Source organism: Acomys minous, assembly GCF_964271855.1.
Source record: "Acomys minous genome assembly, chromosome: 9".
NCBI lineage: Eukaryota > Metazoa > Chordata > Mammalia > Rodentia > Muridae > Acomys > Acomys minous.
The window spans coordinates 88070125-88330124 of NC_140490.1; the positions used below are offsets into that span (position 1 = coordinate 88070125).

The window sequence follows — 260000 nt, forward strand, 5'->3', positions numbered from 1 at the left end:
AACCCTGGGTTCCATGCCTAGTTCGAAACAAATGATATCAAAAACCTTGCTACTCAGTTTAGCAAAATCAAAAAAAAAACAAAAACAAAAAAAAACAAAACAAAAAAAAAACTCAAAAAGCAACCCAGAAAGAAGTTGTGGCAAAATATATTAGTGGCAATAAGTAGAAATGTTTGATGATAGTGGTGGTGGTGGTGGTCGCCAATAAAAGGATATAGTAGTCCTAAACTTCTCAAGAAGTTAATATTTCTAAATTTAAAAACTAACAAAACTGAAAGGATAATTGGAAACCATCACAATCAGCTGGAGAACCAAGAACGCAGCCAGAGAGGACGTCTTTGAGGACGTGACATGTTTGACTAACATGCTACCCGGCCTCCCTTGACTGACAGCCAAAGCATCCTCCATCCTGTGGCATTTGCCACAATAAAGCCTGCGCTGGGACAGACAGCGATCCTTGACAATTTCAAATACTGACATTAAACAGAAGATGTTCTGTGATACAGCGGAGCTAGCACGGAACCCGGTACAGCACGGCAGTTAGGCCGTGGCCAAAGGCTTGGAAAGTAAACCTCAGACCTGTGAGCAAGCCACTGTGCTAATGAAAGGCGGACACAAGGTGTAGCTCAGTGGGGAGCACTTGCCTGGCTTGCATGGAGCTTAGGTTGTGCCCTTAGTAGAGAGAAAGAAAGAAGGGGAGGAGAAAGGGGGAAGAGAGAGGGGGGAAAGCCTATGGCATACCGCTACACTGTGCTTAGAGGAAAATTTATAACCTTAAATGCACACCTTAGAAAGGGCTAAAAATCTATTATCTACCCCCAAACTAGAGAAAGCCAACAATGGAATTCAAAGGAGGAAGAGAATAAATGATAAACGTGGGAGAGGAAGTAAATGCAACAGAAAAGAGGGAAAAATTGAGATAGGTCATAAACTATGACAAAAGAAATCAAAGGAGAGCTCGAACACATGCCGTATTTGCCAGGGTTTCTATTGCTGAGAGAAACGCCATGGCCAAAAGCAGCTAGGGGAAGAGCAGCTTTACTGCACCTTACAGCTTGTCTGTCCATCACTGAGCGAGGCCAGAGCAAGAACCTGCAGGTGGGAACTGAAGGCAGAAAGACCCCTTGGAAGAACACGGCTTACTGACCTGCTAGCCATGGCTTACTCAGCATGTTTCATTATGCCCAGGGGTTGAATCACCCACAATGGGTTGGACCCTTCCATATCCATCACTATGAAGGATGTTATGAAAATATCCTACAGGCCAACCTTATGGAAACATTTTCTCAGCCATGGTTCCCACTTCTGCAATAACACTAGCCTGTGTCAAGTTGACATAAAACTGGCTATTACTCATATAAATATAAACAATATACAGTTAAGATATAAACAATATTCAGTCCTTAAAATAATAATTTATTAAAGGTAATAAGAAAGATATGAATAATTTTATGCTCACTTAAAATAACTAATCTGATGTCAAGCACCTTCCTTCAAAGAAAATTACAGAAGACTTCTTCCATGTCCAATTCTCCCAAATAGTTAACAAATGAAAAAAATGGAAGCTTCACACCACTTTATGAGGCCTCCACACACTGCACAGAGAACCCGGTAAGAACATTACCAGTGCTAAAAGTCACAGCGTGAAAGAGGGAGGGAGGGAGGAATGGGAAGATACAAGTGAGGGGATAACAATTGGGATGTAATATGAATAAATTATTTTTAAAATGAAAATGAAAAAAAATGGAGAAAGAAAGAAAGAAAACAAAAGAAAGAAAGAAAGGCAGTGAATTCAAAAGTGCAGACCATAATTCTGCAGATCCGGATCCTGGCACATATGACCTCCAGTTCCTGACAAAGGAACCCTGTCAGTGGGCGGAGGCTGGTCTTTTCCAGAAATGGACCTGTTTGCTGATAATTACTAATAAAAAGAGAGCTTCGCCATCTCCTTTTACACTTACATGCAAAAATTCCAGATGAATGGCTTGTGTAAAGGTAAAACTATAAAATTCTCTGGTGCGCTTAAGACCTTCTGGAGGCCATGGAGATGGCTCGGTGAGTTAAGGCATTTGCTACCAAGCCCACTGACCTCTGTTCCATTGCTGGAACCCGCATGGTGGAAGGAGAAAATTAAAATTGCTCTCAATTTGCCATAACATGTGTGCCATAACATGCATGAACTATCCCAACCAACTTACACACAAAATAAATGCTAAAGAGAAACCAATGACTAGGAACTTTAATTCATCCAAAATTAACATTAAAGGAAAGGAAGGCAGAATGGGGCGAAGGAACATCCAATAAAGTGCTTGCTCTGCAGGCATGAAGACAAGTGACAGAAGCCATGGGAAAAGCCAGCCGTGGGGAGGGTACTTGTAATCCCAGGGCTGGAGGGGCGGAGCAGAGAGAGGAGGCTCTCTGGGTCTTGCAATCCAGCTAGCCTAGTCCACTCTGCAAGTTCTAAGCCAATGAGAGACTCTGTCTCAAAAAAACAAGGCGGGCAGCTCCTTCAAATCACCAGAGGTTGACTTCTGACCTGTATGCATATACATGCACACCCACAAACACGTGTATGCATATGTGCACACACACACGTGCACATGTCTTGACTAGGCAAGCCACAAGCAGAGAGATCATATTTGTGCAGGTTTGGGAACAACTCATATATCAGTAAGGAGAAGAAGACACTGTTTTAAAAACACTCAGCCAAAAGACATGAGCAGGCTGCAGAGCAGTAAACATATGGTAAGATACTCACAAGATATCAGAGAAACGCAAATTAAAATCACAATGATAGCAACATGCAATTGTGTGAACAGCTAAGATTGAAAAAAAATGGGTACAACAAAGGCTGTTAGCAAAGCGAGCCGCTGGGAGACTCTGCTGCATCTGGGAGCCTACATCAGCCCAGCTACTTTACAAAGCTGCATGCTCTATCCACTAAGGCTAAATACACATTGGTCCTGTGACAACCCCAGCAGAAATGAGTGCCCGAGTCCACCAAAGACACAGGAATGTTCAGAGCACCAATCTTCTTAAAACCCATAAAAAATTAGAAGAGGCAGGCACATTGCCAAACCCAAAGCCACCCACACCAAAGCCAGACAGAGACACTATGAGAAAAATTAAACTATAGACCAGCACCTCTTGTGTGTACTGATGCAAACTTGCTCCACAAAATACTGGCAAATAGGATGCAGAGCATATGAAAACTGCAGAATACAAGGTGCTCTGCAGTGACCACGCTGGAGCAATTACTTAAATGCAAAGATGATAAAGATCAATGTAATATGTCATGTTAACATCAGAAAGAAATAAAAGCATATGAGCATGGGAATTGACACGGAAGAAAACACCTGATAGGGTGAAACATTTTATGATCAACAAAGAAAAACCCATGCAGATAATTAGGAATAGGAGGAAATCACCTCAATATAATAAAAGGCACAAGTTTAAGGGCTAGCGGTGGGTGGTCCTCGCTTAGGCTTGGAGGAAACTGAGACCTACATCCCACCCAAAGGAGAAAGATACTGCAGGGGTGACATAGTGAGCTGCACCTCCTTTTAGTGCCGATGACTATAAGGCACTTGGGAGCACACAGAAAGGTGTAACATGGGGATTTACACCCTACAATTAACCCTAGTTCCTCACTGAGGTCCAGAAGACATCTCTATTTTCCAACAGCAAGGGCATTTGTTGTTCTAAAGGAGCGAACAGCTAACACAGCTCCATTAACAGCGGGTCCAGACAGTGTATTCCCCTCAGGGTCCACATTTGCACAGTTGCCGCACCATCCTGATGAGATGTGTGGGGCACCAGGCTTTAAGAGCCACCATGGAAGGCAGGTGCATAAACAGCAAACAAGGTTTTTGCGCTGGTCCAGATTTCTGTGCCTATGTGACTGGATCCAACCCTCTCGGCAGCACGTTCCTCCTTAGAGAGTGTCTCCTTCTTGGTGCTTTACCCTAGCAAACCAGCAATGCTCCCCCTCTCCCATCAGCACCCCGGCCTGGTCAGGGATGTCACAGAGGAATGACATTCAGTCACTTACTTTCATCATTAGACACATTCCCCAGAGATGTGTGGCTGGAATAGCGTTTGTTCTCACTTTCGTTGAGACATCTTTCAATCCAGCTCTCTGCAGAAGAAAAAAAAGTAATGATTATATAGACAGATACATACATCACAGGGCTGCTGTTTGCAGGAGACTGGAGTGCCAACCATCGGTGCATTAGATGTACATAAACTTTCCTACAGGTCATCCTGGACCAGAAATGGACCGTCCGTGTGGCTCAGTGTGCACCCTTGCGGGTGAGAGTTTGATAGGAAGCTTGGGGGCAACATGGCCATTTGCAGACCCACTTGAAGATTTCTTGGTCAAAAACCTACTAATTCTGGAACATTCGAAGCCCAGAACTACCAGCTAAGGACCATCTTCCTTTACAAATGAGATACATTCTGGAGACGTGGTGTGCGAAAACAGTTTGATCAACTGCGTCGCTGGTGATGCTGGCAAACCCATCTGTGAGCAGGAACATCTTTTCTTCAGATCAAAACAAAACCCAACGGAATATGGCTGAAGTGGAGGAGGGCAGGGCACCTGGCACCCACTTAGCTCGTTTCATCAGGTGATCCGCCAAAGGGGACTCTTCCAAGCACAGGGAGAGTAGAAATCAAAAGTATCAGAGGGTCTATGGAGTAGCTTTAAAATCTAAAGGACTACGGTTTTCCATCCAGTTTCGAAAGTCAGCTAAGGGTCTGGCTTTTGTAATACGCTTATTCCATTTTCTAGAACACTCCCTTTTTGTCCTATCGTTCATCCAACATCAGTTTCATCCCTCAGCTGCCTCCTCTGAACATAACAACATAGTCCAAGGCGAGTGGTACCAGAGGGAACAGTGTGAGCACAGAGCCACGTTTGTGTTTCATTGGGCTCCATTTCTTCCATAAACAACAAACAGGATGAAGGGAAGAAAAGTGCAAATGGTTAAGAAGAGTCCGAAAGAGTGTGCAAATGTGCTCGCCTCAAACATCCACTGACTACTTCTGCATTCTCAAAGTAAGCCTCTTCTGCCTGCATGGCCCACCTTCTAGCACTTTCCCGTAAATCACGGTGTGTCCTGATTCTGATACCTGCTTCCAAAAGCAATCTTCGGGCTTTTGTGTTTGCATGTTTCTTAACGATCAAGCATGTGCCAAGCTCTGCTATTGTTTATGGTAATCCTACTATGTGTTGTTGACTGCTTTTGAGCCTGGTCTCCCTAGACAAGTTTCCAAACAAACTGTGTTCTTTACAGTTGTGATTTTTGTATAATACGGCAATTCTTGGGAATGCATATGTAGGCCACACTCATAGCCATGTGGTTCCAAATAAGTCTCTTGCTGCTTTCTTTGCCTTTTTTTTCCAGTCAGTTGAGAAAAATCTCAAAATGTTGCCCATTTTTGCCCTTGAAGTCACTATGTAACTTAAGCCGGGGAGCCTCCTGCTTCAGCGTCCTATGCTAGCATCGCAGGCACACACCGGTACCCATAGCTCTCAGTGCCTTGATAATGTGGCCACCGATATCGCCTATCTTATTGAAGCCAGCCTCTTTCTATGTTAGCTCATTCAGTTCTCAAAACTACGCTCAGAAGCAAGGGTTTTAGTCTCAATTTTTTCTTTCCTAGAAAGCAGCTGGGACTTAGAGACAGGCCTAGTGATATGACTCCTTGCACTGCCAAAAGCCGAGGGAAAATCTTTAGTGGGTACTGTAGGTTACAGGCTGTGTAAAGAAGCTGGCAGGTGAGCATGCTTCAGCAAGCAAGAACAAAGTGAGAGCAAGCAGCAGGGAGAAGTGTCGGATTTTGTTCCGTTTCATAGTGATGGCCCAACCAACTGTTCTTTTAAAAAGCTGCTTCCAAAATTATAAACAAGCAGGGGAAGATATCCAAGGAGAGGAACAAAGGCCAGCTTGTTAAGAGGATATGGAAATCTGGTGTTTCCGAGCAATCCCGAGCAGCTCAGAAGCTGAAATCACGGACCCGCAAAGCTCAAAGGCACGGTGGGGAAGCCGGCAGCTTGCAACATTTCAAAGCTGGGATGTGTACGGTGGGTGTTTGTTATCACAATCTATCCCAAAGCAAATGGGTCTCCAGAACCCTCTCCAGCTTTCTCCAGAATGTTGCCACTGTGACATCCTCAGCCCTTCCTGCCCCCAAACACAGTTCCCTGGCAGCATCCATGGCGGTGATGGCATCTCTCACCGTCAAAAACCACATCAGCACATTGGTATCTGGAGCTGGGAAAATGGCTCAGTAAGGCAAGCACTAGGCCCTGAGTTCAGCTAGGTGGCATGTGCTTGTAATCCTGGCACTGGTGAGGCAGAGATGGCGGATCTCTGGGCCTTGATGACCAGACAGCCTTATTTACCTCAAGGCATCGAGACTTCCTGTTTCAAGTACTAAGTTGGACAGTGCCTGAAGGGTGGCACGTGAAGATGTCCTCTGGCCTCTATAGGAACGCCACACATGTACACATGTATGCGCCCACACATACATGACTGTTTCATTCACAACACACACACACACACACACACACACACACACACACACACACACACGGGCTATTGTTCTGGCCTAGTCCCTGATCCTCAGGAAAGACACACACACACACACCTGACTACTCTCATATGCATGGGCGTTTGCGCACACATATCCACCTTACTTTCATGTCTCTAGGAACCATGGGAGATGCTTCCTGTTTGACATGGCTTGGCTCAGCCATGAGAACCCCCTGTAATAAGATGGGTATTCTGAAAAAAACAAAACAAAACAAAACACTTTGCAACATTCTGGAGGAGGAAGAGCTTGTTCCCCAAGAACAGGGGACAGTGAAAAGGGCCAAGAAAAGAAGCGAGATTGTCATCAAGTAGCCTTTTCTGCCTGCTGCTGCACCCCAAGACACACTGGGGGTGTGAGCAGGGTGCTCTCCTTCTGTCCCAGAGAGCAATCTCTGACACCAGGTGGAGATGGGGAGACAGTTATCATATTTCCATTTTTTTTTTTGGTCCAAGGTCCCCACTTGTTTCAGCTATTGCTTGGAAGAAATCTGTCCTGCTATGTCGTTACCCAGGTTTCTAAAACATCTTCTAGCCAATCAGTGTCCTTGTGAAGATCTGGCAAACACAGTCAACTCAATGGGTCCAGACTGTGGGGGAGGGGAGAACGCTTGGAATGCCAATGCTTCCAAAAAGCCTTGCAGTCCAGACTGGGTGCACGGGACAGTTTGAAGTTTGTCCTTCTCAAGCAGAACCCTGGTTGAGAATGCATTTTAGTGAGGCCCTGTACTCATCCTCCTTTGCCTCTTACGGGGTTCAGTAACAAGGGCCAACCAACCCGTGTTGAGCACTTGAGTGTTCCACACTGTTCAGATTGGCATATGGGTCGCCACGAGACCCCCCTAGGAACTAGGAATCGTTAAGGGGCACGCTTTAGGGTTGGGGAGACAGCTCAGGAGGTGGAGTGCTTTTCTGAGAAAACGTGAGGCCCTGAGCTCAGATCTCTAGCACACAAGTCAGAAGTCTGTGTGACGGCTGCTCATCACTGCAGTCATGGAGGTAGGAAGAAAGGAGGATCCCTGGGGTTCCCTGGCCAGACACCCCAGCCAATCAGGGAGCTTCAGGTTTCATGAGACACACTATTTCAACAACTAAGGTCAGACAGCAGTAGTACATGCTTTTAATCCCAGCACTCAGGAGGCAGAGGCAGGAGGATCTCTGAGTTGGAGACTAGCCTGGTCTACAGAGCAAGTTCCAGGATAGCCAGGGTTACATAGAGAAACCCTGTCTCAAAAAAATAAATCAAGGTGGGGGCCCTTTGGCACACGTATCCATGCTCCAACCCCAGAAAGAAGGGGAGGCAATGAGTGAGGGAGGGAAGGGAGAGGAAAAAACAGAAACATATTTTAAGATAAGAAAGCTAGCCAGGCATGGTGGCATATGCCTGTAATCCCAACACTTGGGAGGCAGAGGCAGGTAGGTCGATGTGAGTTCGAGGCCAGCCTGGTCTACAAAGTGAGTCCAGGACAGCCAAAGCTACAGAGAGAGACCCTGTCTCAAAAAAAAAAAAAAAGGTAAAACTTAGATTAGACGATTGGTCAAAGTCTCTCACTGGGAGCTCAGAACTAGCACCCCAAAGGTCGTAACCTCAATGCTCCAAGTATGAGCCGAGCCTCCTTCTCCTGCATTCTACGTGACGCTCAGACACCAGGCCAGTGCTGCAACCTCAAGCAAACCCTGATTTGTGTCAGAACGTTCTCTAAAACTGCCTACACATTGCAAAGTTTGGCTAAATCCTCTTGCCTCTTTGTCGGCCTTTGTCGTGTGTGGCGGGCTCCTCAGTTCAGAGCTCAAACGTCTCGGGGGCGGAGCCCATTTGGTTCTTTCTTTGGACTCTCCATTCGAAGCAACCGCACGGGGCCCAGCCTCGCCTCAGTGCATGCTACATTAGTGCGGTAAGACGTCACAGAATGCGTAGCTTATAAGTCGATCTGTCCACACAGCTGCAAGGTTCCCTAATCTTCTTCCTCGTGTGGGCCATGAAAAGCACAGCACATCAAAGGCCTTTTCCCAACTTAAGAAAAGCAAAATCTAACAAGCATGCCTTTTGTGCCTTTTTGATGTAAGAAGCTGTGCTGGAGAGATGCTATGCATGACAAAACACACACACACACACACACACACACACACACACACACACACACACACACACACACAAGACTACTTTCTAGTCTCTATGACTTTCTAAAAGCAAGGTAGATATTACCAGAGGGTAGAACCCTCTAATTTCTGTTCCCCATCTTTAAAAAGAAAAAAGATCTTTAGGTCTATTTGATATATGTGAGTGCTTTGCCTGCATGTATATATACGTGTCACATGTGTGCCTAGGGCCCTCAGAGGTCATATCCCGTAGAACTAGCGCTTCTGATGATTGTGAGCCACCATGAGGGTATTGTGACTCAAACCTAGGTCCCCTGCAAAAGCCATAAGTGCTTTTAACTGCTGATCTATCTCTCCAGCCTCCCCGTGCCCTCCCCCCCCCTTTTTTTTTTTGACAAGGTCTCATGATGTAGCCCAGGCTGGCCTCTGATATTCAATCCTTCTGCCTCCAATATGCTGGATCCATGCATGTACCACCATTCCAAGCTTCTGTTTTGTATCTTGAACCTAGCTGTCTGCTACACCTGGGGCCAGAGACACTGTACACACTGAACAAACACTGTTGGGTGTGTTCCTTCCCCGCACCAGCAACAGGAAGCTCAACCCATGTGACAAGTGTCATCCAAGAAGCTGTTGTCATACATCAGTCTAAACTAAACCTCAGAACAGCGTCCCCACTGTGTCTGGATATTTCTATTTATAGATATGGGAACTTGAAGTGAAAGTTATAAAGGGAGGCCAGCTGTGACCAGCACGGCCACACTGGCACTGTCCCAGGATAGAAGAAGCTCTCCTCTCACACTCGATGACTTCCTGTAGTGAAAACCAAAGTGCAGCAAATGTGACAAAGGATATAAGGATGGCTCCTCATGTGAGTTCAGGCTCCTGGGCTGCACCACTTAACTGGAAGAAGGATGTAACTGCGCCTGTGCTGGAGTCTCACTTCCCAGGAGCTTTACCAGCTTTGCTCTTCAAAGACTGGGAAACTCTGATTTCCATGACTTTTCTCCATTTCACGGAATGAGATTGAGCAGAACCATATAGTATTGGGTTTCTTAGGAGGCCATGGAAGAAACAGGAAGTTTCCACATCTGGGACACAGCGTGTTCTCCCAGGCATCCCAAGCTTAGAATTCTGCTTCACAAACACATGTTGCTAGACCAGGGGAGCTGATCAATATGGCTCTCTGAGGCTGAACACCCGTGAAAGCTTGTGGACCATGTTCATGAGGGGGGTTGTGGAAGGGTGGGGGGATGGGGGGTTGGGGGGACCTGAGATTGTCCTATCTACTGGTTCATTTTACAAGCAACTGCCACGTGCCTTTCTTGTGACTCTAACTGAAGATACTCAACCCAAGCCCAAGTTATCTCTGGTGACCTTGAGTCTCAAGGCCTACGTATTTGTTTTCTATCATTTATATGCCTTACCCTTAAAATGTAGTAGCATTATCTGCCTTGTTCAATATCTTGTCCCTAAGAGCTAAGAACAGTTAGGTAGGAATGACTAATAAAAAAGAAAGAAAGGGGGTCCTAGGAACCTACAAGAAGAATATTATGACGGGTGGATCTGGGCCCAGGGGTCCTGCTCAAACTATGGCACCAGCCAAGGACAATACATACAGTAAACTTCGAACCCTTAACCAGATCTAACCAATGGACAGGACATTCTCCACAGTTGAGTGGAGAGTGGAAAGTGGGGACTGACTTTTATACGAACGCAGGTGCACCATATTTGACCACATCCCCTGGATGGGGAGGCCTGGTGGCACTCAGAGGAAGGACAGCAGGTTACCAAGAAGATACTTGATACCCTATGAGCATATACAGGGGGAGGAGGTCCCCCCAGTCACAGTCATAGGGGAGGGGGAGTAGGGGGTAAGTGGGAGGGAGGGAGGAATGGGAGGATACAAGGGATGGGATAACAATTGAGATGTAATGTGAATTAATTAATAATAATAACAAAGAAAAGAAAAGAAAAAGAACAGTAACTGGAGTGACAGACAGGGAGCTCCTCCATCAGGAAAGACTGGGGAGATGAGGGATTTAAGCAGAGATAAAGTCAGTGAGGGAACAAGTCCTTCAAGGAGTCAGAAGGAGACAGCGTCATATTTGAGTTAAGGTCCAAATGGCTACATGGACGATGCAGTCGTCGGTACGAAGTGAGAGAGAAGGCAGAAGTGGTCTTGGCGGACTGTGAGGTTTAGAGTTATGGAGTTCAAATCCCTGCCCTGCCCTTCACCAGCCAGGTGGTGCTGAGGGTGGGTCCTTGGGTTCCTGAATCCCTACGTTCTCCAAAGACGCCCTTAAATAGCAATGGCAAAAAACACTTAACCCATTTGGCCTCATAGGAAAATAGGAAAGGCACCATCTTCCAGAACCCAGACACTCCGCAGAGCAAAGAAGGCCATGTAGTCAGCGGGAGGTGTGAGCTGTAGCAGTGACCGAGTGTTCACCACATGCCAGTTACCCTGGGTCACAAGCCTCAGAGAAACCAAGGGCTGAGAGTCCACTAGCTCTGATCTGCTGGGAGGAAAGACAGATGGACGGGGAGAAGCCTGGTAAAGAAACTCAGGCCAAGAGGAGGCTAAGCTGAATCGGCTCTAACTCCGAGGCTGGCACGCCGATCCATGGTACATGAAGAGGAAACAAGGTATTTCCAGAGATGCTGCAGCCTGGGGAAGTCAGCTCCCATCTCAGTCTGTCTGAGTCTGGCTGAGTCTGGCTGAGCCTTTGTGGATTCGTCACCGGTCAGATGAAGAAGGAAAGCGAGGTATTTTAGGCTAGAGGGCTGGGATCAGGGACAAAGGCACAGAGTAGTGAAAGGCCAGGTGGGTTCTGGGAAAAGTGAAGAGCTCGCCACCCTATGACCCAAAGACCTGGTAGGACCTGTGTGTGGGAATGCCGTGGGAGCAGCTTGCAAAAGCCCAAGTCGACTCCCCAGCCCGGGAAGTGTGCAGGCAGCTAGGAAGCAGCCAGGCCTGGAAGTGGGAAGCGTTCATGGGAAAGCGCAGAGCTCTGTTTCTGAGGAACTGGTGACAACAGGAATGTCTTATGCAATACCTGAGGAAGAGCTGCCTGACAGAAAGTGCCACCAGGTTTTTAATAGAAGGTGTTATTCATGCTCTCTGTATGAGCAGACTTTCAGGACACTGTGCTGGAGTTTATTTTAAGAACCCACAACTGTAGAGAAACTACATAAAATGGTGGCTATGCCACACACGGATGGCTGCCAAGGAGGACCTATGTTCAGGTCCCTTCCCCAGAGCCCAGGACATTACCAGTAGAATGGCGTTGCCACGGCCAGTGTCTGCCGCCTCCATCACCAGGCCATGCTTCCCTTCTCTCCCAGCCCCTCTGCTCTCTTTCCTGGCTCCACATTGGTGAGGACCCACAGGAGAATCTGGACCCTAGGAGGCAGCAGCCCCAGCAGCCTCTCCAAAGGGCTCCTCAGATCAGTGGTTACCATGGCAACGCCACAGGCCCTAACCCAGGGGCCCCTGGGTTCCATCCAGGAAGGGGCTGTACCACAAAGACAGCCCCACCCCCTTGTTTGCCTTTATCCCTTCCCATGTTCACCAAACATGGATGTGATGCCTACTGTGTGCTGGGCTAGAGCTCTAGTGAAGAACAAGACCAGCAAGCCATGTCCTGGTTCAGAGGACCCGTGTCCTACAGTGGAGGCAGACCCAGACAGACAAGTCAGTTGGCTTCGGTGCAGTGAGTATGGTGAGCGAGAGCCACAGAGTGAGATAAGGAAGGGCTGGGGGTACTGCTCTAGGTAGCAGGGACACTTAACCGCTGGCCTGAGAAGGTGACATTGGAGGGGAGAGGCCCAAGGCAGGAGAGGGGCTTGGAGAGTGAAGAGGATCCAGGAAACCATTGTGATGGGGGCAGAGGGAGGCATGGAAGAAAGCTGAGGCACGGGAAGACTTGGTGGCCCAAGGTAGCACTTCACATCAATGCTGAGGTTCTAAGGAGCCATGTAAGCGCTTTCTGTGGATGACAGAACCACGCAGCCTCCAAAAGGGGAGCCTATGAAGGAATTTGCATTTGTCTATCCCGTTATTTGGCTGTCATCTCTCTATAAAGCATCACATGCCTGGTGCAAGCCGTACAGTACAGACACAAGATCGTCATGGAAGGCAGAGTTTTTTAGCACAGGTGTATATATAATCACACAATAAAATGTTACTCCCCTGTGCCATAGGGGATGGAAAAACAAATCTGACCTAGTTTGGAAGTCAGGAATCTTCTTAGAGGAGGTGATACTGAAACAGCAGCTATGGTGTTGAGATGGTAGGTACAGATAAGACGGGCAAGAGGTGTGAACACAGCAAAGACAGAAGGAAGGGAAGGGTCCATGACAGAAGGAGCAGAATTACGAAGTCCCCGAAGCAGGCAGAACAATACTCAAGAAATTGGCAGGTTGGGTCATCAAGAGAGGTGCTTGCTGCAAAGCCTGAGGGCCCCGGTTCAATCCCCAGGACTCACCCGACAGTGAGAACTAATGCTTGAAAGTCGCCCTCCGATGTGCAGTAAGGGAGTGTAAACTTGTACAGCCACTGTGGACATCAGTGCAGTTGTTCCTCAGAAGATGGGAAGTGATCTACCTCAAGATCCAGCTATACCACTCTTGGGCAGATACCCTACAGACACTTCGTCCTACAACAAAGACGCCTTTTCAACTATGTTCGTTGCAGCTCTATTCAAAATGGCCAGAAATTGGAAACGACCTAGATGTCCCTCAATAGAAGAATGGATAAAAACAATGTGGTTCATCTACACAACAGAGTAGTACACGGCTGTTGAATGGAATGACACCATGGAATTTGCAAGCCAAGCAATGGGACTAGGAAAAATGTCATCCTGACAGAACCCAGACCCAGAAAGACAGATGAATATGTATTCACTTATATATGGATATTAGCTGTTAAGTAAACGATAACCAAGCTACAGTTGTAGAACCATAGAGTGTAGAGAAAAAGACTAGAGAATACAAATAAATCTCATTAGGAAAGCGAAATAGAATAGATGATTATAGACGGATCGGTGGGACTGATACGTGAGGAGGATCAAGTGGGGAGAGGAGAGAGGGCTGAGGGAGAGAATGCAGGAAGATAAATTCACATGATACAGTGGAAACTTCCTGAAATGTATACACATATGAAGGTGACCTACATGAAATAACTGGAAAATGGGAGAGACAGCACCCCAGCTGGCCAACTCTTGTCACCGAACAAAGCTTCCAGGCCTGGGATTGGGTTGCACCTAATTGAGTTTTATGGCTAAAGGGCTACACCAAATTGGCAAAAAAAAAAAAAAAAAGGGTCCCATGGGAATCCCCAAATAATGTAGACTGTTGCCTGGACAACACGTTGCTCTCCCCAAACTGATGGCAACGCCCCAGTGCTGAAAACAACACCCACACAACTCGTCAAGCATAGAGAAGTCAAGCTGGCACCTACACAGAGCCTCCGTCCTTACATTCTAGCATCTTTGGCATGGGAAGGTACTCTGCACGCTACCCAAAGAGAAACGTGAACACCGACCAAGCCACAAAAGCTTTGGTCTACAATCTGCCCTGCCTGCAAGATCTGCTAGTGCAGCGGCGACACAGACCTGTGGGAGTAACCAACCAATATCTGATTTGACCTAAGAACCACCCCATGAGATGGAACCCATACTTGACACGGCTTGGGTGACCAAGAACCAGAGACTAGATAGCCCAGGGACTTAGGCTAAAAAATTCTATGGGTCTTTTAAGAAGTAGTGATAAAATGACTCGTGATGACATCCTGCTATACTCATAGATCAGTGCCTGACACAGCCATCATCAGAGAAACTTCCCCCTGCAGCAAGTTGGTAACAAATTCAGAGACCCACAGCCAGGCATTACACAGAGTGAGAGACCTTGGAATGCTCAGCCCTCCATTAAATCCCTCCCCCTCAGAACTCAGGGAACCCCACAGCCGAGAAGGCAGAAAGAGTGTAAGAGTCAGAGGATGGAGGACACCTCTAAAACACCACACACAAACCTTGCATGAACTCACAGAGACTGAGGCAGGATGCACAGAGCCTGCCCGGGTCTGCAGCAGGCACCCTGCATACACAGTGCGGCTTCCAGTTTAGTGTTTTTATGGGATTCCTGAGTGTGTGACCGAGTGGGCCTCTGATTCTTGTGCCTTCTCTTGGGCTCTTTTCTTTCTGTTGGTTTGTATGGCCCAACCTCAATGCAATAGTTTTTGTTTTATCTTATTATATTTTATCATCTCTTAGATGACTGTTCTTTTCTAATAAGGGACAGAAAAGGGGTGGGTCTGGATGGGGGGGAGGTGGGGGGTAGGGTGAAACTGGGAAGAGTAGAGGAAGAGGAAAACAAATAGGATATATTATGTGAGAAAAGAATTTATTTTTAATTTAAAAAAAAAAGAAAGAAAAAGAAAGTTGTCCTCTGACCTCTATATGTTGAACTTGACGTGTATAAACACATGTGCACCTGTGCATTCACACACACACACACACACACACACACACACACACACACACACACACACAAAATAAAATATAATTTTAAAATGCAACAGGCACCTTGGCAGCCCACTGCTCACACTCATTCAGGTACTTATTCTGCAAGTAGACATGGAGCTAGCTACCTGTCAGGCACTCTCAGATGCTGTGGGGCCTGTGCACATCCAAGCCTGGGTCTAGAAGCAGTTTTGGCTGAAGAGATTTTCAACGTGTTTGAGTCGAGTGGCAGATAGGAAAGGCACCTGTGGTAATCTCCATCTGGCTCTGCCTACACCTCAGAGGAGAGACGTGAAGGAAGAGGTGTCATGGAGCATGGTGCCTGACAGGTCCTACTGGCACTGGACACTTGCAATATTGAGAAGCTTTATTAAGGCAAACTGAGACTACACGGTCCCCATGGCAGGAAGCCAACTGCACTAATCTATCAAGCATGTCCAACCTTTCCACAGTAAGACTGGGTGTCATCTATAGAGTTTGTTCTCAACAACTGTGCAACTTACCTACTCCTCCCAAATAAAATTGAGCGGGGGGGGGGGACCCCTCATAATGTTTTAGGTTTACCATTTTGTGTTAGATCATTCTTAGCTATCCTCTGCTTTGTGAATTAATAAGGGAAGCTCTTGCCTTCCCAGCATGCCCCAGTGATAATTGTTCTGTTGCCAACTCATAAAAATGCCCAGAGACCAGACCTGAGGAAGATGCTTGCCTCTGTCTCCTGCAGGGGACAACATCAATGTCAGGGCAGATCTCTACTCTATCAACAGAGACTCACATGAGAGTCAAACAACCACAGATCCAGCCTGAACAGCCCTCACTCCTCTCTGCTTTTCTGAGGGGGGGGGGGCGTAGCTACCCCACTACCCAACACCAGCAGATGTAAAACTTCCCAGTGCCTGTCATTACAGCAGTGTTAAGACTCACGGAAAATCAGAATTGTCAGGTCCTTGGTATTCTTTGAACGGTTTTTCTTTTTTTAAATATGTCTAGGCTTCTTCTCCACCCCTCTGTCAGGTGATGCCCAATACCCTGGCACCCAGGCCATGCCCCAAGCCGAATACAACCAGAACTGAACGTCTGGAACAGACTATCCACAAACAGAGCCTTCTGGGCAAAATGCTTCCTTCTTTCCTGCTCATCTATTGTAGATGACGGGCTTTGCTGTTGTTGCTTGCTTTTTTGTTGGCAAGGTTTCTCTACGTAGCCCTGGCTGCCCTGGAACTCACTCTGTAGACAAGGCTGGCCTCGAACTCACAGAGATCCGCCTGTCTCTGCCTCCCATGTGCTGGCCTTAAAAGCGTGCGCCACCGCTGCCTGACGGGTGCCATGTCTTTATGCTAGAAAGAAAGCCCTATCTGCCCACGGTACCATCTTTTCTATTATCTTCATTATTGTCCAGGCTACGGTCTGTGTGTCCACAGATGGGACTTGTGTCCCCGGGGAACCTGTCACTTCTCTTGCCTTTGAGCATTCCGTCATAGAGGACTCTCCTGTGCTCTGTTCTTCATATCCATCCCTGAGTCACTGGTACCCGGTGTCCCTTCAAAGTTCAAGCATAGCGTGAGTGCCTAGCACTCTTGTTCCTCGTGTGTTATTTCTGAAGACACCCCTCCCCCGCCCTAGGAGAGGACTATGAGTTGGTGGCTACACAGGAACTCTCGTCTTACCACGTCCTACCTGGTTGAAGGACTAGAGGCAAATGGACTTCCCTAAGCCTCAGTGTCCCCTCCTGGAAAACACTGATCTGCCTAAGAGAACGAATGCAAAGGGCTGGAGAGATGGCTCAGTGGTTAAGAGCACTGGGCTGTTCTTCCAAAGGTCCTGAGTTCAATTCCCAGCAACCACGTGGTGGCTCACGACCATCTATAATGAGATCTGGTGCCCTCTTCTTGCCTGCTTGTTCACATGCAGGCTGGATACTGTATAAGTGATAAATAAACGAGAGAGAGAGAGAGAGAGAGAGAGAGAGAGAGAGAGAGAGAGAGAGAACAAATGCAGAGCAAGTGCATTGCACAGTGCTCTATGAACAGCGCTGGCTCTGAACAAGTTGTAGAATGAAACAATGGAATCGTTGTACAATTCCCAGTATTTAAAGACCGCAGCCCCTTCCTTGCTTATTTTCTTTCTCTCGTCCTCTTTCCCTTCCTTCTCCTTGCTCCTTGCTTCCTCTTCCCCTTTTCTTCCTTCTCCCTCCCCCTTCCTTCTCCCCCCTCTCTTTCACGTGTGTGTGTGTGTGTGTGTGTGTGTGTGTGTGTGTGTGTGTGTGTGTGTGTGACATGTAGCAGTTAAGAGTGTGGGCTGTGAACCTGAGCTACTAAGTTCATGTCTGCCTTTCTCACTCTGTGATCTGGGTACTACACCCAACAACGTCCTTGAAATTTAGTTTTTTCATCTGAAAAACGGATGTCATAGGCAAAAGAGTCTCTTGGCGTGTGAGTAAGGGAGGGTTAGGTAAAACCAGGCAAAGAAAGCGCTTCGCTGTCATGACCTTCTTGGCATGCCCAGCTGAGTTCCCCCTTTGATCTCCTGTTATTTTCCCAGTTGGATCCTTGGATCTCTTGGTATTCTGAAAAGAACACGGCCTCCGATACCAGGAAAAACCCCCACTCTGGCCCTTCCCTTTCATTGATGGGGGCAACTCTGGGCCTCCATCTCCCTCCTATGAAAACCATCTCCCCCGAGGCTGTTATGATGGTCTGGAGAAATCCTCTGAGCTCCCCAAGAAATGACTGTGGCCCACTCACCTGCCCCTCCCTGAGCAGGATAGCAGACCCACAGAGGACCAGGAAGAGAAGGGAAGAAATGAATTAGCATCAGCAGCATGCCTGGCACATAGTAGGTACTCAGAAAAGTAGGGGTTTGTCTATTACGTATGTATTCAGAACTTGACTCCATGAGGCCTCAAATCAAGCTTTCCAAAATGCAAGCAGAGATCCCCAGTTCTTGAGGAATTAAGGGTGGGTGTCTTTGGCAAGCAAATGCCTATTGGCTCTAACTGGGTGCCAGACAGTCTAGCAGGTGCCGATCACTGTGCTCAGCACAGGGAGCCGTGAGCTCTAGGGAAAGCGTGAGAATCAAGGGAAGATGTTTCAAGTTACTGCCTACACGGTAAGCACCTTCTCTTTAGACCTGTGTGAGTGGAAACACCACGGGGCAGAATGAGGACCATGGCTTCCTGTTGTGGGGAAACCAGCAGCCCCTCTCCTTGGGGACAGGCGGTTTTAACTGGTAGGCAGGTAGGCTTATTCAAACAGAATACCGGCTGCTCCTCCAGAGAACTCCAGAACAAACATAGGATGAGTTACAATGGCCTGTGGTTCCACTTCCAAGATACCCAACCCTTTTTCTGGTCTCTGCAGGATCTTGCATGCAAGTGGTAAGCATAAACCATATAGGTGTGTGTGTGTGTGTGTGTGTGTGTGTGTGTGTGTGTGTGTGTATGTGTGTGTGTGTGTGTGTGTGACAGGGAGAGAGAGAGAGAGAGAGAGAGAGAGAGAGCCTACACACACACACACACACACACACACACACACACACACACACACACACTAAATCTTTCTAAAAAGGCAGTGTCCACATCAATGTCACAACATTTGGGCACTTAACATGTAGTTTATTTTAACAGTAGGGTTTTTATACTGGACCTCTTTCACATAAAAGCTAGCGTAAAGGAATAGGGCGCCCCCGCATAGTATGTGTAAGATGCCAAACTCACCGAGGCAGGCAGGGAGCGGCGTCCTAGCAGTGAGTCCTGGGTGGAACTCAGAAGCTTCCAGAATGATCTGAGATACAAGGTACACACTATACCAAGAGGCACCACCCACCAACCCCCCCACAGGAAGGACCAGCTGTGGGCACCCTTACCCTGCTACTTGCTGCCAGCACCAGGTCCCCATGACGGTGTACCCCAAAGAATTGCAGGTTGAGCTACTTCCTCCCGCCAGAAATTAATCACCCAAGACTGTAGTGAAGCGTGTGAGCTAGAATGTGTGCCTCTTCATCTTCCTACCGGTTATAGGTTTTAGTAGGTGAAGGGAAGCAGAGTTAGGATATTGTCTGGGCAGTGGTGGTTAGGCCTAGGTGAAAAAGAAGAAACCGACAGTTTTGAAAGTATCTAGTCACCTTGCAATCGGTTGCCAAAATGGCTTCAAGCTAGTTGCCCTCTTGCCTCTCATCCTCCCCGTTTCCCTCCCCCACCTCCATTTCTCTCTCTCTTCTTCTTTTCATACGTCCCTCCTCTGTATCCATAGAGGCCCATATTCATCACACATAGACATCCTTTCTTTTTAGGAATCTCAGTGCCGGGGACTTTAAGTAGATCCCACAACCCACAGGACGTCTCAAACCAAGTCTCCCACCTGGCCTGGGCTTCTCTCCTGTGAGCGTGGCGTGGGCTTCCTGGGCTTCCTGGGCTTCCTGGGCTTCCTGGGTGCATGCAGCTGGGGCTCCCCTCACACACAGCATCCCCTCCTCTGTATCTGTGAGGCAGCCAGGAATGAGAGTGTCCTGAAACCTGGGACCTGATGGGTCCCAGGAGGCAGAGCGCTGTTCCTTCTATCCCAGCAGAGTTCAGTTTTTTAAAATTTCAAATGGAGCCTTGATTAGAGTAAATGCTTCTCTCTCTCTCTCTCTCTCTCTCTCTCTCTCTCTCTCTCCCTCTCTCTCTCTCTCTCCTCTTCTGCCTTGCTCTTTTAATCTAAAAGCCTGGCATTTGTAGAAAGGTCCCCTACGCAAACAACACCAACTTCACAAACTCTGTCCACCGAGTGGAAAATGAGACTTTGACAGTATGAAGGGCCCTCTCACAGCCGACACTCCGCCTTCTAGAAACCATCCTTGTAGTTTTCCAGGTTTTGATGGTTTAACTGAAGGTTCCAAGGCCTCTGCAATCCTTCCTTACAAACTTCCAGAACTTTCCCAGCCAGATGTATATACATTCTATGATGCCAAAACATGCCTTATGGAGAAGTTGCTCTGTGTTTTGTATTTTCTGTTTGACAAGTCAACAAGTAAAGAGACAAAACTTTTAAACAAACATTCATCACCGAAGGACAACATGAAGTGATCTGGTTTTCTTTTTTTCTTTCTTTTTTTTGAGCAAAGAACTTTATGCAAACACTAATGTTTGACTCTTTAATTTAGTTTCTCATGTTATGGCAATCACTGCCCCCCCAACTATCTCATTGCTGCTTCATAACTATAATTGTGCTACTGTTATAAATTGTAATGTAAATGTGTGTGTTTTCTGATGGTCTTAGCTACAAAGGGGTCAAACCCATGGACTGAGAACCCACTAGCCTAGATTTATAGCCTGCAGAACTGAACACTATAGCGTACACTTGGGTAAATATTTAGTCGATGAATTTCATCATTAGTAAGTTTGAGTTTATAATATGTGTTCAATTCTGGGGATATTTGAAATCCTAATTACTCCAAAGGGAACCTGGCTCCTTTGTGAACAATTAGACTCAGCACATAATCAGGCTGAGTGCACATACACACACCCAAATTTAGACTAATCATACTGAAAATGATAACAGGGAACTCAAAAAAGTCACTCATGATCAGTTTTAAAGTTATAAATTCTATAATTGTAACATCCAAGGAAACACTTTTTCCTAATGGGATGCACAGTGACTTTTGCCTTCCCATCTGCAAGACTCAAAACAAATTCATTAACACGATTTTCTCAACAAGATACACTTGGGCCTCAAAATCAGACATTGGCTTGAAGATGTAATTAGTGGTTACTACTTACTCATTTGAATGACCTTGCCCAAGGTCAGCTCCAAGACCCAGCCACTTGCATAGACTGATGTTGCATTTTTCCCACCGTGATGGTCTCAGGCCATCATGAAGTGCCAATTCTCTGCTCATATTAAGTAACTACTTGCTGTATTCAGCAGCCACAGGCTACATCTGAACAATGCTACCTGTTAGCACAGTTGTGTGGCTGGAAGACTGGACCTAAAGCACTTACTAACCCTCACCCAGAGCTTCCTTGCCTCCTTTAAATTAAAATGAATGCAAAGAGGCTGGGTGTGCAGTACACACCTTTCTTTAATCCCAGCACTCAGGAGGCAGAAGCAAGCGGATCTCCGTGAGTTCAAGGCAAATGTGGTCTACAAAGCCAACCCAGGACAGCCAGGATTACAAGAAAAACCCTGTCTTTAAACAAATCAAAACAACAACAAACAAACCAAATGAACGCAGGATAGCCCAGTGCTTCTAGACTTCCTGTTCAATAATTATTGGCTGTGCACAGGCAGATTACACTTTGGGGGTTTATCGAGGATTAAATAACCACAAACTTAGGGCCTAGGCACAGAGTTTAAAGAACCCATCCCTGCTCTTGGCTCTGGAGAGATGGCTCATCAGTTAAGAGCACTGGCTGCTCTCATGGAGGACCCAGGTTTAATTCCCAGCACCCATATGTTGGCTCACAACTGCCAGTGTGAAACTCCAGTTTCAGGGATCTGGTGCCCTCTTCCGGCCCCACAGCCACCAGGCACACAATTGATGCAAACACCTACAGACATACAAGCAAAGTACTCAATCATAAAAATTTTTTAAAATCTGTAAACAAGTAAAATTTTAAATAAAGTAAATAATTCTTGTTCTCAGGGTCAAGCACAACACAGTAGAAACTACCTAATTTACTAGCACAGGTTAATGCTATCCTGGTTGCCTAAATTTGGACCAAAATCAGATGATAGCATATGGTTGCATCTCAATCTTTTCTGCTTTTTATGATCTCTCTCTCTCTCATTGTGAGTGTGTGTATGTGAGTGTGTGTGTGATATGAATGTGTATATGACTCCTTAGCCTTTAATTTAAAAATGCACACCCACAATTCAGGCCAAAAAAAAAAAATCAAATTACAAAGACAGAAACAGAGCAAATTGTCATTTTTGTTTTATATATACAAAAACACACACAAAGAGAACATGGAAACAAAACATATAAAGCGTGTGTGTGTGTGTGTGTGTGTGTGTGTGTGTGTGTGTGTGTGTGATGGCTCAGAAAGTAAGAGTGCTTACTGTGTAAGTCTGAGGACCTGAGATCGAACCCCCAGAGTCTAGATAGAAAGACAGACATGGCCACCCATGAGTGTGCTTGCCCTATTGCTGTGTGAGGTACAGAAAGGGGGGCGTTGGAGCTTGTAAGCTGCTAGCCTAGATGGAGGTTCAGGGAGAGACTTTGTCTCTAGGAAGTGATAGAGCAGGACACCCGAGATCCTCCTCAGGCCTCCGCTGCGTGGGTATGTGCACCTACACTCACCCTCGGGGACGCATCACACACAAACAAATACGGCAGGAAGGGCAAAAGAACGCAATTCGCCATGGCGAAATGACTTTGAAAGAAAGACTAGACTTTCTGCTTCCTGGGAGCCAAGCATAAAATGGTTTAGTCTTTAAACAAGTGTGGTCAGCAAGCTGGAGAGCCAAGATGCGGGGAGCAGGGGTGGCTCATTCCAGAACCAGGACCAGAAAAGTCTGGGGACCTTCAGCAGGGTGTCCGGAGCAGAGTGCATCGCCTCCAGCCACCCCTAGATTTCTCTCTCTCTCTCAGTACCTGAATCCCAGTCTGCAGCTATCGCCTCTACAATGATGTATTTTCCGTGTCCCCTATGGACTGAGGAACGCAAGGATGAAATCACAGCACAGATGCAAAGTACCTTTTTTTTTTTAAATGTCAGAGGAAAGGTATAGAAGTGAAGAGTGAAGTTTATTCCTCAATCTAAGGCATTTTCAAAAGAAAAGGATCTCCTGACATTACAATGGGGCCTGGGATACAGTGCTATGGTAACTTGCTTGGGGTCCAGGGTTCCATCCCTAGGATTAAAATATTTTAAGAAGGAAGGAAGGAAGGAAAGAAAGAAAGAAAGAAAGAAAGAAAGAGGAAGGAAGGAAGGGAGGGAGGGAGGGAGGGAGGGAGGAAGAGAGGCCATTTCTAGCCATGAAGCATCTTGACATGTTGAGACAGTCTAAAAACTCTTTTCAGGAATCCGGTTCTCATTTTCCAACTAGACACCAAGCACTGAGCATGGATGGACCAGGCTTTTGTTAATAACATCAGGATCTGGCATTGCCTGAGTCGTTTCTAGGAACTGTGTGGTAAATTAAGTAATATACACACGCTCAGTGGGTTTTCACAGTGACCCAAGGCATGGGCCAGCTTTGCAAGCAAGGTCACTGAAGCTTAAGAAGGCACGTCAGATAGCTAGAAACTGACTGACCAGGACTTAAGCCTTGGTCTGTCTGGAGACTCCAAATCCCATGATCTTTCCACTAAATCCTCTTGTGTACACCTGACGTCATATTTTAACACACGCCTGTGACCGACAACATGCCTGTTAAGTTACCTAAAAACTACATGTGTCCTCCTCACCTTGCTTAGGAGCTCGTGTTTCCCTGGATGGCTCTTTCTGTGGTTTCTACGTGTGTGATACCCGCAACTAGGGCATCCTTGGCGATGAAGCCATGGCAACTAAGCTTCAAATGAGTCGCAAAAGATAGAGGCACGTTTCCCGTCCATAGTAAAGACGGGAATTCCTTCCTTATAGCCCCACTTTTTTTTCCAGCAGTAGATTAAAACTTCATCTCCATGGTTTGAAGGGTTATGGTAACATCTGGGGGGAGGGGAAAAGTAGCATCTTTTGCCTTGGCTAAAATGGCATGTGTTCTGTCGGTTATTCTTTGTGTCTTTGTCTCAACATCTTATCCTTTATAAGAGGAAAAAAGAAGAGTTAAGAGACTTTCGTGGGCATTAAGTGTGGCACTCAGAGGCAGACAGTAGATCCCTGTAGGTTGTCTGCAGTACCTTCCTCAGCACCCTTACAACCTTATCCATTGGCTAGACCGGCATGGCATAAAACACTGTGGGTAATAATGTACACTGATGATATTTTAGGGCTGGCAAGGTGACGGCTCAGTTGATAAAAAGGCGCAGGCCACGTGACCCTGCTGCCCTGAGGTAGATCCCAGAACACATACAAAAGATGGAAAGAGACAAGGGAGTCCCATAGAATTGACCTCTGGCCTTCGCACATGCGCCATGGTGCGTGGACACCCCATCTCCCCTGGATGATTAAAAAAATAAATTAAAAAATAGATTTTTTTTAAAAATGCAATTAATAGGGCAGGGTCTAGTGGTCCACACCCAGAACTCAGAAAGTAGATGCAGCTAGATCTCTGTGTGTTCAAGGCTAGCCTGACCTTCAAAGTGAATTCTACACAGTGAGGTCCCGTCTCAAAATAAAACAAAGATAATTTTTAAAGGCACAGAAGTCCCCTCCCCCACCCACCAGGGATGATCTCCCAAGACCCCGGTGCAACCCTGGGATTACAGACAGTACCTGTATGTACTCTCCTGTCTCCCAAGCACACTTATGTTAAATTTTAACTTATAGATTAGGTGCAGTAAGAGACTAACAGCAATAAAGTGAAATAATCATAATTATATGGTAGGGGGAAACATTGTTTTAAACTTAGGCTTCTTACATGAAAAGTTTCCACCTGGTGTTTTCATAAAGTAGTGGACCTTGGAGAACAACTTCAGACACAGCAGAGCCACTGTGCACCTTGCCAAGCCAGACTCTGGGGCTCAGAAACCATAGCTGTGTCGAGAGACAATTGTGCATTTAGCCTGTTGCTGTCCCCTTTAGCCTGTTGCTGTCCCCTTTAGCCTCGTGGGCACAGTGCTTTCCCTAGGGGTTATGGTGGCCATTACACCAACGATGCATTTCACCATCTTAGCGAGCTGAAGATGTCTAGTGGGAACTAAAAACAGGCCCTCTCTCATCACCTTCACACTGTGCATCCACTGCCACTCTCCTGCAGGCTTGTGTCTGCCCAAAAGAAAGCAGAGAGTAAGCAATGTCAAGATTTCAGGATAGAGGCGTACAGCTTCTATGGCAGGGCTGACCCATAGGAGGTAGCAACCCTCTGCTTTCACTAGTCCAGATGGGGTTTTCCTTCATGTTTCTCACTCACTGAAGTTTCCCGTTTATTTATTTACTTGTACCCAACTATATACCCTAGAGAAGCAGAGGCGGCATTTTTTTTTTTTTTTTTAGTAAGCACCATGTCTAACAAAGGGCCAGATACACAGGAGACATGTGGTTTTTCTTGAATTCATTAATGAATGAGTGAGTGCAAGATTGTTCTGTACAGGAGATGCTACCTACCGGAAGTGTATGGGGGTGACCCCAGCTGAGACTCCTACCGGTGGGACATGGACCTGAAGTCGCCACCTCCTCTAGCCAGGTGGGACTTCCAGTGGAGGGAGGAGGACCCAACCCATCCATAAAACCTTCCACCCAAAATGTGTCCTGCCTACAAGAAGTGTAAGGATAAAGATGGGACAGAGATTAAGGGAATGACAAACTAATGACTGGCCCAACGTGAAACCCACCCCACGGAGGAGAGCCAACCCCTGACATAATGATACTCTGCTAAGCTTGCAGGAGCTAGAGAGGTCAAGGACACCATAAAAAGACCTACAGAGTAAACTATCCTGGGTCCATGGGGCTCACAGAGACTGAATCAATAACCAAAGAGCATGCATGGGTTGGACCTAACCCCCCCCCTCCCTACACATATGTAGCAGATGTGTACTGTGGTCAACATGTAAATCCTCTAACAATGGGAGTAGGGGCTGTCTCTGACTCTGTTGCCTGCCTCTGGGTCCCTTTCCCCTAGCTGGGCTGCCTCGGTGGGAGAAGATGTCCTTAGTCCTGCTGGGACGTGACATGCCAGGGTGGGTTGGTACCCATGGGTGGGGGGAGCCTCCCCTTCCTGAAGAGAGGAGGGGGGAGGGAATGAGGGAGGGGGCGTGAGGATGGAACTGGGAGGAGGAGGAGGAAGGGTACTTTGATCAGGCTGTAAAGTGATTAAATAAAGTAATGGAGAAGAAAAAAAAAAAAGATTGTCCTGTGTTTGAGGATCAACCGTTATCACATAGTCATTGCTATTATCCAAAGTCTTCCATGAAGAAATCAGACTCCCGCAGGGCGCTTTCTCTCGTCCATAGTAGGCAGTCAGTGATTCTGTATGCTCATGCACCCACTTTTCTCCCACCAAAAGGGTGTCAGATTCTCCTAACAGCCAGAGCCTGCCCTTTGCTTCCAACGTAAAAGCTATATAGGAGGGCTGACCAAGATGGTGGCTGTGAGGAGGAGGGCTTTTCCCTTACTTCTAGCCTTCCTATTACTGTCACCCACAGTGGTAACCTCACCTCAGCCAAACTCAAACCCTGCTTCATCCCACAGGGGCCATGGAGAGTTCTGGTAAGGTCTTATGGGCTGATGGTTCCATGCCTCCTAAGAGGCGGAACCCACTGTTATCTGATATGTCCCCTTTGCCTCTGAGTTCTAAGAGGGGCCTTGCAGTCCCTTGTCTCAATGTAGCCACACTTTCTGTTGAAATTTATACTCTGAAGTCCTTGACACCTGCGTCTGTGGCCTTGGTGTCCCCGGGGTCTGCTGCCCAACTAAGAGATTGAATGAAACCCAAAGGTTTTTTTTTTTTTTACTTTCACCTGATACCTCTCAATAATCGATCTCTGAGCTCATCGAACTGCACTTCTCTAAGGAGACTGGGGGAGGGGCGTAAGCGATTTCTCCCACCTTTTTCATCCTGAAGAGTTTCGGGACCCCTAGAGGGGCAGCCGAAGAGGCTCTCTAGAGACGGGTAGAACATGTAGGGTGGGCAGTCAGCGGCCTGAGGAAGCGAAGTTCTGCCTTCCCTGAATTCTGGTTTGTGATGTCATCACTTTAGATCTTCTCCGTGGCTTCGCGGCAGCCACCTTAGCTTCTCTTAGAACCATGGCCTTCCGGTGGTGAGAACGGAAAAGAGCTGCCCTGCTTCACAACGCTGCCTCCCTCATTCAGGAGGTGTGAGGACCCATGTCCCCGAAACTACAGACAAAAGAGCCTGGTAGGTGTCACAATGCTATGTGTGTCATCAGACACTGGACGTGGCTATGTCGCTGAGTAGCACAATATTACCTAACACATAGCCATTTTGTTTCTCTTTGAGACAGTATCTTGTAAGTATCCTGGATGGCTGAGTCTTTGCTACTTAGCCCAGGCTAGCCTCAAGCTTTACCACCACCATCCTCTTGACTGTGCCTCCAGAGTGCTGGAATTACAGATGTGTGCCAGGCTCAAATATAGACTTTAAAATATATATATATATATATATATATATATATATATATATATATATATATATATATATATATATATATATCTACTCCATACTTATGGACGAGTCGACAGCGTCTCAAGTGGGAAGGACTCTTTTGCCCAAAGCGTCATCTGCGGATGTGAGGTACAGGAAAGAAATAGAGTGCGGTGTCCCTTTGATGGTGCATTTGGGAAAACTGGCTTGCACTGTGCTCCTCTCCAACATGAGAGCCTCTGGTGCTGCTGCCCTCAATACCCGGAAGCCTCCGTTAACATTGAGCAGAGCTCCCATAAAAATCTAGTACCTTTTTGTAAATCCTTTCAGGAGGGAGGGTATTGGGAGGCGGTAAGACTGCACCTTAGGCTGACATTGAGGAAATAATTAAGGATCTTTTAAAACGAGCTAGTCAAGGCTCTTGACTGTTAAGTTCCCCATGTGTTTTAGAATATTACTGGTTTGGGGAGACAGTCACTGTGAGACATAGTTCAAACCGTGCTATCATATTGTTTCCTGGGTCCCATTTAGTAAAGCCAAACCGGGAAGAGGGCTCAGTTTAATTTGTTGGAGAATCTCAGTCTGAGTTGTCCTGTCGGGTCTTTTCACAGGCAGCGACATATAGTCTGGGAAGGGCTTGATTGACTTAAAGTCCAATTACAAGTGGCTGAGCCCCAAAGATAACTCAAGCTCTTCGGCTGGTTAGAGGGTGTACCCTCTCCACCTCGGATATGTCTCTCCAGGCAACTAACCCATCACTTTTTCAGATCCGTTTGAGGAGAGGGATGAGAAAATTCCTCCGGGGAGACCCACGGGGTCGTGGGGGAAGAAAAGCCGGAACCTTCCACGATAACTAGCCTGTGGCTCTTTTGGGGGAGGCGGCGTACCGGCCAGCTGGCGCCTCACTTAGGACCAGGAGGGAGGCTGGAAGAGAACCCGGAGAGCTGAGGCGGGAGCAAGAGTGTACAAGCCGGCTGGGAAAAGGTGTAGCTGCTGGAGAGAAATTAGTGTCCTTGGCCACTCTGGGAAGCAGGACGGTCCAGCACTCACACAGCGCCGCCGGGAAGGCCCCAAACAAACTCCTCTCCCTCCTTGCTCTCGGCCCTTTGTTGTCCGCCTCTGGCTCCCGCTCATGCCCTCGGGTCCCCCGCCCCCCTGAAGTCACCCCAACTGCACTCATAATATTTTGCTTTGCGCCGGGTCTGTTTTCCACCACCAACTTCCAGCGGTCTCCATGGCGACGCACTGGGGGTAGGAGGAGTGGGGGGTGGGGGGGGGTGGGGGGCGCGGCGGCTGTTCAGATCTCAGGCCTGAGACACGAAGCAGCCTCTGCTAACTTTTCCCGGTCTCTGGGGTACCCGCACTGGGAAGAGTGCGCTATCCCGGGCCCGGCCTGCTGGAATCTCGAGCCCGCGTGGAATCAAGCCTGTGGTACTGGGGCCGAGTGACTCAAGACTGCAACCGTGGATCTTTGGAACCTCGGAACCACCCGACATTCGCTGGACCCTGCTGCCAAGCTCAGATACTAGCAGGTGTCAAGGGTGGAACCATGTACGTCCACCTTCCTGGCCACACACACACACACACACACACACACACACACACACACACACACACACACACACACACACAATCACACACGTCTAGTTCAGCACCTGAGCAAGGCTCAGATCTTTAGCTGCAGGACAGGAGGGTCCCAGGCCTGTTCCCACAGGATGCTCTCTACCCCGTGGGCAAAAACCTAAGGCCCGAGGATCTCTCACCTTAAGGCCCATGAAACTAACCTGGACCTAATGCCATGTCACCTGCCAGCAGTGGGCCTCATGCATTCAGATCCAATTCGAGACTCTTTGAACGCCCCCCCCCCGCGCCCCCTCGCCGCAGCTCCGAGTTCTGGAGGTAGGGGTGAAAACAGAGTCGAGTTGGAAACTTCCAGTGGGAGTGCCACAACGGCTCTCTCAAACAAGCCATCCCGTTTAACAAGAAAAGACCCTCCTGCCGCGTAGGCGATCAACCGGTCCTAGCCCCACTTGGCACAAATTCTTGGTGGCTGAAAATTCTATCCATTATTCCTTGCTCATTCTTGAATTTCCGAGTAAGTTGCACCTGAACATCGCTGCTCTGTACAAGGGCAGCCACAAACAAGTAGCTACCCTCAGCGGCCCTCGTAGAGAGCGAGGGCCAAACTGGTCTAAGCACCCACTTTGGGGCAGGGTGGATCGCGCGCGCCAACCGTTAAACTCGGTCCCGGCGGAGCCGCGTGTCGATGTATCCTGAGGGCATCCGTTGCTTTTGCAGCCCGGCGGAGCTTGGCGAAGCCGCCAGAGTCCCATCTTAGAGGGTCTTTGCTTTGTGGTGCTGAGAAACCAGAAAGCCGATGACTGAGGAGGCGCGCGCCGGCTCCCGGGCCTCTCCCGACGGGGCTATTGTCTGGACCCCACACTTGTAGTGTATTTTGGAGAAACTCAAGGAATATATTACCAGCTCGATGTAGGGAACAAAGGGGTGAGTTTCCGCAGGTCACTCTGAAGTGGGCCCAAAGCAGGCCACTAGAGCCCCGGCCCCTACAAAAACCGTTCTCCCATGCCCGAGGCACTTTGCGGGGATTTTCCTTTTAAGAGACAGAGACTGCAGCTTCGTTTTACCGGCCCCTCTGAACATGGATGCTAGAGACTTCGCTCCAGCAAGTTCTGTGAGCCTGTTGTTTGAGCCCGTTAAGAATGAAATAACTGATTTCGTGTTTTTTTTTAAGTCCAGCGCAAGCTCACATCAAGGAAACAGAATCGAACTGCCCAGTGAAGCGGTGGGCTCTGCAAGCCCAGGGAGGGAAATGAACTTTTACATAACAAGAGAAACCCAGAAGAAAGACTAATTGGATTAATTCTCCCGAAGGGAGGCGAAGGAAGGCTCCTGGATCGGACCTCGGCACTTCGTTTGTCAAGAGTTTTGCATGTGAAATGTCACCTGGTGCGCCTGGAGTGACTTCTCAATTGGTGCCCATTAACCAAAACTTTTGATTTTAAGTTCAGGAGTGTAATCTAGGGCTGTATCATACGTATGAGAGAGGGGGCCGGCGAGCACTGGGGTTCCATAACCCATTTGGGGTGTTAGCAGGTGGCGTGGAAGTGGCCTGTGCCCACACAGCCACATGATAATCCGGGATTAAAAAGAGAAAGTGTCCACAACTTTACAGCACTCCGCAACAAACACCCAAGGGACTCTAGTCCTGTGGAGGGATCAAATAAAAACCCAGCTGGGACACGCCAGCTTTGAGGCGTGAGGATGCCCCCTCCTCACCGTGTACGGACCCCTTGAAAATACTCAGCCACTAATTCTGTACAAATGGGTTTAATCTGGTTAAGTGCGTTCACTTTTTATGTTGTGGCTTTTAGGTCTTCCTTGAGTTGAAAATAATAATAATATTGAAGCAAAAGCTCTTCCTTCTCCGTGCCCAGCATTGCTGGCGTGTGGAAAAGACCGTAACAGGGCCTGAGGGTCTCCTCAGCAGGGTGCGCCCTCCAGGCAAGACCGCATCTTGCCTTAGTGCGCTTGCAGCTAAGGAGGACTTCGGAGCCTCAGACTTTAGCCACTCTCCGGGGGGTTCACAGGCAGCCAAGGGAAACGTGTGGGCTTGACTGAGCCGGGGACAGAAAAGTACACCGGAATTCCACAATGTCCCTGGGTCCGCAGTCTCCACCACCGGGTTTGTAACGTAGGCCGTGAGAGGCCTGGGAACTTTCCTCCCCAAACGGAAGAACGAAGTTCCATCACGCAGCGTTTTTTGAGACCTGCCTTAGGGGTAGGTGGAGTGGGCAGAGCTGTCTGCGGTGTTTATTTGCAAGCGAGTTCTGCGTCAGGGCACAGCTGAGGCCATCAGGCACTTGTTGATCGCGCTGCAATGCCCTCACATTCTCCCTGTTTTCAGTCAAGCTGCTGCCTCTGCCCAGGCTGCCTGCCCTCCTCCCTATCACCCGCAAGAAACTCCAAAGCTGCGGCCCAGCAAGGATTGGAGTGGCCTGGCGGAGAGACTGGGCCTAGGGGAGAAAGTAAACTTTTTGAGAACTTCTTCATGGAAAGAACACGGGGAAAGTCACTGAGAATTTGAAAGTGTGGCGGGTCCCGAAAGATGCTAAGCGTACAAGTTGACGGGGGGGGGGGGGAGGTCGACTGGAGAAGACGCTGGGTATTTTCGCTGTAAGAAATCCCGTACCCTTCCTTTTCTGTTGTGGACCGTGGCGACCCTAGTCCCCAATGTCCACCACACAGCCCTCAAACTGCCGGCCAGTTCGCAAAACTCAGTGCCAGGCCTTTACTGAAGCTCTCTCTGCATTCTGTTTCCCCGCCAGCAAGGTTACAGCCTCCGGGTGGAGCGGCTGGTGAGTTGTCTCTCCGCGGCCGAGAGGCTACATTCCTGGGCTCCCACCTCTCGCAGCTCAAAGCTACGAATGCCCCGGGACCACCGGGTTCGCCGCCGTCACTTCCTCCAGCTGCGCGGCTCCTGAAGCGGGAGCCTCCTGGGAGCGAAGAGACGCGGTACGGGGTCGCCCTCCCCCGCCTTTGGAGCATTGGGGGGGCCCTCACCCCAGATCCTAAGCACACCACTAGCGTGCCCAGCGGTGGGGCACCCGGGGCCTGGCAGGGGATCGCTGGCTCGCAAAGTTCCTGCGAGCAGTAAGACCTCGAGCTCGCCGCGAGCCAGAGAGCATCTTTATGCAACTTTATGTCCAAGTGAAAGCGCGCTCCTCAGAGTGCGCGCACGCGCACACACGCATTTGCACTCACACACACTTCCATGCATCCACTTACATACTTAGTAGCGCTGGACCGAAAACTTCTGCACGCTCTCCTCATCTCCTGGGATCCCACTGTCAAGTTGACCCGCCTGAACTTTTTTTTTTTTCAGCTCTTTCTGAAGTACCGCCCGCCCTGTCCCTTCTCCAACCTCCCCCCCCCCATCCCAATGTTTCCCCACCAAAGTCCCACCAGGACTAACCTGTGGAATCCATGTCGGGTTCCTCCAGTAACCCACAATGCATGCTCTTCCCATGGACAGCACAGACGCCCCCCAAAAGTCCTGATATTTGGGGATCCCCTGTGCTAGAGATGCCCAGGGAGGAAGGGAGGGAAAGGAGGGAAGGAAGGAAGGAAGGGGTAGTGAGAGAGAGAGAGTGAGGGAGAGGATGGGTGAGAGGGCAAAAGAATAAAGGGGGGGAAAGAAAGAAGCAGACGAAAGAAAAGAGGCAAAGAAGCAAGAGAAGGAAGCGAGCTAGAGCAGAGGGAGAGAGCTTGCGAGCGAGCGAGCGAGCGAGGGGACACTCAGTAATCCAGTCGGGCAAAGCCAAACCCGTCAAAATGTTTGCGGATGTTTCATGGGAAAAAACATCATTTTATAGGAGCCCCGATGGGAGCAATGTCATTGATAGGCCAGCGGGCCTGATGAATGGCCGCTCGTCAGATGGGGCCGTGGCGAGGCGCACTGTGAAGCCCATTGTGGGCCTGTTTTGAATAAGAAAAGCCGCCTCCGAAAAGGGGGGCTCAGAGCGACGCAATCCCAGCCCTCCGACTTCCCCCTTCTATTATAGCATTAGCAACGTTTTTCTTATTTAAAGTTCCAGCGGCCTTCTCCAGCCTTAGCCCGGCACTCATTATAGGCGAAATCAAAATTGGCTTAGATCTGCCCCCCTCTCCGGTCCTCCCGCGCCCGGGCCCCGCGCGGTGTAGCCATGGATGGGCGTGCAGAAGGCGCCCGAGACCCAGGAGTCTCCTGTGCTGCCACGAGTGGGCCCAGCTCCTTTCTCCTCTCCCCTTAAGACACGTCCCATTTCTTCTTGAGTTAGATTTTGAGTAGGGGCCCTGGAGCAACGCAGAGGGAGTTTGTCTTGAGTTTCTTCCACGCAGATCCGCGGACATGCGTGGGAGTAGGAGAGTGGGGAAGGGAAACTGAAGCCTTAGGTCTCCATGCCCAGTCTGAGAGACAAGAAGGACGCTGTGCAGCGAGGGGGTGAGGGGCTGGCTTGCCTCCTCCAGAACTTTTATAACCCTTCTCTCTTCGCCCTACGGGTCTCTCCAGGTCTGGGAGCCTCGCTGCCTCGGTCTCCGTTTCTCCTTTGCTGCGTGTCTCTTTGTCTCTCCCTAGGACTGCGTCCCTTTGGGTCTCTGGGACGAACCCCCCTCACCCCCGCACCTCTTCCCATAACCCTGTATGTCAGTCTGTCTGCGTCCGAGTCCCTCCCTCTCCCCAAGTCCCCGGGCTGCCCCCCTCCGCCACCCTCTTGGTCTCCCCCCCACCCCCCCACCCCAGCCAGCAGCGGAGTTAGTGAGAAGCCCCGGCGTCCGAGTTGGGGACGCGGCTTTCCCAGGGACCCCCTCCCCGGCGCAGTTGAAAGTGCGGGAGGCGGGGGCTGGGGGGACCGCAAGTGGAAGGGGCGGGGGGGGGGGGGTCGGGCTCCCGCGGGCCCGGGAAAGTGGCCGCTCGCCGGTCGGCCGCGCTGTGATTAGAATATGAATGGGCTGGGCGGGCGGAAGAGAAAGGCGGATTACCCCGCTGCTTTGACCATGGACAGAGGCAGCGCCGGCGGCGCGGGGGCGGAGCGCTCCGGTCCCTCCCGCCGAGCCGGGTGCGCTTCTTGCCCGCGACCCCAGGCCTGCCCACGGCGGGCCTCCGGGAAGCCCCTGAGCTGTGCCTAGTGGGACAATGGTGGGAGGGGGTAAGGGACCAGCACGTGCCGCGTTAAGGTCACGGGATGCGGGGAAAGGGCAGCGCCGAGTGCCGGGCAGAAGGCTAAGCTGGGTTCGAATCCCGGCTTTGCAAATTCCTTCGTCTTTGTGGGCCTCAGCTGCCCTCGTCTGTGAAATGGGGTAACGCTCCTTCCTGTTGCTCTCCCGAGGCCCTGCTCGACCTCTGTGTGTAATCACCCCTTCTTGTTCAGGCTGCTTCTGAGTTCTAACCCGGGTTGTGTCTCCGGAGCTACAGCACAACCTCACACATGGATGTCTAGTGCCCAGAAGACCCCCGTACCCCCACCCCGACCAGGCAGACCCCCTTCCTTCTCTGTTGGTTGATGAAAAGCTTTGGCTGCTGAAGGGAATGAGTCCTAGAGCCTCACACCCTCGTGGGTTCGAAGTCGGAGATGAATGGCCAGGCCTATCTCTCAAAGCCTCACTGGCCCGTGGACGAAATGCCAGGATGCACGGCCAAAGCGGAGCTCCGCTGGGCGCATCAGGTGACAGTGAGGATCCTGTCTCCCGGGAGGGAGAGCGGGTACCACCTAGAGTGCTTGGGGGGGGGGTCCTCTGGAGAGTCATTGAGGCCCAGGTGATCTGCAGACTGAGATTGTAACGATCTATTGCTAGCAACGCAGGTGGAGGAGATGGACTAGAATGGCTTGCCCTCACTAGAGACCCGGAACCGAAAAGGACCGGGAGGTGGAGAAGCAGTGAGCTGCCGCTGGAGCGGCTGCGGGCCAATCACAGCTGAGGCTGGCGACAGGGCCCCTCCCACCCCTGCCTCGCCCAGCTTACCCTGAAAGGGGAAGAGGTTCTCTGAGTTTAGCCTGGGGTGAGGGGAGAAGCCAGCATGGCACGGATTATGTTCGTGAAGCACGCCTGTTGTATCATGAGAGGGGACAGACGTTACAGCTTGTCACTCAGGAGGTGACACTTGAGCTTTAAAAAAAAATGGTGCTATCGTTCACTGCAAGACAGATAAAAACTTCAAGACGATGCTACCCCAGGGGCTGACCATAACGGTGTGTTTGTGGAAACTCACTACCGTAGTGAACTCAAAGCCGTGGCAGCTTGCGCAGTTTTCGGAAAGTTTGCCGGTCCTTCGAGAAAAAGGCTTAGTTGAATGCTAGCAGCCACCACTGTCACAGACCTCAGTGATACCAAGTCAATCTAACCCCACTACACAATGAACAGATATCGTCGTCCCCTCTTTAGGGAGGCCGATTGGAGGTCAGTATGCTCTGATCCTATTTGTTGTTCCCCACAGCCCTGCACTTGCCAACTCTACCCTGTCCTCCTCATTATGGGTACCATGTCACGGGAGGTGGCAGCGTCATTCACACAGTTTCTAACCTCCCTCCACTCCCACGCCCTGGCTTTGTGCCCTGATGACTCTGGGTATGGTGACTGGCTTACCTCAGTCAAAAGAATCTGACTGTACAGCTCAGGTCCCGGCCAGCAGGAGGCCTGCCTCACCGGCACTTATGCCCTCTGCCTAGTGCTGGACTCTTGGCCTCCTGACTTGCCCTGCATGTAGCCCCCAGCTGGTTACTGGTCCCTCAATAAGTGATACATGTAGCCAGCTGGAACCTACCAGCAGCCTGGAGAGTCTCATGACTCCCCATGTGAATCTTCAGACCCATGAGCCAGAAATAAACACTTGCGGATATTAGCTCTGAAATCACAGCCTTATCACAGCCGTTGGTCTGTTATATTCTGTCTTATTTACGAGAATAGGAGTAATATTAATGACTGCTAGATCATTTCTTGAGCATCACGATGAATGAGTCATGGCTCTAACTGTTTAAATGAATTATTATTTAGTTGCCAGAACAATCCTGGGAGATAGGTATCATATTTATACCAGCCTTACACACAAGGCACAGAGAGGGTAAGTAACTTGCCTAAGATTGCACAGCAAGAAACAGTAGAGTCACTCCTTCAATCCAGGTAACTCGCCTTAAGAAAGAATAAGGCTGGAGAGATGGCTCAGTGGTTAAGAGCACTGCCTGCTCTTACAGAGGACCTGGGTTCAATTCCCAGCACCCACATGGTGGCTCACAACTGTCTATAAGTCCTGTTCTAGGGAATCGGACTTCAGATCACTCAGGCAGGTAAAACACCAATGTACCCTCAGCCTCTCAGCCACAAAGATGGATGGCATGTGCCATCCCGAGGACCACCAGAGGTCAGGCCTTTCTGCGTCTCCTGCCTACCTCACCCACATGAACATCTTCCCACATGGTCTGTGAAGCTCATCTCATCCTCCTGAGCCCCTCGATGGGGTTCTAGAACTCCATCTGCCCTCACTCTCTAAATTTCATCTATCTCCTTCCTCACCAGAGGCCTGGCTGGTCCCTAGGGATGCTACCTGGTCCAGAAGATTCTTTGTCTTCTCATCCTCTAAGCTCAAGGGTTCTGAGATCTGCCCTTCCTCACTGATGTTCAAAAGTGACTTGGAAGCTGCAGGGGAGGGTGGCCTGTCATGCCAGCTCCTTGGCTCATGTCAGCCCAGGTGTGATTGTGTTGCAAAGTGAAAGTGTAGAAGGAAGGCTGGGGTTGGAGCTCTGAGGTAAGTTTACCTCACCTGTAGAACACTCTAGACCAGCGGTTCTCAACCTGGCGAATGTGACCCCTTTGGAGGTCGAACCATCCTTTCACAAGGGTGGCCTGAGACCATTGGAAAACATGTAAGTTTACAACTCATAAGAGCAGCACAGTTACAGCAGTGACATAATTTTATGGTTGGGACACTGTATTAAAGGGTTGCAGGGTTAGGAAGGTTGAGAACCACTGGGCTAGACCGTAGGTTAAACCCCCAGCATTGCAAATAAGTAAATAAATATTTTTTTAAAAAATAATAAAAATAAATAAAAATAAAAGGAAGAAGATCATTGACAAACCGGAGTTCCTTTGAAACTTATCCCTCAGGCTCAACCACCCTGTAGCTCAGTGGATCTCCATGCGAATGGCTCCTCAACTCCAGTGACAAATGTCTCCACAGGATCCACTGGATCTCAGCCACCAAACAAACACCTCGGGCAAATCAGGAGAGCATCATCAGTTCCAGCCATAGTACCTTGACCCACACCCATTGCAGGCATAGTACCTCAGCTCACGCCTATTCCGAGAACCCTTCCTTTTCCACAGGAGGCCAGCTCTCTCAGCTGACGTTTGCTCAGCACACTGGCGACTCGCTCGCCTGGGGAGAAGTCCATAGGCAGGGACGCCAGCGTGGCACAGTGCTCCGCTCTGAGGCAGGAAGCCCAGCTCTTTCCAACTCTCTGCTCTGGTTCTCTTTAGAGCTCAGATGACGCTGTCTTCTGCCTTGTAACACACAGCCCCAGGAGGGCTGCTCGAGCTCCGAGAGTCACATTCATGTTTCAGACAGGAAGAAGAGGAAGAAGAGCAGGAAAAGGCAACCTTGTATCAACAGTGTTCTCCTCAACAGTATTCGGCTCAACAGTGTTCCCCTCAACAGTGTCCCGCTCAACAGTGTTCCGCTCAGCACTGTTCTCCTCAACAGTGTTCCGCTCAACAGTGCTTGGTCCAACCAGAGCACTGCTCATTCTGGTTATTTTCATCTGAAAGGCATCTTCAAAGGGTGGTGCGTGCTTTAGCCAATCACATGGACCCTTTAAGCAAACTGAGAAGAGGGTCTTGTGGGCATGGCGCTAGGCTATTTTTACTGAGTGTTAATTAATGTAAGAGGGTCTGGCCCACTGGGGGAGGCACTACCCTTAGGCAGGCACTCCGGGGTGTATAAGAAAGGCAGTCTAGGCATGGTGAGCAGCGCTCCTTCCTTGGCGGCTGCTTCAAAGTCCTGCCTTGGGTTCCTGTCATGCCTGTCACTCCAGCACTAACTGGGTTGGTCTGCATGAAGATCCAAAGAGCCACACACACAACGTCTGTCTGGTTGTTCTGGCTTCAGTCTTTTTCAATCCGGCGAGTTCTCCTTTCCCTCCCCAAGTCCAGACAGCTCTGTGAGGCCGTTCCCTCATCCCTTCTGTGAGCCCCCAGCAATCTTTGCGGCCCTCCCCTCCCGGCCAGACCCTGTTGAAATGCCATCACTTCTCCTCTGCTGGCCTCGGGTTCTGAGTTGGCAGCTAGCTCTAAAGGATCAGGTTCATGTTTACAGCTTTGATGGGGATGGTGTGTGAGAAGTGACGTGTGCTTTCTCTAACTGCATGTTGGGGTTCACAGGTATCTCTGCTACTAAGGAGATTGCGGGGGTTCGGGTACTGCAGGTACTGCCAGTTGGATCAGTGGTTCCTAGCAGCTGTTTCTTTAGTGGTTTTTTTTCTTTTTTTCTCCCCCCTCCTTTTCTTCTTTTTTTTCTTTTTTCCTTTTTCTTCTTTCTTTCTTTCTTTTTCCTTTTTTTTTTTCTTCTTCTTCTGTTTTTTCCTTTAGTGGTTTTAATGTTAGCTGGTGATCACTGCCAAGACTGATTTGGTTTTCAGACTGCTCACATCAAATTTCATCATAACAGCTGCCCTGTCTCCACCATGGAGACATAGTTTCTGCGCGCTGTCTCACTGCCTTGAGATAGAGTCACATCATAGGGAAGGTGGGCATGTGAGGGCCACAGGAAAATCTTGGATGTCACGGAAACAGTGCTTCCCGTGAAATAGTGATCCTCTCTCCACGCCCCCATCTCACTTACAAGAGCGCTGGGATTCCAGACTCTGTAGCCAACTCTACAGAGGTTTGGGGCGTGGGAGGGGAGGCCGGGGGGCGGGAGGAGAATTTGAACTCAGTTTCTCCAGCTTGTGTGGCATGTGCTTTTACCCACTGAACCACCTCCCAGACCTGCCTCCTCCCCGCCCCCCCTTGCCTTGTAATTTTTGTGGTTGACAGCTGAGATTCACTATGGTGAAGACTGACATTAGAAGTCAAACTCTAGCTAATGCCCGTTGAGGCTACTCTCTTCACAAACTGCTGGAGAGGTGGGAAGGTGAGGAAGGGAGCCTCTCAGCACACCCCAGTCTTCAGCAGGCCAGTGGCGGTGACTTCACAAATGTTTCTTCATGCTTTCTTTTCCCCCTTGAGTGAGACCGAGTGAGGGCTGTAGCAGGAGTGACATTCCCCTCCACGGGGCTCTGGGGACAAGCCTCTGGGGATGTCCCCATCCCGGAGCGTGGCCTTTTGTTATGGAAACAGCTCTGGACATATTTTACAACTCCGAGTCTTCTCCGTTACAGCCGTAAAGGAGGTCGTCCTTAGATCTCAGGCGTGAGAACCTGATGGGGTTACTGGCAGGGCAGTGCTGAAGACTAGGGTCGCTGGGAGAGTCTCTCTCCTGTAACGGTTCCCACTGTTCATGCTGAACCCCAGCAGTTCGTGAAAACTACCATTCACGTCTTCCTGTCAGTTTGCAGGGCTCTCACCCCGTCTGTCTCGGGCCAGCACTCTCGGCTCTGAGCCTCTCTGGAGCCTCCTCCTCCTCCTGCATTTTTTTGGAGGGCACTTGGGCCCCCCTGAAATATCATCCTTCAAGACGTCCACACGCTCACTGCTGTTCTGTTTGTCAGATCGTAAGTATGGGAGGGATTATTCCTGAGCTCAAGGGTCGGAATTATGAGTTGATTCTCTTATCCCAGGCAGCCTTTACTTTTCATTTTCATTTTTTCAAAGAGAGCGTGTAAGCGCATTTACAAGGCTCCCAGACCAAATTTGTAAAACCGTGTTTGCTAAGAAAGATGTAATATTTTAATCCCTGTTCCAAATATCCTCCTCCCCTATAGAAACTATATAACACACACACACACACACACACACACACACACACACACACACACGCACGCACGCACGCACAAGCTCACATGCACACACAACACACCCCTCTCTCTTCCTGTTATTGCCAACTGTTAGATAACCACTCACATAATTATGATGCAAAAAGGGTTTTGCCTCCACTAAGTTGGGTGGGGGAGGGGAGACTGCCAGTTAAAATAACCAGAGCGAGGGAGAGAGGGGCAAGTGTTGTCAAGTCCCATGGATGGACCCAGAAAGTGGAAGGAGAAGACGGGCTCCTATTGGCTGTCCACTGGCCTCTATGTGTGGACCATGTAGACAGTACAGTTTAGATGCTGGTTATAAACTTGCCGCCTCCCGGGGACCACAGCTTCACTCTTGAGCCTTGCTCCCGGCAGCACTAGGCCGTGATGGTTCAAGCTGTTTCCAGGATGCCCAGGAGCCCCCTGCAGCTCCTCTTTTCTGGTGACAGCCGCAAGTGCACAGACTTTTTAGGCCCTATCACCCAGCAGAGGACAGGTTCCCAGGTCATGGTCAGCTGTAAGTCCACCTTGTCTGTGTCCTTTCTTGAGAGTCCCATTTTATGTTTCTGTCCTGGCCGCCAGTTCACTGAGGGGCTTCTTTTGAGCCTAGGTGTGTTCGCTTGATTTTCTGTCTGTGTGTTGGTTTATAATTGCTGCCTGTGTGGGAAAAAAGTAAACCCTCAAGGCATGAACTTTCATAGGTGCATTTTTTTTTAATACTCCAGGAAGAAAAACCCCACATATCAGTAACTAAATTACTGGGACCACGCTGGGCTGTTTTCCATGGAAAAATAACTTGCTATGCCTTTAAAGGGTTTCTTTAATAAATTAGCCTATTCAGATGTCTCTGACCCTGTAAGATGAAATATTATGCATCCATTATTTTCTTGGAAAAATCATTATTCCTTTTTAAGACTAAATAGTTAAAACTCGTAACTGTTTTAATGTACTCAGAAACTCTTGCTCCCGACCTTATTATTTCGCTGCCTCTGTTTCTCCTGACTAGGTCCTCACTTCACAGAGCTTGTCAATGTCCTCTGCTCATCGTCCGCTGCTCTCTTCTTCTAACTCATTGAGCAAGATTATGAATTAGTGTAACTCTATACTATTTATAAATATTAATGTTTTAACATTTATTTTCCTATGCCACTTTGTTATCTCTCAAGTCTTAAATGTGAAATTTCCTTTACTGTCATTTTCTAAATGTTCTAGAATTTGTTTTGTATTTCCTCCAGCTGAGCAATGGTGGCGGGTATCGTCTTGACTTTTTTGTTGTTGTTGTTGTTGTTTTTGTTTTTTGAGAAAGGGTTTCTCTGTGTAGCCTTGGCTGTCCTAGACTCACTTTGTAGATCAGGCTGGCCTTGAACTCACAGCAATCCGCCTGCCTCTGCCTCCCGAGTGCTGGGATTAAAGGTGTGTGCCACCATGCCTGGCTTCGTCTTGACTTTTGTCACTGACAGAAGGGCCTTCTCGTTCTGGTTTGTGCTGTGACTGGCACAATTAAGCATGCTCCAGGGTTACAGGAAGTGCCTACGGGCTTCACTCTAAGGGTTTCACAGCCTTGCTTCTGTGTGAAGTATTTTAATTAGGTCTTTTATCGGTTTCTCTGTTATTTCACAAACTATATCTTCATAGAAAGATGATGTCTCCTACAGTTAATTTAACCTCTTAGCTGTATGCATACATGCATATAGACACACACATACCACCACCATCATCACCAACACACACACACACACACACACACACACACACACACACATACACACACACTTATAGGAATTCGGATGCTATTGCAGTTGATGTATGAACAGATATAAAATCAAGTCTCCATTTCAGTTTACGTTATTTTATTTTATATTTATATTATATATTTACATAATTTATATTATATTACTTTGCCTTTAACCTCATTAAGTGTCATTTTTTGTTTTTGTTTGTTTGTTTTCTTTCTGTTTATATTCCTCAGACTGTTGCCCTGCATTTCCAGCTCAGACTTTCCAGGCTACCCAGTTCGGCGTTAGCTCAGGATTGCAAAGGACTGAGCCTCATCCTATGACTCAACTTAAATATCTTCTTTTTTAAAAAGCTTATCCATTGGAGGTTGTAGAGAGCAACAGACACACTTGTTGTCAGCTTTCTTATACCCTGTGTTATAGTCTTTATTAGTTACTCTTCTCTTTGCTGTGGCAAGGTACCCAACAGAAACAGCCTAAGGTGGGGCTGGGGCAACGGACAGCTCTTCCAGAGGACCCAGGCTTTATTCCCAGCAGCCACAGCGGCTCACAACAGTGTGAGACTCTTCTAACATGAGGTCCCACGCCCTCCTCTGGCTTCCTGTGCATGGGGATGCATGTGCACAGACACATATATGTGCAAGCAAAACACTCAGACACATAAGAGAATAATAAAATGAAATCTTTTTTTAAAAAAGTAACTAAAGGCAGGGTTTGTTCTGGCTCATGGGTGGAGGGTTATGTATGGCTTGAGGGTACAGGCCCTCACGAGGGGGAAAGGTTTGCCAACAGGAGCGACAGGCAGCTGGTCACACTGCCTCAACAGGAAGCAGAGAGAGACGGTTGCTGGTGCTCAGCGCACTTTCTCCTTTTTCTTAAATCTGTGGCCCCCAACCCATGGGGTGGACCAGCCCATACTCAGTGGGTTCTTCTCTCTTAGTTAAACTTTTCTGGAAACATCTTTAAGGAGAGGCCCAGAAGTTTCTCTCCCAGGGTGATTCTAAGTCCTGTCAAATTAGCAGTCAAGTTAGTCATCCCATAATCTATGTTTTATTCTTTTTAAAAAGCTTTCCTGTCATGTGGTTTGTAGTTGATCGATTCTGTGATGTGTAGTTTCTGGTGATTTGAAAGAATTTTGGCTTAGCTTTTACGTGAGCATCAAAGTTTTTTTTTGTTTGTTTGGTTTTTTTTTTTTTTTTTTTTTTTTTTAGTAGTTTGATTTTGTGTAATTGATTCTCTTTTTCTTCAAAAAGAAAAGACTGCGTGCTGCAGTGATGTCCGGGTATGGGCTGCACTTCCTACCCTTTCCTTTCCGGTTCCTTCCCATCTATCCTATCCTGACTTTTCCCTTCACCTCTCCCCTTCCTTCCCCGCTCTTCCCTCCCCTCTTCTCCCCTCTCCTGTCCCCTCCATAATTCTGTTGTTAGGTTAAACAATTCTTTTCTAAATTCAAAATTTTCCAGTAGAATTTTTTTTGAATGTTTTGAATTTCATATTTAGGACTAGGATCCATTCTGGGTTTTGTGAAAGGTGTACAGCCTACATCCAGGTTAATTTCTAGTTTATTTTTAGTTATCTCAGTATTCTTTTTTTTTTTTTTGGATAAAATATTCCTTCTCCATTGACACACCTTTCTCCTGTTGTGTAAGTCTGTTTGTGCCTCACTCTGTGGCTCTACTCAGCAGCACAGCACCTTGACTATTACTGTACATTATTTTTTAAAATCATACAGTGTGGTGAGTCCTCAGCTCTGTTCTTTTTTCTGGTGTTTTTTTTTGTTTTTTGTTTGTTTGTTTTGAGACAGGGTTTCCTTGTGTAGCCTTGGCTCTCCTAGACTTGCCTTGTAGACCAGGATGGCCTTGAACTCACAGTGATCCGCCTGCCTCTGCTTTTTTCTTTTTTGGAGTTTTTTTTTTCTTTTTCCTTTCCCTCGCAAACTTTATAACCCCTTTGTCATCTCCCCACAAACCGCCTTGCTAAGGGTTTGCCTTGAACTGCATCTCAGGCGTTTGCTTGCAATGTGGAGCTTCCCAGTCCATGCGCACTGGCTAGCTCTCCGTCACTCAGCTCTTCCTTGGCGTGTGTCTGTGCACTGTTGCGGGGTTTCTCCACGCAGCTCCCATGGGCGCTGTGGCGCTTGGTGGCACAGTGCATGCCTATCCTGAGGAATGGCCGTGCGAGATTGAGAAGAACTGACGCTGCTGTGCAATGGAGGTGCAGTCCCTGTGCTTGAGGCTGCTGTTCTGCCACCAACCACATCGCTCCTGACTCCGCCTGCTGTTCGGGCTGACCACACTGCTCCCAACTCTGCCTGAGCTGCCAGCTGCTGACATCTCAGAACACCGAGGGCGATCTTGTCTCCTTCCTCACATCACCTTTCCCTTCATGGATCTGGGCACTCGCTTTCAGCTGCAGACCCATTAAGGGATTGTGGGTTTTGTGTTGTTTTGGAGTCTTGCCTCTTCTATCATCATATAATTCTTCCTAATACTTCCTTATGGTCTTCTCTGTCTTGGCTAACAGCGCATAGCTTCCTGTTGGATAGATGTAAATGGTTTACCAAAAGCTGCAGGAAGCTTCTTCCCCTGAGATGTGGGTAGAGGTGGGGTAGCGTCAATGATCTAATCATCTCTATACTGTCACATTAACAACTCCTGAATTTGAAGAAGCACATTGAAACTATAGCTTGCTATGACTTGTTATGTATGTGTGTACATATATACATGCCTGTCTATCTATCGTCTGTATGCATGCATGTATGTATGTATCTATCTACCTATCATCTATATCTATCTTCTATATGTATGTTTGTATGTATCTGTCTTTTTATCTATCATATGTATGTATGTATGTATGTATCATATGTATGTATGTATGTATCTATCATCTATATGTATATATGTATCTGTCTATCTATATATAGTTTTTATCTATCTAATCTATCATCTATATGTTTCAATCATCTATATCTATCTATCTATCTATCTATCTATCTATCTATCTATCTATCTCCCATCACTACTCAGTAAAAAGGCATAGAAACAATTACCTACTCAACAGTAGTGAGCATTGCTACCACTTGGATTTGCATCCTGAAATATTTCCCACAAAAAGGAAGCTGGCCAGAAGAGAAATGGCTGGAAGAGGAAATGTGCCACAAGGGACTGAAGAGTCACAGCATAGCACAAGGCAAGGGCATCCAACTTCTGCTGACCTTGTGAAGACCTGGGAGCCACCTTGAACACCTTCTGGACAATGAGGGGCCAATTTGAGCATTGGAAGGCAAATACCACAGTGAATTATGACCACAGAATATCTGTAGTCCCCACGTTCCTAACAACCAACTCCACACCTGCTGGCTGCCACTGAAGGATGCCAGGAAGTGAGTTCATATTTTGACAACCCGTATGGGAAGGATCAAAGAGCTGCCCTCTAATATGGGTAACCTCTGGATACCCAAAGCTGATGAGGACAAGCATCTGTAAAAGAAAGGCGCGCTCTAGCTACTACACGGGGGAGAAGTGACAGGGCTGCCGTGCTACACTTTGCAGTCTCAGATGGTCTAGGTGCTGTAGCTCCAGGGTAGCTGAGATCACAGATGGAGGGACAACCACAAATCAGGGAACTAGCAGAAAAAAATATAGGAAGCATGCTTCAGGGCACTGGCCTGTAAGTTTTCCTCAAGGCATAGGCAACAAAAGCATAAATTAACAAGTGGCATTACACCAAATTAAAAAGCTTCTGCAGAGCCAAAGAAAAACCAACAGGAAGGAGTCGCCACCTGCAAATGGGAGAGATGTTTGCAAGCTTTCATTCAACAGGGACTGAGCTATAAAATATATAAGAAACCCAAACACCACCACCACCACGACAACAACAAAAAAACAAGATAAGACAAAACAAGACAAAAAAAAAAAAAGCAAAGCAATTGAAAAAAAATGGGTCAATGATATGAATAGCTATTTCTCAAATAGCTAATATGCATATGAAACTTGCTCCACAGTGCTAATCCTTGTGGGAAATGCAAATCAAACCAGAGCATACATCATACCACCCCAGTTAGAATAGCTATTATCAGAAAGACCAAAGCAAAATATTGGCAAGGATGTGGAGAAAGGGAATTCTCCTACAGCGCTGATGGGTATATAAATGAGTACAGCCATTGTGAAAAGCAGAACGGGCACACCTCAACACTAGAATTGACTACTGTCGTATGTTACCTGGCAGTCCCACCACTGGGCACACAGCCAGCGCCGATGAGGCTAGTCTGTCCGAGAGGCACTGCAGTCATGTGTGCATTGCGATGCTGCTTAGAATATCATACAATCAACACGCCTATCCACCAAGGGATGAGCAGATACAGAAAATGTGGTATAAATAGACAACGGAATAATTATTGAGCACACAGGGTGGGGGGGGAGATGGGGGGGGAGACAGAGGCAGAGGTGGGGGAGGAGAGAGGAGAGAGAGAGAGAGAGAGAGAGAGAGAGAGAGAGAGAGAGGGGACGGGGGGGGGGGGGAAGAGAGAGAGAGAGAGAGAGAGAGAGAGAGAGAGAGAGAGAGAGAGAGGACACCACTCTTATGTTCTCAATCACAAGGAACTTCCTAGTCTGTCCACAGCCCTGTGTCTCATCAGATGGGCTGCTGACTCTGCCTCTCAACCCCAACACTGGCTCCCAGCCAGCCTTTGCTTGTCTTGGAGGTTCACTATCGGCTTCCCCATACGAGTCAGAGCTTAGGCGCTCCCGTGATTCCTACCCCTCCACTCCCATAGGCCCTATTACACCGCCTCTCTACTCTCTCCACCAAACCTCATTTTGGTTCATCCTTCCATAGGCTAAATGTCCACTGAAATCAGCTGGGGCAATAACCCCCACTGGGAAATGTGCCCTGACTGCTCAAGCGCGCCCGCTCTGTGATGCTGCTGGCTGCCCTGTAGGATGTAGTCTCAACTGCCAGTTTCCAGGCCAGAATTTAGAGTGGAACGCTCATGAAGTCAGTGTCTTCCCTGAAGACGATGGAAGGTGCTCAGCCTTGGAAGAGTCAGTTGCTTCTTTGGCTGAGCATCTGAGGGAGCAGTACCTTAAAGTGTGAGTTTACAGGATGACAAGCAGGCAGACAGAAGACAAAGACAGAGACAGACAGACAGAGACAGAGTCAGAGACAAACAGAGAGAGAGAGAGAGACCGAGACAGACAGAGAGACAGAGACAGAAAGAGCCAGAGCAGAGAGACATAGAGACAGAGACAGAGACAGAGACAGAAAGAAAGAGAGGGAGACAGACAGAGACAGAGAGACAACCCTTTTAGTGACTCACTCAGGAGCAGAGATTCTCACCCTGGCAGAGAGGAGAGAAGACAGAAGAAAGCTGACTTGACCTTAAGGACCTGGTGGGAGTTGCCTGGTTTCAGCTTAGTCTCTCTTATAAGCTGAGCATGTAGTTGGACTTGCCAAGGTTACACATGTGAACGCCAAGCCTCCCCTCCCTAAGCTTTTCTGTGTTCCTTGCCCCTGCTGAGTGCCCTGAGAACGGCAGCTCATCTGGCTCACTCCTGCAGTCTCAGGATATAGTAGACAGCCTGATCTCTAGAAGCATCTAGAGCAGATGCATGGTGCAATTTCTCCCTAGCCCTTTCCAGAGTGAGGAAATGCCACGGCGAGGCAACCAGCCCGCTGTCCATACCAGACGAATGAACTGGCTCCAGGTCTCTCTTGGCTTGGCATGGTCTAACTAGGATGGCTGGTTTGAAGAGAAGGTTCCATAGAAGAGAGGGCTGTGAGGCTCTGAGGGCTCCGGATCAGCTGATCAGTAGGAGCTACTATTTCTTGAAGGCCTTCTTGTGGCTTGCCCAAGCTCATCCACAGGCTCTGGCTGGATCCCAGCTGTTGAGCAGCCTCTCCTTGGCTCCTTAATCCAGGTTTAACGAGATGAGCGCTATTAGGAGAGGTGGACGGTTATCCTCTAAGTGAGCAAAGTGACTCTTCCCAGAAGGACTGATTTTAATAACCCAGGGTAAGACCCCCCTTTAAGGTACAGGATGATTCTGGCACATCAGTTAAGTGTTACACAAAACAGACGTGAGTCTTCAAAAATCAAAGGCGTTTTTCATTCATGTGAAAAAGGAGTCAGTAAGCTGCATGAAAACCGGGGTGTGTAAAAGTCCCTGGGGCCTCTGGTCCACAGCAGGAAAAGCTCAGAGCAGATTGGACACAGGGGGAGGCAAGCTTGGCCGCCCATAATTCAGAGATAGAAGGCGGCAATCTCCCCGCACCCTCCGTTTCATGTGCGGGCTTTTGCTTCTGATCTGCAAGCAGCTGCCTAATTGGCAGCGACTGTTTCTGTGGACACCAGGGTCTGCTAAATGTGTAAGGCCTGCATTTTTCCAGGGGAGACTTTTTCCTTTGCGCATAAGCCAAAGATTCCTTCATGCACACATTCTTTCTCATGCAGGTCACCGGATTCTTGCGCAGGGGACACGAATGCCGAGTCCTCCGCACAGAGCCGAGTATTTGCACACACATACATTTATATGATCTGGTCACACACAGCAGCACGGATGCTGGGGTAAGAAGCCCTGCAAAGCCATATGCACATCTTGAAATTCCCTGAAAATGTTCTGTGGGCCCAGCATCAGGGCAACACTTGGGGCTGTTTGCTTCTGCCGGTCGAGTGCTTTCCTTGATTTCAGCCATATCTTTCGACTCTGTCTCCATTGTAACCAAAGGCTATTTGGAAAGGGGTGTGTGTGTGTGTGTGTGTGTGTGTGTGTGTGTGTGTGTGTGTGTGTTTGTGTGTGTTCATGTGTGTGTGTGTGTGTTCATGTGTGTGTATGTGATGGGCAGATGATGACATCCTTGAGTGTCACCCTTCGGCATACCACCCATCTCCTTTGTGTTCGGCAGCCCATCAATTAGGCCAGGTTGGCTGGTCAATGGACCTCATGGATCCACTCATCTGTACATCCCCAGCGCTGAGATGACGAGAGTACTTGTGTGAACATGCGCGTGGAGATCTGAGGACGCTACCAGGCTCACCATCAATCTCTCTTCCGCCTTGTTGATTGATGCTGCCACTCAATCAAACCTGGAGATCACCGAGCTAGGCTTAGCTACCCAGCATGCTCTGGGGACCCTCTCCTCTGCCTTCCAATGCTGGGATTGCAAGAGGGCCTGCCACATCTACCTACCATGTATTTGAACGGTGGGGAGCTAAAGCCTGGTCTGTGTGCATGGACAGCCATCTCCCTAGGCCCGTGCTGAGCACCGTACAGAGGTTCTGAGGATCTATTTCAGGATGTCACACCTTTCTGACTGCGCCATCCCCGCAGACCTACTTGGGGAACTTGTGAACAAAGATGTAAACTAATCCAAGGATAAAGCTCTGCTATCAGCACAACAGGCTGCTACTCTGAGGTATGAAATTATCATGAGCTGATCTGAGGGCCGGCTAACGGGTTCCGCATAAGGAGTCTGCTTCCCAGGGTTCGTGATAGCCGATATTTACTGACCATTTATTTTGTGGCTCCAGCAGATTAACTGAGTCAGAACCCAAGTAAGTCTTATTACTGTCTCATGTTCACAGATGAGGAGACTGGGGCAAACTAATTTGGCCAAGATCACAGAAGGTAGCATGTGGTGGTTTGAGGGATTGAACGTGGCCGGTCCCTGCTTGTGACCACAGCGTGCTCTGGGCTCTTACTGGTCTTCCACTTCCTCTCCTCTTGTCAAGCCAGGACAAATGGCAGGTTTACTTCGGGATGGCTGTGAGTGCCAGAGAGTTTTCAAGTGGGCCCAGACTCCTATCCTTGGCTTCATCTAAAAGGTCTTGTAATGTCTACAGTCTCACAACCTCTGTAGTGTCTGACTCTACGCGAGGGAATTAGAACAACACTCCCTGCAGACAGGGACAACAGCCTTCTGTCTCATTTCCTGTGTGGGCATTGCTGTCCCAAATACTGCGAGATTGGAGACCTGCATGGACATGAGACTCACAATGCAGAAAAGCTTCCAGCAATGGGGAGAGAGAGAGGGGGGGGGAGGGAGGAGAGAGGGAGGGGAGGGGAGGGGAGGGGAGGGGGGAAGGGAGAGGAGAGGGGAGGGAGAGAGAGGAGAGAGGGCTGCTGATACTCTGAGGACCCAGGCATGGCTGCCGTCTTGAAGGGCAGGGTGTCCCTCAGCTTGCTTAGGGGGAGGGCTCACCTGCCACTGTGTGATGGTAATCTCAACTTCAACTTGGTTGGTTTGAGAAATGCAGAGGTTAGTAAAGATCCAGCGAGGGATGGTTTTGGGGATCGGGCAAGACGTTGTTTGGACATGAGTGGGACCAGGCCTGAGGTGGATGGGGCAGGTAGGGAGGGGAGACTTTCTTAAACATATGAGAAAGCTGAGGGTCAGCTTAACAGATAACCTGGGGCTCTCCCAGGGCCTCTGCCCTCATGTTAGCTGCCATCAACATCCTCCGCTGATTTTAGAAAGCAGCTCTAAGTCACTAAGTCAGTCTGTGCTTCCTAGATCTTGCAGGCTCAGCCACCCAGGAGAGTTGAGGAACGCCAACTCCCAATGGCCTTGGGAAGGCCACATTTGCACCGACTTAGAGAGGTGGCATTGTCAGCCCCTCAAGGGCAGGGATGGGACTGAAAAGACCAGCTGGGATAGACCCAGGGAGGGTCTGAACAAGCTTCTGAGCAGCCAGAAAGGCTGCCTCGCTGCAGGATGACTCTTTGGAGCAGCTGGCAGGTCAGGTGTGTCAGGGAAGGGAAAGTAGGGGCCCATGTGATGTGTGAAAACAACAGGTGGTAGGGGGAAGCCACACGGCAGGTCTGGAGGAGAGCTGACCCTGTCTAAAGATGGGCCCCACGCCATCACTCCCCAAACAGCGCCGTCTATGCATGGTGCAGGCTGGGGGAGGGGGTAGCAAGTGGGATCAGAACCTTGTGGGAGGGCAGGGTAGGCTAAGCCAAAATGACAAGCTGTCTCAAATGAAAAAGCAAGTCAAGGGGGGTGTTTGAAAGGATGCCTTGGCACCCCTACAGCCGGACAGGAGGGTGAGACATGCAGCTTTGTTTCTAGGCAGACCTGAGATTCTGGGTACCACCAGAACCACCCACAGGGCCACAGTTCCTGAGTCTGTTTATGTTTGAGGTAGCTAGCCGGAACGCTTGGAGAAGCCCTGGCACAGAAGCATCTCCACTGAGCCAGGCTGCCCCATCCTCCATGGGTCTGTCACCAGTATTTACTCATGTCGAGTGGCATTCCAGCTTCTCCCTATGCAGTGTGGAGTCACTATGAACACGGCAAAGGCATCTTTCCACCACTCCAGTTTTCCAAGCACCGGACACAAAGGACTGTGGAGCCATCACATGCCTTCATTTCCTCATGCCCCTTCTAGCCTCCATCAGCGAGGATGGTTGGGAGTAAACCGGACTTACAATTTATTGAGCATGGAATGGCAGCTATTATGCAGACTTGAAGAGTAATTCAACTTCACAACTGAGGCTTGTGAGTGAAGAGGTTGAGTTTTGCGTTGTTCTGGAATTTTCTACCATGATGTCCCAAGTCCCAAGTCCTGAAGCCAGTCTGTTAACCACTTCTGGAGCCTCCAATCAAACTGGTAGCTTGGTTTTGGTAACAAACAATATACTTCTCGCCTGCCGCTTCTCTGCCCATTTAAAATTTGCTCTTCAAAGAAGTGTGACTTTGATTTCCCACACGCCCTGGCCCCGTGGTCTGGTGTCGTAAAAGTCCAACTTGCAGTCGACAAATGAAATACACGTTTTTGTAAGACACACATGGAGCTAATACAGAGGGGGAGAGGTGTGATTTTTACAGTTGCTTTTCTGACCATCCATTTAACAGCGGAATGGGCTGAGGCCACGTGGAGGGGCCCAGCCACAGGCCCTTAAGTGTTCACTCTTGTGTGACTCATTACTACAAATAAAGGTGTCAGCCAAACGGTGCCCATTATGTAGCACCCAATCAGGGGCTTGTTAGAAACGGCCCTCGCTCACTGACTCCCCACATGGAAGCGTTCTGTAGGCTTCGACAAACTGCCGGGACTCGAGCGCTGACAAGCCACCCTCACTTTGATGTCAGTGGTAAATGGTGATTCCAAGCGAGCGTGCTCTCTAACTCTGTTGCTGTCATTCCTCATCACGGCTGTGAAGCACAGTGGCTTGTCCAAATACTGTTTTTGGAAACTCCATAGCTTCTCACTTGGCCCACTTGCCAAACTCTCCACTTCAAAGGAGCCTGGGCTTGCCTGTGTTGTCCTGCCACTGCCTCCTAAACTGATGCCCCCAGGGGGCCACTGGGACCAGTCACCCAGTGAGTGGCCTTTCTATGTGATTCTGGCCTGATAAAGTTCCCTGGGACAGCATGTCCCACCAAGGCATGTGACAGAAAGGTTGTTGTTCCCGATGCACACAATAGCAGACATGCGCCAGCCTCTGTTTCGGGTCAAGCACGCTGTCGCATATAATCTTGAAAAGAGCCTCAGGGTGGTAACTGTTTTATCCCTCTGTTTGAAGATAGAAAAACTCAAGGAGCAAAGATAATTTGAGACCACAGAGCTATGAGGCTGAGCCTGTCCCCTTAACTGTCCCTGGTGGCTTGAAAAGAGGTATTAAAGAATAACATAAACCCAATGCAAAATTATGCAATATATCTTTTGAAAATATTAGTGTGTGTGTGTGTGTGTGTGTGTGTGTGTGTGTGTGTGTGTGTGTGTGCAGTGCTCACAGAGGCCAGGAGAGGGTGCTGGCCCATTGGGAGCTGGAGTCACAGGTTGTGGTGAGCTCCCTCCCAATGTGAGTGCTGGGAATCTGGACTGCTGAGCCATCTCTGTGGTCCCTGAACACACACCTTAAGGAGTTACCAAAGAAACAGTGCATGCCAGCAACAGGACCTTAGAGGCACCCTCTGCTCAGCCACCCACTCACTGCACAGGGACCTGCTACAATGCCAATTCTGCCTAATTCTCAAATTAGAGCCCAGGAACGTAGCTCAGATGGTAGTGCGCTTGCCCAGCGTGCATGGAGCCCTGGGTGGATTCCCAGCACCACGTAAACCAGGCAATGCCAGCACTGAGGAGGTGATGGACGGGGGATGAGAAGTCAAAAATCACTCATGGCTACACAGAGTCTGAGGCCAGAGCAGGCTACACGAAACCTGTCCTCTATACCACAAAAGAACCGATGGACTATGTAATCTTTGGGGACTTTTCCAGTGTTTGTGAGATAACAGTACACGCGGTAGCAATTCATTTTCACCACCATATAGTATCTGACGTGGTAACATACTCTAATCTGTACTATTGTTAGTGGGCGGGGTTAGGTGAAAGCAGGGGCTATGACAACGGTGCTGGGCCATTTGGTACACCCTGACCACACATGCGCAGACCCACACACGTACAGCCTTTCACACAGCACCCTTTCCGCCGGCCATACACCTGGCTTGGAAGTATTTTGGTTTCTAGGCTTGCATGGGTTATTTCCCACATTTCTGCCAGTGATGTCATCAACTGTTTTAAATGCCTTGATGGGTAGAGAGGGCTGAGCAGCTTCCTCAGAATCCAGTCCTGTCAGTGTGCTGTATTCAGAGAACAGACCCTTTAAGGGGCTACGGTGACACCAGACAAGCTAATCCTTAGTTTCTTCCTAACTAAGAAAATAAATCTGTCATCCTCACCACCCTCCTGTGGTATTCTGCCAAAGCAGCTGGAGCTGATCAATCCAGGGGACAGTGGAAAGCCTGGGTCACTCAGCAAGCTTTCTCCCTGCGTGGCGTGTCAGCCTGTCCAGGCGGGTGCCTTGGCAACAGCTGAGATTCTGTCTTTGCCGTCCTTTGAGTGTGCTGCAGCAGGCGTCAGGGCTGATGTTGGGGAGACTTCAACCTCATTCTGTGCCACTCCCAACCCGTTAAAAGCCTTCAGGGAGAAAGGTCGTGGGTGGCCTGGAAGAAATTATCCATCCTTACTAGAAATAGCATCTAATTGGTAGCTTTTAAAGCAAAGGACTTAGAATAAGTTAAACAAAAACACACCTGCAATAAGACTAAGGAACTTGGCTTTTTTTGGTTTAGGAGCTGGTGGTGGAACTGGGGTACTAGGCAAGTGATCTAGACTGAGCTACACACCCCAGCTCTTGCAGTCTCCTTTCACTGAAGTTCTTTTCAGATGAACAGCTATTCAGGTGTGGTCTCTGCTAGTTTTGAAACTACTCAACTGCTTTCCTTTTACTGGCCCCTTGATGGGCTGGAGAGATGGCTCAGCAGTTAAGAGCACTGGTTGTTCATCCAAAAGGCCCTGAGTTCAATTCCCAGCAACTACATGGTAGCTCACAACCATCTGCAATGAGATCTGGCCCGCTGGCATACATGCAAGCAGGATGCTGTATAAGATATATATATATATATATATCTTTACTGGCTCCCTCCATTCGGGCCTCATGCCTGCTAAGTGGCGCTCACTGGAAGAGTTGTGACTTCTTCCATTAGACAGGTGATTACTCTCCAGATGATTGTAACCCCTGGGATGGCTGAAAATGTTCAACAGAAGCACTTGGTGGCATCTGAATGTCTAAAAAAAGAGCACTTCTGGTGAACTGTGGATAAAGCCAGACAGGCCCAAACTTTTGGAGCTCTTGCTATCCCTGTGTGGTGGCGTGGTGCTGGCTGGGGGTGGGGAGTGAGAGGTGGGGGGTTGGGGAGTGAAGGTGGGCGTGGGGGCAGTCCTTGGCTACTCTGCCTCAGCTTTTTAGCTGAAAAGTACTTCAAGATTTCAAGTGTCAGTCAGTGTGCGTGGGTGCTCCTGCGACACCAGTGATGTTAACTGTGGTCTGATCACAGCCTGGGGCCATCTCTTCTGGATTCTGTGTTCCTGGTGCCAGCACCCAGAACACAGGCTTGCTCCTTCCAAAGGACCCAAGTGGTCAGTGACAGGATGGGCCTGGCAGTGCAGGGCTATCAACCCTTAATGGAGTCGGCAGAATCAGGCAAGATCTCCCTAGAAAAAAATCCTCTGGTGGCCCAACTACGCACACCGCAGTACAGTTATATGAGGGGGGGGGGAGGTGGGCATCAATAAGAATGGGTGAGTCAGAGAAGGGACCAACCAACCGTAAGACGTGGGTGCTTTCTGACTTCACAGTCCTCGTGAGTCACTGAAGGCGCACCGAAGGCTGCCCACTCACACAGCCGCTGCTCTCACACTACTTGTTCTGACTTGCACATTTTTATTGTGAAGAACACACATCAGGGCTAAGTCTTTGGATCAGTGACTCATTGGCATCAGCCTAAGGTGAGCAGCCGCCTACAAAGTCCTGGGCTGCTCAGCCTCATCTGCACACTCGACTTTGTAGAAAGTGTAGCCTTGGCTGTCCTGGAACTCACTCAGTAGACTAGTCTGGCCTTGAACTTACAGAGATCCACCTGCTTCTGCCTCCCCAGTGCTGGGATTAAAGGTATGCACCGCCGCCATCATCGACTGGCTGTCTTATTTTTGTTTTGCTTTTATAAATACTTCTTAGTATACATATTTATCTGGCTTTAGGAAACAACTATTAAGAACAATTGAGAGAATGGACAACTAGCATCCTGGTAGGATGGAAGGCACAGGAAATGACCAGGTGTCATGGATTAGTCTCAGGTAGCTTGGAGGTTCCAAAGACCCACGTCTGGTAAATAAGGAAGGGCACTCTTACAAGGAGGGCTGCGCTGACCATATTCCCCAAGGTTAAAGTCTCAGCGTGTGACCCAAAATGTATGTGCTGGCCTTTCTACGGCACAGAGCGCCCACATGTCACCTGCTGCCCTTTGAGCATGCTGTACTCTTCTCAATCCAGCAAAAGTTGTGCCAGCAAATCTAACCATTCTCTCTCTCTCTGTGAGTGTGTAAGCCAGTGGTAGACACTGGGGTCTTCCTTGGTTGCTGTCCACTTTAACTCTTGAGAGGGTCTCTCACTGAAATTGAGGTGCACTGACTGGCTACAGGGCTGGTCAGTAAGCTCCAGGGCTCCTGCCTGTCTGCTCCCTGCCTCTACAGTACCAGACTATTACATGGGAGTTAGAGGTCATGGCCAGCTGCTGGGGATGAACTTGGGTCCTGTGTGTGCAAAGGGTACTTGGGCTAACTAACTTCCTAGTCCCAAGTCAAATGATTCTTTACCTCCTCAACATCTGAGGAGAACCCAGAGTTCTGTTAACCGGACGATGTCAGAGGGAATTTTAAGGAGTAAGTTTTTTCTAATATGTACATTAAAAAATATAATTAACATAAATAAGCCAGATATGCTAGCTCATACCCATAACTCCAGCACTTGTGGGAGATGGAGGCAGGAGGTGAGTTCAAATCCAGCCTGCAATACAGACTGAGATTCCAACTCAAAACAAAACAAAACAAAAGAAATTAACAGGAGTTGGTAATCTCTTCAGTTTATGTCCACCTGTGACTCAGCATGTTGCTTCAGTCTGTGAGGTCTGGCATCTGTGGTTTGAAGCTCTTGGTCAAGGCTGTCCAGCCAGCCTTCTGGAACTCAGGAAGCTCCTCTTCCTCCTCCTCTCAGTTTTTCATGAAGCAGAATGATCACGGAAGTCATTGAGAGCTCTCTCTGTGCTGCGAGGCTACCCGTCCTTACTCATTGTACTTGGCCAGTTTCAACCTGGGGATGATGTTCATGGACTGCAGCTCCTGAAAGAGCAGCTTGCAGGCGTACGGGATGCGAAGGGAGGACACGTGGCACGATGACTTGCAGTAGTGGCACCTAAAACCCAAGCCGACATGCGTGAGAGGGGCGGGAACAGAGGCCTGCACGGTACTGCTACCTTCCTCTCCCATCACCCAGACATGGACCGATGGCTCAAAAATTAAAGGTATATCTGTGGGCGCAAAATCAAGATGGATACAATCCATTCCCTGCAGTTTAAAAGCATGTAACTTGAGTCCATTAGTTGCATTTCTAGAACTTTCTCTTCAAAAAAAAAAACATCTGCCTAGACACTGTTTTGAAAGAATTCCAGAAATAGGAATCATGGGAACCTGAGCCAGTCAGATGTCTCACTGTTGGATGGGTTTTCTGCTGACAGCGCCCTCCCCCCAGCCCCCATGTGTTTGGGGGCATCTCTACCACTGAGGCACTTAAAGTGTGCGGCATCATACTCTTTCCCCTGTTTTAAATCTTAGAAAAGCTGAGAATTTACATGGTGATGGTGGCCTCAGGGACAGAGCTTCCTGAGGGCTCAGGTGGGAGAAGGATGCGCCACCACCCACGCTGACACTGACACACACTGATGAGATAAACTGTAGTGATATAAAATGTCTTAGAAGACTGCCCAAAGATGCCTGTAGTGCATTAGAATCAAGTGTTTTTAATATACCTGGATGGGTCTAAATTACTCAGGAATCACACTCATACATTACTTTAATTAAACTGGGGAAACAGGCTGTAACTTCTTCCTGGTTTTCCTATCCTGTATATTACATGGTGACTCCAATTTCAGTTAATCTAGTTAAAATTTCCATATGTGCTGATTCATAGTCTGGATAACTTATTAATCTTAATATACTGATATATTGATTCCAATCTCTTTCTCCCCCCCCCCACACACATACTCACACATATAAACTAGTTAACTATGTCTGAACAAGTTGCAAAGGTAAAAACCTGCCAAGAACAATGAAGTAAACTGTTCTCTAGGAGGAAGACAGCAAGTGGAAGCAGGGGCTGCACCCGAGGTGCATGCCCAGTGCAGCATCCTCTACGAGCTAATTACCTTAATGGGGCTCTTTAGTGACTTCTGCCCTGAGTCCTCTGAGGACCAACACGCTTGCTGTAAACCTCCCCACAGCAATGCCCTGCTAATGTGCAAGTCACCCACAGGGGCCTGCTCCTGGGTACTGAACCGCTCTAATTACCCAGCCTCCATTGTGCGGCTTATTAGAGGGCGAGTTCCTCTAACTGGTTGCACTTGCTCCCTCCCACCAGCTGGGCACACAGGCCAGGTAATGACAGGAAAAAGGACAGCATCATTATGCAGCTCAGCCAGAGAGGAGCACATGAGGAGGCAGCCAGACTACAGAATAGGTTAGGATTTTTTCCTGTTGGCAACAGGGCATAAGTAGGACACTCAGGCCAGACATATCAGGTCTACGCAGCTGCACATAAAGACCATCAGACCACATATCCCAATCAAGTCCTTTCAAAGGACCTAATAGCCAACCCATAATCAGGGTCGCGGTCAGGTGAGCTAGGCACTAGACAAACAAGGCAGCAAAAGCAGAGGTTTAATGATGGAGCAGCTCGTACTGCCTTTCTGCTGAAGTCAGGGTCACCTAAGCATCTGACAGAGACAAAGCCTTGGGCCTTGGACTCCTGGTTTACGGTCTCTTTTTCCTGTGAGAGGGTGGGGGAGATACAAGGAAGGGGAAGCAAGAACTCCTTTTAGAGTCCCATGGTTCCTGTTTTTAATGAAATGACTATTCTATGCCACACTTTCACAGCAATCCCCTAAAGGCCCTTGTAGCAGACTGGAGGGTTGGGCGTGGGGAGCTGGGCTGCAGGGACCGTCCTATTATGCTGCCCCCCCCCCACCTTACTTATACAGCCCACATACGCTCAATATGCATTTCAAAAGACAAATGGACATCCCAGGACTGAACAAACCCCCATCTCATTGATAAAAGAAAGGGCTGGGCTTACTCTCCTAAGAATGTGACCATCTCTGTGACCTTATGGGAAGAATGAACCAAAATGTGGCCACCTCTTCCATTAGTGTCCACATTAATGATTTCTTTATGAACAGGACTCATGAATTCATCCACGCTGCAATCATAAGGTAATCTGCGGCGAGGCTCATCACTGAGCTAACAAGAACACTGCGCTCTCTAAGAAGCTCCCTTGCTTTAAAAACAAACAAACAAACAAAGCCACGTACTCTATTTTCCTGTGTTTGTTTGTTTACGTACGTACAGGTCACCAGGCTTGCATGCACCTTTATTTTCTAAGCCATCACACAGGCCCAGCCCTTTGCTAATCCTTACCCTGCTTGATGTAACCAAGAGGGCAGTTAGCTGGGACTGTCTGCAAGGAGGCTGTAGGGAAGGAAAGCCTGTGGGGAAGGTGGCCACGCGTTCCTCAAACTCCAGCAACGCTCACCTCGCTTCACAGGCTGTCCTCTCAGATGGGCTCTGGGTAGGGCCTATGAGAGGACACAGGGTGCCATGGCTATTCCCCAGCCCTGGAAGTCTGTCCTAGATACGGTGAGACCTCAGTGAGGAGAAACTGGGACCCATAGGCTCTGTTGGCTCCAGACCCTGACTGGCCCTAGCAGATCTTTTTGTTCTTTGGCAGAGTGGTGTGATCACAAACAAGAAAGGTGCTGCCTCTATACAACACAAGCAGAAGCCAGGGAGCATCACTCGTCCAGGTGGCCTATAGACATCACACTTTACTGGAAATTAGAAGCTTTAGAAATTGTACAGTGGATGTATAGGCAACTCCACAAGGCAGGCATCACTTAGCAGTGTAAACCCGAGAGTGGGCCAGCGAGAGAGATCGCAGGGGGCAGCCGGGGTGTCTTCTGCTCTTCTGTACTTGCAGACACTGAATGCCTGCTGGGTAAGTGACTGAGACAGACACTGCCTGTGCATCATCCAGCCTACAGTCAAGTGCACTTGCCATAGGTAAGGGGGTACACACACCAGGTCTTAGTCCTAGCTTGGTCGCTGTCTGTAAGATATGGGTAATTTGGATTTTTGGGGTCTAAGGTTACCATAACAGACCTTGATACAAATACCCCTAAGGAGCTTATTTATTTATTTATTTATTTAAAGGTAGCAATTCTTATTATGGATGGTTGTGAGCTACCATGTGGGTGCTGGGAACTGAACTCAGATCCTAGAACAACAAATGCTGAGCCATCTCTCCATCCCCTAAGATACTATTAAAATTACAATAAAGTTTAGGAGCTTACATGACAGCAGTATAAATACAGCATTAAAGATACAATGTGCGGGACTGCAGAGATGGCTCAGTGGTTAAGGGCACTTACTGCTCTTCCAGAGGACCCAGGTTCAATTCCCAGCACCCACATGACAGTTCACAATTGTCTGTAACTCCAAGATCTAACACCCTGCACAGATATGCATGCAGGCAAAAACACTATTGCACATAAGACAAAAATAAATCATTAAAAAAAGATACAATGTGCACATATCTCTTCATGGTGATACAAGGACAAATGGTGGCACACAAGTGATCACAGGCCGAGGCTGCAGACAGAGTACGTGGGTCTGGCCCAGAGCAGTCCTTGAGCCATGACCTAAGCCGAAGGATGTGGTCTAGAGACACGTGGTACCACTCACTTACCAGCCAGAATATCCCAGGAGTCCACACTGCCCACACACATCAACCTCAAAGGCGTCACTCGAGATCATAAGTCTCTCCAGCAAGAGCATGCTCGCTCCATAGCCGATTAAACAGTCGCGTTCCATTTCTCCAAGACGCAAGCCGCCATCACGAGATCGTCCTTCAGTGGGCTGCCTTTGAAGTAAATGACCCACATTAGGCACAGAAAACAGAGGCAGTATCAAATGCTGATCGAAAGCACGGCTTTGGAATAGGCTCTCCTACAACCAAGCCACCAATCAGACAGTGACCTAAAACTGCTTGGTCTCCTCCCAGTGATTCTGAAGAGCTTCAACACAGCACACTACTGCATGTGTGTGCTGGGGGCGGGGAGCATATCATAACCCTATAGTCTTTATCATACAGCATAGCAATGCCAGTTAGAGGCAGAGAAGAAAGGGACTCAGACAGTGGAAGGCACATGGGTCTCCAGTAGCTCTTGCAAAGATTCTCTGCTGTTAGCAAAATTCTGTCACCTTGTTGAGAACCTAGACACACCTGGGCATGTCAAACGAATACTGCCTCCATCAGACTCGCCCGTGCGCATGTCTGTGGGCCCCGTTTTTCTTTTAATTGTTGATGGACGTGGGAGGGCCCAGCCCTCTGTGGACAGTGCCATCTCTGGGTAGGTGGTGCTTAACTGCATGAGGAATGAAGAGGAGCAACCCAGGCAAAGCAAGCCAGTGAGCAGCACTCCTTGGCAGGCTCTGCTTGCTCCTGACCAGGCCGCCCCAGGCCGTGGACTATAGCCTGGAAGCCAAGCTGACCTTTCCTTAGTTAGCGTCTTCTCACGGCAGGAGAGAGCACACTGGAGTGGGCCTGTTCCCACCTAGAATGGGCTCCCCACGAAACAGTGAACACAGTGCCTCCCACCATATGCTGACATGGGAATATTGCTCTTGATATAGTCGGGTGTTATAGTGAGAAATCGGAGAAATCCAAGAGCAGGTTATTTGAAAGAAACATCTACATATGAAAAGCTAACAAAAAGGTCTGAAGGAGCACTGTGTGGAGGAACCGTCCCTAAGGACACAGTCCCTGCCCATTTTTATCTGCTGGTGGACCCACCACGAGACAGCCACTCCCTCCACCTGAGGTCACTGGACAAGGTGAAGGTGGGCATCTACATGTGGGCAGATCTGTGCTTGCATTTCAGCCGCCAAGAGGCCTACTATAGACAGCTGTTCCCAGACAGCTCCGGGCTGAAAGGGGACACTGTGACTGACATGGAACCTCAGGAGGGACAGCACTGCCCACACAGGGCTTCACTGCTCAGGCAACAACTGCCTTGAGAATCTTAGCCCTTCTTCCCTATTTGTCTTCAAAAACATTTTCTGTATGAGTGTTCTGCTGCAAGTACATATGTGCATTATGTGTGTGCTTGGTGCCCTCAGAGATTGGGAGAGGGTCTGGGTGCCCTGGAACTACAGTTATGGATGATTGTAAACTACACAGGGATGCTAGGAACTGAACCAGGTTCTCAGTAAGAGCAATAAGCGCTCTTAACTACTGAGCCTTCCCTCCAGACCCCTTAGGCACTGAGCCTTCCCTCCAGACCCCTTAAGCACTGAGCCTTCCCTCCAGACCCCTTAAGCACTGAGCCTTCCCTCCAGACCCCTTAAGCACTGAGCCTTCCCTCCAGACCCCTTAGGCACTGAGCCTTCCCTCCAGACCCCTTAGGCACTGAGCCTTCCCTCCAGCCCCCTTAAGCACTGAGCCTTCCCTCCAGTCCCCTTAGGCACTGAGCCTTCCCTCCAGCCCCCTTAGGCACTGAGCCTTCCCTCCAGCCCCCTTAGGCACTGAGCCTTTCCTCCAGACCCCTTAGGCACTGAGCCTTCTCTCCAGACCCCTTAGGCACTGAGCCTTCTCTCCAGACCCCTTAGGCACTGAGCCTTTCCTCCAGACCCCTTAGGCACTGAGCCTTCCCTCCAGACCCCTTGGGCACTGAGCCTTCCCTCCAGACCCCTTAAGCACTGAGCCTTCCCTCCAGACCCCTTGGGCACTGAGCCTTCCCTCCAGACCCCTTAAGCACTGAGCCTTCCCTCCAGACCCCTTGGGCACTGAGCCTTCCCTCCAGACCCCTTGGGCACTGAGCCTTCCCTCCAGACCCCTTAAGCACTGAGCCTTCCCTCCAGACCCCTTAAGCACTGAGCCTTCCCTCCAGACCCCTTAGGCACTGAGCCTTCCCTCCAGCCCTGTCAGTGAAGCACACAGGCATCTACGATGTTTGCAAGCATTGCATCTGTTCAGGTTATGGTCATGATTGAGTTTGGCTGTAGAAAAGCAAAGCCAAACAGTGGCTGCCACGTTTTCCTCCCCTGTACAGCAAGCTCAGTGAATGAGAGGACCAGATATTTACTGAGCATCTGTCACGTGCCCGTGGTCCATATTCACTAGCATTCTATGACAAGTCCTGTGGGGAGAGACACGATCTAGATGCACTCTTAACCCATGGGGCCGCCTAGCAGGCCTGAACTGCAATTTTCTTTTCCCCAGCACCTTTCTCTGCACTTTGAACCCATGAGAACAGCTCTGCAGCTACACAAGGCCGGCTGCTGCTCTAACTCCTTTTCCAACAAACTCCCGCTCACGACGCTGACAAGCTTAGAGCTGAGCTGACTGTGGCTCTGCTCTCATTCTTCCCACTTGAAATAAAGTATTTAACTTGTTTTGAGGTTTTACAGGAACACATAGTAGGGGAGGGGTAGTGGTGGTTTGGAACTTTAGAGGAACTCTGAACTTCTAAAGAGTTTGCATTTTTAAAGTCCATGGAACTGCTAACAGTTGGTATGTTTTATGTTATGATATTAAAATTAGTATGACATCCTGGTGACAAATGAGAAAGGAAAAGTTATAGCTGAATATTACAGCTGAATAGTGCTGTGTTAAGTTCACAAGTGATCAATTGTCCTGGCTAGTTTTTCTTCCCCCAACTTGATACATGCTAGAGTCTTCTGAGAGAAAGGTTTCTCAACTGAGAAAACGCCTCCTAAGATCAGCCCGTAGGCAAGCTTGTTGGTTATTTTCTGGATTACTGAGAGATGATGGAGGGCACAGCTCACTGTGGGCGGTGCTATCCCTAGCCAGATGGTCCTGGACGGTATAAAACACCAGGAAGAGCAAGCCACTAAGCAGCTCCATGGCCTCTGCTCCAGTTCCTGCCTTGAGTTCCTGTCGTGGCCTCTCTCTGTAATGGAGTGTCACCTGAGAATTATAACATTTAAATGAATTCTTTATTCCCTAAGTTGTTTTTGGTCATGGGGCGTGCGCATGTGTGCGTGTGTGCATGCGTGTGTGTGTGTACACACATTACATATATGTTAAGTATATATTACATATTTAAGTCACACCAACAGAAAGTAACTAAGCCAATGCTAGGACTGTTTATGACCATAGAGACGTGAATGGTGCTCCATGCCCTCCCCACCCAGGGCTTCTCTGACCTGGTAAGGACTGCTCGTGGTCCCCGGGCCCGGGCATGCATTTTATCCAGCACCATGTGTTTCAGTTTCTGGTAGTACACAGGTCCAAAATAGATGTATGCTTCTAGGGGCTCTCTGAAAGAAAAGTCAGCACTGGGTTAGGAAACAGAGTTGGGGTAACTAGACAGGCAACCTTCTCTAGGCCTCGTCACCAGGAGGTCCTAACCTTGTTTTCTCAGAGATTTATGAGCAGCTATGTGATCTTCAGCCCATAGTGAATGGAAAGGCTGGAAGCCACAGAAGCACACCCTGCACACACCTCGCTTCTGGAACACTTCTTTGCAGCAGTACAGTTAAGTAGTGTGTCCTCACAGACGCCTCACTGAGCTGCACCTGTGTTCAGGTGGCTTTCAACCCAAGGGCAGCTTCACAGCATGACCCAGAGGTCATAAAGGTTCGTTCATCCATCCGTCTGTTTGTTCGTTCATTCATTCACTCAGTGTGTGTGTGTGTGTGTGTGTGTGTGTGTGTGTGTGTGTGTGTATGTGTGCGTGCGTGTGCATGTGTACCTGCATGAGTACATGAACACTGGTTTAGAAGCCCTCAGAGGCCAGAAGGTGTTGGGTCCCACACGGGTCTTCTGGAGCAGCAGCAGTAGTGTTTCTAGCCGCTGAGTCAAGGCTCCTGGGTGTTCTGCCACAGGGCATGGAAGCAGCTGAGTTGATCAGGCACACTGTGTGATCTGAGTTGCAAGACCTTGTCATTCACAGTAAGTGCATGGACTTGTGTCTGTCAAAGGTGACAGGTAGACCCTTCACTCTGTCTTACCCAACCACACCTCGGGCTGGAAGCTGCCACCTTATGGGATAACCTACTCTCATGGCGGCTGTGTCCCAGCTGAGAGACAGACAACAGTATCATGGAGTGATGAATGCCATGGAGAACAGCGAGACGGGGAACAGGCAGTCCTAGGCTGCAGTTTTAATTAACTGGCCAGTGGGCAGAGGGTGAGGCTCAGCCATGGAGTACTTGCTAGGCGTGCATGAAGGCCTGGATTCAATCCTCAACAACAGAAACAAAACCAAACACCTCAAAGCCAAACCAAACCAGGCTTGCACCTGCCTGGCAGGCAGTCACTGAGGGCCTGCTGCAAGTGACCTTGTGTCTGCTACTGTTCCACGTCAAATGACAAATCTAAGTGGTCAGTTCTGCGGTTTTATTTACCACTAGCCCTTAGATGCCTAGCACATGTTAGGTGTTTAACACTGTGTCTCTGGTGCTCAGAACAAAAATGCAAAGGAAATCTAGCAGTTTAGGAAACACTGCATCACACACAGTTAATATGCTCCACAAAAGCCACACAGAAATCCTAGCTTGGTAAGTGGAACCTCTGACTTTTTAAATGGCAGTCTTACCAACACAAGTGGTCATCCTCAATGACTGGTTTCTTGATGTGGCCTTTCTTGTATCAGATTTCCTAAAACAGTGCAGCTTCGTTCCGCCCCACTAAGGCAGTGTTGGGATTTTACACCCTACAGTACTACCTCTTCAGGGCGCTCACCCCCTTCTCTCTACTCAGCAGCACACTCACCCTGTGATGCCCGAGGTAACGTAGTCCTTTCCCAGGTAGTTATAGCCATGGCGCACGAGGTCTTCACACACGTCCTTCACTTTACTCCCCCCAAAGGCAGTGCCGTAATGGAACCTGCCGTCTAACACCCCTGCCTTGCCGGCCAGCAGCTCAATTAACTTTCCGACCTGTGAGATGGGGCGGGAACAGACTAGGTGAGTGCCTACCTGCAGCCTGCAGCAATCCTGGCCTATTTCTCTCTGGCTCGCTCTTGGAAAAGCAGCATCCATCAGCACAGTTACCAATAGTGATCAAGTGCTAACACTGGCGTTGGCTGGCATCTTGCTGAGGAGCCCCGGACTATGCGACTACCTTCCCCTGCTGTATTCCCTAGTTTTCAGGTAAGGACTACAGATTCCAGGAAGCGACTGCTGGAAGGGACATCCAGCAGGCTCAGCACACAGGGTTCTCGGTGCTGAGGACCACAGCTGCCACCTACACCAAATAAATGCAAATGCACGTGTCAATCACTGCAGAGGACATCGAGTCCGTTCATCTGTCAGGGGGCCCGCTCACTGTAACTAAACTAACTGCCTGCTCCGCTTCCTTCCACAGAGCAGCACGCCACTGAAAAGTCCTGAGGGAACTGACCGTCATCCTCGATGGGAAGCCGTGTGGGTTCATTATGATGTCCGGACATATGCCAGAATCACAGAACGGCATGTCTTCCTGGGGGACGATCAGGCCACAGACACCTGGGGGAGAGGAGATTTTATGGCATGTAAAGCACATGGGCAGGAGGGACGAACACAGTACTTAATTGGGATCTCCCTGCTGCTATCTCTATTCTCACTGTTGGAAAACCCTCCCCACTGTCTCCATCGAGAGCAACAAAAGCAATTTCCAACAACCCTGCTAGCCAAGCAGTTCAAAAATGACTCTCCTTGCAGAAAAGTATTGTAGCCTGTAGACTGGCCTGCTGGCACAGCACACAATGGTGCTGTCAGGCTGCTGTCCCACCTTCCCTAAGTCCTGTGAAGACCAAAGGGCAGTCTCAGACCTGCTCTTGTCCCAGAAGCCTTGCCATCTGCAGTTTCGGCTCCTCATCAGCTAGGTTGTGGTCTGCTGGGCTCTACGCCCAAACCACAGGAATGCAAATTCTCTGACCAGCGAACGAAGAATGATTGAATAAGACTGAGTATGTAAAATGTGGTTTTAAAAACCTGTGACAGGAAATTCTTGTGCCTGGGCTGGAGAGGTAGCTCAGTGGTTAAGAGCACTGACTGGCTGCTCTTCCACAGGTCCTGGGTTCAGTTCCCAACACCTACGTAGAAGCTCACAGCTGTCTGTAATGCCAATTCCAGGGCATCCAATACCCATTCATGCAGGCAAAACAACAATGCACATAAAATAAGACTAAGTAAATCATTAAAAAAAGAAAAGAAGAGGGATCCTTGGTATGGCTGAAATGCTAACAGGTGCACCCACTGGGCAAAGGGTTGGCTGGCTGGCCCTCCTTGCCAGGGCTTCCCTGCCTGAGCTCAACCTGCCCTAAGGAATTTCAATTCCTATAGCTTACAGCACATTAGAAAAGTGATCTTTGATTGAACTTGTAAAGTCCAACAAGGACAGTAAGAGGCAAATCATTCTTACAGCAGAAGACCAGAATCAGACATGGAATTCTAAGAATGAAAGCACAGCACAGCGGCCTCCCAGCTCTGCCCCGCGCTGACATTCTCCTAAGGTAACAGTGTTCTAAGCTTGAGGAGATCTGGTTGCTAAATAGTTTTGAATTCTTCTGTCTCTCCCCCGCACCCATCCCGCCTTGGGAAGAGAAGAAGGAATAGAATTTTTAGGTGACCAATTACAACTTATGTAAGAACTGGAAGACTTGTACACACAACAGCACAGAAGAGGGAGACAAATGCTCTTAGACTATAGTAATAAAAGAAAACTTCTTTCCCCTGTGTGGGAACTTACCAACTCAAGTCCTATGAAAAACCCGAGATTTCCATTCCTGTTTGTCCTCTACATAATTCAAGCCACTTGCTTCCTTTTAAATTAAAGTTATTATTATTGAAGCGCAGGAGTGAAAGGGTACCTCCAGAACCCCAAACTTCTTTAAAATAAAACCTTTATGATATGTATATCATGAAAAGCCAAAACGCAGAGGAAAGAATCCACGTGCTTATTCAGAACTGTGTTAATACTCTGTTTTCTAGTGGCTGCCAGTAAGACAGCAGCTAGGCCTGTAAGGTTGGACTCTAGAGCATACAGTTCCTTTGACAGCTATTTTGGTGGAAAAAGTTTGTTTTTTTAAAAAAATCATATCATGAATGCTTTCCTGTATGAATAACAGAAATAGTCATTTGGTATGCTGCAGTTCAATTCCAGCTGTGTGCCAAAATTTATATTAAGCAGAGTATGAGACTTTTATCTTCCGTAAAACCACATCTTATCCATACTGAAATTACCTGACAAAACCTGAGAGCTACTGGGAAATCTACTTTGAAAGAGATCAAACTCTGACAACATCGTGCGGCAACGAGCACAATGTTGGAAGCAGCCTGTGACATCTGGTGAGAGCTGGTGATACCCCTAAACACAACCAGAGAAAACGCAGCAGCCTTTTAGGCAGAGCTCACAGGGATGCTGGTGTCAGCCTGGGGTAAGATGCTGCCCACCCTCCAAAGCACCAGGAGAAGTTGGGGAGGGGTGGCTACAGGTGGTCCCAGAAGAGACTGAGGGAGTGGGACACGTACTTGGGACTTGGGGACGGCAGGAAGATAGAAGGCCTGCACTTGGTATTGTTGGTTTTAAGTTGACACATTTAATTGAGCCAATTCAACCTCATTATGCTATTAAGATGAAATGCTCGTTCCTAAAATCAGAATCTAGTCATTTTCCTCCAAGCCCAATTAATCTTTACTACTTAGCTTCCTTTTGGGAAGTTTTAAAATTATCTGTCTTTTCCTGACACTTGTGGCAAAAAATATACACAGGATCTTTTTTTTTTTATTCTGTCCCATAACAGAACTGCTTTGGTTATATCTGAACCAAGGGCACCTGTAAGCCAAAAATTAAATCTTCGCTAACTTAAAATTACTTGAGTCCCTGAAAACCCTTTTATATGCCAAGATGGTTCCCATAGCAGACAGCCCTGTGTTGTTTGTTTTGTGTGAAAGTGAATGATAAAAGACCCATGAAATCGACACAGAAAGCCAGAACAGCAGAGAGAGGCGAGGGCTCTCCATCACGGCGGCTTCTACCCTCTGCTGCCTTGAGGAACAATGGGAGCTACACATCCAACTGCAGATCCAACACAGCTGTGCATTTCATTAGATGAAGAGCAGTAGTGACACAAGTAAATAATTAACTTATTCTGCCCCACTGACTGTGCTTATGAGACCAGTCATAGCTGACAGAGTTTAATACAAGTTAACACAAAGGGGCCATAATGAGCTTAGGAGTTAAAACAAAATATTTAGACAGAATTTGATGATCTTGAATCTCAAATTAGACAGATGATTTTTTAAGTTTGCATTTCACTGACTCCATCGGGGGTAAAGAACATTCTCAATCTTACGAGCACATTCTCCCTCTTTTTCCTTCCCTCCATATCCCTCTGGTTCAAAAGTATTCAGATCTTCACCACACTGGGAAAGTTTCTTTTCTTCCAATGAAAAATTAGAACGGGTTTTCATCAAGGAACAGAGGCATAAAGTCCATTCCAGGACTAAGAACTTTTGAAAAGTTGTAATCACTTCCCTTGAATGCTGGCTTAAAATGCAAATGATATGCAGTGTGCTTCAGCGGGTTAGCGCTCCCCTGGATCCCTGGAAAGAGGACAGACTACAAGTAAAGCGTGGCTAATGGGAGCTGTTGGGAAATGATTACTGAGTCATACCTTCAGTGCTTACGCAGCATTTCAGATTTTAAAATAAAATTTCATCCCCTGGCTCACGCTGATGTCTCAACTCCATTGTTTAGAGCACAGCCTCCTGGTAGCAAAAAGCAAATACATTTTGCTCAGGAACTTCGGTGGCCTCCTGGAGGCAACTGGGAATTAGGCCACAGACTGTATCACAGGACTCTTAGCAAACACAAATCAATGAAGAAAAATAGAAGCTGGCAAAGTAAAGAGCAGAAGCCTTGCAAGAGAATATTACTCCATCAGCACTGACACCAATTCCAAGCGTAAAGAAGGAGAACTTATGGGGTCCAGGGAAGCTACAGCTGGGTGCCAGGCCACTCAGCGACCTGGGCACTGCAGGCTCCTATACCAAGTTGCTACCTTTATTTCTACAGTTTCAGAGAGCAACCCAGAAATCATATAAGACCTGATTTGCCCAGGGAAAGGCCAGTTGGCATTATGAATCATTTGGTTTTTAAATTTTTTATTTAAGTAATTTATTCAGATTACATCTCAATTGTTATCCCCTCACTTGTATCTTCCCGTTTCATTTGGTTTTCTTAAAAGGTATTTCTGATAACTAATATTAATAGCAACTGGCCTATTAGTTTTAGTGGGTTAGACCTCTATGATGGAATATTTTAAATGAAATAGATAAGAGTTAACGTATCAGGAGGGAAAATCAGGCTGTGGTAGCTCATGCCAGTAATACAAGTACTGGGGTAGCCCAAAGATTCTGAATTCAAGGCTAGCCTGGGCTACTCAGCTAGACCCTATCTCAAAAAGGAACACATACACAAACAACACACCAAAAACAGGAAAAAAAAATAAAAGACCATTCTAGAGCTATCTGAAGACAGGAGGAGATGCTAACTGTAGACAACAATTGTAGTGACCCGTTAATTAGAACACTATTTCCGAGGTCCCTCACCAGTGAGGGCTGACTAGCAAATGGTCTCCTATTGGTTGTCACATAGTATTACTAAGTCTATACCATGTGATTAGCACTGTAAGAAGGTGAGGACACAAAATTCAGGCAGGCAGATGTAGCTGACACAGATTAATCCAAGTCAACATTGGGAGCGAGCAATGCCCTTCTATAACTGCACTTGGCACATTTCAATGTTCCAGGAGGGCCACTGAAATCACACGGCTTAGAACCTAACTCACTGGATGGAAGGAAGTAGGAAGTGATTCTTCTCTCCAGTTACTCTGTAGGAAGTGAGCCTGCTCTCTGCAGTTACACTGTAGGAAGTGAGCCTGCTCTCTGCAGTTACACTGTAGGAAGTGAGCCTGCTCTCTGCAGTTACACTGTAGGAAGTGAGCCTGCTCTCTGCAGTTACTCTGTAGGAAGTGAGCCTGCTCTCTGCAGTTACACTGTAGGAAGTGAGCCTGCTCTCTGCAGTTACACTGTAGGAAGTGAGCCTGCTCTCTGCAGTTACACTGTAGGAAGTGAGCCTGCTCTCTGCAGTTACACTGTAGGAAGTGAACCTGCTCTCTGCAGTTACACTGTAGGAAGTGAGCCTGCTCTCTGCAGTTACACTGTAGGAAGTGAGTCTGCTCTCTGCAGTTACTCTGTAGGAAGTGAGCCTCCTCTCTGCAGTTACACTGTAGGAAGTGAGCCTGCTCTCTGCAGTTAGTCTGTAGGAAGTGAGCCTGCTCTCTGCAGTTACTCTGTAGGAAGTGAACCTGCTCTCTGCAGTTACTCTGTAGGAAGTGAGCCTGCTCTCTGCAGTTACACTGTAGGAAGTGAGCCTGCTCTCTGCAGTTACACTGTAGGAAGTGAACCTGCTCTCTGCAGTTACACTGTAGGAAGTGAGCCTGCTCTCTGCAGTTACACTGTAGGAAGTGAGTCTGCTCTCTGCAGTTACACTGTAGGAAGTGAGCCTGCTCTCTGCAGTTACTCTGTAGGAAGTGAGCCTGCTCTCTGCAGTTACACTGCACCAAGAGGCTGGGTGGTGAAGCAGTAAACTTGGCTGATGCCATGCTCATGAGGCTCATGAACGTGGGGAGATGATATCTATAGTTTATCTCTCCTTGGACCTTAGTGCAGCGGAGGGAGGACAAGGAGTCAGGTGACTTTAACCTGCCGGTCCTCTGTTTAGCATTACTATATGGGCAGTTGGTGCTGGCTAGAATGGAAGGAGAGGAGACAGGCCCTAGGAGCTTAGTCGGTACCGGGGAATGCTTAGCACCCCCATCATCAGGCAATGTGTCAGAAGAACTGATGAGCCAATGTCTGAGAGCAACTTTATGGTCCTTAGAGAAAATCTAAATACAAGGAATTATTAGTATATAAGAAAGCTAATTGCTCTCAGCAGGAAGTACTAAGAGGAGATCAACTTAATGAAGGGCCAGCCAGGAATGTCGGCTGCAGAGGTCGGAGCCTGCAGCCCCGTCTGCTGTTCTGGCCGTCTCACACCTCACAGCTACTCAGGGCCAAGGCACGAGTGTCTAGTGGGAACCTGCGTCCTGCTGGTGAACATGGCGCAATAGGGCCAAAGCAGCAGCCACAACGCTCTCACTTTGACCGCTCACATCAAGAAAGAAATTCTTAATAAACTCATGTCTGTGCGCCTTAATACATTCAGAAATGTAAATTTCCAAATCAAAATGTGAAGGCTAACACAGGTGGTTACTCTTTTCTTTCCCTTTTTCCAGTTATTGAATTAACCTTTTCTTTCTCTCATCACCACCTAAGTCATCCCAAGGGGTGAGAAAGGGAGGACAAAAAAGCTGCCATATCACGTCCAGATCTATCACGTCACTTGCCATATCCTGGCTGTTGTAACTTCAGTCCGGCTATTCCTTACATGTTAACAGATAAATACCGCATAAGAAAACTTGATTAGCTTTCTTATTAAAACATCACTCTAAATGAGAAGAGGCGAGAGAAGACAATAGCGTTTTTACAGGGCTTTCCCATGAGCAGTTGAATGGTTTGATGTGATAAATTTGCATAGTCTGAGGCACACAAAGGGCTGATTAATTGAAGCCCTTACAATGCTTCTGGAAGCAGCTATTGTAAAACAATAACCATAGGAACTTTACAAAATACACATGGCTAAACGTGTCAAGAACTTAATGAAATGTGTTGAGCCTACACTATTTGGAAACAGCATTGGAGATTTTTATTCTGGGCCATAAAACACTAAATACCCTAATTTTGAAGCTTTAGTTGGGTATTTACAAAAAGGGCAGAGGGCTGCAGTGAGCGACAGAGGACCAAAACTTGTTCTTAGAAAACGAGTTGAAGTAAAGTCTTCTTACAGAGAGGCGTCTATGTGGGCATAATCCAGACTTTTAATATTAGTAGATTATTGGAATTCCTGCTTGGATTCGGATTTTTAGGGATGTTGGACAAAATGCACCTTATCTTTGGGCTCTCACCACTACTTTAATCAGTCACCCCGCTCTCCCCTCCCACTTAGAAACTTCCATTCAAGCAGGATCAGGCAGCGAGCCTGAAACATCCAGTGTGTTTGAAGGTGGCCTGGCAGAGGATTTTAACAAGTGCTGTGGGAGGACAAGGTGCCAGCCATGTGGTTTTTACTCTAGGCTGAGATCTTCTCACTCACCCAATTTAGAAAACACTACAGAAAAAACATAATGAACGAAATTCTGGGAAAACTGGCCTTTAGCTTGTTTAATGAACAAACATTGCTCTCGGGTTTTCTGGCACACACAAGGAGTTTCTTGCTCCTCGCAGCCTCTTCACAGCACTGCAGAGGGAAGCTACATGTTCCAGATGGTAAGGGCAGAACTTCTTTTAAGCTATACTTCACCAAAACATTAATAAATTACTTTAGCAGATTACTCAAAAGTTTTTAGAGGCAAGCAATCTTTTAATGGGACTTATTTTGATCAAGAGTCAAAGATAACTATTCTAGAAAATCCTGTCCATAAATACACAATCCTTTCCAAGCCACCGACAAGTAAGTACAGAGAAGTGCTAAGTGAAAGCTGTGGTTTTGATGAGACGAAGCTTCTACTTGAACACACAGCTGACTTCAGGCATTTTAACTGGCTCTCTGGTCCCAGAGGGCGAAGGGGGGCCCTAGGGAATGGGTGTCATTAGCTCAGATTTGCAGTTATTAAAACGCTTCTGTTTGCCAGGACAAACACTCTTGCTCAAATACAGTTTTTCCTTAGAAACAGTGCTTGGCATCGCTGCGGTTCTGTGATCTGCGGGACCTTTGTTGGAGGTGCTAATCCTTTTTCACATGAGAGACTGAGAAATGTTCTTTCAGGAGAGTGATATATTGCTTTTTCCCCCTCTCCACATCAAAGGAGTCTACTCTTTCCTTGCTCACTGGGAACGGCAGCAACAGAAAGAGGATATCCAGAAATATAATAATTCGCTTTGCCTGATGAAACTTAGCTCCTTAGGCTAATATCGTCCTTTCCTAAAAAATTAAAAAAGACCAAGAAGGAAATCTAATGAAGGAATTATTAGAGGAAACAACCTCAATATGAAAATATTATTTGGCTCCAACTTTAAAAAATTCTACATAGAGTTTCCTCAATGTAGATTTTAATTTATAAAAAGCCAAAGAGCCTAATATACTTGTTTCTGTTTCAAAAAGGAAGACGATCTCTAGGTTTCAGTCAGCACTATATGAACATGTCTGTGCATCTTTACCTACAAAGCTGATGATGACAGGATAGGAAAGCACACACTGTAGACCCGCGCCGCTCTCTGCCGGCCCCTTTGGAAGGTCATCCCACATAAACCACTGGAGTCACAGCTTCACTCCCAAGTGAAACACCAGAAACATGGAAAAGATCAAAACTCCCCAAAGAACATAAACCCAAGCCGATCTGCCTCCTTTGCGAACACACATGGCCCCCCACCCTGTGCTGCAGAGGAGGCCCTCACTGAGGAAGCCAGCACCCCAGATATTCGTCATCAAAAGCCCCGTGGGCCAGCAGATGACCTGCCACAGTCTTGCTGATGATAATGGATCAAGCGAAGACCCAACAGGAGTCAGTGTGCTCTTCATGAAGACGCCCTGACTGTCACAGGGAGCAGACTGCAACAGCGTGCGGAGAGCGTGCTGCTCTGCTTCTCATCTTCATCCGTCTGCAACACTGGCTGTCAGTTCAGTCCTGGGCTGCAGTACTGCTGCTGCTTTTTGTGTTTCTGTTTTGTTCTCTTATTTTGTGACAGGGTCTCACTAGGTAGGGCAGGCTGTTCTGGAACTTGCTCTGCAGACCATGATGGCCTTGAAATCACAAGGATCAGCTTGTCTCTGCCCAGCAAGTGCTGGTAGTGAGGGCTTGTGGCACCGTGCCCGGCCTACCGGGTTTTGGAGGGCACAGAGGGTAATGCTACAGGGAATGATAAAACCCGTCTACGGCTTACAGGCGTCCTTCTCTGGCCAGTCACGGTCTTTGCTCACCACGCTGCTTCTGTGGGCACGCTGTGGCATGGATTCCGTTGCTCCAGCTTACTTACACATTCTATCCTCTTTAACCTTCGCTAGCTCTTTGATCGTGCATAGCCTAGAGCTACCAATGCTCAACTTCCTGTCCCCAGTTGCCTCATTTAGCTATAGTCACCCTGTTACATTTGGAGTGACTATGATTGAGCAAGGATCAACACTTAAGCTCATGAGACTAAGATCTCCAAGCTGCCGCTGCCTGCTGGAGAGGGTGTCTCAAGAGGTATTAGTGTAGAAATGTAATCTAATCTGTGTACTATACATGCACTAAGGGAACCCCTAACAACAGCTTTAAAACCAACCAATAAACAAACAAACAAACAAACCAAAACCAGATAACAAACCATACTACTCCCTGAACACCAAGAACTTACCTCCATGGTTAAAAGGTGGAGCATAAATACATGTTAAATAAAAATAACCTGTAGATTTTCTTCTAGAAGACTTATGGATCAACTTGCAGGCAATGCTGAAGTATCTAAACAAATCCACATTTCAAGAGTGGAAATTCAGCTCCATTATCCACTGTTCTTATCCTGGAATGTGTCTGGACCATGACAAATCAGTTGAAAGGAACATGGTTTGGGGCATACACCTCAGAACTCCACAAACTCGTGAGACTTTTATTAGTCCATTTTGTAATGATTAATAAAAGCACGCTGGTGCTATGGATCCTGATCTCCAATGCATTCTCATTTTACTTGGCAGTGTCTGCCTCTCTTAGAAGATATGACGCAGTTCCTCTCTGGGCTGTACCCCCCGAGTTGTGCTGCTACTGTGATCACCGTCCCGGCACTAACTCCACAGCCCTTCTTCTGGCTTTAGCTATTTCCTCTAGCAGAAGATCGGGAGAATGGTCAAAACTCAAGGCTCAGAATTTTACTTCATTTTCTATTGAATTTTCTTCAAATTCACAAGACTGAGTTTTAATCAATCAAGCTACTAAAGCCTTGGCAGGTGATAAGTTAAAGAAGGGAGCAGGGACACTTCCATGATGAGCTGACGTTAGTAGAGCAGGGGTACCAGGAAATACAGTTTTGGGGAGTATGTCTTCGGGACAGCTCCGGGCCCACTCGGGTATGGCAGCATTTGCTTTACTTTCGTGGTAGATATAAACAGATTCATCTAGGGAAAATGGGAATCCTGAAAAGATGCCCCTCTCAAGAAGACACAGAAAAAACGTGGAAGATTTCTTCCAATGGAGTCTCAGGAAAAGGCTGGAGCTTTTCTATGGAGACATTTCCAGGACTGTGACAATTCTAGAGGTAATGTCAATGGAAACAAAGAACCACCTTTGGCCAGATTAATGGAAGAGGCAACACATTCAGAAAGTTCTGGATTCAAATCTTGGTTCTGCAAGCATTAAGCTGTATCAGACAGATGTCCTCTCTGACATGCCTTATTCTGTATGCTAGGAATCCCAGCACTGACTACAACAGTACAGGTGAAAGGACAGAACACACATAAAATGTTTGCAAATTATCACTACACCAAAAGCACCATGCTATAAGTTAGGGGATCAACAGCACACACCTGACTCCCAAATCCTACCCCTATCTCTAACCTCTAGCTGGGCTCCAGCCTCATGCCCACTTGCTTCCTCTACTTAAAGGTCTACAGACATCTCACACCTGAGGCTCAAACTCTGAACAGGTGCCCTTGCCTAAATCCAGAACATGGCTCCTGTCTCATTCCCGCCCATCTTACTGAAGAGCAAACTGCTAGCTCAGGTCAGACATCCTATGGTTTGGATTTATTCCCTTAAACATATATGTGACAAATTCAGTCCTTAAACATATGTGCAAATTCAGTCCGCAAACATATGTGTAACAGTGTTGGGCAGTGGGGACCACTGGGATGTGTTTAGGGTAGAAGGTGCCATCTCATGAGAGGATCAGTGCTCATCTGAGGACAGAGGCATCTGAGGCTGCACACTGCATCACATGATTTCTCTCTACTCTCTAGTGTGTTCTTTTGCCCTTTCACTGTCTATCAAGAGATGATTTTTTTTTAAAAAGCCCTCAACAGACGTGAGAGCCTTGGCCTTGAATGTTTTAGCTTCTAGAACTGTAAGAAACAAATCTTTGTACTTACAAGTTGCCCGGACTAACTTTAGCCACAGTAGCACAGATCAGCTGAAGTTACATGGTTAAGGGAGAAAAGTCCCTGAAGGTCACTGGCCAGGCAGCCTAGCCGAGCCACTGAGTTTCAGGTTCACTGAGAAACAAAAAGGTAGAACATGAGCAAGGATATATACCAGATGCCAACCCTGAACCTCTACACACATGTGCTCATGTGCATGTGGCACCTGCATATATACATGCATGTAACACACACATACACACACACACCCCAATACACAAAAACTTATAGGGAAACAGTACAAAAATGATGAGTTATGCAACATACAGTTTATATGAATAACGCCAGATTTACTACATGATAATGCTGTCAAAATCCTCAGGGAAAACAATTTTCATATTAGAATATTCCCAACAAAGCAGAGATCAGGAGAGGCCTACTGAGGATGGGATATGTTTATACATACACAGCCTCGTGAGGCTTATTTCCTATGATCCTTTTTTCAATTATTTACAGAACAATTACTCTATAAGAAGAGGGGGAGTTGGGGAGGAGAAAAAGTTAAACAACACAGGAAGAATCTAGAAGCAGGAGTCAGCAGCTTGCTATCTGTGGCTGACCGTGTCTCCCCAAGTGAGCATGTTGGTGCCCTGACTCTCAGTAAACCTTAGAAAGCAGCTGTATTTAGTGATCACCGGCTTTTGATCCCAGCACGGAGGAGGCAGAGTCGGGTGGATCTCTGTGAACTGGAGGCCAGCTGGACTACACACCCAGCCAAGGCTACATAGTGAGACTGTCTTAAGAGCAAACAAAGGAAACCACTACTCCCTCTCCCCCAGACAACATAAGAGGTAGTTACAGGTGAATGAAATCACGGAGATGAACTCTAATCCAATACGCCTGGTGAGTTTGTAAGACAAACACTAGGGGTATATGTGAAGAGGGAAAATGCCATTTGAGGACATAGTGAGGTGACAGTTTGCAAACCAAGGAGCAAGGCCTCAGAAGAAGCCCTATCTGCTGACATGGTGCCCTTGAATGGGTAGCCTCAAGATAGTAAGAAAATGGACTGCTGCTGTGAGCCTCCCAGAGCTGTGGGCCTGGCTGTAGCAGCCTTAGTATACTAATACAGTGTGTACCCAGTCTTCCTGTGGAACAGCCACTTGGCGTTCAATCAGTAAGCACTCTGCACAAGACAGTTTCTGGCTCTGGTGTACTGTTGGCTCATGAATGTTATTTAAAGCACCCCACGTGTGTTCAACAGCAGGTGTTTTCCTTAATTGACCTCTACCATATTTTTTGAGTCAGTCTCTCACTAAAACAAGAACCCGGCAATTCAGCAAACTAGCTGGTGCGAGCCAGGGGTCCTCTAGTCCTCCCTCTCCTCCTCAGTGCGGAGATTACAGATGTGCACTGCTACTCCTGGTGCCCTCACAGGAGTTTTGGGGGATCTGAACTTAGGCCCACTGTTTGTGCAGCAGGCACTTTACAAACTGAGCTGTCTCCCTAGCCCAGAACTGAGTTCGGAATACAGCCAAGACGCTCTGGCTCTGAGAACGAATACCGCCGTTTGGAACAGGAAAATCGGAGGCTCCATAAAGGAGACCTGTGTGTGCCCCCAAGTAGAAGGAAACTGCACAAAGAGTGGTGACAGCATGCAATAACAACATAAAGACAAATAGGTAATCCCCAGAATTGCAAATAAATGAGGAGAAATTATTCCTTCAGAAAGAAGTTTAGGCTACAGAGGAGCTATACACGAATGATTGCTTATTTTGTATTGACTACTGCCTATGAAATGAAATGACTCAAGATTATGACAGTCCTACCCAGGGGTAATGTAGGACGGAAAGAGGAGCGGTGTAAGTTCCTGAACCTACCAAGAGTAAATCAGTAAACACCAAGAACGAACGGGTATGTCTAAGAATACTTAGGTACGATATGAAGACACAGATGGATGAGAGTGCTTCCGGGAGTGCACACAGATGGAGGACGAACAAGGAGCAATTTTTCCTTTAGCATACGGGCTCTCTTTTTCTATTTGCAGGGTTCAAGAGGGAAGTCATGCACCATAGAACTGTATCATCAGCCCAAACTGCCACTTGAAAATACAACAAGTTGACCTTTAATTTTGGGCCAGTGAGATCATGTAAAGTGCTGGTTGCCAAGTCTGATGACCTGAGTTTGAACTCCAGAACGTACCTGATGGAAGGAGACTCCTGACCGCTGTCCCCTGACCACCACACTTGCACTGCTGCATACATACATAACACACATATCATCTAAAATACTGTGTTTACTACTTGATAGAAGTAATAAACACTATAAGTAAAGTTAAATTCCCATGAGAACCCTGGTCTTTCATTATTCTGTTAAAGTGAATGCTACCTATTTTTCTGTTTGGCTGCTTCCTTTTCTGCTTTCTGGCTTTGCAATGAATCTGATAAACTGTACAGCGGGCCTGTCAGGGGAATGAAGGCTCATCAGAAGGCTTTACCTTGGATTAAAAGGCATCTGGAAAAGGAAAGTAGGAAGTCAAAGTCCTCACTGAAGAAAAGGTCAGCCACCCCGGGAAGACGCCCTTGAGCTTTGCAGAGAAATGTGTATGTCAGAGGCCCTAGGAGCAACTGAGCTCTAAAGCCACTATGCTTCTGTCAGTGAGCCTGATCCCTGCCATATTAACAGTTTGGGAAAATGCTACAGCACAAAGCCTTCCTGACATTTCACTTAGAGGCCCATGTTTAACGGAGCTTACTGACTGGGGTTCATCTGGGCAGCAGTGCTCTGTCCACGCCTGTGTGCAGACTCAGAGTGTTTCAAATCATCCCCAGGACAAGCTACCCCCGTCAAGAATTGAAGGCAGCCTCAGCTCTCCCCTGTTTACTCAGATACCCTTACCAAGTACTCACTCAAGAGTTGGCTCCAACAAAGGCTTCATTAGGCTCTACAACTGAAAAAAACATGGTCCTGCCCTTCGTAAGTTCAGTGCGACCAGTACCTACTAGACAAGCACTGACACGCCCACCAGTCTGCACTGAATGAGATGGTCTTGGGTAGGAGTCTTCGTTTGGGTTGCTATTGCTGTGATGAAACACCATGATCAAAAAGCAGCTTGGGGGAGGAAAGGGTTTGTTTGGCTTAGGCTTCCATATCACTGTTCAGCATCAAAGGAAGTCAGTACAAGGACTTAAACAGGGTGAGAATCTGAAGACAGGGGCTGATGCAGAGGCCACGGAGGGGTGCTGCTTACTGGCTTGCTCTTCAGGGCTTGCTCAGCCTGCTTTCTTATAGAACCCAGGACCACCAGCCCAGGGGTGGCACCATCCAACATGGGCTAGGCCCTCCCCCAGCAATCACTAAATTTGAAAATGCTTCACAGCTGGATCTTGTGGAGGCATTTCCTCCACCGAGGTTCCCTCTTCTCAGATGACCCTAGCTTCTGTCAAGTTGACACAGACGAGACAGGGCTGCAATGTGACATGCGTGGGTTGATATATTATGGGATATTCTCTTATGGTGTGAGTTCTTGTAAGGAATATTGACATTTTCTAACATGTCAAATTCTGTTCTATCTAGATAGAAAGTCAAGTAAGATGAGAATAACCAAAGCTGTTAAGAGATACTTATTTCTGAGGTCCCTCCTAGTGCTGACCCTATTACACAACAGAACACAGACTGGCTAACGCAGGTGCTTTTCATAAGAGGAGTCACTGTCACTGCCATATATACTTCATACGTACAGTGTCTGGATTTATAATTCTGGGCATAGAATGAAATGAAAATGAAAGAAATGATGAGATAAACACTTCTACCAAATAAACCTCTAAATGTCATCAAGACACTAACAGATGAATCTGGAGAAGATGAAACATTTGGGGTCATGCTTACCTTTTTGTCCATGACGACTGCTGAATTTGTCTCCGATCTCTGGACGCCGCGTCTGTCTCAGGAGCATCTTGATGAGGAAAGCGTCCTCAGCGTTGGAAGAGATCATCACTTTCTCAATGTAGGAGTCTGTTGCACCTTTATACCTGATGTGGAGACACAGTCACTAAAATAGCTTCCCACTGCCTGTTGTCAGCCCGTCACTTATAACATATGTCTTCAAGCCCTCCACGAACTATTTCCATATTCTCCTCGCATGTTCTGAAAAATTACTCTCATTTCCCACGTTAAATTTAAACTTAAGACTTTGTTTTTTGCAGCCTTAGGCATTTCTTATGAGGAAGACATAACATAACAATCTGACAGTTACTGCTTTATTACAAACACTATCAACAGCCGCTTTGGAGGCTCACACACTTAGTGTGAGAGTGCCTGCCTCATGGAGAAGAGCTGAGCTTCGAGAGATCTCCAGATGCAGCTGAGGGCCTAACCAATCTGCAACAGTCCTTTCACCTGCTGACCATACAACATTACTGTCCCACACACATCCTGCCTCGTGTACTTTTTAAACAGGCGTTATAAGAGTCTACCAGGAGTCGGATCTCTGGAGGCCAGAGTGCCTGCACAAAAGGAGATTGCCCCAGTAAGACAGACAGACAATGGTCAGTCCAGACTATGGTAACCAGACACCCAAGGACCATTCTTGCTAGGGCCTAGGAAGACGACAGTGGCAAACACGTGGGCTGCCAAACACTACCACAGAGTGGCCCTCCAGGTGAGAGTGCTTAGGCCGAAAGAACAGCCTGAGCCAATGTGGGTGGCCCAAAAGTAGATGGTATGTTTTAAAGAGAAAATTCCCTAGAAACACAGGCTGGTATGTACATAATGCCAAGAGGCACGCAGGGGAACTTATCTAGGCTGGAAACAGCTCCATTCCAGTACCCTGGTGATATTATGATGTTGGTAGTGTTTTATTTATTTATTTTCTATAACACAAATGTGGTTGTGACACTCTCTGCATAATGAATTCCAAACTCTCCTGTTCATTAGCAAAAGCAAGCTACACTTGGCGACCTCGCTGTTTCTTCTACAGGGAACTCCTGTCTATTTGGCCTGTTCCTGTTGCCAGGTTACAGGAGCTATACGACTCCACACTTCAGTTTATCTGTTTTCATGTAAGAAGGGGTACCCAAACGTGCTGTTTCTAGTTCTTCAATTTATTAAGATCATATAGCTATATGATACATCACATCTACATACATCATAGAACTAGAGATGGTGACCTGCATGCTACATAATCATATATGGTATATAATTCCCCAGCCATTCTTTCCCCAAACATTTGTCTTATCAGGGTGGGAGCGATACACACGTGATGGGCACATCTTTGTACTGCGGCTGCTGTGGCACGTTACTTCCTTCCAGAGGAATCTGAGTCACTGTCGGCATGGACTTGTTTACGAGCACTTGTTTGTTCTCTACTTTCTCACCTACGAAAAAGAGGAGAGCACTGACCAGATCATCGTCATCTGTGCAGAACGCACACGCTATGCTCAGGCTTACAAAACCCAGATGTGGAAGGTAGAGACAGGCCTTCTCAGTGGAAAGTAAGGGTCCACAGGGCTCAGAGGTAATTTTGTATGGAAAAAAAAAAAACCCAATCAGATGGAAACCACATGTGATTAGTGAGAAACTGACTTAGACCTATACCCCAAGTGAAACCCCACCTCAATCAACAAGAAGCTGATTTAAGAGATGACGGCACAACACCAGGTATGGTGGCACACACTTTTAACCCCAGCACTCAGGAGGCAGAGGCAGGTGGATCACTGTGATGTTGAAGCCAGCCTAGTCTACAAAGCTAGTCCAGGACAGGCAAGGCTACACAGAGAAACCCTGTCTTGAAAAACGAAAGAGAAAGAGAAAGAGAGAGAGAGAGAGAGAGAGAGAGAGAGAGAGACAGACAGACAGACAGACAGACAGACAGACAGACAGAGATGGCACAACAAAGCAGGCACCACCCTAGTCGACAGTGAGTTCATGGATCTCTTAGGGCATCAGAATAGGTTGTTGTTTGTAGAAATTGCCAAGTCACCAACTACTTACCTTAAAAAAGAGAGAGAACCTCCGCCCCCACCAGCCCCCCCTCCTCTGGTTTTGCCACTGTTTCAATTTAAGGGCCAGCTACTTAAATAACCATCCTCATGCTTATTTTAAAAGCCACAGTGATGAGTGTTGGTGCTTCCGGATAATTTCCAAGGAAGCAAAGGCAGACAGACTGGAGGGGGCTCTCACTGTGTGGCTTGGGGGAACATAGCTCCCTGTAGCACTGTGCACCCAGGGCCCAACCATGACTATGCTGTGTGGAAGGTGATGGGTCTGACAACAGAATTTTTAGCCAGTCCCTGTGTCTCACTCAGCCCTAGTGTGCTGTTTTCCTTTCAGCTCACCTCAGCTATCCAATTCCCGATACTTGCATAGCTTTTCAAGTGGCTTCTCTAACTCTCTGTAGCAGACACCGCCTACCCACATGCAGACTTCAGCTCACTCCCCTACAGAGGCTGTGAGATCCTCCACACTGTGCCACACAGTTACCTCTATGGTTCCTTACACTAGGTGTAACCTGACCCCATGATCAGTGCTAACCTTCTACACTAGCCTGTAGGACTGGACCCAAGGCAAGGGCTCTCTGTTCTACCAGCAAATTCAGTAATTATAATGAAGTCATTGCTTTTAGGGAAAGAATAGTCCAAAGTAAGACCATAAGCAAAATGTATAAAATAAGAAGTACCAGCACAAACACAGAGTCAAGACCTTATTCAAAACATGATTTCAAGTATGGCTTTTCTATAATTTAAGATTATGCCTAGAATACAACTTTGCTATGGGAAAACATACAAAATGCATAGAAAAACAGACAGGAAAAAAACTCATCTAAAATGACCCCACTGGCTGAATCTAGAAGGGGGAGTTACACATTGGTTCTTTCTGCCCTGCTTATCAACATTTCAGAAATACCATTAAATAATTATCACGATTTCAAAAAGTACACATTGAAATTCATTATTGTTTTAAGGGTTTTTACCTGGAGAACAAATGCCATCTGCATCTAAAATTTCATGTCGCCAGATGGGCTTTCTGGTAGCAGCATCCAACATGGGACCCATCACCTTATCAAAAGTCTGGTTGGTGTATCGTTTCAATGTGCACTTAGCATTTTTATATACAAGACAACGCCCAAAACCTGAAATGAAATCCCAAATGAGTCAGAATCTGCTGTGATACAAAACTAAGACAAAACATGGATTTGTGGTATTCAATAAGCCACTTTACTTCATATTTGCAAGAAGAAAAAGAAAAACCAAACTTCAATCTACTTTACCATTGGTAAATCTGGAACTGGCAAAAAGAAACAAAACAAGTAACAATCCAAAATATGGCTCACACTCCTCTGCCCACTGTTGATATAAACATGGATTTCTACACCACTTTCCAGCATGTAGGAGGACACAGGGGCATAAAGCCACGAAATACCAGAATTTTAAAGGGCCTTAGAAACCAGCTTTGCCATCTCCTTCTTTTACCGGCATTCTGCTTAAGGGCCAAAGAATTAAACACCCGCAGTCACCAGGGAAGTGTAGCACGCCTGAAAGCAGACCAAGTCCACCAAGTCCCAGGCCAGGCTGCCTACCGCACACGCTCTCAGTGTATGATTTCTGCTAAGCCTCCCTGAACGGTCTTCCTCTCTTTGATTCTGGCATTTACAACTGGGTAGACCTAAGCAAGCAAGTGAAATAATATTTATTTCTCTAGGAAGGGAAACACATCCATCCCCTGCCTCTTTTTCTTTTAAATGTGAGGGCGACTGTGAGAGGGAAAAAGCTGTAAGGTAGCTAGAGTCATGTGTAGGTCCCTGGGCACTGCTCATCACCACAGCCCCCGCCGTGACCTGTGCAGCCCCGGCAAGGCAGCTCAGAGCCAGGTGCTCTGAGAAACTACATGATCTGAAACTGCATCGACAACTCCTGCAGTACATGTGAATCCACACTGCAAAAAACCGCCCCACTGTTTCTTCTGAGCACAAATAGATATTTTATTTATAGATGGAAGTTTAAAAGCTAGTGGAGGGTAAACTCTGGCCATTAAATTATGTTTCTGATAGACATCACGAAGTCTTCGGTTTCCACATCAACGTTACCAGTTAATCAGAAAGGAAAATATCCAGCTTTAAAGCATGGCTGTTGTCATTTGAGAAAAAAGGGGGCATAAATTCAGTGCAGCCAACATTAATGCCAGTGACACATGTCTAGGAGTACTATTATGGCTGCCTAGCAACTAGGGAGAGGGAAGGGGAGGCATCGTGGGTATGCCAGAGAGGGAAGGAGCTCGGGACTGAATAGAGCAGCCAGCCTGCTGGCCAGGTGGTGCTGGCTAGGTCATGCAGTGCTGACCTGTGGAAGCACAATGTTCAGAGAGTGAAGAAGAAGAAAAAAAACACAACCATGACCAGATAAGGGCTGTGCCGTGCTTCTGACTTCTGGCTAACAAGTGTGCCGTGGACTGTGGGCTGAAGCTGTACAGTGACAGCCTTCTCCATCTGCTCTCTAACACACGGTTACAGCTGCATGCATTACCAGATGTATCAAAACAGCAGCAGCAGCAGCAGCAACAACAACAACAACAAACCCACAACCAAACAGAGCCCAGCCTTTCATGTACCGTTTAATTCCTGGTAGGAAAACAAAAAACCTTTCATTTATTTTTCTCTTTGAGAAATGTTCAATCTACCCCAATAAAATAAAGTAATTAAAACCCTGAAGTTAAATATTTAATACACATTTCAATGTCAGTCATTTAAAACAAAGTAAGCAAACAAATCTGACACAGAAGTGTAACAGGTCTTACAGTTTCCCAGACACGGCAGTGACCTGCACAGAGGACACTGCAACAAAATGGTTGCCTCAACAAACGCTGCAGAGTGACAACACTAGTTGCTTTGCCAAGGTGGGCGGGGATATTTCCAAGTCTCTACCCCTAGATGAAGAGCTACAGGCACTCAACGGCTGCTGAGAGAGGAAGGGTAAGCCTTCTCTAGGGACAAGCTCGGAGAGGATAGCCAATCTCAAGTGGTCAGTCCTTGAGCTCACTTACCCCTGTCCAGAGAGGCCTTGTTCAGAACCAGAGCATCTTCAATATCGTAGCCACTGTAACTCATCACGGCCACAGTTGCGTTCTGTCCAGCCGGCAACTTCTCAAAGTCTATCAACTCAATTGTTTTTGTTTTAACCATGGGTTTTTGTGGATAAGCTAATAGATACATAAGTGTATCAATCCTGTTTCGCTGGTTGTATCCAATGGTACCTTTATTAAGATTGGAGAAAACAAAAACCAGCCATTATATCCTGCAGAATAATCAAGAAGTAATGAATTTAAATTTACTTAATCGAAATGAAGAAAATCTCAGGTTGAACATTTCAAAGACAATACTCATATGGTAGCTGCTGATTTTCTAAGATAACTTTATTACTCTGGTTATATTTTTTCTGGGATTTTAAATATTAGTAACTTTTCTCACTAATATTTAAAAATCACAGAAAAATATAATCAGAATAATAACAATCTAAATAATTTCAGCTTTTTGGACTTAATAAATGCAATCAATCCTATTTGTGCAATTTTAGTTCTTATGTGTTAATTTCACAATTAAGTCCACAAACCTATACTTGGTTCTGTTAAGATGATGTGAGAACAATATGGGGTTTTCATATGCAGGAGCTCGTACAGCACAACAGAATACATAAACTAATGACAGTAAAAGTTTTAGAAGGAAAAGAAAGGAAGAATGGAATGAAGAAATAATTCAACTGAAGGTAGAGACGTGTATATCTGCTAATTTTTTACTAGAAGCAGCAAAAACAAACAAACAAAATAACAACAACAAAACTACCTATACAAAACACCTGGAACACTTGGGGAAAGACCAGGTCCCCTTTCCTAAGAAGTGAGGATACAGCCTGGCTAGGATGAGCAGTGAGGATACAGTGTAGCAGGGTAAGCAGTGAGGATACAGTGTAACTACGGTGAGCAGTGAGGATACAGTGTAGCAGGGTGAGCGGTGAGGATACAGTGTAGCAGGGTGAGCAGTGAGGATACAGTGTAGCAGGGTGAGCAGTGAGGATACAGTGTAGCAGGGTGAGCAGTGAGGATACAGTGTAGCAGGGTGAGCAGTGAGGATGCAGTGTAGCAGGGTGAGCAGTGAGGATACAGTGTAGCAGGGTGAGCAGTGAGGATACAGTGTAGCAGGGTGAGCAGTGAGGATACAGTGTAGCAGGGTAAGCAGTGAGGATACAGTGTAGCAGGGTGAGCAGTGAGGATACAGTGTAGCAGGGTGAGCAGTGAGGATACAGTGTAACTAGGGTAAGCGGTGAGGATACAGTGTAACTAGGGTGAGCAGTGAGGATACAGTGTAACTAGGGTAAGCGGTGAGGATACAGTGTAACTAGGGTGAGCAGTGAGGATACAGTGTAACTAGGGTGAGTGGTGAGGATATAGTGTAGCAGGGTGAGCAGTGAGGATGCAGTGTAGCAGGGTGAGCAGTGAGGATACAGTGTAACTAGGGTGAACAGTGAGGATACAGTGTAGCAGGGTGAGCAGTGAGGATACAGTGTAGCAGGGTGAGGAGGGAGGATACAGTGTAGCAGGGTGAGCGGTGAGGATACAGTGTAGCAGGGTGAGCAGTGAGGATGCAGTGTAGCAGGGTGAGCGGTGAGGATACAGGGTAGCAGGGTGAGCGGTGAGGATGCAGTGTAGCAGGGTGAGCGGTGAGGATGCAGTGTAGCAGGGTGAGCGGTGAGGATGCAGTGTAGCAGGGTGAGCGGTGAGGATGCAGTGTAGCAGGGTGAGCGGTGAGGATGCAGTGTAGCAGGGTGAGCGGTGAGGATGCAGTGTAGCAGGGTGAGCGGTGAGGATACAGTGTAGCAGGGTGAGCGGTGAGGATACAGTGTAGCAGGGTGAGCGGTGAGGATACAGTGTAGCAGGGTGAGCGGTGAGGATACAGTGTAGCAGGGTGAGCAGTGAGGATACAGTGTAGCAGGGTGAGCAGTGAGGATGCAGTGTAGCAGGGTGAGCAGTGAGGATGCAGTGTAGCAGGGTGAGCGGTGAGGATGCAGTGTAGCAGGGTGAGCAGTGAGGATACAGTGTAGCAGGGTGAGCAGTGAGGATGCAGTGTAGCAGGGTGAGCAGTGAGGATACAGTGTAGCAGGGTGAACAGTGAGGATACAGTGTAGCAGGGTGAGCAGTGAGGATACAGTGTAGCAGGGTGAGGAGGGAGGATACAGTGTAGCAGGGTGAGGAGGGAGGATACAAGCCTAGCTAGAGTAAGCAATGAAGATAAAGCCTAGCTAGGACGAGCTCTTTCCTCCTTAGCAATCAGCCTTCTCACCTGACAGTCCTTAGAAGGGTGTGTTAGTGGGTTACTGTCAACTACAAGTGAAATCTGAACTTTAGTCCTACAGATGGATTTATGGCCTTCCTAAAGAAGAATCTTTCTATCTTTTGGGTTCATGGACACATAGCTGACCCTAAAAGATAGACTTTAAACTAGGAGACCGAGCTGCCCTGCTGTAAGATCACATGGGGGCAATTGAATCCCCTTAACGTCTGAGCATTCTCCACTCATGAGTGACTGGGAAGGTGAGCTGGTAGCATGGGGAGGATACTTTGCTTGTGTCATGCACGTGCCTCTAAGGTGATACAGATACATATCCATCAGCCTGAAGTACCACGGGATGGAGCTAAGCCAAAGTGTGACTAGATACCCAGCACTGTATTTTGTTTCCTCTAACTTCTGCGGCCTGTTTTTAGATCGCCTGCATTCCATCCCCAGCCCTCCCACACCCACTAAAGAAAAATCAATAGCAATCTTAACTCAGGACTGAAACCAACTACTTGAGCAGAAAAAAAAAATGTCACTCCTTGACAATCACCACCAAAGGCAATGGCAAGAGCTGCCCAGAAGGCACACTGTAATGAGGAGCTCATGGCAATTGCTCAGGAAATGTCAAGTGAAGTAAGGTGAAGAAGTCAGGCTTCTTAACAGACTATGCACACACTGGTGCTGAAATCTTACAAAACTTACCAAAAGTCAGCTCAAAGACAGGAGTCAGACTGAACCTAACGGACCTTTTGTTGAGTCTGCACTAGAAACTGCAATTTGCAGTGACAACTAATGAACCAGACCAGCACCTGACAGTGACCACTCACTGCTTTAGCCTAAGACTACCTCTGCTGGGATCATGACACAGTTCAGACAGCAAGTTTATCTCTTTCTATGAAACCATTTAAGGCTTAGGTTGTGACTTCGGCTCCAACTGCGTCGTTGACTCAGCTTGAGCTGAGGATTCAGGCACTGTCCCACCAGGCTACCAAAGCATGTCTTCTGAAACTGAGACAAGCATTATCATGCAGCAGGGAAACACACATGGCCGCCTCTCTCAACAATGGCCACGGAGCCCGATCCTGCTCTAAATTGGGCTCTCAAGCCCAGAACTGCTGCTGACCACTATGTGAAGGAAGAGAAAAATCATTTAGCACATCTGGGGTTATGACTCATTGGAAATTTTTCTTTAAAAAACACTTGTGCACTATACTTGCACACATCGCTTTCAGAAGCATATTAAAATATTACATACAAACTAAGATTTCTGTATCACAAAATCTTACAATGCCATTAAAGCCCTACAATTTCTAAGATATTAAATATTAGATATTTATATATTAGATATTAATATTCAATATTAAATAAATATTAGATATTAAATATTTAAAGAAATTAAGTATAAAGGCTTGTCTATGTAAACATCAGGCCTGACGGGCAGACTACAATGTCCTTACTGATGCTTTCAGTCTTCTTAAAGAGCACTCCAGGACTGGGGCTGTAGCTTGGAGGCAGTGCTTGCCCAGCATGCACAAGGCACATCACAAAAGACACTGGGGGAAATAACACACACAGCTAACAAAAGGACACCTAAATGCCCTGGTTTGCTTCCACCGCCCCATTTTGCTGTAACCATTGCCTCTAGTGATTTCCCCTGCTTACTACCAGGACAGGGATTTTGCCACTAAGCCACATTTTCCTGATGACTTTCTTAAGTCATCAAGCAGGGGGGAATGGCAGAGTATTCAAATGTAAGTTAAAACAAGGGAAAGGTGCTTTAATTTAGGGCACGATGAACAGATTCTATGCCAGTAACAAAGTAGTGTTTACAGAAAAATAAAGTTATATGAATTCAATCTTTCTTTCATTCTTTGCCCTCAGCTTTAATCACTATGAGATACAATAGAGTGTGAGAGTAACAGTATACTTGGCTTGCAGACACTGCCAAATAACTGGGTAGAGTGACTCTACCTTCTTTTAGCTCCATCAGCAATGCCTGAGCCTTCCAGCTGATCTGCACCCTACATGCAAATGCTGGCCTTTCATTATGCTGCGCCAGGGCATGTGCAGAGCCTCGTGGTGGCTGTACTTTGTGTGTATGAGACACCTGTACCGCTGAGCAGTCCAGCGGGCACGCTGGTCATTCTGAACACTCTGTGGAGTGTCTCAGTTTGGGCTTTCTTTGCTTATCTTAATGGGGTTGTCTTATTACCAGAGTTCTTTATATAAACTAGGTATCTAATGTATAGGGCAGGATCCTTCCTCCCACTCCGGGGCCTACATTTTCATAGCTCCAGGTGGCTTTCAAGAGAAAAAAAAATTAATTTTGAGAAATTTAATTTATAAACTTTTTATTATAATTTGTTAGAAAGCTTAACTCAAATTATATGTTTTCTCAGAAATTTCCTTCTTCAAGTTTTATGGTTTTAGCTTTTATGCTTAGGGCTATGATTCACAATGTGTTATTTTTTCTATAGTATCAGGTAGGAATTTTTTTACATAGAGATATATATAATAAAATATGTTGAGAATTTTTCTTTCCCCAGTGAACTGATACATCACTTTCATTAAAAATCATTTGCCAGGGCTGGAGAGACGGCTCAGCAGTTAAGCGCACGTGCAGCTCTTTCAAAAGACTTGAGTTCATGCTCATCATCCACAGCAGGCAATTCATGACCACCAGTAAGTAACTCAGCCCCAGGGATCTGACACCTCTGACTTCTAAGGGCACCTACACTCACATACACACACTCTCCTTCCTCCCACATCATATACATATTTAAAAATTTTTTTTAGAAAGCCAAACCTTAGTGGTGGCAGCGGCGCCCACCTGTAATCCTGGCACTTGGAAGGCAGAGGCAGGCAGCTCTCTGGGTGAGAGGCACCTTGGTTTACATACTGAGTTCCAGGCCAGCCAGGCCTACAAATTAACGCGAGGTCTCAAATAAGAAAATCAATTGCCTATAAATGCACGCATCTCTTCCTCAACTGTTTATTCTGCTTCATTCATCCATATATCTACCCTTGAATCAATACCACACTGTCTTTATTGTAGTTGTTCTATAATAAATCAGAATCAGGTTGCATTTACCATCCTACTTACTAAGCTGGCTAGGCACAAGGATACAATAATAAAGGGAAGTTTCTATCTTTGGTGAGTTTATAATGTACAATGTAGTAGAGAAGCCAGCCTGCTTATGGCCACAAAAGTTCCAGAACTATGTGGAGGAAATGAGTCTCAGCAGAGAAGAACTTCAGTGAGTCTTACGAGAGAGATTGCATAGGAGATAAAACACACACAGTCTAACTACCCCATCACTCTGGAGTCCACAGTCTAACTACCCCATCACTCTGGAGCCCAAAGTCTAACTACCCCATCACTCTGGAGCCCACAGTCTAACTATCCCATCACTCTGAAGCCCACAGTCTAAGCTACCCCATCACTCTGGAGCCCACAGTCTAACTACCCCATCACTCTGGAGCCCACAGTCTAACTACCCCATCACTCTGGAGCCCACAGTCTAACTACCCCATCACTCTGAAGCCCACAGTCTAAGCTACCCCATCACTCTGGAGCCCACAGTCTAACTACCCCATCACTCTGGAGCCCACAGTCTAAGCTACCCCATCACTCTGGAGCCCACAGTCTAACTACCCCATCACTCTGGAGCCCACAGTCTAACTACCCCATCACTCTGGAGCCCACAGTCTAACTACCCCATCACTCTGGAGCCCACAGTCTAAGCTACCCCATCACTCTGGAGCCCACAGTCTAACTACCCCATCACTCTGGAGTCCACAGTCTAACTACCCCATCACTCTGGAGCCCACAGTCTAACTACCCCATCACTCTGAAGCCCACAGTCTAAGCTACCCCATCACTCTGGAGCCCACAGTCTAACTACCCCATCACTCTGGAGCCCACAGTCTAACTACCCCATCACTCTGGAGCCCACAGTCTAACTACCCCATCACTCTGGAGCCCACAGTCTAAGCTACCCCATCACTCTGGAGTCCACAGTCTAACTACCCCATCACTCTGGAGCCCAAAGTCTAACTACCCCATCACTCTGGAGCCCACAGTCTAACTACCCCATCACTCTGGAGCCCACAGTCTAACTACCCCATCACTCTGGAGCCCAAAGTCTAACTACCCCATCACTCTGGAGCCCACAGTCTAACTACCCCATCACTCTGGAGCCTAAAGTCTAACTACCCCATCACTCTGGAGCCCAAAGTCTAACTACCCCATCACTCTGGAGCCCACAGTCTAACTACCCCATCACTGTGGAGTCCACAGTCTAACTACCCCATCACTCTGGAGCCCACAGTCTAACTACCCCATCACTCTGGAGCCCACAGTCTAACTACCCCATCACTCTGGAGTCCACAGTCTAAGCTACCCCATCACTCTGGAGCCCACAGTCTAACTACCCCATCACTCTGGAGCCCACAGTCTAACTACCCCATCACTCTGGAGTCCACAGTCTAACTACCCCATCACTCTGGAGCCCACAGTCTAACTACCCCATCACTCTGGAGCCCACAGTCTAACTACCCCATCACTCTGGAGCCCAAAGTCTAACTACCCCATCACTCTGGAGCCCAAAGTCTAACTACCCCATCACTCTGGAGCCCACAGTCTAACTACCCCATCACTGTGGAGTCCACAGTCTAACTACCCCATCACTCTGGAGCCCACAGTCTAACTACCCCATCACTCTGGAGCCCACAGTCTAACTACCCCATCACTCTGGAGTCCACAGTCTAAGCTACCCCATCACTCTGGAGCCCACAGTCTAACTACCCCATCACTCTGGAGCCCACAGTCTAACTACCCCATCACTCTGGAGTCCACAGTCTAACTACCCCATCACTCTGGAGCCCACAGTCTAACTACCCCATCACTGTGGAGCCCACAGTCTAACTACCCCATCACTCTGGAGTCCACAGTCTAACTACCCCATCACTCTGGAGCCCACAGTCTAACTACCCCATCACTCTGGAGCCCAAAGTCTAACTACCCCATCACTCTGGAGCCCACAGTCTAACTACCCCATCACTCTGGAGTCCACAGTCTAACTACCCCATCACTGTGGAGTCCACAGTCTAACTACCCCATCACTCTGGAGTCCACAGTCTAACTACCCCATCACTCTGGAGCCCACAGTCTAACTACCCCATCACTCTGGAGCCCACAGTCTAACTACCCCATCACTCTGGAGCCCACAGTCTAACTACCCCATCACTGTGGAGTCCACAGTCTAACTACCCCATCACTCTGGAGCCCACAGTCTAACTACCCCATCACTCTGGAGTTTACCTTTCTTGTCAGAAAGAAAATACAAGCCTCATGGGACTGCTGTCATACTTACAAACCTGAATGCATGTAAGAACTTAAAGGCCTGGGGCAGCACAGCACGTGTTGGGCAATATTGAATCCCTGGGCTCAAGGCCCAGCAACACCCTCAGGCCGTGGCCACACCAGCAGCTGGCGGTCAGTGTCACCTTGCAGTCCGCCCATCCTCCTGAGTTGGAACTCACAGACAAGCTGCAGGCTGAAGCAGTAACTTCCTGTCACTCTAATGCAAACTCGAACCTAACAGAACGCACCAAGCTGACTGCACAGGAACCTCTCCGCCCGAGTGAAGCCCAGGGGTGTGTGAAGCTCCACAGAGTGCAGGGACCACCGGAGCGTTTCCGTCTCAGGAGCCATTACACACACAGGGACACCTAGAAAGGCTACATAATTAACAAAACAAAACCTTAAAAAGAGAAACTCAACAATAACTGGCTATTTCTTTGCCCCCTAAACAGAAAAAGAATAGATACACAAAACAAACAGTGGGGCAGAAGCGTGGGATGAAACAAAATTTTATGAGGATTCTTGAACATTATGTTCTTTAAATATCTCAATCCCAGGACATTCCACTCCAGTTTAAACATAGGAAGAAATGGTCTGCTTAGAAACAAGATTCTGGAAGAAGAAACAGAAGACAAAAAACAGAAGCTGTCCCAGCTCCTGAGTTTGGTTTTGTTTTGTTTTTAAGTCTCAGCAACTTGGCGCTGAAGGGGGAAGGGCTGGAGGAGGTCTGTGATGCATATTCATAAACTTGCTGATAGTGACTGGGCAATCCTTTAGAAAGGAGAGAGTTCCTCCAGAGGACAGGCAGCTAGGAAAGCAGGCAGGATATGAGTGAGACTCTGACCTCTGCCTTGCAGGCGCACAAGGCAGCTCATAGTCCTGGAGGCTGACCACTGCCAGGTGTCTACCTGACTTTCTGTTCTGAGCCTGAGGCACACACAACACCCACAGCCACGCCCACGGAAGTGAGAGGGTCTCGGCAGCACAGAGAGATGCTGTATGCCACTCGGACTTTACTAATAACTTGACGCGTCTGCGATTTAGGAAGCACCTTTGCAGGCAGCTTGTTCAATGAGCTCTCTGATGTGTGAGGCTGGGCTCTGGGGTCCTGTGATTCACACTGGTCTTATGGAACTTCCTGGTGGCAACAGAAAAGGAGCTACTGGCTCACCGTATGAGGGAGACAGGGGGTTGATATGGAAAGGGCAAGGGGTTGGACACAGCAACTCTTCCAGGCTGGCTAGAATATTTAGGGAGCTAGTTCTGGACTAGTGTCTTTCACTTTCTACATGGACAACAGACAAATGACAAGTGAAACACAGAGGCTGAGATTAAGAGCCTTCTGCCATGTATCCTCTTTAAAGTGGCTCCAGTTCCCAGCAGCAAGGACTGGGGGGCTGGGGCGTGGGGGGCTCACATGATCTAGAGCAGCCTGCTCAAAGGACTGGGCTTGCCTCAGACCTGGGCCTCTGCTCTGGCTTCTCTCTCACTGATCCTTCTGTGCCTTTCATACGGACTTGGCTCCGAACTCCTGCAGCTATTTCCGTGTCTGAAGGGAAATGTGGCCCTGCCATGTGTCAATTTTAAACGCACTTCTCTATGCTTTCCTTCCCGGTCAGGTGTGTTTTAATAACAAACAGTAACAAAGGCTTTTTTTTTTTAATGACTTAAGATATTCAGTGGCTTTTGTCCTGCAAGCGTCAGCAGTAACGTCAGAGGATTGTATCCAAGGAGCTAAATGTGCAGGACCCAGGGTCAGAGCAGCTGAATACACCAACCTCAGAAAACACAGACAATGAATTGCAAATGACACTCACAACAAAACGAGGAAAAAAACCTTCACACAGAAGACTACAAAAGAACTCCACAGACACTGAATTGGCTTTCTGTGCACACTGATCCTGCTTAACTGTGTGTGGTAAGTAACCCGGCGCTTCAGACATGTGGGGCCACAAAATAAAGGTTGGTTTTCCAGTTTGGGGTGGTGGTGGTAGAGAGGGTTGTAATAAAAATATTTCCCCCCCTCCTTTGAGTCCCTTCTTTATTTTTAAACAGCTTCACTGACTGGAGATGGCTGGCGCGTCTGTTTGTATCTTCAGACAAAACAAGAGCATTACTCTTGCGGTGATTGCTCTTCTGTTAATTCTGCTGAAGGTCTCACACAAAAGGTGTATTGTTTCAGCTGGAGTCACATCATGAAACAAAATGGTTTGGTAAACCCCAAAGAAGTGATAGCCCTTTCATGGCACACAGGGAGCGGTACTGTATATTTCAATGCGTTAGCAAGTCGGGAGCAGAGGCAGGGCGTCAGCCTACATGTCTAAGGGTGACTAGGAAGCGAAATTGATGAGCCGCTGTTCAGATTTTCCCACTGGGACCTAGTCCCAACTGTCCAGGCGTTACACCGTTCAGGTAGACGGTGGCGGGACAATCTGCTTGTCACCTCTCCAGAGCCAGCCGAGGGGCACAGGAAGAGACTCAGGAAGAAATATCTATACTTCCTGCCTGTAGTGAGGAAGCAGGATTTCTTTCCGGCCAACTGCAGCTGAAAGAGGGACAGTGGCTGACTGTGGCGACGTAGAACCTCCCCCTCTACTGTTCACAGGGTCTGAAAATTAACCTTCCTTTAGCCCTTGAGATTAGAAATGACATGTCATGTGGGGATGAAAATTCATTAAGTATACTAGGATTTGAAAAACATCTTCAACAAGTCTGTATGATTTGGCTACGGGCTGGACTCTTCACACTGCTCCAAGGATCACACTTACTCTCGTGTATTCCTCCATGTAGCATACACTCTCTACCACAACGTGACATCTTCTTGCTACAGAGACATACCACGTAGCAAGATGCTTCCCAGTGCATTCCACTTTCATGTGTACCCTTCTCCCCCTCAGTTCCCAGCTCCTTGCTACTGGTCTACTCTGCCTGTCTCTCCGACTGTGTCGAAACTCTGTAAGCAGAGAGCTCTGTCTGACGTCTTTCTGACTGCCAGTCTTGCTCAGTGAATGTTATGGATGTATGGATGGGTAGATAAATTAATAGAAAAGAGAAAGAGGGGGAAATTCAGCAGGAGAAAGAGATACAATAGCAACTATAAGGATAGGACGGGCTCGTGACCTTCATGCAGACAATATGTATGTACCCAGTAAACTTCCTCACTCCTTTTACTCTTCCCTTTGCATTCAGTTGCTCTGCCCTTTCACACATCTTTCCTGGTTAACCTACACTTGTAATTATGGGAAATTTATTATGTGCAACTCTGTTGGTTAAAGAAAGCAGGTGAGATCTCCATGTTTGTTTAAGCAAAAGACAGGGCAGGGCTCCTGTAAGCATCAGAGTCCCCAGGCTCTTCGAGGTTAACAACCCCGAGGTGTCACTAGCCCTCAACTGCTCAAAGGCACAGTAGTGAGAACACCAACGAAAGGCTTTCTCCGCGCAGTTTAGAAGCAGGTTTAATAAGGCACTCTTACCCATGGCTTGCTTGCCCATAGCACACTGGTAGGTGTTTCTGGGAGACTGGTTGTGATGAGGGTATGGGATCAGGCCGGCACAAACACCAAGAAGAGTGAAGGGTTCAATCTCCAAGTGGGTGGTGTCTCTGGCAAATTAATGAAGATTTAGGTAGTTTAGGCATCAAGGGCTAAAACCAGTGTCTGTTTAAGGATATAAAAGATACTATTACATAGGTCTCCAGGGGATTTATAATAAATTTTGAAGCTAGTGAAACTGGTAAAATAAAAACATGCTGAGATAAAACAGGAAAAAATTTAAACAGTTTTATGATAAAAATTCTTATCAGTGATGGAAATAAAAGAGAAGGGAGACAGTATAAAAGTGTTTATATAAAAATAAAGCATTATCATAATAGACCCTGCCAGTGATACGCAATAGAAAGAAGTCTCTACAAGAAGCACAGAAGTATGCTATCATAGTGATTTCCACATGGACACACAGCTTGAGAAGCCTGTACCGTGTGTGGGGAAAAAAACAGATCTCTTTGAAAATGAGTAGGTGCAAACCTATGCAGACCATGGTCACCCACTGATGGTGGCCACTGAGCAGTTCTAACATTAGACTTCTGAGAAGATGAATTTTAGATTTTACCCAATTTTAATGGATTTAAATTTTAAAACTCAATTTTAAATTTAAATAACTCAGTTTCTTATTCTAAACTATCATTATATTTCAAACAACTTACATTTGTGAATCTACCTATTCAACTGTGAAAGTTCTATCAGATTTACTATTTCTAATGAAATTTAGCTATTAAGCACGTATAAGATTTTAAAGACTTGCAATGGGAAAAATGTAAAGTATCTCATTAAAAATATTCATTACATGGAGACAATATTTTGAACACAGTGGGATAATGAAAGTATTTAAATCAAGGGCTGGTGATAGCTAGGTGGTAAAGAGCCTGCCCCTCGTGTGTGATGCCCTAGATTCAGTCCTCAGTATCCCTTCCAAACACAGTAATTACTTACTTAGTACTTTCGTTTTCTCCTGGCTCCTAGAACTTCGTGTCTATCAGTGCCGCTCACTCTATTCCTATGGGACGCCTTGTCATAGATATCTGACTAGTAGGTGTTGGAATCTTAGTTACTTCATAATACAGTTCTGCAGAAAACTCAGGCCGGGCTATATACTAAAGTAGCTCACACATTTCTGGCAAAGGGCAGCCTAAGTATATAAGGGGTGTTACTCAGTAACACGTATCACATGCATGATACATGCTATGCAGTGATCCCGTGTTCCTAACTCAAGGGTCCATGAAGTAGAACCTTCGCCGTTTCAAAGGCTCACAGCATCTGAGGGGAGAGGCCATTTCTAAGAAAGCAGGGCCACACCCCCTGTGGAGTGTTGGTGGTACCGTGTCTGGTAAAAGCTCTACTTCCTCATCTGTTCCTCTCACTCTGGAGGAGACGTGCCTTCCATGTAGCTGTAATCTGGAAGAACAGCGTTTCCCTTGGGACCCAGCGGAACCTTCCATCTGATGAGCACCTTTGACAGCAGGCCGGCAAAGGGTCTGGGTGGGTTGGTTTACGAAGCGCCAGTCTAGGTATTTTGTTGTTGTTGCTTTAAGAAGTGTAGCTTAAAGCTGCATTTTCTACATCAGAATAAAACAGTCTGGCTAGAGGATGTGGTTCAGCGGCAGGGCTTGACTAGCATGTAGGTGAAACACAAAGGTTCTCTTTTATCACAAAACAGCAACGTTTTCAGATGATATAGTCTGTTATAAATATTGAACATCTAAATGATCTGAATTTTAGGTTTATGAAAAAGGAAAATTATTTCCTTTACAATCACAACCACTGTATATTTATCCTGAACAGGAATTGAGAGATTTCACTACACGCAACATACTTACATTTACTTGATATTAAAACAAACCCACTAAATTCCAGCAGGGAAAAGGCTAAATAAACTATGTATGTAAGCAAATAATGTGCCCACACCATGAGATGTTGAATTAAAAAGGATAACCATGTTCCTGTTGTGCTGTACGTACATTCTGTGGGACCATGCATGCACCTACGCACCACTCAGTGCACAGTAAACAACTAGTACTGGGTCCTGTGGAGTCGGCTGGGATGGGAAAGAGCGCAGGCTCATCCTGCTCCCTGAGGCAGGAGCTTTCAGCGCACAGGACAGAGTGACAGGCTCTATGTAGCTGAGGATGACCTTGAACTTCTCGTCTTATTGCCTCCACCTCTTGAGAGATAGAATTACATGTATCACTAAACCACATTTTATTTTATTTTATTGATTTTTTTCTTTATTTTATGTGTAGATGAGTGCTCTGTCTGCAGGCCAGAAGAGGGCATCAGATCTCATTATAGATGGTTGTGAGCCACCATGTGCGTGCTGGAATTGAACTCAGGACCCCTGGAGGAACAGCCAGTGCTTGTTTTTTTTTTTAAGATAGGATCTCACTTTGTAGCCCTGGCTGTCCTAGAACTTACTATGTTGATAGGCTGGCCTTGAACTCACAGAGATTGGCCTGTCTCTGACTCCTGAGGCAGGATTTAAAGACTTACACCATCACACCTGACATTATATCCGGTTTTATTTGGTGTTGGGGTTTTACGGGGTGCTTTGTGTATGTTAGGATTGTACTCTGCCAACTGGGTTACACCCAAGTTTAAGTTCACTTTTTAAAGTTATGGACTTCTACATTTAAAAATACATCTTGACTATGAATAAAATAACAGAATTACTGTATTTTAAAATAAGATGAATTTGATTAATGCAATATTTTGGTGAGTGAGTAAACCCCTGCCTCATAATCCACTACTGCAGCAAGATACGCTGTACACAAATAAGACAGTAAAATGCATATTTTTATTTTATGGCAGTAAGTACCAGCGGTGACGAGATATGGGTGTCTGCTTTAAAAGCGGGTGTTCAGGGACTCACAATAAAATGAGTTTCTCCTAAAGGAGAGACAGGACCATTCGGTGTTGCAGGCATTTGAAGAGGCCTATATGGCTGACACAGCAGGTTAGGGGAGGTGAATGCAGATGGTGCAGGGAGACTCACCTGTGAGCAAATGTTAGGAGCCCAATGATGTCTGTAAGGGCTTCTGAGAGCCATGGAGGGCTGCCAGGGGACAAACAGTGGCAGCAGCCTGGACTAAGTGGAAAATGGAAGGTGGGAAACAAAACTCAGCCCTGGGCGCATCATGCAACAAGTGAGAGTAAGCGGAGCTAAAGAAGACAAAGGCTGTCCCTGTCTTTTATAAATGCACTACAGGCTGGACATGCACACACCTTCAATCTCAGAACTTTGGCGACAGACACACAGGAAGCTCTGTGAGTCTGAGGCAAGGTTGGACAACATAGTAAGTTCTAGATCAGGAAGGGCTACATAATGAGACCCTGTTCTTAAAAAAAAAAGTCCATTTTAGTTCTTGAAATGTGGAGTATAAAAGTGGCTGAAAAGCTCACCATCTGAAGGGGTAAAAATTCTGAGTAAAAAGCACTATTTATCAAATTATAACACCAACATATATTTCATCTGGTAGCAGAACAAAAAAATTACCTGCTTGTGATTGAAGATATAAACAGTTATCAAGTATCAAGTATAGTAAAATCCCTTTAAAAATGAAACGGCAAAATCGCAGTTTCAGGCAAGTAGTACATTTAGTGAAATGCATCACAAAGCAAATAGTGCAGATGTCCTCTAATGTCTCCCAAATGGACGCAGATGCTTCTAAAATACCACCGCGGCAGAAGCATCTCAAGTTTACACTACACATATGCTCAGAGGTATTTTCACACCATACTATGTGTGGAATTCCTTCTCCAACAATGAGCCTTCAGATGTCCACTGGCAAAATCCTATCTAGGAGAGACAAACATATTTTACGCATCCTGACGCATTAGATCAACGTTTATAGTAGCTGGATATTAGAATCTTGGAGGCAAGTCTCTTTTACTGGCTAGTGGTTCTGTGGCAGTTCGCTGGGATAGGTAACGGGTGCTTTCTCACGGAGCAGCACCTTCACAAGAACACCTCCCAGAAGAGCTGAACGGGATGGTGACAGCAGACAGCACTCTCCATGGACAAATGGTCTCTAAACGAGGCCCTTAGGAATCTTACTTACTTATTAATTGTATGTTCGTAGAGTGCAATGTTACAATCATTTTCTTCATTCACATCTAAGTATTCAACCAGACTCTCATGTAAAAAATCTTCAAAATTCCTGGGAAAATATTGGTAAAAGAGACATATTACTGCAGTTGCGTACATGACAACAAAGGATCCTGGTTTTTGTTTATTCCCCAAATTCCATTCTCTCCTAGAGAGCATCAACACATGGAGGTATCGGAAATATGCTGTTTACGGGTTGACAAGTTGCTAACACAAAAGCACTAAAGGGTGATTCTTGCCGATCTGGACCCCGCTTCTAAAAATACTGACTTTAGGAACTGTGGTATGAGGCATGCAGTGTCCACATGAACAACACAGCTATGAGGGCTTTTAATGGAGGGTAATTTACACCAAGGCCCCTAGCATCCCCTGGCCTGAGCTATGCCTATTCCGTGCAGGCAGCTGCATGGGGAGTGATTTGTAACTGGCTGCTGGTCCAGTTGGTAGGGAGAAACTGACAGCCTAGAGATTACCATACACTTTCCTTACAGTGCATGTCAAGGAACATTCCCCATACACATTTCAAGAGATGAATATTTCTACTTTGAGTCATTTACCTGTAACCTTGAGCCAACTCTTCCATATGCTTATTTGTGACAGCTGGCTTTTGTTTCTTGACAATTATGTAAGGCCTAGAAAGGGAAAAGAATAACTTAAGAGAGGAATCATGTCAGCTAGTTCTGCTTACCACTGGGGAGACAGAGAGAGAGAGAGAGAGAGGAGAGACACAAAGCTTGCTCCGATTGCTTGAGGACACACATAGTTTTTTCTGTATGAACATGTAGGGTTTTCTATCTCTGCCACCCATATCTATCTATCTCTCTCTCTCTCTCTCTCTCTCTCTCTCTCTCTCTCTCTCTCTCTCTCTCACACACACACACACACACACACACACACACAATGCGTATACTACACAAATTTTCCTCCAATCTTTCTTTCTTTTTCTTTTTTTTTTTTTTCAAGACAGGGTCTCTCTGTGTTAGCCTTGGCTGTCCTGGACTCACTCTGTAGACCAGGCTGGCTTTGAACTCACAGCAATCCACCTGCCGCTGCCTCCCGAGTGATGGGATTAAAGGCATGTGCCACCATGTCCAGCCCTAATTATCTTAAGAATCATTTGGATTTAAACGAAAAGACCACACAAAAAGCACTGCCCGTAAAGTCTAGACAGGGTACGACATCCTCATGACGTATTTTTAAACTGTGTGAACTATTATAAAAGCGTCTCTTCGTTCCCATTGGGAAGAGTTGGCTTAGAGCAGGCTCCCTCGCTCACACTTCAGTGCTTTTGTGCTTTTGGTGATTTTAGTTCCTCGGGGTCAAATGTGGTCTGGAAAGTTTTAGATCAAGTACACTTCTGGGCAGGGGTGTGAGATCCTGCTCCATTCCACTTGGGAAGGAGCTCACCTCTTCCTCTAGAGTATCTATGGTACACAGCACTAACAGGGTCACTGAGTAGAGGTCTCAGCTATCTGATTAAAAGCACAGCACATTTGAGACTGGGTACCACTGATGGTCTTAGGCATCCACTGGGGATCCTGGAACATCCCCACACGGGAGAACTGCTATATCACCTACGGAGTTGCCAGGCAAAGACCTGCCACTGAGGGTAGCATCAGCATCTATTCTGGGAGTTCAGCGGAGACCCGGGTGTTGGGGTGGTTTGATGCATGACTGACATCACTGAGAGAGACTAACAGGTGATTCAAAGCTATGCTTGGCTATGTATTTGCAGAGAACAGATACAGCTTCCTTATTGCTGACTTATAAGGACTGATGGGAGCACTCTGGCATATTAACCTGTAACTGTCCTCAGGAACTACTTGCCATGAAGGCTTCGCCACCACAAGAAAACACCCGCAATCAGAATGGCACAAGGCAGGCAAACGCCAAAGGCTGTAGCTATCTGGATAAGCGGCTCTTACAGAGAGAAGCAAGGAGCCAGCAGACACGTGTGTGTCTATCCTGAAGCCCAAATAACAGCGTGGAGACTAATGAGCATGCTGAGACAGCAAAAAGAGGAGCTAAACGCTCACAAAAGGGACATGAGCCGCAGACAGGAGCTGGACGAGCTCCTCAACCTCAAAGTCCTGGCTTGTGTGAGGAAACCGACTCATTCTGGCCCCGCTCTAGGATCCCAGCCCACTCCTGCCCCAACCTAGGAGCTCAGGTTAAGGCTCACAAACCAGAGCAGAAACCAGAATAGGAAGGGAGAAGCCACTTTATTCAATAACTCCTCCTAGTCCAGCCAGATCTCTGGTCCACTACTGTGAAATTACTTCTTAAAAAAAGAAAAAAGAGAAAAAAACAGCTTTCTTTTAGAACATGGTTTATTATATGTACAGAGTAAATTGAAAAAATTCTGAACAGGGATAGCTTAGAACATGCCAATACTTGTCCTGCCCCTAGAAGGCCATGCTGTCCAATCTCCCACTTCCTTCTTTTTAAGCTAGGATCTCACCACAGAGACCAGGCTGGAATTCAGAGAGACCCAGCACCTGCTTCTGCCTCCTAAATGCCAGGATTAGGGCGCCGGCCACGCCAGCGCGTCTGGCCTGTGCCAATAGTTAGCAGCTCTATGTGAGCGGTGCTCTGTGAGCACTCACCACCGCAGCCTCCGTGCCACTGCCTCACGCCGCCCTAGGTCGGCATCACCACTCATCTCACAGCCACGGACGCCAGAGCTCAGAAACTTAGGAACACTCAGAATCACACAGTCACTAAGTTGCCAGTTAGCACTCAAATGCAGGTAACTTACTTTAGCAACATCGTAAGAGAAACCAATTCTGACAGGATAAACAAAAATTACTTCACTAGAAGCATTAAGAGTTTCCCAAGACAATTATGCTGGGCACCTGTCTATGAGTAGAGCAGAGTATCATTAGAGATCAGTTCATTGACTTTGTTTTTCTTTCTTTTACTTTTTTAACTGCCAGTCCTGTTTGGTTCCATCCTAGGCCTAGCTACTCAGCCTCTGGTTCCTGGCCCTCTAGGTAGTGTCAGGGGTGGGATCCCTCTCGCGTCATGGGTCTCAGGCTGGACTAGTCATCAGAGGCTTCATCCAGCTACTGATGGAATCAGAAAGACCCCCAGGCAAACATTAGGGCAGAGCTTGGGGAATCCTGTGGAAGAGGGGAGGAAGGACTGTAGGAACGAGAGGGGTCACGGACACCAAAGAAGATCCACAGAAACAGGGCTCAGAGACTGAGCTGACAACCAGGAGCCTGCGTGGGTCTGAGCTGGGCCCTCTGCATATGTGCTATGGTTGTGATCTGGGTCTCCTTGTGGGACTCCCAACAGTGGCTGTCTCTGACTCTCTGACTGCTTATGCATCCATTTTCCTCCTCCTGGGACGCTTCATCCAGCCTTAGTACGAGGGTGGTGCCGACTCTTACTGCAACTTCATACGTCAGGTTTGACTGATGTCCATGGGAGGCCTGCACTTTCCTCAAGAGTCAGAGGAGTGGATCTGGGGGAGAGGGGAGGAGGGAGAGGAAGCTGCTTTGGGGATATAATACATAAGAGAAGAAGAAGGGGTGGGAGGGAGGGGAGGGGAGAAGGCATGAGACTCAAGGAAAGAGGAGAAATAGTGAGAAAGATGAGGAACTGGGATGGGGAAGAGGGTCCAGCTGGGGAGGAGGCCATCTTAAGTTCATGTCCCTGCACAGCCTTGAGACGGGGGTGTGTGTGTGTGTGTGTGTGTGTGTGTGTGTGTGTAGGTGGGACATTTTATTCCTGGCTTTCCCCAGCTATGTCCTTTAACTCTCTGGTCAAGTAACATAACTATGAGCACGTTAAAGTTGGGTAGGAATACAGAGGTAGAAGTCAGGCCTGCTGGAGTCAAGTGACCTCTGAGGACTACTAAGAAAAACCCAATTCACCAGGGGGTGGTGGCACACGTCTGTAATCCCAGCACTCGGGAGGCAGAGGCAGGCGGATCTCTATAAGCTCTACAGCCAAGATAACACAGAGAAACCTTGTCTCGAAAAACCAAAAAAATTAAAAAAAGGAAAAGAAAAAGAAAAACCCAATTCTAGTCTAGTCTAGCTCTGGGCCTGTGGCTCAGCTTCAAAGATCCCCGACATCTTCAGTAAAACAAAGATAATAATTCAAATAATGGTCTTACACACACAGCATGCCCAGTAAATCAGCAGACAGCAAGTAGCACCCATTCCCTGCACAGCTGGCCGCTAGGAGTAATTATGTCTGCCTCTCCTGGCAGACTGAACTCTCTGAGCACAGAGACTATCTCCCATTAGTTTTCACACCTCCCTTTAATCTCTAACTGAGTTAAATTTATCTTCATGACAAAATAGGCTAAAGCAGCTTCAAAATTAGGAGCAAGGCCACTTCTTCCAAAAGCTCTTCACAGCAACATACCTGCACAATCGCCCTCCATCAGAGGAAATATAAACACACCGATCTGTAAGATTCGTGGAGATAGAAACAAACTCATTGATATACCCCGCTCTCCGCATCAGCCGAAATGTACTGACAAGCTTCTTATGGTCTCGAATGACACCCAGGATGTTACCTCAACAAAGAGAAGAACCAAATGAGTCAGAAACAAAAAGTAATCTGACTTAAATTATCCATCCAATAATAACGTTGAGAAGCACTGAGTAGTCGTTTGAAAACAGTTATTGACAGCAGGAACTCATCCACAGGCTAGATCTAGGAAGCAGCCCAAGAGTGCTCAAAGACGGTCTGAGGGCCTTGGAGCCATCACACTAGACACTGGCTGAGGAATTCCAGAGAGCTTACCTGACTGTCCTGGGCTGTCAGCATGAGCTTCAACACACATGCAGGTGTTAAGCCTGGCCTACTAATTCCACAGGCCTCCTGTGGAGGAAAAGGGCTGAGAACTCAGCTTGGACCTGGTTACGACACTACAGAACCTGCTGTGAAACCAAGACGCCAGGCTGCACCTCCCAGGGCTAGCCCCAGGATTCGGGGAGGCAGAGGATGACAGGCAGACTAAGCGCTGGCTCACCATCAGCCCCTGGGAAGCACCGCCCTGCTGACGTGCTGACCCTTCCCCAAGAGCCCATGTTATAAAGGGCTGGTGACTCCCTGAACGGGAGGAAAGGGATGGCCAGAGATGAGTACATCAGACAGGATACAGCTGCCAAGTGAAAAGGAGAAAGGTGGGCATATGGCTGCCAGCCTCTGGGGGCTTTGGAGGAAGCAGAGTAACGCATGAAGAAGAAACGGACTTGAACCCAAGGAGCAGAACATCCGCAGGTGACTCAACAGCTGCGTGCTATGAAGGGAGCTGATCCCACCGTGTCTGCAGAGCGGTGTGCACACTTAACTAGCTCTTAGATGCCACACACAGCTTATTTTACTATGGGTGTTAGCAGCTGCAGACAGACGGAAAGCAGTAGATGGACCGCAGCGGTGTTCTCAGAATCCTGGGTAACACAGCCAAAAGATCAACTGTTTCTGTTTTCACTGTTCTTCCTTTAAATTACGGCCTATTGGGGACAGCTTCTTGGTTAGGGGTGAGAGCTTGTGTCCACTTCCTCCCTCATGCTGGGGCCCCATTTGGCTTGGGCCTGCGTAAGCCGTCTGTAATTGACAACTAACCTCTGAAAAAGAAAAATTAGTTTCTCCACTGGAGTCTCACTGGGTACACTAGCCACTCAGGCCCAGCAGTAGACGCCAAAGACAAAGAGAACTCAATGGTATTTTTGGAGATCTTGTCTCATATTCTTTGTTTGGGCATTTTTTTTTTTTACCATACTGGTCTTTTGCTTGTATATTATGGCTTCCAATCTTATGTTTTTAGAGGTTTGTTTGTGTGTATGTCTACATGTGTACTGTTTTTTTTTTCCTGCATTTTCTCCCTCTCCCCCTTTTCTATCTCTTTTGGGGGGCTTGGTTTTGTTTTACTCTAGTTTTGTTTTGTTTGTTTTGCCTATTTGTTTTCTGAAGAGACAGAAAAAGAAGTCATAGAGTTGGAAGGGCAAAAACGTGAGAAGGACCATAATCAGAATGTATTGTATGAAAAATATTTATTTTCAATAAAAATAAAATAAAAAATAAATTAAGGTCTATCTAGGGTGAGAATTAAAGTGTGATTATGCTTTAAATAAATAAAAATAAAAAATAAAAACAATGAATCCCTCTCTACTCCCAAAAGTTCTCCGAGGAGTGGTTCTCAACCTTCCTAATGCTGCGACCCTTTAATACAGCTCCTCATGTCGTGGTGACCCGATTATAAAATTATTTTCATTTCTACTTCATAAATGTTTTGCTACTATTATAAATCATAATGCAAATATCTGATATACAGTTATCTGATATGTGACCTCTGTGAAGGGGTCGTGACTCACAGGTTGAGAAACACTGGCTTAGGATGAACACGTGACTATAGCATACCTACCATTCAGGAAGACGAGAAACACATTTGGGTAAGAGAGTTCTTCTCCACATAATAAATTCACATCTTCTACTCCCAAGTTACCAGCTAACTTAATAATGGGTCCATCTTCCATGTCAGTTGTAATATGCGTCATAAGGGCCAAGTTTTTAACCAAACCACAGGCCTAGCAAAATATAGACAGTCATTTCTAAGAATAAACATTAGTCATACAAAGTACAGCTTGTATCTGAAAATGCTCACCACTTTGTTGCTGGCAATATAAATGAGTATAATCTTGAAAAACACACTTGGGAATTCAAACACACACACACACACACACACACACACACACACACACACACACACACACACACCCCTACCTCAAACAACCTTACCACTAAAACGTGCATACTCTTTAACCTGAGGAATTTATCTTCAGATAACAAGAAAAGACATTGATCTGACTATTTTATTGTTAACTTGACACAAGCCAGAGTTACCTGAGAAGAGGAACCACAACTGACAACAGTGCCTCCTGCAGGCTGGCCTGTAGGCAAGGCTGTAGTACATTTCTTAACTAGCAATTGATACCGCCCAGTCCATTGTGGGTAGTACCATCTTGGGCTGGTGGTCCTGGGATGTATAAGGAAACAGGCTGGGCGGTCAGGAGGAGCAGGCCAGTCAGTAGCATCCCCCCCATGGCTTCTGCTTCAGTTCCGACTTCCAAGTTCCTACCCTGACTTCCCTCAGTGATGAAGTGTGACCTGGAAGTGTAAGCCAAATAAATTGTTTCCTCCTCAAGCTGCTTATAGGCAGCTGAGGTTTGCCATCACATGGCAGGGTTAGAGTACCTAAAAAGAGCCCAGGAGAGGCTGCTGGTGAGAGTTCAGGCCCCTCCCAGCGATAGAAATGCTAATTAAGAAAGATGGAAAGTTAATTTAGCTGCTGGTATTGGCTGAAGCAATCCCTAGGAAATTTAAGAACTTCAAAGTTCATGATGTATACATTTGAAAACTATATAAATTTAATGTGAATTTCCTTATAGTTTAAGATAAATTAGAGTATTTTCTAAAAATCACAGCCTGCTTAGACTTCTAATTTTTGACTCTTTTGAGTCCTAACAAATTCCTACCCTTTGAAGCCTAAACCTTTCACTTGTTACTAACTTATTCCATTCCCAGGGGCCATAAAGTGCCCTCTTCTGGTGTCTGTGGTACCTGCATGCAAATGATGCACAAACATATACTTAGCTACACACGCGCGCGCGCGCGCGCGCGCGCGCGCACACACACACACACACACACACACACACACACACACACACACACACACAGAGTGAGGCTAAGTAATTAAATCTTGGCAAATCCATTGATGTTTAGGCAATGGTTGTGCTTCCTACATAAGTCAGAGTTACTTCAGGTCTTAGAAAACAGGAAGCTACTCAGAACTCCATCAGAGCATCAAAGGTCATGGCTCTCTCTGTTGTCCACGTCCTTATCACCTCTTGGCTGTATGATCTGACTCACAGGATAACATGAGAAAGAAGAATGTCAACCATGAATCCCTCTAATGAGATACTGAATCCAAGGCTTCTGGCTTCGGAACTACGCTGCAGCCTTGACAAGCTGCTCCAGTGTTTCTTGCCACAAACGCAGTTAATCGAAACAGAAGAAGTGACTAAGTACATGGGTCTCCCACCCCAACGGGTATGCCCTCTGACAGCACAGAGACCCCCATGACCCCTTACCTCTCCTTCAGGTGTGTCGGAGGGACAGAGCATTCCCCACTGAGATGGCTGCAGAGAACGAGGACCACTGACTTTTCTTGTTTTTTCAAACTGGGAAGAGATTCTTGTCATCATGCCGAGTGCAGAGATGTATGACAGGCGAGACAGCACCTGCGTCACGCCCTGGCGGTCCATTTTAAATCTCTTTAGAGACCAGTTGCCCTGGAAAGAGATGAACTATAATGAGCTACTCCTAACCATTACACAGACTGAGAAGTCTGCCACAGCCACGCCTGCTAACTCACGGACAGCCATGATATAGCTATAGAAACCAGAGTGACACCACTGGAGTTAAACCGCAGCCAGATTATCTGCTGGGGTGTTCCAGGCTAGCAACCGCCCCAAATGTGCGTCACAGCAGAGTCACCTTCTTTGGGACTAAAGGTCCACTGCCCACGCCTGTGCAACCAGAGGCTGAGGTTTCCACATTCTTCAGGGAAAAACTCATCTAAAACCCAAAAGGGAATCTCATGTTGGACTGTCATTTAGATGCCTTCATCTAAATAGTGTTGCTCAGAAAAAAGTGACTCTGATAGCAATTTAATTAGAGACAGTCATCAGGTGTACTTTACTAATCTAGGCGCAAGGGATACAAATTGCATGTTTTATCTATTTTGGCCTTTCTTTTTTTTCCTTTTTTCAATGCTGGGGATCAAATCCAGAGCTTGAACATGCTAAGAAAGAATTGTACCTGAGCTACACCTTCAGCCCTAAAACTGTACCTTACTCACATTAAGAAATACTATATTGTCAAATCAAGAAACACCTGTGTGGTCATATCAATATTAAAATAGATTTATGTCATTAGTGTAAAGATAATGATGAACTCTAATACGCTCTATGCTAATCTGAAATATTAATAAAATAAAATCAACTTATGTGAATAAATCTTGCATGTTAACTTTATCTCCGATATACTGAACAGATTAGATTACATTTAGTAAAGTATAATTTTTTGGTTATATAAGTTGTGCACATTAAATAATATTCTCCAAAAATCTGAATACATAGTAATGTAAAATAACCGCAGAAAATAGTATGCACTGAAAAACCAAGTAAAAGAAAATCTCGAAAAACATCTGACTCAATAATCTTCATGATCACAGAAGAATCTGCATATGCTAGGGTGCTTCCTCTCTAAGAACCAGATGAAAGCTATGAATATTTTCTTGGAAAAATATACAGAAGACATTTAAGACAAACTTGAATTCAATTTCAGGAGAGCACTTGTGGTTCCAGCTTTAGAGTCCTCCAACAGGAAAATGAGTGTGGCGGTTTTAGGAAATCAAATAAGCGTTTCGACTAAAATATGACTTTAGGGCATCTCCCTCATGAGTCAAAGTTTTACTTTGCTAAACTCAAAATCTATTTATTAGGAACACTTAATTTTTTGAGCTAAATTCTAGGCATAGAGCTCTACACCTTAAAAACCAAGAGCAGCACACAGGCACCAAGGGGCAATGTCTGACTGCTGCACACACAGTGGGCTCTTTCTCTCCTTGGGGAGGGTAACAGTAACTAAGGTGATACTCAGCCCAGAGCTAAAATAAGGCAGCCCACGGGGAGACAGGAAGTAGGTGGGGAACGAGGAGAAAATGTGCTGTAGTCTTCTGTAGGAGCACACCGAAAAGAAGTGAAGGAGCAAACAGGAGGAAGAGACAGCCCAAAACTGCTCCACGGCGAAGGGCCGTTTTGGGAGGAACACTCCCTGTTAACCTCAGGCGGACAGGAGCGTGCTCAGCAATGCAGGCTTTCTACCTTGAGAACCTGGACCACAGGATGCTCATGTGCCAAAGACACAGAGCTGGGCTGCGCCTCTCCTTTAGCTGCTGCCCACACAGACCCACTAAATCTCTGAAGCTGAGCACTGAAGCAAGCCTGCACCATTGTTTCATGGCTATGGGAGTCAACGTGTTGGGCTGCCCTGCTCTTTGTGGGGGTAAGATCCCATCCATAAAACTAATTGTGCGTCTGGCTTATCAACTGTGAGGCCGGCTCCATCAGATAGACCTACAGTTGCTATGCCGCCTTTAGAAAGGGAGCCGACACCTATCTGATAACCCTTCGTGAACAGCTGGGTCCTAAATACAAAGCAGCTGCAGGGGACCAGGTTCAGTGCTCAGAAAGGAATAGCTGACGAATCTCTGAAGAATATCAATGCTACTGAGAAATAAGGCGCCTTTGTATGGCCTGGACAAAAGCTGCCAACCAAGAAATATGTCAACTTTATTACAGGAAAAAAAATGGAGGAAAGTAACGAGAGAAGAATGACTTAATAGTTAAGCCTACAGACTTCTCTCCCTGTGAGTGGGCTTTCATATTGCTATACAGCAGGACTATATTTAGCCTTAAGTTATACAGTAGCCCCCCCCCCCCCCAGTCCATGGCGGATGTACAGAACCTATGCTGTCTTTTCCCACACATCCATGATAAAGTTTAATTTATGAATTAAGCACAGTGGAAAGTTAATAAAAATAGGGAAACTATAGGTAAAGAAGAAAAAAATAAAAGAAAGATGGGAAAGAAGTTATTTAAATTTATGAATTACTTTTGAAATTTTCCATTTAGTAATAGTATTTTCCAGATAGCAATAGTCTTGAATGGGAGGGGGTGTGGCTATGTTAACAAAAGCCAGCTGAGCACACTTCTGCCACATGGGTTCCCAGAATCGTTTCCATTCCTAGCCCCCCACAAACTGCAAAAAGGGCTGCAGACTCACGGTGGAGATGGCGTTCACCATGCCGTTAGTGATCTGGTCTTGGCGCATATGTTTCACCACATCAAACTGGGCTGCTCTTTGCTTAGGAATCACTTGGTCTGCAATCTTCTTCATTTCAGAATTAAATTTTTTAAACAAATCTTCAAAAAGAAGAGATAAGAGCTGAAAGAAACATACATGATAGTTAAGCTTAGGTCTCAATGAAGGCTCTGTTTTAAAAAGACGAGTTTTAAAACTGAAAATATATTTTTTGTAAAAATTTAATGTAATACATATATCCAGAACCTCGATGAATAAAATGTCAGGCACTATACAGGGAGGGACTTCTCCCTGGCCACCCACAAGTCTTGTACCTAGAAACAACAAACATCAGGCTCCAGGTCACTAATGTCAAGAAAAGGTACAGACCCAGAGGGATGAGGTGGATTCCAAAACCAGCTTCCTTGGGGGAGGAGCAGGAAGCCTGCTAAGGCCAAGGATCACTGCACAGCTACACAGCAGGGCCTAGCCCATAGGGAAGGGGCAGGAAGGAAAGGCTCCTTTATAAACCAGGCGAGGAAGAATGCCCGTCTTCATATTCTCATTCATCTCAGAGGTGGAGGTGGCAATGCGTGCCCTGGGCAAAGGGGGGATGTTGATAATGGGAAGGAAGCCATAAAGCTGCCTTTACTTGAAGATAGCACGTCATCAACAGAGAAGACCACAGGGACTCTGAAAGAAGCTGCATCTTGAAGAAGATGTGAACTTAGCAAGTGTGTAATAAACAAAAAGCAACTGTATTTAAAATATCACCAAGAGAAAAATGATTGGCTCTCTCACCAGGAGAGATGGACCACAGCCACACGGTAGATGACCGGCAGTGTTTAGAAGTCAGCCCTCTCTAAATTGTCCTACAGACTCAAATGTGATCTCAGTCAAAGCCACCGGTCACTTATTTGATTGTTCATTTGTTAAGAGAAACAGAGAAGCCAATGCTAAACTTAAGTAAAAAAATATGTTAAAAATTCCCGTTTATCATCAATTTCATAGAGAAGAAGGTAACACATTTTTCTGCATGAAATTGGAGAACTAAATTATTCTTCCTTAAAAAAGCATCTTAGTAGCCGCTCGTGGTGGTGCATGCCTTTAATCCCAGCACTTGGGAGGCAGAGGCAGGTGGATCCCTGTGAGTTTGAGGCCAGCCTGGTCTACAAAGTGAGTCCAGGACAGTGGAGGCTACAGAGAAACCCTGTCTCAAAAAACCAAAACCAAAAAAAACAAAAACAAAAACAAAGCATCTTAGTTTAGTCCCAGCACTTGGAAGGAAGAGGCAGGTGGGCCTCTGCGTGTTCTAGGCCAGCCTGGTCTGCATAGTGAGAATTTAAATCATTTTGTCTAGCATTTTTTTCTTGCTTTTCACACATTGATTATGTTTCAAGAGCCCCAAAGAGATGATGATGAGAAGCATTATTTTTGAAATTCCAGATAATGAATGTATTAGAATGAAAATATTAGATACCATGGCCTTCCACATAAGGGAATAATGACGAATGAAAATGGTCCTCACCATCTGCTAAGAAAGCCATCAGGAGAAAAGCTGCTCAACTTCAACACACATGAGCTGGGACGCCAGCACCCGAAGCCAGTCCTGACAGCACAAAAAGTAGACACTAACAGTCACACTCTGCCTGACAGGACGCAGCACCGTCACTCACCAAGCGGCCAGCCAGAAAACAGTGTGTTGGAGAGCATCCATCTTGTGTCTACAAACTGCCAATTAGGCGTGTTCACACACGACACACATGAAAACACGTCAGCAGGAGGCTAGGTGATTGGCACATTTCTGTAATCCCAACACTTGGGAGGGAAGAGGCAGAAGGATCCAAAGTTTGAGGCTAGCCTAGGATGTACAGTGAGTTCAAGGCCAGTCTGGGTCACAATGAGATCCTCCCCCCACCCCACCCCCAGACCTCCAAGGTTTAAGCAGATAGCTCAGTGGCTTAGTGCCTGGGTTCTAGCCCCACTATGACAAACACACAGTAGAGTATGTGAGGGCCGAGCTTAGGTGTCAATGCTGGAAAGCATGTCTTCTGAGCATATCTACTTAGATGTTTCTGGAAGAGAGTGGCATAAAGAAGGCCCACTTTCATCCCCATTCCAATTGGGAAGGCATACCTAACACGGAGAGCCCGAATGGAGCAGAGAGGCTGAGGCAAGGCACGTCTCCTCTGCCCTGAGCTCCTGGCGCCTGTGCTGCACACAGGGCTCCAGAACTGGCAAGGGTGGACCCCAGGTCCTCAGGCCTTTAGCTTCAGGCTGCAAGAGAGCGCTGGCCCTGCTGTGCTCAGCTCTCTGGACAGGAGACAAACCTCACACTGGCTTCTCTGCTTCCCCAGCTTGCACACAGCATATCATAGGACTTCAGTACTTTTAGAACCACCCCAGCCAGTGCTACAAGTCATTAATTACAAACCTAGAATAAGAAAATTCCTTAGAAAAAAATACTCACTTTCTTGAAACACACACACATGATCAAAAGGACTCTCACATACAAGTAGCAGGTAAGACACACTAGCTCATGGATCCCTAATGACAGTAAGAAATTGCTCTTTGAAAAGCTTAGGTCTGGAAATAATACTCTTTTCTTATACAGTTCCATGCTTTAGAGGCATATCTTACGTCTACATAATATACTTTACTATCTGAGACACTGCAATAATTTGATGATTGTAATCTGTTTAAACAATCCAATTTGAGAACTGGGTGCTCAGGAGGATGAGGCAAATGGAACAAGATGAACTGCTAATAATTACAGAATAGACAAGAGCTGATCTTACTATTTTATTTTAAGATTTTCATATTCATAATTTTATTAAAATGTTTCTCAAAGATCCTCCAAAATAAAATCATGTTTTGTGTGTATGTCTGTGCACAGTATCATGGGAGGCCAGTGGAGACACTGGATCCTCTGGAACTGGAATTAAAAGTTGTGAGATGCTGATGTTGTTGCTAGGAACCGACCTCTGGTTCTCTGGACGGGAAGCAAATGTCCTTCACTGCTGAGCCGTTTCTCCAGCTTTAGAAACACAGGTTGTTTTGATTTGATTTGATTTAAGAGGGCATCAGACCTTCACTGGAGAAAATTAGAAATCTTTAATGAAAAAGAAAGGAATCCTAAATAAGATTTATGAATAAGGAGACTAATATTTTAAGTTTACTAGTTTTCTCATCATTTTATCTGTAATTCTAGTGAAAATCCCTAGAAGAATTTCTATGAAAATTTGCAGACTAATTCTAAATTTATAAATAATAATAATAAAAAAAAAGCTAAGACCCTAAAACAGTCCAGGTGATAGATGCACAGGAAACTGACCAAAGGCTGAAATAAAGCCTGGAAACAGACCACACACATTACTACTGTTACATCACAGAGGCACAGTTTTGAATGACAAGAAAGTAAAGGATCATGTAACAAATGGCTCTGGGACAACAGGTTATCCATCTGGAAAAAATGAAATTGGATTCTTCTATTTCCTCCTCCTCTTTTCTTTTTGAAGCAGAAAAATAAACTTGTTATATAGGATGTACAAGCTTGAACTTGAAAAAAAAAACCTACTTAATTTTATCTTATGTGTCTATGTGTCTTGTCTGCATGTGTGTCTGTGTAGCACATGAGTGTACCTGGTGCCCTTGGAAGCCAGAAGAGAGTGCTGGATAGGCTGGGTCTGCACTTATAGATAGTTGTGAGCCACCGTGTGCTTTCTGGGAATCAAATCTGGGTTCTCTGGAAGAGCAGCTGATGTTCTTAACCCCTGAACCATCTCTTCAGCCCCAGCGCTTGGACTTCCGATGCTCCTGCCTCCACCTCCCAAGTCCTGGGATTATAGGCCACACTACCACCCTGTGCGTATGTGGTCCTGGGGACTGAACCCAGGACTGCGGGCATTCTACACAGACATCCTACCAACTAAGGTAACCGCCCCGCCCCCCAAGCCCGGAGATAGGGTTCTTCCCACCATACAAAACTGTCTGAAGAACAAATAGCAAAGAGAAGTTTCGAAAACAAAAAACACACAGTACTGAAAAGCAGAGTCAACAAAGCTGACCACAAATTTGTACACTCTAAAAGATAGTTGCACTAGGCGAGGGTAGCTATAGCATATATAACTGGTTAAAAACAGGACCTAAACATACAAAATATCTCCTTGATTGATAAGGAAAATCCAAACAAGATATTTCAAAGCAGAGGAAATAATACTGGTCTACAGAGAAAGAGCTTAATCTCATCCATCCAGTAGGAAATGCAAACAAAGGCAGACAAGATGTCACTCTAAAACCAGTAAGAGACAAAGACATGACCATCAGGCAAGGCTCATGGATGGGGAGCACCAGGAACTCATCCACAAGGCAAAGCACACGGCTGGGCACCCTAACTCAGTGCATCCTTCAGTCGTCCCCTCAGTGACTAATGGCAGACCTCTACGAGCGCCACGCGAAACAGGCCAAGCTCCACAGCCCAGTTCCACCTCATGCCTGACCCACAAAACTGAAGTCTAAGAAAATGAAGCCACTGCTTAGGGCAGCAAGCATGTGCCACAGCAGCAGAAAGCAACACAGCGGAAAATGAAGCTCACGGAGAGGAAGGGCAGGAGCCATTATACTAGAGAAGGCATACTTCCTCAGTAGTAACACAGGAGCTAGTACACACACCAAACTCTATTCATAGCTGTAGTCATGTTTCCCATGCAAGCTTCCCTTTTGTTAATAGAATAAAAAACCTAAGAAAAAACAAAGATCACTGTATCTGCTTGTGTTTGAGTCAACTAGCCAGACACCAACATGGTTCACTTAAAGAGGAGTCCTGAGGCTCACTGGAAACATAAGGTGAAGAGTCACTATGTCTCGCAGTGCCGACATTCCTGGGTGTTTGTAGTGGGCACGCCGACTCACAGCTCTGAGCAAAGAATTTTTCAAAATGTTAATTCTGCCTAACATCAGAACAATGTTTTTTAGTTGGGCTGTTTTTAAACGCCTTCCCCACTTAAGTTGGACGCATCCATCTACTTTTCTACTAAAACCAAGTCTGCAGACCAGGAAGCCAGGGTCTTGGACTCACATTTACAAAAGTATTCTAAAAAGAAAACTTCCTCCCTGAGAGCTTAATCCTTTCTTACAGTCAGACCCAGCAGTTTCACTCATGGGAAGAAAGACCGTGGGAGTGGAAGCAGGTGCAGAGGGTGAGGGGCTACAGAAGCCGCTCCAGCCACTTCCTGTGGGCAGCGCAACGGAACCTGCAGAGGCATCCTGAACAGAATCAAGTACCCTTAACCAGACCACAGCGCTCTTTTAATTACTCCCTCACACTTAGCTGCTTTTGTCTCAAATTATGAAAAAGCGTTTCAGGGTCCCAGCTGAATCTTTTGTGGCCTGCTGATTCAGACACGAGGAAATGTCCCCGGCGCTAAACACTAATGAATGGGAACCTGTAGTCAACACAACTGCTACTGGAATACATTTCTCTTCTCCTAAAATTTCAACTTTAGAGAACTAATTCTGTCCAGTCCCCAGAGTAAGGAGAGGCTGCAAAGCTAAGCCACGCAATGAACCCCAACATCTAAGGCGGAAGTAAGATGCGTACCACGGTAGGACGCCTCGCTAACCCTCAACGCTTTGCACTGCTACTTGGAGGCCTTTCCTCCTGCAGAAGACAGAAGCACCACTGAGCAAATCATATTTAAGGCGAAAGTGCTGACAGCTCGTCAACTGGTTTTCAATGAAAATGCTAAAAAAATTAATAAAGAAGTTAAGCCGTTGAAATACAGTTTCACCAATTAGCTTAATGTCAGAGAATTCTAATTAGGCGCCGTGAGATTGCTATTTAGTGTTTAAGCCTTCAGAGTGCCAAATTCTCCTTTTCACACAAACTGGTTGCAAAATTAAAGACATTAGGCAGCCTTAATTACATTATCAGAACAGCTGGGATTAGGCAATCTCTGAAGTCAAGACGGCATTCTTTTGTCCCGGGATGGAAATCCTGGCTTTCCAGGGTGCTGGATTTTGGTGCCAGTCCATATCGCATCCATACAAAGCAAGCTGCATTAGGAACAAAAAATTTGCAGACAAAGAACAGAGTGACGCACAGCAAATAATGAACACATTACCGAAGAAGAAAAGGTAGGTGCAAAGATTAAGCCTGAGATCAGTAGGTTTTCTAACTCCTCCTGGCGGCTGGCCTGGCAACCCTCCGGTGACAGTCAGCCCAGAGAAAGCTCCCCGGGCGGTGGAGACAACTCTGTTATCTAAAGCTGAAGCAGGCTTCCCTGCCTCATCCCACGGGTGGGAACTAGCAGCTATTGTTTTTACACATTCTTGCCAACACAATGCCTTCTATGTGCTTACATTGTTCACTAAGCTATGTTTTCTTGCACGTGGGAGTCCTCTTTTTAATTCTAATTTCTTAAGCAACAGGATATCCTCTTTAGCCTCCTCCTTACCCCCTTCTGAATTACTCTAAACAACCCATTTTTCTTTAAGGACTCACTTAACAGCTTTTTTTTTTTTAAACATGGTGGAAATGAGGATTAGCAGTAAGAATACCTTAAATCCTAACAGTGAGTGGCCAATCTGAATGTGGTGAACAAAACAAAACAAAACACCCTGACTTTTCCCAAGACCCCAGATTGTTCTAACTTCCAAGTTCTAATTTTCAAATTTAGTTTTGGGGCTAGAAAGATGGCCTAGTGGGTAAAGGCACTTCCTGACAAGAGTGGTCCACATGGTGGAAAAAGAGAACCATTTTGCAAGTTGTCCTCTGCCCCCGATGATGCACACCTCAACACACTCCCTTACACACACTCACCCCTCAATGTAATAGAATGTTAACTTTATTTGAGGCATGTGTGCTATCACCCCTTGGTCAGCCCATTCTTGGCCTGTTCATCTTCAAACCTAGATCTTCAATCTAGCCCATGTCACTCCCTGACCTATGACTTGTGGACTCTAGAAATCCCATCTCTCTGGTTCTTCAGCTCATATTAGTTTAAGGAGGTAGTTGGGACTGAAGAGATGACTTGGAGGTTAAGAGTTTCCTGATCTTGCAGGGGACAGACTTCCTTCGGTTCCTGGGTCCCAGCACCCACATAAGGCAGCTCGCAACCACTGTGATTCCAGGGGATCTGTTGCCTTGAGTCTCGGTGGGCACCGGAACTCATGTGTGTGCGTGTGCGCACCCCCCCCCCCCCTTGTCTGTCTATCTTCTTCCTGCATACCCAGCACTAGCACCTTGGAACATACAGATATCTAAGTAACATTTGTTATTGAGTAAATTGTATTACTTAAAGCCATGCTTCATTTCCAACATTAAAGGGAATGAGGGTAAAGAACTCAGCAGAAGATAGAACACTGGTACACTACAGGGATATTTAAACAGCCTTTTCACATAAAACACAAAAACAAAAAAACAGTACTTCAAACTACATACAGTTTCTATTAGATTTGGATGCATTCGTACCTAAAGTGACAGCAAAATTAATTTTATCAAAGAAAATACAATTCTTCATGGAAATAATTAAAGCACCTGTCCTGCCAATTCCAGTCGCTTGTTGCCATAATAGTCTCTGTCATCGACTTTATTATCTCCTTGGGCCAGGATCACCCTTCGCACCATCACTGCAGTGTAGATGCACTTAGCTCGGAAGTTGAACTCCTTCACCTGTAATTGGGAAATTGGAGAGACACTCAGAGATGGTGTATGCTAAAGCCAGGTGCCTCAAGAAAAGAATCGGCGTTACCACATTCAAACAGGAAAGCAATGAATTGCTACAATTCTCCCTCCTTTGGGAACTTCAGCTAGTCTATAAGCCCCCGAGAGGTACACCGCCTTTCCTTTCTGTGTGACACTGTAACTGCGTCACTCCCCTCATCCTCCATGCCACTCCGCACTGCCCGCTGCAGACGGCCATGTGGTGAGTTTGACCAGGGTACAGCAGAGTCCATGCCAAGCCAGGTCTACACTGGCACAGCCACCTCCTGTCTGGAGTCCTAGTCATTAGAGGGCAAGTCTAGGACACTGTGGGAAGAGCAGTGCACTTTGCGGTGAATGAGGAAGCCACGGTGGACATCCGGCCCAGGAAAGCCATGAGGTGACTCCAGTCTCAGCGACCACTTGCAGCTCCACGACAAGCCAAAGACAAAAGTCCCTCCCCAACTTTGGGAAAAGGCTGGTGAATACAGACCAATGAGTGATACAGCACAGTTATGCTCAGCCATTGAGGTTTGAAGCTCTTTGTTAAACAGTGATAATAATTTATATTCTCACTGTTTACAGAACTCTATGTTCCATCTTATTTTTCTAATCTTAATGTCAAGAAGTAGCACTGATTGGGCTGGAAAGATAACTCAGAGGTTAAGGGCACTGACTGCTCCTCCAAAGGTCCTGAGTTCAATTCCCAGCAACCACATGGTGGCTCACAACCATCTATAATGTGAGCTGATGCCTTCTTCTGGCATGCATGTACACCTGCATTGTATACACAATAATAAATAAATAAATAAAGATTAAAAAATATTAAAAAAAAAAAAAAAAAGAAGTAGCACTGATCACCTAACTCTTCTGGCTGTTTTATAATCAATTAATGGTTGTTTTGCTTATCAATGAAAAAAGCAAACATTTTATTACTCACATTTTAAGTTTTCAACAAAGCCCAGCTCACATCCCCCCTTCATGTACATAACTACTAGTAGACTTATGGTAGAAGTAAACATGAATATTCCTGGCAACCATCCCTGCTCCACTCTATCTAAGGCATTTTACCTACCTCCCCTTTTAACTACTATATACTAGAAACCCAACCCTACCTAACCTGAACCTAACCCAACCTAACCTGAAATTATTTCTGAGGCCGTTTTCCAGGGCAATGTTAATAATCACGTGGAAAGCAGGAACCCTCTACTCTAACAGGTGACAAGACCTGTAGACCACAATAGCAGGTCAGACATTCCTTGGGGGATGTTAGCATGGATTACCTGAAACAGGTACGAAGCTCTAAAATGACCACAGAATTCTGGAATCAAACTGTCAACAGCACCTTGGGCCTTCTGGACATCACCACTCTTAACGGTTAAGGCTTTCAAATCTGTGATGTGTCACAGGCCCCTGGGAGACTTACAAAAACACCTATGGCTTCCCAAGGCTCAGTCTGGGAATTTCTGACTTGGTAGGTATCAGGCACAGTTTCACTATTTCTAGCAAATTCCCAAGTGTTAATCTAGAGAGAGCTCTTGAGCCTGGGTCTCAAAGAACAACAAACAGTATTGCTTTCTCTTGGTAATGCCTCCCATTCCTGTACTGCCCCCAAAGTTTTAACCTAGGTTGAAAACCTGTCTTAAACTATTTGAAAACTGTAAGGCTTTTCCCAATTCATCTATTCTTTATTGATATACGTAGAGCCCAAACTTTAAAACAGTAGCTCATTCTCTTTGCAAAAGAGCAAAGGAATTATGCTTTATGACTCCAATTTAGTAAAGGTTTGCACAGCCAGCAGGGTGGAAGAGGCCCTTGCTGCCATTCCAGCATTAAGGTAAACCAGGCTCCCAATGCACTACAGCGTCCTGGGGGGCTGAGAAACAGAGCTCTCTTCTGCACAGGCTGTATGCCTGCACAGGCTGTGTGCCTGAACTACTACAGGAGACTTGGGAGGAAGCAGTGTTACCTCCTCATACCAATGGAGAAGCTTAAGTTCAGAAACATTCAAATCAGCGCAAGGAAAACCTAGAGTTCAAATCCAGGATCTGAACAAACGTATCTCAACTCCAAAGCTCTGCTCCCGCTATCCGCTTTTGCTGTTTTGAATTTTAAAATATTTCCAATCATCACAAAGAGCTTAAAATTCAGTTCAAATACAGCTTCAATAATAAGAATTTTATAATTCCCTGAACTGGATCACAGAAACTCAAACAGAAGCTATTATTAGCTCACAGTGTCCTAAGGTAAGAAAACTGAGCCTGGCTGCCACCACAAGGCCAGTCTACTCCCACAGATTCCCTGAAGCTACAGTTGCAGCCCTGAGTCACATAACGCATGGTGGAACACTTGGTAGCTATGACGTAGCAAAAGGAGCGCATGCGTTCATGGAGAGACAGGCTGATTCTGGGCAACACCCCACATGCCACCATGGCTGATGTATAATGAGAAGGCAATGGGAGATAAACACAGGCCAGCAGGCAGGCTCCATATTTCTTTATATACCCACCCACCAGTCAGGTGACGAAGCAAACCATCAGCTAACACAGACGGGAGCGTGATGGAAGCTGGAAAATGGAAACTCTGGAATTCAAGGTCGTGGGATGATGACCTTAGCCAGTGAGCATTTCAAAAAGTGATACAGCCAACACTGACTGCAATCAACCTATTGAGGATGGGAGAAAAGTTCCAAGTCCTCTAGATTCACTCTTGGGGAATACACTTCAAACAGCATAAAGCATTATTCAAATGTCTTTAGACAGACTTAACAGATATCACAAATATTATTCATATCTGGTAATTACTCACTGGTACATGGGTGAGAATGGTAGAAGCCAGGAGTTCTCTTGCTTCTTCTATTTTGGTTTTCTTTGGTCCACCTCCCCACATTCTTTGACGTCTTACTTTATTCCCTATATATTTTAATGCCTATTAAAAAAAAAAAGTAGTGTTTGAATTACATCACTGAGGATCACTTATCAGTGCTGACCTGCTATTACAAGCAATGAAGACAAGGACCGTAGTTACAGAGACTGGTTCATTGGAAACACAGACACCCAATCAAGAATCAATGACAAAATAATACAGCACACTGCCTACACTGGTTCCCTTCTGATTTGTAAATTGCCTTATTCTTATAAAATTGACACATAATTATTTGTAGGGGATTGAAAAACCACAGATGGAAAATGAGTTTGTGTGTATGTATAAGGCAGCCATCAGCTCTTCACTTAGGAATATCACTGTGGGCTGGAGCGTTTTCCATAAAGAAAGCGATCCATGTTAAGACCACTACACTAAGCTACAGACAACAGAAAAGCTAAATAAATGCAGGATTAAGGAAGACAATGTCATAAACTAGATGACTCGATTTATGTTAAAATGTAACTCACAGCCTAAATTTTTTCTAAATTAACCAATAAATTCAGAATAGATTATTTTATTCTCAGTAGGCTTTAAAACACCCAAAATAGCTGATTCTCAAGTCCTAGGTTCTATAATTTACATGGATATGCAAAGGACTTGGATAGCTGAAACAAAGCTGATTTTAACTATTAACCTACAGTAGCTGGGCACTGATACCACAATCTTTTAATCTCAACACTTGGGAGGCAGAGGCAGGTGGATCTCTGTTGAGTTCAAGGCCAGCCTAGTCATAGTGAGTTCAAGGCCAGCCAGGACTACACAGAGAGACCCTGTCTCAAAAACCAAGCTGGTGGTGGTGGTGCACGCCTTTAATCCCAGCATTCAGGAGGCAGAGGCAGGTGGGTTTCTATGAGTTCGAGGCCAGCCTGGTCTACAAAGTGAGTTCCAGGACAGCCAAAGCTACACAGAGAACCTATATCCACCCCACTCCCTAAACAAACAAAGCCTCAGCAATGAAAATGGTGTAAAGCTGGCAATGAGAGAGAAAAATGGAGGCAAATAACAAGTCCAAAACCAACCTCACTGAGTGGTCAACTGACTCTTGACAAAAGTGTCAAAACATGAAAGAAACTGTCCTTCCAATAACTGGTGGTGAAATACAACTCAACACCTACACATGAACAAGGAGCTCTACCTCCATCTCACACCAAAAGGAAGAAGTAATTTGAGATAAACCTTTAGACTGGCTGTGTGGTGCTGGCACATGTAGATCTCAGAGTTTAAGGCCAGCCTGGTCTACAGAGTGAGTTTCTGGGCTACCTAGTCTTAAAAAACAAAAAATAAAAATAAAAATAAAACAACAGAAAGACTTTAGACCTAACATGGAAACTAAAATAATACAGCTTCCAGAAGAAGACCCAGACAATATCCTGATGTGGAGTTGGCAAGGACCGCCTTAAACAGGACACAGAGTAATAACTGTAAACACAACACAACCTTTCTGATAGTTTGAGTTTTTTTTTTTTCAAAGCTAACCAACACTGTGAAAGAAAAAGAAAAGATAATCAATGAAAAAGATGACAGTGTTTACAATATAAAAGCTGGGTAGGAGACTTATATCCAGACCTTTCTGTTGTTGTTTGTTTGTTTGAGACACTGTTTCTCTGTGTAAGAGCCCTGGCTGTCCTGGAACTTACTTTGTGGACCAGCCTGGTCTTGAACTCACAGAGATTTGCCTGTCTCTGCCTCCCAAGTGCTTGAATTAAAGACTATGCCACCACACATTTTTTAAAGGTCTCTGAAATCCATTAATAAAAAGATGACCAACTTAATAAATAATTTGAACAGCTCACAAAACCAGTGACCAATTTATACATGAAAAAGTGCTCACGCTAAGTTGCCATGAGAGAAATGGTTAAGGCTACAATAAAATGATGCTACACACTTGCTAGAAATAAAATAAAAAAGACACAACACCAAATACCATGAGAACAAGAAGCAACCAGACTTGAACAGTGCAGCCAGTAATGCAGAATGGTAGGACTATCTGTGGATTGGAGAAGTTTGGTCGTTTTGACTTAGTAAGGTTAAAAATACACTGTTCTCTGGCCCAGCAATTCTATGCTAGGTATTTACCCAAAAGAGAGCTTGATGCTCTCTGAACTGAGATACCATCATTCAACTTTTCCCCTTGGGAAAGGGTGTAAGATTCCTCACTTCTTTGAGGCAAAAAACAGGAGGGACACAAAAGAGAAGGGAATTCCTCTTGATGGAATACTGCCACCCCTTCCCTGGTACCCAGCCCTCTGTCCTTCTCGCCGCAGTGTGAGGGCTGCAGGCGCAGGCAGGGTTCATGTTCTCAGGTAGGCCACAATATTATGCCTAGCAACATCCCCAAAAGGCAATGAGCACCGTTTCTATACACCAGAGCCCTTTACAATGATAAAAAACATATAAACAATACAAAGCAGATGATAGGGTAGAGGCCAAAAACAGCCATAAAAACAAAATACCCCTACATTTTAAGCAATCCACAGAATCACCACATCTTCAAAAGGGCTATTGGTGGAATAACAGTTTCCATGCTGAAGGGAAGTTCCATCAACAGGAAGACAAACAGCTCAAGATAGCTTCAGGAAGTCCCTGAAAGTGACCAGATTCACTAGGCTCCCCTTCCTCTCAGAGTAAGCAATTAAAGCTGAGAATTCCTCTCAGACAAGCTGTACTGCAAAGAAGATCCTAAAGCCAGCTGCCTGAAAGAAAGAAACCAGCGGGGCTGCCTGGCTTAGAGCAGACTCACTTGGGAAGGGTACTCTCCACCCTCTGAGCTGCCTGGAGGCTGTGTGCTCTAGGCTTTCCAGCTTTTATGAGCTGGGGTGGGCGCTGGTGACACAGCTGTCCTTGAGCCATCTGTTCCTGTAAGTAGCCCCTTACTCATACTCTTCCAATCAAGCTCACTGGCTCACCAAGTTTGACTTTGGTGGCATCCGTACCGCTTGGTGACATCTGTTGTGAGAGCCTTACCTGGGGCGAGCAGATGTGCGTGTTCTGTCTCCCCAGGAGAAGTTTTGTCATTCAACGCTATTCTTCAAAGAGCACTTGCTCATCCTCATTCAGAGCAGAGGAGAACACTTACACTTTCACAACTGATCTTGTATGTTCAATATACTAACTATCTTGGATTATTATTAACCTAGCATGCAGACTGTGAGCACTTGGAAATTCATACTTTCTGTTCAGGGAAACAAAACATCTGTCTTTCTTAGGCTAACTAAGTATCTCTTTCTTCCATCTTTTCTCTGACCTAATCTAATTGAGTTAGCTGGAAAGTTTCCACCAGTGTCTTCTAATAGATATAAATGTTAGTTTCCAACCGAACTATGTAGCCCTTGTTTAACAGCTGCCCAAGCTGAGGGCTATCTGACCAATGATGGTTCTAGTGTGGAAGGAAGTCATCAGAGCCCTCTGGTGTCATTAGGACACTCTTCAGTCATACTCAGAATAGCATGTGTCCCAAAGCTGAGCCTACAATTCCTGTTCAAAGGACTGGTGTTCATTTACTACTTCCTGTATACTTCCTGGTGTTTCTTCTTTATGTTCTTAGATCCTTAATCTTTAAATGAAGATTCATGACTATCAAGTACTTCACTTGTACACCCAATCCAAATAATGCTTCCTGATGTTGCTTGTCCAATGACGTGAGTCATTTATCCACTAACCATGGAGAAAAAGGAATGCAGTTGTAACTATCTCCAGTAACCTGTGCTTTGGGATTACACATACTTAAGTGTAACCTTCCTAAGGGCATGACTCAACCTAAAAACCATCAGACTGACAGACAGCTAAACAGACAGTAATGGGAATGCTTTCTCTACATGCATCCCAGGTGGCTAAAGCCCAGGATCTGCATTTCCCTGTATGTATCTCCTGGGAGAGACGATGTACGTATAGACAATTGGAACCACCTTTTCTCATTCCGTAGGCATGCATCCCTAGATCCCAGAGGGATAAGGGATGCCTCCTGAAACTCTGCCTCAGCAAAACACCTTACGAGCATCAGTCTAAAAACCCAAGTACCATGAGGAGGCTCCCACATGAGAAAGGAAGAATATTTTTTTTAATTATGTTTACACACATGGAATTCCCTAACACCATTTTTAAGCCTTATCCTTAGATTCCAAGGGTCTGAGCAGGCATACCTGAGGTTGGTGGAGATTCCGAGGTAATAAAAGCAACTATTCCTGAACCTTTCTTGATACTTAAGTAATTAGGAATTCAGAAAATGGGATAAAGATGGAATGGACGCAATTGAAAGTTGGGAATGAAATGGGTAATTAAGGGCTAAGGTCACAGCTCACTGGCAGACTGCCTGCTTAGGTTTTGGTCTCCGTTATGTTGAATGAGAAATGTCTCCCAAAAGCTCCTGTGTTTGAACACTTGGCTCCTTGGTTGGTAGCTCTGGAATTTTCAAGAGGTGGAGCTATGATGGAGGAGGTATGTGACTAGAGGGGGGATGAGAGGGTGGCCTGGCCCCATTCCTTCTCTCTATTTCCTCTGTAGGAATGAGCATGCGATCGGCCAGCTTCCTGCTCCATGCTTCACCACCATTACACATTTATCCCTCTGGATCTACAAGCCACAGTAAACCCTTCATTTAGTTGCTTATGGACACAGTGCTTTATCATAGCAACATGTCCCTAACACCCCCCTCAAAAGGATATTAAAGGGAAAAATTTAAAGGCAAGACTCAGATTAGAACTGCCAGAGTTTTAAAAGTGACCCATGCCCTCGAATGACTAGAGGGGACATGGTGCTGGTTACAGACGCACACCAGAAGCTTCTCCCCACGCAGGCCTCTTCTGAAGACTCAAGAAACCACAGGCAAACTCACTCCTCCGATTTACAGAAGCCAGTCAAAAGAACTTGCGTTGTTCTTCTCCTCAACGTCCTCCCCAAATCTACACCCCCAAAGCCACTATAGGGGTGGCTTACTGAGATGAGCAGCACTGAAGTTGTCCCAGTTCACAGCAAGGCAATCATGAAAGGACACACCTGCATCTGTGTGAAAATCTGAGCTTTCTGGCATTCCTCCAAGCTGGGCCCAAATGCAGCCATCACGTGCTCCTCTGTTCCAATCATTTGCACAATTTCCTGGTCACTCTCAACACCCATGGCCTAGGAAGGGAAGAAAAGATGGAGGAGTGTTGGCTTTGTGTTCACTCACTGACATTTGCTTATGCTAATCTGGTATTGTTTGTGGGTATTACTTCTAAGCAAAAGCCAGCTCTTCCCTCAGAAACGGTGCCATCTGGTGCTGGCAGCCACAGCCCAAGCTGCACGAAAACCTGAAACAGAAATTGTCATTTGGAAGAGGAAAACAAACATCCTCAAGCGTTTTCTGCAAAATGTACAACTCTCTCAATTTTTTGAAGTCTTTTAAGAGCTTCACCATGAAGAAATGGTGCTGGGAAGTCTAGGGGAGAGACTTGATCACAGTAATAACAGCAGATAAACTCAAGACCCGCCCCCCATGGGTAGTGAGTCACAAATGAACACTGCTGAACATGAGTGTGACCCCGACTAGTTTTGCAACAAGATTAATTTTTTTCTGAAAATTGTCAAAATCATTTACATGGTCCTGTGCTCACTCACTTCTTCACACACTTGCCTGGAACGCTGCCATGTGGAGAGACAGAGCATAATCCCACTAGCCCTCTCTCGTGTGTTAATGAGAGACTTCTTAGGAGTCAAGGGAAAGTCAGGTTTGCATCAAGATGTCTTCCTTCAGCTTCGAGAAGAGACAGAAGCAGAGGACAACTGTCCAGTCAAGCTTGTCACTTGTCTTTTTCTTAGTTCTCTTCCACACAAAAGGAAGGAAAGCGAGTCCACAGTTCCAATGCAGAACTCCAGGGGCCCTGTCCTTTAAACCACTGAGGGGGCTGCCTAGAAGCGTTAGAGTTCTTGCTAAGACAATGGCAACCCTATACCATCATGCACTTCCTTCTGGCGCGGGTGCAGAGGCAGCACCAATGGAGCCCTTGCAGCCCAAAGTTCTATGGGCTGCACACATCTGACCTCGAAAGTTTTGAAGCCCACAAATTTTGGGAATTCCTTCTTTTTAATAGCTGAGTAGTATTCCATAGTGTAAATGTACCACAGTTTCTTTATCCATTCTTCTACTGAGGGACACTTAGGCTGTTTCCATGTTCTGGCTATTATGAATAAGGCTGCTATGAACATGGTTGAGCAAATGTTCTTGTGTGCTGGATCATCTTCTGGGTATATTCCAAGGAGTGGAATATCTAGGTCTTGAGGAAGCTTTATTCCCAGTTTTCTGAGATAGCACCAGATAGATTTCCAAAGTGGCTGCAGTAGTTTGCATTCCCACCAGCAATGAAGGAGTGTTCCTCTTTCTCCACATCCTCGCCAGCATGTGGTGTTGCTTGAATTTTTTAGAAATAATCATGAGTGAGTTAACCCAGAAGCAGAAAGAGTCAAAAGGTATATACTCACTTATATCTGGACACTAGCCCAAGGGGCATGTCCCATGAAAGTCTTCACTTGCCAGGAAAATGGGACAGAGGGGAGGACATCCTATTGGGACTCTAGGTGAGAGAAGCATGGGAGAATGGGGAAATAGAAGGATCCAGAGGGTCCTAGAAACCTATAAGAAGAACATTATGACCGGCGGATCTGGGCCCAGGGGTCCTGCTCAAACTATGGCACCAGCCAAGGACAATATGTGCAGTAAACTTCGAACCCCTACCCAGATCTAGCCAATGGACAGGACATTCTCCACAGTTGAGTGAAGAGTAGAAACTGACTTTCACACGAACTCTGGGGCCCCATTTTTGACCATGTACCCTGAATAAGGAGGCCTGGTGGCACTCAGAGGAAGGATAGCAGGCTACCAAGAAGAGACTTGACACCCTATAAGCATATACAGAGGGAAGAGGTCCCCCTCAGTCACAGTCATGGGGGAGGGGAATAGGGGGAAAGTGAGAGGGAGGGAGGATGGGAGGATACAAGGGATAGGATAACAATTTAGATGTAATATGAATAAATTATATATGTAATATATATACATATACATACGTGTGTGTGTGTGTGTGTGTGTGTGTGTGTGTGTGTGTGTGTGTGTATAAATAAGTTCTGAAGCCCTGGGGGAGGCTAACAACCTGATATACTCCTTTTATACCAACTGAGGGGAGTTTGAAAATGCCCCCAAGCCGGGCATAGGGGCACACACCTTTAATCCCAGCTTAGAATTATATCTTCAGCAATCTCTAAGTACAAAGAGACTACAGACTCAATCACCTACTTTGGTGTTTAATAATGGTGGAAAAAAAAGTCCTTCATCATTCATCACTTGGATGTCCTGGTGTAGAATCTAAGTAATAGTTTTTAAATTGCCTAACACTCTTAAAATGGATCTAAACTGACTGCTTGTGTCCTCCACGCATGCCTAAACTGTGAAAGAAACTATGTCAAGCAATGGTGAAAGATGCCAGACACAGAAAGCATGTGTACTGTCAAGCTTTCCAGCAAAAGCCTAGCCACTCCCTAGCAAGCCACTGACATGCAGGGGCCATAACTCAGTCACGTACTATCAAAGGAGGTCAGCTGCAAAGACTGAATCAACTTTAGCACTATTTAGCCTTCAGCAGTCATGGCTATAAATACATGACATGTTGCCATGGAAACAAACAAAATGCCCACCCATTTTGCTTTACAGACATAATTCAGACACCCGAAAAGTAGCATTATGTGGAACTCTTTGTACTCCTGTAACCTCATCACTGCCACTAATAAGCCAAGAGAAAACACTATATCATGATAACCTTGGGAAAAATGGCAGGACTAATACTCATCTGAAGGTCACCAATGGTCTAGCAATCACTGAACAAAACCCATGAGAGGCACTCTGTAGGAAGCAGCATGAGACTGCATCCTCAGACATCTACAAAGTGTAACTTTAAAGGTAGGAAAAGACAAAGTACCAGTGAGCACGAGAGAATGACCTGTACGGATGGAGAGGCACTCAAGGACACTGTGTAAGGGTCCTGATGCAAGTGGCTCCAAATACAGCCGAGATGCAGAAAGTTCTGGTTTTCTTAAAGTAGCTAAAGTTACTTATTGCTAACAGTAGTCTGGTAGATAAGGGAATGGTGATGACTTCAAGTCTAGAGTTGTTTCTCTTTAAAGATGAAAAACACCCATAGAAGTTGGCGTCTTAAGAAACAAAGCCCAGCTCCCAAGATCCTTTGAGGCTAGAGATGCCGCCACGGTGCAAGTGCAATGGGAAGAGGGGAAGATTCATGGGCAGGAGAACCTCTGTGGCAATTCATGTCCATAAAGAAGGCTGACCCGGGCCTCCCAGGCTCTACCCATCATATTCACACTCAGCATGGCAGCTGGAAACCCTGCTGCTTCTGCCACTTTCAGCCAATTGTTGGGTACAATCAACAACCATCAAGTCCTAATGACTGTCAAGGTCTGTGCTAGGGCCACACAACACACAAAGAGAAATGGTGTGCCTCATCTAGCGCCCCAGTCTATTCTCCCTGGCTTCTCACTAAATGGTAAGGAAGGCTGAGCAAAGAGAAAGGGCCTCCTTCCTGGGAACGCACCGTTCCATCTGTGCCTCACAGAACAACCCCAGATGGGAATTTTCTCTTGAAAGATGAGTTAGACAGGACTCAGAGACGCTGCGAATTCTGCCCAAGGTCACACAGCTAGCTACTAAAAGGAGAAACAGGAAGTTAGACTAAATTTGTTCGCCTCAAACATCTCCAGGACCCTGAAATGTGGGTGGCAACCAACAGGCAAGTTCTCAGCAGCTGACTGAAACATTGCTGAAGACGAAGGACAAAACACTGACTGTGTATGACCCAAATCCTCAGCTAGTGTATCTGAACTCAAAGTTTTAAATGCTTACTTCAAACATTATATACGGCTTGTTGGATCATTAATAAACACATTTCTGGAAAATACACACAACACTCCCACTTGCAGGACTAAAATCCCATAGTCTCTCAGCAGTGTGCATGAACATGTATGAACAAGCGCAGTCATCCCAGCGTCTAGGACTGAAAACACCTGAATTGGGAAAAAAGAACAAAAACAAAACCCTAAAGTCACACCCAGGGAGCTGGGCCTTTAATCCCAGCACTCAGGAGGCAGAGGCAGGCGGATCACTGTGAATTCGAGCCCAGCCTAGTCTACAAAGTGAGTCTAGGACAGCCAAGGCTACACAGAGAAACCCTGTCTCGGGGAAAAAAAGAAAAAAAGAAAAAGAAAAAGAAAAAAAGTCACACCCAGGGAAACTGAAAAGTAAATCACATACATGATAATCACTAATGATGATGATGCAGAAAGATACCATAATCTATTGTTAAGTAAAATACAAAATAAGTTATTATGTATATCACAAGCTAAAAAAAAAAACCTCTGAAAAAAAATAAAAACATGTTCTACTTTTCAGAACCTTTCTTCATTTTTAGCTGGTTACATAAAAAACACAGGTTGTTAATTCAAAGCCTTTTGCTAGATATAATTTAAATCAGCTATATCTATTGATGCTTTCAACATAAATATTAAACAAATGTAACAGGAGACATTGTCTTATTTAACTGTGGTCATCTTGTAAAAAAGAAACGTTTAAAGCTTTTCAGATTTTTAATCCATGCACGCATTTCATTACACATTTTCTATACAAGTGATACAAAGATCCTATGCTTTCTGATCAGTTAACACTCCCACTCTAAAAACAGCAATGCTATTCATTTTCACATTCAAAACTTGGGAGAGGAAAAAAAAGGCCGGCGATACATGGAGACATACTGCCCTCTGCTGAAGCTGTAATTCTAAGCTGGCAGATAAAATCTCTCCATCACCATGTATGTACATGAGACGATGTTGGGAACTGTAAGATTCCTTTGAAAAAGCCGAAGTTCCTTCTGTGCTTGAAAATACAAACTTCAAAGGAAGGAAGACGGATAGCAGACGTGTGAGAACCTCTCTGGACTACCGATAAAATGGTCCTGTCATTATGATCATCATCATCATCTGGTAAAGAAAATCAATGACTATCCTTTATAGAATTCAAATGCATAAAACTATACTGAACATAAAAAATATTGTACAGAACTTCCTTCATATGACTGCATCTCAAATATGGTTACTTCTCAAACTAAGAGCCTGCCTAGACTACCAACATATTCAGGGGAGGAGGTCCCCCTCAGTCATAGTCATAGGAGAGGGGAACAGGGTGAAAGCGGGAGGGAGGGAGGAATGGGATGGGATAACAATTGAGATGTAATATGAATGTATTAATAAAAAAATTATAATGCAAAAAAAAAAAAAAAGAGCCTGCCTAATGAGCACCCAGGCAAACCTGTGAACGACCGGGGCCTAGCGCACCCGCAGCCACAAGCCAGACTTGAAGAAGCCCAGCTCCCTGGCTCCCATGCTCTCTGGGTTAATCATTAAGAACAGAGGCTCAGGGTCTTCTTTATTACTCTAAATGCTTTTCCTTTTTAACCAGCTTAGTTACTAGCACTGCAGAGGATCTGCCTATTGACAGAAGGCATTTCTACTGTAAAGCCAACAATGGGGCAGGAATCCTGAGGCCTAAAGTGAAACTGAAGGGTGGCAACTGAGCAGAACGAGCTTGTCTCTGGGATGATCTGGCCTGCTGTGCTGAGCTTGTCTCTGGGATGATCTGGCCTGCTGTGCTGAGCTTGTCTCTGGGATGATCTGGCCTGCTGTGCTGCGCTTGTCTCTGGGATGATCTGGCCTGCTGTGCTGAGCTTGTCTCTGGGATGATCTGGCCTGCTGTGCTGAGCTTGTCTCTGGGATGATCTGGCCTGCTGTGCTGAGCTTGTCTCTGGGATGATCTGGCATGCTGTGCTGAGCTTGTCTCTGGGATGATCTGGCATGCTGTGCTGAGCTTGTCTCTGGGATGATCTGGCCTGCTGTGCTGAGCTTGTCTCTGGGATGATCTGGCATGCTGTGCTGAGCTTGTCTCTGGGATGATCTGGCATGCTGTGCTGAGCTTGTCTCTGGGATGATCTGGCATGCTGTGCTGAGCTTGTCTCTGGGATGATCTGGCATGCTGTGCTGAGCTTGTCTCTGGGATGATCTGGCATGCTGTGCTGCGCTTGTCTCTGGGATGATCTGGCCTGCTGTGCTGCGCTTGTCTCTGGGATGATCTGGCCTGCTGTGCTGAGCTTGTCTCTGGGATGATCTGGCCTGCTGTGCTGAGCTTGTCTCTGGGATGATCTGGCCTGCTGTGCTGAGGCTCCTGGAGCCATCCGGGCCCTTTATTGGTCAGGCTAGACCATCAAGATCCACGCTATACACATTCATGCCTCATAACATGTCAAACGGACCCGAGGAGTGTGCCAGGAACACCAAGTAAGCATTTCTACAGGAAACAGCTTTTGGGTTCTAAGTCAAACTTTTTGACATCTAGTTGTATAGTAAAGACACAGGTTTATTTAGAGACAACAGAATCTAGATGTCTATAAAAAATGAACAGAACTGGAATGTCTTGGGATAGAGCCTGTAGATGTCCTTGCTCATGTGACACACCACGGCACGTTTTATAACATCAAGAGCTATTATGTCCATGAGCCTGGTGAAATAAAGTGGAATCATTTGTCAAGACACCACAGGTCTATACGATGGCTAACCCCAATAGTCAATCTGATAGGACTAGAAGCACCTCAGAGACAGGCTTCTGGGCACACTGTGGGGGACTGTCTCGATTAGATTCTTGAGCTGGTAAGACACAGCCACTGTGAGCAGCACCATTCCCTGGGCTGCGATCCTGGACTTTGGAAAAGGAGGAAGTGAGCCGGGTGCACACGCTCATCCTTCTCTGCTTCCTGACCACAGATGCAATGCGACTGGCCGCTTCAGGCTTCTGCCATTTTAATTTTCCTGCCATGATGAGCTTTGAGCCAAAACAAGCCCCTTCTCCCTTTTGTAGCTTTTGTCAGTATGTAGGACTATCACACCATATACAAGATGTAAGTTACAAAACCAAAAAGAGCTAAGTGCACAGTGATATGTACTGCATGTATCAGCAAAAAGACCTACTTATATTCATGAATACGCCAACTACTTCATGAAAGACTGGTGAGATACCGCTAGCACTGGGGTCTCTAGGTAGCCCTGTGTGCTTAGGAAGAGAGTGGGGAAAGGCTTCTTCCTCACTTATACCCTCCTATACCTCAGGCATCTCTCCCTCCAGCCTCCACACATGCACTGTGACATGTATATCCATCCATCCATCCATGTCAACGCTTACATGTACACATACAAAATAAAATATGATAAAACCTTTAGTAAAGAAAATGAACCAGAGAAATTCTTTCCAGTTTTCAGAAAGAGAGCTGTAGCTTTACCTTAAATATGATGACAATAGGGATATCTTCAGACAAAGTGTTGTGCCTCAGATAAAATCGTCCCTGCTTCACGGCCATGTTGGTTCTACTTTTTTTCTCATGGGTAGAGCTGTAAGTGAACACAAGCCAGTTAAAGTGCACTCCTACCCAGTAACTTCAGTAGCCACCATCATTACCCAGCCGGCTTAGCTACGCAACAAATCACACCGTCTCACTTATTGGCTTTCAAAGGTACACAACTTCCCCCCTGCCACTTCTGTGAACACTTAGAACACTTCCGGCTTATGGTGGAGCTTTTGTGGATGCCGAGTGACCTTCACCTTTTAACCTAATCCCCCTTTTCCTTGTGTGTCTGGTTTGCTGGCTGGTTCTCAAGGAAAGGTCTGTGGTCCAGGCTGGCCTTGAACTTGCTATGTAAGGAGAGCAAGTTTCAAATCGCATGAGAAGAGAAGTTGAAAAAAAAAATCCTACAAGGTGCTGCGCTGTAGATCATGGGTGCAGTGGGGCAAAGAGCTTGTCTGGACTGCAAACAATACATGCTAAGTCAGTGCATGGTCCAGTCCATTCAGTGGTGCACAAGGAACAGTCTTTGCTTATAAAAACCTGAAGAGACATATGAAAAACTTGAAGAGTGCTTTCCTGCTTTTTAAAGTTTCTTTAATGCTATAAATAAAGAACACAACTTTAATTACTAGTGCCTTTCCAAATGATGCCTCACATTTCTATCACAGAAATCTTAAAATCAATAGTGTTTATAGACTCATAGAACAAACAAACTTTAAAAACACTGCCTGCTACTGAGAGAAATGCTGCCCCTCCGCAGGAGACGGCAACCCCTACTACTGCTAGACTGATGACTGCCTTGAAGAGCAGCATTTGTGTCCATACCTGGTAACCGAGGCTCCGACGGCCCCTTTCCTGTCCGCCTCCACAATGATCCTGTTTTTGGACAGCTGCTCTTGGATCAGAATGACTTTCTCGACTCCTTTAACAATGAAGTAGCCACCTGCCCAAAGGAAGTAAGACAAGCTCTTGTGTGACCAGTGTGAGCAGGTGAGGGCGAGGAATTCCTGAGGTAGTCTCCAGAGCTCTACTGTGGTCCCATGGACCTCCTGTCCCCAGATCCCCAGTACTCATCTGCCTCAGGCACCAGCAATCGCACTGTTCTGTGAACTGGTGAGTGTCACAACAGTTTCACACAAAAGAGCCAAAGCTGACACTCCTGTTGACGACAGAGAGTGCCCGGCTGGTCTCTTGCCCTGGTTGGTCTTGTTGTCAGGCTGACGCACTGGAAAGATGGAGCCTCAGCTGATGAACTGCTTCCATCATGGAGGGCATGTCTAGGGGGAAGTCTGGAATGCTAACTGATGGGAGTGGGCTCAGCCCACTGTCCCTCCGCAGACTGAGGGGCCTGGGCCATATACGAAAGAGATGAACATACGCCTGGGAACAGGAAGACAACACTGTTCCCTCTGGTTTCTGCTTCAGCTCCTGCTTGAGCTTCTGAACTCAATGAGTGATTTTACCGTGAAAGAGTAAGCTAAATTCGAGTTGCTTTTGGTTGAAGTGTTCATCACAGCAACAGAAACACAAACTAGGACAGAGATCAGAACCAGAAGTGGGGTGTTTCTGAGGCGGACCTGACCATGCTGGTTTGGAACTTTGAGCTAGAAAAGCCACTGAGTGCTCAGAGACCACTGGGTTGTTCTGTGGAAACTTGGAAGGTAGGGATGCTGAAAATGCAGGCGACGGGAGCCTGGCGTGTTTTCCTGGGACAGTGGGGGTTGGATAGCAGGGATTGAGAAAGGGTTGTGATCAATGAGTGACCACCATCACTGATGAGAAATCTTCTGGGAAGTATCTCCTTAGGGTAAGCACACAGAAGCTGTGGTCCAGAAGGGTGTGTTTCAAGCTGGCAGCAGAACTTGATAGCTTTAAGAGCCTCCTCTGTGGCACTGGCTTGGCAGCATCAAAGCTGCAGGACTGAAGAAGGACTGATAGCGAGAAGCTGAGGCTTGGCACTCTGTGCAAGCGTTCCAGTCCCTGAAGAGAGACCAGGACAGGCTACTGCGGAAGGTGGAGCCTCAGCTGAAGTGGAGACGCCAAGATACTGGAGACACCAGGATCATGGGACATCTGCCAAGGATGGTGGCGGGTGTGCAGTGAAGCTGGTCCGTGCCTACATGACACACTATGTGTGCTAGGGATGGCAGACCCAGAGAAATGGAGTTGCCCAGGCCTCCTGGAGCGAGAGGACCATGAGTGTATCTCAGATGTCAGGCACTAAGGAAGGCAGCTGGGCCTGAGCTACATGAGAAACGTAGAGGAACACAGCCGGGGAGCAAGCCAAAAGGCAGCATTCTTCCATGGTTTCTGCTACATCTCCTGCCCTGGCTACTCTCAATCACAGACTGTGGCCTGGAAGTGTCCGCCAAATAAAGCCTTCCCCTACAAGTTGCCTTTGGTCAAGGTGTGTATCATGGGAACAGGAAAATCATCTGTAATATCCACATATTTTTATCAAGGCAATAGGTATGTCAGGCAAATGAAAAAGAAATGTCCCGAATAGATGAATCTTTATATCTGTTAAGCACAGGAATAGCCTGGGATCATCAACGGAAACTGATACTTTCTCCAACTTTCTAACAAATTGGGAACAATAGTAAATGATGTTTAAGTTTCCAAAATAAATAGGTGGGGTTTTTGGTTTTTTGTTTCCTTTCTCTCTCTCTCTCTCTCTCTCTCTCTCTCTCTCTCTCTCTCTCTTTCATTTTTTCAGACAGGGTTTCTCTGTGTAGCCTTGGCTGCTCTGGACTCACTTTGTAGACCAGGCTAGCTTGAACTCAGAGATCTGCCTGCCTGTGTCTCCTGAGTGCTGGGATTAAAGGCATATGCCACCATGCCCAGCTCCAAAATAATATTTTATACTGAGTAAAAGCCACATGCCATTATTACTTTTTTTCCCCACAGAATTGGAATAGAGGATAGAGTGAGATGTTGTTGTATTTGCAAAATATAAGCAAAACCAACGTAATACATTTACCTTATGAAAAACTTGGCTAGAGTCTAATAGAGCCAGGTTCTTCTTAGGTTCTTCCTCAGTGTAACCAGTTATGGCAGCACATGCCTGTAAGTTGGGCACTTGGTAGAAGCAAGGAGACCAGGGGATCAAGGCCAGCCTTGACTACATAGTAAGCCTGAGGCCAGTTACATGAGACCCTGTGTCCTTAAACACAACCAAATACGCTAACAATTAACAACAATATCCTCCTTAATGGAAAGAGTTCAAGAAAAGCAACTATAAGCCAATTTAAATAATAGCTAAAGGCATTAGGAGAAACTGTGTTAAGTTTGAGTTTTTACCAAGAATAGTCTAGAAATAAGTGGAAAAATATAGATTTTAAGAGCTTAAAATATAGCAAAAAGTTTCCATTTTCTCCCCTTTCTATATTTAACACAGACTGTCCTAAACCACTGGGGGCTTTTCAGAACAGCTCAGACAACAACTTTGGGGAGTTTAAAATGCCAAGTGTATCAAAAGAAACTACTGAGCAAAGGCAGAGAGAACGAGCTACTAACAATTGTAGCCACTGAAAGAAGAATCAGAGTATTTTTAGAAATCCAGAACGAAGATGGTGCCAAATCTTGCAAAGTTTATCAACATAGTTTTTCCAATGAGCCATTAGAAGGCAGAAAGGCTGCAGCAGAACACCACGGAACCGAACAGGTAAGGAAAAGGGAGTGGGGTACACCCAAGTCATCCCACATACCTGGGTCTAACGGACATTCGTTCAATTTGGCAAACTCTGCTGGAGTTTTCCCTGTCAGAACACAGTTTGAACTTCGTAGCATGATTGGCATTCTGTTTAAAGGAAAAGAAAAGAAAAGAAAGTTATCATGCACGGACTGAGGCATAAAGGTGTGCCGTGAGCACACGGCAGGCGGGCCTGCAGCTCTGTGCGGCAGGCTGGAAGAGGCACTCCATGAGAGCTAGGGGAAAACAAAGACTCCCCAGACACCCTTCCTGGCGCAGATAACAAATCTACAGCTGTGCGGATAACCACAAGGGCACAGCTGAGAAGGACGTTACCACTATTTCAGGGAGACTAAGAGATGGATTCTATGAGGAATGCTCTATGAAGCCCCGAGTGAGAGGAAGTCTACCCATTCAGACATCGGGACGAACGTATTCAAAGGGGGAAAGGCTGTGGATTTTAAAGATATATGAGTACCTTCAAAGTACTACCTATACTGAATAACCAGAGGAACACACCTAAACATGTGACGGTTGAGATACAACATGGCAAAGTTGAAGAGAAGGCTTAAAACAAGAGCCAAGACAGGTTACCAAAGGAAAGCTGGATAGACCAACAGACAGCACTGAAGGACTAAGAGAGCAACCTACACCTGGGTGCTCTGTTAAGTACCACATAGAGGTCACAAAGAGAGGCTTTCAGATAAGAACTAAAAAGTAGATTAATAAGATACCCTCTCTAATGAAATTTCTAGAATAAACTTCCTCCTTTCAGAAGATGGGAAATAAAAACCAAATCAAAGTCTGCCATGAAGATGTATGTTGCACAAAGAAAACCGCTTGTGCTTAAGAGCCCCAGATGCTCTTCCAGGGGACTCGGCTTTGGTTCCCAGCACCCACATGGCAGCTCACAACCATCTCTAGCTCCACTCTAGGGGATCTGATGCTGTCTTGGGCTCTCCTTGGGAACCAGGCATACCCACTGTACATATACATACATGCAGACAAAACAGGAAACAAAAACAAATACACAGAAATAAATAAATGTTAATTTTATAAAGCAACAATGATTTTGAACTTATGGGCTAAAAAAACAAGACAAGAGGAACAGAAGTTGGCGTAAAGTAAGTCAAGGACAGGTATGGCCCCAGAACCCTTCTAAGGTCTTGTACTTCCTAGGAGAATAAAGATACATTTAAACTTTGCTCAGTTACATAGTTCAATTCTAAAGTAACATAACCAGAAGTGAAACACGCCTTTCACAGCAGACAGAAGAGTGAAGGAGTGAAGGAGAGAAAATTAAAAGTTGAGAAGCTTTCAAGTACAGAATACACTGACAGAAACATATGCAACTATATAGTTCCATGCATGGAAATGATGTGTACGTATGCACAATGGATGTAAATGAGATACATTAGCCAACAAATGTTTTAAAGTATAGGTACACATGGTATACCTCAAGAAAACCAAACGCATTTAAATTCATAACTATTTATACAGAAGACTCAACATTTGTCCCTAATTAGGAAAAGCCGGTTCTGAAAGTACTAGCTGATGCTGTCCAGTATTTCCAAACTTGTTTTAGGAGATAGTAACTTCTTCCAAAGCTATGCTACACACAGGTAAGTGTCTAGGGCACTGCGTACAGGATCCACGGAGAAGCCCAGTGCAGGACTCAGTGAAACCCTAAGTGACCTCCTGAGTGCTGGCTGCTGCGGTCAGGAGAAGAAAGGGAAGCATTTACCGCAAATCGTCTACAGTCACTCCATGAGCTAGACCATTTCCCACACACTTCAGACCAGGGAGGGAGGCAAAAGGACTTTTTGCTCGGTTTAAGGTCACATCATGGGGCTGAACTCCAGGCACCGTGGCTCCAGCAGCAACTTGACTTCTCACCTGCCAATGGGTAAGGCGTTGCGGATTATCCTCTGGCTGCCTCGGGTATACTCAATGTCCACTGTGATTGGGGCAGAGTATGTCATGTCTCGCAGACGGCACTGGAACAGAATCACACCGTTACTGACCCTCTTCCCTTCAGCGCTCCCATTGGGAGCTCGGCCCACACCAAACTGAACTTTGCTCTACTTAGCTGCCGACACAGTGCCCTAGGAGTTACAAGTCAACTTTCCTCAGGAAGGGATGACAAGGTGTACTGGCCTACATATTGCATACAGCATCCCTGGTCCTGCCAGTCCAAAGATGGAGCGATAATCCTAGGGAGTGGTTTTCTTCTCAACAACATGGGGCAAATGATTAGTTTGTTTCCACGTCTTTAAAGCAATCAATCAGATAGTTCCATGTAAATTCAGTCCATAGAAAATAATTAATGTGGCGGGTCATATTGTTCAAAATGGCTGACAATCATAAAACTAAGAAAAATATGTGTGTACAAACTGTATCACAAAACAGCTTACCAAGAGAAAGTCATAGCACAAACCATTCACCACACCATTCGGCAACCAGCAGGGGGAGTTTAGAAATGGTTGGAACGAGCGCTAGCTTGACATGATAACAAGATAAAAAATATCTTCATTGAAGCCACGAGAAGATACCGGAAAGCACATGAAAACTCTCCAGTGCATTCGACATTATCACACAGATGGTTATGTGGTAGCTCACAGCTTCAAAAAGAGAATCTAATCTCTCTGAAGCACATAACTGTCTGTGTTACATCCCATCTGTGGCTGCTACTGTGAGTTAGGTCTAAAACGTCTTCCAACTTTATAACAGTGTCTGAGATTCCATAATGTAAGTTTTCTATTCCTAAACCAATAAAACTTGCTTATGCGGGGCTAAAGGGATGGCTCAGGGGTTAAGAGTACTGGCTGTTCTTCCAGAGGACCCAGTTTCAATAAATAAATAAATAAATTTAAGAGTTTATATTAAAAGCAGAGTCTAGGTCAAAACAAGTCCAAGTACGGTAAGAGGTGTGATTACCTCATGAGGGGACACTGGTCTGGTTACATTGAAGCTTTCTTCAACATCAGGAAGTCCAACATAGATATTAAGGTATCTGAAAAGCAAATGATTCTGTTATCAATTACATGTCTTCAAAGAGCACATACAAGTGTGTTTGAAAAGTCCCTACCTTGCTGAGGATGACAAGCAAAAGTGACAATGACATATCTTCTTGAAATGATCGTTCATATAACTTTACAAATGAAGGACAAGGTTATCAAAGTCTCTCTGTCTCTCTCTGTCTCTCTCTGTCTGTCTCTCTGTCTCTCTGTCTCTCCCTCTGTCTGTCTCTGTCTCTGTCTCTCTCTGCCTCTGTGTCTCTGTCTCTGTCTCTCTCTCTCTCTCTCTCTCTCTCTCTCTCTCTCTCTCTCTCTCTCTCTGTGTGTGTGTGTGTGTGTGTGTGTGTGTGTGTGTGTGTTATGTACCTGGAGACCAGACATTAATGTCAGCCTCTTCCACTACAGCTTTCCGCCTTAAGTGTTTTTAAAGACTTACTTGTATTTGATGTGTTTGAGTGTTTTGTCTGCATGTAAATCCAGTGTGCATGCATGATACCTGCAGAAGCCAGAGGGGGGCACTGGATCCCTAGGAACTGGAGCTACAAAGAGTTAACAGCCACAATGTGTATGCTGGAAATTGAGCCCAGGCCCTCTGCAAGCCAGCCAGTGCTTGTCTGCTGAGCCATCTCTCTGGCCCCTTTCCCTTCTTATTTGAGACAAGGTCTCTCTCACTGAACATGAATGGACCAACTGAGTTGGCTGTATTCAAGCTCTGGGAGTCTGCCTGTCTTCATATCCGCCAGTGCTGTGGTTAGACGTACTCACTGCACCATCCAGCTTTTACATGAAGACCTAGGGTCCAAACTCAGCACTTTACCCACAAAGCCTTCCCTCTGGCCTCCTAAGGATCTTTAAGAGATACTGCAGGCTTTATTAGAAAAAGTATGAGAGCTATGGTTCCATAAAATGATGCCCAGTGAAAACAGCAATGTGGAAGGCGTTGCTTGTCCTATGCGAGCACTCAGGGTTTGGTATATTAAACAAAAGAGGACTAAAGAGGGGGAAATATATGCTCAGTGGTAGAAAAAGAAGGGAGGATAGGAAACTAACATGTTCTTAACTACCAAAAATAAGTGGAAACTGGGGTGAAAAAAATTGAAGAGGCCAGGCAGCGGTGATATATGCCTTTAATCCCAGCACTCAAGAGGCAAAGGCACGCAGATCTCTGAGTTCAAGGCCAGCCCGGTCTATAGAGCAAGTTCCAAGACAGCCACAGATGTACAGAGAAAACCCAAAAACAAACCAAACAAAGCCCTGGGGGAGAAGCCACAACTTTTGAAGATACCGTGTGGCACAGTCTAATTCCTCCAATGTAAAGATGTTGATACAGCAGCTCGATTGCATCCCGGAAGGCTGAAGATGGGAAGAATGCTGTCCTCGACTTAGTACATATTACTTTTGCAGGTGTATCAGTAATCCTGACATTACTCTGTATTGACATTACTCTGTATGTAATGTAGGGTTGAAGTTTTTAAAAATTAATTATAGGTAACAAGAGACAAATTTCTCACTGTCAGGATTAAAGTCACAAATAAAGAAAGGAAGATAGTTAGAATGAGTTGGTACTGTTGGCTGAGAATCAGAGACATCGGTCCTAAGCTTCTAATATAAACAAAATGGACAGGACAGATGTGTGCATAACGTGTTAGTACATATTCATGTATCTGCTGATGCTGTCTGCTAAGCCCCTAGTGTCCTTATGTTGATCTAGAAGTACTACCTTCCAATAAAAGAGACGAAAGCACCTTGGAGAAATGGCTGACTCCCAGATGGGAATGGGGGGGAAGTGTGTGTGTGTGTGTGTGTGTGTGTGTGTGTGTGTGTGTGTGTGAGAGAGAGAGAGAGAGAGAGAGAGAGAGAGAGAGAGAGAGAGATCCTATGGTTCCAGAAAGAATGAAGTAGTTGAAATATCATGAGGGCACTTTGAGAGGTTTGAGAGGACATGGTGGCAAAGCTAGGATAATCTGTGCAAGAGACTAATACTGGATTACAAACAACAGAAAAAACAAATATCCATGAGCCTAGACTGATAAAACAACATATAGAAAGGCACAATGAGGGCATGGGAATATTAAAAACAGGGGTGGTGGAAAAGAGACTTATCCCACAGATCAACTACTATGGATAAGAATCATCAGTGTACATTACGGTCAGCAGTGAGGGCTGCGAATGTAGCTCAGTATAGAGCACTTGTCCCACAAATACAAAGTTTTGGGTTCAATCCCAAGCACAGCAGTTTTTTTAATTAAATAAAATTAGTGATAAAAAATGCCAGTATTTGCATTATATAAAGGAGCTCTCCAAAGTTATTATGAAACAAAAAAAATAGTATATTTACAATAGGGAATTTTGAAAGACAGATACTAATACTACCTTAACCAAGTAAAGAGTATTAAAATCACCAGCAATAAAAGACACTGATATGTACCCTTTTACATGAATCAGTAAAAATGTCACAAAACATTGCTGAGGTGTTCTTGCTAAAACTGTGTAACTTAATCTAACCATAAGCAAGTATCCAGAGGCTCAGACTTAAACACCTTCTGGAAAACTTGATCAGACTATTACAAAGCTTCATGGCCATGAAATGCCACATGAGGCAGCTCCAGGAGCTCTGATGCTCTCCTCTGGACTCCAAGGGCAATTGCCCTCAGCTGTACATACCCACAGACACACAAATACAGAATAAAGATGGAGCAGCTTAAGATTAGAAGCCATCGTATTACAAGGTCAAAATAAGTTTATTCGTGTTTTCTGTCAAACTCTGATTTGGCTAGGTCTTGCTCCATCCTCTAGAATTTGACATGTTCTACAACCTATACACTAGCCTCCACCCTGATAAGATGTTCTTCCAAATAATTCTGAAATGTTCAGCCAAGTTCCTATGTAACCAAAAATTCTCTGGAAATCCTCCAACTCTTGAAAACCTAGTCTTGCAGTCTTTTAGTGCTATGTAAACCCCACTGTCTCTGCCAGATGCTATATTCTCAAACCCTGCTTTAGGGAGACGGTCCTCTCTGACAGGAAATAAAGCTTGCATACTTTGACCAAAGAATCTGGGTACTGGTCTTTACTCTTGTGCGGTGGAATTATCAATTGAAAGGCAGCCTGCCAGGAGCCCGGGACTGATTCTGGCACAAGAAACAGGCCATAACGGAAAGAACATCAAGTCAGGTCTGTTTGGCTAACAGTTCTGCATAACGTAACTTCCTGGTTCTCACTGCGTTCTGGTTATATACAATGTAGTAATATATGCTGTGCAAAGAATACTGAACACTTTTTAAAATCTATATCTAAACTCATCAAAAGAAAGATGTACTTAATAAAAGAATTACAAGTTTTAGTAACTTCTCAATTAAAATTCTTACAATGATTTACAATTATAAGTTGAGTATGAGTACTTTATAATTAGTCTACTAAATAGACAAAATAATGGTTTTATAAGAGTTTTGACAGTGAGTACATCTACCTTAGTATTTAAAAAACAATCAGAATATCATTTAAGAGGAGTTGGTTTCTTACTTTAAGTACCACATGGGGTCAGCGTCGCTGGTAACCTTCTCATTGGCTTTCATTATCTTCTTTATCTGCAGTACAACGTGTAAAATTAGGAACAGAAACCTCTTACTTCCTGCTGATGCACAGTTTATGTCTAGTTTTAATCCTGGGTGCTTACCTCTACATTAATGAAATAGTTGAAGGAGTCTATGTGCTGTTTCACAAGGCCTTTCACCTACACAGAAAAGAGGAAAGGAGGCAACAAAGTTACAGGTTACACGAGTCACTCTGGCCCTGGGCAACAGGCAGTGTTTCTCAAATACAAGGCAGAGGAAGATTAATACATGTATTTAGTTAGGAATAATTAAAAGGGCCATATTAATAACTTATGTGGAAAATAACCAATTATTATTAAATATCAAACAATTACCTTTAAAAATGCCGGAAGCAGCCTCCATTTTTCCTGTGGACCGAACAATAAGAACGTGAGAACATGTGCCAGTGACCACAAAACACAATTATTTTGGTACCAAGTTTATCACAGTGTGCAGAAAGAAGTAAACAAACGGAGAAAATCTTATAATGGAAGTGCTATTGTAAACATGTTTATATATGTGTATATACACGTAAACACATACACATACATCACAGGTTTCTCTAAGTAGAGTAAACCTCTTCTGGATGACAAGATCCCACATACTTTCCACACTTCCTCTAATGGCACATCCTCAGTGAGGCGCGTAGCTTGAAAAGAGAGCGGTTAGCTTGGGTCTGGGGGGATCAGAGCTCCTTCTGAAGCAGAAAGAGCCTCAGGCTGCTGCAAGGCTTCAGGGCTCAGCACGCCTGGGTTTGCCCCTCCACTAAGGACTCCTAACCGGCAAGCCTCTTGAATTTTATGACTTGCCTTACAGACCACTGCGTAGTGAGCCAGTCGCTTTCCCCTTATAACATCTGCTAAGGGGACTCCTGACAAACGGCTACAGCTGAGTCTAAAGTCAGACTATTCAGGAAAGGCCTAGGGACAACCCAGGGCTTTGTGGCAAACATAAAAACTTGTTTTAACTTGAGGGACCTGAGTGGCACTAGAAAGTTCTGAGTGGAAGGGTGGCATGATAGCTTCGCGCATCCTAACTGCATCACTCTGGATGCGGGGTAGAAATGAGCAAGGCTAGAAGCAGGACGGTCACTTAGCTAATTGCAGTAGCTAAGGCTGGTGACAGTACAGGTAGGAAGTGAGAAGTTGTTTAGCTGGCAGACATAATCTTGAGCAAAGCCAGTAAAATTTGACGACAGACTAGATGGCTCCCCTGAGAAAAAGTGAAGTTAAAATGAACACCAGCGTTTCTGGTCTGAGGAGCTAGAGGCACAGAACCAAGGCTGAGAGATGAGCGGCAGGAGCCATGTGCAGGAGCAGCAGGTGTTCAGGGGTTGCAGGGTTGGCAGGTTGGTTGTTGCATGTATAGTCTGAGATACCCATTAAGACATTCAGGTAGAAACAGCCAACGGGCAGCAGATGTCTGGAACTTAGATACAGAGTGGCCTGGTGTATAAATTGGGGAGCAATTATTAAAGCCAAAGGACAGTGATCGTGCCCCGGGAGCAGTGGGAAAGGACTGCACAAACTGAGAACAAAAGCTGAGTGTGGTGGCGCGCACCTTTAATTCTAGCACTTGGGAGGCTGAGGCTGGAGGATCTCTGTGAGTTTGAGGCCAGCCCTACATAGTGAGACCCTGACACACACACACACACACACACACACACACACACACACAGAGAGAGAGAGAGAGAGAGAGAGAGAGAGAGACAGAGACAGACAGGGACAGAGACAGAGAGAGAGGGGTGAGAGAATATAAATATATATTTCCAATAACTAGAAATGAGGATATAGGGAGGCCCAGAAAACAGGCAAGCTAGACTATGGTTGGGGGGGGGTGCTGAAAAAGTTGTAAGAGAACTTTTGGGGGTAAAAAAATGTTCTAGAGCATATATTGGGTAAGAGTTGTTTGAGCATCTGCAATTATTCAAACCAAAACAATCAACACTCAACATCTGCGGAATATTATGCTGATCCCATTGTGATCCCCAAGTCTATCAACTGTAAAAACCTGTCTTTTGCTTAGCATGGTTCAGCCCTAACACACACCTTTAATCCAAGAGCTTTCTGTTTATTGTAAACAGGTGATTAAGGTATAATTTAGACAGCTCTAGCACACAGCTTTAATCCAAGAGCTTTCTATACACAGATTTTAATAAAGTTAACCCTAGGTCAAGAGGCAGAGCAAGAAACCAGCTGACAGGGAGTAAAGAGTGGGAGAGACTTTGAGTTGAGGGGTGTTTCAGACACCGTATAGAAGCAGAAGGGGCTCTTGGGCTTTTAACTTTTAGCTCTTTAGCTCTTCAGCTCCTTGGCCTTTGGCTTTTGAGCTAGCAGACCTTGGGGATTTTGGCCCTTTCCTCCTGGGCTGTCAGCTGAGCTAGTGAGCCTTTCGGGCCTTCTCCATTGGGACATGAACTGAGCAGGAAGGCAGTGGGTACTTTCTCTGCCTCTCTGAGCTAGCAGGTTTTCATCCCAGCACTTGGCTCCTGAGTCTTTATTGGTGAAGTAGAACATTTGGGATTTTCATTTAAAAAAAAATATCTGGTTAAACAAAAAAAGAAACAGCCTAGGAAGACAAAAACTACAGGTTGAACTAAATTCCTACGCTGGCTTCAGGGAGGTCTGGCCTACAGAGCTGTGGGAGATGCAGACCAGTCAGTAGGCGAACTGTCATTCAGCATGGCCGGTGCCCATACCACAAAGGGGAATTTGGATGGACACATCACACTGCTATGTAGAGCCAGGGCGATGCCTCTGTTTGCCAAGGATACATCCCACACTGTCGGGAAACCAGCAGACAGGAGGGAAGAAGCACACGTTGGGATCTCTCCTAGGCTCTGCTGTGAGCTTGATCTTGGACTTCAGCTTTCAGCAATGTGAGATATTAAACATCTGTTTTTGACACTATCAAGTTATGGTACTTTGTTACAGGAGCCCTACATACTAACCTAACTTTTCAATTTCTTGCTCCCATATTTCAAAATTTCCCTTCTGTGCCCAGAGAAAGTTTTCCTATCTCACAGGCAGGAGGAGTACACAGTCACTGTCTGCCACAAACACACACTTTCTAATCTCCTCCATCTCTTACTTTATCACTCCACTCCTGGATGTGTACTCAGCCATCTTCTCTTATTGTTTTTTTTTTTTCTTATAAAAGTAGTAAACCTTTGGACCAGGTATGGTGGCTCAGGCCTGTAACTCTAGCAATTAGGACAAGAAAGCAGAATCAGGAGTTCAGGATCAGCCTCGGCTATACAAGTTCAAGTCTAGCCTGGGCTACATGAAGCCCTACCTCCATAAAGAAAAGTGAGAGAATGCATTAATAACACTAGCTTGGTGAAGGATTTCAACAATGGCAACAGAGAGAATGCATATGATTTGGCAGTAGAATTTTAAACATTATTATCATTCCATGAAATAGCTTTAATTTTAGCAATACACTGCCCACTACACTTAGGGTGTGGTGGTCTGAACCATGATGGGCCCATAGGCTCATGTACTTGAATGCCTGGCCGCCAGGAAGCGGAACTGTGTGAAAAGATTAGAAGGATCAGGAGGTGTGGCCTTGTTGGAGGAAGTGTGTCACTGTGGGTAGGTTCTGAGGTTTCAAAAGCCGATGCCAAGCCCAGTCTCTCTGTCTCCCTCTGCCTGCATACAGACCAGGATATAAAGTTCTCGGCTACTTCTCCAGCACCTTGCATGACGTCATGCTCCTCATCATGACATCAATGGGCTAACTCTGAAACGGTCAGCTTTCTATAGGAAGAGTTGTCTTGGTCATGGTGTCTCCTCACAGCAACAGAACAGTGATTAAAACACAGGATAAAATCTAACAACGTGTTTATATTTCACCAAGTCTGGCCAGTGCTTATTTCTCCAGCCTCTTTCTGACGACTGACTATTCTACTTGCTCTGAGCTTTTATTCTCTTGTATGCTTATACTTTCTTCTGGTGGTTTTCATTTTTTTCTAATTTTTATTTGTAGATTAATGTTGTGTATCCATCATGACTTCCTTAGGAAGGCACTGACCCTTTCCTACAATACTGTATGTTTCTAATACTGCTAACCCTTTTCCCCAGTCTTATTCTCTGTAGCAGGGTCCTCAGGTCTTAGAGTTTTGCCAAAGAAGTGTCTAGAATGACCTTGACACTGTGCTTATTTATAGCAAGCATGTTAGCCAGGTGTGGTGGCTCACGCCTTTAATCCCAGCACTCAGAGGAGGCAGAGGCAGGCAGATCTCTGTGAGTTCGAGGCCAGACTGCTCTACAAAGCAAGTCCAGTACAGCCAAGGTTACAGAGAGAAACCTTGACTCAAACAACCAAAAAATAAAAATAAATAAATAAATCAAAGCAATAATTAATTTATTGTTGTGAACTTCAATTTCACTGTTGAAATAATGAAGATTAATTTGAACAGTACTTACTAGAACAATGTTTTAAATGCTGAGGTAAATGAAAAAAATATCATTTCCTTTTAGCTGATATATTCACTATTCAACTTTCCAACCTGTATTTCCTCTACAACTTTCTAGACAGGAGCTCTGTTTTATTTGAATTAATCATTTCTAGTGTATTTTTTTCCTTCATGTTATAGCATGGTAGAACATGTTATTCAAGCATTGGGGCCAGTTATTATTGATTGATAAGATGAACAAATACTTTCTGATTTTATTGAGTACTTACTGAAAACAAACAAGTCAACAAATAGGCATGCTTCATGACTTCAGAAGTCCTCAGGTTAACAAGGGAGACATGTAAGCAAATGGAATGAAAGACTATGCAGAGACGCTGCGGCTGTGATCCTCCTATCTCCACACTCCAAATGCTGGGATTAAAGTTGTGTGGGCCCAGGCTGGGCACTCGGGAGGCAGAGGCAGACAGATCTCTATGAGTTCGAGGCCAGCTTGGCCTCCAAATCGAGTCCAGGATAGTCAGAGCTACTCAGAGAAACCATGTCTCAAAAAGCCAAAACAACAACAACAGCAACAAAAAGCAACAACAAAACACACACACACAAAATAAAATAAAATAAAATAAATGAAAAAAAAAACAAAAAACAATGTGATAGTAGTTATCAAAGCCAGGTCCTCTGGAAGAGGCAGCCAGCAGTACTTAATTCCTGAGCCAGCTCTGGGCCCTGTGGAAGTTTTTATCAATCAGAACAGTCACTGTCATGTCACTCTCCTGGTTAAACTCCGTTAAAGGTCCTTTACAACTCCCAGGGAGAAAGCCTAACACGTTCTTATAGTTAATACATTTCAGAGTAAGAACCTTTCTTTTCCTGTCACCTCTTTTACTGTCACCTCTCCTCCAGTGCTACTGGATTTATTTCAGCTCCTCTGAAACAGTGAATAAGGCATTGTCTGAATTTCTCCCCTGACCATCTTCAATCCGAGATCTCCCCATTCCATGACAAAAATTTGGAGGCTTAGAGGGAATACGCATGTGCCTTCTCAGGAAACAAAAATCATGTCAACAACTGCACTTCATCAGGCAGTTCACCGTGAAGCAATAGCCCTCAACTTTTGTGATTACCTGATGAAAGCTATAAAGGCCTCTCAGAAAATGCAAAGATTGAAAATGGGGGCGGGGGCGGGAACTCAAGGTACTTAAACTAACTCTGCAGCACAAAGAAGCTCTGGGTTAAAAGGAAGCCGATGACCAGGGTAGGATTCACAGTTAATTTTAGCTCCAAAGCTGGCTGTGGGACCTCATGAACTTTGCCTAAGCTCTCGGGATCCCTGGGTCGTTCCGGGGAAGATAGTCAAAGCTACAGATTGCCCAGGAAAGTTTACAAGGAACCATTCTTGCCAGCGAACACCTGCACTTCTAGAAAGGCTTCACCCAAGAGCCACTCGCTGAGCTTCTAAACCTGGGACGCTACTAAAAAGCTCCTCTGTTCTTACTGCTCCCAGCAGATGAGACCCAGATTCCTGTAATGATTGGCACGCGCGGAGCTCTGAGCATGTGCAGAAGTCCTGGGCATGCGCAGATGCCTAAGGTCCCGCCCTCGCCTTCCTCAAACCTCTCCCGGCAACGCCTCCTCTCCCTCCTGCCTCTTCCGCTGGCTGCGGTCATGGCGTTCAACGGCGCTCACCTCTACGGTCGGGATCGGCGCAGCCAGCTGCTCCGGGGTCAGGCTCCCAAACTCCTCAGCTAGCACGTCCATGCCACTCACGGTAAAGGAAGAAGTCGACAGACTGCCCACATCCGCCCCTGCTGCTCCAAGCAAACAGCACGCCGAGAGTGGTGTGCTCTGTCCTAGAGTGTCCCCGCTGCGCTTGCTTACTGGAGGCGCTTCAAAAAAGGTTCCGCCTGATCCGGCCTAACCTGCGGGGAAACCCGGAAGTGCCCGAGCCGGATGTGGGAAACTGCACCGCCAGGTTTAAGTCCCGAGGTCTCGCCTGGCCAATCCTACACTCCCAACAAAGTTTATTTCCAGTTCCCCAGCGGCGTGAGTGAATCCGGCAAAATGTAGTAGATTACTAAGTAATAGTGGCCACAGCATGAACCTCTGAAGCGGAGAATTCATCTAACTCAGCCTAAAACTGTATCTATGTTGCGTAGAACAAAAGAACAAGAAGTGTTTTACAGTGTCTAATAATAAATGGCTGCTTAAGTAATCGATGGTACCTGCGTGTAATGGACAGCCATTGACTGCCATCTGGATGACCATGATGGGACGAGGAGAAATGCTTTAGTGGGAGTAAGTTCTGACAAAAATAGTGTTCCTTAAACTCTGAGGTGCACCATCTCGGAGTAAACTACCCTCACAAAATTTTAGTATGGAAAGACATTTAAAGTGGGTCGAGAAAACCCGACAAATGACACTAGCGTAGCTAATTAACGGCTTGGGAGAAAAATAAATCTAAACCCTATTTAGAGTAAGTATCTCGACATATGTTGACAAAGCATTACAAGAAAATGGAAGGAGGGAGGGAAGGAGGTTTGTAGCATGTTTACTAGTTTGAACCAAACCACGGGTTTGGTGCCCACTACAACAAATACACTAGGGGTTGCATATTAACCTCACATGGTAGCACACTCCTATAATCCCAGAATCTAGAAAGTGGCTGTAGGAAGATCAGAAACTCAAGGGCATCCTTGGCTACTTAGCAAGTTTGAGACCAGTCTGGGCTAGATAAAACTGTGTCTCAGAGAGAGACAGACAGACAGACAGACACACACACACACAGAGAGGGGGGGGGGGAGGAAGAGGAGGGTAAAAAGAATTTTAAAGTTTTATTATTCCATTAAAATTTTTAAAATTTCAGAACATGCCGCTAGAAATCTCTCTGAATAGTAAACACACACAAAGAGTTGATAGAAGACAAAGGGATTTTCCCCCCCTGAAATTTGAAATTGAGTTTATGAAAATCCAAGGAGAAGAAAAACCCTATGGAGAGAAAAGTTAAAAGATGCCAACAGATTGACCGGGTAGTTTCAGTTTGGGAAAATACAAAAATTGTGGGGATGGATCGTGTCCTGTGAGTATGCACAATGCTGCTGACCTGTACAGCATTTAATAGTTGAAATCATGATAAAGATATTCTTAAAATTCCTAAGTATAACTTTCTGATTTTTTTTTTTTTGAGACAGGGTCTCTCTGTGTAGCCTTGGCTGACCTGGACTCACTTTGTAGACCAGGCTGGCCTCGAACTCACAGTGATCCGCCTGCCTCTGCCTCCCAAGTGCTGGGATTAAAGGCGTGCGCCACCACACCTGGCTATAACTTTCTGATTTAAAAAAAACAAAAACAAAAAAAACCTGGCCCCAAGGTTACAGAGTCACTGAGTTAGCCACTTCAATTCCAGGGCTTCTAGCTTCTAAATGTTGTGCTGCTAGACTTCTGAATCTAGGCGAAGAAAGAAAAAGAAAAATACAGGTCACCAAGATAACTCAGGAGGTTAAGGCACCTGCCACAAAGCTTGAGAAGCCGTGTGCGGTCTGCAGGACCCACGCTGTAGAGGGAGAGGACCAACTCCACATTTCTATGTAAAATAAATCATTTAAAGAGAATAATGATCAGTTCCTGCCCTTCCATCCTTAAAGTTTCCTATATTCCAACGACCCTGTAAATTAATTACCAGAGAGCACCGTAGTTAGAGTGGAGTCTGCAAAGGACTGTGACCGTGATGTATAGATGGCAGACGATGTCAAGTTTGGCTCAGATGTGCCGGCTAGCTAGTGGAAGATGGCTCTCCTACCGTAGCCCAGATCACAGTCACCTGGAGAAGTGAAAATGCCAGCTTTCTGACTGGCAGGCTGGAGCTGGGGCTGCTTCTCTGTCAGCTCCACGCTCTAACCTAACACCATAGCCTCTGTGCTTGTCTGGGTATTCAGGCTGTAAACGGCAGAACAAGAGCTGTCATGTTTTCTAGCTTATAGTACATTGCTTGTTCCTGAATAAATCCTGAATAAATTCAAGTTCAATACAGAACTTGAAAATGCATCATAGATTTAACATTATATTCCTGTTTTCCTCCCTGAGTTTTCCAAGTTTCTCTTGAATTGAAGGACACTTTGGTGGAAGTAATCCCCCAATCCTCCATGGCTACAGCTGGTTGACAGTGATGTTGCCTATTGGACCACAATCCCTTGTAAGCCTTTTTGCATCACAGCTGTACCCCAGGTCAAACCCGTGACGTCATTTTGATTTCCAGGAGGCTAGACTTTTGAAGCAAAGTCAAACAAACAAACAAACAAACAAACAAACACCCTTAGGATAGTTTTGTGCTTCCTCAGTTTCATGCTGCCACACCCGTTTACTGAGTTATCTGTGCAAAAGCCTGATGACTTATTTACACAGAGGTCTGGGAGATCCCAGAGCTCAAGTGTTTCACCTCTTTCAATCCTGCCCTATCCTTTATATAAGGTGAAGAGGTGTGTGGTAGCCAGGTGAGCTGTCGGCCACTGCTGTGGGGCAGGAATGGCTGGTTAAGGGGCATTGGTAACGGGAGGGGTTAGGATCCTGGGATACAAGGAAGAGTGTCCATCAGTTTGAACATTGCTCCTTCCCAGTGCCTTTAAGTGGATTCTGTAATGGGCCACCCCTCATGGTGACAAGCTAAGACAGCTATTAAGAGATTTGGCTCACACTTTTAGGGGAATGTCTGAGTTCAAGGCCAGCCTGGTCCACAGAGTGTGTTCCAAGATAGCCTGGGCTACACAGAGAAACCCTATCTCGGGTGGGAGGGGGGGATTGACAAAACGGAAAAAAAAAAAGAGCAGTTTGTCCAAATGGAGTTGAAATTTAAATCTATAACTATCTCAGTCCAGGAGCCATGCTTTCTGCTAGGTCTCACACTCAAGTTTCTCGAGACCTAATGCTTTTAACACCATGCCAAAGGCACGGGGGAGGCAAAGCCATTTTAACAGAGCCAACAGCTAGTGCCCGTTGAGGGTTTATGTTTCTATGTTCTGGCAGTCAGATGCTCATTGTTCGGTGACACCCGGAAGCCAGCAGAGCTGGGCATTTCACAGCCTTTGTGTCATGTGGAACAACTTAGATCTTCTGTTTTCTGAGGCTTTAGGAGGATGCACTAGAGTATATCCTCCAGTGCGGTTCCTGTCCGCGGATCCATTTACAAAGAACCAGAGGCGGCCAGAAGAGTGCTGGAGAAAGTACTCCGTGTCTGAACAGGAGAGGGCTAGCCTGAAAGTCTGCCACCTCCCCAGTCAGTGGGGAATCAGCCTGGGTAGAAGTTGCAAGACTGAGCAATTAAACAGTCTCCCCTTAGCTCCATGCCCAGGCCTTTCTCTGAAAAGCCCCAGTTTGTGTCATAGGACATCATTCTCCTCCAGCCAAAGAAGACTAGGGTTTCCACAAAAACAGCCATCTAAGCTGGACATGAGGGAGAGGTTGAAACGAGGATACCAGACAGCCTTACCCAGTGCAGGAGGTGTGTCCAGGCTTAGGGGAGAACAAATTGAACCCCACTCTTTCTTGGGGATGTTAAGAGAGGTTAAGTGGGAAGACCCCAAGGGAAGTGGAGGGGTAAATGCTGAGTTAGCATTTGTTAGCATCACAACAGTGGGAAATGCTTTTGCTTGGAGGAGTCAAGGAGCCATATGGCCAGTAGCTAACAGCGCACATTCCAGGGTGAGATCTTGCTTGGGTTAGATACACTCAGCAGCTCCATGACACAGGCAAGTTCATTGACCTTTACACATTTGAAAATGATCGAGTCTGCTCCACAATGTGCTGTGCAGTTACACAACTTACATAACCCTGCCAAATGGTGAGTTCCCCGTGGTCATTTTATTATATTCTGAAAGACCAAAACCTTTACCCAGCTGTTCCAGCAAACCTGCAAGAGCGGCTGCTGAGACAGTCCTAGGTATTCTTTCTTCATAAGGCCATACGCTAGGTCCCTCTGCACCTGTCTCTTGAAATATTAAAGAGGCTCACATTGTAAGCTGAGGACTGAAAATAGGGCTTCATTGCAGAGGTAGAGGAGAAAGTTTATCATTAAAGTTGTTGTTGTTGTTGTTTTTGGAAAGGTTAAAACTCACAGGATAAACTCTGGTTGCAAATGAATCAAGAGCATGTTGTGTTTTGTCACCAGCCTTTGAAGTTGACATCAAGGACAACCACTACAGCTGTCTCTATACCCTTGAGTTTTCCTGCCAATGACAATATTGAGCCTAATAAGCCGTGGTTCTGATGAGATATGACAAATTTTGTTCTTGTGTAGTTAAGCCCTTGGCTGTCGTTTCTCAAAACACTAAAACCCCTTGAAGCATGAAAGAGATTTAAGACTCATAAATTACAGTTACTTAGTAATGTATGCTGGCGACATTACGGTGTAGTTGGCAGACAATTCAAACGCACCTTATTTGAGTTTCACCCTCTGAGGTAGATGAGTAATGTGGTGGGAGGGCAGAGAAGGTGGCTGGTTCATGAAGATTAAAAGATGGCTTGAAGCCAGGCTGTGGTGGCGCACGCCTTTAATCCCAACACTCGAGAGGCAGAGGCAGGCAATTGCTGTGAGTTCGAGGCCAGCCTGGTCCACAAAGTTAGTCCAGGACAGCCAAGGCTACACAGAGAAATTCTGTCTCGAAAAACCAAATTAAAAAAAAAAATGGCTTGAACCCGTATAGCTTTGATATTGGTGAGGTGGAGTCAGGTTCGGATTTTGAGATCTCAGTCCTATTCTACTTTTTCTGAACAGCAAGTGGAGTTATGTTTGAGCAAGAGTGTGACTTTAGTGGGGCCCCGGGAACAGGAGTCAACTCTTCCCTGGCTTCACCCCCACTACTTAGGGTCGGAGTACTAATCTAGACTCTCTCAGGTGAGGCAGCAGCCAGGAGGGTTCAGAACCTGTCAGTGCGGCTGGAGGCCCTGCGACTTCCACTGCTTAGCTCCCGTCTATTTTCCAAGGCTGATTCTGCGAAGCACTCAATATGCATCCAGTGAATTCCTTCACCACGTGGTCCTATGAGCATGTGTGTGCACACGCAGCACACACATATGATATCACCACCACCAAGTTTTTTTTTTCTGAGAGCAACTGTCTCAACACTTAGGTCTGTCTGTGGCCTTCCCCTGTAGCAAACACTCAGTGATGATTTTCATTGTTTCCAGGACAAAAAAGAAAAAAGAAAAAGAAAACTTTTTACCTTTATTTTGCTTTCATAGGTTCATTATTATCTTTTCCTCTTTGGATTCGTTGCTTCTCCTCCTCACTTTTTTTTTTTCTGTGTCCACTCCCAGCCCTGTTGGTCCTTGGCCCATGCCTATGATCCTTTAGGTTTTAGACCAAGAATTATCCCTCCATGGCAGAGTTCAGTGGTCTTCACCAACATGAATCAAATCTATTTTATAGCCCTTGTTAATTCTCCACACCTTTCTTTTTATTGGAATGTATACAATTTTTGTTATTTAGCTGGGAAATGGTGGCACACTCCTTTAATTCCAGTACTCAAGAGGGAGAGGCAGGTGAATTGTTTTGAGTTTGAGGCCAGCCTGGTCTACAGAGGGAGTTCCTGGTCAGCCAGGGGTACGCAGAAAATAAAACTTTATTAATTATACTAAGTAATAGGTTTCATTATGACTTATTTCTTTTTTTCTTAGACAAGAGTCTCTGTAGCCTAGGCTAGCCTTGACGTGGGATCCTTCTGCCTCCGCCTGCTGCATGCTGGTACTGTACAGCTTGCACGGCCATGGCTGGCTCCTTGTAGCACTTCATCCATGTATATACTCTACTTTGACCATATTCATGCTGCCATTACTTTTATCCTCACCCCACTTCCAACGACCCCCCCTCCTTTAATTTCATCAGATAGGCTTCCTTTCATGCCTTCGGCATATACACAGATTCTTCATGAGAGGGGAAAGCACGGTATTTCCAGATCTGGCTTAATTTTCTCTAATAGTACAGATCAGCTTAAGGATTTTCACTTCCTTCTAGTGTAGGGGCCCTGCTACTCTTGACGGTTCAGTTTTAATAATTCTACTGCTAAAGTGAGTAGTCTTCTTGATACACAGAGGATGCTCCATAGTGTTTGTTAACCGAATGGACAATATATATATATTCATTAATTACCAGGTAAGCCAGGGTTACAGAGTGAGACCCTGTCTCAAAGAAAGAAAGAGAGAGAGAGGGGAGGGCGGGGAGAGACAGAGACAGATTTAAAAACAAAACAAAACAAAAAACCAAAAAACAAATACCCAGTATTACACTCTGAGACACCCAAGTTAGAAAACAGAGGCACTGGTTATCCTGAAATATTTTTTAACATTTTAAGATGCAGTTAGTATGAGCAACTCATGTTTTAGCAGTAAAAGAAAGAGAAGATTACCTTGTCAGCTGTTTAATAGTTTTTATTACAAAAACAACCATGTTAGGAAAGCTTCAAAAGTAGAAGTAAACATTTAAGTAAAAACGAAATAAACATGCCAATAGCTATGGTTTAAAAATCCTAATAAATGTACTTGGCTAAATCCAGACTCAAGACACAAATTTACTTTGCCACTTAAACAAAAAATGAAGCTGAATGCCCCTTCATTTTCAACATATTTTTTAAATGTTTGCACATTGTATTACTGCAGGCAACTGCAGTATAATCAAGTATAAAAACTAAAACAACTCCTTTCAGGTTGAATGAACAAGTCACAAAAGAAAAAAAAAAAAAGCTCAATATATTCCAGGACAGCCAGGGCTATTACACAGAGAAATGCTGTCTGGGGGGGAAAGAAAAAGAGGGAAAAAAAAAAAGCTCAATATAAATGTTTAAGAAAACACCAGCATTATATAGGTAATATAATTCATTAAAAATTACTTTTCTTCATTAAATCTATCTGCCTGAAATTTGGAAATGATACACAAAAGAGTCTATGGGCTCTGTGGCCCTTCTGTGATGCTAACATCACAGATTACACAGATGCAGTCTAACACTGCTCTAGGGCAGCACTGGGAATGTGCCGCATCTGGCTGTGTATCGAGTGCTAATCTCCATCTCTTCTCCAGTGCCCGCTTCTTTTTAGTTAGCTGGAACGGAAGCATCTATCTTCCCCATGGCTTCATCCTGGAAGAGCAGCTTTCGGAATATATTTGCATAAAATGGTCCATACACCTGCTTGTTGAGATTCACAATGTTTGCGTACTGGCAGCCAAGGCCTTCCAGCTCCTGCTGAATGACATCAAGGCCGCCTGGCATGGGAGGCATGCTCTTCTGAGTGCTTGGAAGACAGAGCAGGCTCTTCATGTACAACTGGATCCGTTTATCTAAAGGAAAAAATGGTTATCTTTATCTGTTCCCTTACTGAGGTACACAGTCTTGAATAGTAAGCAGTGAGGTTCCCATGTGCCCCTGCCTGTAGTCAAGTGGCATTACAGTTCCTCCCATTAAGGGTGGAGAGTATTTCTTCATCTCTCAAGACTGATGGCCTTGTGCCCTGTTTCTGCTAATATACAATATATGAAAATGCCAGGCTGCCAACTGCATGCCTGAGCCTCAAGGTGCACGACTGACATCCACTTCGCCTACCATCGCCCACACGGATAAGGCTGAAACTGCTGGAGGATGAGGCCAAAGGCAGAGAAGCCCAGTGCTCCCAGCTCTAAGGAGAGCCTTCTAGATGAGCAACCCTCCCCCCACACTCCTGATAGAGTCCTGCTAAGATCACAGGGCTACCAACCTAAGCTACAGTAGCCACAGAAACATAGCTGAGCTTGACAAGGCAAAGGACTACTGAGCTGCCTACAGACTTGTGAGAAGTAAGTGAGTAACTAATACTCAAGTATAGAGTTTGGGGGTAACACATAAAAACAGAGATGGTTGATTAGGAAAGGAGAGTGCTTTTGTGATGTACAATTTTTTTTTTATAAAAATCAATTCCCAGCAACCACCATCAATACTGAAGGTGGCACTGCCTAACTTAGCCAACCCCACATTTATTTGGGGTTTTGTTTTGTTTTGTTTTTATAGAAGCAATTTAAGATCAGGGAGTTCATATTGAAATCCAAAAGTTTGATTCTAAAAATTTAATTCTAGATACCCAACACCCTTAGAGTTTAAATGAGGAAGTCTGGCCACACATCTAGATTTCCCAGAGCCAGCTGAAGTTCATGCCTGCGGCTCTGGCATAGTTAAAAGCAGTACTCCCCAAAGCACCCTGGTGTGGTCACTGACTCTGCAGCCTCTGCACAGGAGGCACTGAGGGATGGCTGCACAGCAGCATGGCATCAGCATCGCATCAGTCACCTTCCCTAGCTGCCTCGCTGCCTCTGACTCTGTGGCGGCAGTATACAAGCAAATGCATGCATAGACCTGGCTGCAGTCACATCAGACAAGCTGTAGTGCCAACCAGGCACACCACCACACGTGTAGCTCCAAGGACTCTCTCTGGCTTTGGAAACAAAACCCTCATAAATAAGAATGTTTACTAAAGCCGGGCGTGGTGGCGCCCACCTTTAATCCCAGCACTTGGGAGGCAGAGGCAGGTGGATTGCTGTGGACGAGGCCTGCCTGGTCTACAAAGCGAGTCCAGGACAGCCAAGGCTATACAGAGAAACCCTGTCTCAAAAAACAAAACAAAACAAAACAAAACAAAATAACAACAACAACAAAATAATGTTTACTAAAAACTCAGTCCACTGAGCACAGGCAGCTATCAACATGAAATGGAGCCCTTTTTTTTCTTCTCCCAGGGAGAAAAAGTCATGAAGCCTGGGGTGACCTCAAACATGCTTGCTATGTGGCTAAACTGTGGCTCCTCTTGCCCCCACATCTCAAGTGGGCAGATTTACTGGCATGTGTCAGTATGCCAGGCTTTCGACAATAACAAAACCCTTACTTTCAAACACCTTTCCCCACAAGTTACTTTAGCCAGAAGTAACCCCAGACCTTGAAAGTTTCCAATGACCACGTCTTAGAACACCTCCTCTTCTTAACTCCTGCCCATCCCATTCCATCTCCGTGCCGAGCTTCAATCCCGAGTCTAAAGTAATTTCTCTCTGCGGCCTTCCCGACCACCTGTCACAGACTCACACGGCAGCTTACTCTTCGTGAGCATGTGGTTCTCCTGTCCTAGGTGTGAGCTCGAGGTGGCGGGAGGGCTATGCGTCTTTATCTTTCTATTCCTGGCCTGATACACGGCACAATAATCCTGACTGAATTAAAAGGAGCCTGGAATGAAAAGTTTCCAACACCAAACTGAAAACAACTAAAGCCTGAGTGTGGAGCCCGGGGAAGACAAGCACAGACACATAATCCTTACCTGTGGGTTTCAACTAGGAGAAATGATTCATGTGTCAGTTAGGCTACTGAGAAAAATCACCTCTCAAAACTGTAAATGGCTATGGGCATGCACAGACACAGTACATAATCCATTGGTGATTTTAATTTGTGTGTGTGTGGTGTAAGTTTTTATCTGAAAGGAATTCCACATTATAATTATCTCTTCAAGGCTATGACAAGGTGAGAGTATAACACCCTTGGCCAATGCATTCTCATCAAGGAGAACACAAGGTGACAGAGCACAGGTGACTTGCACAGGGAGCCCATGGCCAGCACTGGCAGAGCCTTTCCTGTATGCCGAGATCCAAGGGCTTAACTTATGCTAGTTTCTTATCATGAAAAAAGCAAAAAACAAAAAAACAAAACAAAAAACCAGTGAGCTTTCCCGTTGGACTGGCTGCCTCCTCCAGATCTGGGCCTGACTTCATCAGAGATGCAGTCCAAACACATTATCACCAGAAAGCCTAAAAATTAAATCCATTCAAAATGGCTATTACACGTCAACAAGTGGTTCTGCCTCCTCTTTGGACAAGGCAAGTTTTTAGGCCAACACTACAGAACCATTTGTTCATTTTGAAGCAGCCAAATGGAGTCCCTGCCAAAGGCCTGTCCTTGGCTACCAGAGTCAAAAGAGACACTCAAGACAGTTACTCAAGTAGCTAAGGAAACGATACTTTGAATAAGATTAAAAAAAAAAATACTTTCAATGTGCAGACCAACAGGCAAAGCTGCCCTTGGGAGAGCTCGGAAACAAAAGCTGTGTTACCAGATTTTAACAGGCATCCCCTGCCCTTTCCCCCTTCTCATTGGATATCCAGGGCACAGACACACTGAGTTCAGGCCACTCAGGGTCCAGCTCTGCCCAAAGGAATATGAGCCCCGGAGCCCATAGGCAGGTAAGAGTCCCAAGTCTGGCCCTGTTACTCAGCCATGGGCACTCATAACATATATTAAATGCCACCTAAGACTCAGTGCTATATCAAGAAACAGCAGACAGCACACACGCCCCTGTGTTCATGAGGTCTGCATAGCAGTGGGAAGCCAGCAGCATGTGTCTGTGCCTTCAGGAGCACAATCTCTCAGATTACAACTGCTCCTCTAGAGAGTACAGACAGAGGCAGGCCAGCATGTGGGGTATAAAGGTAAGGGCTGTGACAAGAGGCTGTGCCAACTACCATTATCAACCAACTGTCTCCTCTCAGTTGCAGCCTCTACTCCTCCCCCCGCACCATGCTGTACCCTGGCATTGGTTATTTCTGGGATCAAGGTGAGGCTTTGGCCCTCCTAAGTAGCCTGTGCAGCCTGAACTCCTGGTATCCTATGTTCCCAGGGATAAGATTAGGAAAGCAGGGGCTGGAGAGATGGCTCATCGGTTAAGAGCACTGACTGCTCTTCCAGAGGTCATGAGTTCAATTCCCAGCAACCACATGGTGGCTCACAACCATCTATAATGTGATCTGATACTTCCTCTGGCCTGCAGGTGTACATGCAGGAAAAGCTCTGTATACATAATAATAAATAAATCTTAAAAAAAAAAAAAAAGAATAGGAAAGCAGAGCCCCTCAAGCCATAATAAGATGTGCCCACCCTGTTAGGTCACCGACACTGCACTTGATAAGCTTATAGCTCAGTAGTCCCAGAATGTGAGCACAGTCTGGTCCCACTCCTTCTAGCCTCTATTTTCCAGTAGCTGCAGTAACTGAGTGCATTTTACAAGCACCTGCTTTTGTCCTCTTTAGGTAATAACACCCTGATTTTGGGCAAAGGAACTGTGTCTCCCCTACTCTGATCGATACTCTGGCTCAGCAGATTGTCCAGGAAGTGAGTGCACTCTTCAAGATTACGTTCTTTTGCCTGATCACCACAACCAATTCAAGGACAGAACCTGACCTACAGTCAGGCTACCTACAGTCTAAGGGACTCCGTTCTGGGCCACTGTTTACCTAAGGGAGAAAACTCCCAGTTCGTGTTTGACTTAAACATGGAAGAACCATGGTAGAGCATACTGCCTTACTGTGTAGGCATCCAGCCCAGAGGAAGACAGTGCTGAGAGAGGACAGTGGGAAACCAAGACCTCTGATTACACTGTGGGCAGCCAGCCCCCACTCCCCGGCCCTCTCTGCTGTAGCATAAAACAACTGCCCTGTTTATGTAAACTAGTCACAGGCCACAGCAAGAGTCCTGATACATTCTCCACGCTGCCAACTCTCCAACCCAGCCTGACACTGAGAAGCTTGTTTACTTGACCAACAAGGCCAATGAGAGTCCACTCATGTCCAGTTGCAGCCTTTCACTCTTGGTCTCTTTAACTCTGACCTAGAAGAGGACCTGTTTGCCCGGGGATGCTCATGACAGAACCATTGGCCTCATCCTGTGACTGTGCTGAGCGTGGCTTTGAGCTGCACGTTCACCCAGGATTTCCACATCACCATGTACTGCCTTCATAAAGCCCACTGGCTGGATAGTTACGACAGGCTCTGAAGTACCACACCCACTTGGTACGAACAGGCGAGTAGGACCTATGTAAACATCAGTATTTCTTTATCCTTTCAGTATCTGTCCTACGAAAATGAAAGCTAGTATCTGTGCTGCCTGGCTTTATAGCAACTTGACACAAGCTAGAGCCATCTGGGAGGAGGGGGCCTCAATTGAGAAAATGCATCCATAAGATCAGGCTGTAGGCAAGCTTGTTGGGCATTTTCTTAGTGACTCATAGGGAAGTGCCTAGCCCATGGTGGGTGCTGCTATCCTGGGCTGGGGGTCCTGGGGTCTATAAGAAAGCAGGCTGAGCAAGCCATGGGGAGCAAGCCAGGAAGCAGCACCTCACCATGGCCTCTGCATCAGCTCCTGCCTGCAGGTTCCTGCCCTGCATGAAGTCTTGCCCTCACTGCTTTTGATGATAAACTGTTATATGGAACTGAGAGTAAAATAAAGCCTTTCCTCCCTAAGTCGCTTTTTGGTTGTGGTGTTTCATCACAGCCATGGTAAGACAGTGCCTGTGGCCAAATTCGAGGCGTTATCACAGGTGTTTTAGATTTTGCTGGGCTTTTTGTTTTGTTTTTGGACTTGATGGGTTGAGCATCCCTAATCTGAAAACCCAAAATCTGAATTGCTTTTAGTATTGTGTTTAATACTACCACGTGACTAACACTTATATAGTAAGTTAAAGCAAATTGAAACTGAAGCAGAAAACTGGTTGAAAAATAAAGAGAACTCACCCATCAAGGTACACACAGGGTTGTCCTTCTCCTCAAGGCTTGAAAACTGGCCGACAAGATTGGCCTGAACGTCAGCATTTAAGGCGGGCGAGCCTCTCTCTTTCAGGGCCTTGTTAACTTCAGCGCACGTCTGAACACCGATGGAATTCAGGGCTTCCTTCAGGTTAAAGGTCCTATACAACACAGAGCAAATGCATCAGGCCAAGTCTAGGGTCTTCAGGCATCTTCTTGTTTTGTTTTTAAATAAACTAACTTATAGAAAATTCTTGTCAACTTTTCTCTTACAAGCAACAATAATTGTTTTATTAGAATGACGGTAAATAGTGCTTCTCTCAACTACCAGTGCTTTCACTTAATAGATTTTCAGTGCTAAAAACCACGCAATGTGTACCCAGTGTCTGACATAAAAGCAAGGGTCTAAGTGGAAAACTCCATTTTCACAGGTTTAGCAAAAGGGACAGGAAATATCCATTTACTTCTTAAACCCACTAGTCTGATTCACTCATATACATTTTTGAAAGATTTATCTTACATGTATCAGTGTTTAGCCTGCATGTATATATGCATGCCTGGTACTTATGGGGATCAGAAGAGGCCATCAGATCCCCTGGGACTGGAGTTACAGATAGTTGTGAGCTGCCATGCTGGTACTGGGAACTGAACCCAAGTCATCTGCAAGACCAGCCAAGTGCTTTTAACCATCTCATAGACATTTTCTAATGAGCTTATAAAGTTGAGTAGAAAAATTAAATTTTCTGTGCTGATAGCAGTAAGTCATTAACACCAACACAGATACTGAGAGGCCAAATTACCTGAAATACTGGGCTGATCGTGACCAAAGGCAGTAAACATTCCATTGCTACTTTCCAGTAACTAACAAATAATTCTAAGTGTACAGTTTAGACCTTATTGAAAGTAATGAGGGAGTAGGTCATTTAGTCAACGAGGAGGGAGGGAACTAGTGAGGGTGTCGGTTAGATCCACACGGCTAAAGCATAAGAGACATGGGATCTCCTTGTCTAGAAAGGGTTCTTAGGTGTCACTGTGGAAAATGGGAGTTAAAGAATAAGATGAGAGGTGGCTTCGTGACAGGAGGCAGCGGAAAGGAGTAAATCGGGCCTTACGGCTGATGTGATGATGGTCCTGGTTCAGATCCAGGCTCTACCAGTGAACTTGCCCTATGGCAGTGTTAGCTCTGGGCAGGATGTCAAGGGCACAGTAAATGCTTAGTAAGAAAAGCACAAAAGTGGCCTCATCCCTTGTGTCCTGCCTCGGCTGGACTCTGCTGTGCACTCTCGCTGGACTCACCTCTGCATCATCCCTGGTGCCCTGCCTCGACTGGATTCTGCTGTGCACTCTCGCTGGACCCTACCTCTGCGGCTCTATAGCTCACGGGTAGATTATTTTGACAAAACTCTTTTCTCTCTGATGTCTTAATCCACTTTAGAGTAAGTGCTCTAGCTTCCTCTGCTTTCTGTCAGTAAGTTCTTAGGCTAAAGGAAAAACTAAAGTGTGATATAAGCCATGCCTTCCTAGTCACAATAAAAGCAAAACCTTTCTTACCTCTGTGACATAGCATCAAACCATATGCAAATGACATCTGGGCCTACAGGTGATTTGAGATCATCTACTTGTTTTATATTACAAACGCTGTTACTCCATCTATAAGGTGAGTACTTGGGCAGTGAATGTACTCATTTCCTATAAAGGAGTGTTTCTACATTACATGAAACATCCAGTAAACAGTGAAATACAATAAGGAGGACGACTGAACACCTAAACAGCTACTAATAACCAACATTCCTTGAGTGCATACTGTATGCCAGACACCTATGCTCAGAGTCTCATAGTAATCATTTATTCTCACAGTTCCAAAGCAGGGACATTATCACTCTCCCTCTTCATGTGACTGGGGTGGGCTGGGGTGTATGCTCCCACATGCATGTTCATGACAAGGCCAGGAATAAACTTCACGTGACTTCCTCCATTACTCTGCACCTTCCTTTTGAGATAGGGTCTTTCACTGAATGTGGGCCGAGCTATTTTGGATAGGCTGGCTGGCCAGCAAGCATCTGGGATCTGTCTCTCTCTGTTCATCTGTCCAGCACTGGGGTTACAGACACACTCCTCCAGGCTTGACTTTTACGTGGCTGCTGCAGGATCCAAACTCAGGTCCTTGTGCTTGCAAAGCAAACACTTTATCCACTGAGCCATCTCCTCGGCCTCTGTTTTTCTCTTTCCACATGAGAAAGGGATGCTCAGAGAGACTTGGGACTTGTTCAATCACATCTAACCAGACAGTTACAGAGCTGAATCTGGCCTGGTCACCTGATCTGAAAGCCTGTCCTCTTAGTTTCTGTATACTTTGTATTAACACTTGGCAGCACTGGGTGCTCAGAAAACAGTTAGTGGAAAACATTTCTGGAAAGCAATGATTCCCAGTGGGAAGTGATGTGGAGACACATCAATTGCAGGGACAGAGAAGGATATTGTTTCTGTGTGGGTCCGGGGTCCTAAAGTACGAAGTAAGGTACCTGGCAGGTCAGCATCAGAGTCAGGAGAGAGGGGAAGGCCTCAGACAGTAAGACAAGAGGAGGCTTAATTTGCCCATTTCCACCCACACAGCCCAAGACAAACTTCATCCTCTGAGTTTCAGCCCAAAATGAGAAGTGTGCATCCCAAGCCACTTAGATTCCTTCTGTAGGTTTTAGCACAGAGCTCGTGTTCTTTAGAGCAAATGGGAGGACAAGTGCATCTTCCTTCAGTGGCAGGAACAGAGGACACAGCCCTAAAGCCACCCAAAAGGTAAAGCAGCAGGGGACCTGACCCCTCTGAGAGCTATGAAAACACCGACAACACCCACTGTGGACAGTGTCTCAGTGGGATGGACCAAAAGCAAAAACCCAGGTGAGATTCTGACAGCCAATGGAAGAGCAACGCTGGAGGTGGATTTACCAAAAGCAAACGAGCCCTCAGGCTGCTGCTAGACAGAACTGTCTTATTTGAAAACCCTCCTAGGCTGGATCCATTATCCGGTAATCATCTCATCAGAGAGAAAGAGTGGAGCAGGCCCTTCGAGCCTGGAGAGCCCTCTTTGACAAAGCAGTTCTGCACGCTGCTCTGTGGAGTTCTCCTTTTCGTTCCCACAGCACTGTCAGAAAACTCTTGTGCACACCACTGAAGGGGAAACACAATACTCTTTCTTGCATGTGTCAGGGAACACACCTGTGCCTCCTGTGAAAGGACATCTAGAATTTTCAAGATGCTGGAAGACACTATAGAGACAAGTGTGAGAAACTTTAAAGCCAGCGGTGACTGTCCCGTCTACATGGCCAAGGTGACTTCCTGTTTTGGGGAAACACACGCAGAATGGGCATGTGTGAGGGAGCAGACACATGCATGAAGAACTTACTCTTTATTCATGCCTTCGAGGAGAACAGCTGAAATCCTTTTTAACCTGTTTGCAAGCTCGGGCAGGCCTTCTGTGATAGCGCCCACCATGTTGTTGGTAATTAGGGACACACAGGCAATCATCTTCAGTTGATTCAGCTTTTCTGTCAGCTCCTGAAGTCGTGTTCCATCTGTCATGAGTGTCTAGCATATTTGTTTAAAATGTAAAAATAAAAAGGGAAGCACAATGCCGTGAAAACGTAAAATAAGCCATGGCATACCCACATTCTCATTTTTTTTTTATCTGATTTTAGTTAACTCACCAGACGCAACCCAGACAGCCCAACTCATTCAAAGTCAAAACTCAGGAATGAAAACGCTGGACATCTTGGGGGAGGAAAAGCCACTCACCTCTGGTAAGACTTTTTTCCGATAATCCCACTGAAGTAGTTTCAAGTAACAATTATTTAGCACCAGCAGAGGGCTGAGGCTTGCTGTGGGACTGTGGTCAGCTCCGGGAGCTGCAGCAGTCTCAGAAAGCAATCCTTCATCTATGGACTCTTTCAGCCATTCCGTAGTTTTACTGAGGGCATCTAAGGGGGGGGGGGGGAAGGCCACACATACAATTATTCTTAAGCAGAGCAGCCCTTTTGTTTATATATTCTACATGGAGGATTCTATGTAGGGCCCCAGGCATGAATGAAAAGACACAACGATGGCCCTAAGTCCTTATGGAGAGACAGACCCATAGCTAACTACTGCTTAGACCAGACTTCAGTGAGTGCTGGAGGAAGGAGAGGAGAGGGGCTGCTCAGGAGAAAAGAACTTCAAAGTGACACCTGAAGGGCAGAGAGGAGAAAAGGCTGCCTGGCATGGCTATCAAGGAAAATACCCACATAAAAACTTTTAAATGGAGCTAGAGAGATGGCTCAGAGGTTAAGAGCTCTTCCAAAGGTCTTGACTTCAATTCCCAGCAACCACAGGGTAGCTCCCAACCATCTACAATGAGATCTGGTGCCCTCTTCTGGCGTGCAGGCGTATATACAGAGAAAACACTGTATACATAATACATAAATAAATCTTTTAAAAACTTAAAAATGACAGCATATGGCACATTCTGGAAATTATCCATCACACATGTATTGCTGGTCTATAAGGGATAGAGAAATAACAGCTCCTGATGACATCGGCTTGGCAGTCAGAAACCAGCTTACCCAAAACTTTCTCACAAACGACCTGGAATTTGGACTCAATGAATGAGGCCCTTTGGGGTGCTCAACCTATCTGAGTGTCTGGTTAGAGCTATACTTCTGCCAAGAGATCCATGTGCATGCCTGTGTCCCCATGTCCTTGGGCTCAGTCTCTTGTAGGTTTAGGTTACAAGCACGAGCTATGGGAAATAAGGCCTCTTCGCACAATTCTTTCCAACACGAATGGGTATAATCAGATAAGTTTGTTAGCAATTCTTCACTGAGAGGAAGGCTGAATAAATGAGGAGAGCGGGCAGACGGAATCCAGTCAAGGACACCGAAGATGGGAAGGAGCCATGGGAAATGAAAGATATTCCTACTCAGGGGCCATGCATGGGTCTTGAGGACCAGTGAAATGGAAGAAGTATGAAAGGCCTGTAGGATTACAGCCACATGCCCACCTGGGATGGCTGAACAAATGGCTGTGTCATTTCCTGAGGTAAAAAGGACAGGTTAGTGGGCTAAGGACATACAGCCTTCCCACAGTGGTTTGAAAGCTACCAGCTATCTCCTAGTTGTTAAATCCACGAACATGCCTCATCCTCCTTTTAGCCGTTCTTTAACGGCTTCTCATCTGAGGACGCCCCTTGTGGAGCTCTCCCTCTTCTGGTTTCTGTGATTTTTTTCATCCTGTTTTCCTCAGACGATGCCATGTCTCACCCCTGGCTTCCTCTTCCTCTGCCTGTTTCATAAACACTCCTCCAAGGACAAGAGCCCACCTCCATGAGATAGCCAGCTGTTTCCCTAGACATCTTACTCCTGTTTATCGTTTCCACTTCCGGCTACACCCTCAGGGTTAGGGTTAGGGTTCCCAGATCTCTACCTCCCGGAGCCTCGCTCTCTTCTCCCTGTGACTGCTTCATGTGAGTGAGCAGGGGGGAGGGACGAAAAGGGCGAGTGGCAGCAGCACTAGGACACAGGACACAGGTACAAAGGCATCCCAGCTACAGACAATACTGAGATACTTAGGGAGTAATGGGTTTCTAGTATTTATTTCCCTTTGCTTTTAAAATAATTTACTTGTACATTAAAATGTACACACACACACACACACACACACACAAACACATATACACAAACACATATACATACATGGACACAGAATAATTTCATAAAGTGCCCCACTGTAAAGTGCCCACTTTGGTCAGGTTTGACCATGTATGATGTGTGCAACAACTACCCCAAACCAGATAAAAACTACTTCCACCACCTAGGAAATTCTTTCATGTTCCTCTCCAGACCCTTGTACCCCAGTGCTCTGAGCTGCTGCCTTCAGGGATTAGTTTCGCCTCAGAGTCCACTGTAATGGAAATCATCTAGCACCTAGCATGGTTCTGAAATTATCCACGCTGGGGAGCGGGGAGGCGGGGATGCTTTACAGTAATTAAAAAAAAAAACTTTTTACTTTTAAATAGCTCAAGACTCACGAAGTAAAGAACCAGCAGAGCACCTATACGGCCTTCAGCTAGCTGCCACCTGACAACATCACAGATAACCACAGCACCCATCAAAATCAGCTGACTCCAGCACACCAGCGCTAAGCTAAAGTGCAGGCTTTATTTGGAGTTCATCAGTTTTACATGCACTTTTATGCATGTGTACGGCTCCAGGCAGCATGTTATGTATGTGATTTAATATAGGCATCAGGGCATTGACTTATTCCATTTACACACACAGGATGGACAGCAGAGGGGAGGGGGAGGAGAGGGAAGGGGAGAGGGACAGAGCGCTCCCTCATGATACCTCTTAATAGCTGGGCCCTCACGCTAAGCCTACTCTCTCTGGAAGCCAAAGAGCAAGTGAATCAAGCAACAACTCAGATTGAGTGTCTTGAATCTTGATTCTCCTCCAAAATTTGCATTTTGAAGTCTTAGTTCAAATTCCAGGGTCTGGCATTTGGAAATGAAGCCTCTAGGGCATTAATTCAAATTAGATGAGACGACAAGGGTAGAGTACTCAGGCAGCACCATGCCTTTCTAAGAGACCCAGCCAGCTCACTCTTCTTCCACAAGTACACACTGAAACCCAGACATGTAAGAAGCAAGAAAGGTGTCTGAGGGGCTGGAGAGGCGGTCCAGCAGTTATAAGAGCGCTGCCTGCTCTTCTAGAGGTCCTGGGTTCGATTCCCAGCACCCACAGAGCAGCTCACAAGCATCTTTAACAACAGTTCCAGGGGCACCTCATGCCATCTTTTAGCCTCCATGGGTTCCAGGCAAACATGTGGTGCACAGACTTATATGTAGGCAAGTCACCCATGCACATAAACTAAAAATATTATTTTTAAAAAGAAGACAGGCGCCTGGAAGCCAAGAAGAAAGTTCTCAAGAGACAGGGCACGGTGGTGGCACCTACAATTTCAGCAAATGGCTCCGTACTCGGTCTACTCATGCCCACTATAGCCCATTCCTAAAATCCCAAGCAGGACACAGCAAGCAGAGGCACCGGGTTCCCTGCAGCTGACTTGGGGAAAACAAATGTCACTTCCAGCAGAGGGGCTGAGCAGCAATAGCCCACTCCCGACGGAGCTCACACCGCCGCCGTACAAGTGAAGCACATGACTGCTGAGTCAGCTCGGCGCTGCTGAAGAAGAAAGCTCAAGTTAGGGCAAGCTAACAGCAGAGCAATCAAGGCATGACTCAGGACCTGTGTGTGTAACACTTCTCCCCTGCGGGGTAAGTGGCTGGTGAGCTGCTAGCACTGTGCCCTGGCTAAGTTACTTAATACAATGCCACATCTGCTCTTGCGTTTCTACATCTGTAAACTGGACCTAGAGGACAACGGGCCCTTCCTGCAGCTGTGTACAAATTCAAGAAATGAACACCTGCAATGCTCTGATACTTTCTGGAAATAAAAAAAAAAAAAAAAGGCTCGTAAGGGTGAGTAATTGTGCTGGTCACTTGTTCAGCTCCCCAGACACCTCAGGGAGGGGGAAGACTGTCTCTACTTGAACTGAATTTGGTATCTGAAACACAGGCAATCTGAACAGATTCTCTGTCACAAAGCAGCTATGTGAGTCAATGCAAAAGTTACCTCAGATAGCATGATCTCAAAGGCATGAAGAATGTGGACTTGTTTTTAGTACCAATTAGGGCTTTTGCTTCAACAAGTGTAATCTCAGCAGATCCCCTTAAAGAAAACTCAAATCTCCACAGGAATCCCATGTAAGAAATATGACAAAACAGGAAGTTCAGTTGCCCAGCACAATTCTGTCATGCAAGGATTCTTCCAGAAGGGAGGATGAGAGAAGGGGGGGGGGGCTGGCAGACTGTCACTGAGCTTACATCTCCAATGGTACTTGACGCAATGGTCCAAACTGCTTTAGCAAGCACCGCCTCCTCAACGGAGCTGCCTACTCCAGACAACAGATGGTGGGGGCAAGATGGAGGCATTCGCCACCCACCCTTACTAAGTGAAACAAGACGGCATCAGACAGGAAGCTATCCAAGGAGACTCTCTTGTTTACTGAGGACAAAGGAATGTCTTTAGGTCATCATGAAATGCATTCAGTTCTTGATTTAGCACAGGGTATCTCGGCAAACACTGGCATCTGAGACTGGAGAACCCTTTGCTGTGGGGCATGGTCCTGACCACTCTGGGATGTTTAGCGGCACTCCTGACCTCTGACCTCTATGCCTGCTAGATGCCAGTAGAATACCTTGACCCTTCTTCCATCAGACTAGGACAGCCAAAAGTCCCTAGGCATGATTCAGTTGGGGAGGGCACAGGCAAAGACTACCCCTGATGAAAACACTGATTTAGATACAATTAGTATCCATTTATTTTTTGTTCACAGGAGTTTATACTAGCTTTGAATTCCCTATCCCTACATCATGAACCAAATGAAATCATACTGAAGACTATTCTAGAAGGCTTTAGGTTTAGAGGCTTTTTTTTTCCTACTGGGCTGTGACAGCCTTAGGGCAAAATTCTAAAATTCTAAGATTTCCCACAAGAAGCAAACTGTTTTTGTATCATGGCTCTCATAAAAGCATCCATTTGATAAAGGTTATAAAGCAGCAACTGCCAAAAGGAACAGACTGAACACAGATGTAGATGTTTTAAAAAGAAAAGCCAACAAGAGAAAAAAATAAAGACCAGATTGCAATTCTTCCTTGGAGTGGGGCACTTCAACAGCGGTAATTTACGACTGGTGCTGTCTGCTACACTGAAGCCACCTCACCCCAGAATCTCAGATCTGTTTCTTCTCAGTGACAAACACTTTTCCTGGTTTGCTAGCTCTGTTTATAAAGACAGAAAAGGTCTCTTATTTAAAGGCTAGCCAACAGAGTGTCAAGGGGAAGCCCAGGGAGATACAGAGTGTGGTGGCTACTCGGCAATTAGACTGTAAGTTTAATTATTCACAGTGGACAGAGTTAACGCCCAGTTAGTAATCTACAGCTAAAGCAGCAGTGCGGCTCGGCAGACGCCAATCCTGGTTGCCCTTAGAGTCACCCAGGGGGATGTAAAACGACAAGTAACCACTCTGGTACAGTTCCCAGCTCCTGGAGTTTGTGACTTAATCTGTCCTAGGTAGGGCTTGGGCATGGGTGTTTACATGCCCAGGTCATGCTAGTGCACAGTCAGAATTGCACAGGGCCAGAAAAGCAGAAGGCATGGGTTTACGGTGAAAAGACTGCATTTCTCTCAGCTCTGTGTTGAAAGGCTGGTGCACTGACTGCTCCATGCGGCCCCCTAGGTAAGGTATACAGGTGACATATCTTGTAACCTCCCCAAGTCTTGGGGGCCCTAGTTAAAGCTTCCCCATTTACTCGTGTATTCTATGGTAGCTACTGATAGCCTTTTATGTGATGGGTACTGTACCGAGTCCTGGGCATCCACAGGTGAGTAAACACTGCCAACGCTGTGGGGCATTTACGGTGGAGCAGGAAGCAGAAAGGCAAGAAGATGCTGCGCCGTAACAGTGACATCTAGTTCTTTCTCCTGCCATGCTCCCTTTTTCATGTCTTCTTTTCAGGTTATCACTTAAGAGGGCCAGCCTCTCTAATGAAAGGCTGCTGTAGCTAAGTGCATGCCCATCGGACTCTTTCTGGGGACTTAAGGGACCAGGATGTTCAGGGATGGCCTTTGTCTGCTGACACGACCTGGCTTTCCTTGATTTGTCCTGCTCTGGCTCAAGCATTTTAGCTGCTCTTTGTGTGTGTGTGTGTGTGTGTGTGTGTGTGTGTGTGTGTGTGTTCACGTGTGTGCACTCTGTTAGTGATAGTTGGCTTCTGTAGCTTGTATCACAGTCCTGCTAATATAACATAAAAGGGGAAACCCAGAGAAAGAGATTAAAAATCACAGATTAGTTTGGACATGGATTTGGGGGACCCAGCTTCCACCAGCTCTGCTCCTAATTTGGGGTGCAATTCTTGAGGTAGCTGCCAAGCACCAATGCATCCTCCTCTTTCCGATTTGCTGTTTGTTGTTTTGGTTGCTGTCCTTTTGTTTTGAGACGGGGATCTTACTGTATAACCCTAACTCTTTGATATTCAATATATAATCCAAATGGTTCTCAAACTCACAGCAATCCTCCTGGCTCAGTCTCCTGAATTCTGGAATTAGAGGCATGCCTGACAATATCTGTTTAGAGTTTATCTTAGTTAGGGTTTTATTGCTGGGAAGAGACACCATGACCACAGCAACTCTTATAAAGGAAAACATTTACGGTTTCAGAGCCCTGGCAGCACACAGCCAGACATGGTGCTGGAGAGGGAGCTGAGAGTTCTACCTCCTGATCAGCAGGCAACAGGAAGAGAGACTGACACTTGGCCTGGCTTGGGATTCTGAAAGCCCAAAGCCCACCCAGTGACACACCTCCTCCAACAAGGCTGCACTTCCTGCAAGTCATTTTCATTCAAACCACCCCTGAGTTCTCTATAAAATATTCCTAAATTGCTTTATGTGCCAGGCCCATATAGTCACAATGAGATTTGATACATTCCATTGGCATTTAAAAAGAACAATGTGAAATAAGTTCCTGAGAACATCTTATCAGACACACTATGTAAATAAGCAAACGTTTTTCTTTTTGAAGAGAGTCCCATATTATTCCTAAGGGTAACTTAGCTGTTATGCCCAATATACCTTATTAATACTTTGCACATGCACCTAATCACTGCCTAAGTTTTTCTGAGTCTATTCCAAATAAGTAATTAGACAACAAAACATCTCATCAAAATCATATTTTATCCTGAATTCAGAAATTCAGACTCCATTGTATTAATTTGCCCCTATAAAGTTATATGTATATAAAAATAGTTCCCGCCTTAGGCCAGGGAGATGGCTCAGCAGGGAAAGGTGATATCCATCACCAAGCCAGACGACTGGAGCCTCTGGATCCACATGATTGAAGGAGAGGACTGAATCCTGCAGGTTGTTCTCTGACTTGCATGTTATGGCATGTGCACATGCACACATACATACATACATGCATACATACATACACATATATTCAAAAAAATCTCCAGAAAGACTTGTGTCCTTCTCTGCTAATCCTTCATGTGAGACTCTTATTTTGATATTAGGGCAGGGACTAACTTTTGGCAGGGTGACTCAGGATATGATTAACAACTGACAGGTTCTCTGCTTCCTGCGCTCTTGATTTCTCTAGCTAAGCAAAAATGAACTCTAAGCATAACTGGCTTTGCTGTGTTCTTACATCTGTGGGAAAAAGCCAAGTCAACATGAGAGATGCAAAATAAGGTCACCAAAGTTTTAAGGAGCAGTGAATAATTTGAGATAAACAAAGCTGGAGCCAACCCCGGATTAAGGAGTTTCCCAAGATCCGCAGCTGTCTGGACTGGATGGAGGCGAGACTGCATTTGAGCACACAGGCACACATGGTCCCACCACCGAGTCTCAGGAAGTGGATGCAGGGAACAGAGTCAAGAGTTCAGGCTCTTTTTTTTTTTTTAAATCCCAATCTCTTTCTCAATGGAGCTAAAATAGAGTCCTTGGAGTCACAGAACTTTTATTACTAAAGAATCTTCAGAGACTATCTAGTCCCGTCTGCTGGCTGATGCCATAGAACCCTCTGCAGTGTGCCCCACGGACAGTCAGTGGCTTGCTCCAGGAGAGGCAGGGTTGCATGTGTTAATGCACATGCCTCTAATCCCAGCACTCAGGAGGCAGATCTCTGAGACTGAGTTCAGCCTTGTCTACAGAGCAAGTTACAGGACAGCTAGGGCTACCCTATTTAGAAAACCCAAAAGGGGGAAAAATGGCCCATGCTCTAAGGCAAGGAAACATCTGGGTTATCCAGGCTCTACCACCCACTGACATCACCCATAACTTAACTCAGCTCCCTCCTATGTAAATAGAGGGCGATGGCAGTGCCAACCTCTCATAGACTTGAATGAACCAATTGATAAAAAAAGTTTGACAAAAAAAAAGGTCATAGCATTGCCACCAGCAATAGGGAGATGATTATCTCAAAAAATCTAACAGCTTCAATTATTAGGAAAGTAAAAACAACAGTCTACCATTTCCTTGTGAAGATATTAATTTGCCTCTAAATTTCTATCACAGGGGAATGTGCTATCATGACACTGTTACCAAGCAGAACACACCTTATTTTATGACCATTCCTCATTCCGTGTGTTCCCCCTGGGGGTGCTGCAGTTGTATGAGTCCATTGAAAAGCAGTATCCACTGTGCCCTGTTTACATAGTGTTACTGTGTTATAGCTGTGACGGAAAAGCTCAGCCTGTTCAAGGAGGGCCAAGGGGAAGGTAGGCCACCCAACAGCCTTAGATCACAGGTAATAAAGTCCCAATCAACACAGCTGCCTGCGAGCTGCCACGGCACCTCAAGCTCTTCACTGGAAAAAAATAAAGGGTAGCAGGACCCATCTTACTGGGTACTTGATTGAAGAAGGTAGTATTTACTTCATCCCCTCCCTCCCTGCGTCCTCCGTCAAAGTTATCAATAACCTTCAGTATCAAACCCAGTGGTCAAGTCTTGGCCTTCATCGCTCTTGACTACTGAAAAGGTCCTGTCACATCCACTCACATTTCCCCTACTTGCCCTGTGAGATGCTACTCCTCCTGACTTTCCTGCTACTTCCCTGGCTACTCTCAGTCTCCATTGCTGATCCTCCTCCTTCTGTCACCTCTAGATGCTAATATGTCCCAGCCGGTCCCCTCAGCATCTACACTCACTCCCTAAGGCCATCTTACCCCCCATTACGGGTGATAAGTGCATGGACTTATAAGTGCATGGGTGAGTCTAGCTCCATACTTTATAAGCTGTGATATAGAAGCAAACCATTTACCCTCTCTGCGCCTCCTACTCCCCATTTATAAAGTAGGAGACAACGGCACGTACTTCCCTCTTTGCTCTCAAGAAATGTGCTTCATGCAGGAAATATGCTCTGAAAGTAAAAGTCACATGCCACTTTCCTGCTCAAGGCTCCCCAACGACTCCTCACTAAAACAGAATGTTCTAGATCTCATCATATCATCTGCTTTTGCTTCTCTCTCAGCCCACAGCCAGCCCTCCTTCCCTTATCAATTTTCTTCTGGTAACATCGGCCTTGTACATGTCAAACATAAAAAACAAGTCTCTGTTTCAGAGTTTCTGTTCTTGCAGCTCCCTAGAGCCAGAAAGTTCTTCTCCTTAGACCTTGCATAACCCTTCCAAGTTCTTAGCAAACTTTGCTCAAATGTTACTTACTAAAGAAGCCTTGCCTCATCCCTCCTACAAACACCTCCATCCTCACCCCTGTCTTGTTACTGTTTCTTCCAGAATAAGACACCTGACAGTTTGTGCTTGTTTGTCATGCCTTCCCAATAAGATACTGCAGATTCTCAATAAATATGCACAGAATAAGTAAATGGAAAAATAAGATGTGCTCAGCACATTTCCTGGGACAGAATAAATAACCAGAAGTTTTTGTTGTCAGCTTTTAAGAGGCTTAAAACATGTTTGCATTATAGGAAAGCCAAAGCTCTTTAGTAACACTACATGAAGAGGCAAAAGTTACAGGATCTTATTTTGAACGGCTTTTTATATAAGCACATATATTATACATACCTGGAGTTTCTTCTAAAATTTCCTGGAATTTGTTTCTCTCATATTCCACCAAATGATGTTGAATGTGCGGTCTAATATTCCTAATGACAAAATTCGTCATGTCCATTCTCATGAGGTCCAAGACACGGAATATTTGTCTAAAAATTTTAGAATTGAAACAAAGAAGTAGTTAAGAAGTTAATTGGAAACTGACAGCTACTCCCTGTGTGTCACAGGCTGAATAAGATAAGCCTCTTGGGAACATCTGAGGTGTCAAAAACTACATATTAGGGTCATTCTTCAAGGAAGGTTATACATGTGTCTTCCAAATGTCTCCTCCAGACATTTGCAACAGCATCTCCTGTGGAAAACATTTGTAACACCACCAGCTCATCCACCACTGAAAACCTGCTGTGATTTAAGGAGCTTGAACACAGTGCATAGGATTCTACTACTAAGGAAAGAAGAAATAACATCCATGTAAAGGAAAAGACAGGGCAGTGAGCCATTGAGGGAAAGCTATGTTTTAGCTGAGCAGCCCTGTGTGCAAAGTCAACTTTTCACCTGACCAGATTGACGGTCATGCACAATTCCCCAATCTCTGTGTGCCTTGTTTCTCTGAGGCCATCCCCTTAGAAAGGTGTTAAGAACAGTAGCAAGATAGTGAAAATACAAGTTTAGGAAGCATTTGTTTTCTTCACTGCTCTAGATGTAATAGCCAGGAAATGACACCAGCCGAGATATCTATCAACTGGTGCATGGATAATGAAAATGTAGTCCACTTATACAAGTGGCTTTCAAACTTCCTAATGCTGTGACCCTTTAATACAGTTCCTCATGTTGTGGTGACCCCAACCACAAGATTATTTTTGTTGCTACTTCATAACTATAATTTTGCTTCTGTTATGAATCATAATGTAAGTATTTGTATTTTCCAATGGTCTTAGGCGACCCTGTGAAAAGGTCACTTGAACCCTAAAGGGGTTGTGACCCACATGTTGAGAACTACTGATTTCTACTATGAAGTTTTATTCAATTGTTAAAAAATAGAATTATTAGCCAGGTGTGGTGACACACACCTGTAATCCAGCACTCAGGGAGGCAGAGGCAAGTGGATCTCTGTGAGTTCGAGGCCAGCCTAGTCTATAAAGCAAGGTCAGGACAGACAGGACTACACAAGAGGACAAAATACATAGGAAAACGCAGGGAACTGGAAAACATTCTACTGAGTGGAGTGCCTCAGATCCACAAAGGCAATCTTCACGTCTTCCCTCATGTGAAGATTCTAGCGTAGGCTTCTGAGATGTATGTGTTGTGTTGTTGAAGTGCCCGCAAAGGTCAAGAACAAGAAAAAAATCCAGGAGGTTACAGAAGGCCTGAAGAGTTTAAGACAGTAAAACATACAGAATATAAAAGTTGAAGAGGGGGAGCTATGATGTGTGAAAAGGTTTAAACAGGGATGGGCCTGGGGGTGGTATAACAAAAAATGTACTAAAATTCCATATAAAACTTACTGCTTTAGAAGCTAACTAGAAACCTCCATTTAAAAAAAAAAAAACAGGTTTAGAATGAAGAAACCCTACATGAGCAGGTAACGCTGCTCCCAGAAGTCACGGGTCCTTGACCAGAAATTCCATTGTTAGGAAGGGGACATCTCTCTCTGAGCTGTGACCCAGAGAGGTCCCAAAATATCCCCCCAAACAAAATAGTCTATTGCTATAGTTTATTGCTAACAAACTATAGTAAGACCCCCCCCCCCGCTAAAGATTCTATACTCTTTGATTGTCAGACATAGAGAAATCAAGCTTGAACTAAGATGGCAGCTCCCCCTGGCTACTAGTGTACAGTGTCAGAATATTTTACTCAGGATGCTGGACGAGAAATGTCATCAATGACTGTATCTATCTGTGAACACTGTATGCTACAATAACAGACTTGCCAGGCAACAGTGGCATTACTGTTTATTGGGTAAACAACTACCTTCTGATAGGGTTTAAGGCCTACTTCATAGGAAGAAATACATACCTGGTACTGTAAGCTGAAACAAAATCCTATGACTTGGAAGGTCATGGGCCATAAGGACACCTACTATTGTTGTTTGGCTAAATACACACATTGTCAAACTGCCTTCTAAATGTTTATGTTTATGCTCATAGATTGGTGCTTTTCTTAATCTCAGACATAGTGGGTGAAGGGTACAAAACTGGGTCCCTTCACCATTCCAAAACGGATAGAGGAGGCATCCATGAAGTCCCCACCTCTGCCTAGGAACTGTGAGCAGTTAATGGTTGCCAGGAGATGGGGGTGGCATTTTCTTCAGTGATTGTAGCTGTTGGTTGAGTTATCCATATTCCTGCAAATAGCCTCCACCCATGCTTATGCAAGCAACTCTAAGCTCAGTGGATCAGAAACATGTGGCACCCAGTAGATAATAATGACCACGATAAACACTAGAGATTTGACATCATATGGCAACAATATTGGTGACTGGAGGCAGAGCTTCTATAATCTTCCAGAGCTCAGCACAATTCTGAAGACATATAAAGCCCACTTTACAGACGGGTGATATGTCGCCTTGAGAAATTAACAACTTGCTACAGGCTACGAATGAAATTATCTTCTACATACAGACTGGTTCCCATCGCTTTGCTTTCTAAAACTATGACATAAAATTCAATCCTCAATATGACTTTGTGTTCATTAAAAAAAAAAACAAAACAGTTCGTGCCAAAGGCAATAGCAGCTCACAGCATCCTCTGGGATCACAGGGAAGCTGCGGTCTACAGACGTTAGTGTGAGCCTCACATCCCTGCAGACCTGCAGCAGAGCTGGATGCTGACGACTTGTCCCTGGCAGACATAAGGCTACAGGTGGGGCTCCAAGCCATGTGGTACCGTGTGGCTAGTCAAAGTCAGTCTCTTTTCACTTGTAGCTAAATGGAGAAAATGTCATATCTAGGTGAGGGGCAGCCAAGGACAGAGGAGTTTTGGGGCTCCCCACAAGGCAAGTGGAGAGCTCCCTGACCAATAATCATAAAGTGAGACATCAGTACAATTTTGTATTGATGAAATCCCTGAGGATTCAGTAGCTGCCAATGACTCCCACCAATGCAGATGGCTTCCTCTAACCCTGACTACATTAAGATGTCCTGGCTGGAAGCGCTACCCTCTAAAACTCCTTCGACAGCACCAGAAACAACTGTTTCATCATCAGTTCACTGATCAAGAGCTGTCTCCCCCTTTTACCCTAAACTCTGATGCCAGGAGCTCTGTTTTTATTACTGTAACCCCAGGGGCCCACTGAACACAGAAGAACAACTTGGCTAGAAAATGCTACATACTGTCAAGAACTGGCTGGCTCCTGTTTTTGCTTTCCCCTGGGCATCACAAAACTCCTCTGGAAGGCCAGCTATATGCTTCCATACTCCCAGGTCGCCATTGAAAGAATGCAAAGACACTGTAAGGAAACGCAGACAGCAAAAGGGCTAACCTCATCATCTCCACTATGTTGGTGGTAGCCTTCAGCTCTCTGATATCTTCATCTCTCACAGGAGCACATATCTTTCCCATCGTGTTGATGACGTAGTTGGCCAGACCCTGGATGTCCACAGCACTGTGCTCAGCCTGCTGTCTAATGAGGTCAATGTCCAAGACTTCACAGATCTGGTTGTGAAGCCTGTTTCCACCAGGAGTGAGGAAAGACAGAAGAATCTGCAGAGGCAAAGGGGAGGCGGCAGCGCTGTTACAGAGTAAGATGCTCCCTGTGCACGCCGCAGCGTCCAAAATGCTGCAAGCCGTGCCTCAGCCTGGAGGCACATCAGAGACAAGCAGGGTCTCAACCTTGACAAGAAAGCTCACCCGGCTGGACCAAAAACCGCCACTGCCTGAAGGACTGACGTTTTAGAATGAAAGCAACTGGCAAGGAAGCAGAACCCTAACACTCCTAAAAGCCTTCAGCAAGGGACGAAGGCTCCAAAAATACTCAAGAGTAGATGATGCCCACCCCCACCCCCACCCCCGTAAGCCCATGAGACTACTCTGTGCACAAATCCTGCGCAAGCCAACCGTTAGCTGAGTGGACTCTGAGCTCACATACTCAGTTATGGCTGTGGAACAAAACAGCTCCGAGCCTGACAGGCTCCGTTGAAATCCTTCTGCCCTCAGAGCTTGGTGCCCCTGGCTGAGTTAGAGAACTGTCTGCTTAAGAACAGTGCTGTACTGCGTGGTAAAGAGCAAGCACCTTGCAAATGTCACTGAAAAGAGCTGCCATGACCCGCTTCGGTTTTTACAACTACCCTGTCAACACTCAAGAAACTGGCATTTTTACAGAGTGAGCCCATTACGAGCCCAGATCTAACTTAACTCTAAGGTCTTATTTGTGCTCAAAGCACTGCCCTGAGCTCCCTCGGTCTTCTGCTTTGTTTTCCTAGATTCTACCTAACTATAGAAAGTGCACTGAAGAATCTACGGGTAACTGACTGGACTCAGTCTTTTATAATGAGTGATGATACGAAGATACCAACTAGGCTTTGGGAGAGGAAACCAACTGCAAAAGTGTGTGTGTGTGTGTGTGTGTGTGTGTGTGTGTGTGTGTGTGTGTGTGTGTGTACGTACGCTGTGTGAGCCGGCATGGCTCCTTTGCTTCCTTCTGCCATACAGTTTAGAGCAGGAATGGCTCCCTGTGAAATGGGCCTTCGCCAGGCGGCAAATCTGCTGATGCTTTGGTCTCTGATTTCTCAGTGTCTAAGGTTGTGAGGGGTTTCTGCTGCTGAGAAGCTATCCACTGCTGGTATCTGCTATACTGGCCCCAGCAGCTTACAGCATTAATGGTATACACATCTACTTGCCTCTCTGATTTCTTCAAACAGTTTGATGGCATATTCATACTGGGGGGGCTCCGCAGTGAGATCTGCTTCCAGGACATCCCAGAAGGCCTGGTGAACAACACGCTTCACTTGACCAGCAAGGCTACAGCAATGAAACAGGCTATTTTAAAATCAGCATTAATAGACATAAGTTTACAGTTGATATCTTAAAAAACATTTTTAAAAGCCCAGAACATAGCTTACACTTAAGCCCATAATTAAACTTTTAGTATATTTTCCTTGTTCAAAGCACGGACATTGTTTTCACACAGTAAAGATCACTGGGCTGGAGGGATGGCTTACTGCTTAAGAGCACTGTGCAATCGTGAGGTCCAGAAGTCAGATATCAGAGCCCTCTTAACAAGCCAAGTGTCCCACAGACAAGTGTAACTCAGCTCCAAGGAGTCAGATGCCCTCTTGCAGCCTCCATGCACAGGCATACTCATAACACACACACATACATGTGTACACACACACAAAATACAAATATTAAAAAATATACATTATGTACAATATAATACATTTTTTTCATTTAGATATTCATGTTGTTCCCCCTAAACTCTAAAATGTTCCCTTAGCCTATCTTTCAATAATTTCACTATATCATGTGTTAGTGGACAGTCTTCTACACAGCTCTATATTTTAGAGATAAGGTAACAGCACTGCTCTGTCTTCAATAGCTGAAGTTCTATGGTAAGGGACAGAACAGGCTGGTCCCAAGGAACCATTCCTATGAGTGGCTCCCATCTTTTTCTCAGATGAACCATTTAAAGTGAGTCAGGAGTGAACGGCTGAAATAGGAGACCACCCAAGGAAGAGCTCACAAGAGAGCACCACCATGCTCGGTCTCTTAAGTTGATACATTCCCACAGAACTCTTATATTTTTGGTTGTGAGCCTAGCCTTTAATGGCTGAGCTATCTCTCCAGCTCTCCACAGAACTCTTAACTACATTTAATCACACACACACACACACACACACACACAGAGAGAGAGAGAGAGAGAGAGAGAGAGAGAGAGAGAGAGAGAGAGAGAGAACACAGACAGACAGACAGACAGACCGACCGACCCCACCCATAGCATGCATGTGATGTCAAAGAACAACTCCCAGGCTCTCTCCTTCCTTCTGCCACGTGGCGTCCTGAGACGCAAACTCAAGGTAACTCAGGCTGTCTGGCTTGGCAGCAGGAACCTGAGGCATCTCACTGGTCCCAGCAGAACTGACAACAGCTTTTAGAAAACCATGGATTTTTCCTGCACTCTACCTACCAAGGAGCCCCTTTCGCTAGCAAGCAATCCATTTCCCAGGCATTTCTCACAACCCTTCCGGCCTGACAGTTAGTAAGTAGCCAATGAAAGCCCGCTGAGTAAGCTAACAATTTGAAGGCCAAGCCTGCCTCCTAATGTTCTCTTTGTACAAACAGCTAAGTACATAGCAGCCCCATGAGAGATGAAAATTACTAGTCTGAGGAGTGGGAGTTGATGCGTCCCTGTAACTGCACACCCAATCCAACTGAGCCCCTCTAAATATCCGCACCTATGCTAGTGCCTGAGGAGAGGAGATTTCTGTCAAGGAACCTGTCAAGCCAGCGCCTAAGATTCTTTCAGACAACTTTACAACAATGACAGAGGCGGCAGGACCTCTGAGCACCTGACCTTACAAGCCACACTTACCTGACCGGAGTGGGCCAATCTCTGTTGAGTGAGTATTGGCACTTGCATTTATGTTTGCAAATCAGCTGCAATGCATGTCTTACCTTTGCAATTCTCTGGGGAAGCATGCGAGAAGGGCGGCAAGGCGGTGCAACCAATCGAATCATTTATTTGCACTCCCGCTTTATGGCAGAAACCTAACTTCACCAGGTGTTCCCTAAAGACAGTGTCTGACAAAAATGGGTCAGCTGTACTTTCAAAAGTATACATTCTAAGGTTGGAGCGACGGCGCCATGGTTAAGAACATTGATTGCTCTTCCAGAGGACCCAGGTTCGATTCCCAGCACCCACATGAAGGCTCTCAACTGTCTAAAGCTCCAGTTCCAGAGCAGCCTACCTATACTCCCTCTTTGAGCATCAGGAACGCATGTGCTATACAGACATAACACGCAGGCAAAATACCCTCATGTATAAAGCCATAAAAATATATAACATTTTAAACAAAAAGTGGTTGGTGTAGATTACAGTAAGGAGGTAATTGTAGTCTAGGAAATTCAGGGACATCAGGAAATTTTTTTCCTTTTTTTCTCATGAAATGATGTACTGAGTTCTAAAGACTCTGGGAAAATGCGCCTAGAGGAACTTTGTTTAATCTGCAAGTAGAAGGCCTTGTAAGGGAGCTGAACAGCATTTATCCGCTGTGGATACTATACAGGAACTTCTGGGAATCACACACACACACACATGCGCACAAAGAGAATGGACAGCAGCATTCACGCACCCCACAGGCTTCTGGTTACCTGTTTTCTGGGAGGGCATTTTTCTTCAACTGGAAGTTCTCATTCACAGCTATTTCATGAGCAAGAGTCATGTCGGATAAGTTCTTGGCTGCGGCCATCACGTCATCAAACATTACGCCCCTGGGAGGGCTTGTTGCTGAAAGAAAAAAAATGCCGTCAGCTAATTCAGTAAACAAGGAGCTGTCATCAGAGTCTCCCAGGGTCAAGTCAGGCTCATTCTCAGGAAAAATCTCAGAGTTTTATAAGTTAGAGGATATACACTAAAAAAAGGAGTGGGCTTGGTAAAGATTTTGAAATTGATTTTTAATATAATAATTTATTCACAGTACATCCCGTTTATTATCCCCTTGTTCTTATTTTCCCTTTCCCATCCCCCTCTCTCTTCTGACCATTCCCCTTCCCCAGGTCTCCAACAGGGGGGGCCCTCTTCCACCCCTATCTGGCCACAGTCCGTCAGGTCTCATTAGGATAGCCTGCATCTCCTCTTCCTCTGTGTGCCCACAAGGCCGCACTGCCAAGGGGCAGTGATCAAAACATGGGCACCAGAGTGCATGTCAGAGGTTCAACGGCAGCCCCCCACCTCCCCAAAATGGCTTGCCTGTAATCCCAGCACTTGGGAGGCAGAGGCAGACAGATCTCTGAGTTCGAGGCCAGCCTGGTCTAAAAAGTGAGTTCCAGGACAGCCAGGGCTACACAGAGAAACCCTGTCTCCAACAAAAACAAACACACAAACAAACAAAAAGAGGTAAAAATTTCAAATCTGAAAGCACTCCTTCGGAAACCTCAGTTACCACACTTGATAATGAACTTTCAAATGCTCCTACGACAAACTCCTAAACACATGCCTGCTATAACTTCCTTGCAATGCTTATTGCTATATGTTTTCTACATTCAACAGTAGACTGGTAGATAAGGTTGCATACTTCCTAACTGTACAGGCAGTTTAGTATAAGGCTGAAGTTCCGTTCCAATTTCTGCTATTTGTTAGTTCATTTGACTCCACTGATACATATACTGGCTCCTTAACAGGCTCGCTCTGAGGTGATTAATTAAGATGATGATGAGATGAAGATGATGATGATGATGATGATGATGATGATGATTAATTTTTCTCTAAGACATGGTTTCTGTATGTAGCCCTGGCTACCCTGGAGCTCACTGGCCTTGAACTCAGAGATCCACCTGCCTCTGCCTCCCAAGTGCTGGAATTAAAGGTGTGCAGCGCCAACACTGGGCAAGTTACATAAAGAACATAGGAAGAACTCAATACACAATTAAAACATAACTTAATATATTTGAGAGGCTGGCGTATCGACTTGGTAAGAAAACAGTAAAGAATTTCAGTTATATCTATATATACTAAGAAATTGTTCTGATTAATCAAGTTTATAAAATCATGGTTGAAAAAAATCTCATCTTCAATTAATTAAAAAGGCATGACCTCAAATAAAGGTGCAGCCAGGTACTACTTTCTAGTTTGTTGCTTGTTTGGTTTAGAGGAGGCAGGGGAGAGGAAGTGCTGAGGGGGCAGACGAGAGAAAGATGATACTGGGACTTGGCAAAATCCTTCTTCAAGATGCCTAGTAGTGTGATATCAGAAGTGGAGACTCTGAACCCGGAGTCAAGAATGAGAAAACGCAGAAGTGCATTGCTGCTCTTGAGTTTCTATCATAAGGTTCTCCTTAAAACCACCTGCAGTCTGTGGTCCAATCATCCAGTGACAACCAGCAACCCTCAAAGCATCAGGATGCCCATAAAACCCCACTTAGAAAAGAGCAAAGCACGATGGGAACTGACTGTTCACTGACCAGTCAGTAAATAAATGTTTAGTCTATTTACTTTATGACGTAGTGAGTGGTCATGAGGACAGTGCTCAGGAAATAGTGCAGCATGAGTAAGTGTTTGGGTTACAGTGCTAAGGGCAAGAGTCCAGTGGGAAAGGATGACACCTGTCATGTCTGGGCGAGGCTGCAGGTAATCCCTTCTTTTCTCTATACTATAGATTTCCCAAGTTTTCACAATGAAAACAAACGGGGCGGTGGTGGCACACACCTTTAATCCCAGCACTTGGGAGGCAGAGGCAGGTGGATCACTGGGGGTAGACAGCCTGGTCTACAAAGTGAGTCCAGGACAGTCAAGGTTACACAGAGAAACCCTTTCTCGAAAAAACAAAAACAAAACAAGACAAAACAAACAAAAAGCTTAAATAAACAAAGCTGTTTAGGTGGACATCAGATCTTATGAACATCCATTGCTTTTTCCTACCTTAGAATGCTAATTTAAGATGTCATGTGCTTTCTAGACAGAAAGCTAATTCAAAACATTTTTTAAAAGGCTCAGTCAGGTATAGTGGTTCATACCTACAAGTGCAGCCCTCATGGGGCTGAGGAGGAAACTGCCATGGGCTACAGAGTGAAATCTTGTGGAGGGAAAGGAAAAAAAAAACCAACAAAACAAAACAAAACCACCTGCTTGGCACATCTCCTGTGTCTACAGATCAGAGGAGGGGAGGGCTGGTGGGGGGAGGGGAGGAAGAGAGGGAGAAAAAGCTGTCACTGGTAGTGATGGCCACTTCTCTAGCTCTCTCACAACCCACAGTGGAGTAATTCTCCTGTAGGTTCATCTGAGGAGATGTGCCCAACACTATTTGAAATCAGCAGAGAAACCCTCTTCAGATTATTTCACTTCCTGTCCGCCCTTCTGGAAAGGCAGCTTTCCTTCGCTGTGAAACAGGAAAGACTAATTTGCCTCCGCCCTAAGCTGCACAAGTTCATCTCAAGAAGGGGGTCTCCACCATTTAGGAGACAGGACAGACAGGGTTAGGCGTGGGAGGTTTTAGATCGCTGCTCAAACCAAAGAGGTTACAGACAACACTCAAAATAAAACAAACAGGTTACAAAGGTAACACACGGAGACTGCGGCAGTGCCTCTGACAAACTCTCCTGGTGCATCTAGGCAGGAGGTGGAACTGTGCGATTTGCCCACTGCACCCCTGAGTTTTCAGTGCTATCGTACACAGGGACAGCACCCTACCACCCCCCGCCTTGCTCCCCGTTGCTCACAGGCAGGAGAGCTGGCTTTGCTGGAGGACTCGCTGGTGAAGCTCTGCCTGGAACACTCATAGTCACTGAGTGAAGCCATGCTCTCAGAGAACCGAGAAGACTCCGAGTCGCTCTGCTGGTCCTCGCTCACATACTGCTTCTCACCGTTGAAGGGCATCTTGTATCACCTTGGGTATGGAGAGAGAGAGCGAGAGAGAAGAGGAGAGAGGAGAAGAGAAGAGAGAGGGGAAGAGAGGAGAGGAGAGAAGACAGAAGAGAAGAGAGAAGAGAGGAGAGGAGAAAGGTGACACCTGCACAAACAAAGAGACTGTGATTAACATTCTGGGTATTTCTACCAGCTTCCAACATGCTTTTTCATCATGGGTAATAATACCTACAGGTGTGACACTATAGTCAGAAAAAATGTCCCGGTCACATGACTTCACCCTTCCCCCAGAACCCTGGGCAAGACTGTTGTAAAAATCACTCAGACTCCCTTGAACAAAAGGGGCTTTGAGGCCATAACCAGAGCTACTGTGGAGTGGCTCCAAGTGCTGAGAGACTCTTCTGAGGTGCGCACGGAGCACAGACATCCTCTCCTGGGTTGGTATGATTAGGCTCTAGGGCACTCCTTAGTTTCCTTATTCTAATCTGGGGAAGCCACTTAACCACTGACTCCATGGGGGTGGGATGGGGGGGGACACTGGGCTCAAAGACTGACTGAACTTCCACAGCTTCGTGAAGACTGGAGAAAATTCATCCCATCACCGTGTGGCCCTCGACTGTAGCTACTGTTCTCACTGCTTTCTTTTAGATAGATCGAGGTGAGCTGGTGACATGGCCCATTGCGTAAGGGCACCTGCAGCCAACCCAGTGACCTGAACGCAGTCCCTAGAACACACGTGGCAGAAAGAGAGAACCAATTTCCACAAACTGACCTCTGATCTCCACAAATGCTGCTGACATGAACATACTTCGACACATCCATGGGATAAATGCAAAGAATGAGACTGTTTTAGACAATTAAGGCTGTTCAGACTCAGCCTCTTGGTGCCTCTGGGAGCCTCTGGGGGGGGTGGCGCTGAAGGCTGATGAGACATTCTATGAGCTGTCACAGGATGAAGACTGAGGCCTGTGCTTGGTGTATACTTTAACAAGAGCACCTAGCACAACTCTGTGAGTACCCAGGAACGCAGGGTTCTGACGCACACTCAGAGGCACAAGGAGACTCACCTCTCTCCCATGGAACCAGTCTCTGGCCTCTCAGGTCAAGTGCTTTCTCTGGGACATTACATAGCATCCCAGGGAAGGAGTCAAGCCCAGCACAGTGTAGAAAGATCATGGCACATGAGTGTCAGGCCCTGGGCCCAAGGGTACCAGCCAAAGCTGAAAGGAAACTGGCCTTGAACTGAACATAGTTACTAGCTGACACCAGAAGGCAAGTTTTGTCAAGGAAGAAGGCACCTCCAAGCCTAGATGGAGAAAGAGGAGTGAGAGAGAGCTCATTGCAGTGAGGGAAGGGTACCTTCACAAATGCCAGATGAAAGAGAAGCCATTAACAGCGCACAGTATGACTGGGAACGCCCCCACAGTGTCTCTTAACGAATCTGTTAGTATTTACAGAGCACCTACTATGCACCAGGCACTGGAAAAGGTAATTGACCAAAATAGACAGGGTCCTATTCTCCAGGCTGATACTTAAAAACTGAGTGTGTCAGATGCTAGAAGATGAAAGACGTAAACATGGGGTGTTGGTGACAAGCACAAGGGGAAAGGAGGGGTCAGAACTAAGGGGTACCCAGAGGGGAGATGTAGACGTCATTGTGAGATATATACAGCAAGTTTTATCTCTTGGGTGCTAATGGGTACAAAGATAAACCTGGGGGTGGGGTGGGGTGGGGGGGAGGGGCACAGAAAGGAAAAATGGCCCAAGGGCATTTCCACCTCTTCTCAACCAAAGCCTGCTTGAGTCCTGACATTCAGAGATGCACCTTTGCCCAGGCCAACGCCTGAGCAAGCAGAGAAGCCTTAGCTACTTAGCTACTTCTGCAGCTAGACAGAATAAGGGGAACAGGCCCTACTCCCCCGGATCTCAGACTCGCAAAGCCAATGCCTATCGACACAGGCTATACACCGTCCTGAGCTCTTGGCTCTGCTGTGGCAGGACAGCTTCCTCTGCCCCATGGGAAGAATAACAGAGAGTGAACTGTTGTCATTCTCTGTCAACACGTCACTTCCCATGGCTGGCGTTGCTTGAAAATGCTCCATTCCCCAGGAAGCCTCCCTCAGCCTCCCTCCGCAGCCCCGGCACCCCGCTCAGTGTGTCTGCAGCACATCTCTCCCATCTCCACTTTCACTAGACTAAGGAGATGGCTCAGCGAGGACAAACATTTGCTGTACCAACCATGAGGACCTGAATCCCACATTAAAAACCTGGACACAGTTCTGTGCATCTGTAATCCCACGATGGTGGGGAGGGACAGAAAGATTTGGGGGGCTTGCTGGCCCCCAGCCTAGCTCTAGGTACAGTGGAAGAGACCTTAAGGAACTAGAGAGAAAGGTGATAAAGCAGCCCCCCAACATGGACATGTCTGCTCACACCCACAGGAAAGCATCTGCAGCTTTTTTTATTCCGGTGACTATTTCTGAATTTCCCTGACTAAGGCAGAGACACTGGCTCTTCTAGCACCAGTACCAAGTTCACAATGAGTACTCAGGGTCAGCTGAAAATAGTCACTGAATCCTATTTGGTACAGCTTCAACTAGAACATTCGTAAACTGACAGCCTTACACACGTACACCCTGCCACTGCCAAGTGCAAGCCCTAGAGCAGAGGCACCACTATCTATGCCTACCTTATTTAAACTTGTCACCCCTGAGCTCTTTCCTGCTTTCTCCACTGCAGTGACCTCCCACCAACAGGCATTTTCCAAGGAAAAGTGAATACAGGCCTTTGTCTATGGGAATGTATGAACAAGGCTAATAGCTACAATTATTCATTTAATTTTATATTCCAGCCAGAGAGCATATCTGGTAAGGTTTTTAATCACACTGAAAGGACACCAAGTACAGAGACAAGAAAATAAGAAGCACTGGGTTAAGAGCTAGAGCCCAGGCTGTCACCAGCTTCCTGTGTGACTTCATGCACAGCTGCTTTGTGTGTGTAGGGGGGTGGCAGGGAGGTGAGTTAATTACACGGATTCTTTCCGTCAGAGATTGCTAAGATGCTCCACCAAGCCAGACTAAGTTAGATGAGACACCATGAGATGTTCTGAGAAAGCAAACGTACAGCAAGCCTGTCTTAACTGTGCACAGCTAAGGTTTGTGTCAACATGTCGCTGGAGGGCATGGCATGGAGACTAGTTTCTGATTTGCTTGTGACCCTTCAGTTTATATTTGATTTTACAACCTTATTTCCTTTCGATAGAAAACTCTTTCTTTCTTCTATAAATGACCCTGTACTGGTCCAGAGCTATAAAGACACCCCACCACTGATGTACATGCCACTGCTGGCCAAGCAGGCTGAGTTCTTGATCCTAACCCCTGATACCTCAAGACTGGAGACAGGTAAGACTTGTGGTGAACATAACCTGAGGAGTCTAAGTCGAACGTTTAAGTGTTATTAAGAATTATAGCATTAGCTGGGCGGTGGTGGCGTACGCCTTTAATCCCAGCACTTGGGAGGTAGAGGCAGGTGGATTGCTGTGAGTTCGAGGCCAGCCTGGTCTACAAAATGAGTCTAGGACAGCCAAGGCTACACAGAGAAACCCTGCCTCAAAAAACCAAAAAAAAAATTATAGCATTAAAATCATTTATGATACTGAAAAAATGTACATGTCATGAAAACCAGAGGCTGAGGATAAAATCCTTGATAAATGGGTGATTTGATGGTGTTTTCCACAAAGCAACATATTGAGAAGAGGGAGCCTAACAGGAGGTGTTATGCCATAAAGGCTCCACACTCAAGCATGGACTGACATTGATCTTCAAAGGCCACAAGGCTGGAAGTCTGAGCTCCGTGCTCCCTTGCCCATAGGACGCCTTCCACCATAGGGCGGAGCAGAAGGACCCCCACACACTCTGGTGCCTAGGACATAAACTTCCCAGCCTCCAAAACACCTGAGCCAAGTACATTACTCATTATAAATTGGTCTGTGGTACGGTCCCATAGAAACATGCAGAACATGGAATGGGCTGACAGAAGGCTGAAGCTGGCAGGATGGTCGTACCAAGTACCTGAAAATGTAGAGGGAGCTTTGGAATTGGGCAATGAGGTGGAATTGGAAGAATTGGAAGAAACGGACTAGAAAATATCTAGGCTGCTATGAAGGGAGCATGAAGATCAACTGGGGCGGGAGGAGCTCAGAAGATGGTGAAGAGCCTCAGGGGAAGCCTGTGCTCTAAGCATTACTTCCTTTATTACAAAACAGAATGTCAGAAATGGGGACAGTAAAGGCAACTCCGATGTCTCAACAGGAAACATAGGGCAGTATTAGAAACAGGAGCAAATGAGAGTCTGTCACACGGTGGCAAGAATTTGGCCGATTTTGCCCACGTCCAAGGGCTTGGTGGAAGGTGTACACAGGAGCTCTGCACTCGGGTATTTAAGGGAAGATGTGGCTAAGCAAACTACTGGTAGATGGGCATGGATACTTTTAACCACATACAAGATGTGAGAGAAGAAAAAGAAAAGTAATTTGCAAATTCATGGCCTGGGCACGGGAAGTGTGAAAAGACATCTCTCGGAAAACGAACCGAAGTGGCCAAGGGAATTCTGCTAAAGAGATTATTGCGATGGGCAGAAAGGTGTCAGATGATCTTCATCAGAACAGTGGGAGAAAGTCCCTGAAAGCCTTTCGGAGGTCTTCAAGGCTGCTCCTCCCACCACATCCCATCAAAGGGCAGGAGATGAGAGGAGGGTTTCTAGACACAGGGGCCATCAATGTCTACTGCCCTTTGCTACCTTAGGAATCTACTTGAACTCTTGATTCAGAAACCCTTTTTGACTCACACAGATAACAGACCTATGAAAACCACTGGTTCTCATCCACCCATTTGGGGGGTGCCAACAACCCTTTCACAGGAGCCACATACCCGATATATTGCATACCAGATATATACATTACAACTCATAACAGTAGCAAAATTGCGTTAGGAAGCAGCAACCAAAATAATTTGATAGTTGGGGGTCACCACACTACGAGGAATCGTATTAAAGTGTAGCAGCATTAGGAAGGCTGAGAACCACTGTATAAAGATGGTGTGTAGTAGGTTCCATCCAGATTGAAACATTCCATCCTGCTGGGAAGCTCCTTAAGAAAGAAGGGAAATGCCGGGCGCGGTGGTGCATGCCTGTAATCCCAGCACTTGGGAGGCAGAGGCAGGCGGATCACTGTGAGTTCGAGGCCAGCGTGGTCTACAAAGTGAGTCCAGAACTGCCAAGGCTACACATAAAGACCCTCTCTTGAAAAAACAAAAAAACAAAAAAGAGAAAAGAGGAGGAGGAGGAAGAGGAGAAGGAGAGGAAGAGGAAGAAGAGGAGGAGGAGGAGGAGGAAGAGGAGGAGGAGGAGGAAGAAGAAAAAGAAGAAGAAGAAGAAGAAGAAGAAGAAGAAGAAGAAGAAGAAGAAGAAGAAGAAGAAGAAGAAGAAGAAGAAGGGAAACAACACAAACTAGCTTCAGGAAGTCCCTAAAACTGACCAGATTCACTAGGTCCTTCCTTCCTGCTAAACAAACCAAGGGGCAAAGACTATGGAGACCAAACCAGCAGCCTGGAAGAAGCAGAAACCAGCCAAGCTGTCTGGAAAAGGTTTAGACCAAAGTTTTTCGGAAAGGACTCAACACTCTTCAACCTGCTGAGGCGCCTACAGGAGCTGAGCCGTGTTCCAGGTCCCCAGCTTTGTGCGCCATCACCCATGCTGGGGTGGGCTTTGGTGATGCGGCTGCCTTTGAGTCATCTCTGCTCCTCTAAGTAACATCATATTCATATAAGTAACATCAATAAAACTCAAGATTCACCAAGTCGGACTTTGAAGGTGCTCCTACTTTGGTCATTTGTGGGCTCCCTATTCTGGGGTGTTTTGTCTTGTCACACGACAGAGACAAACTGTAACTCTTGGCTGTGTCCAGGTGCTGTTAATTCTCTGCACCCACACAGAACACAAGAGCTGTTTAAGACCACAGTGACCTTCACCTTGACTTCAAAGAATGTACTGAGAGGCCTGGGGATACAGACAGAGTTGTAGAAGGCATAGAGCTACTGTGAAGAGCCAAGCTTAGTGGACCTATGGAGTCAGGGCTTCAGCCCCTGGATGACACGCCTCCAAAGGGGGTTATCAGTGTAAGCATCAGTCTGTGAAAGTGTTAGCTGGGTGACAGGCGGGAGCTTCACACGGAGACCTTGGAGGCTTAATTCCTACCCTAGGTATTAATGTTCATCAATTAGGAACACTTGCTGCTCTTGTAGGGGACCCAGACCCTTCACCCCTAATTCGACAGTATTGGAAAATGAGACTCAAGGAAAGAACTCAAGAACCAATCAATGACAGTTATGGAGGAGTGGGATTTCATTTTCTGCTCTTATCCTCACTGACATCCTTCAGGCTCTAAGCACAGCAGACTTTGGGGGGGGGGGGGACTGGCAGCCATGCCAGCCATCTCACCTTGTCATTCACAGTTGGAATTTAATGTCACAATCTCAAGATACTCTTGCCCGAAGCCCCGCTTGCCTCATGTAAATTAGTCACGCAGAGTTGAGACCACCATCCAGGATAGACAGGAGCTCCGTGAATTTCCAATGAACAAATCTGGCCCCATGTCTACTTACAAAACAACTAGAGTTTCCAATCCATCCTGCCTGGGTCACACTGCTCATTAAGCAGGCACCTCACAGAGTACTTTAACTGTACCTCTGCTTTCCCCGTGACTCTTAAAAACACCCGGGTGTGGTGGCACATGCCTTTAATCCCAGCACTCAGGAGACAGAGGCAGGCGGATTGCTGTGAGTTTGAGGACAGCAGAGTTTGAGGACAGCCAAGGCTACACAGAGAAACCCTGTCTCGGAAGGAAAAAAAAATGCACGCAGTAAGGAAGTATTCCCTTCTCCAGTGCCTGTCTCAACACAATCCCAAGGCTAGCAAAGCCTCAAGGCCTAGGAGCTTAAAGAACACTGTCCATTGTACCACTGAGCGCTTCTGACAACTCACTGATACAAAAAAGTAACAAACAGAAGAACCAACAGTTACGGAGAGTTTAACATGATCTCAGTAATACAATATGTATGTGTCAGTTTAAGATAATTTATTTCCTCAAATCCCCATTGTACCTTTGTCCAGTGAATGTTACTCTTGCTTAAAATAAGAACCTATGGCTGGGACAGACAGCATTTACAGGTTTACAGCTGTACAGAGGTGGCGGGCTGGAGCTCTGAAGCCCCTGCATTCTACAGCCCCAGGAAAGCGGGAGGGGGGGGGGATCAGTGTGTGCTCACTCTTTGCATTCCCTCCCTGCCAGATTGATCTATCATCACATGGACGCTTGACCATGTGGAAGCAAGATGACCTTACCCTGGCACTATAACCATGAAGGGCATCACAGAAAGAGATCACTCAACAAAATAACATTCAACCACCCGCGACAATGACGAAAGGCCTCCATCAGAGTACCACTCCTTGTGAGCTGCAAAATCCCTCATTAAAATCCCAGGTATTACCCAGAGGGCTAACTGCTTACAGGTAGCAAGTCAACAACAAACAAACAAACAAAAACAAAAAACCCAAAACCAAACCAAACCAAACCAAAACCAAAAACAAAAACAAAAACAACCCAAAAACCAACCAACCAACCAAACAAACAAACAAACAAAAAACGTTTCCAAGGACATTGTTCAGGTTATCCAACAGGGCCCTGAGGAATGTAACTGATCCAGTTAAGGCTAGGTTGTAGGGGAAAAAAGAGAGACGTCAAGAGGCATTTAGTGGGTACCCTCCTTTAAGACTGTACCAAAGTCAGGCACATGGCACCCATAGGATAGGGATGTCAAAGGCAAGACTGAACTCTGATGGGGGAAAAAAAATTTCAGATGCTAGAAAAATTTCCATCTTCTACCAAACGCTGTTTTAGCACCAGCCTGGAGCAAAGCAAAACCCACAGGGCTGAGGCAAAGTCCATGCCACAATGCTGGTCCTCATCTAAAGGAAAGCTAGGCAAGAGCCAACAAGCCTTTTTTTTTTAAAAATTAATTTATTCAGATTACAACTCAATTGCTATCCCATCACTTGTATCCTCTCATTCTTCCCTCCCTCCCATTTTCACCCTATTCCCTTCCCCTTAAAAAAAAAATGCTTAGGAAAAAAAAAAAAAAAGAATTCGCTTGCCAAGCCAGCCACGGTCTCAAAGGCTCCCCGAATCATTACAGCATCGGGAGGGTTTCTAGGCACTTTTTTCCCATCCTGGACAGCTCTCTCCTCCCTTGTCTGCTCTCTGCTTTAGCATCCGTGCTTCACACTCCCGCCGTCCTCATACTAACTGCCTTGTTTGTACACACGCCTGGGTCCCTTCAGCCCTGGGTCCCTTCAAGTGTATACAATCCATGGAGGCAGGAAGAAACGGTGGAGCAGGAGCCTCCTGGCGCAGCAATCAGCTTAAGAACCTCACTGTCAGCTGGAAAGTAGGAAAATGCTGAGGGGCCCACTAGGGACAAGGACAAGTTGCCTGGTTTCTTCACGGTTAACTACCAAGACAAGGACGCGAAAGGGAGTGTAGTTCACTTTAGTCACGTGGGAACCTCTCTTAAGTGTTTCCACTCCTCTGCTTGTACTTAGTTTGACAAACACTTCTTTGTTGACTAGATTTTTTTAAAATTTAATCGCATGATTTGGGCTTCTTGTGGTTGGCGGTGGACAAAATCTACAGTCCTGTACATGCCAGAAGCGCTCTACCACAAAAACCACAGCCCCAGCCTAATAAACGCACTTGAAAAGAAAACGTCACGCCATCGGGGAAATCGATCATTTAATGGAAGTTTTTCCTCCCATCCTAACGTAAACACGTAACTGTGTCATCCACGTGCCACCAACCAAATCTCGCTGCTACGTTTTGTGGTGCCAAGCCGAGCACACAGCCATCCTTGAGAAGCCAAGGGTCTGACCCATAGGTGACCTGAGCTGGCCTCCTGGACCGTCAAGACCAACGGAAGCCTCAGGAGTCCCCGCCCGCTCGCCCACGTTCTCCGCTCGCCCCTCCCCTCCAGCAGCACCACGTTTCCTGTCAAAACAAACGTTTGGGGGAGGGGACAGCCGGGACAGAGCCCAGCTCCGGAGAAACCCGGCAACAAAGTCCCAAACACAGGCCGCGGGCCCGGGTCCACCGCGACTCAACCCTCTAGAGCCGTGGGAGCGGGGACCCGGCCTCACTGGGAGCTCGCAGCGTCTCACTCCAGGAGTGTAGTCGCTGGCACGCACCCAAAGGGATGCCATCACCGCCGAGCGGCCACAGCGGAGCCTAGGCACCACCGCCTTCGCGCCCCCTCTTCAGACCTCCACTCGGGGGTCAAATGCCCTGAGCTCCGACAGCGCAAGGAGCCCTCCGGACTCTGAGGAGAGGCGGTCCCTTCAGATGTCCCCCCCCCCCACACACACACACACACGGCCCTTCCCCTGGGATGAGTACGCACCCCAGGATCCCGCGCAGAGACGACGAGGAAAGCTGGGTGACCCGGGTCGCGGGGCTCTGCGTACCCCCTCACCCAGCGTCGTCGCACACACTCAAAGCACCAGCTTGTCAACTCTAGAGCCCTCCCGTCAACCCCACGCGGTATTTAAAGGGCCCCAGAGGTACTCCATGGGCCAGACCATCCGTGAAGGAACTGGGGGGGGGAACGATGGAGCCGCGGCGCCGGGATCCGGGGCAGTTCGGACGGAGATCGCTAAACTCTCACGGAGATTTGTCTGTAGAAAAATAAATTTACTCATATTTCTATCGTGGAGGGCGAGGACGGCGCGGATTGAAAGCCGTTTGGATGCGGGAAGATAGATCGCCCCCCCCTGCTCAGTGGTGGTATCGTCCGAACCTGCCAGGGGCGGGGCGGGGAGTGTACACGGAACTGGGGCAGCCTACCGGGCGGAGCGTCTGAGTTGTGCTGTGCGACTTAAAGCATTCGGGGGCGGGGCCTAAGGTAGTAGATGAAGCCCCTCCCCCACCCCACCCCCCATAATCTTGTTTCTTTTCGTTTTCCAGCTGGAGTGAATCTGAGTCCGACGGAGCGGACTTTTGGTGCCCGCTGCAATGATACGAAAACTGGAGGTCCACCTTCACGCTACCCACACACGCAGGGCCAAGCGATCCGGCAACGTACCAAACCTGCCGTCCCACGCACATCTGCGACCAACCCAGTCATCCACACGTGTCTACGTTTCTTGTAAACACGGGTCCTGATTTGCCCCTTGAATCGGTTGATTGGCTTCTGGAGGCCACACCTACCCAAGTTCTCCGAAGGCATCGCCTGTATGCAAAGATAAAGGGGACTAGAGGTTCTTTGGCAAAGCTTATCTAGGGGAGAAGTTTCGACCTGGGTTAATGTAAATAAGTGCTGGGAGGGGCTCTGTGTGGTCAGGCTTAGTAAGCATAACTTCTTGTGAGCTGGATGTAAAGAAACAGTCTACTCTTCAACGTAAAAAGAACCACTGTTCTACGTGAAGGTTAATAGTACTGTGGGTAGCTTCAGACAAAAAAAGTAAATGCATTTCATATAAGCTGAGATATTTCTGTTTAGGTCTAAAATCGTATCTAAATTTGGTCACCATTATTCTAGAAAGAAGAAAAACAAACCAAAAAAAAAAAAAAACAGACAATAGTTTTAAAGCAAGATAGAAATACAATTGTATAGCCAAGTGTGGTGGCGCACACCTTTAATCCCAGCGCTCGGGAGGCAGCGGCAGACAGATCTGTGAGTTCAAGGCTAGCCTGGTCTACAAAGTGACCAGGTTGGCAAGCCATTGTGAACAAAGCTACCTAGTGATTTATTTATTTATTTATTTATTTATTTATTTATTGGTATACATTTGTATCTGTCATTCTTCTAAAGCTGGCCCCGTGGCGGGTAAGAGCCCCTGCTGCTTTATCATGAGGATCACAGGTAGTTTGGAGCTGAGCATTCAAACTGGGTGGCTCACAAATACTTGTAAATCTACCTCTACCAAGATGCAGTGCTGTCTTCTGGACTGCTCAAATACCTGCACACACGCATGCACATACACTTGTAAGCACACGCACACTCTCTCACACAGAGAGACATACACATAAATAATAAAATATACAACCTGATACAGACCAAGAGATTAAAGGGAAAATGCTGCTGGCGCCCAGGCTCTTTCCTATTAACCCGTCATTATTTCTATCGCTTGTTTGGGGTACACAGATGTCAGAAGCCTCCAGTCTCAAGGCTTGCCAAATCACCACCAGCACACAACAGCCTTACAAAACTGTGCAAAAAAAAAAAAAAAAAAAAAAAACCAAAAATATCTCCTAAGTTCCTGGTAACCGCGTAACAATGACACATGAAAACAGCCGTGTGCTGTGCAAGCTTTGTATTAACTTGCTAAGGTGTTGTCATTAACTAGGAGCAGGTGAGCATGAGTCAGTTTTCTGGGCTACCTGGGTGACCAACTGACTTTGAGACTTCTACAGCACCAACGTGTGGCTCTCATAGACACAAGGGAGCAATTTTTGTCAAAGCAAATGGGCCTTTTGCGGGGTGAGAACTTAGAGTGGAGTTGGGTGGAGGCTAAAATCAGAAAGCCACGCCAGGAAGAGAAAAGATACAGGCAAGAAATCTATTGCTTTCACTTAAATAACTTGTTATTCGAAAGCCCGTTGGAGAATTTCTGACCAGCTGCTCTCTGCCTGTGCTGTGCTGTTCTCCTAACCCACCCACCCACCCTCAAAGCCTTGTAGCTCATCCTTGCCACACAAGTCAAACCATAAGATGAAGTCTTCACTGGTTGGGTAAATGTTTATGACTTTCTTGGGGGCAAATATATCTGAAAAGGCCAACCACTTTAGTAAGTAAAATAATTAAAATTTTATTTCAAGAGGTCTTGCTATTGTATTTAATTTTGTGTTTGAACCTGAGACAGGGCTTCATTATGTATCCTGGGCTGGCCACAAACTTCTGATCTTTTCCCCTCAGCCTCCAGAGGGCTGTGTTTACAAGCATGTGCCCTTACACCCAGCTTTGCGCCTAATACTTGTAAATTACCTGCTAGAACAATTGGGAAGCCTTGTGGTAATAGCTTTGTTGTCCCTCAAACTACAATTTGTTTTAGAAATTACACATTTTGTCTACTATCCTTGGCAAAATGAGCAAAAGCATCAACTAAGGGCAGATTAGAATTTTTGCATGAATGCTCATACTTTCTATTTTACACCTCCGAAAAATTTCAGTCTCTGCACCATTTTTGGTGGTAGCAGTAGTGTCCTTTTTGTGAGTTGTGTTTTTGTTTCCTTGTTTTTTTAATGCTGCTAAAGGCCCATTTGCCATGAACAAATCACTGGCTGAATCCTGAAGCCCTGAAATCTGAGTTCTAAATAACAATGAATTCGGGGTGGGTGGGTGTCGGGGAACAAAAAAACAAAAACAAAAACAAAAACAAAAAAAACCCAGCACTGTAACAGAGACCTGCAACTCTCTCAACCAATTTGCTGATGGAGTTACATCGTGGGTTAACTAAATGGAACCCCAGGTCAGCTACAACACAGTCATGGCTGGCGAGGGCTGCAGTGGGCCGGGGTTAGAAGCCCAACGAATGAGGAAACACTGCCAGTGATTTAGCCCTCTGTTTTCCTCTGCTGGGGTTGTGAAGCTCCTTTTCCTGGTCTGATCTGACCTCCAAGCTTCTCATTTTTCTCGGTTTCTTGAGGCTGCTACCTATGGATTTTGCACAAGACTCTACTCTTGAAGACTAAACACCACCACCATCACCATCACCAATGTCATCGCCACCAACATCATCACCATCACCACCATCACCACCACCATCACCAACATCACCACCAACATCACCATCACCATCACCAACGTCATCACCACCAACATCATCACCAACACCATCACCATCACCAACACCACTGCCACTACCTCTGCTTGGCTTAATGTCCCATTGTTGTTGTCTTGATATTCTTAGTGCTTTCTGAACAAGGAGTTCCTGTATTTGTATTTGGCACTGAACCCCACAAATCATGTCTCACCACAAAGAATAGGAGTCAAGATTTTGTTTAGCTGTCCAGTCCTATGGAGTGAGCCTAGGGTCTTTTGTGCGTGCTAGGCAACCATTCTGCCATTGATCCGCATTTCCAGAATTTCATTTATATTTCATTTTTGATACAGTGTCTTCCTAGGTTTTCTAGGCTGGCCTTGAACTTCCTCTGTAGTCCAGGCAGACCTTGAACTTGCTGTCTAGTGTTTAAATGACCCCCACCCTCCTTAACCTGATCCCTAATGCAAATCTATTATTTCATCCTGCAGCCAGGCGAAGAAATCATTATCTTTTTCAATACTGGAGGGAAAAATAAAACAAACAAGACCCCAACAATTGGCCGGGCATGGTGGCACACACCTTTAATCCCAGCACTCAGGAGGAAGAGGCAGGTGGATTTTTGTGAGTTCGAGGCCAACCTGGTCTACAAAGTGAGTCCAGGACAACAAAGGCTACATAGAGAAACCCTGTCTCAAAAGACCCAACAACAACAACAACAACAACAACAACAAAATAAAACAACAAACCAACAAACAAAAACCCAACTATGTGTATATCAGGTCTTATAGCTCAGTGAAGCAAGTTCAAAGAAAAATTTTGAATATATATATATATATAATTTTGGCCTTATGTCCTCCCTTTTATAGACTTACATAAGATATGATTCCATTAAAAGGAAGAGGAAGAACTAAATGGACTCAGATCTGTCCCTTTTTCATCTTAAGGTACTAGAGAAGTTACTGTAAAACAAGTCAGTAACTAAGAGGACAATGCGACTGAAAGTGGAGGAAAGGAAAGGAATCCGACTAACACAAATATTAGAACATAAGACATCAGGGGTTCAACCCGCAGCCACATGCCTTCTCTTCAAATTCGTTATGAAGCTAAAGCTACTCTTTAAAAAAAAATAGAGTCTATTAAAAAAATAACGACCCTTACCTTATCACTACGTTCCTCTGTGTTTTTCCTTTGGCTTTGAAAGTTAGGTAGGCTTAAGTTGCCAACCAGTTTGACTGTGGACTGATGTTTGAATGGTTTCATAGATCACCAAAACCAGTTTTCACTGGAGTCCACTGAACTGAATTCGTATAAAGTCATTTTTCATGGCAAATCCATCTCCCCTCACATTTAAACACAGCCCGATCCTGACCCCGGCAAACACTAAAACCACCAACAGCTCCAGCGGTTTCATCATGCCCTCGCCGCCTCTCCACTTACCTGGACAATGCTGTTCTCCTGTGGGACTCAAAAGACTGAGAAGCAAAGTGGACAGAGTGTGGAGTGCGGGCGGCCAGCAAGGTGGGAAGTGGGCGGGGCCAAGGAACACCAAGAGGAGGTCGAAGAGATGCTTGGCTCAGTTTCCTCACCAGGATATTCCTCTCCCGCGGGCAGTTGTTTTTGTAAATGCTTTTGTGAGTCAACGTGTAGTCCTCACTCTTTAAATCAAATGGTACCCAAGAGCTTCTAAAATAAGATGTAAAACTTGGAAGACGGAAGAGGAACCCTTGAGAACTGTGACTCACCCGATTGCATTCAACTTCCAAATATAAGTCACAGAGCAGCAATTGCAAGGCGTTGCCACGTATGCCAGAGAGGGTGTTACGTTGGGGACAGCCTGCTCGCGTGCTTTGCTTATGAAAACACATCCAAAAAGACTGGAGGAAACCTGACGTGGTCAGGGCGGGGGTGACCGAGAGCGCCAAGTAGCTCTGCTACGCGTTTAGACAGCTCATGCTTGTTTTCAACGAGCACATGGCACAAGTTCATCCACACCGCCATACAACTAACTACACCGCTCTTATCGTTGTAAATCCTCAAACGGCCTGACTACAGACAGGTTATTAGTACACGGTACAAAAGCAGGCTTTCCCATCTCTTTATTCCTAATTTAGAATGCCATGATAACAAGTGGAGCTTTCCGTATACAGGAAAGGGATTTGACAAAGGTCGCTGCTTGTGGCGTGTTGAAATTCTTTATACATGTTGCGGGGCTATCGCTCCTTACTCCTTTAGGCTGTTGCGTTGATAGTCTATCTTAGTACATCGGGTTTTCTTTCATTGCAAGCAGCTTTCGCCCTCACGTCTTTGATGATAAATATGACAAGTGTCCCTCCTCAAGGTGGCATAGAGCATTTGGAACACAATTGCAGGTTGTCCAGAGGTGGTTCAACAGTTACACGACTTCAATAATTCTACCAGTTTTTGCGGGTGTCAAAGTCAGAGCCCTGACCCTTGGGCCCACCCCCCCTCTTTCACAGTGGTTCTTCCCAGGGCTCCTGGCCCTCTAGAGGAGCGATCACACTAGGACAGTGAGGGCTTAGGACTGAACAAAAACAAGCTAGGCGGTGACTCACGGAACTGGCACGTCAAACTCAGAAACCAGAAGAACTCACACATAAACAAACACACACGTGCAGAGAGCTTTACCCCGTGACCATCACATTTCCATAGTTACATGAAAACAGTGGGCAGCCTCCTCGGTACCAACTGAGTGCTTGAAATATTTATGACCACATTCCATTACTTAATAGAGTGCCTGCCTGGCCCAGGTACCTGAGTGGCCAGGCCTTCCAAGAAAGCAATGAGCGGGGAGTGCTCTTAACTACCCTACAATATGAGGCTGCCTAGGCTTCTCTCATAAAGCCACATATACACATAACGTACCTATATACAGATGTATGTACATATGTATTAGGTGAGTATGTGTATGTATGAAGTAGAAAAAGAAGAAAAAAAGAATTAACTTTTGCATTGAAAAACTCAAGAGTAGCTGGTTGTGGTGATGCATGCTTTTGATCCCAGCACTTGGGAAGCAGAGGCAGGCGGATCAGCATGAGTTCAAGGCCAGCCTGGTCTGCAAAGGGAGTCCAGGACAGCCAAGGCTACACAGAGAAACCCTGTCTCAGAAAACCAAAAAGAAAAAGAAAAACTCAAGAGTAAATAGCCATACAAAGCACTTCTGAATGGTTCTTAGAATAAGATTTTAGGTCTTGATATGGTTCACGCAACAAGCTACAACACAATTATACAAGTGATTTTCTTTCTTTTCTCTTTCTTTCTTTCTTTCTTTCTTTCTTTCTTTCTGTAGTGGGGATTAAAATCAAGGCCTCATATCTTCTAGGCTTGTCTTGTACAAGTGACAGCTACCTGGCTCTCTCTTTTTTTTTTTTTTTTTCATTTTCTATTTTGAGACAGAGGGTCACTAAATTGTTCATGCTGACCTTGAACTCATTCTGGAACCCAGGCTAGCCTTGTACTTGAGTTTTGTGCTTGTTAATTTATATTTTACCAAATAATCACAGACCAGAGTTATCTTGGAAGAGGGAATTTCTCCCCCTCCCCTCCCCTGGCCACCTGAGACAGGGTCTCTCTATGTAACCTTGTCTGTCCTGGACTCGCTTTGTAGACCAGGCTGGCCTCGAACTCACAGCGATCCACTTGCCTCTGTCTCCCAAGTGCTGGGATTAAAGGCGTGCTCATGCGACGACCACCACGACCACCGGGCAGAAGAAGGAATTTCAAAAATGCCTTTATCAGCTTTGCCTGTAGACAAGTCTGTGGAAGCATTTTCTTGATCGACGGCTGATGTGGGAGGGCCCAGCCCTTTGTGGGCCATGAGTAGGTGTCCTGGGAGATATAAGGAAGGAAACTGCATAGCCTGCTTCCTCTTTCTCACCTTGGTGCTTCCCCACCACAGGGAAGCGATCAAATCAGGGGCACCAGAGTTCATGTCAGAGGCAGTCCCCACTCCCCCACAACCATGGAGAATGAGCTGTCAATTGGCTAGATCTGAACAGGGAGGGTCTAGGTTTACTGCATGCATTGTCTGTGGTTGGTGCAACAGTTTTTGCTGCCCTCCCCCCCTGCCCCCCCCATCCAGATCTGCCAGTTTGTGGTCATTTGGTGGGGGAGGAGGTCCCCTTCTGTCAGAGGTCTAGGAGAGGGGAATAGGGCAGAAGAGGGAGGGAGGGTGGGAACGGGAAGATTCAACCAAGTAGATAACAATCTGAATGTAATCTGAATAAATTATACTAACTTAAAAAAAAAATAAAATAAAATAAAAGGAAGTTAACTGACAGTGAGCTGGGAAACAAGCCAGTAAAAAACTTCTTCACTGTGTCTGCTCAGTTCCTGCCTCTAGGTTCCTGCTGTGAATTCCTGCCTTGACTTTCCCCAAATGGCAGACTGTGATCCAGGTATGTAAACCAAATAAACCCTTTTTCTGGGGAGTCAGTGTTGGTCAGTGTTTTCATAGCAAACTCAGACACATGCCTGCAGCCTGAGCTTCCCTGAGCAGGTGGAGTTCTAAACCTGTGCCATGGGGTTCAGTTACAAGCACATTTTAAAGTCCAAGCCCAATTCTTTATTGGAGGAAATTATTCGTGTATATTTATGAATGACTTTCTAAACGTTATAATCAAAAAATTTTTTTCAATGAGCAAACCAACCGTCAGGAAGTGTCGTAGGGAGGGTTGAGGTGACGTTTGGCATTTAGGCTTCCTGGCTTCAACGTTCACTGTACATGAAACCTTATCATCACAGGTGTCAGGTGGCATTGAGGATGGCCTCACGGCACTATTTGCTGCTTTAGCTTATTTTCTGTTTCCAGTAAGGCCACACCGCAGACCAGATGGGTTACAAAGGAGGCTTATTTTAGCTCACAGCTCTTCAAGTGCAAGATCAAACAGACAAAATGTCCCTGACTGCAGTTCTCTTTCCGCCATCTCAACTCACTCATGAAGGCTCCACCCTAATGACTTTAATCTTAATTACACCCCCCAAAGCCCTCACCCCCTCCTAAGCATCTGGTCTGATTACATTTCCAGGTTCTTAAGCATCTGGGGATCACGGTCCCATGTGCAAAACATTCATTGCAGCAATCTTTCTGGAATAATCACTCCAACATCGATGAGAGTGGAAGAGAGAAGATGTCGCTGGTGGACCAAACGAAGCTGGGGCAGCCCCTGAACAAAGGCATTGGTCCTGGGTCCCGTTAGCGTTCTCATTTCATACGCTAAAACTACAAAGTTGGGTGAACAAGCAGGTGACGTTTTTTTCCAGAAGCAAAAACTGGCGGTCAGCCTTCTGTGTTTAAAGGCACATATTATAGTTGACAGGTGTAAACTTTTGTGGTCCGGTTGTTCAGGGCAGCAACTCGTTGTTTCAGCTGTTTCCGCAGATCGGTCTGTCGCACGTAGCAGGTGAGGTCACACTTGGAAATGAGCAGTAAAGCAGTGCTTTAAGTAAACCATTAAATAAATGAACACGTCGGTATCTAACAATTGGTCTTTTCTAGCTACTTCTATCTATTCTACTTTTTCTATCTAGTCCGCTTCACCTTCAGGAATATGCTTCAGTCGGATTCAAACCAGAGACTTTATCCAGCTTCCCAAGGTGGATAGTTACTTTGCACAGCACTGTGCCCAAAATACCTGACAAATGCAACTTAAGGCAGAAAGGATTTATTCTGGCTTGCGGTTTTAGGGGGATACAGTCCATCATGGCCGGGGGGCGGGGGGAGGTGTGATGGCAGGAATAAGAAGTGGCAGGGCACACGACAGGCAAAGTTTCAGGGGGACTTGCATTCAGCTTGCTATCCCCTTTTTCTTCAGTTCAGGCCACAGACTGGTTCTACCCACATTACGGCCGGATCTTCCCACTTCATTTAACAGACTTGCCCAGAGATTTGTTTCCATGGTGATTCTAAATCCCACGAAGTTAAACAGTAGCATTGCACACAGTATTTGCATTGTTCTTTTAATATAGGAACCAAAGTGGGTAGGATATGGTAAGCCTGCTGATATTTTACTGTTGGAGATAGGATGGTTCTTTCTTCGTAGACTCTGACAAAGGCCGTATGGGCACAAACCTTAAGCAGGTGCCATTAGAAGCTGACCAGCACAGGAAGGCAGAGATGAGTCTTACAGAGCCTGCAAAGGACAGGGGACCCAACGGATGGTACCAGCCAGAGCATCCTTAGGAATCTCAGCTATACTTGGCTCCCTTTAGCTTTCCTTCAAGCCCCAAAGATGTTATGTGCACACACCTATGTCCATGAGCTACCAAGACTGTGATTTCAAATTAGCTACGTTAGCTACAAAGAGCCTTTTGGCCTGTTCAGAATAGATGTTTATTATCAGCACTAAGAACCTTGACTACAATAAACACCCCGCCTTTTGTCAGAGGATTAAAGGAGATGATTGGCGTCCTAGGTACACTGTATGGATCAATAGACTGTAGACCTGAGGCGGCTGTTAAGTGTGGAGCATGCAGCACACACAGCCCCCGTGGTGTTGGAATCACATAGAAGCTGCTCATTTAGGCTGTGAGTTCCCAGGGTTCGAGGACTAAGTAATTCATCTTCATCACCATGGAGAATGAATGCTTTGATGGTCCAAGGGAAATTTACAAGTACTACTTGGGGGAGTACAGGGAGCCAATAGACAGGGAAGGAAATTAACTGAGCCAGCTTGCTTGCTTGCTTGCTTTTCTTTTCTTTCTTCTTGCTTTGTCTTAAAACAGGAAATACAGTAACCAGAACACTAGCCATGAAGATTGAGAGGGAAATTCCTTCTTTTATGTCTTCTTAAACTGTAGAGGAATTGCTCATCTGCTTTTAAAGATTGAAAGCTACCTAGAGGCTTAGAATAAAAGGTTTATGAAGAAACTCTAGATAGATCATACAGAGCCAGGATAAGCTGCAACACGCGCCAGGCAAATAAATGGGGGATTACTTACACTTCCCCAGAATTTAGTAAAGCCTGGAGTTTGATTGAGCAGTGAGTCAAATGGTTATAGTTACTTGTAAAGACACAGCAATCTAGGCATCTCCTTCAGGAGGTAGTTAGATAATTGAGAGACGTGAGCATAAATGAGAAGGAAAAGAGGAAATATACTCACTTTAACCTGGCCTGGCACTTTTCTTTCTTTCTTTCTTTCTTTCTTTCTTTCTTTCCTTCCATTGTTTATTCTTTCCTCCTCCTCCTCCTTCTCCTCCTCCTCATTATTCTCTTTCTCTTCCTCCTCCTTTTGATTTTTTTGATACAGGGTTTCTCTGTGCAGCCTTGGCTGTTCTGGACTCACTCTGTAGACCAGGCTGGCCTGGAACTCACAGAGTTCTACCTGCCTCTGCCTCTCAGAGTGCTGGGGTTACAGGTGTGCACCACCACGTCCGGTCACAAACTGCGTAATCTTTCAAAGCCTCCGTTAACCAATCTGAAAAATGGACTGGCAGATGGTTGATTGGAAATTAAATATGGTGTGTGTGTGTGTGTGTGTGTGTGTGTGTGTGTGTGTATACAGAGGAACGTGTGTCAACAGATCCACTACCGTTTCCTCTTGGCGCAGGTTGACGGTGAATGATTTATGAATTGCTGGATTCTGTCCAGATGAGTGGGAAGGAGGTGGCAGGCACTACTTCTGCTCCTCAGGCATCCCTCCCTCTAGTCACAGGGGCCCTAGAGAAAGAAAGCCAGGAAGCAGAAGAAACCTGCCTCCCAGTGAGTCCCAGGGTCTGCATCTACCTTCTCAGTGCTGGGGTTGCAGCCATATGCTGCCATGCCTGGATTCCACGGGGTGCTGGGGATGGGAACTCAGGTCCTTCTGCTTGTGCAGGAAGCAGTGCACCCACTGAGCATCTCCCTAGCGCCAGCCACCAGAATGTGTTTTTTATTGAGCAGGCACTGTCCCAGGCACTAAGGAGTTAAGATAGTCAAGGGCTTTGGCTCTAGTGACTTTTACTAGTTTAGGAAGGGAAAACAGGTCACCTTATAAATAAGTGAACGTAATGGCTCTAGGTGACCATTGGGTGCTATGGAAAGAGGGACTGAGTGCAGTGAAGGAGGTGGGCAGGTGTAGAGTCCTCTAAGTGGTCCAGCTGGTTACAAAATGATTGCTTTTTTTTTTTCCTGCTACCCTCCCCATGGTTTGTTCTGTTGCTGAGATGCTGAGACTTCGCTATTAGTATTTCTCCCTTGCCAAGGGCTTCCTGCTAGAGGGAGACTTCAGGGTCAGAGACAGTGGAAGGCGCTGCTCCGCAGCAGTAGCCCACTATCATAACAGTTCCATTGCCCCTTCCCTTGGCCTTCCCCAGACAACCTTCTTATGCCTTTCAGTAAGCACTCTGAGTAGCCAGCCATGCTTGCTATCTGAGGTCTCCTGTGCAGGCCAAGGCAACGGGGCTTAAACTGCCCTAGCAATGAAGATTTGTTGGGATGGGGATGGTAGAAGGAGAGCAAGGACGGGAATAGTTATCTAAGAACAGGCTGCTCGGTGTGTGTACTTCCTGCCTTGCACAGATGTTGTCTCAGACAGACAGAGCAGCATTATGTGCTGGGACTTTACCTGGCTGTGGAGATGGTCCACAATCTGTGCTTCCCATAGGCTCAACACACATAAAGCCTGTTGATACTAGAAACGTGGCCAAGTGAAACTGAAGAACACAATGTTGGCTTCAATCTCATTTTAATTAAATATTTGCATTTAAGTAGCCAGAGTTAACACACAAAGAGCTGGTTTCATTAGAGTATGGTTTTAAAGGCTTAAGCACTCAGAGACTGTGGAAGAAGTATATTTCGCCTAATTTGAGAACTATGAGGAAGCTTCTGGAAAATCTTTCTGTTGCTAAATGCAGGGCTGGATCCCAAATCTCTTTGCTACTGCTGCTTGTTTGTTGTGAGGTGATGTGGGCATAGGAGTGATGCTTTTACCTCCTTGCCCCTCAATACCTGTAGCAGTTGGGATAGATGGCCTCAGGGTCAAGAGAGCAGGAGAGCTGTCCCTGACCCTCACCAGCTGCAGCATTAGGGATAACAGGTCCTACACCTCCCCTAAGCAAAACAGAGCTAGGCCTGGTGGTGGGGATGCAGGTGAGCTGGCTCCAAGGTCATGAACATGGGAGAGCTGGCCCCACCACTTACCTGCCATGAGGTGGTGTGGGCAAGAGGGAAATGCCCTCCCCACCCCCTCATTGCCACCTGAGGTGGTCAAGAGAGCTGGCCCTAACGTCACAAGAGTGGGAGAGCTGGCCTGTCACCAGCTGCAACATTCAGGAGAGCAGGCCCTGAACCTCGCCTTGGCAATACAGTAGAGCTGGCCCTAATAGCAAAGGCACAGAGAGCCAACTCTGAGGATGTGAGAGCAGGAGAGCTGGCCCAGCCCCTTGCCAGCTGTAGCACTCAGAAGAAAGGAGCCTGCTCCTCCACAGGGCAGCAGAGTAGAGTTGGGCTCTGGTGGTTTGGGTCCTGGTGAGCTGGCTCCAATGGCATGAGAACCGAAGAGCTGACCCTGACCCTTGCTGGCTGCAGCATTGGATGAGCTAGCCAGGGCAGTGCTGGAGAGCTTGCCCTGGTGGAGTGGGTGTGGAAGAGCTGGTGGGTTAACCAACTCAGCTCTCACCCAGGCCCAGAACCAGGGCTTTGAGTTGGCCCACCCAAAATCTACCTCATCCATGAACTGTTAGAGCGTCTGAAAGGACTGGTCCTGCAGATCCAACGCGGCAGGACCCCCATGACGTAAGGTAACAGCAGAATAGCTGAGGGGCATCTCCATGACGATCTAGTATTGATGGTGTGTAGCAGAAGCCAAAGGCCTCAAACCAGACCAATGACTCATTTGCAATGAGCGTTTGCAAGTGAAGACGTGTGGACGAAAGGGTGCACTGTGTGACAGTCTGTGACACACCACAGCTTCCACGGCGAGATGTTTTCTATGCTTTGTTTTGCTTGTTTTTGTTTTTATTATTATTATTATTTTTTTTTATTTTGAGGGGAGGTTGCAAAAGCAGATGATATCAAAAAAAATAAAGGATGGGTAGATGAGTGGGGTTGGAGTACATGATGTGAAACTCACAAAGAATCAATTAAAAGTTTTTAAAAAGAAGGTTGACTCCGGGTGTGGTGGTACACAGCTTTAATCCCAGCACTGGAAAGGCAGAGATAGGCAGATCTCTGTGAGTTTGAGGCCAGCCTGGTCTACAAAGGGAGAGTTGAGTCCTTACCAACCAAGACTACACAGGAAAACTCTGTCTTGAAAAAACAAAAACAAAAACAAACAAACAAAAAAAGAAGGTTAACAGCTACATTTCACACCATTCTGTTAATTTCTGTTCATAAAGGACTTACCAATCCACATTTTTTTTTTATTCCGTAGGAATGAGAGAAATAGTCTAATAGGTATACCCCCAAAGCAATGGCTATTTTACATAGTGATAAATCTCAAGTATTCCCACCCACCATGTTGCTGTTTCTGTGTCTTCCCAAGCAAGTAAGAGGAATCCACAGGGGTGGGTATGTCTGCTCCCAGACTCCTCTGGGTCACAAACTTCAGAGTGTAAGCCTTTCCCTGCCCTTACCCAATGATAAAAAAAAGAAACATAGCTATGCTCACAAAAAAAAAAAATGGGAAAGTGATTTTAGGCATCATCATGATGGTATGTCCTTACTCAAAAAGTATGAGTGATGGCTGGAATGCGACTCCACTGGTAGAGGATGTATGGGGCTACTTGAGGTAGCCTGGTTAGGCAAGGCCTCAGTTTAAGGGTCACTTAATCCAGCACGGAAATCTCCTCATGCTGAGGGTATACGCGCCAAGAGCTTGAGTGAAAGGATACTGGCAAGCCTAAGGAGCAGGCATGATGGCTCAGTCAGTAAAGTGACTGCCATGCAAGCATATGAGACCTGGCTTTGCATCCCCAACACCCACGTGAAAACTGGGCATGGTGATGCATATCTGTAACCAGAGCATTGAAGGGGAGGGGACATGCAGACAGTGGACCCCTGGACCTAACTGGCCATCAGTCTAACTAATCTTGAGTTGCTGATTTAGTGAGAGATTCTGGCTCCAAAAAAATAAGGTCATGAGTGGCAGAGGAGGACACCCCACACCAACCTCTAATCGACACACACACACACACACACACACACACACACACACACACACCATGAACATACATGTACTACATCACACATACAATAATTATAATGGTGGTGGCAATGATAATGATAATACTAATACTAAAGTAATAATAATAATAATAATAATAATAATAATAATAATAATAATAATAATAATAGTGGCCATGCTGTTGGCCCTGTCCCTGAGGTCAGAGCATGTTTTTGAACATCAGCTGCATGTTGCTTCCTTTAAGCCCTGTCCTGGTTTTACTTTGAGATGCAACCTCCTGCCTCCAATGCTCATTGATGAAGAGGTTGGACAGAACTGAACGGTACAAGAAGAAGAACGCAGGGTCATCAAAGGCCACCAGGAAAACCTGTGGAAGAAACCAGAGACTCTGGCATCCCTGTATCTACTCCATGCCAAGGCAACAGGTGCACCAGCGGATGAAGGGAGGCATGCCAAGATGGATGCCTTGGTGCAGGCAGGTGCCTCGGGCTCAAGAGACAGGCACCCAATACACACACTAGCTTATACAGCAAAGAGCAGGAAATCCCTTGGCCTTTTGCTTGCTCACACAGTTTGATATGGACAGCTTTGTAGGAGAACTCTCTGCCCTACCCAGCTCCTTAGCAGGCACGTACTAAAAGCACAAGTAGTAGCTTCCTTTCCAAATGAGGCCAACTGTAGAGTGATCCCAGCCCCACAAGTAAGAAGTCAGGAGTGTCGGTGTGAACCGCAACCAAGTCTCACAATTTGGTCCTCAGATGTTTGCCAATGAGGGGCAGGTTTGTATAGTCAAGTGATGTCTATACTTGATCAAGCAGTGTATTGGCTGAAAGTTGGATTGTGTGGTCCCACTCACTAGCATGAGCCTCCGACTGTGACTTGGTCACCAGCAATCGTCCCTGGCATCCCTCACATCTGGGGTGAAAGAGAATGTAGACAGCTACTTTCCCATGAGGCTATGGGTGCTGCCAGTACAGCGTATCCTCGTGTCTGCTCATTTGCTTTTGGTTCCTAGTCTTCTGGGCACTGTGGAAGGTATCAGGGGGAAAAGTCATGACCAAAAGACAATGACGCTGTCCAGTTTAGTGAGGAGGTTCACTGGGTGTTCATTACTTTCCCTGTTGCTGTGATTAAAAACAAAACAAAACAAAAAAATACCTTTGACAAAAGCAACTTAAGGGAGAAAGGACTTCTTTGGGTTCCCGGTTCAAGTTACATACACTCCATCCTGTTGGGGAGTTAAAAGCAGAAGGGGCTTGAGGCAGCTTGTCACATCCCACCACAGGCAGACTCTAGAGAGGGTTGAATGAGTGTTGCCGCCCAGTTCCCTGTCACCATTGTGTACAGCCAGGATCCCAGCCAGGGAATGGACCTGCCCACAGGGAGCACGAATCCTCCCACATGAGTGAACACGATGCCGACAACCCTCCATAGGCATATTCACCCACGTTCTGTCAAGCCGACGCTGACGTTAGCCATCACGGTGGGCGGGCCAGTTCAGAGAGAGAGAGAAACCTAAGTCATTATCTGCAAATGTCGTATGTGAGACATTCCACGTGTATGCCAAGATTGGTGGGAAACGATCAACTCCCTGTGAAGGGAATTAAACACACACACACACACACACACACGTACGCACGCAAGCACCCATGCATGCACACGCACGGAAGCACACACGCCTTCAGAGAGGAAAGGAAAGGCAGGGTTGCGCATGCTTAGTAGAAAGGAATTCATCAGCAACGGCAATCGTGTGATGGGAGGGGGTGGACTGATACTCTGGCAGGGCAGACAGCAGCTATACGGATATGGAGTGGCTGTTTAGACTAGCATTGTGTCCCTGAGAGCAGACTGTTAGGGCGTTAACAAACTGAGCCTGGAAAGCTAAAACTGTGTCTGGTAAGAGGCCCGCTTTTGTTTGGGTGATGAGTTTTCATCATGAGAACGAGGTTTATCCGTCGCTCTGGCAAACCGGGAGCTGGGCAGACTTGAAAAGGGCTCATTGGAAACAAAACTATCTCGGCTTGGAAAATGCTGAGTCTAAGGCGGTACCCTGCAGTGACCACCAGGTGGAGCAAGTGCGCCAAGGCAGCTTGGTTGTTGGTTGCTTGGTTGACTCAACAGAGGGGAAAGCCCAGCCAGCCACTGTTATCACCAGCCCGAAGCTCCTCAGACAGGTGTTCAAAACTCTGGAAAGAACAAGTGATGGTTCTTAAAATCCCCTAACACGAGGCCGGAATGTGTTAGATGGCGGGGCAGTCACTGACAGGCATGCGTAAGAGTAAAGACGAAGTTCCTCTTTCCGGGATCCATGTAAAAAGCCAGGCTTAGAGGCAGGTGCCCCTCTGCACTGTTGGAAAAGAGAGACAGAGACATGTGGATTCCTGGAGTTCATGGCCCAGGCAGCCTAGCTGGATGGGTGAGTTCCGGGTTCAGTGAGAGACCCTGTATGGTAGTTGAATGAGAAATGTCCACCATAGGCCACCATAGTATTTGAACACTTGGCCCCCGGTCGGCGGTGCTGTTTAGGGAAATTTAGGTGGTGCAGCCTTGCTGGAGGAAGTACACTGCTCAAGGTGGGCTTTGAGATTTCATAGCGTCACCCCCACTTCCAGCTCTTTGTCCCTGCTTCATGCTTGCAGTCGAACATGTGAGTTCTCGGAGTCCTGCTTTTGCTGCCATGGTGGACTCTGATCCATATGGAACCATAAGTCAAAACAAAACCTTTCTTCTCTAAGTGCCTTCCGTCTCAACAAATGAAGGTGCAGAGTGATGGAGATGAAGACCTGATATATTTTCATAACTCACAATTTTCTGACACAGGCTGGGAAACGCCATGAGCAGAGGACTAGCTTGGTAAGCAGAAGGCATCCACGCCGCACAGAAGTGCTGGTGTCGATCTGTATTTGTGCACGTGCAAAAATGGCCAAGTTTTAAAAAGCAAGATGGCTGGGCGGTGGTGGCGCATGCCTTTAATCCCAGCACTCGGGATGCAGAGGCAGGCGGCTCGCTATGAGTTCGAGGCCAGCCTGGTCTACAAAGCTAGTCCAGGACAGCCAAGGCTATGCAGAGAAACCTTGTCTTGAAAAACAAATAAATAAATAAATAAAAAATAAATTAATGAATGAGTTAAATTAAATTAAATTAAAAAGCAAGCTGTAGAATAGTCTGTATGTTGTGACCCCTACCAAGTAACTGATCAGTAAGGTGAATACATTATATATTGGTGGGGGCTGCAAGGGAGGATTTGGCGGGGTGCGGCGCTGTTGAAGATTTTGGGAGCTGTTGATTATGTTATATACATTTATTTTGTCCATTTGAGATACTGTAACAAAATGCCTTAGACTAGGTGGCTTATAAATAACAGAAATTCACTTCTCATAGTCCTTGAATCTGAAAAGTCCAAAATCAAGCTGTCAAACTGATTTTGTGTGGAATATATAGTTCTGTTTTCTGGCTTATAGGGAATGCCTCTTTCCTGTGTCTTCCCATAGACGGGACACCGTCCTATGTCTGAGCCTCTGTAATAAGGTTGCCATATTAGTTTCTCATTGCTATAACAGATACTGAGATAGGCAACTTACACTACACAGAGAAAAGTCTGGGGAGCTGGAGAGATGGCTCGGAGGTTAAGAGCGCATGATGCTCTCCCGCAGGTCCCAAGTTCAATGCTAGCACCCACACGGGGGCTCATGTTTCCATTTCTTTAATAGCTGAAGATGGGTGCCTTTGCTGGCTCGCCATGGGTAGAAATTTGATAATGACTCTACTCAAAATTTTGTGGGCATGAGCTGTTGGCGTTCATAGTTCACCTTACACTGCCATGAAGTTTTAAACATTACGATGAGAATCTCTCTTTATAGCAATAGTGGATCTAAAATATCTCAACTTAATGATAACCGTATTTTAAACTTCAAATTTAATGTATATTACATTAATAAAAACATGCCCCTATAATATCCGGGGGGTGGGGTGGGCCTGGGAGGGATGAAGTGTTTGGGTTTTTTGTTTTGTTTTGTTTTGGTTTTGGTTTTGGTTTTGGTTTTGGTTTTTTTGAGACAGGGTTTCTCTGTGTAGCCTTGGCTGTCCTAGTCTCACTTTGTAGACCAGGCTGGCCTCGAACTCACAGTGATTCACCTGCCTCTGACTCCCGAATGCTGGGATTAAAGGTGTACGCCACCACGCCTGGCTGAAGTGTTTGATTTTTTTATTTTAATACTCAACCTCATATGACTAGAAATCACCTTAAAAGAACATTGATATTTTCATTCCCTTAAGTTGTTGCATCTGAAAGAACATGAGTCTAGATACAAATGGATCTGCTTCATGACCTTGGGAAAACTCTCAAAGCTTCAATCTTGGGTATGTGCATGTGTGTAAAGCTGTGCATTCCTCTGGTGTGTGTGTGTACACATGGGAAGGTCAGAAGTCAACTTTAGCTTTCATTGCTTAGATGCTGTCCCCTTGTTTTGCTGAGACAGGGTCGCTCACTTGCTAGTGAGCCCCATGGGTTAGCTTGTTTCTTCCTCCTCACTGCTGGGATGATAAACATGTTCCTCTATGAATGGCTTAACTTACTTACTTATCTATTTATTTATTTTAAATTAAAATGAGTTTCAGGGGTTAATCTCAGGTGCCAGTGCTTTACCAATTGAACTCTCTCTCTCTCTCTCTCTCTCTCTCTCTCTCTCTCTCTCTCCAATCTCTCACCTTCTCTCTGTTCTCCTTCTCTCTGTCTCTCTATCTCTTTGGGAAATCTGACACACTGTTTATCTTACCAGCTTATTTTGAAAGCCCCAACTTGGTCTATTTAACCAGTCACTGCAATAACTAGCATGCAGTGTGTGCTCCATAGGCATTAGAACGCCCACGATAAAGCAGTTTGTCCTGGAAGCCAATGGTTTCATGACCAAAATTCAAGCGTCAGTGAAGCCAAGCACAGCCACAAAGTTCTTCTGTTTAAAAAAAAAAAATTTGTCGAAACTGACCTCAAGGCAAGTGACATTCTTAGTGACAATCAAGGACAGAAAGCCCCGCCCCTCTTCTTTTTAAAGAATCTTACGAAAGGGCTCTGCTTCACGTTTGATGTTGAAAGGAGAAAAAGAAAAAGGGGGGCGGGAAACAAGAACAGGAAACGTGAACTGAACACGGACTGTACCTCAGCACATACTTTCTCTGCAGAACACTCAGGGTTCGTTCTCTGCTGCTCAGCCCATGGAGCCTTGAGGAGGCCAGGTACCCTGAAGGTTGGTGCACAGTTAGCGTAGACCTAACACCTTATACCTTTCAAATCGGGGCTATCGCCAAATGAGGGTTGTGAGGTTAGTGTCAGTCAACAAATGCTGTGTCTTGTGCAAAACAATGAGAAGAATCTTGGCATCTGCCCCCAAAGAGAAGCTTATGAAGAAAGATATGAGAGATGTCAGATGACCGTGTAGATCAAGTAACTCTGATGCCCTTAACTTCCTACAGGGCCTCTGGTGTCACCTTGGCATGTCCTAGAATCACCTGGGGAGAGATTTTAATGAGGGACGGTCTATTCCAAGTTGGCCCATGGGCATGTCTGTAGGGCGTTGTCTTCATTAAGCCAATTGATGTGGGACGATCCAGCCCAGTGTGGGCAGCACCATTCCCTAGGCAGAGGCAACTGAATTGTGTAAGAGTGGAGAAACAGAGCTGAACACAAGCAAGCAAGCATCTGTGCATGCCTGCATCCATTTCTCTCTGATCTTGACTATGGATGTGGTGTCACAAGCTCCTTAAAGTTCCTACCACTTTGACTTCTCTGCTGTGATGGACAGCAAGCTCGAATTGCGATCTAAGTAAACCCTTTCTCTTCTAAGTTGCATTTTGGTCACATCTGGTATTTTATTACAGCCACAGAAATGAAGCTGGAAAAGGCCTCAATCTATAGTTTGCTCCGTCCCCTGGATGCCTTTTGTCCCTGCTCTTCTGTGCGTTACCTCTTTCATAAACTGTAGCATCTCCAAGGGACTTAAAGATTAAGGCATTGAAGCTTGCTGCTTCTTTTTTCCTCTGGCTTCCTGTTTAGCAAATTCTCAATTAAATGTTCCCTATAAGTGTAACAGAAAATAAAAACACTGTAGTTTGGATCTTGACTGTTTACTAAAGGTTCACATATAAGGGCTTTGTCCCCAAGGGTGGCACTATGGAGAAGTGGTTCAAAATATTGAAATTTGGTAGCATGTCTTTAGGTCATTGGGACATGCAGTTAAAAGGTACGGGAGGACTTGCCCCCTTCTTTCTCTCTCTCTATTTCCTGGCTTGGGATGTGGCCACTTTCTCCTATGTATATACTACCATTGTCACCCAGAGCCCTCACCAGAGGCCTGGGCCAGTGACTTCGGAGTTAAACCTCACAAGCTAAACAAACAACTTCCCTTTATTAAATCGGTTGCTGTAGGTATTTCATTATAGCAACACGAAGTTAACGACTAAAGACAGGCAAAAAAAAGGTTTGCTCTCCATAAACACAAGGACCATGAAGGAGTAGAGAGTCCTGTGCAGCGAATGACCCTTTTGTCCGGCTGGGCACTGGTTGACTCTGGAGGCTGGGACCAGCGTGAGCGGAAGGACTTAAGAGTAGAGAGGATACAGACTTCAGGCACGTGTGTGTGTGTGTGTGTGTGTGTGTGTGTGTGTGTGTGTGTGTGCGCGTAAAGCCATGTGGGGAGCCGGGCATGGAGGCACACGATTAATGCCAGCACTTGGCAGGTAAGACAGGCGGATCTTTGTGAGTTCAAAGCCAGCCTGGTCTACAAAGAGAGTCCAGGACAGCCGAGGCTGTTACACAGAGAAACCTTGTCTCGAAAAACCAAATACCAAAAACCAACCAAACAAACAAAAAGCCATGAGAGGGAGCAAGGGAGGGAGCGGGGGTGGGTAGGAGGACCCATCAAACAAAGCAGCCAATGAGAACACATTTCCCAGCATCCTTGCCACAGCGGTTGCTTCTGTTTGGTTTTCACAAGGATGCCTAAGTACACTCAAGCTTTCTGAGTTCACCTCAGTCCCCCAACACCTCTGGCCATATCTGCATACTCAGACTGCCTTCTTAAGTGGGCGTGGGGGATGTTTCCATAGAAACCGAGGAAAGGTTGCTGCTCCATTTGGACCAGAGACAAGAAGGTGGACCATCTCAATGCGTAAGTTCATGGAGTCTGAAGTGGCCAGGATAGTAAACATCAGAAAACATGTTTCCGAGCAACTCGTGGGGGATCTTGGGCAAGGCCTTAAGTTTCCTCAGGACATTGAGTTTGAAACTTCTAGTGTGTCTTATCTTGTGATGTGGAGAGACTGCGGCTGATAGCTCGGTTGCAACAGGAAGGAGAGAAAGAAGGAAATGAGGAAGAAGAGAAGAAAGAAAAGATGGTCCTCCCCTCTCCCTAGGCTCTGAGAGCGGGTCTGGGCACACTTTGTTTATTACACTTCACTTTATGTACTCTTAAGACAATCAATTTTTCAAAAAATTGTTTTGTTTTTACTAACACGCATTCATTATAGACATTAATGACACTCAGTGTGGCATTTCTGCACATGCAGGCAGAGTACAGTAAGGAAATCCAGCCTTCTATTCATACCCCCTTCAACCTCTGTCTGGCCTGTCATTTTTCCATGCATGTGTGTGTTTTATGTGTGTATGGGTATTTGCATGTATGTGGAAGCACATATGTGGGTACATGCACATTTGCATGCATGCATGTGGAGGCCAAAGGCTGATATCTGGATTCTGGAATCATCCTTGGTCATCCTGTCACCTTATTCATTGAGGCAAGGGCTCTTAATCAAACCCTGAGCTTACTGGTGGCTAACCTTGCCAGCCAGCTTGCTCTGAGGGATCCCAGTGCATTTAGGAAAACAACAGTAGTAGCTTTTCCTCTAGGGCCTATGACCTCCCCGGCCATGGGCTTTTAGCCTAGTTTACAGTATCCGAATGAAGTCCCTCCTGTGGGGCAGACCTCAGATCCAATCAGAGAGCAGCTGTTTACCCCCCATAGCAACCGGACCACTATTGCACCCGTAGGCACATCTTGCCTGGCAGATTAACAGTAACAGCATATAGTGCACATACTTATGTAAGACCGTGGGTGACCGTCATCTCCAGCAACCCGCTTATCACTTCCCAGCACTATGGAAGCGAGAGAGCCAGAAAAAATGGATTCCAGCTCAGGTCCAGTTTGGTTTCTTCCTGCCCTACAACCGCAGTGTGTAGTGTCTGCAGCACTAGGGTCTAATCATCTAGTTACGGACACTCTTCTTTATGGATGAACGATATTTCTTTTTTTGTTTGTTTGTTTCTGAGACAGTGTTTCTCTGTGTAGCCTTGGCTGTCCTGGACTGACTTTTGTAGACCAGGCTGGCCTCGAACTCATAGCGATCCACTTGCCTCTGCCTCCCCGAGTGCTGGGATTAAAGGCGTACACCACCACTGCCCTGGCCTAGTAACTCTTGATTTAGTGTAATAGGGTGTTTGTTGCTTTCGTCTGCAACCTCTGAGGTATGCCCATGTGAACGCTGTATGTGAGGAAGGCAGAACTTGTGTACTTGTATGAGAGACAAGTACACAAGTTCTCAGAAAGGACCTAAGCCCTGACCTAGCCTTGAAGGGTGGGGCTACTACTCAAACATTTATTTTCTCTCAATATGTAACTCTTTACACGTATAATTTTATATAAATTATTTATCTAATTTCTTTTCTTATTGGGAGAGTGGGGGTGGGAGGGGACGTAGGCTCTAAACTCAAAGAGATCAGGCTCCAAATCTTTGCTCTCCTCTATGTGCCAGTTTGTGTGACTTTGGGCAAGTTACATAGGCTCTCTGAGTTTCAGGGTCACCACTGGTAAAATTAGAGCTAATGGAAGTATCTGGTATCTTAAAGGGTTTCTGGAAATTCAACTATAATCATCTGTGAAAGTGCTGAACATGAGCCTGGTGCAGAGAAATGCTTAATAAACGACATCCATTTGTATTTAAGTTTATTGGCCACAACTTGGAAAATACAGAGAAAAGCAGAGGTTAAACCTGTAAGAGCTTCACCACAGAAAGAAAACCACAGCGGACATTCAGGCTGTCTTTCTAGTTTTCAGCCAGGGCATGGCTTAGTTTGCTTCCTCCTTTTTGTGCTGTCTGTCATTCTGAATATGAAATTCAAATCTCATATTTTATTCACATATTCACTGTGTATGGGGGGGGCGGCGGCGATGAGAGCACATGTGCAGGGTGCACACTGGCAGTCAGGTGACAATTGTCAGGAGTTGTCCGTTCTCTTCTCCCAACAGTGTCAATCCCGGGGATGGAATTGAGATTGTAAGGCTTGGTGGCAAGCGCCTTTATCTGCTGAGCCATCTCGCAAGTCCCTGAGTTTCCGGTTGGGTAACATAGGCGGGTTTCCGTCTTATGACCGCAGCAGTGTATTAAATCCGCTTGCCGAGTTCAATTAAATTCACTCTGCCATTCCTGCCTGTTAGACTTTTTGTGTGTGAGTTCTAGCTGCTCGGCAATAACCAGGCCGGTATACAAATGTTTTCTTTTGATATTTTCCGTTAGAAACGGCTTCCAAAAACGAGAACATGGATGCGGTCGGTATGAATAGTCCTTGTGGTCCTGTTTGTCATCAAAAATAACTCCGAAGACAGCTGCAGAGGCCTACGTGGTCAGATTCTGCGCATCCCCTCCCCCGCCCCTTATTCTTGCTTCTTTTCCAACAGGAGGAGGAGAAGGCACTGAGCAGAGGCCAGGGGTACTCATGGGTCCCCTCTGCCAGGGGGCAGAATGACGGGGCAGGAAGATGTCTTTCTTCCTGCCTAGCCCTAGGAAGCAGCCCACGAGAAGAACTGGCTCGGAACATGGCATCTGCAGGAAGTCTGGGCACGTCTTTTTCTCTTTCTTCTCCCATGTGGCAGGCAGGCAGGCTTCCTCTTTGCCTCTGCCTGAGCGCCTGGATGGACTCAGAGGCGAGCCTGCTTTCTGCGGTGCTCTGTCTCATCCAGTGCCGACACACATACACACACACACACACACACACACACGACTTCACGGTCTTACCTTCCTAAAAGCCCCCCAGGTAGAGGTGTGCAGAGGAGGTGCCCCCCCCCCCCCGGCATCTAGCAGCAAGCAGGCTGAATATTTTGCGGGGGCAGAATGTTGTTTTGAGAGTGGCACTGAAAAGCCCTCTGACACGGAAGCTGCCTCGAGGTGGCTCTCTTCTTTTGGAAACTGATGCGGCGTAAAATGTCCCTGGTGGGATTTGTTGGGTGGGCTCAGCGTGGCTGGCTGCCAGAGTCTCAATTCTCTGGATTGTTGGGGACAAAAAAAAAAAAAAATCCAGCCTGGGGTTCCTTCAGCAAAATTGGGAGCTGTCCAACAGCTGGTTTATGTTATAACAACAGGCTATTCTGAAAGGAAGGAAGGAAGGAAGAAAAAGAAGAAAGGAAGACAGAAAATATCTGATTTGCAGTGTTTTCAGATTCCCATAGGCTAAATATGTCCACCAGAGCAGTTTACACAGTTCCTGACAAGAGGTTAGCTACAGGCTCTTGCACAGCAGAGGAAACCCACCCTGGCCAAGCGAGAGGACAGCAAAGCAAAGCCTCACTTTGTCACAGTGTAGGGAGAGGAAAGATGCAGAAATGACCTCAAGGGGACAGAGAACCCAAGGGGACAGAGAACCCACAAAGCCTAGTTGTGAACTTGGGTAGGGTGGGCTTCAATCTTATCGACACTGGCCAGCTGTTAGATGGCTTGGTTGCTGGTGCTCTGAGTCTTTCAGTCTCTCTCTCTCTCTCTCTCTCTCTCTCTCTCTCTCTCTCTCTCTCTCTCTCTCTCTCTCTCTCCACAAATTTATTTCCTAGGCTTGGGATGAGTCAGTGGCAACTCAAAGCAGAGCTCAGCTCTTGACAGCTGTGTGCATTCTTTCCTCTTCCTGTCGGCTGAACCTTTGACCCTTGCTAGACTGGCCTGGTTACTCACTTCAGGAAGAAGAGATATAAGGTATTTCCAGAGAAAACATGCGAACACACCTTCAGATGAGCAAGGGAAAGCATCGTGAGGGGCCCTGTGGTACTAAAGGCCTCAGGTCCCTTCATAGAGGCTCTCTCTTTAAAGAAGATAAACTTCTGCCTCAGAGGACCAAAGAGAAACAAGAACTCCATGCAGGCCTCAGCTTCACAGATTCATAATTCTTTGGCTGACTAGCTACACAGCTTCATAGCCTGGCTCCGTGGCAGGGCACCTTAGCCCAGTCACGAACCTGATCTCAGCCCTGGGCAGCTTGACCTGTGAACCCAGGTTCCCTGTTAGGAAAGCAACACAGTCCAGTTATCCTTCTAGAGAAAAGGTCCTCATTTAAAGACTCTTTTCAGAGTCAAGTCTCATTTCTAGAGGATGGAAAATACCTTCTTCCTTCTCCCAGGAGCCACCAGCCTTCGCTTTTATGGCATTGATATTCATTCTGTGGTTTGACAAATATTTATCGACAGCTCTTCTGTTCGGCAAGTACTTGAGAACTCACCTCTGCGCAGTAGTCATTTAAAAATGACTTTTTGTGCTGCCTGGTATTTTAAGTTAATGCCAAATATTGATGTTGAGATTAATAGCAGATGAGGATTCCTTGGAGGTCACCCATTCAAAAAGCTGCACCGCTGACAGAAAGGAGTAGGGACCCGGAAATCAGATACGTGCGCTCCTCGACTCTCGATTGGACCCAGTGGTGGGCCTCAGCTTACTTTTCCTCTAAATGAGATTGCCTTTTCTCACTCTAAACCTAGTGGTTTCTTCCTCAGAGAGTAGCTTTTTGGTTGGGTAGAGACAGCTACTGGTGAGGTGCCAGTGACAGAGGGAGAGGGAAAACACGGAAGGGGGTACGGGTTCGGGAGCGACATGATGCCTGGAGGTCTTTTAGGAAACTAGGAAGATAACATTGGGGCAGTTGGAGAAATGCTCTTTTGCCCGTCACACTGATCACACCCCAAAGCCTAGGCTTCAGATGGGGACTTAGAAATCCCTGGAGCTGGGCGTGGTGGTGCACGCTTTTAATCCCAGCACTCGGGGGCGAGGGGTGGGGTGGGGGGGGTAGAGGCAGGTGGATCGCTGTGAGCTCAAGGTCATCCTGGTCTACAAGGTGAGTCCAGGACAGCCAAGACTACACAGAGAAACCAAAATAAATAAATAAATAAATAAATATTAAAAATAATTAAAAAATCCCTGGATGCTGGTGGGTGAACTTGAGCTTCAGGGGACAGATGAGAGCCTCCTATCAGAGAAGTTCATGTCCAATTCTCCTTTCTTGGGCATCAAAGAAATAGGTCAAAAGATGAACGGTATTTTATGCCCTTGAAGCAAGCGTAAGGGGATCGAGCTGGGTTTATTGAAACAAGAACGGCTTAAGTTAAATAGTAACACGGACTCTTCATTGTGAGGAGAGAGTAAGGCTTATCTCAAGTCACCACGTCCTCTAAGAAACTCGAAGAGACATTAAGTGGCTCCCTGTCTCTTCTATGCACTGGAAAGGTTCCCAGGTTACTGGAATGCTCATCAGTGGTGAAATTTTTTTGGTGAGTCCATTTCGTTGCTTTGTCAGTCACCTTCAAAGCTGGAAGGCACACCTCAAACAGCTCTCTCCTACTGCTGGCTGCCGGCCATCAGAACTGACATGGATGCCACCAGGCCCAAGGCTCAGGCACCTGCTAGCCATGGACCTGTAAAAGTGTAAAGCACTCCCTCTATCTCTTTGAAAGAGTAAAAAGAAACTCGGCCAGGGGGATGCCATGCTGCATTTGTAACAAACAGTTCTAGAATTAAGATCTAAGAATCTTCACAACAAAAGGCCCAGGTAAGGACCCAAGAAGTCTCCAGTGCAACAGGCATGGTTGGTCTAGGAGGATGGGTTCAGCTGGTGGGACTCAGTTCCCCAGGATTCTGAGCTCCTGTTAGGTACCAAGTACAGCTATGGGCAATGGGGTCACGGTGCTGGGAGAGAGACGGTGGCAGTGACCCATAAAGACAATGTTAAGAATGTGCTGAGAGCTGTGTGCCAGCCTCGGTTCCCTTGTACTTGATAAACAGTAAATATTATGGAATGAATTGGTCCCGCAAACGTCTAGACTGGTCTCTTCCGTTTCCTGGCTGCACCACACGATCAGCATTTTATACTCATTCTACCCAAAAGCCCCTGCTCCCCTCCCCCTCCCTCCCTCCCACCTCAATAATTTTTTGGCCGGACCTCACGTCTTTATTTTTCTTTTTGTTTGTTTGTTTTCCTCAGAAGTTGCTCTCTCTCTCTCTCTCTCTCTCTCTCTCTCTCTCTCTCTCTCTCTCTCTCTCCTCCCTCCCTCCCTCCCTCCCCCTCCCTCCCTCCCTCCCTCCCTCTCTCTCTCTCTCTCTCTCTCTGAGACAGGGTTTCTCTGTGTAGCCTTGGCTTGTCCTGGACTCACTTTGTAGACCAGGCTGGCCTCGAACTCACAGCAATCCACCTGCCTCTGCCTCCTGAGTGCTGGGATTCAAGGCGTGCGCCACCACACCCGGCAGAACTTGCCTTCTCAATGGGGTCTATCTGACCACATAATCTAACGTCATAAGTCCCATCCCCCACCCAGTCCTCCCTTTTCACTCTTCTTGCCCTGATTAGCACTTAGTGCTGCCTAGGACCCATATTTGATGGATATGCTATTGCCTGATCTCAGCTGCTGGCCCGAAAAGCCCAGAAGGCAGGAACTTTGGACCTTTTTGTTCACCCCTATCATCTGTTCACCTGGGTCACATAATCAGAATTGTTCAGTCAGCGTGTGAATTGAATGGAAGAAATGCTTCCTCGGAATGTGCATTCCCTACCCAGTGACTAGCATCAGGACAGTTCTGCAGACAGTGTGCACAATAGGCCTGTGCTGAGGAGAGATCAGACAATAATAGACATCCTCCTGAAGCAAAGCATGCTGGATGCTTCACAGATACTTCACTAAGACCCCGCTAGTACCCTAGGCCTTAGGGATTGTGAATCCCAGTGTAGGGGGCGCGCATATTGGATATTTATCTTAAATAGCTGAAGATACCCAGGAGTTTCTGAGTGATAGAGACCTGATCTTACTTACTTACTTACTCAATGAAAGATTTATATATGACACACATATGTATATAATATATGTGTATGCAATGGGCATTTTAATATTTACTGCCTTTCACAGGTCCCGGGGAAATGAGGAAATTTGCAATGAGGAAAGCTGAGGCTTAGAGAAGTTTGGCCGCTAACCAGAACCATGTGCGGTGTCTTCCCAGACAGGACCAGGCACTTTTGCTCAGGCCCACATGGTAGCGGCTAGGGAGGTGCAGCTTGAGGAAAAAGAAAGGTAGCTGGGGACTAAATCTCCCCCGGAGAAGGGGGCAGTGGGACTTCCAGGCTGGACGGCTGGGTAGAAGAACCTGAACAAAGAACAAAAGCTGGAGGGCAAGGCCTGGCAGACTGGGTAGAGTCTTGGATGGCAGGCTGTGGAGGCAGGATGGCCACGCCCTCCTTCCCTCCCTCCTTCCCTCCCTCCCTCCCTCCTGCTATGTGATTTGGTTACAATAAGATTGTAGGAGATACTTGGATGAGGCAGGGCAGGATAAAATTCTTGTGTGTTAGGTTTTTTTGTTTGCTTTCCTTTTGTTTTTTGTTCCCCTCACCCCACCCCCAGCAATGGTGGGCTATGGAGGCAGGATCGCCCCTCCCTCCCTCCCTCCCTCCCTCCCTCCTGCTATGTGGTTTGGTTACAATAAGAAGATGTAGGAGATACTTGGATGAGGCAGGGCAGGATAAAATTCTTGTGTAATAGGTTTTTTGTTTGCTTTCTTTCTGTTTTTTTATATCTTCCTCCCCCCCCTCCCCCCCCCCCCCCCCGCCACAGAGGGGGTTTCTCTGTGTAGCCTTGGCTGTCCTGGACTCTCTTTGCAGACCAGACTTACAAAGATCTGCCTGCCTCTGCCTCCCCAGTGCTAGGATTACAGGCATGGACCACCGCCCTCAGCTGGGAGTAGGGTTTTTATTTTACTCTGTCTCAATTTCCTAGGAATCTGTCATGTCCACTTACCCCTTCTATTCAGTTTTTGCAAAATTAACAACACATATTTACAACCTGGTGTTCGAACCTCTTATAAATCATTGCATTTACATATAATACCTTCTTCCACTAAACTTTCCTGATACTCCCCTCGTCTAAAGGGTGAGTGCCTACCTGACAAGGGAGAATATTGAAAACTAGGTTAGCAAGCCGGGCACGCCTTTAATCTCATCACTCAGGGAGGCAGAGGCTCGTGGATCTCTGTGAGTTTCAAGCCAGCTTGGTCTACAAAGTGAGCCCAGGACAGCAAGGGCTACACAGAGAAACCATGTCTTGAAAAAACAAACAAACAAACAAGCAAACAAAAAAGAAAGAAAGAAATGAAGGAAGAAGAAAGAAAGAAAACCAGGTTAGCATTCTAGATCATAGACTGTCACATCCATCCACCCATCAACCGTGGCCTGTGCTGTCTTCCGACATTGATATGTGAAAGCCCTCTAGTAACTCTAGTATACAGTTAGTGCCTAAGCTGCAGCTCTACAAAGAGTAGACACCAATGTGTCTGTACTGGAGACTGTTTTTAAAGGGTTAAGTTAAAATGGGGTCCTTAGAGTGAGTCCTGATTTAACCTGATTCGTGTCCTTACCAAAAGAGGGCAGAGGGACCTAAGAAGCAGTTATGCACAAAGCAAAGATTAGAAGAGGACACAGTAAAAGTAACTATCTGCCAGCCAAGAAAAGAAGCCTCAAAAGAAACCGAACCTCCTGGCATCTTCATTTCTTATTTCTAGCCACGAGAACCTGGAGAAAACAAATATCCATCATCCAAGCCAGTCTGTGGTGTGGTTTCTAGAAACTGGACAAACTTATATGCCACCCATTCACACGTCCATCCATCCATCCTGAGTTGGGTGTCTCTAATTATCCAGGTAAGCCACTGTGCTGGGTAGTGTTGTGTCAGCTTGACACAAGCTAAAGTCATCTGAGAGGAGGGAACATCAATTAAGAAAAATGCCTCCATAATACTGGGATGTAGGCAAGTCTGTGGGGCGTTTCCTTAGTTAGTGGTTGATGGGGAGGCATCAGCCCATCCTGGGCAGGTGGTCCTGGGTGCTACAAGAAAGCAGGCTGAGCAAGCCACGGGAAAGCGAGCGAGCAAGCAGCACTCCTCCGTGGCCTCTGCATCAGCTCCTGTTTTCAGGTTCCTGCCCTGCTTGAGTTCCTGCCCTGCCTTCCTCCAATGATGAACAGGGATATGGAAGTGTAAGCCAAATAAACCTTTCCCTCCCCTAACTTGCTTTTTAGTCTCAGTGATTCAATGGCAGCACTAGAAACCCCGACTAAAACAGCTGCCTCGCTCTGAAGAAAAAAAGAAGGAAGAGGCCAGAGTCTCTGCCCTGTTGTGGACTGGCTAGCAGTGAGTAACTAGGAATTATGTCAGCCCGTGATGCATGCTGGAGGTGTGGTTGGAGGCAGAGGCAAGAAAAACATCAATAAGATCAATTCTGGAAGGAATGTCAACATCGGGGAAGCACAGTTTCCTGTATAAAGAGTACGAAGGGGTTAAAGGAAGAAAGGAAAAGAGCAGGAACTAGCTGTGAAGGAATTAGACCTGCCATGCTCAACCATCGAATTCTCTGAGCTTCTTTCTCTGTCTATGACGCACCCACTACAGTGTCATAAGAAGGAGCAAGTGGAAGTGACTTTCCACTCACAGGCTGAGCTGCAATCACAAGGACATGTACTGGCTGCTACCGCCTCTGTGCAGCCCTACCGTGTCAGCCTCCAGCCTCTCGGTGTCACCGTCATGGCAGTTAGCATGAGCAGCAGCATCCCATCCCATATCCACCATCATCAACCATTCCACTCTCATCAGCACCCTTGCCAGCATCCCCTTCATCATATGGAAGGTCTGGGAGGTTGCCTTGCATCCTTCCTCCATTGCTTCTCCGTGTGATTGTCTTACGAAAGAAAAGACCCTGGATGGATGGATTTTAGTAATGTGAGATCCTATCGAAGGGATGACCCTAGAGGGGTTTTATTTGTTGATTGGTCTTGAAAGTTTATTCTTCACTGCCAGCTTATTTACATATGGTTGATTTTTAAAAGATTTACAGAAAATTTTAGATTTATTTATTTTCTGTATATGAATGTTTTTGCCTGAATGTATGTATGCATGCCACATCTATGCCTGGTGCCCGAAGAGGTCAGTCAGATCCCACGGAAGTGGTGTTCCAGCTGGTTGAAAGCTACGTTGTGAGTACCAGACCTGGGTCCTCTGCAAGAGCGGCAAGTGCTCTTAACCCCTGGGCCATCTCTCTGGGTCCTTGAAGATTCCTTTTTATTATTTTAGTGCAGGCCCTCTTCCAGGCCAGAGGCACTTGGATCTGCCTGGAGTGCTGGGAGCTGAGCTCAGACCCTCTGCAGGAGCAGTGTGTGCTGCTGTTACCCAGCCATGCCTGCGATTCCCCAGATTTGTGTGTACTGATCTCGTACCACGTGTGTTTAGTTAGCTAGCCCAGTGTTTCCCAGGGGAATACCCTTTATACTAATTAGCGGTGTTGTTGTTGTTGCTCCGCACATCTGACAGGAGTGCCTTAAGGTAGAAAGGGTTCATTCTGGTCTGTAGTTCAAGGGTCTTTATAGTGCATGGAGGTAGGGAAGTCATGGTGGCAGTTTGTCACATTGTACCCACAGTCAGGAAGCAGAGAGAGAGAGAGAGAGAGAGAGAGAGAGAGAGAGAGAGAGAGGAATGCTAGCGTTCACAGAGCTTTTTCCTTTGAAAAAATATATTTATTTATTTATTCTTTGAGAATGTTATACATGTATACAAAGTATTTTGATTTTATGACCTGCAACCGCCCCCATGCCCCCATCCAAATTTCATGGTCTTAAAAACAACAACAACAACAACAACAACAACAACAACAACAACAACAACCCGCTGAGTCAAATTAATGTTGTCCATATGTGCATAGGGGTGGGGCTATTCACAGACCCTGGAAAATATCCCCAACCTGCTATCAACTGCCAATAGCTCCTCACTAACGGGTAGGGCTTGGAGAGTATCCCCCTCCCCCAATCTATGCCCCAATTTAGGCAGGCTTGATCCTGTGCAGGTAACCCTAGCTGCTATGAGTTTGTGAGTGCAGTGGCCGTGACGTGTCGTGTAGATAACATTTTTACAGCACTCCTCTCGTCCTCTGGCTCTTACATCAAGGGGTTTTAGTGATGTGACAGTCAAAACATTTGCTGAGCATCTACTCTATGCCTGACATCATTTCAGGCACTGGGGATAGAAAGTTGAGGAGCATTTTGTTCACCGAGCTCAGAGCTTAAATCTGTGAGAAGAAACAGATAAGAACAAACAAACAAGCCTGGCGTGGTGGCTCCATGCCTTTAATCCCAGCCCTTGGGAGGCAGAGGCAGATGGGTGACTGTGAGTTCGAGGCCAGCCTGGGCTACAAAGTGAGTCCAGGACAGCCAGGGCTTCACAGAGAGACCCTGACTTGAGAAACAAAAACCAACCAACCAAACAAACAACAAAGAAACACAAAGAGAGAGAAAGTGTGGGGAAAGGCTTATACAGTCCTAAGTGGCCTTTAAAAGAAGAAAGTCAGAGAGATAAGGTTAACCAGGCAAGAGAAAAGGGAGCCAGGGAACAAAAGTCCTTAGGTAGTAAGATGCCTAGCATGCTGAGGATGCAGAGGCCAGTGTGGCTGCCTGGCAGCGAGCAGGAACCTCTTGGAACGTCCTGGGATGGGGTGGGAAAGAACCGTGACACAATATGACTTGTATTTTGATAGACACGTGATAACCTTTGTCCTGACCACTGACAGTAAGACATGGATTCCTTAAACAGAAAGGTCAGGCTGGAGGTCATTCCGGTGACCTAGGTGTGAGGGCATCAGTGGTACAGCTCAGGGGAATAGGGAGAGGCTCGGACTAATTTGAAGGAGATGCCAACAATGGTTTGCTAATACACTGCATTGAGAGATGGGTGGTCCTGGGTCTCCAAGGAAAAATGATGGTTCTGTAAAGCACTGGGGACTTGTGGCTTGGCTTCTGCGGGGGGACCTTATCATCTCAGAACAAAGAGGAAGCAATTGGCATTCCTGGGGGGGGGGGCGTGCTTTTTATCCAGGCACTCCCGGCTGAAATGTGGGAAACCAAGAAGGCTTCAGAATCTCAGAGCCCCACCTTATAATTTAGTCCATGCAATATGAGGGTGCCTGGAGGCGTCCTGACACAGCAGGGTTCCTGGAAGAGACATGTCTGGTTTCTCATCCATATTTCTCATCCCACGCTACCCACTTCAGGGTGCCAACGAAGGAGACAGGGACGGAGGACTTGAGATGAGGAAGCAGATAGGGGAAAGTCCCCCGACTGTGTGCTGTGCTCATACAGAAGACAGCAGAGCAGGAGGGAACTCTCCAGAAATTCCAGTCCCTGGTTCTGGGTAGGTCCCCTCCTCCTATGGGTGTGACCAAACACCCTACTTCAGAAAACACTGACTGCCTTTTAAAGTTAAACACATCAATCACAGCCTGTGGTCTGTGAGCCACATACAGTGTGTGTGGGGGGCTGGGGGGAGAGCTCCCGGAAATGATGATGATGAAAGAAAATCCTTGAAATCTGGACACAGGAGCTCTGTGGAGCTCTGCTTGTCCCCGGTGGCGGTGCAGACGGCATTAACTACCTTTCTTTCACAGAACCTTGCTATGAAGCTGGCGTCATATGGTGTCATTCCTGCAGTCCTCAGTCACTGGTGAACCCACTCTTATCATCCCATTTGATAGATGATGTCACTGAAGTTCAGGGACATCATGTTCCACAGAAGGTTCTGGAACTGAATGTGACCCCCCCCCCCAAGTCAGTGTATATCCACTGGTTACTCCCACCCCACCACTGTGTGTGTGTGTGTGTGTGTGTGTGTGTGTGTGTGTGTGTGTGTGTACCAGTGCACAAATCCATGTGCCAGAAGATTTCAGGTGTCTGCCCTATCATTCTCCTCAGACAAGCATCTCTCACTGAACCTGGAGCTGGCCTGGCAGTCAGCATGCCCCCAGCGACCATTACACTCCCTTGCAGCCAAGCCTGGCTTTTTGTATGGGTCCTAAGATTTGAACTCAGGTCCTCATGCTTGTACAGCAAATGCTCTTATCCACCAAGGCATCTACCTTCCCAGGCTTGGTATGGCCTTTAACAAGGGTTCTGGGGAACCAAACTGTGCCTTTGAAAGGCAGGTGGGTTGGTGGCGGTGCACGCCTTTAATCCCAGCACTTGGGAGGCAGATGCAGGCGGATCTCTGGGAGTTTGAGGCCAGCTTGGTTCACAAAGTGAGTCTAGGACAGCCAGGGCTACGGAGAGAAACCCTGTATTAAAAAAAAAAAAAGAAAGAAAGAAAGAAAAGAAAAAAGGCACTTTATTCACTGAGCTCATCACTCTCTATGCTTCCAGCATCCACCAGGCAAAAAGCTGAGAAGCCTTCCATTCCCATCTCTGCCCTGCACATGTAACTCCTTAAAAACAGCAGCAGCAACAGCAGCAGCAGCAGGAAAAAAAAACCAACTAAACATCATTGATTGTTTTTACTAACAATTAAACAACTGTTTTCTCTAAGGAACAGATTAATGTCATACCAAGAAAGAGTGCTAGAGGTGCGCTTTAAAGAGAGGGTGGCCCTGAAACCCGGAGAGGGAGGTTAAGTCCACTCCTCAAGGTCACAGAAATTGGTGGCAAAGCCATGGCTCAAAGGGCAGACAGGGCTGGTGCCTCCAGGCCAGAGCTTGGCTGGGTTCCAGCAGGCTGCCCTGAAATACTGGCCCCCTTCCCAACCCCCAAGGCAGATGATAGAAGAGGAGGGTCTCTGCACACCAGCAATCTTCAGCACACCCTGAATTTAGGTGTTTTTTTGTTTTGTTTTGTTTTGTTTTGTTTTGTTTTTGTTTGTTTTAAAGCAAGGTAGTCCTAGGACAATCATCTCCTGCCTCTCTGTCTTTCAGGCTGAGAAATCCTGTGTTTTGTTGAACTAGGAGGCTTTCTGCTATAGGGTCTACTATTCAGCTCATAGAGTGGTGTTCTCTTCTGTCTAGAGCAGATGATTTCACTAGACAGGGTTCTGGTCCAAATTTAATTTACTCTGTGCTATTTCCCCCACAACTACAGCGACTCTCCCGCTTGCTTCGCTACCTTCTTTGTGGCCTTCTGCAATCTGCACTCCACTCCAGTCAAGACAGCTGTCCTGGGCTCCCCCATCTTCCGCCTCAGAAATAGCCTTCTTGTTCCCCCAGTATGCAAATCCATTCTCCAAATTATTCTTCATCCGCTGCCCTGTGTACAGCTCAAGGTTTGCTCTCCAAGTTTTTTTTAGGTTTATTATATATAATACTTCATTCTTATGCCCCGCCCCCCTGCCCCCGCCCCCCCCCCCCAGGTGTAAGGCAGATCCTGTGGTGGTAGCACGCACCAAGGTGCCCATCCAGGTTTTAAAGGTGAGCTACGAAAAGAACGAGGAGCAATGATTGTCCTCAAGGAAACTGACTCTTAACAGTGCACAGACATCTCAGTGGCACACAGTGGGCCTTAAGCAAAGCTTTGCCCTTGGAAAGGCGCGTGCGCACTGTCTCCTCGCGATAACGGATCCCAAGAGAGGTAACAGCCATGTGTATGGGAGTGGAGGTATTTGAACCTGCCTTTCGAGATGGCAAGATTGCAGTTTTGTTTTGAATGCTTTCCGTCTTAGGCAGACTGGGAGGGGGTTACAGACAGAAGAAACAGCATCCCGACTTCTGCCGGGCACACACTAGGAAGGCACCTGGATCCGGGTGCCACGGGAAAGGCCCAGAACTTATGGATCTGAGCTGATACTGGGCCCCTAGTTTCCCCACCCAGACAGAAGTGAAGTCCCTTGGGGCTTCAGCAGCAGCAGCCATCATGGCTGTGTGTGACCTTGAGGCATTCCCTAGCATCTGAAGCTCAGCCTGTGTCTTTCCTATAAAACGGGCAAATATAATCCCAACCTTTCAAGGCTTTTGCGAAGGTTTCAGAACCCATATAAATTGATAAGCCTGGTATTGTTACATTTCTTTTTTTACAAACGTGGGAGCGACAACCTTCACCCATGTCTCTCTAAGTGTGGGTGCTGGTGGTTTCCCTACACTCAACTCCGAGCCTGTCAGGGACAGAAGCTATGATGAGACTGTGTGACACCCTGAAAGAAAACAGAGGGAGGTTTTCTACAACCAACTAGCCAGGCCAAGAGGCCTCACAGTAACTCAGTTACTAGGACAAAGTTGCAGTCCATACCCAAGGTGCTTGGGTGCAGAGTCCTTCTAGCCTAAAAACCATGGGGAAGAGACAAGGCCTGGCTCAGCTGAGGGATTGCAGGGCGGCCTTGGGGTAGGGGTGGTGGGGGTGTCCCTGGGTTCGCATTGGACAAGAAGGGCATCCGATCCCCACGCTCTCGAGTCGTCTCCCCGCGCTCCCCTATGCTCCCTCTCCGCCCAGGTGGGGCTGGCGCTCAGCAGAGTGCTCAGGGTCCCCCGCCTGCTGACTCCACTCGAGGGTAGCCGTGGCATTAGGAAGCTCGGCCACCCCGACAGCCGCGCCCTAGCCTCGCCCTGCCCCGCTCCGCCCGCCCTCCGCGGGGTCGCGGCGAAGGGAGGAGGGGCGGCGGCCAGCTTGCGTGGCAGGCGCTCCGGCTGGGCTCGGCCTCCCTTCCCGGGAGGCGGGGTCGGCGCCGCGGCGGCGGCGGAGCCAGGCCCCCTCCTCCTTCCGCGGCCGGCCTCCTTCCTCGTCGCCCCACGCTCCCGGCCGCTCCGACGCCGCCGCCGCTCCCGCGTGCCGCCCGCGCAGCCCCCCGCGGGAGCCCGAGCCAGCGTCCCGGGCCGCGCGCCCCCGGCTTGCCCATCCTGCCGCGCAGCCGCTGCCGCCGCCGCCGCCATGCCCTCGGCCAAACAAAGGGGCTCCAAGGGCGGCCACGGCGCCGCGAGCCCCTCGGACAAGGGCGCCCACCCGTCGGGCGGCGCGGATGACGTGGCGAAGAAGCCGCCGCCGGCGCCGCACCAGCCGCAGCCGCCGGCGCCGCACCAGCCCCAGCACCCGCAGAATCAGGCGCACCGGGGCGGCCACCGCGGCAGGTCCTCGGCTGCCGCCGCCGCGTCCTCGGCGTCCTGCTCGCGCAGGCTCGGCCGGCTGCTCAACTTTCTCTTCTACCTCGCCCTGGTGGCGGCGGCCGCCTTCTCTGGCTGGTGTGTCCATCACGTCCTGGAGGAGGTCCAGCAGGTCCGGCGCGGGCACCAAGACTTCTCCCGTCAGAGGGATGAGCTGGGCCAGAGCTTGCAGGGCGTCGAGCAGAAGGTGGGTACCCCAGCTTTGACTGCGTCGGGATCCCACTCCTGCCCTCCCTGAAGGGAATCTTGTCCTTTCCTGCCCAGGCCCTGTCGCAAGAGCTGGAGACCCCAGCTTCGTAGTAGCCAGGGCGGTCCTAGACCCGCTTTTGTTAATGGTCGTGGAGAGGGATAGAGCAGGGCAGGGTGTGAGGATGGTCAGACCATCGGGGGGTGGGTGGGCCAAGAGCCTGTCACAGGACATTAGCGGTGACCTGTAAGGGAGCCGGGCAGGCTCTACCGAGCCCATTCTTTTTGCATTAGGGACCGCTGAATGGGCAGCGTTGCCTGAAAAGGAGGCTGGAAGGGAAACCGGAGCATCCCTGAAAGCCTTTGGTTAAGGCTTTACCTTGGCTCTTGCCAGTGGGAGTCATCTGAGCCAGTTTTTAATAGACCCAGAGCTTTTGGGGGGCGGGGAGGGGGGAAGAGGAAAAGCTAGGGAGCTTAGTCATTTACTAAGTTCAGATGAAATGATGTCTATCTTTAGGTCCCTTGTCCTTAGCTGGACCAGTGAGCCCATGTGGGCCTTTGAAGTAGCCTACTCCATCCAGCTTTAGAGGAAACATAAGGCCAAAGATGATTAGGTCACGTGTTCGAGGTGTGTAGACGGCTTACTCGTGTGTTTTATTTTCTCCTCTGAAGAGTTAACCCTGGAGGGAGGAAGGGGGGGGGGCTGACAAATTTTGACCATTATTGAGGTTTAGAGACGTAAAAATGAGTCGACGAAGACACCTCCCCCGCCCCCACAGCTGCTTTAAGTTGCATCTTGTATGAGAAAGTCTGGGCCACTTCTTGATGAAGGATTCCCCCATTGAGCTGTTTCAGGCAGGAGTGACTGGACCCAGCTCCCAAGACAAAAATGGTTTAGTTTCCGCCCTTCCAGGCGGAATTGTGGCCTCGTGTCTTCTCCATATCCTCCACCCACGGCCCTTGCTCAATGAAACTCAGTTGCCGGACGGAAAAAAAAAAATCCCGCCACTTTCTGCGCCTGGAACCTCCTTTTTCCCAGCATGCTGCTTGCCAGGCCAAGTCTGTACTTCTGTTGAGTGTGCAGCTACTAGGAATTTCTTCCCAAGACTGGAAGAGCAACCGGAATGAGTCAGCCCGCCAGTGGTTTAAGCCAAGGGAGGTGACTTATGTGAGGGAATCAAGTAAGCAGTCCTGCTCTGCCTGATACACGGTGGATCATCCTAAAAACATAAGACACCCCCCCTCCCCCAGGAGGCTGATCCCTAGCCCCTGTTTCCTCTCTTCCATCCACCCACTTGGTAATCAGTCATAATATTTATTGAAGCCCGGTAGTTGGGTGGCTCTGTGTGGGCCCTGAGGAGGACATGGAGAAGAAGAAGAAGGCATGAATCAAGCCTGTGAAACAACTACACTAAGTAGCTTTCAGCGGTGGGTAACTTACACACACACTTCGGGGGCGGGGAAAGGGCTTGTTAAATTCCCCTGGGGCTGTGTCTGGGCGGTTGGGATGGTGCCAGCCACTAGAGCTGTTGGGAGAAGGAATGTGAAGAGCATTGGGGTACGGCTAACGCGCAGTCTCAAATATGCCTGAAGGACAGAAAGGCAGCTAGCCTTCCTGCGACAGAGTGACTGACATTCAGGAAGTGCAGGGGAAGTTGGAGACTGAGGCCCAAATCGGGGGGGGGGGGTGTCTTGAATCCAGATTGAAGAAATTGGGTGGCATTTTCCTGTGCCGCCTTCCCGCCTCTCTGTGGGTCTCACTCCTTCCCTGTCACAGTTGTATGCAAATCACTTTCCTCTCTGAGCCTCAGTTTCTCTCTCTCTCTTTTTTTTCCCCCAGCTAGAGGAAGGAACCGCCAAGATCTGTAAGAATTGTCAGGGTGGGGAGGAGGGCAGGAAGATGGAGATTGCCCAATCAGTAGAGGGCCTGCTGTGGAAACATTAAGACGCGAGTTCAGATTCCTAGGGCCCATGTGAAAAGCTAGGCCTGCTAGTCCACACTTGAAATCCCAGGGTTGGGGAGGCACAGGCGGGAAGACACCTCTGGAGTTTACTGGCCAGCCGGTCTAAGCCAGACCAGTGAGTTCCACCTCTAGGAAGAGCCGTGTCAACGTCTGGCCTTCACATGAATGCATAGCCAACGCCACACCACACGTTCACAGGAACATGTACTCCGCACACCCGTGCACAGGCTTTCCAAGAATCCTCGTGCCTCCAAAGCTGTTGATATAGTAGCCACCCTTAAAAAGATTTAATGGTGTGACCAGGTCCAGGGCTTCAGAACGGGGCCAGGGTGCAGTTCACCGGCCGGCCAGCCCCTAGATAAGCCTCTCTTGTTCCTGGTCCGTCTTAAGGCCATGTAATGCTATAGCAAGAGTAGTTGAGGCTGGTAGGGACAGCTCGTGAGAGCGAGTTCTGTACGGCTTCTTGCTTCTCCGCTTGGTTCTGTGAAGGGGAGCTGGGGCTTTTCTTTAGGTGGTTGGCAACCTCTGTTTATCATGCATGACGCCTTTAATCCCAACGCTCGGGAGGCAGAGGCAAGTGGATCCCTGTGAGTTAGTTCGAGGTCAGCCTGGTCTACAAGGTGAGTCCAGAACAGCCAAGGCTACACAGAGAAACCCTGTCTCGAAAAACCAAAAACCGACCAACCAACTAAAACAAAACCCAAAAATTCTGGGATTTTGATGCTGGGCTCCACCACTAACATCCTGGTAATGCATTGACGCACAGTAAGTGCCTCTATTGACTGTTGGCCCTTAATCAGTAGCATTAGCCTGTCCATCCTTACCCCAGCAAGGCTCTGTGAAGGCAGGGATGGAGTTCTAGCCTTAACTTTTGTCTCTGCTGTTTTACCCATCACCTCCTACACAGTGGACATCCCGCATGCACCAGGAGAGAACAGACATCCAGTGTAAATTAATTGTCATGAGCTCTTTGTGCGTAACGCCGAACGACGACAGCTCCCTTCGCAGGGAGACGCTGGGTTCCTTTTGGGGGGGGTTGGTAATAGTGCTCTGATCGAAATCACTTCCAGGCCACTTGTAGAGAGCCAACCTGGGATTCAATAGAAGCTGGGCCCGCCCAAGCTCTATCAGGCGTTGCTCTGAATTCCTTCATTCTTTTGGTCCATTGAGAAAACGCTGAAAGTAACCTGTCGTGTTGCAGGTGCTGGGCTCGCCCACTCCTGCTTCTATTTTAAGTGCTGTGCTTAGAACAGGCAGACATCGAGATTTACTAACCCAGTTTTAGAGGTCACCTCTCTCTAGCACCTTCTCAGTAGTCTAGTCTGTCTGTCTCAGATTTTATTCAGCTGGGGAGGGAAATTATCTACTTGCTGGACTCCCACCCCACCCCCGAGAACCCCGTTCTAATCTACCTTAAAAACGACAGCTGCGTGGAGACAGAAGAGACGTGAGACACCGACCCCCATTTGCTAACGACCTGGGACTCAGGAAATGATTATAATTTCGAGTTCCTAGGGCAGTTACTTGGTGGGCATATGCTGCGGCCACCGTAGCCTGTCTGCAGACCCACTGTGTTCTCAGTTTCTCGCCTTTTGAGTCGAGTAGAAGATGCTGCCGTGGATCCCCAAGCCTCTGAGGAACTTAGGATAAAGCTCTCCCGTGACAGAGACACTAGCTGCTGTGCGCTGCATGGCCACCGAGTGGTAGACACAGCTAAGCCGTTGTGTTTAAACTCACTTAGTTCTTACGGTGACAATCAGTGTGAATCAGGTACTATTTTTGTCCTGCCTCATGGCCAAGGAAACTGAGACGCAGACAGACTATGTAACTTGTCCAGGATCAAACAGCAGCAGAGCATTAATCTAAGATTTGTCTACCTAGGTCTGGATCCAGAGCCCTCGTTTTATTTATTGTTCTCACTTAGGGGAGGGGGTGTAAGATGGTGTTCCATGTACCCCAGGCCAGCCTCAGACTCACTGCGTAGCCTAGAATGACCTTGAACTTCTGCTTTATCTATCTCTACCTTCTCAGTGCTGAGATTATATGCATGGGCCACCAGACCCAATTTATTACGTGCCAGGGTTTGAACCTAGGACCTTATGAATGCTAGATAAGCAATCTATTTGACGCCCTTGTACTGTTTTTCCCTTGAGAGAACACTGCCACCCCTCCTCAATGTTTACTTTTATTTTATTTTATTTTATTTATTTATTTTTCCAGAGCTGAGGACCGAACCCAGGGCCTTGCGCTTGCTAGGCAAGCGTTCTACCACTGAGCTAAATCCCCAACCCCTACTTTTATTTTATGTGTTTGTGTGTTGTGCCTGCATGTAGGTACTGTGTGCATGCTCGGTGCCCGAGGAAGCCAGAAAAGGTCATCAGATCCTATGGAACTAGCGTTACAGATGTTGTGAACGGCCATGTGGTTGCTGGGAATTGAACTCAGGACCTCTGGAAGGGCAGCCAGTTCTCTTAACCACTGAGCCATCCCTCCTGCCCCTGAAAACTCTTAAACTTAGTTTAAATCAGCATCTCAGTCTTCCTCCCTTTTTGAAATACATTTAATTGTTGCCTGTTAATGGCATCGTTTATCCCGCAGAGCCCTCCACACTGGATTTAGCTGGTAACGACTCCATAGCATCGTAGCAGGTCTCCTCTATATGTTCCAGAAATGGATCGCTGGACCAAAGGGCTTACAGGGTCAAGGCTACACTCTGGGACTCCTTTTCTTCTTTCCTTTATTTATTTAATTTTATTTATTTATTTGTTTATTTAATTTATTTCACCACACGCTACAGGTGTCACATGAAGACAAGGCCTAGGTTCCTGACCAGCAAGTCCTCTGTCCCCCAGTGTGTCCACGCTGAACCTAGTTCGGAGTGTTGTAGCAACAAAGAAAGTCACAGCGTGTTCACAAAAGCCAGAGTGTCCCTAAAGAGTCACCGGGCCCAATGCTCGTATGTCCAGGGCAGGCAGTGACTTGCCAAAGACCACACAGCTGGAAGGGACAGGCCCAGACCTGGAGACTTGGTCGTCTCAACTTTGTGCCTAGCGTCTCCATGTGCCTCAGGCTCTTTCCTGAGAAAATGTGTGACATGACACACAGCAGCAAGAGCTACAAGGCCAGCCCAGAGTGGCAGAGGGAGGGAGGTGGGCAGGGAGGGAAGAGAGAGAAAAGACACTGTGAGAATGAGACCGTCCTGAGTGGCCCTAACTACAAAGTTCACTAGTAGACCCACTCGGGCGTACCTGTTCTCAGGGGCTGAGCTACGTCCTCACCGTGTGTCCTCACCTTGTGTCAGCTCTGTGTCCCTGTGTGCTGTATTCACTGATGAATGGCTGTTGGGCCTGTGCTGGTCTGAGCAGCTCCAGGCCTCCCTCACCCTGTGGCCCACCTCATCGGCCTGCCGGTCATTGTCCATCCATGGCTAGTCGCTTTGGCTGAGAGATGATAGCGGTTGAGAGAGGCAGGTGGACCATGCTGACTGGTCAGGTGTGGGTGGCGAGCCGACCCGGGAGTACCTGGAGGGGCCCTGCAGTTGGTGGTCATCACAACCGTTGAATAAAACCACCTTTGGAAGGCGATTGCTGGCAAGGCAGAAAACAGTGGTAGCGGATACAGTCCATCACGCCAACTGTTGGTTCCCTGTGGCTAACATCTGGATTTTTGGGGGGTTTTAGGTACAGTCTCTGCAAGCCACCTTTGGGACTTTCGAGTCCATCCTGAGGAGCTCCCAGCATAAGCAGGATCTCACGGAGAGAGCCGTGAAGCAAGGCGAGTCCGAGATCAACCGCATCAGCGAAGTTCTGCAGAAGCTGCAGGACGAGATCCTCAAGGACCTGTCGGACGGGATCCACGTGGTGAAGGATGCTCGGGAGCGGGACTTCACATCGCTGGAGAACACGGTAGAGGAGCGCCTGACGGAGCTCACCAAGTCCATCAATGACAACGTCGCCATCTTCACCGACGTGCAGAAGAGGAGCCAGAAGGAAATAGACGACGTCAAGGCCAAAGTTTCCTCCCTGGAAGAATCCAAGGGGGATCGCCGTCAGGACCTGAAGGTTCTGGAGGAAGCCGTGAAGGAGGTGCAGGCCTCTGTGACGTCCAGGGAGAGGGACATTGAAGCCTTGAAGAGTTCCCTTCAAACCATGGAGTCTGACGTCTACACAGAGGTCCGGGAGCTAGTGAGCCTCAAACAGGAGCAGCAGGCGTTCAAAGAGGCGGCCGACGCAGAGCGCCTGGCTTTGCAGGCCCTCACGGAGAAGCTGCTGCGGTCCGAGGAGGAGTCCTCTCGCCTCCCAGAGGACATAAGGAGGCTGGAGGAAGAGCTGCAGCAGCTGAAGGCTGAGGCCCGTGGGCCAGAGGAGGGCACCGTCTCCAAAGACTCCAAAGCCTTGGATGAGTTCCAGAGGCAGGTGGAGGGCCTGGGTGACCGACTTCGGTACGTGGAGGATGGAGTCTACTCCATGCAGGTGGCTTCTGCGCGCCACACCGAGAGCCTGGAGTCGCTGCTGTCCAAGAGCCAGGAGTACGAGCAGCGCCTGGCTGTGCTGCAGGAGCATCTGGAGAGCCCGGGGTCTACATCCGACCTGGCCAGCACAGTGAGGAGCCTGGGGGACACCCAGCTGACGCTGTCCAGCGACCTGCGGGAGCTGAAGCAAAGCGTGGGTGAGCTCCCCAGTACTGTGGAGTCACTGCGAGGGCAGGTGCGCTCGCTGCTCAGCCAGGACCGAGCCCTGCCTCCTCAGGACTTCCTGGACAGACTGTCCTCCCTCGACAACCTGAAATCCTCAGTGAGCCAGGTGGAGTCGGACTTGAAAATGCTCAGGACTGCCGTGGACAGTTTGGTCGCCTACTCCGTCAAAATCGAAACCAACGAGAACAACCTGGAGTCGGCCAAGGGCCTGCTGGATGACCTGAGGAGTGACTTGGATAGGTTGTTTGTGAAGGTGGAAAAGATCCACGAGAAGATCTAAAGGAACTGCGCGCGTAGGGTACAAGTTTATAGTCCAGTTTCTTACGACCAAAAAATCCAAACAGACAGACAGACAAAAACCCATTGTTTTCTCCCAGGTGCCCTCTCCCCCTTCCTGCCCCTCCCCCATGGAAAGCAGCAGCAGCAGCACCACTACCACCACCGCAGGGTGTTCTCTGCCCGGGTTAATTTATTTTTTTTTCCAGTTATTCCCACACACTTTTGGTTTCTTTAAACAAACAAACAAACAAACAAACAAACAAAAACCCCTGTTTCTGCTTTTGGTTTGGCTTCCAGAAGGGCCAAGCCCTGTGCAGAACAGGGTGGGTTTTAGAAGGGATGTGTCTCCTGTGAGGAAGATGACAGTGGCTGTGACTGGGGACTGTCAGAAAAGTAGATTAACCTAAAAACAAAACAAAACAAAAACAACCAAAAAAGAAAGAAAGAAAGAAAGAAAAAAAAATCCTGTCTGGCCAACAGATTTATAGTAAAATATAACAACAAAAAAAACGAATGGTAGGGCTGGGGTGGCATTTTCTTTTTAATTGTCTTTAAGGAAAATTAATTTTACTTAAAAAAAAAAAATACTCCTGGCCAGAGTTTCTTTGAGCTGTCTCTTACTTGTCTTCCATTTAGAAGTGGTTAAAAAACAAAAAACAAAAAACAACTCGTAGATGCCAGCTCTGAATGGGCAGAGGAGAAAAGCCCTCGCCCGGCCACTCCAGAACCTTCTGTTTGAGGGTCACTTTCAGAGGTGTGGTCTCTTTCTGTTCTCCAATCTAATGCTATGGAAGGTAACTATGCAAACTCAGGAGGTCCTGAACGAGAAGGCACAGGCCCCGCCCCCCCTCCCCCCCCAGGCCCAGTGCCCTTCTGTTCCTGGTGACCCACCCGCATCACCACATTAGGAGGGGTCACCAGGTACCTCTGTGATCTAGAGGGGAGGAAGGGAGGTCTTGGGTTGTGATGTCATGATTTGGGCGTCTCCCTGGGAGGTGTAGGCCAGATCTTTCTGTCTTATCACAGGACTCCTGAAGAGGTCTGGTGCCGTCTGGCCCCGTCTGTCAGTGACGGTTTTGTGCACTGTATTGCTGTCACTGTTCTCTTTTTAACTTTGCCCTTTGAGCTGTCTTGCCTTTCATGGTTGCCTTGCCCTCTCCACTTCTCCTACCCTCCCCACCCCCACCCACCCACAAAAGGGAAAGAAAAAAAATTTAAAAAACAAAACAAAACATAAAAAGCTGAAAAGAAAAAATGAGGTTAGTTTACTGTGAAATGAACTGTATGGCTTATTTACAGTATTTTTAATTCTTAATAAACACTTGAGCTTTGTTATGACGTTTTCAGAGCTGATGGATTCCGACAATGTATTAATAATGGTATATTTCACTAGCTTGAAGCATTCGGGACTAAGAAAATTGGTTAAGTTTTCCATTTTTAAGACATTTTAAAATGTAAAAAAATTTTAAAGTGTTTGTTTTCCGGGGGAGGTAGTGTGTGTTACGGCACACGTGCGGAGGTCAGGGATCTAAGGCGGATTGTCAGACTCCATTCCTGCAGGAACAGACTTTTGTTGGTCTATTATTATTATTATTATTATTATTATTATTATTATTATTATTATTTTGGTTTTCTAAGGCAGGTTTCACAGGTGTGCGCACCACTAGCAGGTCTATTATCAGTTCCTAGTACTTACTTAAGGTCTCAGCCTGACTACCTGTTAGTTCCTTCCTCAGGGATGTGGGTGAGGCTAAGAGACTGGCCCCAGCCTTTGGGAGACTCCCTCCCTGGTTCTAGCTTGTGGTCAGGGATGCTCAAAAGGATATCAGAAGTGGAAGAAGAAAAGTAATGGGGGGGGGGGCGGGTGGTCATCGAACGTCTTTCAAGGAACAATTTGTCTTAGAACTCCCCTCATCATCTTGCTAATTGAATCTCTTTCCTGACTGAGCTGTAACTCACATAGGAGTACTGCAGTTTGTAAAGCCCCTTGAGACATAGAAAATGGGCTGTCCCTGGTGACTTCCCCGGTGACTTCCTGTGAGGTTTGCACCATCCTGGAGTGGCGACCTAGGAGATGCCTTGGGGGAACTTGGCCGACTTCATCTCCCTGGTGCACTTCCTTTTAAAACCTCATCTGTGACCATGATGCCAGGCAAGTCCATCTTTTGTTTCCTCCCGATCCCTTTTTCCTCAGCAAAAGATAACTGTAGCCGTACTTTTTGGCTACTTTATTGGGTTCTTTCTCCCTTCTCCACCCCAACCCCTGCCAGCCCCCAACACTAAGTAGGTGAGAGAGAGGGTCAGAGGGGAAGGGGCGATAGATCTCTTTTAGACTACTTCCTGCTGATTAGGGGCATCTAGTTCCTAGGGGCAAGTCCAGTCTTCGTCTTCAGGATATCTCCAACCAGCAACCATCAGCAAAAGTAATCCAGCAGCAACAGTGACAGCAGTGGGGGTAGGGCATGGGGCAGTAACAGCCACCGCCTCTCTTGGGGCTCTGGCAACTTTATACCCTCTCAAGAGTCTGCAGAATTCCAAATGTGAACTATCACCCCTGCCAGAGCATGAAATCCCAGCACTCGGGAGGCAGAGGCAGGTGAATCTCTGAGTTCGAGGTCAGCCTGGTCTACAAAGGACAGCCAAGGCCACACAGAGAAACCCTGTCTCACAAAACAAAAAGCAAAACAGAACAAACAAACAAACAAACCAAATACACATTCACCTAACATAACCGGGATTTTAAAGGAACCGAAATCCTCACCACAGCTAGCACAGTTCGGACCAGTAGCGCTCCCACTGTAACGTGAATCAGTGTCGCCAGGAAACCATGTTAACATAGATTTCGGAGCTGGAGAGATGGCTCGGTAAATAACAGCTTGCTGCCCACGCAGGAGGACCTGGATTTGGATCCCCAGCACCCACCAAAATGCTGGGCATGGCAGCGTGCCCTATAATCCTAATGCTGAGGAAGCAGAGATAGGATGATGTCGGAGGCTCACTGGCCGCCCAGACCGGCTGGATCTAGGCTCACTGAGAGATCCTGTCTCAAAAAATAACGGGAGGAATCGAGGACACCTGGCATCAACTTCTAACCTCTATATGTACACATGCATATGCACCTGTTAGTATGTGTACACACACACACACACACACACACACACACACACACACACACACACACACACCACTCAGGTTGATGGATCCTTTCTGAGACTCTATCACAACCCCCTCCCTCCCTCCTCTCCTTCTGGTCCCACCCTCCCACTCTCTTCTTCCTCTCCCCCCCCCCTTTCTTCCCACCCCAACACATCAAGTCACATCGGGACAAGGCAGCCATGCTACGGGAAAGTGACCCAAAAGCAGAATCTTCAACCGGAAATTTACCCTGCCTACAAGATGTGCAGGGATAAAGATAGAGCAGAGATTGAGGGAATGGCCAAGCAACGCCTGGCCCAGCCCGAGACCCACCCCATGGGAGAGAGCCAACCGCTGACACTATCAATGATACTCTTTTATGCTTGCAGACAGGGACCTAGCGTAACTGTACTGGGAGAGGCTTCATTGAGCAGTGGATCAAAACAGATGCTGAGACCACAGCCAAACATTAGGCAGAGCTCGGGGAGTCTTGTCGGGGAAGAGCCAGGGGAAGGATAGAAGGACCTGGAGGAAACAGTAGCTCCACAAGACCAAGAGAGTCAACTGACTTAGACCCATGGAGGCTCACAGAGACTAAAGCACCAGCCAAAGAGCATGCGTGGACTGGACCCAGACCCGCAGCTCAGTCTTCATGTGGCTGCCCTAGCAAGTGGAATGGGGGCTGTCTCTGACAGATTTCCATTTCTAACAGGCCTCTGTCATCTCTTCTACTGATGGTCTGGGACTCACAGTCTGAGAAGCACTGGATCAGATAGTTCATAAGTTTCAAATCTGAGGGCAAAACTAAACTTGTATGGTGCTAAGCATTTATTTCCACCTACGAAACTGGGTATGGAAGGAGGTAGCTATAGGTTAAAAGACACCACGTTTATAGTTCGTAAGCCCAACTCAGTATTTTTTTCACAAGAATATGATGAATAAATAAATATACTAAGCACCTTTTTATGGCCAATATAAATAGTGCAAAAGTCATTTCTTTTTTTCTTTTTGGAAATTTACTTATATTTTTAATTATATTTATAAATCTTTTGCCTGTATGCATTTATGTACACCACATGGGTGCCTGGTGCCAATGGATGCCCTGGGTCTGGAGTTGAGGGTGGCTGTGCTGCTATGTGGGTACTGGGAATTGAACCTATGTCCTCTGCAAGAGCAACATGTGCTCCTAACTGCTGAGCCATCTCTCCAGCCCTTTTAAATGCATATCCATCTGCGCCATTTGCTATCTGCATAGCGTTATTTCTTAAATCTCTATGCCAGGCCAGACCGCTAAGATACCAATCTGGTTTTCAACTACTACCTAGAGACTTCTCTCTCCATCTGTCTCACTTGGTTGCAGAACCAGGGTCTCATCCCTCACATATACATGGGGAACCAGAGTCCCCACGTCATTTTAGCCACATCTCAGGAGTTACCTGCTTCCCGACTCTTCTCTTCCTGTGCTGGGTGGTTTTATTTCAACTGGACGCAAACTAGAGTCATCGGAAAGGAAGGATCCTCACTTGAGGAAAAAAAAAAAAAGCCTCAATAAGACCGACAAGTCTGTAGGTCATTTTCTTAGTGATGGATGGAGGAGGGCCCAGCCTATCCCTGGTCGAGTGGCCCTGATTTCTATAAGAAAGAAGAATGAGCAAGCTAAAAAGAGCAAGCAAGGAAGCAGCACCCCTCCATGGCTTCTACATCAGCTCCTGCCTCCAGGGTCCTGCCCTGCCTAAGTTCCCGCCCTCACTGCTTTTTGATGACGAACTGTTTGTTATATGGAACTGGGAGTGACATAAAAGCCGTTCCTCCCTAAGTCATTTCATGACAGCAGTGATAACCCTAGCTGGGACACACACATCCTTTCCTGCATCCCTAGGGTTGAAGGCCCAACACGTCATCCTCTTTACCCTGTCTCCCCTTTACTCTCTTAATCCAGGGGCGGGGCTAAGCTCTAGCAGCTGCCCCTCACTTAACTTTTTGTTGATCAAACTCACCCAAGTTAAGAGAGAAACTTGGTTCATGCTTTACGATAGTGGGTGGGTGGGGGACACCACTCTGCTGGACACGGTGGAGATTCCAGGAGACCGAGTGCAAGACAGATGGGTTCCTGCCTTCACTGTGATCTTGGTCCAGTGGGGAGATGGGCATTAAATGAAGAAATGGCTAGATAGACGTGAAGACACGAGTGTGCTGCAGGATCAGGGGTAGCCTCCACAGTGGCCTTCCTGCCTTTGTCCTTGGGGATGTCACAGAACATCATGACCAGCACAGCCTTTCCCGGGTATAAGTCTGTCTGTCTGTCTCCCCTTCCCTCCCCTTCCCACAAAATCATCTACATTTGCCTTTGGCTGCATGCATGACCAGACTCTGGTGTGGCTTAAAAGCAAGTTCCCCACTGGCCGGCTCCTGCCATCAGCCCGCTCTTTTGGAATCTCAGCTTGAAGCTGTCTTCCCGCACCCCTTGCTGTGACACCTCCCTTCTTTTCTAGTCAGCTGGCTCCACCCTTGAACCTAAACCTTAAGCTAACTTGAATGCTCCACCTAGAATCCCACACCCCAGGCTGCTGGTCAGAAGGCTACTCCCTTCTGCGTTACAGGACTTGCATGGCTGCTTTCTTGCTGAACGGCACCCTCCACGTTTGGGTAGGCTTGGCTTTCCTGTCTGTATCCCCAGACAAGTCACCATGCTTGGTCCCAGAAGTAGTACCAAGTTAACACTTCCTGAGTACTAGTTATGCACAGTTATTCTTCTAAAGGCTTTACAACAGCCATTCAGGAAGGCACTATGATTAGCGTGCGTGCACTTGAGCGCGCGCACACACACACACCCTTTGCCAAAGAGGTTAACTAATTTGTTCAAAATACTTCCTGGTCATAGTAACTGGTAAGCCAAGTTCCCCCACTCAATGATTTATTATAAAAATGAAAAGTTGAAGACTATTTAGTTACCATATATATCAATGTCTATGCCATCTTTAAAAAGGAACACTTTGGGCTGGGTGTGGTGGCGCACACCTTTAATCCCAGCACTCCGGAGGCAGAGGCAGGTGGATCTCTGTGAGTTCGAGGCCAGCCTGGTCTACAAAGTGAGTCCAGGACAGCCAAGGCTACACAGAGAGACCCTGTCTCAAAAAAACACAAAACAAAACAAAACAAAACAAAACAGGAACACTTTATGTTTACTTAGGTGTGTGTGTGTGTGTGTGTGTGTGTGTGTGTGCATGACACATGTCCAAGTACCTTCAGAGGCTAGAAGAAGAAGGTGTCAGGTTCCCTGGAGTTATGGGTGCTTGTGAGCTGGCCAAGGTGGGTGCTGGGGACTCTTCAGCCCTCAATTACCCCCATGATCCTCTCTGTATGTGAGAACATTTCCTAATTAAAATGTGTGTGTATGCACGTGTGTGTGTGTCTAGGGGGTGTGTGGGTCTTACTATGTAGCCTCAGGCTGGTCTTGAACTAACAGTAGTCCTCCTGCTTCAGGCAAGTTTTAGGATTTCAGCTGTACGTCAAGACAATTGGCCTTCCGGTCAGTTTTTTAAAAGGAAGAAACAAAGACAACCCACACTTTTAATACAGAAGTGTAGATGAGAGAACCCATGATGGCCAAGTCATGTCAGTCCCATGATTACATGATTACACGCTACAGACCATGCAAATTGCACAGTTAAGATTAAAGGGGCTCGAATTTACCCCCCCCCCCACTTTTCCAGATGGGGAGGCAACCTCAGAGAGAGGAAGTTGTTCACCCAAAACTGCCAAACCAACTGGTTCGGGAGACAGAGGGCTTAGTTCCTCCTTCCTGATCCCTTGTTTTGGGCCCATCCCAGCCTAAGCAAAGATTGGAAATGCCTGAGAGCAGACCCGCTCAGAGCAGCTGGGAAAGGTGGGGCACTTCCCCCTGGGCTGTGCAAGACCAGTGTGTCGGGTTCCTGGCTCCGTGAGCAAGACCCGTTGGGCAATGGGCCTGTGGTGAAAGCACAAGCCACTGTGCTCGATGGAGCTCTTGCTAATGGTCTGTGGAAATCCATGTTGCACACTGGGCAGCTTCCCCTGTATGGGATGTGTGCTCTCGTGGGAGTCTGTCTTAGAACTTTCCCCAACCTCTCATTGGCTTGGTTGGCTGTCATGGGGAAGGGGAGTTCCCAAGTGAGCAGCATGGTGGAGGCTGGGGAAGGGTCCTGGTCTGCCAGGCTGAGCTGCTCTGGATAATGAGCCCGCTTTCTGGGTCCCCATCCATATTTCTCCCTGCAAAGTAAAGAGAGAGATTAAAAAAAAAAAAATATGACATCCGATCTTTCTCAGTCCCAGTTCTCCTTGACTTTGTCACCTGCCCCAATTCTTCTGGAGTTTCCTGAGGATGACAGGACTGGGGAGGAGGGGTGGAAGTTTTCTGGGGAGGATGGTGAAGACTGGGTGGGTTGGTGGAACGCTGAGGAGGACGGGTGGAAGGGAAGGAGGGGTGGAGGGTGGGGAGGATGGTAAGTGGCTGGGGAGGAGGTGGAGGGCTGGGTGTTAGCATACCTGCCCTCCCCCCAGCTGCCCAGCAACCTATGACATCATCACCTGCCCCCCATTAGGTGTGCCAGCTGCCCAGGCTACAAAAGGAACAAACCTACCTCATCTCTCTCTCTCTCTCTCTCTCTCTCTCTCTCTCTCTCTCTCTCTTTCTTCCTTTTCCTCTTCCTCTTTGCTTCCTCTTCCTCTCTCTTGTCACCCCCCCCCAACTCTCTCTCTCTCCCAACTTTTCCCTTGGGGCACCCCTCCTCCTTTCCTGCTCGTCTCCACTTTTCCATATTATATCTGTTGCCTGGCATCTCGTTTTTAATCATTACCCTGGGGGAGGGGTTAGTGGAGGGCTAGGGAGGAGTTGGGCAGCTGGGGAGGATAGAGGAAGGCTAGGGAGGAGGGATGGAAGGGTGGAGATTGGCCGTATCCCTACAGGGTTGAATGGCTTTTGTCCGAACCAAGGCCCTATTTCCACCAGAGACTGACACACAGTACTCAACAAACAGCTTCTTTCTCCAAGGGGGTGAAGTGGGTGAAGTCTGTTCACTTTGAGACGATGCCTGACGATACATCAGTTAAATTTTTAACGGTGCGCTAGCTCTTGAAAAAAAAAATTTTTTTTTTTTTTCTGTTTTAGGGAGTATGATGTTCAGCGTCAGGGGAGAATGTGGCGCCATCTACTGTCTGATCCTGGGATCACAGGAATGGTATCTTCAGCTCCTTGTACGATAACAGACACCCCCAAGCCTACTATTTAAAGAGACTTACATGTGCACTTTTCTGTGACACAAACACGTTTTATAACACATGTACGGTCCCCCTCACTAATTCCCTTTGGAAACTTAATGATAAAGGGGCTTGTTCATATGAATCTTTGGAACACCGGCTCTTAGGACCTTTCTTTCCACATCTACCTCGCCTGGAAGGGCGGGCTGTGATACCTCCATGCTAACTTCCCATGATTGTCAATGTCTTACACCTCACACCCCGGGTGGGACATATGTGCTATCTTGCACAGCTCAGGTGATCATCCTGGGGAATGGGTGTCTCTGATAAAAAAAAAAATTGCTTCCTAATACACCCAGGATGTAAGCCCGCAAGCTCGCCCTGTGTACCCCATATTGGTACCCGAGGAACTGCATTCTGAGTTCCAACCCCAGCCATATCTGTATCAATCCATCGGCCAGTAAGAAAGTTTCATGTAGTCTGTGCCTCAGTCTCCCCACTTACAAATGGACTTGCCGCCATAGCACCTACTTACTAAATGGCGTTGTTCTATAAGGTTTGAAGAAGTTTCTAAATCTCTTTGCTTAGGACATAATATACTTGGTAAATGGTACTTAACAGTTGACCATGGTACAGGGAGCTGGGAATACAAAGTTTGTGGGGGGGAAAAAACCTGCCTGCCATAGGTCAGCTAGCTGTATGTTTAGGTTTTGAGTCTGCCCACTCAAGGCCCCTAGAGTCTCACAATTCCCACTACTCACTCACATCGACTTAGGCCTCTGGCTCCTGAAGGCACTTGGAGTTTTTTGATCCTTGCAGTTTCTGAGATGAATACATGGAAATTGTTACCCGAAGAAATGGAAGCTTTGAGCTTTTGTGGGACTCTTTTAAGGCCTGTGATGTCACAGCTTTGTACATCAAAGAACGCTGGGTTTTCTTGTTGTGCTGTGTGGTTTCTCCTGCCAAGGTTGGGCTCTACCAGCTAAGAGTTCAGGCACAGGCAGGGCCTCCCTTGGCCCAACCTGAGCTCTATGTTTTTTTCTTACCAGCTTCCATATTGTTCATCTTCCTCACACCCTTCAGAGGGGAAACTGAGGCTCCAGTAGGCATAAAGGAGTACAAGAGAGAGTGTAGTCTGCAAAGAGACAGCTTGGAGACAAACTCCTACAGTCCCCCAAGGAAGCCCCTGTCAGGCAGGATTCCTAAAAATCCAGTGCCTCCCAGCGGCTGATTCCAGGCTTTTCCAGGAGAGGGCAGTGTAGTGCAGATGACAGGGTGGGGCCAGGCTGCTGGCCTTGATCATACTGTTGGGAAATCTTTGCAACCTGTAAGGTAGATACAGAGCTTGGCCCGGATTCTCCTCATACTCTCCTGGAGTGGAGCATTCTGTAGCCCTGACAGAAGGGAACAAAAGGGAATCAGTCAAGAATTCCAAGGAGACATGAAACAAGGCCAGGCAGTAAGGATGGCATGGCTGGGAAAGTTTTTTGTGGGGGCCCAAATCTCTACAAGTGAATCCAGCAGGCAAGGAAAAAAAATAGCCTTCAGTGGGCTCCCCCAGAGTCACATGTTCCACTTAGGAGGCTTCTCGAGGCGCCCCCAAGTTGTTGTGACTCCAGCAACAAGAGAGTGTGACCTGACCTTTCTTGGGGCAAATGACTAAGCCCAAAGACAGCGTGAAAGATGCAAACACTGCACACGGGTGGGTCCCCATCTCTGCAGTGTGTAATAGTAGGGCTGGTTTTCTTTGGAGATGGAGATTCCTTCCAGAAGTGGCTTGCTGCTGAGCCTGTGGTAGCTTTGGGGTGTCCCTTGGCAGAGATGGAAAGCAAAGTCAGCAGTGAAGGCCTTCCAGGCTTAGCCCAGACAGCCACAGAGTACGTTTGGCTGTGCTTGGAAAATCCCCATTTAAACTTGTTCTTGTATAGACTCTGTTCTCCTTACTGTCGGCCCTTCCTTCTTTTTTCCCTTCCTTCTCTTCTTATTCCCTTTCCTACCTTCGTGTCTTTTTGTCTTATTTTGTGACCTGCTGAGCTTACCCAGCGTGATCTGTGGCTATAGTCATCAATGGGTACACAACCGGAGACAATGACCACCCGTCTTAGTTAGGGGTTTCTATTGCCGTGAAGAGACACCATAGCAACTCCTATAAAGGAAAACCTCTCATTCAGGGCTGCCTTTACAGGTTTGGGGGGTTTAGTCCATTATCATCACGGTGGTGAGAGGCAGCTGAGAGTTCTACATCCGGATCAGCAGGCAGCAGGGAGAGACCGAGACAGAGACAGAGACGAGAGAAAGAAGAAACACAGAAAGAGACTAGGCCTGGTTTGGGCATTTGAAACCTCAAAACCCACCCCTCGTGATAACAAGGACATAACTCCTTTTTTTATTTATTTATTTATTTATTTTTTTCAAGACAAGGTTTCTCTGTGTAGCCTTGGCTGTCCTGAACTCACTTTGTAGATCAGGTTGGCCTCCAACTCCACAATGACCTTCCTACTTCTGTCTCCGGAGTCCTGGGGTTACAAGCATGGGCCACCACACCCAAGTTTAAGGCCACACTCCTAACGGTGCCACTCCCTGGTGACCAAGCATTCAAATCTATGATCCTATGGGGGGGCATTATTATTCAAACCACCACCCTCCTCTCCCCCCACCCCCCCAGAACCGTCTAATATCCAAGAGAAGTTCACTAAGCAGCAAGGAGCAGGGGCCTATGCGTCCCCCTTCCTCACTTCATGATTGACTGTTAACAGGCCCGGTCTTGTGCAGCTCAGTGCAGGAGGCCCAGCTGAAGCAGCTCTAAGATGCTGATTGGCCAAGTCCTGTACAGAAGATAATTATCTCCCAGTCCACACTCCTGCTTTTTTTTTTTTTTTTAATTTTTTTTCACACTCCTGCTTTTTGACCCTTATATTCTTCCCTCCATCTCTTCCTTAATACCCTCTGCGCCCTGGAGTGGGTGAGATAAATGCCCTGCTTAAGGCTGAGCATTTAACCATCACATTAATGAACTGACTAATTAATTAGCCTGCCTCTGCCTCCTGAGTGTCGGAATTAAAGCCATAAGCCACCATGCTCGCCCCTCACATTCTTCTTAGGGCCGTGTGCGTCTCTGGCTCTCTGAATTCACTGCCGTTCACTGCAAAGAGAAGATTCTCTGATTAAGGTTGAGAGTAGCATCTGTCAATGGGTAGAAACAGAATATTTAGGTGGCAGCTGGGTGTCATTAATTTAGTTAAGGAATAGCAGTAAGGTCTGCCCCTAGGGCCTAAGACGCTAAGATTGTTTTTCATTTGTTTGTTTCTGTTGTTGTTGTTTTGAGACAGGGTTTCTCTGTGTAACCGCCTTGGCTATCCTGGAACTCTCTTTCTAGACCAGGCTGGCCTTGAGCTCAGAGATCTGCCTGTTTCTGCCTCCCGAGTGGAATTAAAAGCGTGCACCACTGCACCCGGTCCTAAGATTGCTTTGATTGGCTCTCTTCCTGTGGCCCTGGTCTTGATAGAATGTCTTCTTTTTCAGAGTTGCTTTTTTTTTTTTCGAGACAGGGTTTCTCTGTGTAGCCTTGGCTATCCTAGACTCACTTTGTAGACCAGGCTGGCCTCGAACTCACAGCGATCCACCTGTCTCTGCTTCGCAAGGGCTGGGATTAAAGGCGTGCACTACCACTCGTGGCTTCAGAGTTGCTCTTCTTAAGTCAACACTGTAAGGACTCCATCAGAAGACCAAACGCCCCCCGCCCCCAAATGGAGCCTACTCATCCCCGCCCCCAAATGGAGCCTACTCAAACATAAACTGGGGTGTGAGAACCTAGAATAAGGCCGGGCAGCAGGAAACCGCTCCCTGAACCGCTATCCTAGCACAGCTCTGGACTCCCTGTGAGGGCTAGGAAGGGGGAGAAACAGTATGCTTTGCACAACCTGTTAATACTGTTGGGTGGGGTGGGGGAAGGCTGCCCCAGGACTGCTGGCCTCTGCAGCGCCCCTATTTCACGGACAGTTGCTTGTACAGCTTGGGCACGCAGTCATCCCGCTCTGCCTTGGTAACACATGCCCGTCTCCAGGGCCCCCACGTGATACTTATTGCGGAAGGCAGGCACCTGGCCGCAGCAGTGTCCGGACCTGTTGCCAAGGATCCGCTCGTCACCGTCCAGTGGCTTGTCCTGCTTGTACACCAGCCAGAAGTAGCTTTGGAAGCCTGTGCTGCTGAGAGGACCGTGCCACTGCTTGTCGCGGACCATCTCAGTCAGGTATAGGTCCTTGGGGTCAGGAGTTCTCCAAGCGTCGGTGGGCAGAATATAGGTGAAGTGACAAACAGACCAATTCAGGGGAAGTTTGAACCTGAGTGTATTTTGCCCACTGACACTTCAAAAACCTCCGTTCCCCAAAAACCTATACCCGAATAAGACGGTCCGCGACAACTGCTGATGTCACTGCCCTTCGTGTTGACCACCAGAAGTTGGTGCCGCTCCCTAAATTTGGGTCCTCCTGCTAGGAGCATCTGGGTCTGTGAGGAACGTTTCCTTGAACTAAGGCCATCCCATGAAATGCTGCTTGGCCTACTCTTACCCTGGGTGGTTTGCTCAGCTCGTCCACTTCCATCCAGGCGTAGGCAACTCATGCTGGGGCCACTTGTCCACTTCTTCCTTCAGGCTCAGCGACCAGGCCACTGGCTGATGTCTGCAGGCATGGAGACAGCAAGAACCGAGTTCAATAATAATAATAATAATAATAATAATAATAATAATAATAATAATAATAATAATGATAATGATAATAATAATAATCTATTATTGTTGTTGTTATTGTTACTGTTATTATTATATTTTAAATTTTATTTACTTTACATCCAGACTGTAGTTTCCTCTCTGTCCTCTCCTCCCAGTCCTCTCCCCACCTTCCCTCCCAGCATTCACTTCATTCCTCCTCCCTTTCTTTTCAGAAAAGGAGAGCTGCTGCCCCCCCCACCCCCCCACCCCCCCACCCCCCCGCCATGGATATCAACCAGCCTTGGCATATCAAGTTGCAGCAAGGCAGGAACATCTTCTATTGAGGCTAGAAGAGGCAGCACCGTAGGAGGAAAAGGTCCCAAAAGAATCAGAGACAGGCCCTGTTCCGGCTGTTAGGAGTCCCCCACATGAAGACCAAGCAACTCAGCTGTTACATATATGCAGGAGGCCTAGGTTCGTCCCACGAGTGCTCCCTGGTTGGCGGTTCGGTCTCTGTGACCCTCCTATGGTTCCAGATCAGTTTGATTCTGTAGGTTTTCTTGTGGTGTCTCTGATGCCTCTGGCACCTACAATCCTTCCCCTCTTTCACAGGATTCCCCAAGCTCCGCCTAACGCTTGGCTGTGGGTCTCTGTATCTGTTTCCATCAGCTGTTGGGTGAAACCTCTCTGATGACAGTTATGCTAGGCGCCTGCCCGTCTGCAGGTATAGCCAAAAAAAAAAAAAATATCATTAACTACCCCTGCACATCTTGTAGGCAGGACAAATTGTAGGTTGAGGCTTTTGTGGCTGGTTTGGTGTTCCAATTCCTCTGATGGAAGTCTTGCCTGGTTACAGGAGATGGCTGGTTCACGATCCGTATCCCCCATTGCTAGGGTCACCCTCATAAATTCCTGGGAGTTTCCATTGCCCTAAGTTCCTACCTTGTCCCAGGGCTACCCCCTCCAATTCCAGTTCTGTCTCCTAGTACTCTCTCCCTCTGTCCTCCCCAACCTGACGTCTCCTGTTCCCATTCCCACCCCCTGTCCTGTCCCTTCCCGCCCACCCCTTGTCCACTCACAATGTCTATTCTATTCTCTCTTCTCGGTCAGATTCATAAGTCCTCCTCCACCTTAAGGCCTCCTTGTTACTTTGGCGTCTTTTTGGGTCTGTGGAGTGTAGCATGGTTACCCTTTACCTTATGGCTTAATACCCAACATACAAGTGAGTACATAAGGGAGGAATGGGAGGAGACAGGCAACGGGATGGCAATTGAGTTGTAATCTGAATAAATTAATAAAATAAAAAAAAAGTGAGTATATGATGTGTGTCTTCCTGGCTCTGGGTTACCTCATTTAGGATGGTATTTTCTAGTTCCATCCATTTGCCTGCAAGTACCATGATGTCATTGATAGCTGAATAATAATGCTCCATTGTGTAAATATAGTACATTTTCCTTATCCATTCTTCGGTTCAAGGACATCTAGGTTGTTTCCAGTTTCTGGCTATTATAAATAAAGCTTCTGTAAGTGTAGTTGAGCAAGTGTTCTAGTGGTACGGTGTAGCATCCTTTGGGCATATGCATAGGAGCGGTATAGCTGGGTCTTGAGGTAGAACTGTTTTCACTTTTCTGAGCAACTGCCAGCTTGATTTCCAAAGTGGTTGTACAATTTTGCACTCCCACCAGCAATGGAGGAGTGTTCCCCTTCCTCTTACATGAGCTGTCACTTGAGTTTTCGATCTTAGCTATTCTGATGGGAACAAAATAGAAACAGGACTTTAATTATTAATCCCATTTACAGATGAAGAAGACAAGGTTTGGGGAGGCTTACTTAACTTGACAAGGTCACTTAGCTAGTTAGAGGTAAAGATCTGGACATCTGTTGTTGTTTTCTTTTTTTTCTATTTATATTTTGTTGTTTGTTGAGATGGAGTCTTGATATGTTAGAAGTGGGCATATACTGCCGTCTCTTGTGTTCTTTTATTAATTTATTTATTCTTTTGTTGTTGTTTTTCCTCATGGCTCTACCCCAACCTATCTTAAACATGCACATCTCTCTCCCCTTGCTGGAGCAGGTAGGGGCATTGAAAATAACCTCCAGTTCCCATCTTAAAGGTGAGGCCTCACCTCAGCTCCCTTCTCCGCTACCAAGATGGTTTCCCCCAGATCACCAGTATTTCTAAAGACTTAGAATCATCCCATCCTCATCTCTCTTAACCTCTTATCCTCTTACTCCAGGTGCCTGCACCCTCTGTCTCCTCTGCTCCTGCTTGGCTTACTTCCTAGGCCACGCCCCCTCAGGAATCTATGCTGTCTTCTTCCCTCAGAGGGTTTGGCTCTGGCTGAACCTTAAGACTGACTGACGCATGGGACAAGCTTATGAAATTCACCACATTCCGTGTGAGTTCACTATTTCCCCCAAAACCTTCTTCTCCAGTGAACCAGATGGGAGCAAAGATATTTCTCATCTGTCAGCATCTTATGCCAGAAACTTTTCCCTCCTTCACTGTCCACACCCAGGGACCAAATCCCATTGGCAAGTGCTTCCTGAGAACCATTCCTGATCTCCTGGACCATGAGCAACTTTCTTGCTTGGGCTTTTGCCTCCTAAACAATGGTCTTCCTTGCCCTAGCCTGTAGTGTACCCAGAGCCACAGTGGGTTTTAACAAGGCAAATCTAATTCTATTATGCCCTGGCTTAAAGCCACAGTGGATCATGGTGTTTATAGAGGGGAAGAAGTGGGGGTATGGGAGGATTCTGCTGTGAGGTCCTAACGTGAAGTGACCTTATACATGAGGTCCTAATGTGAGAAGTGACATCACACTTGATGCTTGAAAGTAGCCTGTGAGTTAAAGACGTTTCTGAATAGGTGGGCATGACGGCACACACCTTTAATCTCAGTACTCAGGAGGCAGAGGCAGGTGGACCTTGTGAGTCTGAGGCTAGCCTGGTCTACATAGTGAGTTCTAGGCCATCCCAGGGCTACATGGTAAAGTTCTGTCTTAAAGAAAGAAAGAAAGAAAGAAAGAAAGAAAGAAAGAAAGAGAAAGAAAGTTTTAAAGGCCCTTAGCAGTCCTAAGTGTCCACTAAAGCCACAAAAACAATAAGCTAAAGGTATTTATGTAGGGTGGAGAGGAACCCAAGGGTCATACCCGTGGCTCAGTGGTAGGGTGCTTTCCTTGTACGCATGAAACTGTAGCTTCAATCCCTACTACTGTTTAAAAAAAAAGCCTAAAAGACTAAAGAGCACTTGGGGAGGGAGGGCCCATTACATTGTTGGGGCCATGGCTCATGGGCATATCCATAGGTCAAAACCAACTGTACCTTGTACTGTGAACGTAGGACATAGCCCCTTCTGCTTCATCCCAGCCCGCTAAGAAGCTTCTTGATGGTGGAGTTTCAGGTCACTTTCCTTGTCACCATTATCCTTTTCCGTATTGTTTCCAGAATAATAGAGAGAACGCCAGTTGCTCCCATTTCAATATGTACCCTGCAGCATCTGGCGGCTCCCTCTGTGACTCTTTCCTCTTGTGTTGCTTGTTTTCTGTCACCTGGACACAGCTGGGGTCATTTGGGAAAAGGGGCTCTCAAAATGAGAAAATGCCCTTCCCAGATTAGCCTGTTGGAGCATTTTCTTGATTAATAATTGACGTGGGAGGGTCCAGCCCGTTGTGAGTGGTGTTACCCTTGGGCAGGTGGTCCTGTGTTGAACAAGAAGGAGTCTGAGCCAGCCATGGGGAGTAAGCGAGTGAGCAGCGTTCCTCCATGACCTCTGCATCAGCTCCTGCCTCCAAGTTCCTGTTTCTGTGTTCCTGTCCTGACTTCTCTTCATGATGGACAGCTGTGAGCAAAAATAAAACCCTTTCCACACCTTTTTTTTTCTGTTTTCTCTTCTTTTCTTTTTCTCCTCCTTTTTCTTTTTTGGTTATGCTGTTTTAGACAGCAATGCAAACCCTAACTAGGGCATATCCTTTAGAGAAAATGATGAAATTTGCATTATTTGCACTCTTCCTCCCTCCCTCCCTCCCTCCCTCCCTCCCTCCCTCTCTCCCTCTCTCTCTCTCTCTCTCTCTCTCTCTCTCTCTCTCTCTCTCTCTCTCTCTCTCTCTTCCTCTCAACTGAACAGCATGACCTGTTCTAACAACTTCCTTCCCCTGAATCCCTTCCTGGCTTCCCATCACCTAAAGTGTAGCCGAGGCCTAGCATCTTTTCCTGGGTGGATAACGGAGCTGCTCTTCCTACGTGTGGTCTGCTGAGCCTGTTCCAGGAGGTACGAATGGTCCTCGGAGTCCCTTCAGGAACCTTTAGCTCCTTCTCTTTGTGTCTCTGTTCTCTGCCTCCCGAGCCCTGGCCACTTCAGGCCCTGGAGAATAAACTTGCTCTCCACCAAGTCTCCCG

General features: G+C 46.7%; 4 protein-coding genes and 1 long non-coding RNA gene across 8 annotated transcripts in view; 2 read left to right on the forward strand and 3 right to left on the reverse strand.

The window, feature by feature from the left end:
- The window catches only part of RFX4 (regulatory factor X4), a 156451-nt gene extending 123594 nt beyond the window's left edge, over positions 1 to 32857 (reverse strand). For 2 of the 3 annotated variants that reach the window (XM_084796286.1, XM_084796285.1), the window contains exons 1-2: positions 26850 to 26973; positions 4052 to 4138 (exon numbers count right to left, since the gene is read on the reverse strand). In XM_084796286.1, coding sequence (XP_084652412.1) covers positions 4052 to 4138; positions 26850 to 26922 — 160 coding nt within the window. In that variant the 5' untranslated portion in view covers positions 26923 to 26973. Of the gene's footprint in view, positions 1 to 4051; positions 4139 to 26849; positions 26974 to 32398 lie in introns of those variants that run through there. The other variant, XM_084796287.1, reaches the window with a different exon arrangement.
- A 21996-nt stretch (positions 32858 to 54853) lies between these two features.
- On the reverse strand, positions 54854 to 151683 carry POLR3B (RNA polymerase III subunit B). Its single transcript, XM_084796283.1, has 28 exons — positions 151149 to 151683; positions 145384 to 145416; positions 145132 to 145188; positions 144978 to 145042; positions 141376 to 141451; positions 140335 to 140435; positions 138455 to 138546; positions 135573 to 135690; positions 134685 to 134793; positions 127324 to 127446; positions 122215 to 122334; positions 119242 to 119376; positions 111687 to 111848; positions 108929 to 109129; positions 107203 to 107365; positions 105195 to 105348; positions 101372 to 101446; positions 100768 to 100866; positions 96632 to 96759; positions 85510 to 85719; positions 83444 to 83602; positions 81731 to 81848; positions 80362 to 80504; positions 65686 to 65789; positions 65056 to 65222; positions 63486 to 63599; positions 60004 to 60177; positions 54854 to 56400 (listed from the first exon to the last, which is right to left on the reverse strand). Exons 1-28 carry the CDS (start codon positions 151218 to 151220, stop codon positions 56271 to 56273), a joined length of 3402 nt encoding a protein of 1133 aa, XP_084652409.1. The 5' UTR covers positions 151221 to 151683; the 3' UTR covers positions 54854 to 56270.
- Positions 151684 to 151801: 118 nt separating this feature from the next.
- LOC311605631 lies at positions 151802 to 200113 on the forward strand. 2 transcript variants are annotated; one of them, XR_014782032.1, is made up of 4 exons: positions 151802 to 151935; positions 167718 to 167819; positions 191453 to 191592; positions 198261 to 200113. It is a non-coding gene; the product is annotated as an uncharacterized lncRNA (long non-coding RNA). The 2 variants fall into 2 exon arrangements; XR_014782033.1 differs by lacking the exons at positions 191453 to 191592; positions 198261 to 200113 and adding an exon at positions 170069 to 176562.
- TCP11L2 (t-complex 11 like 2) lies at positions 157863 to 197843 on the reverse strand. Its single transcript, XM_084796318.1, has 10 exons — positions 197698 to 197843; positions 188047 to 188336; positions 184985 to 185120; positions 182515 to 182635; positions 181158 to 181378; positions 177690 to 177826; positions 167815 to 167996; positions 167426 to 167607; positions 164014 to 164186; positions 157863 to 158781 (listed from the first exon to the last, which is right to left on the reverse strand). Exons 2-10 carry the CDS (start codon positions 188201 to 188203, stop codon positions 158537 to 158539), a joined length of 1554 nt encoding a protein of 517 aa, XP_084652444.1. The 5' UTR covers positions 188204 to 188336; positions 197698 to 197843; the 3' UTR covers positions 157863 to 158536.
- Positions 200114 to 235021: 34908 nt separating the features above from the next.
- On the forward strand, positions 235022 to 243862 carry CKAP4 (cytoskeleton associated protein 4). The gene is made up of 2 exons (XM_084796240.1): positions 235022 to 235586; positions 241230 to 243862. The coding sequence occupies exons 1-2, from the start codon at positions 235170 to 235172 to the stop codon at positions 242523 to 242525; spliced, it is 1713 nt and encodes a 570-aa protein (XP_084652366.1). The 5' UTR covers positions 235022 to 235169; the 3' UTR covers positions 242526 to 243862.
- The last annotated feature ends 16138 nt before the right edge of the window (positions 243863 to 260000 follow it).

Excerpts from the sequence above, each read along its gene's own strand:
- TCP11L2 (XM_084796318.1), bottom strand. The coding sequence starts at position 188,203 with ATGCCCTTCAACGGTGAGAAGCAGTATGTGAGCGAGGACCAGCAGAGC. Across the intron at positions 182,636-184,984 it reads AATGCCCTCCCAGAAAACAG|CCTTGCTGGTCAAGTGAAGC; the intron begins GTAACCAGAAGC and ends TCATTGCTGTAG. Across the intron at positions 177,827-181,157 it reads AACATAGTGGAGATGATGAG|ACAAATATTCCGTGTCTTGG; the intron begins GTTAGCCCTTTT and ends TAAAATTTTTAG.
- CKAP4 (XM_084796240.1), top strand. The coding sequence starts at position 235,170 with ATGCCCTCGGCCAAACAAAGGGGCTCCAAGGGCGGCCACGGCGCCGCG. Across the intron at positions 235,587-241,229 it reads TGCAGGGCGTCGAGCAGAAG|GTACAGTCTCTGCAAGCCAC; the intron begins GTGGGTACCCCA and ends GGGGGGTTTTAG.
- POLR3B (XM_084796283.1), bottom strand. The coding sequence starts at position 151,220 with ATGGACGTGCTAGCTGAGGAGTTTGGGAGCCTGACCCCGGAGCAGCTG. Across the intron at positions 134,794-135,572 it reads GTCGGAGCCTCGGTTACCAG|CTCTACCCATGAGAAAAAAA; the intron begins GTATGGACACAA and ends GTTCACTTACAG. Across the intron at positions 100,867-101,371 it reads GAGTTGGCTCAAGGTTACAG|GAATTTTGAAGATTTTTTAC; the intron begins GTAAATGACTCA and ends ATATTTTCCCAG.